The 288,358-nt window shown below is 38.8% G+C and overlaps 3 protein-coding genes across 3 annotated transcripts; 2 read left to right on the top strand and 1 right to left on the bottom strand.

Moving 5' to 3' along the window:
• Window positions 1-115,628: 115,628 nt before the first annotated feature.
• On the top strand, window positions 115,629-260,977 carry GRIN3A (glutamate ionotropic receptor NMDA type subunit 3A). The gene is made up of 9 exons (XM_031450120.2): window positions 115,629-117,059; window positions 165,742-166,346; window positions 181,971-183,018; window positions 215,713-215,858; window positions 220,024-220,139; window positions 228,076-228,227; window positions 250,887-251,051; window positions 252,369-252,445; window positions 256,698-260,977. Exons 1-9 carry the CDS (start codon window positions 116,361-116,363, stop codon window positions 257,035-257,037), a joined length of 3,348 nt encoding a protein of 1,115 aa, XP_031305980.1. The 5' UTR covers window positions 115,629-116,360; the 3' UTR covers window positions 257,038-260,977.
• Window positions 240,492-241,004, top strand: PPP3R2 (protein phosphatase 3 regulatory subunit B, beta). Its single transcript, XM_031449579.2, has one exon. The coding sequence runs from the start codon at window positions 240,492-240,494 to the stop codon at window positions 241,002-241,004; it is 513 nt and encodes a 170-aa protein (XP_031305439.1).
• Window positions 260,978-266,096: 5,119 nt separating the features above from the next.
• RNF20 (ring finger protein 20) lies at window positions 266,097-287,702 on the bottom strand. Its single transcript, XM_010977439.3, has 20 exons — window positions 287,559-287,702; window positions 286,370-286,524; window positions 283,603-283,770; window positions 283,335-283,482; window positions 282,999-283,181; window positions 280,024-280,142; window positions 277,838-277,984; window positions 277,577-277,654; window positions 277,266-277,385; window positions 275,995-276,174; window positions 274,935-275,070; window positions 274,491-274,612; window positions 273,999-274,369; window positions 272,614-272,731; window positions 271,913-272,062; window positions 269,601-269,813; window positions 268,598-268,723; window positions 268,289-268,429; window positions 267,440-267,541; window positions 266,097-267,180 (listed from the first exon to the last, which is right to left on the bottom strand). The coding sequence occupies exons 2-20, from the start codon at window positions 286,496-286,498 to the stop codon at window positions 267,004-267,006; spliced, it is 2,928 nt and encodes a 975-aa protein (XP_010975741.1). The 5' UTR covers window positions 286,499-286,524; window positions 287,559-287,702; the 3' UTR covers window positions 266,097-267,003.
• Window positions 287,703-288,358: the final 656 nt, after the last annotated feature.

Here is a 288,358-nt window from a genome sequence, read left to right as displayed (position 1 = left end):
TTTGTGAAAGTGAAATTAGTTATGCATTCTGCTTTGGCAAATTGTGAATTAGGAAAAGTCTGCAGTGTACATATAGGACCTATCATTCAGCTCTCATCCCATTCCACCCTCCAACAGCAGTCTGTCAAACATCTGAGTTAGGGATTTAAGCTTTTGCTTCGAAATGAAAAACTACTGCTGTCTAACCCAGATAGTGGGTTTGGGGGCCCCGTTCCCACTTTGAGTCAGGGGTGTAGTGTCTGAAAAACAGGCCCTGCAGCTAGGGCTATCCTCTCACAGTGCCACCGGGGTGGCTGGTAAGGTTTCTCCTGTCACAGCTGGTATTATCCTGAGTTACTCAGCCAGAGGAAAATTGCTTCCTAATGGAATCTTAAGCCCTCCATTCAATTTTCCCTTAGGGTCTGAAGAGCGCAATCCCGGGAACTCATGCTAAGCAAGGCCTCTTCAAAAATTATCCCCTGTGCTCATTTGAGAGTCAGAAATTTTCAATTATATAGCCTCCCAGGACACATTTTAGGGAAAAATACAAAACACAATTGTTTTTTGCTCACTTGTTAAACACTAACCATTTTGTTCCTAGCTCCATTACTTTTACTTTACCCCTTTTATGCAAATAAGCAGCTCATTTTCAATCTTCCTTGAAATAGAAATGTATGCTATGTGTATGGGAAATACGTGGTTTTGGAGTTCGCTTTATAAATTATCTATGGGAATAACCTGAATTTTTTCAACACTTTTAAGTTTCAAAAGTGCCCACCCATCCCTTGTATTATTTGATCCTCACAAGCCTGCAAAGTAGACAGGTGTTATAACCCCCAATTTACAGACTAGAATTCAGAGATCACCTAACTTCTTAAAATCGTGTTGCTGAGAACAGAACTGGGACAAGAGCCAGATTTTCTGACTTTAGTCAGATGCTGTTTCTCCTCATCCATGCTGCCTCTTAACTGTCAGCAATAGGCAATCTCAATTTCTTTCTTGACCCCAGGGATATTTGCTTCATTATTATTTTTTCACACAGGGATCCCATGAACACACAGCAGGACTTAGCAACGCCCCATTTCATGTCATTCAATGCTAGCACTGCCTTTATGTATTTCCACAATCTCAAATGAGGACCCTGACTTAATTACCTAATCAGACATGTTATTTTACCAGTGTGACTCCAAGTTGTGCTGGTGAGTCCCGAAACTAGCATATTACTGCAGTTTATTTGGATTTTATTGTATCACCCTTATGCTTTATTTCCATCGCATTTCAAGACAATCTTTAGCATGCGTAGTATCACTTAAGTAAGACATAGCACTGCAAAGTAAGAGTTCTCTAAATATTCCCTGTGCAGCCACAAGAGGCCCCTTCCAAACCAAAAAGCTATGAATCTTCTCTGTCGGTTCAGCTGTAAATTTTGATCTGGAGGCATGTTTAATAGCTTTTCAGTGACTATTGTAAAGGGAGTATTTACTCGAAATGATGTCTGCTTATATTATTTCTTTGCCAAATTGCTCCTAGCAACAAGAAAATCACTTGTACCCCTCCGTCAGTATCCTCCCTGGAAAGGAGACATTTTCTGTTTGTGTGCTGCATGAAGTATTTGATTTTATTTGATGATCTTTAAAGTTCAGCTAGAAGGACAAGGAGTACATCCAATAATTCTCAACCTTTTCACCACTAAGGATACTTTTATTATTATTAACTATTTCATCAGCCAAACTTCACATTTACCAAGAAATTCTTTATTTCCCCATTTTTAGTAACAATAAACATACAAAATAACAGCAAACACAGAGAGAGCTTACTGTGCTGGATACTGTTCTAATGATTAACATAATTAACTTCTTTAGCTTTTCAACATCATCGGAGGTGAGTACTATTATCTTCATTTTATATATAAGGCATAGAGAAGCCAGACAGCTGGCAGCAGTGCTGGCTGAAATTTAGCACAGGCAGCTAAGCTCCAAAGTCAATGTTCTTAACCTCTACATGTGCTGTTTCCCATCTGTAATATACAGCTAGCATAGATCAGTGAAAACATGTGGCTCTTTTGATTTCAGAAAGGTAGAACCAATAAAGACATGGCTTCTTCTGGTGGGCAGACACCTCGGGTAGAAAAACCGTTCTCTTGAGGTCAGCTGACTAAAATCCAAACTCCCACTCCTCCCTTTGTCAGCTTTAGGCCCTTGAGGACATCTTTCAAATTCCCAAATGTCCAAATCTTAGTGTGAAAGTAAGAATATTAAGATTTATCCTCTCTACTTCATTCGTTTAAAAAAAAAATCCCTCAGAGCACAATCTCATATGGGCCAGGCACTGGTGCCAGGTCTGGGCATGCAAAGATGAGTGGAGTGAAATCATCTCCCTGAAAGAATTCAGAATCGAGAGCGGAGGTACAGGAACGTAACACATTTACACACAATGTGACAGGTTTATGCTATAGGAGTTATTGAATTCGAGGGGAGTGCAGAGGAAGAAATGTGTCACACTCCCCAGAGTGAGCAGGAGGTGAAGGCGATGTCAGAAAAACATCATGGAAAAGACCACCCCTGAAATGAGTATTGAAAGACCAGGGATAGTTCACAGGGCACTTAATGATGGGGAAACAGGATATGGGAAGGCGTGAAGATACAAAGACAAAAGATATGCCTGAATGTCAAACATTTCTTTAAAAATGCAGAAGACACTGTTCTTGGGCACTTAACAGAAGGGGAGATTGACTCACATACAGAACTGGAAAGGTAGAGCTTAGGTGACAGGATAAAGCATTTTATAAATTCTAAAGCATGATATAAAGAGACAATAGTATTTAGACAATAGACAATGTCCATGATATAAGGACACCAGTCAGTACCGAGGGCTCACTGTGCTCCTGAATTGCAGAATATCATCAGCACAGCCAGAGCTCTGGACAATCCTGGAATACAGGAGCCACTTAAACGTAACAGAAGCTCTGCAGAGTTATTCCTGAGCACTGCTCCAGAATCATGTGAGACATTAAAACCATGACTTCTTTACCCCATCTCATCCAGAATTTCGAATGATACCTGTACTTCTGGATCAGATGTTTTGCATCAGGAAAAGCCAAACCTGTGTTTCTGACAGAGCCTACAGAAATTCAGGAGGCCTAAAGGATCCTAAATGAACGTTCAGCCATCCCATTTTGCAGACATGAGAGCCCAAGACGGAGAGCCTGGATTATTTAGATAATTGCTTCAATTTTCTATTTCACTTTACTTTTGTAAATGAGGAAGAACATGATGAGCAGAATAATGTAACTCAGGTCACCTGAAAACACATTTATTCTCCCTTCCGTCATTCACTCTCCATTTTATTTCTGGAGAATTTCAGTTAAAAAAAAAATCAGAATGTGCATTGTCTGGGGAAATTATGCTGGCATAATAAATTGATGAAATTTTCAATGGGGCACAGGTGGGAAGAAGACAGCTGTTGCCCGTTTAGGCAAATGTGCATTTTTTTTTGAAAGGAAATTGTGTATAAATTGGCCAAAGTAACAGCTTTCTTGAATAATTGAGATAATTGGCACCATTCTCCTTTTTACTTCTTTCATGTAAGCAAAAGTTTTGTGGTCTTTAAAAATGCTGCTATATTTCTTTTGCCTTCACTTTCTGAGGTGCACATGGAAGATATCCTTAACTGCATCTGTACAAAGCTCACACGGAACATTTCATTTACAAGCAAATTAACAAAATCTTAAGAAAATAATGCAGCCGTGGATTGCTTTGCTACATGTGTAGTCTGTGTTACCTTGTGTCAGATTATCAAAGTGAAAACAGCGTTCATGGAGCAGAGGTTACCCGTAGGGAGCTACATTAGGCTTGGGTGGCCAAAGAGAAGTCCGACATCATTGTACCAACTTTCGATTAAATTGGGGATAAATGTGTAACGAGTTTGCTAAAGCAACTCATACTTCAGCTTGGACGTGGAGAAATACGTCATTATTAAACTAACCTGATGTTTATCTAAAACTCCAAACAGATTAGGGAAACTAATAATAACACTTTTAACCTTATCCAACTTAAACTTTAGCCTGAGTCAATATTACAAATAGTCGCTATTTTCTGAGTAAAATGTGTCTCATTTTCTCAGGTCGTTTCCACTTCCCAGTTTCTCTTCCCAAGATGGTATCAAATATACAGGGGGAAACTGTGAAATGACAAGGCTGCCAAGGGTGGGAGAGGTGGCAAACAAGACCCCTGACCTCACACCTGCCCTGGGATGTGCACCGACTCTCCTATCCTGAGAGTGGCTTGCCTTCTGGCATCTTAAGCTACTAGTAAGTATAACTCGGTATGGATTCTTTCAACTTGGTCAGGCCTGTTATTAATCACAGAAGGATGCAGCCTCACAGCACCTTCAACCACCCAATCAGCCTGCAGTCCGTGCTGGCCTTCCCTCCAGGGTCCCTCCCTTTCTGTGCCACACAAGCTCTGTGACAGGCCCACCACCCCTCAGGTTAACATCAGTACCACACAGGACCCCCAGAGGTCTCCCTCGTTCCCGCCCACAGCCCACCTGCGCACCACCTGACAGCACTGTGCTTTTAGTCCTACATAACTCTCAACCATCTAAATAAAACACTTCCCTGATGCCGAGCCTTCACATGAAAAGAAGACATCAGAATACCCCTGTCTCCCAGCACCTATGTATTAAACATTGTGGAAAGATTCTAAATAGTGGCTAAAGGATTTTCTGTTAAGATCAGATACCACAACAGTAAAACGTTCCAGAAGTCAGACATGTAATCTTCAATCTGCAAGGCGTCCCCTCCTCCCTTCCAAGAGCAAGACTGGCCCACATTCATTTAATTCACTCAAATCATGCGTGACAGGCGCTGGTCTAGGCCTGGCATCTCACAGATGAAGAGCAGCCCGGCCATCGGAGTGTTACCTCTCAAATGGAGAAGACAGAGGAAGAGAGGCAACCACGCACCCAGAAATCTGCTGTGATGGAGGAAGCACATGGTGCTGGGGAGCCCAGGGGAGGACACCTAGCTGGACCGGGAAGGCCAGGGAAAGCTGCCTGGTGAACCCATGCCTGAGCCGAGTCCAGAAAAAGAAATACGCACTGTCTAGGAAGTGACAGCAAGAACATGTCATGAGAGGAAGTCGCACAGCAGAAAGACAGGGAGCTGGAAGAGAGTGGGGCTCATTAGCAGCAGTGCGGAGATGTGTGGTGTGGCTACCCTGCACATATTACACATTCATCTTCCCTTTCCTCTCCTGAGAGACTTTGATTTCCCACAGCTATGAACAAAGGCTTAAATGCAAAGCAGAATGAACAGGGTCATAGGAAATGAAAAACTTGTAGATGGATACCTTAGGAGATGAAAGCAGAAACAGTTTACAATATTCCTTAAAAGAATATGATTTTGCTTCTAAAGATTTCAGGCTGCCTCAGTTTCAAACAGCAGAATAATTGGCTATTGCTGTTGGTTTCTTTTTTTCCCTCTATCTAAAAGAATTTCTTTTAATATTCTCCACCAATTACAGAGCAGTCAGAAGGTAAATCACACAAGAAAATTCCAGAATTCATAAATGTCACAGTAACAAAGCAGTCTACCTAAAGAATGCATTGTTTAAACTAAAGAATAATTGGGAAAAAATAGCACTGAATATTTTTTACTATGGTGGACTCTCTTGTTTTTGTTCCTACCTTCATGTAAATAAGGATTTTTTTTTTAATGTGCACATCCTACATTTATTTAGGCCATGCAGAAGTAAATAATATAAATTACAGAGAATGGTAGTCTCAGGACATCACAAGAAAGATGCTGAGAGAATGACAAAGCAGTAAATGTTGAGTCTATTCCTAAGGCAAAATTCCTAGGAACTTGTGCTAACCGGAATCGTTTTCCTTAGAATGGATGAAACTACTTCAAAGCTTAGAACTAAAAATATTTATGCAGCTCACTAGAACTATCAAGATTATCTATCTATTCACCATAATTGAGAGAAAATATTTAGAAAAAAGGTGAACAAGTTCATCCAAAGAAATGTTAAATACCATTTTAACTACTCAAGGGAATTCCACACCTGCTAGAATGGCATATAAAAAGGTTTAATTTGAAATCTCGGATTTCTCCATGCCTGCTAAAAAAATAAATAAATAAATATTTATTCCCCACAAGAATGTATCAACATTTCTACATTTTAGAGAAAAGAACTCTACCCTTTCCCCTCAGTACAGCAGTCAACCTCTTTCTTCAAACCAGTAGATCTAACAAGTACTACTCATTCTTCTTCTTAAGATGTAATTAGCTGAAGTTTCCCTCCAGGAAGTGCATGAGACATCCCTTCTAACAGAGTAAATTTGGAGTGTAGAGGGGAGAGAGGGCACGGAAAACAAGCTGAATGAATGTTCATGGAGCTAGAGAGTTTCTTACTAAACTAAAGTGATTATTTCAACACTGTCATTCCAGAAGTCCCAGTGTAGAAGACAGTCAGTGATTCCTAAGGATTGCTGGGCTAGAGTCAAGAGATCAGTTTACAAGAGGGACCTTCAAGTGTCCCTCATAAAGCTTTACCCTCAAAATAGAGAGGGTTACAGTGGCACACAGATTGGATCCAGGAGTAACCAGCCAATGATGGAGACTGGATGAGGAGGCGAGAGAAGTCTAAGGGCAGGACAGCGTCTGTACCTGAGATTGTTTTCTGTCCCAGCCTTGGTAGTCCAAAACATGACTTTCAGGGGAAGAACAAACACAGAAGAGCTGGTATCACTATACACTCTAAAACACTGACCATAAGAGTTAAGAGTCTACAGGAGTGTACTACAGACTTCATTTGCTTGGCAGGAAGCTTATAGATGCTTCACTGACATGGAAAGGCTCAGCATGGCATCAGGACCCAACATCCTCACCAGCAGTCACCACTTTGGGAATCTGTAGACAGAAAAGGAGATAAGGATATAGCAGACAACACATAACATGGTTGCATGTTCAGTGACACCACCAGCTCTGCTAAGAACTTAAAGAGGAATTGGAATGGAGCTGAAGTTGCTGCCATTACAGAAAGATGCTGAGAAGTGCCATTTTTATTGTAAGATTAGTACACATTGTTTTACTCCCAGGCAGATGTGGGCTGAGAAATAAGAATCACATGGTGAGTCTCCTTCTGTGGCATTCAGTCATGTCTCAGAGTTGAGAGTTTACTTGCCCTGTGATCCATTCACACTTCATTATCCTTTCACCTTCTTGTGAACTGATTCCCAGAAAACAATAGGAAAAAAATCAGAAGATACAAAAAGCTTTCAATTTCTTCTCCATGAAAAAGACATAAGTTCCAAGTATACTTATCTGACTGGGACATTAGAAATAATAGTACACTCAAGGGTGGTGATTCCTCTCTGAGAAATCTGATGTCTTATAAAATCAAAAGACCCAGGTTCCTCTTTCTGCTGTGTTGGGCTCTGCCCACCGGGAAATTGACTGGGCAGTACTTTACACGGACTATGAAGATGACATGCTCTAGAGAAATAAAGAGGTAGCTCTTGATTCCAAACCTAGACTTACTTTAGCCTTAATGCCAAGAGCTGGACTTCTCCTAGCTGTACTGACTTCAGTTTTCTCACCTCTAGTCCTTCATTTTTTTTTTCTTAAGGATATAACAAAACATTTGAGGTGATATAACAGAATTCAGTGTGTCATTCCTTACTAAGATGTATGGGACATTTCTGCTTTGTAACTGGAGAAACTTGCCCCAGGGAGAAGCACTAAAAGGAGAATGACAAGGGAAGGAGCAAGTCCCCATGTGGCTCCTAGACCTGTGTTTAAGAGCTATTATTAAAGGGATGAAGGACCAAATGTCAGACCTGTTTTCATGAGTCAAGAGGGATGGCTGGAATTTTATTCATCCACTTAAATGAGACTCTTAGAGACAAGAAGAGCTGCTTTGAGGGCACTCATGACAGAGTAGGGCCACAATCAAGGAGCAAATATATCTTCTGCCTTCCTCAACTTGCATGGAACTAAGGACAGGTCTGGTCCCCTGAGGACTGGATATCTTAGGAAAAACTGGAGTGGATGTCCTTAATAAGGACATTGGGGTTCTCAGGGGAGGCAGTTGCTAATATCTTGGGTTCTCTGAGCCAAATAATTTACTGGGTGACAGCTGCAGGGAAGTGGGAGCCAGAGCAGGAAAGAACAGAAGGCATGTTTGCTGGGAGGAGGTGACTGCAGCTGACCCACTGCAGGCACAGCAAAGTTCACCTTCCAAAACTCTAGAAATAACTCCCATCAGAAAAACAAAAAAAACAAAACTGTGAGCAAGAACTTGGATTTGTTCTCTATTCAGCGCCCCCTTTCCGGTCTTTGATGGGTAATCAATAAATATTTACCATGGAATAGATTCAGGATGCTTTTAGGGAGGCTGAGTTTGAACAATTAGTTCACTGAGTATTGACTAGCATCCTTTGATCATTAAAATATTTGTGACATAACTTTGTAGACACAGAGCAGTAGTTTGTATTGGTTTTGTGGATAGATCAATTTGATTTGTGTCACTCTTTGAAAGAGGCTTTTCTCTTTGGAATGGGGATGGAAGAGAGAGAAGGAATTAGGGTGCAGAGTGGTCATGACTTCTGCAGTGGCAAAGCCAGTGAGTCCAGGTAGTGGTTATTCCTTTATGTGGGGAAGGATGTTGCTGTTTTCCTCCAACTCTGTGCAGCCTCATTGATCAGACAGAGAACGGCTGTAGGCAGCCTCAGCGCCATCCAGAATTTAGCTCTCCTTTGTATGATTCTCAAACACCAAGACATGGTGACTGAAGCAATGCCTGAAGTTTCCTTTGAATCAAAAACTTCCTCACATTCGTCTGTACCAAGGTTCTGATAATTCCACATCAGGCAGTCTCTCAGCATAGGTGCATATTTAAAATGCAAATATATTACCTTGGAGGGGTAACATATTAATCCACTACCAGCCATTAATACAACAACACAATTAGTTTATCAGTCAGTCACTGAGTAGCCCTTGCCTCAGGGAATGGTATACAGGGCAGATTTGTTCATTTTTCTTCATCTTATATTATGATTTATTCTATAAACAAAAATTGCAACAGCAATAAAGAAGTCTAAAACAAGGACTAAATTCCCCCTGCGGTCCCACTGCAGTAACATATTAATTGTTTCATCAGGGTTCCCTTTCAGTTCCTATTCAAATTCAGAAGCAGCTTCAACTCAAATGTTTTCCATTTTTTCTGAATGATAATAACTAACATTTATTAAGTGCTTATTGCATGCCAGCTACTGTCCCAAAAACATTTAAACAAATTAAATCGTCATCTTAATAACAGTTTATGAAGTCAGTACTATTTTATCCTCAGTTCACGTGAGGCGCTTGAGGTCCAGAGAAGTTAAGGAACTCGCCAAAATCAGTAATCGATTCAAACCCAAACATTTGGCTCCTACATCCATGCTTTTAATCCCTAAACCAAACATCCCATTTAGCAGGAGGGAAACTGAGGCATCACGAGCTCATTAACTTGTCCACGGTTCCCTACATAATACGTGGCAAAACCAGAGTTTGAGCAAGCTGCCTGGTTGCAAGCCCACCCTGATAACTGCACTGTACAGATGACAGGCGTCATGCCAGTGGACACTCACAGCCTCTGTGTGAGGTTAATGTCACTACGGCCATTTTACAACGTTGAGGTTCAAGATGTCTGATCAGTCTACCCAAGTGCAGATCATAAATGACAAATCCAGATTATAAATTCAGATTTTTCTGAGTCCAAATTCAGTACTCCTTTGTTTATGTTCATTTTTAACTGCTTCTATTGACATTCCAATTTTTCAGTACAGTTTAAACAAAACACATGATCCATGTATTTCCTACTTTATTCACTTCATGTCCTTCAAGACCATTTTCCCTTGTTACTAGGTAGTTTCCATAATTATCACTGTACTGGCAGCCCAATAGGACCCTGCAGTGATAAATCATAGTGCATTTAAACACCCCGTTGAATTTTTTTATTTTGCATTTTTCTGCTATTATAAATAAATAATCTCACAAGAAAGACATCTGTGCAATATCATTTTTCTTTTAAAGTGTTTCTTCAGGAAGAGTTAAGTACAGCTTCTCTCATTTTGTTTGGGTTTCCAACAATGATTCAACCTTATGCAGAAAACTGAGCATCATCTCCTTGCAGACAGCGATAGCAACAGACACCTCCCCAGCAGCCGCAATGTGTGAGCTGCCTGAAATGATTTGAATTTTTCTACTCTGTGGCTGCTTCAAGAGGCATTCAGTAAATCGAGCTCTGCCACCCCCTCGCTGGCAGAGTGTCCATTAGCTGAACACAGCCTTCTGTCTTCCGGAGGCAGCTTTCTCATGGCTGCTGCATGCAAGGACCCAAGCCTGAATCTCGAGAATGGTTGTCAAGGTTGGGCTTTGGATTGATGCCACCTGTCTGGGAGCTGGAGCATACTTTCTGGAATTGCCTAAAACTGAGCACCTGCCCCAACTGTGTCTGCCTGGCTGGGCTAAAGAGCACAGATGCCCAGTAATTAGTTGGGCATCTCAGCATTGTCATTAAGACAAAGTAAATTCTTATAATTCTTGCTCCTCTGTCCTCTATAAACTCCTCAGGAATGGAAACTCTGTCTTGGCTGGCTCTCAGTGTGGGTCCTATACCCAGCTGATGCTAAGATATTAATTGATGTCTTCATATGTTGGGCAGGGGGCGGCATTATGCTTTATTGTTAGCTAAGTCAAACAACCACTTTCCCTAAAATGAAAGATTGATGATTACGGGGAGAGTTTGTGTACTTTGGATGGCATTACAGAAGTAATCTATTTATGCTAATTATCATGTCTCATTCCATAATATTTTCACTGAGTGAAATATTGATTTTTAAAAATGAAAGTCACCTTGAAAAAGTGATGAGTAACATATTCAGCATAGAGTTGATAAAAAAGAATTATTTAAATTAATCTCACTATTTGAGAAAATAAGGTTTATTATAAATTCTTTTCAGGGTTTTATTTTTCTGGAAGCACTCTTAGAAAGAAAATAAGGTCATCATAATGTCTTCTTTCAAAATAAATTATTAAGTTAAAAAAATGGAGATAAAGTATTGATGCCAGGAAACAGGTAAATATTCACCTATCTCAGCCACAGCCAACAGCTTTCCATTACTAACTGCAAAATATGAGCTTTGCTCTTGAGAAAAACTTACGTCTTAGGCCGATTTATGTCATTGCCACTTTGAACATTTTCAGTATTTAATTATGAACTTTAAATTTGTTTATCTTACAATTTCATTCTACGTAGCAGCTGAATATGAATTATAACCAGCTGGGAAGTAAGAAACAGAAATATACTATGGCAACCTCTAAATATAAAAATATTAATACATCAATGTTTATAGTCAATAACAAAAGTGAATTACAAGCCATTAAACATTACTGTTAGATAATTTTCCAAGTTCTATAATTCTCATAACCTATAGAGAAAAATTAATGAGTACTTGTGTTTTGATCTAAATTTCAAATTCTCTTTTATAGAAAATAATAAAGAGTAGAATCAATTTGCAGAAATAATTAAATCATTTCTGAGGCTTGTCTCTAAGATAAAATTTTCAGGAAATTTTCTGCTCTTTACCAGATCTGCAGTAAGCTGGGTTCCCACTGATAAAGTCCACAGAGCATCAGAATAGCTGGTTAATGAAAAAATTCAATGGTTTTCAAACTGTTGAGGAAAAGTGAAGGGTTCTGTGGAGGTACATGACTACCTACTGCAACAGGGGAGGGAAGCCAAGGACTCGGGGATCCCAGCTCTCCCACTGCTTTCCACCAGAATGGCGCCATTTCTGTCTGTTTCATAGACTGATTTTCTATCTAAAAGTCCTTTCTGTGGAAATCACAGGGATTAAGGGGCTCAACTGCTAAAACCATTGACATAGTTTAATGAAGACTTTATACAGTAGGTCTAGTCAGTTATTTTTCTCTTTTTAACTTCTTTTGGCATTCTAGACAAAATTTAATTTTAGTATAGAATTACCTGATGACTTAAACCAACCCACAAAGTGAAAGAGGGGTTAATAGAGACCAAAAGGAATACATTTGGATCTTTACATGATCTAGTATACTGAGGAATAGAGATAAAATTGAAGAGGACTAGCAAAGTAGATCAAGTGGTAGGGAAAGAAAAAAGAATGTAAGAGCTAAAAGTCCAGAGGAAAACAATGTAAGAATATGCTTTCCTTTAAGCTTTGGTTCAGACATTTACAGTGGGAAATGTTATTTTTTCAACATTGATTTTGGCTCATCGCGGCCAAGAGTTTTCATAGATCTTCTTCAATAGGGATTATAAACTGAAAAAAAGAAAAGGCTAAACCCGGAAACAAGACTCAAAGAGCAAAATGTAATAAACTGTGAGGCCTCCCCAGGAACCAAGGTTTTCCTCTGTCTGGTAGGAACTCTGACGTACTCCTTTATCACATTATCCCTTCAACAAATACTTATTAAGGCTTTGCCATGTTCCAAGCTATTCTAGGTCCAGCAAAATATGATGAATGGCTTTACTGTCTTTATTAGAAAGAGGAAATTACATAGTTGGAAACTTTTCAACTCCCATTTCTATCTCATCTTCTGTGTTTCTGTGGTACTTGCTAGTATGTTCAGTAGTATTTATTACATACTTCAAAAAATATAGTTATTTGGCATGTGTTTTTATTCCCTGTACTGCAAACATCTTCAGGTACAACCATGCCCTGTTCCTTGAGTCCTGATATGTTGCCTTATACACAGCAGGTGCTCAACATGTGTCTGGCGAATTAAATTTTTAAAAACCGTAAAGGTAGGTATCATTTAAATTGGAGCAGGCAGAAGGTGAACTTTCATCCTCTTGCTGTTATACCAGGACATGCTTAGAGTTACACAGTGCCTTTCCTCAGAGAGCTATCATGTTTCATTTATTTCTACCAGTGGTCTTGAAGGTGAGTAAAGACAGATATTATTAACTCTAAATATAGAGCAGCCTAGTAGCTGAAATCATGTTAAATATTTATTTTATAGTAGAGAAATTGAGGTCAGGAATGCAACTCTCACACATCATGCTTCAGTATTTTTTAAACAACCTTTCACTATCTAATTATTAGCCAACGCACTTGGCCAGCCTTCTTCATTTTGGTCATTTTGGCTGCTTATATAGGGAGATAAAACTTCACATTACTGCTCACACATCAGACAGTGCTTGTCAAATATCTATTCAATCAGATATACACACTGGTGAAGATCACTAGAGAATTACTTAATGCTCTGTTCAGATATGAGATGCTTATATTGCATACAGATGTTCCAGATGAAAATCAAAACATCACCTAATCATCTGTTTATTAAGTACATACTTTAGAATATTTTAAATATTTACTATGTGCTAGGCACTGGGCAAGACTTGTAGACATAGAAAACAAACTTATGGTTACCAGAGTGGGGAAGAGGGTGGGAAGGGATAAATTAGGAGTTTGAGATCTGTAGATACTAATATATATAAAATAGATAAACAACAAGTTTATACTGTATAGCACAGAGAACTGTATTTATTATCTTGTAGTAAATATATGGTAAAAAAAGCATATGAATTGAATATATGTATGTTCCTATATGACTGAAGCTTTGTGCTGTACAACAGAAATTGACACAACATTGTAAACTGACTATAATTCTATATGTATATAACTTAATGGGGGTTTACAACGTAATGAGATAAAAATAAAAATAATAAATAAGTAAATAAAAATTACTAAATACAAAATGCAACAAAAAAATCTGATGTAGTATTATGATAGAGAGTAAGGTATAGAAGGAACCTATTTAGAAAAAATATTTAATCCTCATATCACCCCTAAGAGGTGATAATTAAACTGAGATGGAAAGAGCCACATGAAATTCTAGAGAAAGAGCATTCCATGAAGAAAGGACAAAATGGACATATATTCTAAAGTGAGTAAAATATTGGGAGGGAAAGTAAAAGACAGTATGATCAGAGCATAGTGAAAGATATGAATTGAGATTCTAGAAATAAGCAGAGGTTATTTCATTTCAGGCCTTTTAGGCCAATATATGAAGTTTGAGTTCAATTCAAAATGCAATGGGAATCCATTGAAATATTTTAAAGCAAACAAGTAGCAAAATCTGTTTTTAAAAGATCATTCTGGATGCTAAAAGGAGAACAGATTGTGAAAAGAAGATCAGTAAAGAGAGAGGGAAACTCAGAAGACTACTGAAGTAGTTTCAAGTACTACTGTATTATGTGGGTTAAATTGGAGTGCTAGTAATGGATGTGGAAAGCGGTGAGATAGGAGGTGTAATTTATGAGTAAAATATGCAGGACTTATTAATAGACTGGAAGTAGAGGGATTGGGAGAAGAATGAAGGCTTTCCCCAAGTTTCTGGAGTAAGCAGCTGAGGAGAAATGCTGTACCATTTACTGACATAAGGAAAACCATGAATGAAAGAGGGACAACAAGACTGATGCTAAATGTGCGATGCCCATCAAACATCCAAACAAAGATGTCAAATGAGCAGTTAGTTATATAAAACTGAACGTCTAGCCAGAATGGCCATCATTCAAAAGTCCACAAATGACAAATGCTGGAGAGACTGTGGAGAAAAGGGAACCCTTCTACACTGCTGGTGGGAATGCAGGGTGGCACAGCCACTGTGGAAAACAGTATGGAGATTCCTCAAAAGACTAGGAATAGACTTACCATATGACCCAGGAATCCCACTCCTAGGCATATATCCAGAAGGAAACCTACTTCAAAATGACACCTGCACCCCAATGTTCATAGCAGCACTATTTACAATAGCCAAGACATGGAAACAGCCTAAATGTCCATCAACAGATGACTGGATAAAGAAGATGCGGTATATTTATACAATGGAATACTATTTAGCCATAAAAACTGACAACATAACGCCATTTGCAGCAACTTGGATGTTCCTGGAGAATGTCATTCTAAGTGAAGTAAGCCAGAAAGAGAAAGAAAAATACCATATGAGATCGCTCATAAGTGGAATCTAAAAAAACAAAACAAAACATAAATACAAAGCAGAAACAGACTCATAGACATAGAATACAAACTTGTGGTTGCCAAGGGGGCGGGGGACAGGAAGGGACAGACTGGGATTTCAAAATGTAGAATAGATAAACAAGATTATACTGGATAGCACAGGGAAATATATACAAGATCTTATGGTAGCTCACAGAGAAAAAAATGTGACGGTGAATATATGTATGTTCATGTATAACTGAAAAATTGTGCTGTACGCTAGAATTTGACACAAGATTGTAAAATGACTATAACTCAATAAAAAAATGTTAAAAAAAAAAAAAAGACTGAACGTCTAAGTTTGGACCCAGAGACATAAATTGTAAATCACCAGCATACAGATGAGATGGTGTTTAAATCTCTGGCAACATGTGAGATGTACTACTAAATAAGCTTTGAGAGAGAACAAAGAGAGGCCTATTAACAAACACTGAAGAACTCAAAACACTTAGACACGAGTTTAGAGGAGAAGAACAAAGGGAGAGGAAGAAAAACCAGGAAAGAGAGATGTCACCAAACAGGAGAGTGTTTCACAGAGACCCTCAATGAAAAATACGCTGAGAGGACAAGCCAAACCAGGACAGAGAGCACATATTAGATTTGGCAACATAAATGTGTCAGAGATCTGCAAGAGTGGTTTTGCGGAAATGCTGGAGGTGGAGGTCTGACTGGAGTGGGGTTGACAAAAGAGGAGCATCTGACAGTGCTTAGAGAACTCTTTGGAGAAGGCTGGCAGTGTAAGGGCCATTCATTCGTTTGCTTCTTTTATTCATGTTCCTCATTCAATTAACTTAACAAAGAATGTCTAATGTTAGCAATGAAATTTTCTGATGATCTCGTCAAGATACTTGAGTTGCAAAATGCACTTGCAAGTAATGGAATGACTTGATCTGATATAAAGAATTACTGACTGTTAGCCAAATAATTGTAAAGAAATGTCTGTCCAAAAAAAAAAAATGATGATTTTGTTTTTAAAATTGTTGATCTTTAGCCATTTTTCTGAAAGTATTTAAAAGACAGGACTGATTGTCTACTGAGACCATTATTAGCATCTTAATAAAACCTTAACATGAGAAGATAAGAGTATATGTACCTCTTTTATCTCAGTAACAAGAAGCATATATATAATTCAGCTAGTAATTGTTTGGGTCACTGAGGCACACAGTAAGTGCTAAGCTTAAATCTTTGTTCTCAAGATACTTAAATTGAGACATGACATAAGCAGTTTTAAATTATAAAGCAAGAGCAGCATGAATGACCGAAGTGATAAGAACTGCGAGAATGTGAAGAAAGATGAAGGCAGATCCCTTATTTTTTAATTAAACTTACATATTAAACAACTAACTTTTATGGCTCTGAGCTTTTATATAAGTGCACGACAAAACTGTAGAATACACATAAAATAGATGCTTCTTTGAGCCAAGGGATATATTGTGAATCTTACAAGAAAGCTCACTTTCGCTTTTCCTGCCTAGCTGTACCTTTCAGACGCTTGTTGATTGAGTATTTTCCAACATTTTCTCTATATCCAAATATAAATTCTGAGGGGGTTATTATCTGTTACCATCTATTACGAGAGGAACAAAACTAAGCCTTACAACTGTTAGTAGTCTTTCAGTTACAAGTGGCAGAAGACATAACACAAAATGGCCAGTGGAAGGGGTAATCCCCCCTGAATCACGTGATAAGAATGAGAGATGGAGCCTCTTCCAAAGATGCTCCTAGAAATGTATTATTATGTAGAAATGTGTATTATGCTGTAAATAAGAGTGGTCCATTGCACCCAAACAGGGTCAAAGCCACATCAAAGACTACACCTTCTTAAAACTTCCGTGGGTTGTAGAGATAAAAACTAGAGAATAAAAACTACCATTTCATCAGAGCAAGCTACCGCTCTAAGATGCCTTATCTAGGTCCATTCCTTTGGGAATGTCAAATTTCTAATTTTCCTTTTTAAAAATTACTTTAGGTATCTTTACAGAAATGAACAGTGATTTTCTACTGTTCTAATTAGCTTTTCATGTCCTCCCCAAGGACTTTTTCTGATTTACAAACTAGCATGATACATGAAAGGTTTACCTACATAGTTTAAAATAATCACTATAAATATGAATTTCTATCAGGAAATTAAAACTATACATACATTGCTCTGACCTATCTTTCTTATATATGCAATGAGTTATCTAATAGTATCTTTCACAGTCTTCCCACTTAAAGGCAGAAATCCTAAATCTATGTTATTTCAGGTAGAATGCAACATATTATATTTTCATCTTTACTAGGAAGGCCTGAATTACCTAATCCAAATAAATGAAAATCTGTCAGACATCTACCATATCGAGTTTATAATATATAAAAGTAAATGCTTATATGTGAGTGTTAGTCAAGAGGGATGGCTGGAATTTTATTCATCCACTTAAATGAGACTCTTAGAGACAAGGAGAGCTGCTTTGAGGGCACTCATGACAGAGCAGGGCCACAATCAAGGAGCAAATATATTTTCTGCCTTCCTTAATTTGCATGGAACTCAGAATAGGTCTGGTCCCCTGAGGACTGGATATCTTAGGAGCAACTGGAGTAGATGTCCTTGGTAAGGATATTGGGGTTCTCAGGGGATGCAACTGGTAACATCTTGGATTCTCTGAGCCAGATAATTTACTGGGTGACAGCTGCAGGGCAGTGGGAGCCAGAGCAGGAGAGGACAGAAGACATGTTTGCTGGGAGGAGGTGACTGCAGCTGACACACTGCAGGCACAGAAAAGTACATGGCTTCGGCAATGGCAGAGTAACAGGTTCCAGACTGAATCTGCCGAATAAAAAACCATATAATGGCACAAAATATATGACATAACTGTTTTGAGGCATTAGAATACCAACAGGTGCATAATTCTGGAGAGAAGGAAAGCACATGGAGTGAATCCCACTTTTGCCCTGGCTTTCTATCAGGGAGCAGTTTCCCATCATGAAGCAGGGAGTTGAGGCCCAAGCAGAAAGCAGTGGTCTTACTGAGATGAAGAGGCAGAGAACGGAGAGCAGGGTGCTGAGGTGGCTAGAATTTGCTGAGCAGGACACCAGGAAGGTGGGAGCTACACAAGGAAATACATATAGGGCAACCCCCTGAGTCATTGGAGGAGGCTGGGCTGCACATGTGTGGGGCAAAATTCTGAAAGGACTAACAGAAAGGAGTGGCTCTGAAGTCAAAAACTGAACTGAGATGCCGATACTGTACAGTGCGGGGACACTTTGGGTTCTGGCCCAGTGCGGAGAGACCTTGCTAAGCAACACTGTCACTCAGCTGAGACTCGAAAGAGCTGCACCTATGAGCCATGCTGTAGGACGAAGGAAAAAATACTCAAGAACAAAAGGATGTGATAACATCAAGCTCCACTCCACACGTGTATTATGCGAAAAGCTTCAACGTGAGTCAGCAGAGTACCCAGCAGGCTGGCAAAGCAGGGAGGCAAGGCTATCTGGGAGGCCTGGAATCAGTAAGTGTCAGAAAAGTCAGGCTTCAGCAACCAGAATGGGTTTTAGGACACGGTTCTAGTCCTGAGAAAAGCCTGGGAGAGCATGGTAGCATTCCAGGACCTGAGGAATATGACATTGTCAAAACACAACCCCAGTCATGAGAGCAGGACCCCAATTAAGGAAACCTGGTCTCATGGAAGGGTCAGACTAACAGCAAGTGGGACACTTTTGGAGGCAGGACTATTTCAATACTTCTTGTCTCCAACCAGATTTAGTTCTAGGAATTAGGGGCAGGACCAACACTGCAGTTGGAAGCTAAGTGGTCCCAACCATGAGGTCCTAAAAAGTAGGGAAAGATGGGGAAATCATACAATTGATGAAGGGGGAAAACTTAGTGACCATAACTCTGGGTTCAAAGGAAAGCAACAGCCATATCTGGACAGAAGAGGCCTAAATGGATGGAGAAGCACAACGTAAGCCCCCGTGGGCAGTGGCTGTGAGATCCTCTGATCAGAGAGAACAGGCTAGAATTGGGAAGACAACTTGTCTCCACTGCAAAATTGCCTTTGGACCAGCCTGAGTTTTCTTCCTGCTGTTTTAAATGCACAGTCTGGTTCCTAATTAGGATCATGTGTCACTCACAGACCAGGATAATAGTGACCATTACACGCTTCTAAAATTACCAACAAGTGTGCATGCAAAAGAAGAGCTGCATTCCCAAGATGACATTGACATTGACACTTGCTCGACTGACATTGTTAATACAGATCAAAGGACTAATTGGCAATCAAAGGGAATACTTTTACCACACAGAGCAGCCTAAAGCCGACTTCGTCTGAATACCTTGGCAGTCCCAGGAAATTAAGCATTCGGAATCTGATCTGAATCTTTTATGCCAGAAACAGCCTTGCCAGTTATAATTGCAAGACTGACTGGATCGAACAAGGAAGGAAAGAGTAAACCAGTCTTGGTAACTGGTAACTTCCAGTGGCAACAGCAGGTTTTTGTGTTTGTTTCTGCAAAACCCATACAGAAACAAAAAGCAGAAATAAGAGACAAAACTATTGTAAAGGAATAGATAATATAAACAATTATAGATAAAATGATTGTGTATGTAAAAACACAAGTAAATGAACTTGCTAAGATAATCACCGAAGTGGTTAGATACCAAAATGCATATGAAAACCAATACCCTTCTAATGTTAATGCTGCTTTTTCTACCAACTTCCCCATTCACTGCCTGATCTAGAGTTTGACACTTAGGTTTTTATTATGACATCTGAATAATTTATATTATTAATTTTCCCTTTAAAATTTGTTTTGGAATTTATATTTGGATTATGTTTATAATCATTATAATTACTCTGTTATTCATTTAACTGATTTTACTGTTTACTGCCGGTATTCTTACATAACTTCACCATTCTCAGTGGTTCTTTATTATGATTCACCTCCTTGTCAGTTAGAGAATATCTCTGAGTAATATCATCTGGATGGAACTTGTGTACTACATCTCACGAGTTGTGCACCAACAGTGTCTTTTTGTTGCCACTGCACAAGAAAGGCAAGATGTCTGCATGTGGGATCTTTAGTCATAATATTGTCATTGTGTCCCTCACTACTTTAAATACTGCTTCAAGCATTGCCATCTAGCAAAGGAGATAGCCTAGATCCATTTAACTTTTTTTCCTACACAAATAGTCTGACTTTTTCCTACCTGGATGTCTGTTAAGATATTTTTTCTTATCTCCTTTGAAATTCGGGTATCTCAGCAGGAAGTGCCTAAATACTGGCTTCATTTCATTAATGCTGCCTGCTTCTCAGTGAGACTCTTTATTTTGCAAACTCAATGCTTTCTTCAGTTTAAGAAAGTTTTCTATAGTCACAACTTTGATTGCTGATTTTTTACCATTCGTTCAGAAATCTCATTCATTTATCTGTTATGTCGGTTTTCCGTAATCTTTCATGTTTCATCTCAGCTGTCATCATCTTCGTATCTTAATCCTCTCACCCTGAATCCCAGAAAAGTTTCTCAAATATGTGTCTCGCATCACTGATTCGCTTTTCTGTGATGTCAGTTTTTATCTTCATTGTATCTAATGCATATTTACTTCTCATATGGCAGTTTTTAGTATCATCCTCATATTTACTTACCTTGTCTGGCTCTGTTTTCATCTCAGTCCTTTGCCTTAATTCCTCTTTGTTCTCTTGTTTCACAGTGCTCATGGTTTGAATTATTGAAATTACAAAACAACAGCTTTTAAAATTTACCTCCATGTACTGCGATGTATTATCGCTATATTAGCACCTACATTTTAAATTTTCTTCTTTTATGCCAAACAATCTGTACATACATCACATGTTAGTATATATTATTTTCCTAGTTACTCATCTTAGAAATCAGACATAATATCTGCCTTTAATTGGAGGGGGCAGGACTTATTCATGATTTCCCTACTATCCAGCTGTATGTTCTTAAAATTGCATCTCAAATATAAATTTACAAACCCTGGTTGATCTGCACGTCTCCCTAGCCGTGTTCTATCACTAATCAATCATGTATCTAGTCTCTCCACGGACTCGAACTTCGTCAGCCAGATGTCTAGATGGACACACGTTCCTGCACAATCAATGGGGGGAAACCCAGAGCTAATAAAGGGCAACATACCCAGGGTCACCCCTTCTCACTAACACCTTCAGGTCACATTTACACTCTTTTTTTGCCCTTAACCGATGTTAAATTATAGGAATTTTAAACCCGCATGAATATTAAAAAAAAAAGAGGCTACTTGGAAAGACTGATATTACTGGTTGTAAATTGGCTCCAGCTGCCTCTGATACGTGGTTGACTAAGATCTTATATTTTTGTGATAGATGCATTCAATGAGGAGAGTGGAAATCATTCTCTTGCTTTTCCTGTCTGGCTTACAGTGTGCCACAGGTTCCTAAGATCCCAAGGTAACTGGAAATTTCTCCAGGGATCTGGCAGAGAGTCAGCCAAATACTCCAATTTTTGCATGCTATTATGAAAGCACATATTTTGTGACTATAATAACATCTAATTGGAATTTGTGGCTGTATTTGCATTTAATAAAAACCTGGAGGCCTCTAAAGATGGGACATACTCAGGATTTCTTCGCTTATATTCTTTCTCCTTTTTGCTCTAGCCTGCACATATTGGAAAGAAAAATTTTATTATTCTGATTGATCAGATTCAAGGAGAATGCTCAGACCACCATTGCTAGTTGCTAGTGGAAGAAGTAACTGTATATTGAAAGATCTCATACACAAGTCAGTCTTTCTTCCACTGCTGGGAAAGTAATTTTCCCTAGTGTATGCCTTCTCTGAAGAGACCCTATCACTTTTTTCTTTCTCCTGTTTTTTTTTCTTTCTTTCTTTCTTTCTTTTTTTTTTTTTTTTACAACTAGCCAGATGGTAGTGGGCTTGGGGAGGAGTATTATCACTGGGAAGCTGAAACGTCCATGCTGCAGCCCAGGTGTTCACATTCATGGATTTGGGACACAACTTCCTTGATGTAAAGTGATAGTTCATTACGTCTTATGTCTTTAGAACTACTGCAGGAAGAGGAGAAGCAATGATTTGAGGCAGGATACAATTGTTCCTTGTTCTCTGGCCTAATTTTATCTAATATACTGTAATTTATTCCAAATTTAATGGAGAGCAAGCAAATAGTCCTCTGTCATTTGCTTAAGCCAGCTTGTATTTGTACTAATTTAACTCAGATTTACAATTTTGGAAAGAAGTATATAATATAAAAGGTGACCAAGAATAACTCACATAAGGAACATATTATGGAAAGCAACAACAAAAAGATACCTGGTATTAATTAGTTTTTCATTGTTCGGCTCTTCAAAGAAAATCATTGTTTCTTGACCAACCAGTACTAAATTCTTCAAATTCCATCTCAAACCTCTGCTAGCATAGTAACAATATTGTCTTAGCTATTCAAACAATATGTTTATATAAATACACTTTTATCTTTCCTCAGATAATAATTTTTAATAAACATGGCCCCTTCCACTCAAAACTACCGATTATATCAATTATACGCAATATATAATTATACCTAACAATGTAATTATAATTTTATATAATGTATACACAAACCACCACTACCAATTATATTAAAAAGTTGTTAACAGAGAAGTGTATACATTGCCCAGATAGAGGTTCGTGTGCCTAATACATACAAACAGTAAGAATTCCTAATCAATTTCAGTTTGCAAACACCAAATTCCTTTGCCCATGCTTCTTGATAAAATACTTTCTGTGTGACTTTCTTAGATACTTAGGGTATAGACAAGGATAAGGCAGAAACAGTCACTAGTACATTGATTTAATTCTTTTTTTTTAATGGGCAGGCAAGACATTGATTTCACTTGTTTGCTTGTTTAAACTTGCAATAATTTAGAACTCTTCCACATACACAGAACCTTAGAAAGGACTGTGAATTTTATCTCAGTTTGATTCCAAATGGATTACCAGTTCTGCAAGCAAGTACTGGAGACACCTTCTTAGTGATACAGAGATTGTGATAGACTTATATCCTGGAGGGCTCAGGCCACACCTAAATTGCTTTAGGGGATCACTATGTCACTTTCCTCCTTCCCTTCCTAGATTTTCCTGACTCCCCAGAGTGACTTCTTAGCACCAGTTGGATTTTTCCAAGGATCCTTCAGTTTCCCACTCACTACGGCTTATCACTTTATTATTATTGTCTTATTATATTTGCCACAGTAGAATTGCCACATATTTTCATTTCATATACTGGGTCTGCATTTACCCAAACAGAGTTTGTGGGTTAGCAAAGTTACCAGAGTTGTCACAATTACACTTCATCACCTTTAAGCCCTTAAGTTGGTTAAAATACTGCATCAGTTACAGGTGCCGAAATGTTCAGTAAGTTTTGTTCCTTTTGACTTTCTGCAGTCATTTACTACAGTGATTTAGGGTGAAGTTAGCCTTGGGTAGGTATTTGTGACAATAAACACTGTCCTCTGGAAGATTTGCTAGTTCCTTACCTGTTTATTCTTGCTCCCACATTGAGTACTGAAATGCAGCCACTCTGTATCAGAACAATTGTTCCCCTAAATGATGAGCAATCTTTTTACCTATGTGAAAATGCCTTGTGGGCAGAGTTTAAGACAGCTACAGTCTTAAAAGATTTCCCAAGCATATTTCCAAGAAACCCAATGATTCTGGCTGTAACATTTGTACTTTTGAACTCTGCAATCATGGCACATTCACAGTAGGTGACATACTGTGAAATCTGTCTTTTCTGGGAAGAGTAGAGCTATAGTAATTCAGGAGTCATGTTGTAATGTTTAACACACACACACACAACTCTGTCTGTTATGACACTTACATTCTATGCTTCAGATTTTCCTCAACTTCTAATGAGGTTACATCCTGATAAATCCATTGTAAGTTGAAAATACTCTAAGTCAAAAATGTATTTAATAACCTAACCTATCAAACATCATAGCTTAGCCTAGCCTATCTTAAATGTGCCCAGAACATTTACATTAACCTACAGTTGGGCAAAATCATCTAACACAAAGCCTATATTATAATAAAGTGTTGAATATCTTGGGTAATTTATTGAATACTGTGCTGAAAGTCAAAATCAGAATGGTTATCTAGGCACAGAATGGTTGTCTACCCTCCTGATTATGTGGCTGACTGGGAGCTGTGGCTCACTCCCCTGCCCAGCATCACAGCAGAGTATCATACCACACATTGCTAGCCAGGAAAAGATCAAAATTCAGAACCAAAGTATGGTCCCTATGGAATGTGTATCACTTTCACACCATCATAAAGTCAAAAAATCGAAAATCAAAACATCCTAAATCAGGGACCATCTACATGAAACCCAGTTACCAGGAACTACCTATATTCCAGCTAAGAGAAAATGAGGAAGTATGTTATTAAAGAGATAAAGGTACAGAGATGTTAGATATATTATTTATAAGTTTCTCACTAGTCAGCTGATGATCCTTGTGACAAGACAGATGTCCTAGAAGACACTCACCAAAAAAGATCTGTGAATGCATGCTGCCTTACACCTACCTCTTTAAGCTGTCTGTCGCCTTCTTGATTCTTCAAAGAGAAAGCAACCAACCCTAAACTTACCAATATGCCTATTTTCACCCAGCACCTGACTTTATCACCTTTTTTTCATGTATCTTGTGATTAAAGGCTTGACCCTACCCCAACCTCAGAATAGCAGTTTCAAGACAGCTCCCAAATCTGTAGGACCATGAAACTGGACCTGGTGAAATCTTTTTAATGAGTGAGGAGAATAATATCCACGTGTCAGCCAGCCAGCAAAGACTCATCTGATCTTTTATCTGACTGTGCTCTGTAGAATGGACCAGACTGACCCATGGACCCAGGCACCACTGGGTATCAGGGCCAGATAAGGGAAGTCAAAGAATCCAACTAACCTGAAATGTTTGCTCTGATAAATCAAATAAACGTTTTCCTGTTTCAATGGCCAACATTGGGTTCTTCATTTTATTTTGGTGAGTAGGGAGAAGAATAGTGTCAAATTACTGCTTTCAACAGCCCTATCTTAGACTGTATATTCACTAGAAAACAAAACATTTAATCTTGTTTCCTCTCCATGTTTTCATATACTATGCCTTATATTATAAAATACCAGCACAACTTATTGAAAGCAGAAAATAAAGATTAACATAAATTCTCTTCTCTTCACAAAGCCTTGAAAGAAGCAGTTTCTTAATGATATATGAGACTTTAATTTTCAGTGATTTAGACTTCAGGCAGTGTTTGATGCTTGTTATAAAAATGAATCTGAAGTTTGAATATTGTTATATAATTTGATGACCTCATCATGACATCTCTCTGAGCTTCAGATTTTCCTTTCTAAAATGAGGAGAGGTAGCTAACTGTCCTTTTGTTTTAATGGAAATGGTTTGTTGACTAGCAGGGAGGAAAGAGAAAGGGAGAAACCAAAAATGATTCAGAGCTTAGATTGTGCATACATGCATGACTTGCAAAATTATTTGACTGAGTTTTTTTTTTATAAAATGGACCATGTGGATGAATTTTCTGTGTTATTTTCAATGGATAAACTCAGTCCAATTACCTGTGACGTTTGTGGAAAAGCCTAATTCTCTGAAAGTGATTAAACAATAAAAACTCAACAGAAGTCTCATAGATCAGGGAAGAAAACAGCTTAAATATGGTTTATCTCTGTTTATCCACAAGATGAAATGCAATTTAACAGTGAATTAGCAAAATCTGGACAGCAGAAGAAGCTATAGGAAATAACTGTTAGATGAAATGAACAGTTAGCTAAAACACAAAATTGGCAAAGTGAAGAATGACTCAGTAGCAATGAAAACTAAGAAATAAATAGCTTCAAGGGATCATGCAAAGGAAGAGACAATAGACTTTTTTGTCTGTTTATTATGGGGGGAGGTACAGAAGAGTGTCAGTAACACAGCCACAACTATAATTCAGGTCTTCATTAATTCATATATGAATTTACATCATATCTTTGACAGGCAGAATAATGGTCCCCGACAAAGAAGTCCACGTCCCAATCTCTGGAACCTGTGAATATGTTTACATGGCAAAAGGGGACGTCACAGATGTGATTAAATTAAGTATTTTGCCATGAGAAGATTATCTCGGATCATGATGCTGGGTCTAATGTAATCACAGGCCGTATAAGAGGGTGATAAAAAGGGTCACAGTCAGATAAAATGTGGTGATGAAAGCAGAAATTAATAGTCAGAAAAAGATTTGAAAATATTATCCTATTAGCTTTGAAGATAGAGGTGGGGTCATGAGCTAAGGACCACAGGTAGCCTCTGGAAGCTGAAAAAGGCAAGGAAACAGATTCTCCCCAGAGCCTCCAGAGAAAGCATAGGCTGACCTACACCTTAATTTCAGCCCCGTGAAACCCATTTCTGACTTTTGACCTCCAGAACTGTAAGATAATAAATTTGTGTTTTAAGCTACTAAGTTTGTGGTAATTCTTTACAGCAGCAATAAGAAACTAATACACCTTGTTTCCCCAATCACTCACTCATTCCTGTTTCCAACTGATTCAATACACAGCAACAAGTTAAGCTATCTAAAAAGTCATTTTTATCATAGCACTCCTCTATTCAAAACCTTCAGTCATCCCTCAATTTTCAATTGAAAAAATTCATTCCTGAGCTAGAAATCATAACACTTCCTCTTTCTATTTATTTATTTTTTTGGAGCATTCTCATTTTTTAAAATTTTTCCTTGAGGTAAGAATGCAACAAATTTTAAGAGTACAATACACTATTGTTGACTATTGTTGACTATATGTACAATACTGTACGTCAGATCTTCAGAGCTTATTTATCCTACTTGACTGAAACTTTATGTTGATTACTAACTCCCCATTTCCCTCTCCCCATAGCCCCTGAGAACCACCATTCCAGCCTTTGAGTTTATAAATGTGACTACTTTAAATACCTAACACAAGTGGAATCATGCAGTATTTGTTTTTCTGTGTCTGGCTATTTCACTTAGACTAATGTCCTAAGGTCCATTCATGATGTCAAATATTGCAGAATTTCCTTCTTTTTAAGGCTGAATAGTATTCCATTGTATATATATACCACACTGTCTGTATCCATTTTTCTATACATATACATTTGTCTTACATCTTAAGTCTTGTGAATAGTACTTCAATAAACATAGGTGTGCTAATATATCTTTGAGACTCTGATTTCAATTCTTTTATATGTATACACAGAAGTAGGATTGCTGGATCATATAATCATTCTATTTTTAACTTTTTGAGGCACCTTCATACCATTCTCTACAGTGGTCACGCCATTTTGCATTCCCACCAACAATGCCCAAGTGTTCCAATTTCTCCACATGCCCACCAACACTTTGTCTTTTGGTTTCTTGATGGCAGTGATCCTGACACATATGAGAAGATATCTTATTGTGGTTCTGTCTTACATTTCCCTGATGATTAGTGATGAGGAACATTTTTTCATGTATCTGTTGCCCATTTGTATGTCTTCTGTGGAAAAATGTCTATTCAAGTTCTTAGACCATTTTTTAATCAGGTTATTAGATCTTCTGTTACTGAGTTATAGGAATTGCTCATATGCTTTGAAGATTAACCTCTAATCAAATATATGGCTTGTAAATATTTTCTCCCAATGTGAGGGTTGCCCTTCCACTCTGTTGTTTCCTTTGCTGTACAGAAGCCTTTTAGTTTGATGTACTCTCACTTTTTAATTTTTGCTTTTGTTGTATGTGCTTTTGATGTCATACCCATGAAATCATTATCAAAACCAATGCCACAAAGCTTTCCCCTTACGTTTTCTTCTAGGAGTGTTACAGTTTCAGGTCTAATGTTTTAGTCCTATATTAATCTAACTTGAGCTGATTTTTCTGTATCATGTTAAAATAAGGGTCTAATTTCATTCTTTTATATGTGGATATCCAGTTTTCCCAACACTATTTTTGTTGAAGAGATTTTTCTTTCCCCATTATGAATTCTTGGCACTCTTGTCAAAAATTAGTTGATCATACACTTGTGAACTTATTTCCAGGCGCTCTATTCAGTTCTATTGATTTTCATGTCTGTCCTTATGCTAGTACCATACTGCTTTGCTTACTGTAGCTTCACAACACATTTTGAAATCAGGAAGTGTGATGCCTCCAGGTTTATTCTTTCTGAGGATTAATTTAGCTATTCATGGTCTTTTGTGGTCCCATATGTCTGCCTATAGCTAACATCATACTCCATGGTGAAAATCTGAAATCTTTCCCTCTAAAATCAAGAATAATGCAAGGATGCTCACTCTGAACACTTCTATTTAATACAGCACTGGAAGGTTTAACCCCAGCAATTAGATCAAAAATTTAAGAAAAAGAAAAGAAAGAAATTAAAAGCATCCATATTGCAAAGAGAGAATTAAAATCATCCCTGTTTACAGATGACATGATCTTATATACAGATATCTGTGAAGACTTGATTTTTTTTTAAAAAGTGAACTAATAAATTAATTCAGTAAGGTTGCAGGATACAAAATCAACACACCAAAATTCATTGTTTCTATACCCTAACAACAAACTATCTGAAAAGGAAATTTGGAAAACAATTCCGTTTACAATAGTGCTAAAAAGAATGAAATACTTCGGAATAAACTTAACTAAGGAGGTGACAGATTTATACACTGAAAACTACAAAACACTGATGAAAAAAATCAGACAAGACACACACAAATGGAAAGACAGTCCATGCTCAGGAATTAGAAAACTTAATGTTGTCAATTTCCAAGCTACCCAAAAACACTTTTTACAGAAATGGAAGTCATATCTGTCAATACTATCACCAACCACCTCCCCAAATTTAGGCATCAGTACTGATTTACACAGATCTTTATTCCAACTAAACTAGGCTTTTGCCAATTCACAACCTTTGATGCCACTTTTCTCTTGAAAGGTAGTTTCTACGACACATCTATGTACAATAAAATTCTCCTGAGAGCTTTTCTAAACTTTATTTAATAAAAAATAGACAGATTAAAGTACATAAAATATTCAACTGTAAGATGTTTACAAAATAAATTGGGAAAATATTTCACAACAGAAGAATATTTTTACTAGGTTAATATCCAATAAAGAGTTAATATAAATTACAAGAAATGCATAGATGACATTAGGTAAATGAATGAAAATGTCAAAAATGCATCTCACATAAAAAATTTCAACTGATTGGAAAATAAATGGATAAAATATTCAATTGAATAAATTCAACTTAAATAATGATATATTCTTTTAACCTATAAATTAGTGAATATTAAAAATTATAATAATAATGCCAAGTATATGGAGAAACATATCCTTAATAGTGGCTTTAAAAAGTTAAAGTCCTAGAAGATGGCATTCAATTTGTAATCTCAACTTTTGATTATTCTATTCCTATAAATTCAGAAAGTTCAAATTGAGTAATTATTTAAATTATGGTACACATATTTTATAGACTCTATATTTCTAAAAGTTTTTAAGAATTTAGGAAAATACAAGTTAGAGAATTATATGTAGAGTTCGGAAAACAACATAGGGCATGAGATGTCTTATCAGTAGTCATCAAAAATGATGAAATTATTTTTCTTTTCACATTTTGGCAATATTTTATTTTGAGCACATATTTATTTTTGCATAAAAATAAACTATTTTTTAAATCGAACACTTCTACCTATCTTTTAAGTCTCAATTTAACTGTGATTTCCCCTATAATTTTTTTTCTTTTATCAGACCAATGTAATATTTTGCTCCTTCACTTCTAAAGCACACACAGCAACTTTCATTAAACTCTGGGCATACTACTTTGTTTGAAGTCATTTATAAGCATAGAAAAGGGGGAGTCATGTATATTTCTTTCTAGGACTTTTAAACACATAGTCCAATGCCAAAGGTATAGTAGGTGATCAATTAGTGTTGTAACATTAGCCTAACTCATTTTAGTATGTTTCTGTGTTCCAAACAAGAGTGGGTATTTCCCCTCATACAATTGGCAGGTATTTTTAAAAACTAAAATTCTTAAAGGAAATATTTTGTTAATTATATTTTGCATTGATGATATACAAGAAAATCTGAATGACAGGGCAGGCATATCCCCATTTAACTCTATTTAAAAGAAAAAACAAATTAGTTTCTGATAAAGCCTGGATACTCAAAACTCTCATTAAGCTTCTTCGTCCCTTAGCTGCTAGAATCATCCAATCCCCAGTGGTTGAGCTTTGCCAGCATTTCTTACTGGGTAAGAAGCACTGTCTGATGTCATACAAAACACCTGTCAGACCCTACCCAGAGTAGGACTTTTCCCTTTCACCAGAGCCACTGAATTAATCAATGTCAAGGTACTGCTACCCGCCTGAGTTCGGAAATCATCCATGGTGGAAACTATCACTGATGTTTACTCCCAAAGATAAAAGTGCCAACCCTAAATTATGTGTGAGTTCACCACCTTTTCAGATATTTTTGGATATTATCCGACCATTGCCACTATGGGCCAGTTATAGAGCTATGTCAATTTCCCTACTCCAGTCCAGCTTCTTTTCCTTTGCCAGAGACCCATGCCACTAAGGTCCCTGCATATGTCATGGTAAGGGCTGTCCCACTGCTGATATGTCCTTTGCAGAGAAAAAAAAATAGCTATGTGTTTTCTCTTTACCTGAATACAGTATCAAGACTATAAATCCTGTAACTATTAGGTTTTTTCTGAAATAAATATTAATATAAAAGAAATTTAGTCAACTATTGAATATTCACTGTACTTGAGCAAACAAGTAAATTACAAAGACTCAAGTCTCCTTGTTTAAACTGATTTCCAGTAAGGAACAGAAGGAAACGCCCAGCTAAGTAAAATCTGCAGCATGTGGTGTAAGGCCTACAATTAAGACTCACAATTATGGACTGCCTTGACATCTGGTAAAATCAGGAACTTGAATGGTCTAACCCCTCTCAACTCTGCTCCCTCAGAGGAGGTCCCCTAACTAAACAACTGTCCTTATCAAAGAGATCAGGCACAGTTCCTGCTCATGCCTAAGCAGCTGGTTTCAGTTGCCTAGCAACCTGCAGAATTATTCACACAAGCCAGTCACATCCTCCCACTGGTACCAGGGAGCACTTCACCCTCTTACTACTACAAAGCCTTTCACTCTGTTCCCAGGTCCAATCCCTGAGTGACCCTGTTCGGTATACAATATCCTCCTCCCCCAGGCCACAAGTAGATATGACTAATAAACTACCATCAAACTCATCTGTCCAGTGCCAAGTGTCATGCATTTGGCCATCCTCATAACCGTAGGATGGGAATTCCTCCCTCACCCACAAGGTGCATAGGAGACAACTAAAACATACCAGGAAAGGGGTTTCTTGAAAATGTGTGGCATGCTCACTTATGTGAATTTGGTTTTATTATTTTTTCCCTTCAGACTAGAGTTCTTGGGAGGATGCCGTTTCTCCCTGTAAAGTCTCCACGACGGGATGTGGCTGAGTGGTGGATCTTCAACAACTATGTACTGAGTGCTACTCTCTTTCTCTCAAGCACACCAAACATACTCAGTAATATTCAAAACTACAGATCTCTGTTTTCTTCCCTTTAAACCACACACAATGAAAATAGTCAGTAACAGAATCATCATTCAAGTCCAGGATTTCTGTGAAGGTAAAGACCAGAGGATACAGATATTTAAGTACACTGATGGAAGAAAGTTGTTCCTGACCAGTGTCTTCAACAGTTCATAAGCCAAAATCAAAATATCTTTAAATGACAGCTTGAATGGACATATTATATTTTCTGTTTCTTTGTGCCCTTGTTCTTTTTCTACCATCCTTAAGGAAACAGAGAAATGAATTAAGGGGTGGTGTGGAAGAATACAACCTGTCTCCGCCATCCAGTCTTTAATTATCATCTTAATTATGGGATGGAAATATAGCATTCCAGCTTGAAGACTAAATTTTCCAGCTTCCCTTGCTCCTGCGTATGACTGTGTAGTTAAGTACTAGACAAAGAGATCCAAAGCAAAATGTTGTATGGGACTTCTAGGAAGTCTTCTAAAAGGAAGGCACCACATCTTTCTTCCCTCCATTTGCCCATCTTCCTGCTGGCTGGAGTAGGGCATGATGACTAGGGCTTGAGCAGCTGCTATTAAACCATGAGCAGAATGCCAAGTCTACCGGAGCATCAAAAGAGAAGAGAAGGAACCAATTCCTAACGACCATCAAGCTACCCTACCAGCCCTGAACTGCTTATCTCCAGACTCTCTTACATAAGAAAGAAAAATAAACATCGGTCTTGTTTAAGCTGCCTGTTACATGCTGCAGAACTTCATCCTAACTGATACAGGTGACACACCTGCAACTGCTTTTTAGTTTATACCAGCATAGCCATGCTGAACACTAAATCAGAAATTTTTTGTATGGGTTATTGAGACCAATTCTACCTAAAAACGTTGTACAGCAGCAGCAGAGGCAGGAAACTGACCCTGTGAGTCTTGCTGGTACAAACCTGGGCAACCCCTAGTGGGCTGCTAAGCCAATGAAGTATCAGCAACAGTGTCAGTTGCTGAAATCACGGGCGTGTTTTGGGCCCACCTGCTATCTTGGAGGAGCCCAACATTCGCAGGGGCAAGGTAGCAGAGCAGATGACAGGAGCCGTAGCACTGTGGCAACATTATCATAACTGATTTTTCTTGTTTTTGGGGGGGGTTAGTTTTTTTTTAACATTTTTTAATTGAGTTATAGTTACTTTACAATGCTGTGTCAAATTCCAGTGTAGAGCACAATTTTTCAGTTACACATGAACATATATATATTCATTGTCACATTTTTTTTTTCACTGTGATATCATAACTGTTTTAAACTCAGGCTCTCCACACATACAGGCAGGGCAGCCAATCACCTCCAAGATGCTAAAAGTACAAGTGCCAGGAATATGCTCCATCCTTTTAGCAAATAAGTCACTGAAATAATGTATGTGCTTCCCAATATCAAATCATGATTCAGACCAGAACAACGTTTAGTCAGTAAACAATAAATGAAGCTATTCATTTCTAAACAAATCAACAACTGATTTGATAATTATTAAACTGCATGAATGACTTACATCATTAAACAAGCAGCTGCATGATTTGATGCACATACATATTTAACTTAGAGAATAAAATGAATTTTAAAAGCATTTTTACCTCATTAATTTGTATTGCCATAGCAGTTGTCACATATTTTGAATATTACCCCTGATTATTCTCAGATAGAAGCAAATCTTACTAAGTTAGAATTTTGTCAGAGGAGCTTCTTTTCTACTTCTCATACTCTGGACATCAAATTCTTGACTGGGATTACCACTCCATACCTACCCAGTGATGATTTACCTATCTATAAAAATAGCTGAGAAATATTTTATTTTAGGACTTCATATTTTTAAAAAGAAGACACTTGCGGGGAAATAATATTAACTAAGAATGATGAAACACATGCAATGCAAAAAGAACTATAAAGATGTCACAATAAATGTAAACTACAAAACATTGTGATCAACATTAACTCATAATCCATTTTTAGCAGGAAACTGGTGAAACCATTACATTACCTAACTGTTGATAAGGAAAATGTGTCACTTATAGTCTGTCTACTGTTTTGATTTCACCATGATTCACCGACCTCCTTTCACATTTCAAACTGTAATAATTAATTTTGGAGGCTGTTCAACTTCTTGTATCAAGAACTTAATAATAATTGCAGAGAATTCTGTCTCCTCTCAATTGCTCTTTTTTCAAACTTAGTTAAATATAGTCTTTGTCAACTGTATCTTTTAAGATTTTTGTTTCTCTCCATTGTGATTTGCATAATTGTTACCCCCAGTTTCTAAGAGCAGTGGTTCTCAAATACTGACCCACTGCATGAGAATCACTAGAGAATTTGTTAAAAATTCAGATTTCCAGACCATACTCTCCTAAAAAGTTCTAGGTAGGGCCTAGGAAAATGTAGTTTAGTAAAATTTACAGACTCAAAATCAAAAGCATGGCCAGATTTGGGAAACTGATTAGAGAAAGGTTGCCCTTGCTGCCTCACAAGGCTGAAGCACGGCTCTGACTTTTTGCCTCTGCTAAGTTCTTTGGGACATTCCTGTGACTACATTGGGTGAGCAATGGGAAAGGGTTCAAACACTCACTCCAAATTTTGATAAATAGATGTATTTTCTTAATTCAAACATAGCATTAACTCACTGTGGAAAAGTTCAGTCCCTAAAAGGCTAAAAATTTTCTTCTGTATTTCTTGCTCAGAACATCATCATACCTCCTGTGGTTGCAATCACTTCAGATTTTACTGTGTATTTCACATTCATTCTCAGGTATCTAACTTGTACAACTCAGTGAGAGAACAATGAAAAACTATTAGGAAAACTGTAGAATAACTAAATTAAAGCATGAAGTATCATGTCCAAGCATTGACGAGGGCAGTGATCATCAGATAGAAGCAGAAGGAGGAGTTTTGAATTCCAAACAGATCTGAGCAGCCAGATATGAATCTGAGGTCAGAAGAGGCAATGGGTCAGGAACCCAACAAGTCCTACAAAGTGGGTCTTAAAACAGAAATCTGAGGTCAGCAGAATGCAGGAAAGGGTTAAGTCCATGGTTTTAGGAAAGGCTGAAGAGATCAGCAAAATCCTGAAGGTCAAGGCAGGTACAGAATCCAATAGCATAGAGAATCTGAAGCAGTGGCATTCATGAGTAGATCAGTAAAGAAGCTCTGTGCCTAAGGCAGTGAGTGATTTTCTCTGCTCCTGTTGTTGCCTACCTCCTGTTGGGTACACGTGGCCCTGAGACCACAGGTATGTAATCACTAACAGAGGATAACTAGAGACCAAAAGGTACAATATGTACCTGACTGAAGTAAGAGCAGAAGTGTGACAATTACTGGTCACTCTTGAACATTAAGAGTGCCCAGCAGGCAATTCATTCATCTGTGTTTATTAATTCCTCCCCTTACTTCACAATATACAAAGGCAAGTTCTGGTCCCTGCCTGCTAAATGTTTACAATATATAAAAGACCTGGGAAAATCTTTCATCTCAAGTCTTTCAAGCGGCTTAATTCATCATTAGCTTTCATAAGGGCCAATTCAGTAGGTCAAACTCTGTTCTGTTGTTGTAGAGATTAAAATAGTCTAACCAGTGAAAGGTTCTTAGCATCCACTTGAATAGAAAGTGGGAGCTGTTAGTGGGAAGCATGGAGTACTCAGCCCTTGCAACAATGCAGGATAAACAACAAAAACTAAACTGTGACCTTGAAAAAGTCATTTAATATTTTTAGGCCTCAGTGTCCTCCATTGTAAAATCAAGAGAATAGCACTGCCCAGAATATTTCATGAGATTGTGATGCGTCAAAATGAATTAACATACAACAAAGCACTTAAGAAGAAAAGCACTAATATTATTAATTATATTCATTATATGTCTTTGGCCAGTATTTTATTTTAATTAAACATATTTACATGAGTATGTAATTGCAAACAGTCATATTTCAGTAACATGGAGAACAAAAATATTCATAAAAATGGACAAAATTACAACAGTTATGTAATTTTTAAAAAGAGTACAATAAGAACCAGGACAGGAGAAAATATAGTCAAAATTTAACACTGTTTCTTATTGTCATATGTATTTTCTTCTTTTTTAATTGCACAAAAACATTAGAAAAAATTTTGTCATGTTAAATTTCATACCAATTGATATTTGCATCTGGCTAGACGGTCAGTTCTGCTTTTCTGCTTTTGATAAGCAAATTCCCAAGGAATACATAGATATGGAAGTAAAACACGACAAAGGACCATATCATTCCTGGCTAGATCTCTATTCCACACTCCACCTGAGGACTCTATTGAACTAGTATGAGCCTTGAGAAGAACCTCTTCTGCCTTATACAATGACTCTGAGAGGCTCAGAACGAAAGGTACGTTAAAAGGCTTTTCTTATTTCTTTTTCGGTGGTCAAACAAATCTCTATGTTCTTACCTTCTTACCTCTCCAATGCAAGTAAAAACCAATAAATAGCACATGAGCAAGTAAAAACCAATAAATAGCACATGAGCAAGTGAAAATAAAAACAGAAGCTAGAGAATTAGTACCAGTGCCTAGAGTATAGAAGGTGTAGTCTACATACTCAGACATAATTACTCCTTTCAGGCAGAAATGTGGCTCACATGAAGGAAAAAGAAAAATTATGCTGAGAAGTGACAGCTGAAAGTGCTCAACCCTTAGCCCTTTCAAAACTCTACTTGCTGAAAATACTGCCCTACAGAGTATCTCAGAATGACAATTACTGGTGATACAGTCAACAAATTTATTCCTGGTTAATAATTATTTGTATTCAATTTCGGTTGAAATGACTGGTGTGATTTGTCTCCTGATTAGACTGACTGATACAGTATAGATGGTATTTAAGCCACGAGGCTAGATGGCATCAGCAGAAGAGTGAACACAGAAAGAGAAGCCAAGAGTTTCAGAGTGAGCTTTGGAACACTCTGACTAATTTAGTGGTTTCAGGAGATAAGAAGAAAATAACAAAAAAAGATAAGAAAAATTAGCAACTAGTGATAAGGAAAATTAGATGATGTGGCATTCTAGAAGACAAGTGAAAACAGCCTTTGAAAGAAGAGAGAATCATCAACGTAGGCAAAGTGGGGATCACCAGTAACCTATCAATGATGGAGAAAAATGCTTGATTAGAACATGTTTAAAAGATGTAGAAATCATGATATTGTCAAATATGGTTGAATTCAGAGGAAATATATAAAATTAGGAAAATAGAGTTTTTAAATGCTTGAGTTATAATGAAGGAGTAACAGTTATAAATATATGCACCAAATAACATCTATACAGCAAAAATTACAGAAGATACAAAGATCAACAGAAATATTTACAATAATGGGGCTCAGCTCATAGAATAGTGGGGTAGCTCAACTAGACAGAATACATTTTTAAAAACTAAGTATCATAAACGAAAAGTGTATGTAATTGATATGTATAAAATTCTATACCTTGACTATAAGTACTGTACTTTAAGTGTTCATGAAATATTCACAAAAACTGATTATATATTCAACCTTTTAGCAAAGTTCAATAAATTCCAAAATTTAGAAAGAGTACAGGCAACATTCTCTGGTCAAACCAAGAACAAAACCAAGAACAAAAATTCCTCTAACTGGCGTGTTACACTAGTGCTTCTCCTCAATATTTCTGATATTTCTGATTTTTACTATCCTAGGACACAATAGGATTGTGTTTCCCTACACCCCTGAATTTAGGCATGGTGTTGTGACATGAATTAGCCAATAAAATGGAACAGAAATACTTAAGGTCCTATCCAATCTCTTTTGCAGCAACTGGCACCATTACAGACGGTTCTGAGTGAGCATTAATGGGGCACTGCCCTTGACTGACTCTAATGTCCACGAAGTTAGTGTTAATCTATTCTGAATTGACTGAACACTTGGATTAAATTAAAAAGTTAAAATTGAAATTACACAATGCACACAATAAAGATAATAAAAACACTGCATATTAAAACCTATGAAAATATATTTTTTAAAAGCTATGCTGTACATATCAAAATGTGCAAGAAGAGGCTTTCTTCTAGAGTATTGCCATTAATGTGACCCAGTCTCAGAACTCAAAGTCCTCTTCCTTCCTTTTCTAAAATTCACATTTCCAGGAATTAAAATCCAGTTGGCCCAGCCTGGGTCAGTTATACAACCAAAAGTGTGGAATTCAACAACACAAACATGGCTTCTTAGGTTTTGAAGCCTTCCACTGAGTTTTGAGGCCACTTCCACAGGGGAAAATTATTATTTAATTACATTTCACCATTTGGCGACTTGCTGCCTACAGTGACTCAGCTGTCTCGATTCTGGACTTGGCAAACAGTGGCACTAAGACATAGTTACTAGATGGAAGATTACTACGTGATGTTCAGTTGTCTCCCATGAGGAAGTACTTGGTATTAGTTATATATGACAGGGCTATCACTTGAATAGGAAAATAAATAACATACATAGAAAAATGTATGTTCTATGCCAGTTCCTGGTAGAACTGTCATGAAATCTAAACTAAGAGTCTATAAATTGATCAAGCTTTATTACAATGCTAACTTCCTGTGCACAGACTATGTGAAGAGAAATTGTGTTTATGGAGATAAGTATAAGAAGTAACCTACACTTCTTTGAATTAATCGGGTAGGTCGTTTTGTCCCAATTTTGCTTTTTGGCATTGTTGTATGTCCTGACCCCTAGGACCACCATAAGTCTGGTGCAGGTTTTCCAAGCTTTCTCTCTTGTCCTCTCCATCCAGACAAAGGATTTTCATCCAACTTGACTCTTGCCTTTGATGGGACAAAAGCGAATTTAATTCAGCAAGGCCCACTCTTCAAGCAGCTTTCAGAAGTAGAATACGTATTCCGTAAGGAGTCGTGGACGTCACTAAACCCTCTTTAGTGGCAAGAGCAGGGAGGAGAAAGAGCATGCAGATGGCTATGCTGGAAGTCTTTTCTCTCTTTTGGACCTATCCAGGGATGGATTTCTGATCAAATGAATGCTACTGGACTCCTTTCAAGGCATTAAATGTCATTAGCTGTTAATCATTATCGCTAAAGGACTCTGCTGAGTGGCTATCAGGGCACCATCTGGACAGCTCACCACATTCACTGAGGAAACCCTGAAATCTCCATCCAAAAATGTGTGTGTCACTTGAAGACATTTACAATACTTGTCAAAAACCTTTGTATCCAGTGGGAAACTTGTTCACAGATGGTTGATATTAAAGACAGAAATGTTCTTTTTGTGGGTCAAAATTCTACTTTATAGTATTTGTACTTCTTTAAAACAATCCAGTGTGAGTGAGGATAAAGAGTTTCTTTAAAAGAGATGTTTTCTTACATCTTTAACAACACTATCTGTATCATCCGTTTGCATTTGGTTTCAAACAACAGAAAATGACACATCATCTGAAGCAAAAAGAAATTTATTGGAAGGATACTGGAAGACTGGAAGAACAAGTATGAAAACTTGACAGGTACCAACTGAGTCCTGGAGGGCTATGCAGAAGGTAATGGGGGAAGGTTACACAATTCTAACAGTCACTGTATTGTGCTATTATTTGCTCAAGATTCAAAGTCCTACAAGATAACACCTGTTGGCCAAACCTATGTATTAGCTGTATTGTCTGATTTTACAGGGATAAAAAGAGAAAGGGGGCATATCTCCTTCAGTTCATACAGTAGGAGACGAGCACTGCCTTAGAGTAAAAGGTCTCCAAATTAATACAAGAGTGCAACTAAGAAGCTTGCCCAGAAGCTGAACATCCCTAAAATGGCAAATATGAACTAAATTATTTTACCACAAATCAAACCCCTCTATGACAGCTAAAAAATAGTGACTTCCAATTATATTTGGAAAATCATTTATGATCAAATTATTAACCAAATATATATCCACATTCTATTAAGACAGTATATATAGGTAAATCTTGGGAATTATAGATGAAGTGGTACATTTGAGATGAATATCATAAAAGAATAAAAACATGCTCTTCTCCAAGATATAATACTGATCTCAGTGGACCATTTTTATGACACATAATGATGTTTTTAAAGTTTCATTAATTTTTTTCATTGATTTATTCCATATGAATCTATTAAGTTATTTATGTGTCATTGTATAAGGTGATGGTGAGTGAACACAAAGTAGTGTTTGGCACAGTCTCTACTTAGTCTAACAGGGAAAATAACATGTCTGCTCAAAATAATTAGAAAACGGGATAATGTAAATTATATACTTTGATAAAAGTCAATTAAAATTCTATATATACTGATGCTTACTTAATATTCAGTTCCCAACAACTCTTCTGGGCCCTGAAAAAATAGTTGATTTGAATTTGATGAGAGAAACGCTGGCCCTTGGAGGCTTAGTAAGACCCAGAAGTTGTGAACAAGTTAAATAATGACTCCCTCAGCAGAATCCAACATGTTTTCCTTCCTTAGCATGCTTACTGATTGATTATCAACTGCACTATGGCAATACTTAAGAATTAAAATTACTGTTGAATGTCAGTGTGGAATAGGTAGGAAGGTTCAGGCTCTGCACCTCTACGGCAAAATCAGAGTAACACTGGGGACTACACTAAATATTCCTGCAAAACAGATGTATCAGTCACATTCATCAGTGATTTTAAGAGAGATTTAATATAAAGAATTAATGCAGAGGAGAAAAGGGGGGAAAAGGCAAAAAGTAAACAGAGAGACATCACAGAAATGGCGACTGCAAGAAGTAGCTACTGCCTAAGGTACTAAGAACGTAGAAGCTTAGAAGAAAGGTCCTGAAGAACTGGATGTACATCTCTAAGAAGGGGCCACTGCCAGCTGGCACTGGTACCTCAGGAGTTCAGAGAGGAACCCCTGCAGAACCAGGACTCAGACTTACGAGAAAGACACTGGCTAGCTAATGTTGGCAATCTGGAACTATTCAGTGATGCTGGTACAGGGAATATGGAAAAGAAAATGGAACCTGGAACCAACTGCCACGTTCAAAATGAAGTACCATTACTAGGATGACTCTGCCAGGAACAGGGGACAAAAAAGAAAAATCAAGCCCCTTTTCCTCCTTTAGCCTTCCAATTTCTCTATAGTTCCTCATTTTTATAGTGCCTAATAAGAGCCAGTGGCCAAAAAGGAACTGTAGTTTACATAGTCTGACCACAGTATTACAAAGCCAAAGCTGGGAGATAAGCACTTCACAACCAATAGGGAAGGCAGTAGGCAGAGAAGGAATATCTCCAGTTAAAGTTACGTGTCAACTCATCTCTTTTTTGTCCCTTTTTTAATATTTTAGTCTCTCTTAAGGTTAAGTTTTCAAGACTTCTGTCTTGAAACGAGGCTGTCCCAAAGATACTGTCACAATTTTCATAATTATACTTTTCAAAAAAAAAAAATCAGACCTCTGATATGAACCAACTGGTCCATCCATTAAAGGATGGCCTCTGAGTTGCCTCTAAATTGCCAACTTGTCCATTCTCTAAGTTGCCTTGTTGATTTAAAAAAAAAAAAAGTGTATAGAAAGTGACTAATTTCTTGCTTATCATCCTAATGTCTGATCCAATTAGAAAAACTGTTTTAGAAATGTAAATTTCCCTTGAGGTCTCAGGAACAAGGCTTTCTTGATCTTGTCTGGAAAGATAGGGAGCCATTCCATTCTGAAAAATGCTTGACCTTCTAGATAAAGAATTGCCACACTGTCTAGGGAATAATGAGTCCCATCTCCAGGCAGCCATGAGCTTTCAGACATATTTATCAACCTTCATTCTTAAAAAAGAAAAAGTTTTTAATCTCTGCATACCGTTCTTTAAGTGATTTTAACCAATACAGACAAACATGAAAGGTAAGTTTTCCAAGACCATCAGAAGGCTGCGCTCCAGCTGAGTAGCAAGCACAGTTTTATCAGTGAAATAATGATGAACGTTTTTTTTTCCATACCTAAGCACAGCGTTGAGTTAAAATCAACACTGCAAGACTCACTTTAAAAACTCTTCTGACAGTTCTACCCTATAGCTTGGCCTTAAGCCTGTCTTGTCTTTATGGGCTATCAGATTTGTTCAGGGATCTCCAACAAGCAGCAGCCCTCAGTACCTGCAGCTTAGTGGCTCACGATGGAGGAAACAGTCTTTCCTGCCTTTGAATCTACTAAAGCAATTTCTCCCCCTCTGGTTTTTTTATAGCTCGTGTCCAGTTGGTCAGTCAAGCATATCTGCAATGAAAGGAAAACTGCTTTGGGGAAGTAACACAGACTCCTTAGAGTGAAACCATCAACATAGGAAAGATCCTATATAGTTTATTCTCTCTCAGTTTTTGGAAAACATCTTTCACACTTCCCCTACAATAATGAGGAATATAAAATCATTGTTCAACTCAATAAATTAACTTTCACTGTGTTAGATACAGTAAACCGAACAGTCTTAAAATTCAAAGATTTCTGACAATCTAGTAGGAATAACACATTTTTTTCATTCAACATTTTAATTTAACCGTGGAGAGATGAGGGTCTATGACTCTCCCACTTAATTCTGTAAGTGCTCTGTGATTGCTTTACTAAACAGAATACCGCAAAAGTGACACTGTACCTGTTTCCTTAGCCCAGACCTTATGAAACTGAAAGATCCACTACCTGTCTCTTGTAACATTCTCTCCTTTTTTCTGAAATATATTTTACATATAACATCATGTAAGTTTAAGGCATATGGGCTGTGTTAATTTGATATATTATATATTGCAGTACGCTTACCACCTTAGCATTAGCTAACACTCTATCACATTATATAATTATCATTTCTTTTTTTGTGGTGAGAACATTTAAGATCTAGTCTGTTAGCAATTTTGAAATGCATAAAACAGTATTGTAGACTATAATCATAATGCTGTGCTCCACAACTTAATCAGCCTCTAGTTTCTATTTTGTACCCTTTAACAGTATCTTCCCAATTACCCTCACAGCCCAGTCCTGGTAGTCAACATTCTACTCTCTATTTCTACAAGTTCAACTTTCTAGATTTCACATATAAATGAGAATATACAGTATTGAAATGCTCACTCTTAAAAACTAGACACCATGCTGTGAGGAAGCTCCAGGCACCCCATGCAGAAGCCCACATAAAGAACTGAGGCCCCAGACTGAAGTCCTGCTAAGTTTCCAAATAATAGTTGGCACCAACCTCCCAGTCATGTGAGTGAGCTATCTTGTTAGTGGATATTCTGGCCCCAGTGGCGCCTAATTCTTGATCCACAAAATCGTGAGCAAAATAAAACTTCTGTTTTGAGAGACTATGTTTCAGGGTAAGTAAAAAGGCAACAGGCACACACTATAAAGGGTTTTGTTGCCTCATATGAGATAACACTCTCAAGACACTTTGAGGTTCTTAGTCCAGCACACTAGTCATCACCTTTACTTTTTGCCCCACCACACACATATTCCCCCAACCCCACCGTATTTTCCCTCTTTCAGAGTAACACATAATCTGAAAGAGGGAAAAATACATTGATACACAAAAGTACATTATAAAATAGAAAATTCTAAGTTCCATGTCTGATGATTTACCCTGGTGTGAGCAGCCATCTCAGGAAGGGGGACTAGTAACCATTGCCTTATATTTCCCTCTCATGTTTCTTCCATGTCTCCCTCGGCCATTGTGCCCTCTTCACTCATTCCGTCCTCATCTCTACATTTTATCTCAACAAATCCAGAATGTAAACTATGGCCTCACAAAGGGAGAACAGAGCAAGAAAAGAAATGCCACGCCACCAAAAATATTCCTTTATCAGCAGCAAAGCACTGTTCTTTTTGTCTGTGTTCACAGCTCCTAGTTCTTTTCCTCAGCTACTGCAGTGAAAAGCACCCAAGTTAAAACTGCAGCCCTCCTGCCACACTCCATGTCCCCCTTCTGATTTGTTCTCCCCCATAGCACTCATTGACAGATACCATCCTACACCTTTACCTGTGTATCTTGCCTATTTTTGACCCCTAATAAAATGTAAGTTCCATGAGAACAGGAATAGTTGTCTGTTTTAGTCACTAATATATCTCTGTCCCCTAGAAGAGAGGCAGCCCTGTGTAAGTTTCCCAATAAATATTTGTTAAATTATTACTGTTAAATGGGCTTGAGTAGGTTACCCTCAGAACATATGACTGCTGATATTGGGAAAATATGCTCCAAAATCCAAGAGCCTATTTTTAAAAATTAGCTTTTATGGAACACTCTACTCAAAAATAGTAGATTTAGTTTCTATTTATGTTTGTAGCATCTAGTTTTTTTAAAAGGTCAGCAGTGTAAAAATATTCCATAAATTAACGTTAAATAATACCAAATGCATAATTTTCTTCTTGGATTTTTCTCACCCCTAACTTTGGTCAAGCCAAACTATTAATAATTTGCTAAGGAGAAAAATCTTGGCTGCTTGCTAATGAAAATTTTCTGTAGTTAAATGATTTAAGTGAACACTATCTGGTGACCTTCTCCACACCTACTGTTTAGAATTCGGTTTTTCTCTACTGTATCCTGTATAAATAATATATACTGTATAAATGAAATAATTATTTATAAGTAATAAGAACTTCTGAGCTATTTGGACAAATAAATAGGTGACCACAATAAATTTACATCAGTTTGAACAACAAAAAATTGACAGAATGACTTGGACACTTGGAAGGATACTAGAAACAACTAAAATCTACATCTCACCACTCTTCTGTGCACTCACCTTCAATAAACCATCTCATCTTAAAAACAAAATCTTAACACATATTTGTATATTACTTCACAGTTTGCAAAACTCACTCACATGCATTGTCTTTTTTAATTTCCACAGTACCAACGAAGTATTTTATCAGTTACTGCCGCATGACAAACCATCACAAAACCTCAATGATATAAAATAGTAATCATTTATCTTTGCTCGTGAGTTGATGGGATTGGCTGCACAGTTCATGTGAGTTCAGTGGGGCTCACTCATGCATCTGCAATCAGTTGCAGATCATCTAAACAACTTGGATTACCTTAGGTTGGTTCTCTCACATGCCTTGGGCCTTAGACAAAGTGAGATGTCTTGAGTCTGCTTTACATGACTCACCTCATAGTTTTGGGCATGTTCTCATGATAAAGACAGAGGAGCAAGAGAAAGAGCAGAAGCACTTCTTTAATTCACAAATTGTATCAATTACTATTCTCCCATTAGCCAAAGCAAGTCACATGATTGACCCTGGTGTTACAATATTAGGGAAAAGATGCTGTTACAAGGATGCCATTAATTATGGCCATTAATGAGATCAACCTACTACAAGTCTCTGCTATTATTTTCATTATTTTACATATGAGGAAATCAAGACTTGAGGGGATAGATAACTTACCCAAGAGGAATCAGCCATTTAGATAAGCCAGAAGCTCAGGACTTTTGACTCCAAATGTGTTCTTCCCTCTAACCACATCTGGTCTATTCATATACACTCATAGAAGCTGAATTTATTGTCTGTGGAAGATAGAACCATTTCAAATTACTATGATACCTTAGGTATTTCAAAAACAAACGTTAGGAGGTCAGATTAACTTACTTACCCTCTTTGTAAACTGGATAAATGCAAATCCCATTAGTTCACACTAATCTCTATTGTTTTTAGTGATCAAATTGTTTTTGAACCTTTGGTTGCACACTGTTTGTCCCTACAACTAAACTGCCACCTCCTTTCCAGACAGAAACTCCATGTTCTACATGTTCTATGTCTTTGTATTTGTCCCGGTTCCTGACACAGTGCTGATATAGATAGTAGGTCTATCATTTGATTCATAAAGCTAGAAGAGCATGGTGTCAGCTTGATAGAGTTCTTCATTGGATAAATTAAAATTAAAAGGAGAAATCAAAACTGATCTGGGACTGAGAAAAGGTAAGAGATGCTTTCCATCTGAGCTTACACAAGAAAAGGAAAAAGGAATACATTTATGTTTTATTTTTTTAATTTTATTTTATTCCAGCTAACATATATGAATATTTTTCCTTTACTTATTTACTATGCCTCAAAGTTGCAAATCAATTGAGGTGAACTGCCAAGAGCTAATTAGTGGGCTAATTCTTTTATTCAGTGTAATAGTCATCACAAATGTTGGGTTCAATGAGATACTCACTTTTCTATTAGAAAAAATCAAATTCAGATTTTCTTTACTGTACTCTAAGAGATAATTGGGTCAATGTCATTCTCTACCTTCTATTGCTTTGAAAAAAAAATTTTTTTTTAAATAAAAGTACCATCAGTTACAATGTGTCAATTTCTGATGTACAGCACAATGCCCCAGTCATACATATATATACATATATTCCTTTCCAGATTCTTTTCCATTAAAGGTTATTGCAAAATATTAAATATAGTTCCCTGTGGCTCTATAGCTTTTTAATTCAGTCACTTTATCAGACCTGGAAAAGGTAACTGTTTAAAGAAACGTGACGTTTTACCAAATATTTTTGCTTATGGTTAAGTCAAGTTGTCCCTTTTCACATGCTGAGTCACCCTGAGGAAATGGAAGAAGGGAACAAGAAGGTAACGTAATAACTTTCTGTGGAAACGCCGAACATGTAATTCTCTATTAGCAGTCTGAGTTTTAGAGGAAAACATCAGATGATGCATGTTGTTTAGTTCCCATTGACAAGACTCTCCATAGAGAAAGAAACTGGAAAGACTCCATAGTGCTTAAATATATGGTCAACAATTTCCACATTTCAGTAATACCTGAAATTCTTTTTTTAATGTTAAGTTTTAGATCTTCAGTTGGGAGCAACTCAAAGCCAAGTCTAAGTATACTGGCACCTCAGAACTCTTGAAGAGAGGAACTTGTCTTCCTAATAAACAAGTTTCTCAAAAAGATCCAGTTCATAGTCAAGGCTAACTACGCCATTAAAGCAACAATTAAGTGGTTATAAATGTGAAAAATGTTTCACATCACCTATAAATAGATCTACACTTTTTGAAACATATTGCAATAATGCCTGGGGATAATGCTATTTCCTTCTGACTTAGAATGACATTGTCTGAATTGTTGCAGATATGAAAACACTGATTGATAGTGACAAGCAAACCAAACTGCTGTACAAAATTTAAGATAAGGGTGGATTCAATGGTAGATAATTTTTCAACAAGAGAACAACGTAGACACTAGAATTTTGAGTTCAGAGTTTTATACTCAATCAATGTCAGTTTCTGAAAATAAAAAAGCATAACCTCTCTGATAGTTAATTTTGTGTGTCCCACTTGATTGGGCTAAAGGATTTCCAGATAGTGATAAGACATTGTTTCTGGGTGTGGTTCATGAGAAGGTTTCTGGAAGAGATTAGCATTTGAATCAGTAGGCTGAGTAAAGTAGATCTGCCCTCACCAGCATGGGCTGGCATCATCCAATCCACTGAGGGCCCAAATAGAACCAAAAAGGTAGAGAAAAGGAGAATCCTCTCTCTTTTCTTGACCTTCGATGTCCATCTTCTCTTGCTCCTGGACATCAGAGCTCCCTTTTCTTGGCCTTTGGACACGAGGATTGAATTATACCACCAGCTTTACTAGTTCTCCAGAGTGCAGATGGCAGATCGTGGGACTTCCTGGCCCTAATAACCATGTGAGTCAATTCCCATAAAAAGTCTTTTTTAAAACATCTGTATGTACCTATCGGTTCTGTTTCTCTGGAGAACCCTGACTAATAAAACCACTGAGAAGAATCTTTTCCTACGTGCAGACTGACAATAAACAACTCCTCTCTCCACCATGAAATGCACCAGCAGGAGTAGCTTCACAGTGGAATAACATGGACAACAGCATAGCACTAAGATGTTTTCCTTCAAGATTCTTCATAAATTGTAATAACAAATATTTGTGTATGTGAAAATTAGGCAAGGCTTAAAGGAAGTAAGATTTTCTGTAAGAATTCTTTTTTTTTTTTTTTAATAGGGTGCTACATCTCTATACGCCACCAAAAGCCTTAGGAAAGTCATGTAAACTCTTTTGTTGTGGTTTTCTCTCCAGCACAGCGGCTGATTAGAGTATATAATCACTAAATCCCTTCTGCCGTGGGGACTCAATGAACTTCCTCGCTATAGATTTTGGGAAACCACACAGTGAACTTTACTATTATCTTGTCTAATTTTCATCATGTTTTAATTTATTCTTTATGCTAATTTTCATAAGTTATCTAATGCCAGGGAATATCACCTCCTATTTGATTCACAATGATGGTGTAGTTTTTAAGTTTCTAGCATTTGTTTTGGTTTTTGTTTTTTTTTTTTAACATTTTTTATTGATTTATAATCATTTTACAATGTTGTGTCAAATTCCAGTGTTCAGCACAATTTTTCAGTTATTCATAGACATATACACACTCATTGTCACATTTTTTTCTCTGTGAGTTATCATAACATTTTGTGTATATTTCCCTGTGCTATACAGTGTAGTCTATTCTACAATTTTGAAATCCCCGTCTATCCCTTCCCACCCTCCACCCTAGCATTCGTTTTAATTCCTTGGAGGAGAGCAATAGAAAAAGGTCATTTTATACTTCAAGTGCTATTTGTGATTTTTTTTAATAAAACCACAATTGTATGAAGACAAATTACCCTTATTAATAATGAAACATTAAAATATTCTCCAAGTGATATTTTATTGCTAAAGATTATATAACAAAAGTAGTACTGTCACTGAATGCTATAGATTAGTACAAGCCTAGTAGGATGAAATTGACAGTCTGACCAAGAGTCAGAAAAATGTTCAATATTTTATTTCAATGTAAGCTGTAGAATTCAAGCAGTTTAGTCCAACAGAAATAAGCAACTTAGGGCTCAAATCTGCATTATGATATCCTATTTTTAAAATGTGTTGAGAAGACAGAAAATGAGATCAAGCAGGAAATTGCAAACTCAGCACTTCAGCTCATGGATCTTAAAAGATGTTTCCCAGAGTTTCAGATCCAGGATCTCAGGTTGTTTTTAACTGTTCTATGCAAAACAAGTCACTTCCACCGAAATCCAGTTCCAGGAATAGGAATTAAAGAAAGGAATAAGAATAAATCAACACATGGAAAAGGATATCTATTACTGTCCAAGTCTGAAAAAATAAGATATCAATTTATTAGCCATAAAATCAGTCTGATTACACTGAAAAATAATGGCTTCTATCCTTAGATTTTTGTTGATGATGATGATGATAATGATGATGTTAACGGGAGAGTTTACTAAAAAAATTCTTCTACTTGGTGTCAGGAAAGCAGGGTACTGTTAATAGTCTAATGCTCAGGAATAAGATATCAGGTGCTCACCTAGTCCACCAGATACCATCTGTGGATAAAGGAATATGCCTAGAGGAACTTTTTATGAATTCAGAAAGGTGTCTCTTCTTCACATGTTACTATTTTATTTTCTGTGTTTTTCTGATGATCAGCAAGCAGCTAAGGTATTAAAATCAGCTATTTCTAGTTGCAATCTTCATGTATGACAGGATAATAAGTTGAGTGGAGAGGACTACTGGGAAGGCTAGGGATACACTTTCAGTTCATAGCCAAGTCCTGGAGAAGCAGATACATGCAAAATGGATGACAGGCCGAGTATAAAGAAGAAAAGGAGATATGGGTTCAAATCTGAAAAGTAGGAGGATTTAGCTGGAGAAAAGTTGGGGCAAGAGGATATGTGGGGAGTTTGGGAAGGCTAAAAATGGCCCTAGCAGTTTTAGAAATTGATTTGAGTCCAGAAAATCAGTTTGCTGGAAAAGTGAAGTAGCTGTTTTTCTGCCAAGGTTTACGACTCTATTGTTTGCATGTATCTATATCAAAATTTTTCCATCACCAGGTTCCCTTCAGGGACTCCCTCACTGTATCACACGTCTAGTGCACACTGCTGACCGTGAACTCCAGATCTAACCTCACAGTTTCAATCTACAAAGCACGTGGGAGTGAGAATCCTTAGATTAATACAACATAAACTAGATGAGCAACACTAACCTAATCTACATTTAGTATTTAAAAACTACTTCCCTTCCTTTTACTGACAACTAAGAAGAATCTCTTGCTTTAAGGTAAATATCTGAGTGATCAACACTGAGAAAGTTCATATTCTTAAAAACATCCAGTTTCCCTCGATTATATCATTTTCCATATTCTTGTTAAGTGTCATGAATTCTTTAAACAATTGTGTGATTTGTGCCCTGCATAAGTGCACTGGGCCAAGGGAGTGTGAAAACAGAAAAATCTAGCCCTTGAGCTCTTTAAGTCATGCTCCCTGGTGAGGGGCTGCCTCTGCCAGGAAGGAGGGGAACCTTCTTTTAATTCATTTACAGGCATCCTCTAAGCTAACATCAGATCTGCTCCACCCTCCCACAATGATACCCAAGTCTGCATTTTCTTATCTTCTCTCCCTATCCACCTCCAAAATCTTCCTCTTTTCTAAGGCAAACTCTCTTGGCTATCATGTATTTTCTTGACCCCTGCTGACCCATTTCCTCAGGATCTGTCTTTACCCAGAAATTTCTTATTTTGGTGTTGGCCATTAACATGATGTATCTTAAGCCCATTATTTTTGCTTCTGCTTCTGTGCCAATGTGACTTACGAGCCACAGCTCTTGCAGCAGTGGGGCACAGACCTGCCTCTGGTGAAGGGTATCATGTGCAGCAAGCGGAAGATTGCATTCTCAGAACCAGTGCCAGTAACATCAGACAGAGGCACTGCAGTGTCCGCCCTGATAGGCATCTCCAGGAGTTCAGTACTTCCTTCATGGGCATCAATGACGCTTAGAAGTGCAAAGCCCTCCAGAGACTTCAGGAAATAGTTACAAGGAGACTTAAGGTAAGAACGGAAAACTCAAATAGTAAGTACAAGTAAACCAAAAAAATGTAGATATGACCATTTTGGGAATCTAGTTTGACCCCTAGATTGATTTGATGGAGAAAACATAATTAATGCTTTTGTATCAAGTTCATATAAAGCATATAGTGAAACATTTCAAAAGATTTAGTTCAAAACATCTACTTAGGCAACAACTTGTACAATTGTGACCAGTGAATAAAGGAGATTGTACAAGTATACATAGTTCTAGAGTATGGAACATCGAAGTAACATTAGAAATGTTTTAAAAGGATAAAAAATATGATATGGAATATTGAAGGTAGACAGTATAGCCTATAGAAAGCAACTGGCTAAGGGAGAGACAAGGTATAAAATACAGTGAGTGCATATTCAGGGGATGGAGATTTTAAGCCAATACATTCAATAGGTATCTATCTCTGAGGGTAAGACTATCCTTATAGTCTTAATTTAGTCTATCCTTAATTTAGGAGAGGCACTCCCTAAAATTAAAAAAATCTATTTTCATCAAATAAGCCTTCTGATTAAATGCTGTAGCCTTTGTCTACTGCCTACAGGGAATGAATATGGTGATCTGCTAACAAGAGTAATTCAGTCCATGCTACAGTTTTATTTTCTCATTACAAGTGAGTAAATTGATATTCTCGTTTATACTTCTCTCTCTTTTTATTGAAATGAAGCAATTTCTCAGGGTCTAATTATCTCAGAGTTCTGACAAGACCAAATTTCTGGCCTTGCAAAGCTGAAGACTAAATCCTGGAATGTGATAAATCAACCACTGTGTTGTATCCCTAAGTGGCTTTCCTATACTACAGCCAGGATCCCTAGTGTACATAGCAATACTGCAAACCTGGGAAATCAGCACACTTCATTCTCTGAATTTCATTAGTTTGTTTTCTTATTTTTTTCATTTGATATATTTACCACAAGATGTTTACCACATTAGCAATTGGAGACATACGTAATTTACACATAGTGAATAATTTAAGTAAGAGTAATTTATATGCATGCATAGTTTAAGCAAAATTCTAAGTATTTCTAAGGTTGAGGGTGATGTTTAATAGCATATAATAGAAAGGAATATGGAGCCAATACCTTTTGCATCAGATGCAAAACATTTTCCAATAATCAACCTAGAAGTTGTTCTCATTTAATCAAAAGCTAGCGCAGTCTAAGAAGCTCTGTTGCATTATGATAAAAGAAACAGAAACCATTCTAGATCAAAAGTAGCTTCAGCAAGAACTCTTCAAAGTTCTTACCACAGGAAAATTGATCCCTTCAATTTCCAATTAAAAGAGCTAAGGGGTTAAAGAAAGAATTGATGAGGACATCACTTAAAATCTTATAGTTGAGAAATTATAGCTAAAAATTGGGCATTTTCTGCAATTAGTACAATATTAAAGATCTAATATCCCCTCCGCAAAAATGCCTATTGTGATACTGTGATTTTATAGTGAAAAATACATAGTTAGTCTTCCTCCCCTTTTCTGGCAGTGCTTCAAAACCCTTGGAATTTCCTGAATGTTGAGAGCTGTAAAGGTGTCTTTTATTATGCTAATGTAGTAACTTTTGGAAAGCCCCTAAGGATGAGGACTGTTTGCCACAAAAGCGAATCCAGTGATTAGAGGGTTGGACTTTCAGTCCTATCCCTCTGACTGGGGCGGGGGGGGGGGGGGGGGGGGGTTGCTGGAGGTTGGATTAATTGCCAGTAGCCAATGATTCAATCTTGTCTTTGTAACAAAGCCTTCATAAAAACCCAAAAGGACAGGGTGTGGGGAGCTTCTGCATTAAGCACGTGGTGACTTGGAGAGAATGGCATGCTCCAAGAGGGCATAGTACTGCATCCCTTCCTTCATTCTTGTCCCATGTATCTCTTCCACCTGGCTATTCCTGATTTTTTTTTTCTTTTATAATAAACCAATAATTTAGTATGTAGACTATTTCTCTGAATTCCGTGACCCTCCCTAGCAGATTACTCAAATCCAACAAGAGGGTCATGGGAACCTCTGACTTATTGCCAGTCAGACAGAAGTATGGTTAACAATCTGGGCTTGCAACTGGCCATCTGAAGTGGTGGGGATGGGAGCAGTCTTGTGGGACTGAACCCTTAACCCATAGGATCTGATGCTATCTCCCAGAAGATAAATTGTAGGACACCTAGCTCGTGTCAGAAAATTGCTTGTTGGTATAGGGAGGCCCCCAACATATATGTTGGAGTTGTGTCTAGGAACCCCAAAAGACCCGTGCTCAGGTAGATCAGCACATCTTGTGTAGAGGTCCTGAATCAGTGGGTGTGCCGTATGTTGTACGCTTACAATTTCCACATAGACTGTAAGACAAAAATATATTTAATATTCCTTTCTAAGCACAGGGAACTACCTCCTAATCTAAAAAATTCAACTGTAAAAGCTATTAGATAAGTTTGCAGAATCATCTTCAGGTATATGTACACAGCACACTACAAAAGAAGAGAGTAAGAGACTACAAATGCCTTCTGGCTTTGTTTCAGTAAGGAGATTATATAATGTCCTTGTGTTCCCAGGTGTGAAATAAAAATAATCAAACCACACGGTAAAAGATTCCTTCCTATTCTGGCTGTTTAAGATAGACTCTAAGATCCCAAACTGGGAGGTTTTGAGGATTAGTTGAACCTGTTGACCTATAACAAATAGACTGCCAGTTACTGCTCCAGCCAAATGGTTTTATTAGGGATCAGCCAAGAAATGCAATTCAAGGTCTACAACCATAGCAAGACACATGCAAGTCCCCAGCAAAATGGAGTGGAGAACTCTTTTATGGAGGGGGAAAGGAAGTTGGGAAGGGTATAGTAAACAGAGTCCATGGCATTTCATGGGCAGGGTTGTGACTGTCTCTCACTGAGTCCTAGCCTGGCAAGGAGAGGGAGTCTTTCTTCTCTCTGTTGGGCTCTGCTATCATCTAGGATGTGAGAATTCCCTCTTCTGATCTCTGACTATTTAATTAAAGTTTCTGTTTATTAATTTTGACAAACTGTAGTGCCCTCCAAACAACAATGATATATCGGAAAGCCATTACGCAATTATGGCCGTAACATTCTCAATTCATAGTTCTTCACCAAATGTGATTCTATGGTAAAGTTCTCCTGCCTGTAGCAGAATTTTCAGAGTACATTCCAAAATGGAATATTAAACTGTTTTCACTAGCATCTTCACAAATTACTCTTATTATCTCTCATGACTTTATTTTTAAACTCAAAATTTTATCTCAAAGACATGGCTTTTCTTAGTAAATTCCATTTCCTCTTTTTCTACATATATAATTAATATGTTTATAGTATTTTACTAAACTTGGAAAATATAGCAAAATGAAAGTTATTTACAATTTCTCAGTTGACTCCTACAAAGATCAAAAATATTCAAATAACTTCCAGTTTTTTTTATATAAAAAGTAGGTAACCGCTATTTAAAATTGGACATTCTATAAATACTCTTTTTTACATTTTCCACTTAACTATATCTTAAGAATTTAAATATGTTATCAAGAGTTTGGGATTCACAGATACCAACTCCCATATATAAAAATAGATAAACAACAAGGTCCTACTGTATGGCATAGGGAACTATATTTAATATCTTGTAACAACCTATAATGAAAATGTACATATATATATATATACACACACACACATACATACACATACATATAACTGAATTACTATGCTGTATACAAGAAACTAACACAACATTGTAAATCAACTGTACTTCAATAAAAAATATATACATCATCAAATATTACTATTAAATATGATTTTAATCATTGTACAGTACTTCTTTCAAATCTTTTTGGTCAGACAGTTAGTTTGTTTTGAATATTTCAATATTATAAATCACGCTTCAACAAAGATTTCTGTATATAAATCCTTTAGTGGATCTCTTTAGATGTTCTAAGAATATATTCCTAGAGGAGAAATTACCCAGTACAAAAGTGCAAGGATTTTAAAGCTCCTTTAGCATACTGCAAAATTTCTCTCCAGAGTAGTCATAATTGCACCCTAGCCAAAACTGGGTATTATAAATTTTCAAAGAAATAAAATTTGAAAGTTTAAAACTAGTAACATGTTTCTACTTATTTTATTTTGGTATTTCTTGGGGTTGAATATTTTCCTCCATATTTCACGGGCTAGTTTCCTGCATGTGAATTATTTGCTCCTGTTTTTGACCTATTTCTCTTTTAGGGTATTTGTATTTCTTATATTGACTACTAGCACTGTTTTTATATTAAAGATATTAAACTCTTTCATAAAATGTTCAAGATGCTTACATCAGTTGCCATGTGCCCTTTAGTAGGCATGTTTTTTATTGTTCAGATAGTTTCAGTGAAGTCTCATTATTTACTTATATGTCTTTTTCTTTGACTTTATGTGTGGAAAAATACTTTCCCACCCTACGATCAGAAACATGTTCAATATAGTTTCTTCTATTTTTCTATAGTTTCACTTTTTATTTTTTACTGTATTCATAATGAATTTATTCTGGTATGGAATCTGAGAGAAAGAACTAATTTCATCATAAGTCCAAAAAGTTTATCAATTGTTAAAACACTTGTTTAACAATCTCTCTGATTTGAAAAGCTAGTGACTCATCCACTCAACATGATATTGGGTGCCTGTTATATTTCTTTTCCTGTGATATACATGTTTACATATTCTACAGTCTATACCTAGGCATTATTTGGATCCACTGACCTATCTGATTACCCTCAGGCCCTATACTCTTTAAATTATTATTGCTTTCTATGTCATTTAAAGAATTTCTCTGGAATTATTCTTATTATACATAGTCTTTAGCCATCATTTGATTTTAATTCTGGCCCAATGTTTATTGGAGAATCCCTTTTTAAAATTTCTCATGTAGATGGGTTTGGGTTTGTATGGGAGATATATAAACTTTTACTAATTTCAAATTGTAGCACATTTTGGTCAAAGAATATGGCCTTACAGCTCCTGGTTTGGAGAATAATTGATATTTTTTGTGGCCTAATTTATGGAAATTTTTACAGATGTTCTACGGAATTTTAAAAAGAAGATGTATTCTCTGTGGCACACAAAGTGTTATCTAATAAATTACTGTAGAACATTTTTCTTTAATAATTTTCAAATAATTATTTGTTTTGGTTATGCTTCTTTTTTTTCAACAAGTGATTATTGAATTCTGTAAGGCACTGGCTGAAAAGTGACCAAAAAGCTATCTGGATCCTATCTCCAAGTATGAAACTTGGGTATATTGATGTTTATCTGAATAACATACATATTCCATTTTTTGGTTATAATTTTTCTCCTTTGTTTTCTCTCCTTTCCACTCATTGACTCTCATTGTTGTTAACTTTTTCTTCTCATCTGCATTCAGGTAGTTTCTCAGTTTTATTCACCAATTGTTTGTGTGATTTTTTTTCATATTGTTCATGTGGTGTTAGATCCCATATGACTATTTCATATTTCCTCAATCTCTATTTTTCTCTAAACTTGTATTCTATGCATGACTTTGTGCTCTTTTTTCTTGACCATATATTCTTGCATCATATTGGAAATACCAAACTGTATCCTATGGTACAAATTTTCAAAAGTACACCTTTTTTCTGAGTCTTCAGTGTATTGTTCCCTTTCTTCTGATCTGCTTTACTCATTCATAGGTTTATTTTTTTCTCGTCAGTCAGATTCAAGTAAAATTAGTCAAGTTCAATTCTTGTCATTAGAGAAAGTTTGTATTTTGCCTTCAGCTTTGATCACTTTATCACTTATGTGAAAGCTGAGTTCTATTCTCAGAATCTACAGCTGGAAGACAGACCAGCAATTTCTAGCCCAGTTTCCAGTTTCTATAAAATATGTAACTAGTCCACTCTGGTGCACTAAGGTAGAGTCTACTAAACACCCAGAAAACCTATCAATAAAGCAGTAGTGAAATAACTTATGGTATATAAGTATATGCATGGAATATAATGCCACTGTTAATAAGAATTAGGTAGCTCTGTATACATAGACATGGAAGAGTCTCAAAAAATGGTTTTAGGTGAAAAATTACATCCAGAATTATAAGAGTAGTATGTTTCCTCTTACTTTTCTCTAAAAGATAAATTCATATATGTACATATACATGTATGAAACGCATAGACTAAAAGTCTAGAAAGATACATATTTAACTGTGAAGAGTAGTGTGGTATGGGACTGGAATAGAAATAAAGCATGGTTTTCACATTTGACCCAGCATTCTTAAGTCTTGCTTTAACCTTTTACAAAATGAATGCATTCTTGGGTTGCTTATCAAAACACTACATTTTTTAATTAAATTAGAATTAAAATTAGGGGTTATACTGACGTGAATATAAACACTGGCTCAAGTCCTGAAGTTCTGAAAAACCATGCTGATCTTAATGTAAATCAAACAGGAAAATACAATACAGATTATTTCTCTTTTCTTTATTTATTTGGGTTTGGTTTGACATTCATGGAAGGAGCAGTGGATATTCTTAAAAGCTACTGCTACATTACCAAGTCTATTTTGGTTTAACTCCTTTCCCTCACATTATTCCCAATAGTTATGACAGTTGAGCAAAGAAGCAAATTCCACAGGTTTCATGAATAAAAATGTTCCATATCATGAATCTGGAATCTGAAATCAACCTCTCAGAATATATACTAAATGAAGTCTTCTTTACTGTGATAAAGACACATAACATAAAATTTACTGTTTTAACCATTTTTGAGTGTACAGTTCAGTACTGTTAAGTATGTTTACATTGTTGTAAACAGATCTCCAAGATTTTTTTCATCTTGCAAAGCTATACCCACTGAACAACAGCCCTCCTCCTTCCCCTTCTCTTCAGGCCCTGGTAACCACCATCCTACTTTCTGTTCCTATGAATTTGACTGCTTTACGAAACTCATATAGTGAAATTATGCAGTATATGTCTCTTTGTGACTGGATTATTTCTCTTAACATAATGTCCTCAAAGTTCATCTACATTGTTATAATATGTGACATGATTTCCTTCGTTTTCAAGGCTGAATAGCATTCCACTGTACATATAAACCACATTTTGTTTACATCTAATGAGCATTTGAGTCTTTTCCACCTTTGGATATTGTGAATAGAGCTGCCATTAACATGCATGCACAAATAGATCCTCAAGACCCTGCTTTTCATTCTTTTGAATATATACCCAGAAGAAGGATCACTGGGTCATATGGCAATTTCTATTTTTAATTTTGTGAGGAATCTCCACACTGTTTTCCATAGTAGCTGTACCATTTTACACTTCCAGCAACAGTGCACAAGGATTCCAATTTCTCTAGAGTTCCAGCAATATTTGTTATCTTCTGGGTTTTTTTAAAGTAGCCATCCTAATGGATATGAGACGATATCCCATTGTCATTTTGATTTGCATTTAGTGATGATGAACATCCTTTCAGCTGCTTGCAGGCCATTTGTATATCATCTTTGGACAAATGTTTATTCAAGTGCTTCACCCACTTTTTAATCTTTTTTTTTGTGAGTTCAGTTATTTATAAATTTGGTTATTAAGCCCTTATCAGATATATAATTTGGAAATATTTTCTCCCATTTTGTGGGTTGCCTTTTTACTCTACTGATGTTTCCTTTGACACACAAAAGTTTTTAAGCTTGATGTAGCCCCACCTGTCTATTTTCACTTTTGCTGCCAATGGTGACATTTTTAATAGTATACCCAGACGCCTAGTCAACAGCAAACCTAATCATCTTCAAATGACCAAAAGATCTGTTTGTTTGTCTATGAAGTATGTTAGTAGAGATTCAAATGCTAAAGGGTCATTGTGGAGTGTTGTTATCTAAGCACTTCACATGAAGTTTCCAAATTGTCTTCATTCACAACACCTTTTACTGTCTTGTGATAAAATAGCATCCATAAAAGAAATAATTGTTTCAAAAGAAACTGTTCTGTTTATTAAGTAGTTTGGTGCTAACAGACCCTAGAGCAAGTACACTAGCAAGATGGCATCTTATACAATGTAACAATCACAGGAGTGACATCCCATCACCTTTGCCATATTCTCTTAGTTAGAAGCAAGACATCGCTTCCACCCAAACTCAAGGGGCAGGGATTACAAAAGTATATGAACACTGAGAGCTGTGGGTCATGGAGGCCACCTTAAAGTCTATTCACCACAATAGCTAATATTAAAATAAATACATATTTAATTAGTATTAATATTTTCTATTCAGTGATAAAGGCATGGTAAAAAAAACCTTGAAAAACTAATTACTCACATCACGTCTACCATCTTATTGAGCATATTATTATTGCATTTAAATGTCAGTTTTGATGAAAACGTAACAGCCAACTCATAGGCAATTTCAAAAAACTGAAAATGTTTTCAGGAATGATTTTGTTCTACATCCACACTCAGGAGTGAGGAGCATGACTATCTTCATGGAGGCATTATTTTATCTCCACTTTAATGACATGTTATAAGAATATCATGTGTAGGAAGGTGTTAAGCTGTAAATGGACAAATAACATCAAGCAAAGGGAATGAGCAGACTCTACAGCTGGGTAGATTTGTGAAAAAGTATGGTGGTGTGGTTCCTATGAGCTCCCTTATTTATTTATTCAGTAAATATTCATTATTCATTTACTCTGTGCCAAATATTGTGCTAGTTATTAAAGATACAAAGAGAGTAAGTGGTTATTTGGAGATCTGTTTTGTATTAGTCCCTAAATATTTTCCTAGGAACCTACCCCAGTCTCCTGACTTATTTAAGGTCCAGATCTCCTACAAATTACATTTCCTATTTTTATTAATGGCTTGGCAAGATCTTCATTACTCTTTAATCAGCCACATTTATTTTTCTTTCCTTCTCATATTGATGAGCAATGGACTCATTATTGCCTCCATTTTAGAGTCATTAATTTTACACTCTTCATTTCTTGGAATAATAGAATCGAATGACAGAAAGGAATTTCAAATGCCACTTTATGTAAAAATCCATCTGATTCCTGGATCCTTTATACAACGTCTTGGCCAGTAGTATGTCCATTCCACATTAAATACCTTCCATGATGGGCAACTCCCACCCTCTAAAGGCAACTTATTCAGTGTATTTGTCCAGCAAATGCTTATTAAACCACTTGCCACAAGTTGAGTATTTTACTAGATGCTGGGTATACAGTGGGGAGTAAAACACATGTGATCCCTGCCCCTCAGGGGAAGGAAGATAACAAATAAGAGAGAAATAAATGAATGCATAAACGAAAGGTGTTCAAAAGGAAGTAAGAGTGATAAGGATAGCAGAGGACAGTCGGCAATGACAGTTAAATCCAGATCTGAGGGATGACAAAAGTCCAACCATGCCAGTAGTGAAGCTGCAGGAAACTTCTTGGTATCGTGTGGAACTGAAAGGAAGCCAGGGTGGCTCTAGCCTGGCAGACCAGCAAGAGTGGCATGAGTTGAGGCAAGAGAAGAAGACAGTTCTAGTTCTCCCACTCCTTAGTCCCAGTTTTTCTCCCTTTGGGTCGTTCAGAACAGAGGGCCCTGATCTTCCTCTAAGAGGCAGCCTTCCAGCATCTACTTGAAGAATCTCTTGTCCATCTGTGGCTTCCCTTCATAAGGCTAAGCTTCCGCATCCCATCACCCCTCCTTCCTATGACTGACAGGCCACACTTTCACAGCCCAACCCCTCTATCTGTCACATGAGAAACAGCATGGAGGCTGGACTTGGTCTTCAAAAGATGTTCTTGTCGATAAAAACACAGTTCTTGCAAATTACCTCCTAACCAAGGAGCAAATACCTTACTGCCTCCTGCTTCATTCCCTGGTTTTGAGATTCTAGTTTTCTTTTAAATATCCTCTTTAGACCTAGAGATTTCCCAGCTCTCTCCTTGCTAATCCTACCTACCCACTACTAGCTTCTGTAAAGAGCACCACCCTATCCCTGGCATTCAGAACTCTCCCTCCTGATCTTGTGTTGTCTTACGCCCAGTCTCTGCACCATGTCAAGTCACCTCTGGTCTTTCTCCTGCCCTCTTTTGGCCATGATCAACGTCAGCTGATGACAAGCAACTCAACTCCTCTATGCCACACAGTTCCCTAGACATTGAGGGCAGAAAAACTCCACCTTAATGTAAAATACTTGCCCTGAGCGTAGGCACAGACCAGTTCCTCAAACAGAGATACACAACCTACAGGATATATCAGCCCTACTCACATACTCTGTGTGTGTGTGTGTGTGTGTGTGTTTGTGTGTGTGTGTGTGTGTGTGTGTGTAAGGAAATATTTCATTCAATATACTTGTTTCTGGAAATAGATCAGTAGATAGGAAATTTCTTGTCCTTTAAAGAGTATGGCTTAATGGGGGACATAGCTATACAAACTGGCAATAGTGTATTTTGGCCAGTACTATGATCAGGAAGTTATATAATTCCATACAAGCAATTAGAAAGGAGCTCAAAACTATGACTCAAGGAACAAAGAGGCCTTCAGATCTCAAGTTGTGATCTGAAAATAAGAGTGAGGTTGGCACATAAAACTCAATAGGCTCAGCCACTCTGCAAAAAACTGGGTCCCCTACATAGCACTTGCCAACCATCCAGACCTTGGGTCACTTGCTCTGCTTCACAATCTACTCATCTATCAAAAACTAGGATTCTGTTTGCCAAAGATGACCTTTAAGAAACTAGGAACTCCAGCCACATACAGGGTAGAGTCAAGCCTGATTATCTAGCAAATTTACTAACAGCTAAATCCCAGCTATCTTTAGGCAGCAGCCAAGGAAAGCCTTCTACTTTGCTATCATTTACTACTCCATATGGTGTATGTCACTACTCCATAATAATCCATGCTGTTTCTCCTTGACTCACCACCTAGTGCTCCCCTCTGTCCCACTGTGCCCTCTAGAATCCTAAACCGTAAGTTATATATAAAATTCCTCTATATCTAGTCTTTTAACTGTTTCCTTCATCCCTCTCTTGCCTTAAGTTAAATTGGTCTTAGTCATTTTGAGCTGCTATAACAGAATACCATAAAAGGGGTCACTTATAAACAACAGAAACATATTTCTCACAATTCTGGAGGCTGATGTTGGCAGATTCAGTGTCCTGTGAGGACCTGCTTCCTGGCTTATAGACATCCTTCTTCTCACTATGTCTCACATGGCAGAAGAGGTGAGAAAGCGCTCTGGTGTTTCTTTTATGAGGATGCTAATCCCACTCGTAAGGGTTTCACCCTCATGACCTAATCACCTCCCAATACCATCACATTGGGAATTAGGTTTCAACATATGAATTTGGGGGAAAACAAACATTCAGTCTATAGAACACCTCTCAAAATCTTGCTTTTTCTACAAACTTCTCAAAGGAAGGTTTCTCATCCTCTCACACCCCAAACTCTTTGTTCTTATCACTATGAGGCATGAGCCATCTAGTCATCCAGTCACAGGCTTCCCACCTAGTCACCATCAGTCACCATATCTACTTCCACCTGGTCATTCTCCTCCTTCATTAAAGACCTTGGCAATAACAATCTTTCTCTCCACCCTGCTCTTGTCCTTGGGAATTTCAAGATCCATTTAGATGATGGAAGCTATAATGGGTCCATTGGTTATAAACATGATTTTATTCCTACTCTCTTTCAACTCCATCTCAGTATCACTTACAGTATCCTATTCTCTGTATATCCTTGTAACAGTAAATCACAGTTCTGGTTCTCTTTTCACTCCACACCCTCTCCCTGATAAATCTTATCTACACCTACAGCTTCAAGTAATATCCATATGCTATTAAATACCAAATCTTTACCTCCATCTGAATAGCTCTGAGCTCCAGAGACACATACTTAACTATGTAATAAGCAGATGATACTTTTGATGGCCCAGTAGATAACTAAACTCAGTTAATTCATATATGAATTCATCAACTTTTACCCAAAAGAGCTACTTGTCCTGAGAATGACACCTAAATACTCAAGCCAGAAATATGGGCTTCATCTTTTGCTCCCTCTCCCGTTCCTCTGCTCACCCACCCCAAGGCCATCTCTGTACTTTTTCCTCTTCCACTGCCATTTTTCTAATTCAAGTCACTATTATCCCTCATGTAGCTTATCCTGCATCTCATCCTGCCACCCCATCAATTCACTTTTTACACTGCATCTATAGTAATCTTTCAAATATGCAAATCTGATTCACCATTCCTCTGATTTAAAAAAACGAAACAAAACACTTAAATAGAACCTTCTGCCTTCAGGATGAAGTTCAAACTCCTCAATGCAGAATAACATTGTCTTCTGATCTGGCTCCTTATTAACTTTCTAGGCTCATCTTTCATTTATTTCACCCATAGTTTCATTTTTCTCACCATGCTGAACCACTTGGTTGGCATACCTCAAGATGAGATAACATTAACAAGTTTCTTGGAACAATTATAATTCTACTTGCATCTAAGACTAGAAGACGTCCTTATTAAGTGTTTGAGGATGGAGGACACAGGTTTCCAATGAAAAGCATGTCAATGAACCCCAGGTTTGTGAATAAAGATAGCCAGTTATGCAGAGATTTGATTTCTACAGAGACTTCTGGTAAGTCCTGAAGAGGCCATTAGAGAGACTGAGAAAAAAAACACACCATTAACAAGAAAATTTTAGCTCAACCAGGCTTCTTAAATTATGACATTGCTTACACATGATTGGCCCAGAATTTAGGCTGCAGTGAACCATCTCTAATAGCTCAATTCCAAGGATAATAGAGCCAAGCAACTCCTTGAAGATCCTCTGTGTCCTCTCATTTTTAAATCCTCAGATAATCAATGCTTAACTATATGCTGAAGATCTCTCCCAGGGGTTGTGCCCACGTAACCTAAATTCTCCAGGACAGAAATGATGTCAAACATTCTCTGTAAAGCATGGAAATGTTCTCTAAATAAATTACAATTTTTATTAAAATAGTCATGGAAAAGATCAAGTAAGTGAGCACTGCAATAAAATTATATGCATTAGAAGACTCAGAACAGAAAAGAGTTGAGAAATCAGAGGCTAAGGAAGTACGGTGATACACTATGAACACAATGCATACTAACCCATGTCACACATGTCTACGTATGTAATGTTAAATATGTATAAAAGTAATCAGATAACAATAAATCACAAAATGACAGCATTCTGCAGAGAAGCCACTTTCCCCTGATTGGCACAATCTGAGTATCAGAATTGAAACACAGAGTGAGAGGGCTTGCCTTATTTGTTTTGCGGTTTTTTTTCCCCCAATAATTCTTGGAACTTCCTGAAGAAATCAGTTGAGAAAACTGAAAAACCTGGGTGAAATTTGTGAAATGACAGTAATATACATTTCATAACAGAGTTAAGTATAGTAATTTATAACCACTTTGACCACCGTAAGATGTTTTAATAGACTCTAATAGCCTCATTTATGCACTCATTTAGCAAATACTGAACACCTCCAATGTGTCAGGTGCTGTTCTAGGTACCTGGGATATAACCCAACTATTAAAACCAACAGAGGTCCCTGCCTTCAAAAAGGTTATATTCTAGTGGTGGAGACACAATGCCAAGAAACATGTAAAGCAGTAAATCACACAGTATCTTAACAGATGATACATTCTAGGGAAAAAGTTGTAGGACAAAGGGTCTGGGGGTGCCAGTGAAGGGAGGCAGGTAGAAGTCATAATATTAATAAGATGATCAGGGTAGCCTTCATTTGGAAGACATTTGAGCAACCACTTGAAAAGGATGAATGAATTAATAAAACAGACAGCTGAAGGAAACATGTTTCCAAGCAGAGGGGACAGCATGACTGAAAGCCCTAGGATGGAGGACTTTACACAGTTGTGATTTCACATACATATTCTGATTATTTTATTAATCTGCCTCTTTCCTTAGACTGCAATCTCCAAAAAGGGAAGAACCATATCTGCTTTGTTCTATTGTCTCCAGCATCTAGTCCAGGCGCTGGCACTGAGTAGGTGCTCAGAAAATACTTGGTGAATAATTAAATAAATGAAGGGGATTAACTTGTACATTTCACCTAATGAACCACAAAAGCGCTTCATCTGGTTTGGCCAAAACAGCATTTTCTATTCTGCCTACACTGGATTTTGGCCCTTCATTCGCTTTTAGCTGATTCTGATCTTTGTGTCCTACCCCATTACTGACTCATCCTAGTCTGTAATGGGATGATTGTTTCCTTGCACCAGATACCTTTTACTAATGGCAGAAAATCTTCAGCCTCATTCTGTGTCTGATAACTTTAAGTATAAGAGTTCTTATAAACTTACCAGTACCATCTAATAAATGTCTGCGACCAATTACTTTTTCCAAAGGCATTATTTCTGCTTTCTCTTGTATGACTGAATAGGTTCTTTTCCTGTTTTCTTATTCTCTGGCTAGCTGCCTGTGTTCTACAGAATCAGTATTCTGCTCTGCAGTGTGATGAACAAGGGTTATCCCACTTCTTTTTGGCAGGAAGAGGATCTTCAAGTTTAGCTTTGAGCTCATGATTGGTAACACATTGAGAAGAAATAAGGTCACCGCTAATCTTCTTGTGTAACTCTCTGTTAAACATTTTCTTTGCATAAATTAGCTCAGGAATTTTGCCATTTAGCTATTTGGGGCCCTATGCCATAGAAGATATAAAGACACATTATGCTGATTAAAGCCCATAAATTCCATAGCACATATGAAAACCTGAGCAGCTGTGGTTGAAAGAAAAACAAAATTAGTCTCATAATTCAGATTTTTATGAAGCATGTTTGAAAATCTTTTAGTATTTACTTTATTCAAATAAATACAAAGAAAATCAAAACACAAAGGAAGAGTCCATCAACAGACAAATGAATAAAGAAATTGTGAGAGAGATTGTATACATATGTATGTGTGTGTGTGTGTGTGTGTATACATATACATATATATACACCATGGAAAATTATTTGCCCTTAAAAAAGGAGTTTCAGCCATTTGCAGAATGCATGAACCTAGAGGACACTGTGCTAAGTGAAATAAGCCAGACACAGAAAGAAAAAAATTGAATCATCTCACTTATATGAGAAATACAAAAAAGTCAAATACATGAAGCAGAGTAGAAAGATGCTCACCAGTGGCACAAAGGTGGGAGAAATAGGGAATGTTGGTCAAAGGGTACAAGTTACAGTCATGTAGGGTAAGTATGATCTAATGTAATCTAGAGATCTAATTTACAGAATGATGACTATAGTTAATAACATTATACTGACCACTAGACATTGGCTAAGAGAGTAGGTTTCAGGGTCTCTCATCACCAAAAAAAATACTCTGTAAAAATAAGATATGTTAATTAGCTTGACTATAGTATTCCTTTAACTGTGTGTGTATATAAAATCACCATGTGTACACCTTAAGTATTTTTATTAGTTATTAATAAAACAAATACATAAGAAATCTTTCAATACAATGTCAAAAGGAATAATTTTCCTTAATAATGTAACCATTTATTCATAACAAATTTATGAATGTTCTAAGATTAAATAATATAATACATGCAAGATGTGTCTGTTCATAATAAATGTGTAATGGATGTAAGATATTTTTATCACAATGAGTTCACTTTTATGCTTCACTCACCCATGGGCTATGCAAAGACTCATACATAAGCCTCATAAAAGAATAATACGATCTCACTTAACAAATTTAATCTAAGGTATACCAATTAGCCCTCAAATGTGCAACAAACAGAGATTTTAGTGAAGGTGCCTATATATCATTTCAAAGAGGATTTTGGTCAAATAGAGTCTGTATCAGAGGAGGGGATAATTCTATATTGCAACATTTACATTTAGCAGTTTAACATACTGATTCCAGAGGCAGCCTCCTTGAGTCTGAATCTCATTTCTGCTGCTTATTAGTCATATGTCCATGAGCAAGTTATCTAATCTTTCTGAGCCTTGGATTATTTCATATCAAAAATGAGGCTAAAAATACTACCTATCTGTGATGGTTAATTTCATCTGTCAACTTAACTAGGCTATGGTACCCAGTTGTGTGGTCAAACACCAGTCTAGGTATTGCTGTGAGGCACTTTTCTAGATGTAATTAACATTCAAACTTTGTATAAAGCAGATGACCCTTTATAATAGGGGTGAATTTCATCCATTCAGTTGAAAGCCTTAAGAGAAAAGACATATCCCCCAAGAAAGAAGGAATTCTGCCTTCAGATTGCCTTCAGATTTAAGACTACACCAATTCCTTCCTGGGTCTCTAGCCTGCCAACCTGTTCTGTACATTGTGGAATTGCCAATCCCCAATTCCTCAAAATCTCCCTCTCTCTCTCCCCCTCCCTCTCCCTCTCTCGTCAAACCTAGTACATTATCCTCATAGGATCATTGTAAAACTCTTTACTCTGAAATCTACTTTGACTGACATTATTATAGCCATTAATATAGCCAGCTTTCTTGTGATTACTATTATCAGGTTTCTTGTTTTCCACCCTTTTACTTTTAATCCATTTCTGTCTTAGTATTTAAAGTACACTTTATATAAGTAACATATAGTTGGATCTTGCCTTTTTATCGTCTAAGGTTTCTGCTCTCTACTGGGGTGTTTAAAATATCCCTTTATTTAGCTCTACATTTATGTATGGTATAATTTTCTTTCTACCATATCCTTGTAGTACAACAGGCTTTTTTTCATCATCTTTACTCTTGAAAGATATTTGCAATGGGCATAGAATTCTAGGTTGGCAGGATTTTTTCTTCCATCATACTGAAAATGTTACTCCACTATCTTCTCACTTGCATTGCTTGCAATGAGAAATCTACTGTAATCCTTATCTGTGTTCTTCCATGTGTAATGTATTTTGTTGCCTGGCAGCCTTTAAAATTTTTTTTCATTTTCTTCACATTGAGCTTCTTGCATTTTTGGGTTTACACAATCGGAAATTTTTCATTATTTTTCTGTCCCTCCCCTTTCAGGAACTCCAACACACTTAAAGTAGTCACATAGCTCACTAATGCACTCTTAAATCATTATTATTACTATGACCACTACTACTATTATTATTATTACTATTCCTTTTTCCCCTCTGTTTCATTTTGGACATTTTCTACTTCCGTGTTTTGAAATTCACTACTCGTTTCATCTGCAATGTCCAGTCTGTCATTAATTCCACCCAGTGTACTTTTCATCTCAGACATCTCACCTATAGAAGTTCACTGAATTGGATATGTAAAAATACCTTTCACGACTCTACTTAACATGTTTAATTTTTCCTCTAGCTTTTTGAACATATAAAAATGCAGTTATAATAACCGTTTTAATGTCAATATCTGCCAATTCTAACTTCTGGATCAGCTCTTGGTCAATTATTAAGATAGTGATTTTTCTCCTTATTAGGGATTATACTTTCCTGCTATATGCCTCACAGTTTTTTTATTAGATGCCAGACTTTATTAATTTTATCTTGTCTGGTGTTATATTTTTATCAATAAATGTCAAAATATTCCTTACTTTGTTCCAGAATGTACTTGGAAACTGAGATTATTTTGGGCCATTTGTCAGGCAGAACCACAGCAGCACTGAGTCTAGGGTTAGTGATTTCTCACTACTTTCTGAGTGCTGCTTCCAATGCCTCATGAATTATGAGGTCTGGCTAGTGGAAACAGGTACTACTGCTGGCCCTGTATGAGTGCCAGCTAACATTCCCTCTATTCTTTCAGGTTGTTCTTTCCCCCATACCTCAGCAGTTTCTCCATATGCATGTGCTAATCAGTATTCTGGTGAATACTGAATGGGGAAGCTCTGCACATCTGCAGAGTTCTCTGTACATCTCCCTCCTCTCTGATACTCTGCCCTGTGAACTCTAGTTACCTTGATCTCACCAGACTCTCACCTTTGCCTTTTCACCTTGGGAAGTCTCCTGGGGTGGACCTGGACTTCCCCATCCCTGTACCATGGCATGGAGATGCTGTCAAGTCAGTAAGCTGGGGAAATTGTAGGGCTCACCTCAATTGTTTCCCATCTGTAAAAGATCTCTCTCTTCCTCATGTACAATATGTTATGTCTGGGTTTATTTAGTTATTTCAGGCAGAAGGATAAATCTCACCTTTGCTAGTCCATCTTGGCCAGAAGAAGAAGTCTAAGGTGAAAAATCTAATAAGATAATGAAAAAAACGTGCTTGGAACGAATCCAGTTAATGTTAGCTATTATACTACCAACATCAGAGTTTTAAGCTACTTAGATTATACTTTTAGGCAAACTTCCTCATTGTATGGACTAAGTTTTCATAAATATGAGGAAAGTGTGGAGCAATGAAAATATTAATAGCAATAATAATTAAGTACTAAGTGCCTTAAATTAATTGTCCACTTAATTTCAGTTCAACACTATAAAGTAAGGTAATATTATCTGTATTTTATAGTTGAAGAATCTGAGGTTCAGAGAGGTTAAATAAACTGTTCAAGGTTAAGCAGCTACCAAGCGGTAAATAGAGAACAGAGCCAAGGTGTGTCTAACCCCAAAGCCCAATCTCTTAACCTTCATACATCACTGCCAAATCACTGCTAAGCAACTGTGAAAACATTCCTGCTTCATAGACTTCAAAAACCTTGGAAAAGAATTGAATAAAACCCTCTTAGTGTTATCATGGGTTTTTCCAACTATTAATTTCAGAGAATCATTTCCCTGTGGAATTCCCTATAAGTGTAGGTTTCAGTGTGACATTCTTCAGCTTGAAGTCCTGACACATGGAGCGAATAACAAATTTAATGGTGATGTTTACTCTACTCAGGGCAAAGCAGATTTTCTGATGAGACTGTTAACATATCAATGGGTAACATGAGTTCCAGCTTCAGTAGTGCAAAACATAAAGGTAATAAGGATGATTTAATGAAGCTGTCAGTTAACTACAACAAAACAAGATTAGGACTAAGGGGCAAGGGCCATGTGTGCAGTTACTGTGCCTAACAACTCATTAGATGTTTCTATAGTTCATATGGTAGTTATTGTAAAATATGCCACTATTTCCATATAGATGTACCATACAAAAAATTAAACTTAATTAATTCCATAAATTTATCTAAAGTTCAGACAGATTTTGTCACATGCAAATGTAAGATTTCTAAAGCCCATGCTCAACCCTGAAATAATATCAATATCATACTCATTATTTACTAGTGAAGAAAATTTTAAAGAAAAAAAAAGTCACCAGAATTCTACTGTCCTTTTGACTTAAAAAAAAAACTAATCCATATTTGTGAATTAAAAACTTGAGCAATAAAGAAAGGTTAAAAAATTTTAAGCATTCCTTCTCTGTTCCTCTCATCCAAAAACCTCTATCTAGCCCTTCAGTTCTCTGCAAAGGTAATTGCAATTATTTTTTTGTGTGTTCATTTTCTTAAAACAATACATATATGTATAAATTTCCTTCTTAAAATCTATTAAAATTACGTTTGTTATCTAAGACATTTTTGAAGAGATTATATCATCACATACATTCTAATTTCTCGCACTAATTTAATCTATTTGATTATTTCCATGGATTTTTTATTTGGGTTATTTCTAAAATGTGCAGGCAAAATGTAACAGCTCTGGAAATCAAATACAAATATCTGAGTTTACACTGAAATTTAAACTGCTGGTAAAAGTGAGAAAATTGAGGAAGCACATGGTTCAGGGGTAATCACTACGGTTGGACCTGGAGAAGAAATGAATTGTCCAGATCACTGAAAAAAGGCACTGTACCATCTTATCAGTTTTCTTGATTATAGTTGATAAAACAATAAAGAAATAGTCTGTTAAAACCTGACATCTTTTAGCTTTTTTTCTTTTTAGTTGAAGTATAGTCAATTTATAATGTTGTGTTAGTTTCTGGTTTACAGCATAGTGATTCCATTTTATTTATATTTATATATATATTTATACATATATACACACATATACATATATTCCTTTTATATTATTTTTCATTATAGGATATTACAAGATATTGACTATGTCCCCTATACACAATGGGACTTTGTTGTTTATCTTTTCATTCTTTTCATCAGTTTGCTTCTCTGTGGTTTCTGGCAAAAGGTTTCATCTGCGATTTACTTGGGGATTTTTGTGAGACTCTTTAACTGTCTTGCCCTTTGTTTTGTGAATCCTATTAACGAATTACAATCATAATGAGGTATGATTCTCTATTTAGGAAGAACCGCTCTCTCGTTAAATAAACAACATCTTGACTTATTCTCAAGACTTCGATTAATTCAATCACTGATCTGAAACTTATGCTATCTTTTGCAAAAATTAAGAGAAAGTGGGACTTTGACTGGGCATTGATCTTATTCTTAATTGCCATAGCTTCATACCTATTCTCTCCTTTGAGAACCAACAAGAGATTCTGTGGAGAGGAAGAAAAGATGGGGGAAAATTGAAGTGTTCTTTCTATCCTTCTTAAGACTAAAATTACAAGAATGTGGATCTAGAGGATTTCTGCTGAATAATCAAAAAATAAATCAACAAAGAAGCTAAGGAAAACTCAGCCCTGGTAATATTTGAAACAGGTAACTGATTAAAGGATGTGATTTTGAAATGTCTTTAATTCCCATACTTATTTCCACTTTTCTCTGTATGGTATCCTATAGTGATCATAGTAGAATATTCAAATAAAAAGTATCCATGTGCCTGTTTAAAGGAGACTTAAGGATATGGCCCAATAGGTAAATAGTTTTCTATCTCAGTTTTCTCATCCAGGTGGTTGCCTGAGTTCAAAGTCTGACTCTGTGACTCAGCACTTGTCTTTGGACAAGTTATTTAATTTCTCTAACTTTTGGACTCCTCAAGTGTAAAATAAAGTAATAATGTTCAACTCACACAACTGTTGTGAGGATTAAAGGAGAAAAATGCACCTAGACTAGCCAGTGCTTGCTAAAAAGGAAAAAGAAAGAGAGGAATCTAGTGTTCACTGTATGTCAACTATGGCCAGAGATTATTCATCATGCATATCTTATATGCACAATTTCTAATTATCACACACAATAGCCATGATGTTTTCATCTCAAATATTAGGAAACAGAAGCTCAAAATGGATAACTGACTCAAGAACAAATATCTAGCAACTGATGTAATTAGAATTCAAATCCAGGACTTCCTAACTTAAAAGGTTTTCTTCCCGTTATACAGTGTCTCCCAAGCAGGGCACATGGGAGTGCAGATATCTCTTCAAGATCCTGATTTCATTTCCTTCACATATATGCCCAGAAGGGTGGGACTGCTGGATTGTATGGTAGTTCTAGTTTTAAGTTTTTGAGGAAAGTCCATGCTGCTTTCCATAGCAGCTGTACTAATTTTCAGTGTAACTAAATTTACTAAGATGTTTCATGTAAGGTATTTTCTCCTCCTTAAAGGAACTGGAATGTATCTCAGAACACCTATCTGATGGTTCGTGTATTTGGTCTTGCTCAATGGTTCTCAACTGAGACCAGTTTTGCCCCCCAGGGGAATTTGGCAGTGCCTAGAAAATTTTTTAGTTGCCTCAACTTAGTGGGGAAGAGAGTGCTACTGGCATCTAGTGGAGAGGACATCTATGATGCACAGCACAGCCCCACAACAAAGAATTACCTAACTCAAAATGTCTTTAGTGCTGAGGTTGATAAACTCTTGTCCACGTCAGCAGTTCTCAATCCTGGCTGCACATGAGAATATCCTAGGGAGCTTTTAAAACTGTCAGTGCTGCTTGGGTCTCCCCACCACCCAGAAATTCAGACATAAGTGGCCTGAAGTAGACCCTGGCTTATAGATATGCCAGTTCCACAGGTGATTCCAGTGTGCTGCTTAACCAGAATAAGGAACCACTGGTCTAGATGAAGCCAACTACTTTAAATAAAGAAATGGAAGAGATAATTATAATGAGAGGAAATCCTCACTGGGATTTTGCCAGGATTCCTGCCCTCTCTCTACCCTCTCTAGCTGTGCCAGGAGAGTCCTAACTTTTACCAGAGATCTCATTAGAATTCAGTTTTTGTTATGGCATTTTTAAAAACAGTATGTTTACTAATAGGAATAAATCTCATTTAAATTAGCCAGACTCAAAAAAACAAAAGCAGAAAACTGGATCTTGGCCCCACATAAAATATTCACTATTAACAGCACCACATATATGGCTTTTACCTGCAGTCCTTTCTGTGAACAGCCAGATGGTTATCTTTTTCTTTTGGGGGGGGGTAGGGGGGTAATAATTTACTTATTTAATTGAGGTATTAGGGATGGAACCCAGGACCTTGCACATGCTAAGCACATGCTCTACCACTGGGCTATACCCTGCTCCCCTCTTTTTCTTTATTACTGAAATGCTATTATTTACCTTTTTTAACTTGGATCTGCAATGTTGTTATCCTTCCTGCAAAATGATCCTGTCCTTGACTCCTTCCTGGGCTCTCTTTGGCCCACTGCTTAATTATCTCCAACTTATTCCAGAAATGAACCTCTTCCAGCTAAATTTTCTCATGTGATCCTAAGTGTGGAAGAATGTGGGGTCCCCATTAAACATCCATGGTTCAAAATCCCTCCTGGGTCTCTTCTCTACACTAGAAGTAGCTTATTAAATTACTACTGTTATTGTTTAATGGAAAGCCAAAATGTATGGGGAAAAAGGAGGTTATTTAACTTCTCTAAGTTTCACCACACTGATTGACTTAGAAATCTCACTAGGCTGAGTGAAAGATTTAAAAATATACCATGGAATATGATTTCAGGCACATTTGTAACAGGGCTGATGATTGTGAATGTTTTACAATAAATGTACAGATCATTCCCTCCTCCAGATAACAGCTTTACCATCAGCTGCTGGAAGTCCAATTTCTGCCAAAGGAACAAGGTTATTTTAAGTTATTTGACAAAATGTTTCTAACTCTCAGAAGTAAAGGAAGCTGCTTTAATGTGTATCAGCTGTAGACTTTATTTCCTCCTCATGTAGCATGCTTCTTCAGAGTAAATGGAAAACTCCTACACTATATGGAACTTGGCCATTTTCTTGTTTTTAAAAATGGCAAGTGTAAATGAGAGAAGCAACATAGTTAGAAATTTCAGAGCTCTGTTGGTTGCCAAATGGCAAAGGTAATCTCAGTAACATATATCAAGGAGAGTAGAGCATTATAGGCAATGTGATTCATATCATGAAAATATTGATCATCAGTGCCAAACTGTCAAAGAGAATCTGAAGAGGGTTTGAACAAGAAATAACTTGGAGTAAATAAACACCTACATTCATGAATTGCCAAGGAACTATCCCTTTCTTAGCAATTTTATCTCTCAACTCCCTGTATTGGATAAACATGAAAAGTGCTGCTTTACAGCAGAGGTCTATAAAATTTTTCTGTAAAAGGCCAAAAAGTAAATATTCTAGGCTTTCAGGGCCATATTATACCTGTCATAACTCAACTCTAACAGTATAGTGTTAAAGAAGCTATAGGTAACACAGAAGCAAATAGGTTTAAATAGACTCCAGTAAAACTTTACTTATGGACACTGAAATTTGAATTTCATGTGACTTTCACATGTCACAAAACACTGTTCTTCCTTGTCTTTCACCCTTGTAAAATGTTAAAAACATTCTTAGCTCCCAGGCCATACAAAAAGAGGCAGTGGACTTGATGTGGCCATGGAGAACCCTGCCTGACAGCAGCAGTATTTCTTTTCTATTATTGAATTTGAGGGATTTGGGTTAAAAATTAATTATCAGAAAGGATTTATGGGACTTCCATTTCTGTCACTAGGGTAGACTAGAGATGCTGAAAACATTCAGACACTAACATGTGAAAATGCTTGCTAAAATTTGAAAGAGGGTTGAGGGGGGTGGAAATGTTTTAAACAACTGAATAAGCCTATAAGAAAGTAAGGAATCTGGCGAAGTTAGGGACAATGTGAACACATGAAGGAAAAGCAAGCATCAAAGTCACTAGAATAACCAGGAGAAAAATACAAACCCCGTCTAGAACTTTAAAATACATGAGAAGCTGGGCATTGCACTTCTCTAAAACAAAAATTTTAAGAAATTGAAATTTAAAACTCAGTGAAGAATTAAGCAGCAGATTAGAAAACAGGCAAAGAGAGAATTAGTGAACGGTAAGGCAGATTTTAAGAACTTGCCTAGAATGTTGTATATAGAGAAAAAGAAAAAAGTATTAAAGTGACTAAGTGACATGGAGAACAAAGGGAGACATTCTAATAATAATCCAGACTAAGTTCTAGGCTGTCTGAATAATGGATATTATCCATATTTTCTATGGATCAAGAGATAATAGATTTTTTTCTAGAATTACTGAAAGATATCATCCATAAATCCAATATAAGCACAATAAATCTGAAGATAATTTTTTAATCCACAAATAGACACAAAATATAACTCCTCAAAAAGAGAAACTATAAACCAACTAGAAAGGAAAGATAAATGGGATCGAGTGTCCAAATGGAGAGGTTGGCCCTAGATTAGGGGGTTCAGAAAATTCAGTTTTAGTACCAGAGGAGAAAGTCAAGTGTATGAGTATAAATGTTGGTGGGTGTGTAGATGTGGTAGAGGGAGCTTGAAGAAGTTCTAATCTGCGAATTAGTTCCCTATGAAATAGAAAGGAAGGTAATCAACTGAGAGTAAGGTGCAAGTTGGTGGGGAAATTGGGGGGTATGAGAAAGTATGGAATAATTAGAAGAATAAATGAAATACGAACAGACAGAAAGGTTGCTAGAAACATTACTCTTCTTGAGGTTTTGTGGTCATGAAATTTAAGTGAGACAACTCAGCTTCAGAAGTACAGGAAGGTAGTAGGCAGAGAAGGCTGGGTTTTAGAAAAGTGGAAAAAAGAGGAATTGAGATAAAAATAAAGAAGAAAAGGTTGTATTGAACGGGCAGTTATAATGATTCAGCTAGGTAAAGGGAAAAGTGAGAACACGAAGTAGATGGGAAACAAGTTTGAGATTTGCAAATGTTAGCCACTACTTATAAAAATGGATTTAAAAAACCAAATTTCTTCTGTATAGCACAGGGAACTATATTCAATATCTTGTAATAACCGTTAATGAAAAAGAATATGGAAATGAATATATGTATGTATATACATGACTGGGACAGTGTGCTGTACACCAGAAATTGACACATTGTAACTGACTTCAATAAACAAGCAAATAAAATACTTCACTAAACAAACAAACAAACAAAAAACCACAGTAGAAAATAAATTTTAAAACCCCACAGAGCCACATGAATGGAGTCAGAATAGTGGAGTAAATAGCCTGGGAAGATAGAAGGTGGTGGTCAGAAAGCAGCCTGCTCAAAACAGTTTATGGAGGCCGTGTAGTGACTAGTAACAACAAAGACCTTCGAGGAGAGGACTGTGGAAGTGACGAGCCAGAGAACAAGCTCACTGAAGGGAGGAAATTCAAGGAACGGAGCAGCCAAGACTGTTGGAAGGATTTTCTTGGATATTGAAATCAGTAAGAATTCAGATGGGAATTGTTTCCAATAGTGAGAGTGAACCAAGAATTAAAATTTTCTAAAAATGAAGGGTAATAACCCTAGAGGATGTTAGAGAACCACAGCATAAAGCAGGTGGGCATGAGACAGGTGACAATAGTTTCAAGGTGATGTTTAGTGAGGAAGAATGGAGAATGGTCTGGATGCATCAGTGCAGGGTATCCTGTGCTTTGTAAGGTGTTTAGGAGCATTCTTGTCCCCTGTCACCTAGTTGAAAGTAGCACCCCCTGGACCAGCTGTGACAATTAAAAATGTCTTCAGAGATCACCAAATTTCCCCTGAGAATAACTGCTCCAACTGTTAACCATTGCTCTAAGGCAAAATTTCAGACCAAGTGCTCCATTCCATTCAATTCCTCTTCTCCCGTTTTCTCATGGCTTTCCTATCTGGCATTCTCTCACCACTCCACTACTCCCCACCACTCCACTAAATGTGCTTTTATTAAGGTCGCTAACGACCTCTCCATTGCTAAATTCAATGTTGTGTGTTTGGTGTCCCTTACATTCCTCCCAACACTTTACAGAGGTGATAATTCCCTCCTCCTTGAAATGCTTTCTTCATGTGGATAACAGGACACTCCACTCTCCTGATTTTCATATTCCCTTACCAACTGTTCCTTCTTGTATTCTTTCTGATCTCTGATCTTGTTGAAGTAGCCTATGATTCAGCCTTTGGGCCTCTTCTCTTTTCTATCCTCACTTTTTTAGATGAGCCTATCCAATCTCATAAATTTAAATACCATTTATGTATTGATGACTCAGTTTTATGTCTTTTTTCAAGTCTTCTTTGCTGTACTGAGACTTATATAATCAGTTACCTAATTGACATATTCACTTCCATATCTATTTAGCATCTGAAGGTATATCAAAAATGAATCATTCAATATTTCCCCTAACCTTGTCCCGCACCATAGCCTTTTTCTCATCTCTGCTCAATCCCAACTCCTTCCTTCCTATGGCTGAAGTAAAAAATCTTGAGAAATCTTTACTCCTCTCTTTTTCTTCCATGCCATTTCCAATCCATCAGAATATCCTGTTGGCTCTACTTTCAAAACATCCATAATATAACCATTTCCATTCCTTTAGTCTCACTCTAATCCAAAAATATGATCTTCTGGCATCTGAATTATTTTAGTTTTAATAAGAGGCAATAGCTTCCCAGCTAGCCTCCCCTTTTCCCACCTTGCCCTCTACAGTCTTTTAAATGCAGCAGCTAGAGTAATCCTTTTAAAACAGATTGTGTCTCTTTGTAGTTCAAAACCTTCATAAACTTCCCATCTCCCTCAGAGTAAAGACTCAATACATTACTATAGCCTACAGAGAACTAAATGATTCTGGCCCTCGTTATATCTTCTACTGGGTTATACAGTATTCCCCCCAAAACTCATGTCCACCTAGAACCTCAAAATCTGACCTTAGTTGGAAATTTGGAGTATTTGCAGATGTAATTAGTTAAGATGAGGTCATACTGGATCAGGGTGGGCCCTAATCAATGACTGGTATCTTTATAAGAAGAGAAAAAGAAGAAAAAACAGAGACACAGACACTCAAGGGGGTGGCAGGGGATGGACTGGAGGGTGACTGCCATGGAGACAGAGACTGGAGCCATGCACCTCCAGACTAAGGAAAGCCAAGAACTGCCGGCAATCACCAGAAGCCAGGAGAGGGCCATGGAACAGACTATCCCTCAGAACCCCTAGAAGGAATCAACCTGCCAATGCCTATATTTCAGACTTCTAGCCTCCAGAACTATGAGAGGGTAAATTTATGTCAACTTAAGCCATCCTTAAAATGACTTTGTGGTGGGGAGTAGCCAAGATGGTGGAGTAGGAACACTTTGAGATCACTTCTTCCCATGGGCACACCAGAACTACGACTATCTACAGAGAAACTAATGATGAGAAAAACCAGAAGACTAGCAGAAAAGATCTTCTACAAACAAAGATATAAAGAAGGAACCACAAAGAGCTGGGTAGGAGTGGGGAAGCGGTATAGTCAAGACCCAAACCCTGAGTGGGTGATCCACAAACAGGAGAATAATCACAATTGCTAGATCCTCTCCCTAAGGAGCGTGCGATCCAAGCCCCGTATTGGGCTCCCCAACTAGGTGTCCTGCACCAGGAAGAAGAGTCCCCAAAGTGTTTGGCTTTGAAGGCCAGCATGGCTTAGTTTTGGGAGACCCAGAGGGCTGTGGGAAATAGAGACGCCACTCTTCAATAATACACACAATGTCTTACACACTCTGTGACCCAGGGCAGAAGCAGTAATGTGAAAGGAGCCTAGGTCAAACCTATCTGCTGATCTTAGAGAGACTCCAGAGAGGCAGGAGGCATCTGGGGCTGACCCTGGGGATACAGACACTAGCAACAGCCATTTGGGGGAACTCCTTCTATGACATGGACACTGGTGCTGGCAAGCACCATTTGGGAATCCTCCCTCTAGCTTATTAGCACGGGAACCCAGTCCCACCCACCAGCCTATCAGTACCAGTACACCTCAAGCTAAGCATACAGTCAAGCAGAGACATAGCCCCACCTACCAGCAGGTCTACCACCTAAGAACCCCAGACCCCACAGCCACCCCAGGACCCAGCCTTGCCCACAAGTGTCCAGGACTCAGCCTTGCAATCAGTGTGATGGCACTAACACAGAGACATCTAGGGCCCTTGGGACTCCACCCGTCTGTCCCAGCCCCAGCCACCAGCGGGTCTATACCAGCTTTAAGGCACCAAAATTCAGAGAACTATATCAATCAAACATGCTTGCTGAACCCAATGCAACAAATTAAAAAAATTAATTATAAAAATATGGCTATGTAATCTTACAGAAATTTAAAAGCATTCCTTTAAGTGACTCAAAGGTCAAAGAAGAAATCATAATGGAAATCCGAAAATATTTGTAAATGAACAATAATGAAAATATGACATATTTCATACAGCTTATTGAATGCAACTAAGTACTCCATAGAAATATGAAGCCTTAATTGCTTTCATTAGAAAAAAATTTCAAAATTAGTGATCTAAGCAGGACAGTAACACATTAGAAAAAGATCATCAGAATAAAACCAAAGTAAGCAGAGAGAAAAAAATGAAGGTCAGGACAAAAAATAAAGAAATGATAACCAAACATGGAATAAAAAGATCAACAGAGCAAAATGTTGGTTTCCTGAAAATATAAATAAAAGAGAGAAGCAAGATTCATGAAGACAAAACGAGAGCATGTAGGCGAAAACACAGTGAAAATTCTACTAATGAAAAGGGAAACGAACCACAGATGGAGCAGAGAACAAACAGATACTATGAACAACTGTCTTTAAAACATAGATGAAATGAACAAATTCCCCAAAAATATAAGCTACCAAGACTGATTTCAGAAGAAATAGAACATCCCAATAGATCTACATCTGTTAAAGAAATTGAACCAGCTTAAATCTTACTATCAAGAAAACATTAAGTTCAGATAGAAATTCAAGAAATTCAAACATTCAAAGACAAGTATCCAATCTTGCACAAATTCATCCAGAAAATAGAAAGAAAGAGGAATTCCCCAACTTACTTATGAGGATATTATAACCTAACAAAGACAGAATTGGAAGATTAAATAACAATCAATTTCATGCATGAACATAGACAGAAAATAATCATTTTAAACTTTAGTAAACCAAATCCAATCATACTTTAAAAGGATTAAATCATGACCAAATTGGTTTATCATATTCAGGACTGCAAGTTAGTTTTAAATTAGAAATCAAAAAATGTACCGTGCCATGAATAGATTAAAGCAGAAAAATCATATGATAACCTTCAATTGACGAGAAAATCATTTTTGACAAAATTTATTATTCTTTCATGATATTAAAAAACACAGAAGACAAGCTAAAATAATATTCCTTAACCTGGTCAAGACTAGTTACCAAAAACCTATCATAAACATCAAACATAACGGTGTAATGTTGAAAGCATTCCCTATACTGTAAAATCAAGAACAATATTTACTGTCACTAATTCTATGCAGCACTGTATTAGAAATTCTGCAATGCAGGGCTTAAGGAGAAATAAATGAAAGTTATAAGGATAAGAAATGAATAAAACAAATTCGTAATATTTGGAAATTCTATAATTGGCTCTGTAGAAAACCTAAAAAGAATCTACAGACAGATTTTAAGAAATTCTAAAAGATTTTCACAATGTTGCTGAATTAAAATCAACACACAAAAATCAGTTGCATTTCTGGACATCAGTAACAGTTTGAAAATGTAGCTTTAAAAATATAACCATTTATCACAGCAACAAAAATATAAGATACCTAGGAATAAATCTAACAGAAGATGTGCAGGACCTTTATAGACAGAACTACAAAACTTTACTAAAAGCTATTAAATACAACACAAATAAATAGAGTGATAAACCATGTTCTTGGTAGAAAGATTCAAAATCATAAAGATGTCGATTCTCTCAACTTGATCTATAGATTCAATGCAATTCCAATCATAATCCAAATGGATTTTTTATTTCCTCATGGAATTTGGCAAGCTGACTCTAAAATTCATGTGAAAGAGCAAAGACCCAAAATTACATAAAATTCCTATAGAAGAAAACAAGGTTGGAGGATTTGCTATACTGACTACCAATACTTTATTTTAAAGCTATGGATATAAAGTCAGTTTCATGCTCCATCAGGGCTAGTGAAATAGACCAATGGAATATGGAGCCCCAAAACAGACCCACATGTGTATAGAAACTGATTTATCACAAAGATAGTATCATAGAGCAGTAGGAAAGGATAAACTACTTAATAAATGGTGCTAGGACAATTGCTTATCCATGTGGAAAAAATAAAAATAGATATCCACCACATCCCGTATTTAAAAATCAATTCCTAGATAATTAAAAATAAAGGTGAAAAACAAACTAATAAATATTTAGGAACAATATAGGAGAAAATCTTCATGAAGGTATAATAGGAAAATATTTCACAAAAGACTCAAAAAGCACAGAAAACCATTAAGAACATGTATTTATGTACGTGGTGGGATGGTTACACACACACACACACACACACACACACACACACAAGTATCAAAGGATTAGTAAGTATAGATTTTAATAATCTCCAAATCATTATTGAAAAAGCTAACTAAATTGGCCAAAAAAAGGTGGGGAAAGACTTGAAAAGCATTTCATAGAAAAGAAAACACAAATACTCATAATCATAAGAAAAGATGCTCTTCTTCATTTGTAATAATAAAATACAAATTAAAATCAAACTCTAAGCTTCATATTTTATATGGTTACACACCTCTGATATGTGTAACCAAATTCACAAAAAATTTATTTAAAAAAAATCACTCTGGTAGCAAGATAAAGAACTGATAGAAAAAAGGTGGAATCAGTAGATTCAGAATATTACTACCATAAGCAAGAAACAAAGAATGACTAAACCCTTAAGGCAATACGAATAAGAGAAAAAGGAGAGGGTATTCTAATGAGTGATATTAAGGAAAGCCTTATCTATCTTATCCACCAATTATCCTTAGTACCTAGAGCAGTATCTGGCATACAGTAGACAGCTAGTGAATATTTGCTAAATTAGTAAATAAATTTAATGACGGATAAAATATGAGAAATGAAATAACCAAAGTAATCTATAATGGTTGGCAAGCTATTTTTCATTTTGGCATTTTTATAGGTATAAAATTATACCTCCAAACATTTTTAATTTTTATACCTGGATAAGTAAAGAGGTCGAACCCTCTTCCATATGTTTCATCACCAATGAGGTAGAAATCTTCCATATGCTTGGTTATAGCTGTATCTCTTTTTTAATTATAACTTTTGCCAATTTATTTATTGAATTTTCATGTTTTGTAGAATAATGTAGATAGGAATTCTTATCTCTTACATTTTTAAATGTAAATTTTCTAGATATTTCTAAATTTGTTGATTTCCATTTTTGCTTTGGTTATATTTATTTTAATTTTACAAATATTTTAAATATTTATTTAATTGAATCAGATTTTTTTCATGTAGTATGTAGAAAAGTACCAACTTTCCAAAATTTAATAATTCTACTCAACTCTAATCAAAACTGGATGTACATGTCTCAACTATTGTAAATATTGCTGCTATGAATATTGGGGCGCATGTATCTTTTTGAATTAGAGTTCCCTCTGGATATATGCCCAGGAGTGGGATTGCTGGATCAAACAGTAAGTCTATTTTTAGTGTTTTGAGGAATCTCCATACTGCTTTCCATAATGGCTGCACCAAACTACATTCCCATGAATTTATCCCTCCCCCCACTTTCTTTGCGTAACTGTATGTTTTCTATGTCTGTGAGTCTGTTCTTTAAAAAATGACACAAATTAACTTATTTACAATACATTTCTATTCTTGAATTTAATTGTAGCTTTCCAGTCAATTCTTTATTCTCTGTTCTCTCTCCTTTGCTGACTCCTCCTCCGTTCCACACTAAAACTGCTGTTCCCTGCAGCTCTCTCCTCAGCTCCCCTTGCTCTTCCTGCACGTTCTCATCCATTCCCATGGCTTGTACTCATACATTGATGACACCTCTCTCACAGTCTCCAGCCCAAATTTTCTCTGAGCTACAGATCCACAGATCAAATGACCAACCAGGCATTTATTCAAGATGTCTTAGAGGGATCTCAGGATAATATGTTCAAGCAAAAAACCATTTTTCTTCCCTTTTCCCTCAAACATAGCTCTTCTCTTGTATTCCTTGTCTGTGGGAGGAAGCACCTTTGCCTCAGTTACTTAAGATCGAGTGATTGAAAACCTGGGAGTACACGCTTCCTTCTGCTTAATTACAAACATCTGAGCAATCGCTATGTTCTCTCTATTGTCTCTAAAATTGCCTTTCAAACAAGAAAAACAACAGCCAGGAATTAAGATTAAAAGTGCATGAATTCAGATCCCCAAGAAACAGGCATCAAGACAGGATCAGCAAGAATCTGTTGGGAAAACACATGTGAGGAGAAGGTGGATGGAAGCCAGGAGAGACTGGGGGAGGAATCTGCCTGAGATGCAGGTCTAAGCTTTGTGAAGGAGGGAGGAAAGAAGAAAGGTTGAGTAGGAAATACTTAGACTACAGAGCAGTTCTAAAAAAGTTTTGAAAAGCTGACAGGGAGTCCTCAATGTAAAGAGGAAAAGGACCTGCCTTAGTATAGCCACCATGCTCAGTCACCAGCCAGCAGCAGCCCAGGGAAATGTAGCTTCAGTGGGAATGCAGTGATAGATTTCAGAGCAGAGCAGTTGGGGCTGTTATGCTCCCTGCAGTCCAAATATCTGGAAGGCACATTTTCATAAACGGTTCAGAGAGTATGAGTAATTTGCCAAGATTTCACAGAAGAAAAAATAGGAAGCCATATTCAAACCCATGCAGTGTGACTTCACACTCAGGCAACCGATCACCATTCAATGCCTCCTCCCTGTACCACCATTACTTTGAAGGGCATTGCAACATATGTCTACCTCATCTCCTTACTTCCAGCCTTCTTCATAAATCCATCCTTCCACAAAAGCCAAATAATATTTTAAATAGGACTTCTGAATGCTACTCTCCCTCTCAAAATTATTCAATGCCTTTTACACTCTTCCAGAATAAAGTTTAAAGTCCCTAATACAGCATACAGCCTTAATAACCTGGTGTCTATCTCTCAAGCTTTATTTCCTGACACTCTCACTATTTCTCAGTTTTACAAAAATACTCATTCTTTTATTCTTCATTCATCCATTCAATAAGCATTTGTGGAGCACCTACCATGCGTGACAATTCTGTCTCAACAAGAAATTTACTGAAGCTAGATGATGATGTCCCTAGTCTCCTGGTGCTTATGTTCTCTTTAGTGAGACAATAAGTAGCAAAATTAGTAAATTGGGAGATGGGTAAATACTATGAATAAAATAAATCAGGAAAATGTTATAGGAATTACTAGACTGGGAAGGTAGTCAGGAAAGACATGAATAATAAGCAGCCAACTTTTGAAAATCTGGAGGGAGAACTTTATAGCAGAGGAAACAAGGGTAAAGACTGAGCAGAAAGGAAGCTGATAGGTTCAAGAAACAGAAAGAAGGCCAAGTGTGTCTGAAGAGTCATGGGTTGGGGGAGAACGGACCAGGAGAAATAAGAGGTATGGCATTGTGAAGCCAAAAAAGGATACCAGGCAGGGGAGTGATGTAACCAGATTTTTATGTTTTAAAAAGAACACTTTGGCTGCTGGATAAAAAGTGAATTACAGGGAACAAAGATAGAAGCAGAATTTATAGGTACCTGAGCACACCATGCTGGACTACATCTCTCTATTTTACACCTTCAGCAAACTTTTGCCCATCCTTTAGATCTCAGCCGAAATAGCAGCTCTGTGAAGGCTTCTCTCATTCACCCAGGAAGATCTGAGAATTCCTTCCTCCAGCATCCCACTGCATCAGAGGTAATCAGAGCAAATTGTCAGAGCCTGCAATCCTTTGGAAGTAGCAGAGAACAGTGTACATTTCTGGTGTCTGTGTTGTTTTTCTTTACACACTAGAGAAAATGCTGGTACTGTCATTCTGCCTTAATTTTACTCCGGCTCCTCAAGTTGAAGCTGGATGAAGGAATTGGTTATACTTTTAAAGAGGACATAAGACATTTCTACATAAAGCCAGCATGCTAGAGCAAACTTATCCTAACACTCAGCACAAACAAGTCAAAAGGAGAGCTTGAAACTATCAAGTGCTAAAAGAAATGGCTGTGTAATAATATTTTTATATTTGTTCTTGTCTGTTGCTTTTAATGCTGACCTCAGCATTATGTAGCAGACACTACCCTAAACAGTTAAGATTTCTTATTAGACCTTCTCAATGGTCCTGAGAGGGATGTCTCCCCACTCTTGTCATCACCAAGTGGATTTCTTTCAAATACATTAGAATCTTGCATATTTATAGTTTGTGCTTCCCACCATTCAAATTCAGTCTCAGCCAGAAGTGAAGAATGTATTTGATGGTTTCCTATAGTGGAAACATATTTTTTTCTCTGCCTTTCCTAACAAGTTTTTTATTTCTCTCTTCTGTGCTCAGAAAACTCCCTTGTGGATTTTTTCATTCCCTGGTCATTGTCAAACTCTAATCCTTCTTACAGGCATCAATATCTTGATGCCAAATCCACAGTTGAAAAGTAATTTCCTCCTGAAGCTTCCCGATGGGAATCACAGTGGACTTACAGGAACCCACATTAGGAAGTATTATGGAAGCCCACAAGGCATTACACTCTTTCCTCCAAGCCTTCAGAATGTCTGAAAACAAAACATTCCTGTTGAGTGCCTTAGTGTCCTTCTGCCATCCAGTTTCTGCAGAGTTAAAGGGATCCTCCAGCCCTCTCCCTTAAAAGCCAAGTGAAAAGATGCACTGAAACACCAACCAGCTAATTTAGAAATGCATGACCCTGGAAACTCAGGTTCCTTGATTAATATGATGCTTCCTCTTTACCTCCTTCCTAATGAGTGGGCCATCCATACCCTCCTTGTCCAATCACTGAGACTTTGAGTTGCCATAAATGAGAAAGCCTTTGCATGAATGTACTTTCCTATACGGGAAAAGCAGTACAGACTCACTAGGGTGTTGAGGGCCAGCTGTCAAATCAGAAATGAAAGGACTGATTTTTAGGAGTTCGCAGAGCAGATGAGGAAAACACTTCTGAAGTGCTGTCAAGGTGCGGCTGTCCTTGAAGAATGGCTTCCTGACAGCTGCTGGTGCCTTCCTCCCTGCCAATGTTTAATTTCTCTTGGAGAGGCAGGGCTTTAATTAGGTTCCTAGGGCAGCCAGCTCTGTATCTTTGACCTTATCAAGGATGCAGGATTTCAAAGCCCAGGCTTAGATAGGTCTCCCTTGATTACTGATCAAAAGTCTCCCCAGGAACACTCCTGGACTCAGACTTCAGTTCCTCAGACACCAAAGCTGTCTTTTCGTCTTGCCCCAGCATCCCTGTCATTGCCAGGTTCTTGAGGGGAGATGGAGCATTCAAGGGGCAGAAATTAGATGTAATTCACGTAAGAATCTTTTCATGTCTGAAACGACTTGCACACATCACTGAAAAGGCCTTCTGTTATTGGAAGAGGTTTTCATCTGGTATATTGACTTGATTTTAAAATGTCTAACATTCTGAGTCACAAAATTCCTGTAACTGAATACTAGGGCTTACTTTCAACCTGGTTGAGAGTGAGTAATTCCTCTAAAAAGACAGATGTTGAATTTTAATAATAGAATTTTTTCAGCATGTAAAATTAAGTGTAGAGCATCTGCTTTTACAACGCCAACATCTGTTTCTTTGACATCCCTGCCTTCCCTTCTGCTAGGTCCAACTGTGAATTTGCTTTAGAATCTAATATGAAAAGCAGATAAAATTGTTTTTGACATGCTAAATTCTATAGGGCCAGTATAAACTAGGATATTAGGATTAAACTCTCATTCTCAAAGAAGCAAAATATTGTGATACCCAGATTTCCAATTGAAATTTTAAAATGCAGAATTTTTCAAGGAAAGGGTGACATCACTGATAAATGACATTGTGTGTTCTGTGATTTCCTTTTGGAAAGCTTTTTGAAACATCATTTAAAAGATAACTATTTAAGACTGTCATTAATAGGACCACTCAATATATGTCAGTCACATAACACCAAGAAAAGAAATTTCCTTGATTAGATGCTTTAAAAAAAGGCATTTAGAGACTAAAATCACTAAAAATGCAATTCAGTTTTGTAGTAAGAAGAAAATTATCATTAGGTAACCATAATGATCTTGTGTGGAAGGAAAGCAAATACTTGGTTCAATAATGGACTGCCCAACTCCCTACCCCTAGATTGCTTTAATTCCCATGTATTTACTTATTCATTTAACAGATGTTATTAAAGCCTAATTCTGGGCCAGGTGTTAGGAATATAGAAGCTACTAAGGCAAACATAGGCCCTGCCCTTCTGAAGTACAGGTCAGTAGGAGGAACACACACTTAACATATAAACCTGCAAGTAAATGTATAATTATAAATTTTGTTAAGGGTCCTGAGGAAAAACTACAAACTGTCCTGAGATAAGTAGAGGGATAGCGTAGAATTATTTTAGAACATTTATGATTGTTAGTCAAGGAAGGCATTCAGAGGAAGGGACATTTAACTTAAAACCTGAAGAATGAGTAGACATTACTCATGAGGAAAAAGTAAGGTCTTCAGGGGAAAAAATTAGAACAACATATAATAAACTGGAAAAGGCCAATGTGACTAGAAAATTAAATGAGTCAGGGCAGAGAAGGCTGAGATGAGACTGGAGAGCTACAACTGGACCCACGTAGACCCTAGCAACTATCTCAGTCTTGCCCTCAGGTTAGAAGTCATCATTGTTCTCGGCTGAGAACACGGAGGCCTCAGAGCAGAGGTTCACTGTCTGGTGGTATGACTTTTCTGCTATATTCACTCTGCTCTCGTGCCCGTGCTCACATTTCCAACCTTATATCCCAGGCTGGATAACGAGTCACTGCCATTTTACTCCTTGCCGGAGTCCCATACTGGACTCCCATCGAGGTACCCAGTTCTGCTGGGCCTGGGGTCAGCCTAGAACTAGCAATACCTCTGAGCTGATTATCGTACTGTGGCACCATGGTAAAACACTATTTTCCTATGCTCTAGGGTTACAAAAACAGCAGTTCATTCAAGTTCTTGCATGGTACAGGAGTGACATATGAATACCTGAACATCTAGGCCTCAGAAACAGCAGAAACTGGAAGCATTTTGAGTCCACTGCAGCTCTAGAGATTTCATGTCGATTATCTCAAATGCTTATCCATTTACCTGACTCAGCTACTCTCTCCTTACCTGTGTCTTGCAGCTTCTCGAAAAGTTTTGCCACCTGTCTTGTGTCTATCACCTTCTGTCTATTATCCTGTGTCTGTTACTTCTAGTCCCTGATAACTTTGGCTCCACATTACTCTGCCCATTTTCTTTCAGTAGTCTCCAGAGCTAGAATCTGATAGGCTCAATTTGTGTTTTGGTATCAGACCAGCTTATAGACCAACTGACCTTGGATCAGTGTCATCTTTTAATTCCATCAGCTATGTTCCAAGGATATAGAGCCTGATATCAAAAAACATTGCTTTCCTTCCTGATTTCAAACTATACTACAAAGCTATAGTAACTAAAACTGTATGGTACTGGCATAAAAATACAGTAGTCTCCCCTCATCCATGAGGCATACATTCAAAGCCACCCCCCCACCACTGGCTGCCTGAAACCACAGGTAGTACCAAACCCTATATATACTATGTTTTTTCCTAAACATACATACTTATTATCATAAGATACCAAGATGGCTACTAAGTGACTAACAGACAGGATACACTGGGCAAAGGAATAATTCATGTCAGGTGGGATAGAATGGGATAGCACAAGATTTATTCATGCTACTCAGAATGACATGCAATTTAAAATTTATGAATTGTTTGTTTCTGGAATTTCCCATTTAATATTTCTGACTACAGCCGACTGCAGGAAACTAAAACCACAGAAAACAAAACCACGGATAAGAGGAGTGCCTTACAAAGACCGATACAAAAGAATCAAGACTCCAGAAATAAGCCATCCCACGTGCAGTCACATGTTTTAATATGTGACAAGGGAGCCAAGAATACTCAGTGGGAAAAGGATAGTCTCTTTAATAGTGTTGGGAAAACTGGACAATCATATATAGAAGAATGAAATTGGCCCCTGTCTTACACCACACACATAAATTAATTTGAAATGGATTAAAGGCTTAAGAATAAGACCTAACCATAAAACTCCTATAAGAAAACACAGGGAAAAGCTCCTTGACATTGGTCTTGGCAAAAGTTCTCTGGATATGACACCAAAAGCACAAGCAACAAGAAGAAAAATTAGTAAGTGGGACTACATCAAACTAAAAGCTCTGCACAGCAAAAGAAACCATCAACAAAATTAAAAGGCAATCTACAGAATGAGAGAAAATATTTGCAAATCATATATCTGATAAGGGGTTACTATCCAAAATATATAAGGAACTCATAAAATTCAGTAGTAAAAAAACAACCCAATTAAAAAATGGGCAGAGGAATTGAAGAAATGCAAATTTCCAACAGGTATGTGAAAGAAAATGCTCAACATCACTAGTCATCAGGGAAGTGCAAATCAAAACCACAATGAGATATCAGCTCATACCTATTAGAATGACTATCATCAACAAGATAAAAAATAATAAGTGTCAGTGAGGATGTAGAGAAAAGGAAACTCTTGTGCACTGTTGGTGGGAATGTATATTGATACAGTCACTATGGAAAATAATATGGAGGTCCCTCAAAAACTTAAAAATAGAACTACATATGATTCAGCCATCCCACTCTGGGTGTTTATCTAAAGGAAATTAAATCACTATCTCAAAAAAAATCCACACTCCCATGTTCATTGCAGCATTACTTAAAATAGCCAAGATATGGAAACACCTAAGCATCCGTCAATGGGTGAATGGATTAAAAAAAACACAGTACATACAATGGAATATTATTCAGCCATGAGAAAGGACATTTGCAACAATATAGATAGGCCTTGAGGGCATTATTCTAAGTGAAATAAATCAGATAGAGAAAGACAAATACTGTATGATATCACTCATATATGAAATCTAAATAAGTCAAACTCACAAAAAGATACAGCAGAATGGTGGTTTCCACAGGCTGAAGGGTGGGAGAAATGAGGAGGCATTGGTCAAAGGGGTACAAACTTCTGGATACAAGATGAATAAGTCCAAGGGATCTGATGTATGGCATGGTGATTATAGTTAATGATACTATATTATATATTTGAAAGTTGCTAAGGGAGTAATTTTAAATGTTCTCAACACAAAAATGAAATAGTAATTAAGTAAGGTGATGGAAGTGTTAACTAACCATACTACAGTAATCGTTTCACAGTATTAAAGTGCATCAAATCAATGTATTTTATTTCTTAAACATGCACAATGTTATATGTCAATTATGTCTAATAAAGCTGAATAAATAAATATTTTTTTAAATGTGACTGCCAAGAGGTTGTCTATTAAGCATAGATTATACCCATAGCATGGTTGCTTAGAAAGCACAGTGTTAATTAAAACCCTTATAACCTCAATTTCCTCATTTGCAAAATGAGGGCAATGACACCTTTACTGCCTTCAAAATGATACTGTGATTATAATTAATAAGTGAGACTACAAACTAAAGCTCTGCAAAGCAAAAGAAACAATAAAATGAAAAGACAAACCTACAGAATGGGAGAAAATTTTTTTCTTGGGTTGTGAAATCACCTAAAAAAGTTAAAAGTCTTATATTGTTGTTCAGGTATTATTATACCTAAAATATTATTATTGTTATTATAAAATTAAAGATGTAACAACTGAATTCCACCATATTGCTATACTAAAGGAGAATACTACTTGTCATTTTCAATCTCTACTTTCAATATTATCTCAACCTCTTTTTCCTGTATCATTTATTATAATATCTGTGTGTATCTCTACCTCCTCCACTAGACCATTAACTCAGAAAATATTTTTTAGCCAGGTACTGTGCTAGGAATTTGATGTGCAACACTAGACAACATGGAATGGTCTCTAAATTCAAGCGGCTTACTGTTTAACCAGAATGACAGGCAACTAAAAAGCCATACTTATAAATAGTGATAAACATACAATAGCTTTGTACGTCCTCCTGAGTATACAGCACCTAGATAAGTATTTATGGAAGGCAATGACCATGTGTCTTTAAGTTCTGGGACTCAATTCCACTTTGGGAGTGGGGGTTCCTCACACCAAAAAGCAATTCTCTCTCGGATACCAACTGGGTGTCCAACAACTCAATTCTGACACTATCTACTGAGAGATAGCAACAGATTCCACAGGTTAAAGGTTCAGTTCCACAAGACTACCCCTGAACCCCAACACTGACTTCAGAGGCAAGTTACAAGCCGAGGTTATCAACTGTGCTTCTGACTGACAAGCTATAGATTAGAGGATCCCACGACCCCCTCCTTGGAGTTTCAAACATCAGCTGCAAGTCCAGATTGTTGCCTGTACTTCTGAATAAGTGGCTATAAATTAGAGGTTCCCATGATCCCTTCCTTCCATGGGTTTGATAACTTTGTTAGAGTGACTCACAAAACTCAGAGAAAAACTTTACTTATTAGATCACTGGTGTATTATAAAAGGATATAACTCAGGCACAGCCATATGGAAGAGAAGGATAGGAGAAGGTATGGGGAAAGGGCATCACTCTCCCCTGGATCTCCATATGCCCACCAACCTGAAAGCTCTCTGAACCCAGTCCTTTTGAGTTTTGGTAGAGGCTTCGTTACATAGATTGATTGATTAAATCACTGGCCATTGGCAATTGATTCAACCTCCAGTCCCTCTCCCCTCCCTGGAGATCAGGGGTGTGGGATGGAAAGTTTTAACTCTCCAATCACACAGCTGTTTCTCCTGGCAACCAGCCCCCATCTTTAGGTAGGTTCCAAAAGTTGCCTCTTAACATAACAAAAGGTACCTTTTTGCTCTTACCACTTAGGAAATTCCAAGGGTTTTAGGAGCTCTGTCCCAGAAAAGGGGACAAAGACTATATATATATTTCTTATGTAAATCACAATGTGTAATTGTTATTACCTTGCCTCCCGGTAGATAACCTAAATGCCTGTCACCTACCAGAAGCTGAGTACACATTTAATAAGTCCTATCAGACCCAGGAAATGGATATAGTCCAGTCTGGAACTGAGAGGAAGAATTCTCAGGAAGAAAGCCTTTGCTAACTTAGAGAGACCACTCCCAAAGAGTCACTTGCTGAAACATACATATGTATTCTATAAATGGAAGTAACAGGTATACAGTAAGCACTCAATAAATGTTAGCTGCTGTTATTATTATGATTACTACTATTATTACTACCAGTGTCTCTGGACTGCAAATATTCCATTACAGTGAAAAACATTAGAGGCTTTACACATTCTACCAAGAAGGCTGCCCATAAATCATGTAAAAGAGCAAATTATTTGACTCGCATTACAATTGAATCAAGGCTAAAACGAGGTGTCTCCTAGTATGGGCTACAAAATCATTTTTATTTCTCTGACTGTCTTTGAAAATGATCCTGTAAATGTATGATAGAAACAATAAGGACAAAGAGGGAATGATCAAAGGAGTTGTATTTTGTGAGAACAATGCATGTTCATTGCGCTTAAATCTCTAGGAATGTGATACACTGCATAACTGTTGTTTCACTCTCATTGAATTCCATTAAGTCTGGAAGATTGTTGGTTGGCTATGCTGAGTGCTTCTTTTCATTGTCCTTAGAGCACAAGTAATAAGTTGATTCTCAAACTGCAGATGCTTTCTTTTTAATCAAGCTTCTGCCAGAGTGGAGCTTAAGTTCAAGAGTTGTTATTACTTTAAAAATCTGTTTTAACAACAAAAATAAGGATGGTTTCTAAGCACTCTATTGCCTCCAGATCATGTTAATGTGTGCACCCAGAGACTTGGATGTTGGGCCAAATCTTATAAATCTAAATGGGGGAAAAAAAACCCCACAGAGTTAAATGACTGTAAATGGAAAAACAAGTATTGTGAGTGCCCTGTTTTTAAACACTTTTGGTTATTTTAAAGATCACAGACAAATAATGTGAAGACATTTTCTACATATTTGTTCTCAAATTACTGGCTTTGAAAAATACAAAGAATATCTTTATTGGATATCCACATATGCTGATTTAAAAACATTTTTTTTACAAGAATAAGATCTTTACTAGTTAGGAGGATACAATATGAATAATGCTTGCCTCTACTGAATTTGTTTGCGAGCTTTTGGAGTAATAGCTAAGTCAGTTAAATGATTAGCCTAGGGTCCACCACCCAAATTAAAGATAGATTATCTACTGCATTGCTTTTCCCAAATATTCAAAATATACTACACTGTATTTCATGACTTCATATGATGTCTGACTAACACCCAGAATTCAAAAATTCTAAATCCTGAGATTGCAAGGTTCTTGTGGTATTGTCTAGGGTTTCTATTTTATCTGCTTCCTGAATCATCTCCATGGCAAGCCCGAGAAGCAGTCGTCCTACTTCTGTCTGAACACCCTCAATGGCAAGGAAAAAACTACTGCCAAAGATAACTGAAAACCTCTCCTGAACTAAACCTAGAACCTCAAAATATACCTCTGGGAAAATAATCTCTAAATAGGACCAAGAGATTCCAACTAGATTCTCCTTAAATTCCACCTTTCTCTCTTGAATTTCATCCTTGGACCCCTGCAGCCACCATTACACCAGCCTTTGGAGGGTGTACCATTATCCCATTAAGACTCTGGCTCAGGAATAGATAATAACTCTTCTCTTCTATTTCTTTCTAACAGTTAAGTCTGACAGATTTCAAAATACTCCTGAGTGTAATGAGAAAAGTGTAGAGTCTATGAAGGCTGCAGCTTGGCTCCCGTTACAGCCAGCACTCTTCCTGCTCCTTTCACACCACAGACAACATGATGTTGGGGTCACCTTGTCCTTCTGCTCCCATAATACTAGATCCCCAGGAGCACTGGGCAGGTAGCTTCCAGTGTCTACAGAACTGAAGAACAGGATTGTGGGAGTGAGATGCCTTTAGCACAACCACCCTGCTGTCACCAAAGCCAAACACTGTCCATCATACTGAGAAAAGGCGAGGTGGTGGGGAAGGAGAGCACACAGTGGAGAACTTAATGGAGCAGCAATGAAAGATTGTAGGCAATGTCAGTAAGTAGTGCATCATGACCACACCAGATCAGAGAAACATGTGGGTCATTTACAGAATTAGGTCAGTTTAGCAACTTTATCCCATATTCCTGTTTTTAATTACCATACATGTGTCTTGTGTTTCCCTCATCCAGTCTCTGGCATCATTCTCACTGTATTCATAGTTTCTTCCCAGGAAACTTCTGGCCTGAGACTGAGAAGCACAACTCACAGTATCCCTACGTTGCCCTTGGACAGGGCACCCAAGTACAATAGCTGCTTCTTACATACAGACCTCCCAGGTCTCTCAGTCACAAGCAGCTGAAGCCCCTCACAACAGCTTTTAGAAGTCCTGCCCAGCCCTTTTTAGGATCTGGGTTTGACCTGAGGCCAGAAGTGCAAAATCACAGGTAATCAGAGAGACTACCAATGAGCTCGTTAGAAGAAGTATTGAGAGCCATCAAAGACATCACTGAAACATCTGAAACCCAAGGCTTAAGCCTACTTGGCATCTTGGTGAGCTACCCACGTAAAGGGAAAAAAGCAGACTCAACATTTAGAGGGCCAACCTAGGCTGCAATATTGGGTGACTGAATAATAAAGCTAAGAACAATGGGGCTTGGAGGCTGGGAAATTCTAATGAATTGTGCTAAATGATTGTCGCTTTCCCTGTCATTTAAGTCCACTTTGCCTTGGAGGTGATGTACAAACTCTAGGAAACTTTTGATGTTAATCTGCCTTGATCACTGAGTAGCCTCTTCTGAGTAGATAGAAAATGATCAAAGAATAGCCCTCTTCTGCAGTCCTCTCCAAAATAAGCAAATAAACAGGGAGGAGGAGCATGGAAGACACAAGCTCTTTGTAAAAAGACACACTGTACTTGGCTTATATGCATATGGCATACATGATCATATAGAGATTTGTAATAGAGTCTTTCATTTTTAGGTTAACTAGTGACTTTGTTTTTCTAAAAGTTGCTTTTCTGCATAATAATATATTGGAGCTTTTCAAATGTCAGCACATACATATTTACCTGCTTTTTTGGAACTGCTGCATACATGGTATTCTATTAGTGCAGGTACCACAAGTTATTTAACTAATTATCAATTTATGCATTTTGCTTTTACTAATAATGTTGTGGTATACAACCTTATACTTACTACACACTCAGATGTCCACATCTGAATAGTTCTCTGAGATAGACACCTAGAAGTAGAATTATTATCTTGAAGACTACACATACTTGTCTTTATGAGATTCTGCCAAATTGCCATCCAAAAAAGGCTATACCAATGTACACAACCAGCAGCAGAGCCTGAATGGGACTTCCCACAACTCTCTAATTATTGTGAGTAACATTTTGCCAATGTGTTAGGTGAAAATATTTTACTGTATTTATTAATGTTTTCCTAATTATTAGTAAGGTTGAGAATCTTTTTATATGTTTATGGAACATTTGCATTTCTTCTTCTGAGTCATGTTACTTTTTACTATGTATCCTCTATTACGATTGCTTTTCGCCTGATAATATAATTCAAAGAGCTGGGCTTTGAGGGGAAGGATGGTACTTCAATGGGGAAATAAGAAACAACTATAGAAAAATGCTTCTTACATTGTTACTGAATATTGTAACCCAGAACCATTTGGAGATAAAGAGAGTCAATATTGTCAGCAATTGAGTTGTACGTTATTGAAACCTTGCCAGGATGTTCCCTGAGTTTAAATCTAGTTGTAGGATTAATTTTGCATATCAGGTCTGTGCTGATACAATTATATCAGAAGCATAAAATGTGACAGCATCTTACCCATGTTTTGTTCTGAAGGGTAGGGCAACGTGTGGCAGCAAGGATGAGGGGAAGGGGAGTGTGAGGAGGGAGAGCTAACAGGATATAGAGAAGGCCCTGAACTTGGAGTCAAAAGATCCATGATTGAGACAAGTGTCACCACTTAACAGCTAGACAAATCACTGACCTTCCTTTCTTGTATTTGTAAAATAAATAACTGGCAAATGTATATGAAATTTTCCCATAATTATAGCTAACACCTTTGAGTGCATACTATGTGCCAGGAACTCAGCTAAGTGCCTCATATGGATCATTTCATTTAATTCTCACAACAACCCTGTGAGTTAGGAATTATCGGTTGCATCATTTTACAGATGAACAGCTTAGAGAAGTCAAATAACTCACCCAAAGTTACAAAGCTTGCAAGAATAGTAAGTGGGGTTTCAAGCTCAGCACTAACTCCAAAATTAAACTTAATCACTGTTTTATACACTACTTTCTTCCATGTTTTATGGGCTCCTAATACACGTATCAGCACAAAATAACTTTTAGCTGTTGTGCCAACTCTGATTCTCTAGAGTTCTACATTTCACAAGTATTTTTTTAATAGGCCACTTATTGCTCAATTAAACTCTGTGCTAAGGGTTTTTACACAGATTTTCATTTAATCCTTTTAACAACCGTAGGCTATAGGATTATCCCCATTTTACAGAGGAGTAAGATGAAGCATGAGAATTTAACTGAATTCCCCAGTATCACAGGTGTTATGTGGGAACTATGATTTGTACCCAAGTTTACCTGGCTCCAGGATCTATTTACTTAAGGATAAAACCATATGGAGTCACATCCTATTCAGGGGTTAAGTTCTAAAGTCTGTATATAAGGCAAAAACTGCATATAATCAAAACCACCACTAAAAACTCCTATAATCACAGATCAACTACCATACATGGGCATATTTTATACTACACTGGAGACCAATAAGTTCAACACCAGAAATTTTTCCTGCAGGATTGGAACAGATTGCTGTTTCTTCAATTCAGCACAGATGAAATAGTTTATGTTTAGAGGCCATGTTTTTGAAAAGTAAGTGTCTTTAACATAAGAATCATGCCCAGCTCGATGAAGTGTTCGTATTATAGAAAATAAATGGAAACTGAAGCCAACTGTCTGAGTAGCAAAGTAATGTTTCCCATTTCATGCTCCCTCCAGGGCATACAGCCATTGAATGAAATGGCTCACCTGTACTACTAAAATTCCACTTTTTTATTTTCCTTTTGAGCACATGTAATGTGCTTCTACTACATGCTGTGAGGTCACATCAAGGGTAGGGGGGAAAGCGTGATCATTAATGATTCAGGTAGGTTATGAGTATGAGAGTGGCAGTTTTTGCCATACCTATACTAAGTCCTTAAGTATTAAGTAAATCTGAAGCTCACTCTTCCTCTCATATCCACATAACTTATACTTCTCTTGTACAATAAAATTCAGTACACTATTTTTATTTGATCATAAGTCCTCAGGAGGAGGAACAATGACAGTCCTGCTAACCACTTTATCCTAGAGTCCAGCAGAACAGCTAGAACATAATAGCCCAACTCAAAAAATTTTTGTTGAATAATGAATGAATAAACAAATATATGATCATTTTCTCTTTAAAGTTAGAATCTTGCTGCAGTATTAGAAGAACACTATTATTTTATGGAGTTAACCTTCATGCAGTTTGACCCTCTTATACATATGACATGGAAAACATAAACTATTAGATTTCCTGGACCTCTACCTATCAAATACGCTTAGCAGTTTATTACAGAAAATGTTCAATAAAGGTAATAGAATGGATTCAGTAGTCAAATTTCCTGAGTTCATGTGCTTTGGCATTTACCTAACCTCTCTAAGCCTCGGTTTTCTCATCTGTAAAATGGGAAAACCATAATTATAACTAAGGTTTCTTAAGTACAAAATATATGATGGTGCTGTTCTAAATGCTTTATACAATTAACCTCATTTAATATTTCAAGGTGCTCTGGGAGATAGCATCTGTAAGTTTAAGGGTCTTGCTCTGTGTTACACAGCTAAGAAGCAGAAAGCCAAGCTGGCGTCTTACCCAAACACTTCGACGCCAAAGCTTGTGTTTGTAACCAGTGCTCTATATAGCCTCACAGCGTGGTCATGCTTCAAATGACCGGCTTCACAATGCATTAGGCACCAGTGCCCAAAGCATAAAGAGGCCTCAATAAATGTTGGCTCTGATCATTAATAGTAACATTAATAATACAATCTTTCCATGCTCTGCATTCAGCAGGGCCTGGGAAACAGAGAATGCTGTGATCGGGCCACTCTAACCGCCCTTCAGAACAAAGACACCTTATTAGCCCAGCTACCAAGAGTATTGCTAGCTGACAACTCATAACCAAGACACCCTTTGAGAAATGCCAATAAAGGGAGCAACTCACCCAAGATTCACACCCTCTAGAGGCAGCCCTCTTCCAATGCCTGGTTGAGAAGGGAAGGTTGGAAGAGAGCAAAGGCTGTCTCCATGCCTCAATTTAGGACAGCTCCAAGAGGCCAGCCCCATGGCTCCCTCTGGGTCTACTGAGGACTCTGTCGCAATTACATCACCTTCTCTCTCTATCCAACCTCTCACCCCGCACAGGTGCTGTTCCCAAGCACATTCTCCAGTAAACTGGCTACATTAAGCCCTTTGTGTCTGAGTCTGTTTCTGGAGAACCTGGCCTAAGACCTTAAGAGAAGACTCTGCAAAGCCTCACAGCTACCTGAAGTCACAGGCTATGCAAGTGCTTGGTTTCTCACAGAGAACTGTGTCCCAGAGTTCTTACAGACCATGAAGAGTGGGTCTCTCCCATGATGGGCCCACTCTTGTGTCTGGCATCACCTTCCCTTGACTGTTACATTCCTACCGAAACACTTTTCTTGAAACGTACTCTTCTCTACCCTTCTGTTTCTATACTGAATCGGTCATAAAATTTTTCATTGAAAAGTCAATGACAAAAATATATAAAGTCACTTTAAAGTATGAGGTCAGTTCATCTACTATAATGGAGATAAATAAAAACACAAAAACATGCAAAATTAGAGTTTCCAAGGACACCTGAAATTGTATCCAATTTAAAATGTTCTTACATTTGTTTCTTAATTTTGATGCCTAAATTTGAGTGTTGTTCTCAACATAACCTTGATTTGACTTGTGCACAAATATTAGCTCTCATGTTCACAACTTAAAAACTCAAGTTATTAACAGAAAGTTGGTAATAATCTTACAACTTCCCTAAATTTTACTGTAAAAACCAAATCTCCATCTCAGATTACTCCTTGATGGAACCCAAGTGAGGCTGCAATTTTATATTCTCTGGGTTGCCTGAGCTGAGCTTCTCTATGCAAATAAGTGTGTATAGGTGACTGGAATTAATCATGAAAAAAAAAAAAAAGGAAAAAGAAATGTTCATGATTCTTCAATGCCTGAGTATACAAACATCATGATCCACTCTTAAATCTAGCAGAAGAATTTTGTGGGCCACTTGTCATACTCTGGCAAGTGATATTGTCTCACATGACAGTTGATCAAATCTGATTGGAATATTAATATTTGAGTGAACTTGTATTGACATTATTTTGAAAATAAAAAGCCTTTGTGTTTTTATCTATATTCAAACACTTCCACATATGACAATAAAGAATTTTACACTAATTGGCCAACTGAACATGTGATGTACTGAAGTGATACCAACAAAGCACAAACATCAGAGAAAGAAAAGAGCAAACACAAGCTGTCATCCCAAGACTGCAATCCTCGGAGGAAATACAGCATTTGTCCATGAAGAAATGCCCATGGTCTTCCATTTGGAAAACCCTCAGCCTATTTTTGGTATAGCATACATTTAAATTGGGGGGCACAAGCAACATTTTGCAAAGGGTTTTCTATGACCTGAATGTGTCCCCAACCCCCAATTCCTGTGTTGAAACCCTAAGCCCCAAAGATGATTGTATCAGTAGGAGGGGTCTCTGGGAAGTGAACCCCTCATAAATGGGATTAGTGCTCTTGTAAAAAAGACCCCACAGAGCCCCCTAGCTCCTTCTGCTGTGTGAGGACACAAGAAGTCTGCAATCCAGAAGACCATGCTGGCACCTGAAACTGGACTTCCAGTCTAGAACTATGAAAAATAAATTTCTGTCTTTTACAAGCTACCCCGTCTGTGGTATTATGTTATAGCAGCCACAGCAAAGAGGAGGTTCCCACATCTGAAGATGTCTTCTCTAAGCAGGCACAGAAGCTCTCCCCTGCAGAAGGAGTACTTCTAAGTCTGCCCAAAATAAACAAGTGAAGCTTTTCTCCTTTTTGTTATCAGGGAAAAGGAATGTCACAACTGTTTACATATGACAAGTTTTCTTAGAACAACACCTCTGAGAGGCTCCCTGAATGATGAAGATGGGACGATTCTAAGGGCAGGATTCTACCACAGCAACTAACGGGAGCGTCTTCTCTCAACTCAGTCCAGCAACCCCAGCTGTGATGACTGCCCATTCCTACACAGAATCAACCATAACTAGCAGTTTTATTTTCACTGGCAGCTACTTTTATGATTCAGATGTCCCCAGTTCCTCAGTTAGATTTTCCACAGCTGCTAAATAATCTTTCCATATTGTCTGCAACTTGACAGGGTTGTAGGTTACTAACTAAAAACAATAATGCGCTTTCTTTGTTCTTTACAGCTAAGGGTATACACGTCCCTATATTTGGGATTAACTATTTACCAAGTCTCTAAGTTTTTTCAACTTACTACATTTTGAGCTCAGACCCAAATTTAAATAATAATGAAATAAATTGTTTCCTCTTTTTTTCAGAGCTTAGAAAAGTTTACAAAGGCACAAATTAGGTGCTATTTTTATACAGAAGATAACTCTTACCTACCCATTTAGATGAACGTAAATAATTCAGAAACAAGTGGTTTGAATGTATAAATTACGAGAAAAATTAAAGAGATCAAAATATTTTCACTTTTAGTTAAAATTGATATGCTGTGATGTACACTTATCATTATTGAACATTTGTACCTTAACTTAAATAGTATATTTTCAAATGCTTATTTATTACAAGATTTTAAAATGGAAGAATTGTACACTGAGCTTTACAAATCTTCAGAAAATAATGTCAACGAGAACGCGGAAGTTAAGAGACTGAAGGTGTAACTAGGTAACCTCAGAAGCCCTTTCAGTTCTAAGAATCCTAGAAGTTCTTTATTTGCTTTATTTGTTTTCAGGTCATTTCCCCTGTTAAGTTTAATAAATTTAGGTAAATGCATAACGTGTTACTTTTAAATGCATATGTGTCATTTGCACACTTCTCTCAATTCAAACAAAATACACAAAACTTGGTGTAACTGATTGATTGCATGATTGAATATTGATCTATTATTTTCCAGAAAGGATCTGAGACAACAGATTAAAAAAAAAAGTGAAAAAATAAAATGTAATAGTGGAATATATATGGGGCAAATTACAAAATCAAGAATTTAGTATAAAAAAAGGCCAAAAAAGTCAATATACTTGCTTTATCTAAATTTCTAAGGTGGTACTACTGAGCTTCCTGCTAAAGAGGTAATTAGATCACATCATATTTCTCACTTCTAGAAAAGAGGGAGTATCACAGTTCTTAAAGGGAAACTAAGCTGTTGCTATAAATTATTTCTAAAAGAATTGCTCACAAAGAATTTTATATAAGCACAACTAAGTCAAGTAGTAGAGAAAATCTTCAGCCTTATTTCTAGCAAATGCTTTAGTAAATCTTGTCATGGCAATTAAAATAAAAGACAAGTGCATAATATTGAATAAAATTTACTACGTGCAATTCTTCAAAGGAAAAAACTAATGCAATCCAAATGTACAGGTTTGTGGTGATTCAATCTAATTGAAAGGGAGAATAAACTGACCTGCTGTCTACTGCACTCTACTGAATGCAGAGATGCTCTCAAAGCCTAAGTAATACAGGTTGCCAAATACTAAAGCCTTATACTTTTCAAAGTTGTTTTGATTGGAGTTTTTATGGTATATGGAGTTTGTTTTCAATCAGTAATAACAATAGTTAATACTGAGTGCATGTTATGTGCCAATGTGACAAGTTAGAAGTTCAGAAAGGTTTCTCCATTCAGAATCTGAGCCTTATTTCAGACTTAGATGCTAGGTCCTCTTATTGGTATTTGACCCATTCTTTCCCCTTTACATGCCACTTTGATTAACTTTCTCTTTATAAATTTTCCAAAAACACAAGCAACGCTCCCTATCGCTTATCGCCATAACACAGAGAAACATATTAGGATATTTCAGTCTAAGATTAGGTCCCAGCTGTGGCTTAGTCTATTTGGCCACAGTCATAAGCCCAAATGCATCAAAAAAGGGATGACAAGGACTGGCATTTTGGAGAGACCACTGCCATCTGTAGGCCCTGATCCCAGTAGCTTCCAACAGGTGCTCCTCCTCTGTCTTGTTTGTGGATGAGGATTTTTGCTTTGCTGTTGTTCTATTATTTTGCTTTGTTTTTCAAAAGTGTTTATGAATCATTTTCATATTTTGGCAGACCAGGGGTTGAGGGTGAGAAGGAAGGCCAGACCCCCTGCCATCTATTCATTCATCAGTCTATGTATATGATAAGTCTATTTTTCTGGCTGCTAGGAGGCAAGTAAAATATGTTGAATTCAGCTAGTACCTAGAGTCTGCTGGAAGTAGGAAAGTCTGAATGTGCCACTAGTTAATGCACATCTCTTTGGTACCATAAGCAAGTGTGGAGAGGTACAAAAGAATTAAGTGCGTATATATCATCCCAAGAAGAGTAGATCCCATTATCTTTTCATACACACAATCAGGCTGTTTCCCTAGGTTCAAAGGTTTACTTATTAAAACAAAGACATGACAGAAAAGCATTACAGCATATTCAAGACAGTCAATGCCAAGGATGTGGAGTGTGTCTATGTATGCATGTGTTTGTGTGTGTGATAAAAAAATTACCAGCAACAAAAAACTATTTCCTTGGTCAGTCCTTTTATAAGATAATCTTGAAAATACCAATTCATCTGGCCAGAAGGACTTTAGAAAATATTAAGTACTGCATGAAGGCAAAAGACTGCACAAGAAAGAATAACATGACGCCTCAAGCTCATTTCAAAGGTGTACCACTTGACTCGGGTTTCTATAGATCACAGAAGTCTTTGCTCATGATGGAAGCTTTTGATGTCCATTTTTTCAGGGCCTTGTCTTCCTTCTAAAAATCCATTATATAAAGCAGCATCGTGTAGAAATCTACATTTTTCCAGACATTAAGATGTTCTAGAATGAAAACTGGCACCTGCATTTGAAAAAGCACAGTGTTCCTAACTTTTTTAATTTCACGATTAGAATGGAAACTAAGAGAACCGTGATGATTCAGAGTGACAAGGATGCTCTAAAAGAAAAGAAAGCAACAGCTATATAAATGTGGCCATTGAAGCTATGTTACCTTAAAATAACATCAAATTCCAGAGTGAACAGATATTAATCTATTCAGTTTATTTCAACTTCTATTTTAACTTGAAGTACATGTTTACTGTAGGCCTTCAAAACTTTCCATACTACTAGCTAGACTCTATGCCAAGCACCTTCTCATTTAATTATCACAACAGCCCTATAAATGTTTTCCCCATTTTATAAATGCAGAAACTGAGGCTTAGAATTGTCACATAGCTGGTAAGCCAGGAGGCAACAAGTCTGATCTGGAAGCCACTAAATTGGCAAGTCGGTAGATGCTTCACAATTGCAAGACAGAGGATGCAGTGAGGGTAAAGAGGTTTTGAATCCAGAAAAGAATTTGAAGCTAGAACATCTATGTTTAAATTGTACCATCTTGGGCAAACACATTTAATTACTTAAGTTTCAATGTCCTCTTCTGTAAAACGGAAACCATGAAAAAGTAGTATCTTAAAGGTTTTGTATGAATCAAATGAAATAATGTATGTGAATGCATTTTATAAATAGTATGAGATTGTATGGATTTTATTATTATCATTAATTTTTGGAGGTTTGTTCTCTATCTTCTGATTATCTCTTCAAATCTGCTATGATCTAGGAATCAGGCTGGTTAGAATGCTCTAAGTAACAGCTGGAAGAGTTTTTCTATAAAAAAAAATGAGTGAACTTCAGAGCACCAGCACTTCAAATTTTTTTTGGCTCCTTCAATATGTTTTTACTTATTTTCTGGTTCCTACATATATGTCAAATATGAGAAGTAACTGGGTAATCACTTGCTAGATTAGTTATAACATTAATTTGCATATTATTTTTCACTTTAAAATGTGTAAATCAGGTACTCCTAATTTAAAAGAAATAACCATTATTTTATATTAATATTTCTAATATTCTCTAACTTCTATCAATAAGTAAATGAAGATTTTATATACAGACTTGTAAGCAAAGTATATGTAATCCATACACAATTTTTTTTTTCTGGTTTAGGTGATTTACTAAAAGCTAAAATTTTCATGTTCATCATTTTTACCGGCTGAATGAAATAACACAGAATTTATACACCATAAACAATCATTCCTCTATTGTTAAATATTTATTTTGCTTTCCAGGTTTCTACAATGTTTCAGTTGTACTGCAAAATATCTATTTACACATTTCAGTGTTCCTTCCTTCCTTTCTTATTTTTCTTGTTTCTTGGTACTCATTTCAATGAAACAGATCATTTTATCAAAAATGTGTGCAGCCCTTCATATATGTTGATAGCTTGATTTTATAATCAGCTATCACTGATTTCTTAGGCACTCCTATTTCTTCAAAGCCATCAACAATGTAGCCTTAAGTATTTTGATTTATATATTTTAATTTTCCTATGTAATTATATACTTAACTCTTTATTCCAACTGAATTATATTCAGTAAAAGGTGAGTTTTCTCAGTATTGATATGCAAGCTTCCAAGAAGCAGTCATTTAATAATAGTGTTCCCACTGTTTTTATGCCTAGGGACAAGAATTACATTTTGAAATAGCACCTGATATATTTTTCCTTCTTGATAATTAATTTGTTTGTAATTTTGCATCCACCTCATCATTAAACTCAGACACAGAAAACAGGTTTACTGTATAATTTAGGGGAGAACAGAGAAGATAGAGTCATACTTTGGCTTTTCAGCTCCTGAGTAGATTTTTGCAAACTTGTAACAGAGATAACCATTCTTGAAGCCTACCTTTTCAAGAGCCAGGCTTGAGAGAGAAAATTTTTCCTTTTGTTTTGGAATTCTAAAAACTTGAAATATCTAGAGACTAACGCATAGGTCATACATTTTATCCAGATGGACTGAAAAAGTGTACATGATGATGTAAGAGTTAGTTAAGGAAATTAAAATGTTACCAGCTGATGGGAAAAGGAGAAGTAAAGGGGATTTGACCACGACTTTTCTGCAGTGAGTCCCTGCAGGTGCCCAGCTCTCCACCTAATCCTGGGGTTTGTGATGAACAGATCCCAAGGTGGTCCCCATAATCCCCAGCTCCTTGTGTCCACACCCTCAGGAATACCTTCCTTTGAGTAAAGGCAGGATCTGTGTCTTGTTTCTAACCAGCAGAATATGGCAAGTTAACAGGATGTCACTCCCATGATCAGGTTATGTTTTATGTAAAGGTAATGGCATGTCACTCCCTTGATTATGTTCACATAAGACTCTCTCTTAGCAGAGTCTCTCCTTGAAGGCTTGACGAAATAAGCTTCCATGTTGGAGAAACCCACATGGCAAGGAACTACAGGTGGCTTCTAGGAATTACTGGTGGTCCTAGGATCTGAGGGCAGCCAACAGCTGATAGTCAAATGCCAGGACTCTCAGTCTTACAATGCCTAGGAAGTGAATTCTGCCAACAACATGAATGAGCTTAAAAGTAGAGTCTTCTCCAGGTGATCTTTCAGAAGAGAACACGGCCTGGCCAACACCTTGCTTGCAGATTGGTGAGACCCTGAGAAGACCCATCTAAACTAGCCCTGGACGCCTGACCCACAGAAACTGTGAGATAACACGTGTTAATTTAAGCAGCTAAATTTGTAGTGATTTATTATTACCACCAATGAAAAAATGAAAAATCAATATAGGATTGAAATCCTCAAGGGGGAAAAAGATGGATTATATGAACCCCAAAAAGGCTAAGAGGGTCCCACAGTAGAAGGAACTATTCTCTGGCAACTTGGAGCATAATTCATGAGGTTGGAAGTCTTACAGAGACGCCCTTAAGCATTTGAACAGTAGCTGAGGAGAGTTCCTAGGAAGAGGCCTGAGGGTAGCCTCCTCATATTCCACACTCCCCAGTGTTGTATGGACAAGTGTCAGAAAATTCTCACAGCTGCCTAAGAGAGGTGCAGAATGGCTGAAAACGTCAATAGCTCAAAGAATCCTGGAACTAGAACAAGGAGGACACAGATGGCATGTCTCGTGAGGCTTCAACAGAAGATGCAGCTCACATCAGGAGATGCCAGTGGAAGCCAGAACAGAGAGAGAAGTGCCCACAAAGCTAACTTCCCCTCACCTGACACCAGGACAATTCATAAGTCACCCCAGGAAAGGGAAGAAGGGGCAATGCAAGAGAAAGAACCTTAAGGGACTGTGTTAAATCCAAACAGACTGAATTTCCTTAAATTGGCCTATTTTATTTTTCACCATCAATAGACATGGATATATGAAAGCTAAATTAAATTTTAATTATAGAAAAGTATAGTGACATTTTTACAAACTAAAATGCCACTGATTTGGAGACCACAAAATTTAGAAACCTCTATGTTTACTATGACAAATAAAATATATATATTTCTGTGTATATACATATATTATACATATATTAATAGTACACTTGGGCTTTATTTTATCCTACTAGACTTGCTTTCAGATTTCTGGCATATATTATATTTTCTGTTGTCTAACATTCTTTCGTTGATTACTCTATGTTTGACATCCTTACAAAGAACCCAATTGCAATTCAGGAAGTATCTTCCATTTCAAGCTTTATCTCTCATATCTTTTTAATGCTTTGTTGAAATGACAGAATTCTCCAACACTAGTGAGATCTCAAAGCAGGAACCTTTTCACCTGTGTCTGCATTCTACACCAAACATCTATCATGTCCTTAACACAGAGACAATTTCATTTCCACAAGTGATGTGTCAACAGTTACTAAATTATGAGTGTTCCCAGCCTTTATCCTAACTCTGGCCACTTAAGAAGATTTCGGCTTGAAGTCCCTAGTCTCCTGACAGCTGTATTGGGTTCAGTTTCCTCAGGGTTTGTTGTGCAGAAACAGAAAAAAAACTAGAAGCAGAGAAAGACTAGGAGACAACAGGCTATGGCTGAGAAAATCTTCAAACAGGGGAAGGTTTGAAGGGACAATTATTAGGGACAATTTAGGGTGAAAGAAATGTGGAAGCAGTTGCAATGAATAAAGGAAATGAATGGGAAAGACAAAATTAAAAAAAAAATTACGACAGTGTATGTATCTCTCCTGCTATTTGAAAAGTGTAAATAAAGCATTTGTTATTTTAATATTATTTTGTGACTGGATGTGTGCATTTTAACCTTGATACCACTTATTCTAGGCACTTTATGAATTTATTTAATTGTTTTTCATAAGTACATGCTGAGTATGTTCCATTTCATGACGGTTCAATATCTTCACTGTTGGGTTATGCCAAGAGTGAAAATTCACTGTGTGAGGTTGTAGTAGTAAATGTGACAGCATGGACTGAATGGGGCTATCCCCAGGATAGACTATGAAGATGTTTGAGGGTTTTTTATTAACCCATCAATCTCTGTTTTATCTTTGGAATGTTTCTCTTATAAAGGGAACAAGATGCATCTAACTAATTTTTTCCCACAGATTGACACATGTGTATCAATCATTTTGCTGCATAACAGATAGCAAAAAAATCTCAGCAGTGTAAATAAAACATGACATTTATTTTTCTACTCACCAGACTGTTGCTCACTGGGATTCTGCTTATCCCGGCTGCATTTAGTTGGACTTGGTTCTAAGCTGCAGTTGGGGCCAGGTCTGTTTTACATACTTCTCATAGTCTGTGGACCAGCAGCTACCCAAAGAATGTTCTTCTCTGGGTGAAAAGCAGGAGCTCAAGAAAACAAGTCCAACTATGCAAGCACATCTGAAGCCTTTATTTCCATAATGTCCACTAAAATCCCATTGGTCAAAGCAATGAGCTAGCCAAGCCCCAAGTCAAGGACTCGGGATATATATTCCACCTAGCATGGGGTCATATTACTACTAGAGGGGAATGGAGAATTGAGACTGATAATTCAGCTCGTACCTACTGCTAAATTATATATTTATTATATTTTACATTATATCATGTATGATTACATTACTAAAGCCTTTCCTAATATATTCATAGGATTCAATGTAATTTCATTATCATTATATTTTCTGATCTTGTGAAAAATAGAGTCAAAGACTGCATTGGCTAGTTTCATTTCTTTAAACCATAGCCCCTGACTATGCAGACAAGTAAGACTTGCTAGCATTACAGAATCAGAATGAAATAATATATGGGCAACCTACAGACACTGCAGTCACTTGAAAATTGTGGATGTAAAAGCAAAAAAGCTATCGACAGTCTCCCCTACTCGTCCCATACACATCAGATACCTGCACCACTGACTGTGGATGCTGCCAGGCCACCCACTTTTTGAGTGAAGATGATGTATCCTGGCACTGGAGAAGATGCCAGTAAAAAAAAATCTGTAATAGCAAATTTAAACCCCATGATGGAGAGGCTGATAAACCAGGAAAATCACAGCTTGATTTAGAAAGCAGCAGGGAGCTAGTAGGAGACTTAAAGAGGAAGATTGAATAGCTGGTGCAATAGCAAAGGAAGATTGCTCTTGCTGAAGACCATTTTCGAAACTCCATAGAAACATGACTGTGCCGCCAACCAGATGCAGGACTTCAGGAAGAAGCCATACTAAGGCTGGAGGAAATTGCAAATCTCCCAGTTAAAAAATATGAATGAGGATTAAGGGAAATATGGCCATTAGAAACAAATGGGCTGTGCGTGTTTTCATTACCAGAAAAGCTCAGCTCTCACCTTATTGGAATCAAATATTAGAACCAAACAGGGGTCCCTCTGTCTGGGAGAAGATCAGAGGATAAAGACCAGCCTACACTGCACCAGTTCCCCAATCTGTGGTCACAGTAGTTAAGCGTTGCCTCCCGTTCTTATAGCTATAAAGGAAATGGGATTTTAATTCTGCAATGGAACCTTGGGCTACTCATTTATGGACTCTCTGCTACAAGCATCTGCTGTTTATAATCAATTTAAAACTATATATATTAATGTCTACCCTCTTCTTTAGAGAGAATTTTTTTTTAATTCTGGAAAAATGTATTAAGCTCTTCAAAAAGAGAGGTACCATTCCATTCCACAACACAGTAGTTTTCATCTTCATCCTGCCTCATCTTCATCAGTCTTATTATACCAGCATTTTTAATGGATGAAATGTCTTCCCATTGGGCTCCTGGGAGACTTCCATGGGATCATAATCTGTGCTGCTATTGTCTCAGTCTTTCTCAGTCTGCTCTCCATGGTGTACACTGCAGTGATAGTACTGTTGCAGGAGGGGAGAAATTGATTTTTTTTTAACCCAGTGGAAAAGAACCCCAAAAGAAAAAGAGACAGCATTTTGTGAGGGGATTTCAAATTCAGGAAGAAGTCATTCCCCGTTCAGTAACAATTTCTAGATGACTAGTCCTCACTTCAAAGAGAGGTTCAATTCCCAAAAGGTTCTCCTTCAGCATAGTCATGAGACTTTTTTTCTACCTGCATCAAGTGTAGCACTTGGAAATGGCATGGAGGATAACTGTTTAGCCAGAACTCACACATTACAATATGAGGTATATTCAAACTCATTTTTGAGTGAGCTAGCTTATACCACACAAATGCTTTAGTCTTTTGATCAAGATAAAAGTCTTGTATGTAAAGAAAAAGCTATGTTCTCCTTAGAGAGAAAAAAGGTTCCCCTTGAATTAAACTTTTCCCAACAAGAACATTTCAGAAGCACCATCCCAAATCACCTACATTTTCATATACTGAGATATTTCTTGATATCCTGAGTGCGGTTGCCGAACAGAGATCCTAAGGAGGATAATGAATTATAATATTTCCAATGACATTTAAAACTGCAGCCAAGGTAGGAGTCATTTCACAACTGAAATAGACAAGAGATATCTTCTGGATATTTTGTGTCCCAATAAGAGAACAGAAAATTATAATGATCCATGCCTATTTATGTGTGGTATTAAACAGTAAGAAAACCATTTCCTAAGATCTCCTTAAATATTAAAACTTCTAGTGTTTTCCTGTATATACTCTTAGAAGTGGTAAGTAGTCAAATAACTCTGTGATTATGTTCGTCCCTGTACATTAGTTAGATAATGGTTCAAGAGTCAGCTGGGATGGGAATGGGTGAGAGGGTATATAGCTCAGTGGTAGAGCGCATGCTTAGCATGCACAAGGTCCTAGGTTCGATCCCTACTCAATATCTCCATTCAAAAATAAATAAATATTTTTTAAAACCCAATAGAAAAAAACACTCTATTAAAAAAAAAATAAAAAAAGAGTCAGCCAGGTCTGATCTTTATGCTTCCATTCACACTGGGAGTAGAAATGAAAAGAGGATGGACTCTGGAGTCAGAGGACCAAACCTGGGTTTGCTTCCCAAACCTTAGCAAATGACTCCACCTCACCAAGCATCAGTTTCATAATCTATAAAATAAGGATAACACAGTGTATTCATAAAAATTAGAAGATCATGTATACAAAGTGCCTGGCATGTAAAAGTGACTCAAGATAATAAGCTCTAGAGTAATGAAGATTTAATCACTCTTGTACATGTTCTGAAAACCTCCCTTAAAGTCTCTTTCTAAAGAAACAAAAACTGTTGTCTCACATAAAATGCTTTTACAGATGTAAGGCATGCAATCTATGAGGGCAAATAGCCTTTAGAAAATTCCCAAATTTTTTTGGCTACAGATATAAAATTCATGCTACAAATTGGGCAAGAAAATGTCCTTTAAAAATGCCGCAGCCTGTGACGGGCCAAGTTTTATTCTATAACTCATTTGTATAAATACTAAACTGGAATGATTAGAATAAAAAGAAAGAAAGAGAGATTGAGAGAGATTGCCATACTGGTCTCTCCAAGTCCTATTTGATTTCCCTGTAGTGTGTGGTTTAAGACAGGAACTGGGAAATCCAAACACTCAGCTAATAATCCTGGTGGATGCTGAAAAGGCCACGCACTTGTCACAACTGATAACTTACTCCCCTGACAACAACTAGACTGAGGACACCACAGTGTAGTTTCTCATAGCTGAAAAACAAACAGTTATTGGCAGTTCCTACTTTATAGATCAGTAATAGCTGGTTTCCTGGGTGTAGGTGATCATGTGGTACAAAAAAAAGATCATGTGGTAAATTTCCAGCATAAAGGCAAAGCTTAAGCACTATTTGAAATAGACAAGATGGACTAACTTTTTGCTTCCTGTTCATCACCCCATTTTCTTAGTTTCTAAAATTCCTTTTCTCTTGTTACCAGTCCCTCAGTTTGCCCAAAACTCCTTTAGTGAGATTGCACTGGTTTTTTTCTATATCCCCAAACTCCCTTAAAAACAAAATGTATTCTTTCTCCCCCAAAAATTCCCAAAAGGGTATTTGTTTTACAGTAATCTGGGTAAAATAATTTGTACTAATGTGTGATGGATAGTCCCATAATCATAAGAGTTATTTGCAATTTTAAAAGAAGATGACTATTGCCAAAATTAATGCCTAAGTAGTAGAATGTAGGAGAATGTTACAAGGTAACTAGATACAAGCTTTTTTTAAATTAGGGGACCAAGGAAAGAATAATTAGGCTTTAGATAGAAGAGCCCTCAGGGTCTGCTCCTGTACACTGACTTGATCTTTTCTAGGTCTTCTAAATTCATTCTCTCCTCAAATTCTGCTACTATAGCTTCTCTACCAACTCCACATACTTTTTGGTTTGTTTGTTTTTACCCAGAAATCTTTCTGTAACAATGGGGTCTCTGGCAAGAGAGAAAAGAAATTAATGTGGGCAAGGGCACAACTGGGCTTGTCGGTATTACTGGTTAGAAAAGAGCACATTTTTTATTGATTTTAAAAACCTACACTGTGACTATTGCATAAAATGCTGACCTAGAGATAGAAACATGCCATTTAATATTGTTGCCATCTACAAAAACAAAGCTAGATATGAGCAAAATTTGAAATATGGCAGGGTATATGCAAAAAAAAAAAAAAGAGATGGTTTTCCAAACCTTTATAAAAATATGGCTGAATTGACAGCCCTACAAGAAGCCTCCTCATTCCATGGAAAGGGTTCACAAGAGTCCACACGCTGCCACGCAAAAGACAACAGCCAAGAGCCATCACACAACCCCAGTACAAAGAAAGCTTGAGCTCCAGGAGGTTAAATGTCACACTCATAGAAATGGTGCTGAGAATAGCATCCAAGTTCGTGACTCACACAGCATCTTTCATTGCAGCCTTTCCTGGGCTACATCCTGAATATCTCAACTTTCAGTCTACCTGTTCCTGGTACCAGAAAGCACAGATGTGCACAAAAGCACACTTTAAATTGTGAGTATTTGCATTTGTTTTTGTTTATTTGACTCTCCAATATAGGTTCTTAGATTAGGAGTTCTCATTTCAAATCTGGTCATAAGAAGAGCTTCATTTTCGCTGGATGAGCCAGTTTTTAAACTTGGCTGATTCTTACTACCAACAATGCTGCTAGGATGAACTTAAAATTTCAAATCCACACTGCCACTCACTATGTGATGATTTTCTGCAAGTAACTCAACTTTCCTAAGGTACAATTTTCTATTCTGTAGAATGGGTGTAACAACACTTAATACAATAAAGTTGTTTTATGACTTGACAGCAATGCTATCTCTCATGGATTATTGCAACAGCCTCATACCTGGTCTCCTGACTTCCACTCTTGCCCACCTTTCCTCTAATTATCAACAGAGCAGTTAGAGTAGCCCTGGTAAAACATTAGGTCTGTAAGACATTCTTCTGCTTAACTCCCTCTCCCAATGCCTTCTCATTCCTCTGGAAGTAGAAGTCAAGGTTATTCATTGGCTTATATCATCTGCCACCTCCTCATTGTCTCTCTGACCCCACCAGCCATCACTCTTGCACTAGATCATGTTGCTCCAGAAACTCTGGACCCTTCACTGCTCTTCAAACACACTGGTAACACTCCCACCTCAGGGCGTTCGCACTTGCTGTTTCCTCTGCTTGGAAATTCTTGCTTTAGGTATCCATCTGAATCATTCCCTCACCTCCCTTTGGTCTTTATTCACAAGTTATCTTCTCAGAGGGTTTTACCCTGGCTCCCCTGTCTAAAATTACTACCCATTCTCCTCCATAATATGTCCTCTATGCTACTTTATGTTTCTCCTTAGCATTAACTAACACACCCTGCATTTACTTATTTGTATGTCTTATTGTCTGTCTCTCCCACTTGAATATAAACTCAGTATTAGCGTTTTGTCCACTCATTAATTATATGACTGTGAGGGAAAAAAAATCCTCTACTTCTCTGAACCAGAGTTTATTAATCTATCCCCAGGAAGACCTACCTGCCTGCATGTAGTAGGAGTTTAGTAAGTGGTGGATGAACTGATGACTTAATCTAAAAAACACTTTCAAAATTATAACCACTGAAGCATGAAAAAGAAGGGGGGAAAATGGAAGATGTGGGGAAAGGAGAGAAAAGAATCATGTCAGAGATGCTCAGATGACAGTAAGGTAGAAAAAGAGAACCAAGTAGCAGAAAACGTAAAGAAAGTCGGTGTTCGCCAGATTTAGCTATCATTTTATCACCAGCGAGTCCTCAGAATTATGGACTCACCTCTCTTCCACGTACAACTAGCTCAGCCATTCCCTCATGCAGTCATGGACTCGTGAGGCACCTGAAGAGCACACAGCTGTGAGCAGCAAAGCCTATTAACAACTCCCGGGAAATAAACACAGAACCCCCATAATACTATAACGTCTAACCTTTTATCCTTTGTGCTTCGTCCAGTTTCACTTGCTCATAGGCTGCCCCATGCAGAGGACTTAGCACCTGGCACGTCGGACTGGAGTTCTGGTGCAAAACGGCAGTGCCCAGCGCCACAGGTCGGCCACCTGCAGAAAGCCCTGCACAGGGCGCCTCCGTTCAAGATGGCGGCGGCGGGCCGCGTGCGCACAGGCGCTGCCCCGCCCCCTCCCCCCACCAGCAGCGGAGGTGCACCTGACCAAGGCACAAGAACTGCAACCTCTCTCCGCTGGAGAGACCGTGCACAGCTGCCCCCGCCCACCGCCTGTGGGTAAGATGTCTACTCTAGAACTCGAGCTCCCACCTCTCCATTCTTTGATCAAAGAATAAAACTTTCTTTTGCTTCTAAACTGAACTTAGTCTGCCCTATTGGCTCCAAGGACACCAGAAAGTAGGACCCTTGTTGGAGCCTGACTGGAAAGGGTAACACAGCAAGGCTAGGATTCCATTAATACTTAGATTAGATCCAATTGTTCTTCATCACTGACTATTTTCTTGGGAACCTGGTTTGACATGTATGTAATGCCGAAATGCTAAGATAATCACTCTATAGTATGGTCATAACCTAGAATGTTTTTCTCCTTAATACACACATACTCATGTACAAACACACGTCCTTAGCAAATTCCCTGTCTTCCTGCAATGCAAGGACCACAAAATTCTGTATTTTTCTTATTCAGACCCCAGTCAGCGGACTCATCAGAAGCGAGAGGAAAGTTCCAACATCCATGCGTGGGAGCCTCTCTCTAGGGCCTCAGAAAGATTCCTTCCCTTCTGGTTGAGACGCTACTAGGATTTCCACTTTTCTTTCATGGGAGTCTTTTCTCTGGCACCCCAGGGCAGCAAGAGCTATTTTGAATGGCAGGTAATGTTAGCGCAGAGATGACTTTCAAGATCTGTGCTGAGGAAAACAGCATTCACTTTGCAAGCTTCTTGGGAATTTTATTTATTTAGAGCCTCTTCATGCCAAGGATTTAAAGCAAGATGGAAACTTCAGCCCATGAATCAAAACACCTCTCCAGAGCTAAAAACTAACTGTATTTGCATAACAATTGAACAGATCCAAACAGCAGAGCAAGGTCAGGTAAAATAAATTGCCAAGGTCATGGTTCTCTGGAAGTGCTATTGAAATTCAGAACCCCTGATCCCGGTACTTGTTCTGCCCCTAGGATATCCCTCTACTCTCCTTCCAGAAGATACTGTGGCATAAAATAAAATAAACCTATTATATGTATGTGTGGAAACCACACGCCTACCCTTAACCCCCTCCTTCCTTCTAACTCGAGATGGTTCAGATCATGGAGGGAAAAAATCAAATCATAACCCACTGTATTACTACACAAATGAAAGAACTTACTAGAAACTGTAATCTGGAGGACTCTGGAGGACTCTCGGTCTAAACTGGAAACTGCTGTTGACAGTGCTTGAAAGTATACTTTCAAAGTATTCTGTATAGCTTTAATTTCTTGATTAAATAATTGCTTCGAATTCACTGTTTTAATTCTGAGAAACCCAAAACAGGGATCCTTAAAATACAACAAAGGCCCACGTGCCAGAGAGCAGGAGGCTGAGATTAAATGTGTAAATGATTCTTGCTCTAATATCTTCAGCTAGAAAAACCTTTAAAAGAAGACATTGAAGGGAGGCTCCTTACAGTCAACAGCCTCTTTGGACCTATCCCAGTGAGCCACTGGATGTCAGATTCCTCAGGCGAAACTCCCGAATTCAGAATTCTCCGCGGCTCACAAAGAATTTCGCAAACTGCGACTCCCAGCCTCTGAGGCACGAGGACTTGCCAGGGGCGCGGAAAGCGGCGCCCGGGAATCTCACCATCAGTGGGCGTTTAGCGCAGCCAAGCGACAGGCTGGCGCCAGGGCTCAGCAACAGGGAGGCGCCGGCTGAGGCGGGGAGAACTTTGCGCTCCGAGCAGAACCACCCTTTGCTGGCCAGTCGCGTCGCTCCTCTGAGGAAACCAGCGGCGGAGGCGACTGGGCGGAAAGAGGACGAAAGAAAGGAAGAGGACGAAAGAAAGGAAGAGGGGAAGTAGTGAGGGAAGAAGAAAAATGAAGCCAGCGCTGGGGGAGCCCGCCAGAGGGTGGCCGACGGTGAAGCAAGGAGAATTTGGCTGCTTTTCCACACCCCGGGCGTGAACGCCTTCTCCTGCCTGACCCCAAGGAAATAAGTGGGTCTCGCCTGGGCAGAAACAGAAGAGACAAGAACCCAAGTGAGCGCCTTGCCTCCTCGGTCACCGTTGTTCCCTAGGAATCCTAGCTGCTCCTCAGCCCAGCCTCCCCGCGGGGCCAGACGCAGTGCCCGAGCCGCCCTGCGGATGGAGCGGGCAGGGAACAGGCGCCCAAGCCGCGGGTGACCGGCGTCGCCCGCCCCGCTCCGCGCAGGGACCGGGTGGGCTGAGAATGCGAGGCAGAGGGACGTGGGGGAGGGATCCAAGACTGCCGAGGGCGCACTAGGCTCCAACTTGAATGGCCCAGAGTCGGCTCCAGCTCCTGGGACCGCTTCGCCGCGCGGAGTGAGCTGCGCGCGGGACTTGGGGGCGGAGACCTTAGGCGGCCGCTGAAGGGGAGCGAACCCGGCGCAGGAGGGGGCGCGCTTTCTCCCTGCGGGTCTCAGTAATGAGGAGACTGAGTTTGTGGTGGCTGCTGAGCAGGGTCTGTCTGCTGCTGCCGCCGCCCTGCGCACTGGTGCTGGCCGGGGTGCCCGGCTCCTCCTCGCACCCGCAGCCCTGTCAGATCCTCAAGCGCATCGGGCACGCGGTGAGGGTAGGCGCGGTGCACTTGCAGCCCTGGACCACTGGCCCCCGCGCGGCTAGCCGCACTCCGGATGGCAGCCCGACAGGCGCTCAGCGAGATGAACCCGAGCCAGGGACTTGGCGGCCCCCAGAGCCCTCGCCGGGCGCACGCTGGTTGGGGAGCGCCCTGCATGGCCGGCGGCCCCCGGGCGCCCGGAATCCCGGGGAGGGCGCTAGGGCCGAGACCCTTTGGCCTAGGGACGCCCTCCTCTTCGCCGTGGACAACCTGAACCGCGTGGAAGGGCTGCTGCCCTACAACCTGTCTTTGGAAGTAGTGATGGCCATCGAGGCGGGCCTGGGCGATCTGCCGCTCTTGCCCTTCTCCTCCCCTAGCTCGCCGTGGAGCAGTGACCCTTTCTCCTTTCTGCAGAGCGTGTGCCACACCGTGGTGGTGCAAGGGGTATCGGCGCTGCTCGCCTTCCCTCAGAGCCTGGGCGAGATGATGGAGCTCGACTTGGTCAGCTATGTCCTGCACATTCCAGTTATCAGCATCGTGCGCCACGAGTTTCCGCGGGAGAGTCAGGTGAGAGGCGTCTGGCGCGTGGAGTGGAGACGGGCGCCTCTGGGGGCCAGGATGGTAGCGGGGGGAGAGGAAGAGAACGGGTGAAAACCTGAGGGACGTGGGGCTTTACAACTTTGATACTGTTTAAGGATCGGATCCTGTCCGTAGGTGATAGGTAGAAGAATCTCAGCGGAAGTAAAATAAACATTTTAAAGCGCGAACGGAATAAAATGAGAGATAGTGGTAACGGAAGGAAGGAAGTGGGGGAGAGTAAGAGAAAAAATCTTCACATTTTGACCTGCTGGGAGAAATCTAGCGGACGCCCGACTGAAGTAGTTTGAAGTGCAGGGGCGTATAGCGCGAACGAGGTTCTGACTAGCGCGGGGGTGGGGATAGAAGATCCCAGACTGCTAGTCTCTCACTCCCTGGAGGAACTCTGAGAGCGCGTGTCAGAAAGAGCACCCGCCCTCTCTGACTTCTTTAGAAGGTGTCTCTGAGATTTAGGCGATGGTGTAAAGAAAACACCTGCCTCTGAATTCCTTTGAATAAACAGGAAACCTGCAGTTAGTTCAGAAGCAATAGGTAGGGTGGTTAATTAGTCTAGAGTATTGGAATGCATTATAAATATTATCTGGTATCGTAAAAATGGATAGGAGGACTTATTTGAGATTGTTTCTTTGTGCCTAGCTTCTTTCTGTGTGATGTGGGTTCAGAGACTGGCTATATTGAGTTGTGTTCAGCCCATTTCTGCACCAATTATTTAGGAATAAAGAAAGAAGACCCTAATGAGTTAGTTTCCTAAAGGTTAAAAATATATATAGTTTCAAAAAAAGGAGCTATATGTGAACTTAACTGCTGACAATAATGATGAGAAATATTTAAGGAAAGGGCGGGGTCCTTTTAGCCACAGGAGTTTGCTGCATTTTTGTGCATTACTCTCATCAAAATATGAAATTTCATTAAACCTTACCCAAAGTATTTGTGAAACAAATAGGTAATTGGTAGGTATTGGTCCTATTTTAAAGATTGAGAAATTAAGGAAAGTTCTAGGGGTTGATCAACATTGGTCGGTGTGCTAGTAAAAGAGTCCAGCCAGACACTGGAGAATTTCTAACTCTGTATCATTTTCACTCATTCTATCCTTTTAGATGGAAACATTTCTAATTTCTCTTCCACTTTTGATATATATGCAGAGATAAAAATTAAACAAGAGAAAATGCATGTGAAAAGTTTGATCAAATCTAGGCATAAAATGTGAAGAGAGTATTAAAGATTTCTTTTTCTAGAAAAATGAATTTTACATTTTTCATCTTAGGAAGGATGTGCTCGGGCTGCTTTCAACAGTTGCCTAGAAGATTCTTATTTAATGCTGAACTGTAGAGATTTGATCTGCAGAGTGCAGGCTAATTAACTTTTATCTAAAATATTTCCATCACCTGAATCTGAATGACTGTAGGTAGCAGATGGGAAGGCATGGAAAACACAGGTGCACAATGCTGCCAATGGCCAGAGTGTTATAAACCTAAAATTGCATCCATAGGGTGCATCATTATTAATATATATGCAGAATCAGATCTAACAAAATGCAAGAGTCAGCATCACTTTCTTCTCATCACTGCTTCTTTATTACCTAACACTTCATATATGCCAATAGTGTTCACAGTGTCCACACGCCTTTCCAATTTGTAGATTGTTTGGCAAAAGTCTTAAGTATCAAGAATTTCCCCCAAATAGGTGTTCCTTAGTTAGAAATGAAATTGTTCCATGATAGATTTATGTGGTATACAGCACATTACAACCAGGGGACCAAAGAAACCATGAAGTAGCTTCTAGAATCAGTAGACTTCAGAGCTTTAGGACCACTGGGGCAAAAAGTCCTCCAGGGACAACCCTTGCAAGCTGACAATAAAATAAGTACTCTGTCAAACACATTTACTTTTATATTTCAAGTCAGAAATGTATGGGTTTTTTTTTTTTAATTTTTGAGGGTGGAGGTAATTAGGTTTATTTATTTATTTTTAATGGTGGTGCTGGGGATTGAACCCAGAATGTGGCAGGCTAGGCGTGCACTCTACCACTGAACTATACCCTTCCCCCTTCAGAAATGTATTTTTAATCACTGTTGTCATTGTTACTTCCATGACACACATTGGGAAAGGGAGAGATTATTATATTAACTCAGATCTGAGATACATCTTCTTTTATTTATCTTTGTATTTTAAATTCAAACATATCTAACCTGTCTTCTTTTTAGTATATCATTTAAATGTCATTCTGTAATGTTCTTTATTAACAGTGTCCAGCTCAATGACAAGTCCCTGTAATTTTAGATAGAGGTGACCATAATCTGCTTTCAGCAAAAATAACTAATCTTCCCCCGGCTTCTCCTGAAAAGTGGACCTTTCTCTAATACAATGATGTGATTTTTTTGAAAACTTTGTAAATAAAAAAAGAGTGACAAACTCAATTTACACCTTAACTAAAATTGACATGATTTAACCACTGTCTTCATTGAAGTCTACTGCCCAGTGATCTAATTTGTTAATTTTTGCCAGTGCCTGAATAAAGGATTGTAGAAGACAGTGGACTTGTCCACACAACCAAGTACAATAAAATCACGTCTTTTATTCAGACAAATCAAAATTGCTTTTAGAGCAGTAGCAGCAACAGTTTGTTTCTTTCCCACTTTCTTTTGGGCTACTGACTTCTTTCATATGAAACATCTAATTAATAAATAATGGTTTTGATAGCATCTTGCCACAACTCCTGGATGGAAAGAGGTATCATTGAAATGGTCAAGCCCCTAATAAAAGCATAGTAGTTTTATTTCAATATACTATTTATTTGAAACATAAACACATACATAGGTTCATCAGCTTGGAAGGAACTATCTTCTTTCAAGCAGGAAATTCATTAAAAGTAAGATAGTTAGCTACCCACTTTTGGAAACCATATGTGTATTATCACTACATAACAAAAGATTAATACATCAGAATAATACAATAGGGTAGGGTCAAAACATACTTCCATCCAAAAAATTCTGACTTTATCACGCCCAAACCTCCACTTGAGGCCAACTCACTTCACTAAAATGATCACGTCATAGTTCTGTGCCCACAATCTTCAAATAATGATGCTGAACCTGATCCAGTAACATTTACATTCAAGTTACATTAAATTCCTACAATTCTTTCTTTCTCTTCTCTCCTCATACTACTTTTTCTTCTAGGGCTTTTGTATAGTTTCTCTAAAGTTAGCGCCTCAAAGTTTACCTGCTGAAGTAGTGACAAATACACATTTCTTTCTAAGCTGTGTATCTCATGGTAATGCATATTGTTTCCACTAGGCAGAGTTAATGGAGTAATATAATTGGCTTAGATTAAAACCCAGGCAATTAAAAAGCGACTGCACTACTATTTTCATCTCTTGTTGAATGTACCATCCACAACTTGCCTGTCTCGTGAGCCATATATGCTAACTGAATAATGCATGTTTATCCCCATGGAAATGTAAGTGTTTTAGATGGTTCATTTTTATAATACAGGACTAAATACTAGATTCTGTTTATTAGAATTTGGCTAGAACGGTGCCTCTTTGGTATGGTCCAGGGGACAAAACAATGATATCACATCATAACTAAGGTGCCTCATGAGGGGACAAGTAAAGGACTTGGATTTTTTTAAAAACATCTGCTCTCAACTGTGTTGGTTTTCCTTGACTTGCTCCATGCAAGGCACTGCTCTCTCTCTGGGGGAAATGTATTCTTCCGCAATTCATGATGAATGGCTGATAGTAGCACCTAATTGTTGCTGCCTTGAAGATAAATGATTTCAAATTAAATGTCAAGTGATGCAAAACTTTCCTTAGCAGTGATTTTTCACAGGTTCCTCTTGAAGAAAAGAGACCTGAGATTAATTTGGAAGTTTTTATTTTTAATCTGGGAAGGTTTTTTTATACTTATTTTTTCTAGATAAATAAAGCAGAAGAGATTAGCAGACACCATTCATTGGGCAATTAATCTCTCTCACCCCCTTTTCTTTGTGCCTGCCATAGGACAGTCATAGAGAACCCTGGGTCTTGATCTTCTTGGATCTTACATCTTGGAGTTAACTTATGATTGACTCAACTGAAGACCAAATCAGTGTCTAATTCTTTAATGTTTTATCTTCTGGTGTTGCAGAAAGCACCTTGGATTTTGTGCCATTCGATTTTATTTCCTGAATACCTCTAGTCAAACTCCAATCACGTTGGTTAAAAAAGCACAATATAATGGAAGGTGTATTTAAATAGTACTCAAAAGTCTCGGTCTACCTCTGCCTCTTACTGGCCATAGAATCTTAGGGAAGTGCCTCTGTCTCTGAGCACCTGTTGCTTGTTAGTCCAAAGAAGGTTTACCAATCTGACAGAGTTGTGTTGTGAATCAAATAAGGAAGTGAAGTACTTTGGAAAAATTTATGGTATTAGCCAAGTAATTAGTAGAGATGTGTTGGTTTTGATCTAAGAATCATCCAAGCCCTAATTCACCACTAATTCTCCATTAGTGGTTACTAATCAAATAGGATTCACAGTGTAACATGTCTTCGTCTTCCACCTTACTCTACCCACGCCCTCATTTTCTTTCTCTTAAAAGGAAAAAAAAAACAACAAAACAAAACAAAAAATGGGAGTAATGTTAGCCTCCTCTCCCAGCCCCCGCCTAAAAAAAGAACTATGTTCCTAAGTAGGTTGCACCCTTGCCTAGGGCTAGAAGATATGTCATAGGTATTGTTTCTATACCAATGGCAAATTTTTACCAATGCATATCATCAGTGCAGTTTCTAGAGTGTTAAGTATTGCCATAGAAGCTTTGATAAGAGGGTTTTTCAGAAAGGTTGGTTTCTCACGTTGATCCTAAGTTTCTCCGAAAGGCAAACTTACAGTAGATCACTCATGAGACCACAGCCATACAGTGTAACCTCTGTACCCCAACGCCACCTACCATACCACTAAGGACACTTTCTCATGAAGAAAGCAGTGTGTTGGTTCATACTGGCATGAGCTCCTTATCTTCTTGGACAGATAACAGTTTGTGAAGCAGCTACTTTTGAGGATCATTGCCCTAGGCAACTATGTGGGGCTCTCATAGCAAGGTCCTGTACACTTTAGTTGCACCACTGAATGTAGAGATGAGACCCTCATTGTCTTTTCTCCTGCCTGCTCTAGCTGCTCCCACTCACATACACAGAGGAGTAGGGAAATAGTACAGCACCAGAAATGGGATGCAGAAGCTATAAAACGAGGCGAGAAGGAAGAAAGCAGATCTCAGCATCTGCCACATTGCTTTCTGAGTGAATGCACGAGTAACAAACTAATGGAAATCTTTAAGACACTCATTTCTTTCTCAGATCTTACCTGTATGCAATGGTGGGAGAAAGAGCAAAGGGGGAAAGTTAAGGAAGAAGCAAGCCAGCTGTCTGCCCCCAGCTTCCTCTAACCTAACACCTCAGAAAGATTTTCATATCTCCTGAATGTGTAAGATTCAGACACTTGCAGGAGAGACTGTTTGATCTCCTGCATTGAGGGAGCAGGTTGATCATACTGACCTGGGCTGGTATTGCGTCAGCTGGAGTAAACCCTGACACCAAAAATGAGTATCTGGTGGGCCAGGGATGGTCTGCTTTGGAGATGAGCCTTCAAGGGCTCAAGGGGTAAAGAATTAAGCAGAATGACTTCTCTTTTAGTGAGGCTGAATTATGCCTCATTGTTATTCATTTGAGATACAGATTCAAGAAAAACTCAGTCATGTGTATTTTTGCAGAATTTATGCTTTTCAAGTGCTCTTCACAAATACGCTCATAGCATCCTTCTAACAGTCCTGTGAAGTAAATAAAAATATATAGACAACAGACAAAGTACTAAAAGAGCTATGCATTGTAGGAAGTAAGAAATCACCAAGAGGAAAAAAAACTAATAACTCCTTCTGAATTTAGTGTATTTGTCAGCCTGCAATCCAAGAACAGACTTGATCCATCACTGCTTTTGAATTATTGCAAAAAAAAGATAAAGGAGAGAGCGATCTGCCTCCGGGTTAGGTGGGTAAAAGCATATTTCACACTAAATATTCAATAATGGAAACTGAGTTAAATGATCATAATATATCTTCACGAGGGAATAATAGTACCCACTCAAAATGAAAATATTCTTGTTGACACAGAGAGATAAGAAAATGGATGAAATGTATGTAAAGTGTGGCCATCTGTAAAACATGAAGTCTAGAGATTTATTTATAAAAATGTTAAATGTGATTGCGACCGAGTGATGAAATCCACATTTTCCCCTATCCGTGCTTCTATTTTTCTAAAAATAAGTAGTATTATCTACACAATTAAAAATAACAAGAGTTAAAAAAGACAAGTTACCCTCACATTTCCTCAACAATGCTCTCAATACTTCAATATGAAAATACAGATTTCAGGAACAAATTAATTGTAGGGTATGTTTAGATTTATCCTTTCCCATTTATACGTTCCATTTTATCCTCACAGTTACTCTGTGAAGTGAGCAGGACAACTAGTATTACCTTTATTTTGCAAATGAGACAGTAACATATAGATGGAAGAAATACAAGGTAGGAGTGAAGAGAATAGGTTTTTGAGAAGCACAGACCTATGTTTGAATCTTAGTTATACAACTTTCTGGACAGCTTACCTTGAGAAACATGCCTGATGTCTCCCTGCCTCAATTTGTGATCCACAAAATACAACCGTCTCATAAAGTTACAGTGAGAATGATATAATGTATGCAAAGCTCCAAGCACAGCCCTAGAGTACTACATATTCTTATTATAATAGTCATTCTTTTAGCATATAGTGTTGACATACCTTAATAAAAAACTAAAATAATATTCTAGCTTGCTCTCCAGAGTACGTCTATATGTGTTTTCAATATGCACATGATATTCGGAGTTAAGAGGTCTGGTTCCAGTGGACCAACCCTAAGAAGAAAAAAAAAAAAAGAAAAGAAATGTGCTGTTTTGAAACCCCACTAAGGTGTACACACCTCTGCTGGATGTACCTTCAGGTTAGGTGTATGTAAATTTGTTCAGTAATGAAGTGAACTTTGAGGTCCAGTTTCAACAGGTTGCTTTTCTGTATGGGTTCTGAATGACTGGATCTTTGGAGCAGTTATTTCAGAGGTAAAAAAAACAGTGTTCTGTTTCTATTTGTCACTATTAGTGAGGAATTCACAGTTTTTGCCTTATCGGCTACTCTAATTTCTCATAGGAGTCTCCCAGGCATTAAACTTCAGGAACAATAGAACCATGACCCAGTTGATGGTTTAGGCTTCTTGGGGGAGAAGGGGAGAAAAGGGCTGTAAGAAAGGGCAGTCTAAATTGACATGATTGAAGTGTCGAAAGTTGCCCTTTTTTTATGTAGGCTTTATCCAGACTAATGGAACTGACTTGTGGCATTTATTAGCTCAAAATTTAGGTACAAGAGCACTATTATATACTTAGGATTATATAAAAAAAGGATACTCATGAGGCAAACTCTGTATTTGATTAAATTGATGCATACGACTTTCAGGGACTTTGAAAATGTGTACCACTTTTCTGATTATAAAAGTAATGCACATGCACCACTACTCCATGGGTGTCCTCAGACAACCTTGAGTAATGTTTTGATGTATTTTATTGTCTCGAGGATAATGGTTTGGTTTAAAATTTTTAGAAATGCTTGGGTACAAGTAAAGAAAGCCTTCTTTGTCATTCCAACTGGACGTTGGCTTCAAAGAACAGAAGAAAGGAATTCATCTTTTTTTTTTTATTTTCTGAAAACTCAGACTTGATGTGGCTGTTGAAGCTTGAACATTCTGAGTTGATGGTATTTCTGTATTAAAAGGTGGTATTTTCCTTTGTATCTGCAGTCTAGCTTTGTATTTTCATCACTCTGCAAGTGCTAAGTCTGTATGGTCCCAGACAATGGCTCCGTCTGGATCTTTCAGTAGAATTCTTAAGAATGACTCAGACATGGGTTGTCACTTCTCTCTTCTCAGTCAGGGATGGTCATTAGCTGAACTTTCAGTACCATGCACTTTGATGGCTGCATACCTGCATACGATCTATTGGTGTTCTTTGTATTGAAAGCCTCATCTAGACAACCAAACAAAAATTGGGTTAATGCTCTCCGGTTTAAAAATAGAACATTTTTGTTTCCATAAATGAAGTTAGATGCTCAATATGTCTTTATCTAATAGAATTACACAGTCTGGCTCATTCCAAACCTGAGGTAAACAGGGACTCCATTAAACAAAGGATTTGCTTTTATATTTTGTGAATTTAACAGGTTCAGATAGAGGGCTGTTACTGTTTTGATGCTATACAAGGAGTTAATTTGAGTCACATCACACAGCGTGTTATTCGCATAAGGCAATGCTTCAGTGTAGTACCTGAAAATGAATGCTAAACCCAAGCCTGAATTAATCCAATGCGCCTTCACCTGGTTGCAGGCACAGAGCGCCATCTAGTGGTAGCTAAAGCATAGCTATAGTTAAAGCATCCCAAGATTCCAACCTCTCAGGGCAGGAAAAGGAGCTTTTAGTCCATTTCCTGGTCTTTTGACCACGGGAGAGCTAGGTTAATCCATTTAAGAAAAAATTTTCTGCCTTCAAAGAAGATACAATAATTTCTACTATTCTGCCACTGTAATTGCAGTTCTAAACCTTAAAGTAAGGTATCTCAAAGTGCATATCTCGAGGGGTTGGGAGGAAAATGTGAATGACTAACTTTAGAGATGTAGGATGGTTAATTACTTTAGTAGCTGCATTTACTATCGCTTTGGTTTATGATGCAGTTTGAAAAGATGTAGCCATTTTATTGTGTTAAGCATATCATTTATTCCTTTATTTCTGATTATAAAAAATTATGTTCTTTGTGGATAATTCTGAAAGTTAATAAAATGCCAAAGAATAAAATAAAAATCACCTGTAAACCCACAACCCAGAGATCTAGACATTAGTGTGTGTTATAAAATTGGGATCATGGTATTTTATGACATTGTTTAACATATTTTAAGTACCTTCCCATACCACTAACATTTTTTTCCATTGTTTTTAATGACTAGATAGTTTGCCTTTGAATGGATTGTTTCATGGTCTGTTTAACCAACCCCTGTTGTTACCAGGTTTTTCCCGTGAAAAGATAAATAACACCGCTACCGATGGGACTTTACCTGACTCACCCTCCGTAACATTCTTGTGCTGTGGGACACTCTCTGAGTACTGGGACACCATCATGGTTTTCTTTTTTCTTTTTGGCCCTTTCATTGTCTTCTACTGATTATGTTTCTTGTATTTGTAGTAATAACCATAGTGCTGTGCTGATACCTACTAGCCCTATATGAACACTTAAGTTTAAATTAATTAAAATTAAAATATAAAGTTTGAAAGTCAGTTTCTCAGACACTCTAATCCTATTTCAAATACTCAGTGGCCACATGTGGGTAGTGGCTCCTGTATTTAACAGCACAGATGTACACCATTTTCCATCTTCTCACAAGTTCTGTTGTCAGTTCTATTGCTGTCTAAGGGCTTGCAGTTGTAAGGAACAAAAAATTCACTCCATGGAGCTCAAAGACAAGGCTTTTGTGCTGAAAAACTATGGAAAGTGACAAGGAGTGGAACTGCTTGAGGTGCAGCTGGGCAGCCCGACTGGGAAGTGTTTGGGCAGCTCCTCTTCTTCCCTTCCTCTTGGGTCTCATTGCACATCTGCTCCATCCTCCGCTCTGGATGGTAGCTTCTTCCTCCGCCCTGCCACAACTTCTGCATGAATGTGGTTCTGATTTACGACAGGACTTAGCCTGAACTCTGCATGACTTTATAACTCAAATCAAATCTTCTGACTGTTCCTTCAGTCTTGTGGCCCATATTCTGCAGACATCTGATTGGCTTAACTGACATAGATTGGTTTCCCCTCCATCCCAAGTTGTCTGTTCTCCCTTATTCCAAACAGCAATGGCCAGATTCTCAAGTTAAGTGCTCAAAATAAACCTTAGTACAGCAGGAAATAAAAGAACAAAGCCCCTGCTCTCAAAGAACTTAACATTCTCATGGGAGAGGCAGACAATAAGACATGTGAGCAAATATATAATGTGGTATTATTAAGTAAAGGTTTTTAAGTGCAAGGGAGAAAAATAAATCAGGGTAAAGGGTTAGAAATGACTATGGTTAGTCAGTAAGGCCCGTCTGAGGAGGTGACATTTGAGCAGAGACTGAGGTAAGGAGTAAGCCTTGCACATGTCTGAGGGGAAACCATTAGAAGCAAAGAAAACAAAGGTGCAAAGGCCGTCAGGTAGGAATGAGTAAAGCAATAAATATTTGTTGAATAAATGGATTATCCTTACTACTGTCCATAGCACTATTTACTAATAAGTTCACACAGTTTCAAAGAAGGAAATGTAAATAGTGAGGCAATAACCAGATCTAGTACATTCCTACATACGGGCATTTCCCAAGGTTTAGACTCCTGAATCTGTCTCTTTGCATGTGGCAACACCAGGAATTTCTAACTGGAATCTCCAATTGTATTCTCTCATTCTCATCTTAAACTCAAAATATTTAGAGACATCCTAAGGTGGTGTCTCCTCCCACCTATAACAAGATTTCTCATAACGTCTTTGACTTCTCCATTGTCTTCATCAAGTTCTGTTGCCTCCCTCAGTGTGCTTTGCATATCCTTATCCTTTCTTCTTATTTTCACAAGACAGTAACTCCTCCCACCAATATTCTTGAATAGCCCTGAAGATCTCTAGTTACTTTCCTCCATTCTGCACACTGCTGCTAGACAAATCTTCTTAAAGCAAAGCAGCTTTCATTCATTTATTCATTCTTTCATTCATTCAACAAACACTTATAGAGTATAATACACTGAGTCCAATGCCACCCCACTGCTCAAAAGACACTTTACTATAGCAATATTATCACTTTTTCCACTCTCCAGCGCTCCTGAGGGGTGAAACCCACACCTTAACAATTACTACATGAATAATTCACAAAATTGGAGCAGGGTCCACCACCCTTAAAAGAGACTATATCAGATTCTGTAGGTTTTTTGAGTATAGTTCAAAAAAGCATTCCATCCCCTCCTCAAGATTCTGACATTCCTCCCCTAAAGCCAGAGAAACACTATCACCAGTCTTACTGAGCCTGCTCCTCAAGGCCTTCCACCAAGACGTGCAGATAATTCCTTCCAATTCGTAACATTATGTCGAGATACAGGTGCCCAGGAAGCAGAAGATCTCTAGGAATTGAAGTGTGTGTTTAATTTTTTTTAAATCAATAAATGTAAATTATTATATTAAAAGGCATTTCTCTATTATATACCTATATAGAAAGACAGTTATATACCAAGTTGTCGTAATTTGCAGATGAATTAATCTCCAATTCAGAATTGATTTTTCCATTGAAACAATGTTATCTGTGGCTGTTAAGATCTCGGGTCAGGCCACAAAAGCCTGTTTGATTCATAATTCAACAGAAGTCTGATCTTCATAGTTCTGTAGTCACTAAATATTATCTGTAACAGGCTTTTTGTTTGAGGTCAAGGGGATATGGAGATGTGGAGAAAGGAGGAAAACCAGAAGACCTGTCTGCACGTTATAGCTCCAGAATCACCTGTATGGCCTAGGAGACCTCTCTGAGCCTCAATGTCTCCCATTATAAATCATCAATAGTCACTCCTTAAACAGGTATTTATTGAGTGCCCAGCATGCTATTTTAAAGGACCGAAAGGGGTTTCAGTGAGTTAATGTACCTAAAAACACTGTGCACATTCAAATTTTAAAAACAGATGAGAAGTATTTCTATTAGAACATCTTTTTCTTCGGGAAAACACTCCTAGTTCTAGTTTGAGAAAGCCAGGACATGTCCTCCTGGGCGCTCATTTAGACGTAGAAACAGCCCACCCAGGTTCTAGCACCCTGCATCGAATCCAGAGTATGGGTTCTGTAACTCCAGTAGCTGGAGAGGGAGGAAGACAGAGCAGGGTTTCCCACTTCCCACACAGGGACTGAGCAAGACAGCCCCCGCAGTCAGCTGTCTTAGACCCGAGGGGGACGGAGGGAGCTTGAGGAGCTGACAGGTTAGGAGACCACAGCCAGGACACAGATTAGAATGAGAAAACACTCTTGAGATCAAGTATTAAAGCTCAGATTGCCTGCTTATATTCACAGAAGCTAGAGCTAACTATTCACATTAGTTAAGAGTTTTGAGATTGCATGAGTTTCTAAATAATACTCCATCCTAGGTTGGAATACTGGAAAAGAATTACATCTCATTCTGACCTTCATTCCAAGTCTGCCTTTAACACTTGCGGGGCAGCAGCCACTAAAAGATCTTTGTATCTTCATCAAGAGTTAGCCGCAGCCCAGGCCAGGATCCCTTTCGCATGAAACAACCCTAGGAGAGATCCGGAATAAAGCAACAGGCTTATTGTTGGCCATACCTCTGCCAGCGCACTTCATCGACCTCCTCATTAACTACCACTGCCTCCATCCTTGGCCCCTTCTTTATATTCTCCAAGCTGCTGTCAGAAGAGATGTTGTTCACCAGCCTGCTTAAACCCTTCCCCTACTTCCTAAAACAACAGCATTGTTTCCCAAACTTTAGGCATTCATGTACTGCCCTCTTAATTTTTGCTGTATCTCTGCATCACCTATTGCTGTTAATTTTTAAAATTAACTTACTGTTTGACTTAAATTTATTTTTAAAATGTTTTCATTGTTAATGTTGATGAAAAACCTATACCCCCTGCCATAAATAGAAGTTAACAGTGAAAATAAGTACACAATGAAATCAAAACAATTCTAGCCAAGGAGAATTGCCTGAGACTTTTTTTAAAAGAGAAAATTTCCAGGTGTTAGAGAAGTGTTAAAGACATACTAACACCAAACTGAGGCTTTCTCCTTGAGTTAACAGAGGATTAAATGTTTAATTGAAAAGAGATTAACTTTCTCACCATGCAATTCAGAGTTTTTTAATGTCAAACCCATGAGCAACCTAAAATCCTCTCAGGAGCCACCTACACTCTGCCAAGCTCTAACCTATAGGATGAATTCTAAGCAGCTTTCCTGTAGCGTTAAAGACCTTTCATCATCTGAGCCTGGCTTAACTCTCTCATTTCTTCTAGATACTAACCCTCACCCCTTCCACTCTGCTTAGCAATACCTACATGCACAATGCAGTTTCAAACCTTGGCACATGCTGTTCTCACTGCATGGAATGCCCTTCCCCCTTATGTCTGCCTGAAACTCCTACTCAGCCTTCAAAACTTTGCTCAAATATCACCTGCACGCAGTCCGCTGCCCACCCTCTCCTCACCGTGGTTAATCACTTTCACTTCTGTGTGACATTTCTACATTGAACATTCTTTTCTAGATCTGTTGCACAACCATATAATTATTTGTTGACATATGGGTCTTTCTCCTCCACTAAATTGAACCCTAAGTTCCTGGCAAAGTGGGTGGCTCATAATAGGTGCTCGATAACTATTGATCAAACTGAATTAATGGTCCATTTCCATCCTTTCCAGTGTAACAGAACTAAGTAACACCTGGGGAAACCCACCATCTGTCAAGGTAGGGTGATATAAACCAAAGAAAGTACCCTGCTTCATGAGAAAGAGTTCTCGTTCTCTGGATAGAGCTCACGACCACCTAGGATTTACTCTGTTCTATAGAGCAAACTGGAGGAGTAAGACCTTGAGGAAATTGATTTTGTAAGAAATGGAAGTGTTTTCTGCTACCCTGTTGAACTTTTCGTATGTCCTTCATTGTCCCCAAATCAGTTTTCAATTTCCTAGAGACCACAAGTGACAGAAAAATGGTTTTTGAGTCACTGCTTTCCCAAATGCTCACCCCATCCCCCAGCCAATGTCTCTATATTGTATAGCTGAAGATTTTTGACATGTAAAATTAGAGAAAGTCAGAGTTGATGAAAAGTAGTTACTGGAGATAATCATTAGTGAAAAAGAGAAAAATCCTGTAGTTATATTTTATCCTGTCATCTCCTGTCAAACAAAATATCAGAGAATCAGACAAGAGTTCAGATTAGATTAGCTAATCTGCTAATCAGCTAAGATTAGCCAGTTCTATTCCTAGCTCCCCACTGTACTCACTGCTTTTCTGTCATTAAATGTAATGCCTTAGGATTTCGGCCTCTGGACCAGTGACCATCTGTTTGTTAGCAACACCCAGATAACTTCAAAGTATAGATTCTCAAACTTTTCAAATAAGAACCCCTGGGGTTGGAGCAAAGAAATCTGTTTAAAAAACAACTTTGGTGATTGTGTCCATAGGTGATTCTGAGTATCATATTTTGGGAACCACATTATCCTAAGAGTTTCTCCTAGTGTGATTTTCAAACTGATTGGGTACCACCTGAAACAAAGATCACAGTAGGTATAATTTTTTGGAAGTGTAGATTCTTGAACTCACTGAATTCCACTAAATTATATACTATGGCCTGATACCTACTTTTTTTTTTTCTTTTTTTGAAAAAACTCCCGGGTGATTTCTATATATGCACAGTAAGAGTCTGAGAATCAACGACCTAGGGCAGAGGTCTGCAACCCAGATGCCGTGTAGGAGCCAAGAAGGTAATGGAAATGTGAAAAACAGTTCCAAATAACACAGTAGGGAGTAGTAAAAATTGTAGGTAACTGAAGAGTGCTAACCTTTCTGAAGGAGGCAGCCAGGCACCACACACCTCCAACCAGCTGTTACTCATGGGGATGTTGCCAAATATTCTGAATTTTCAAAAGAAGCCAAACTGTGGGGTTATTTTTAGACATAAAATTGTCCTTAAATGTTGACAAGTAACTCATTTTTTTTTAGCTTTACTGAGGTGTAATTGAAAAATAAAATCATAAGACATTTAAAGCATGGAAAGTGATAATTTGACATACGTACACATCAAGTGGATTAAGAAACCCGTGCTTTAAAATATAATCTGCAGGCCTGCCAGAGTTTGAGGGTTCTGCCTTCTGGGCTAGGAAATGTCAATGCATTGGTTGTAAGCAAGTATTATCCAGAAATGCCTCACTGACTGGCTAAGTAATGGGGGGTGACATAGGCCTGTAACCACAACAAGTACAGCTTTAAGGTACAGTTAGGAAAAACGAGAAAAAGTATCTATATTGTAAAGGAAAGGTTGCCACCTGCATTTGAAAGCAGGAGAACAGGAAGCGGGAAAAAAGGTACTAAAAGATAATTAATGGAATCCATTCCAGGTATACCCATAAGTGAATCATAGAAATCTTACTCATACATAGAGATAATGAGATGATAACTACTCACAGTGTTGGAAATACTGATTAAGTAGGATAATTTACAGTAGGTACTCAGTTTTTTTTAAAACATCCTAGTTCTGTTATTTTTCTTTTCCATAAGCCTCTGTTTGCTTTTATTACAATTCAACAGGCACTAAAGAAAAGTAAGCTTATGGCAAAAATCTGACAAACTCCCTTGATTTTGTGGGTCTTTTTTAAAGGAAACTGATAACTTTGCTGATGAGACAATTAACAAGACAGCAATAACAAAGTGATTCAAGTCCCTTATAAGAAATGTTATTTCAAAATACAGAAATGTACCTGCATCTCATCACAGATGTTCTTTCCTCTGCTGTGGGTTCAGTGATTATAAATCCCGTGCAAAGGAAGTTGCTAAGCAAATGGTCTGGAGAGTTCTTGTGGATAATTAAAAGCTGACAGAGCTCTGGGCCAGAGTGGCCTAAAAGGCTGCTTTTACTTAATTTTATTATATGTACATATTTGCTGATATTTATTTGAGTATTTATATCAATACATATATATTTACATAATATATATTATAGTACATAACATACATATGCATATTACATAAGCACTTATATATACATACATATACATTTACTTATATACTTATTTATGTATACATATTTATTTACTTTATTATACTACATTATTCATTGGCTTTTTAAAAAATAATCATTTTTATATGAAAAACAATGCAATGGTAATATATATACAATTTAAAAGACTAATAATTTCACATTTATACATTCCCTTTCAATGTCTGTCCTCTTGTATACATGTTTTTATCTCTCTACAGTTAGTATTCTCTGTTTTACTTGCCATTATAGTCCAAGGGCCTGTTATAATGCTTTGTACATAGTAGTCACTCAAATATTTGGTTAAGGTATGAACGAATACACTTCTAAAATTATAAATGTACAATCAATTTTGTATTCTGCTTTGCTCACTTCCATCATGTCATGATTCTTTTATGTTACCAGACTTCAGACAAATCAGATTTCTCTCTTTTGTTTACCTTTTCCTAATTATAAAACCAGAAAAATATGAAAGCTTAGGGAAAAAAGCTTCTTACTCTCACTATTGAGAAATAATCACTCTTAACTTGCTGAGCTATTCCTTCTAGTATATGTTATATAAAACTTTTCCTTTAAACAGGGAGAATTTCTTTTCAGATTATTTCATTTGATATGATATTGTTCGTGTTTTCCAAGCCATGGGAAACCCATTGTCACCACTGTTTTATTAACTGCATATTATCTCAAGCTTTTGGATATGCCTAGGATGTTGACATTTAAGTTTTTTTATAGTTTTTGTCAAAAAATTGACAGTTATGTTGGAATATAATGTTCCACAGTAAAGATTTTTGTTCATAGACTCTGTCCACTTTGTGGATTATTCCCTTAGCATAGATTCTTGGAAATGGAAAATAAGCACTAGTTAATTGGAGTATTTCCAGGAATCTTTTTCAAATGGGGTATATGAATGGCATATTTTCTACACCCTTGTATATCCCAGTATGTCGTTGTTATTTTTCTTACAAATAAAAGACAACCGACAAGGCAAAAAATTCTTTCCCAAGCAAATTCAGTTATGTATCACTTTATTGTCTTTGAGCATTTAACGTGGTATTAAATGCAGAGAAATCCATGGTATTTACTGTATCCCTTTGCAGGTTACTTTTTTCCCTTTTCTTTCTTCCTGAATGCTTGACAGTTTTATTAAAACATTTTGCCAGATATATCTAATTATAGTTGATTGTGTGAAGAATGAAGTGGGTCCATTGCACTGAGTTTTTTAGAAAACGGAAAATTTTCTTCAGATATGTCTTTGATTAGTCTTCCTGATCCTGTGCTTATGGTTTCTTTGTTAGGCACACCATAATTCTTAAGTTTATCCTCCGTAGTTAGGTGACCACATAGTTTATATTCAAACCAAGATAATTTTGAAAGTGAAAAAGAGAGGAGTGGTTAATAATTACATACGACAAAGGCATAAAACAGAAACTGTATGAGTACCAACTGAGATGCACGATCACCTTCACCATCCTTTTTCATTATTTACAGATCTTGATCTTTGTTCTCTGTATCTTGAAAGACTTTCTAAATTTTGTCTTCCTTATCAGTAATTCAGTGCTTTGCAAGAGCTAGCATGCCTTTTATGCTTCCAAAGCACATTTGAAATCTGTTATTGGATTTTTAATCTCCCTGTTACTTTCCATTTAACACTGTTCTTTTTCATTCCATCCTATTATTGTTCATCTCTATTGTTCATTTCTCCTCTTGTGAATTACTCAGGTTTCATAAAAGTCATGTTATCCTGTTTATTGTTTAAATGTCAGGGTTTTGTGGGTTCTTTTTTTCTTTTTTCTAATTTTCCTTTGCCTTCTAAAATAAATCATTTTCAAAATATGTCTTCCATTTACCTGTTCTACAGCATTTTTATAGGGCCCATATTGTTTTGGTTTTTTATTGGGTAGGAGGAAGAGTTCTTATTCTGGAACAAGAAAAAAGTCTATACCTTCGCTCTAATGACAGGTAGGCTGCTTAGGTTACTAATTGCCTTCCTTTGACTTCATGTATGTTCCAGCTGAATCCCCTCCTAATAAAGAAAGACGACATTTCTGTGCCCATTGCCTAGACCAGTCTCAAGCATGTGATGTGACTCTAAACTAAGCTGGAATCTGCTTCTCCCCTGCTGAGTTGCTTTCTGATGATACGAACCAGTGGCTCTTAATCAGTTCGTCAACCTAGGCAGCCTTTCAAAATACACATCTAGTCTCCATTCTAGACCTCTTAGCTCAAAATCTCGGGAGACGTAGGCTAGTGTATGTAAAAAATTTCCAAGGTATTTCTGATGTGCCCTCTTGGTTGAGAATCATTGATCTGAACCAATGAAGCACATGAAAAGCAAAACCAAAAAACTACCACAGCAGTTGGTTTTGCATGTCTGCTGGAGTAATTTCTGATCCTACTGCCTTCTATGGTGCTTTTCTTTTGGGAATTAAACCTCTCCCATACACACTCCTGTTGGACATGCAGTTTCTCTTCTATCTAGATTTAAGAATAAAAATACTAGAGGAGGGAAGTGATTAAATGTCACTGTGACTACCTCAAAAAGCAGAACCCAGAACCTCAACTCTTCTAATTGAGCTAAGTGATAGAAGGAAAGAGATGATCATCATTATAGGAGGCAAAAGCCAGAGGACCCAGATTATTTGAGTTTTAATTAACTAGCTAAAGGCAACCAGGTAAGTCAACCTCTCTATGCCTTAGTTTCCTCATTTATAAACTAGAAATAATAGGATGTCTCTTTGAGCTTTAGAAAAATTAAGTGAAATAATTTACTAAAAAGTAAGAAATGCTAGATATATATTAAAAATTTGAGAAATATTGGCTATGATTATTTTCAGATACAATATCAGTTTCATATTTTTCTTCTTCTGGTTCCACTAGCTTGCAGTTTGGGCAGCATCTTTCCATTCTAGCAATAAGTTGATTGTTAGGAGAAGATTTTAGAGTTGTAAGCTTTCATATTTTTATGTCTTGTTTGATATTTTACCGAGAAGTTGAGGAATATTGCATCAGATCAGTTCCTGAATTTTATTGGAATTTTATGGATAAGTTCTAGAATGGTGATTCATCATTGTAGTTTTGGTTTGAACAAGCAGTCAGTCATTTCATTTCTGTCCATGCCTTCATGCCATTTCCTCCTGGCTGCCTTGTCTACCTCATAATTTCCACCTAGTTCTGTGCCTTTGGAGCAGTAACCTTGTTTGAAACATGTCAATAGTGGATAAGCTGGTGAAATTCAGGAAGGAAGTGGTTCTGTGTGGTTCAAAAGGCCCCTCTTTCAAAACCAGGATCTTTCTAAGCTGTCCAAATGATTAAATAAACTGTCAGATATTGAGTGTGTCACTGAGGGCTACTGAGGAAATAGAAACCATACCACTTATTTGAAGAGAGGAAATTAACTAGTTTCATAGTTGTCAGTCTGTTAACTGGAAAGATAATAAGAGAACTCTATGGTGTGAGGATAGCAAATCCTGAAAGCAGTTACTATCCCTGGAGCTGAGGAAACAACAGGAGGAGGCTGGAAATATTAACACTTAGATGCTTAGAGGAAGAGCCCTGTGAAGCTGAAACTCGGACATCTTAGAGAAAGGGGTGCTGTTCAGCTGGGACGGTGTCTCAGCTCTAAGGAGGGTCCACCCGGGCTCAGATCCAGACCTCTAACTGGCTGGTCGGCATTGGTATCTCTGAGTGTGCAGGATTAAGTGGTTCTATAAGTGTTGGAAAATCTGCACTGGCTTTAGCTGCTGCCCTGGGAAGGAACTGTTGAAAAGAATGAAGAAGCACCTCTGAAGCAATGCTTAATGGAACCGTGAGCAGACAGAAAACCCACAGGAAGAATCAATGCCCTTCTCTTCCTCCAGCTCTGCAGTCTCTCTCGAGTGGCCTCTGTTGACAGATCCTTTCAGGACCCCCCTGGCAAAGCAGAAGTGTGATTTGTATCTCACTAGATCCAGCATCCCAAAGCAGAGAAGAGAGGGGTGGATTTGGAGCTGAGAGACAATAGCCATGTCTGACACTGAGTCACTCAAAGTTTAAAAGAAATAATAGTATTGATTGCTAGCATTCAGTGCACCGTTGCTACGTGCCAGGCATCATGCATTCTCATATTTAATTCTCACCAAGTCTTCTCACATAGCTACTAGTTTTCCTCCTTACATTATTGGTGAAGAGATTAGGGATTACTTACTTAAGGTCACTTACCTAAGGACTTTACTTGCTTACGGTCACTCAACTAGTAAGAGACACAGCCAGAAATCATGCTCATTCTTTGCAGCTCCACAGCCTCTACACAGCTCTGCCTAGGCCTCTAACAGATGCCCTTGATGCTCTGGTTTCTTCTGACTCTGAGATGCGTTTGTGAGTAATTAATGTCTCTACGCTTGACACTGTTTGATTATGTTTTATACTCAAGAAAATTACCATTTCACAACATTTAGCCTAGTATGTTAGGCATATGTGCCTAACTGCTGAGAGCTGTGGAGGCTGGGCATTTTTCCAGTTCATCTGAACTAAACACATAGTTGTATCAGACAATATGAAATTTAGAAAAAAAAATGTGTTAATGTGAATTACTTTCTTTGGCCATCTACTTTGTCTTTAGGATTGCCTGGAACAAAGCCTGCTTGCCAGTTGACTTTATGCACGTAATGTCACTGTAATTGTTTGGCAAAATTCCTCCCTCAGGTACCTCATCATTAGAGCTTCTCCATTAGGAAAGCAACTTGATTAAACTGATTATACAATTTTCCCATAAATAGAAATCTCTGAGTTACGATATGGATCTATGGACCAGAGTAGAAATTGGGAAGTATCAGTCTACTGCAGATCGCTAGACTATTAGAAATCTCTTTTGATGTAATAAATTATTGCTATTAAGAGTAGACTTGGGACATCAGTCATCTGCCAAGACTTAACATATCCACTGATATCTGCAAATGATTGCTAATATTTGCACATATTTTGGCATTTTCCTTGCAAGAATAAATGAATTTTTGTCTTAATTTGTATTTATGCTTGATGTTCAACAAAACAGTTGGACTTCTGTGACACAGAGAATTTGGTTTAATACAAAATCGCTATTATCTGTCATTTGAGATTTTTTTTTAATCATTGAGACTTAGATCCTTAATCATCGTAACTCCCTAGTTTCCAATCGCCCACCCCTACTCTGCCCAGACTCTCAATTATCACTTACCTATAAATACTTCTCCAGTTTTTCAAAACTGGACTGATACTGCCAGTACTTCAAATTGAATCTCTTTATAGTTCCTTCTTCCATCCTTCCAAATTACTGAGATTCACTCAGGAGTTCTCTAAAATTAAAGATTTCCATTGAAAACAACTTAGAAGAAAATAGGAAATAAAAAGACAGACTGTATATAGAAAAAGTTTATTTGGCATATCCAAACAACACTTTTTGGGGGCTCCTTTCAGTTTATTGCATAAAGGAGTTATACACTAGTCCAAGTTAAAAGCAGACCCCACCAAAGATACTTTTTGAAAGGCCCTTTACACTCCCATATTGATAGATTATAAAAATACCATTCCTATATTCTCCAACAGACTTCTTCAAAAGAAAGTATAAGTACAGTGTGAAGTTATGGTAGAGTGTTTCAATCCCTCTAGGTCTTGGGGACAGGGCATGAGCCTTTTTTTTTTTGTATCTGTATAATAAAAACAGTCACTCTCATTTGATGGGATTTTTACAATTTACAAGATAATCATAACACCCTACAACTCTAGGAGGATGCCATTCATCTGTCAAATTACAAATGAAGTTACAAAGAAATTGAGCCTCAAGTGGACTGTTTTACCAAGCAAGTATTAAAATGAATTTTTCTGATTTTAAGTTCAGTCCTCTGTTTTTTAAATCACTACAGATTCTGAGATTCTCCTTCTGAGAGCTTAGATTGTGAATGTATGAGCTGCTCTGGCACCAACTTCAGAATTCAGAGGTCTTGACTCCTTTTCTAAGACTTTAATCATGAACTTCTGCTGCCTCAAAAAAACAGAGATATGCTACCAAAGATCCCATAAGCAGAAAGTTGTACTCTGTTTTAATAAATGGTATGTCCTTTAAAGCTGCCTATGGATTACCCCTTTGGTATCTTAAAATGTTATTTATTATCATCTGAAAATGCTGACATGGACAAATAAGGACTCTTGTTTCTTTCTGGAAAAGATTGAGAACAATCTTTTTTGAATTTTTGAGAACTACTTGACCTTGAATACATATTAATATATTTACCATTAAATTTCCTTACTTATGGCCAACCTCTGGAAATCTTAAGCAACCCATCTACCTAGGAAAAATCAGTTTTAAAAGAGAAAAATAATTTAAAGGATTGGAATACAGGTTATGGCAGGGAAAATATGAATGTGCTATTAAAGCAGTGAGTCCATTGCCAAGGGTCATTGGAGCATTTTGAAATTGCATATGTGTTATGATCATTTCAAATCCTTTTCAGAGCTTTTTGAAAACATTTATAACAGTTAAAAATTTAATCCTGAGCTTTCTACTATTATATGGGATTCATAAAATATGTCCTATGACACATTCATGTATTGGGGAATTTACTGTGAAATTTAATGTGAGAGTCTGCAGAGTTACTTTGAGGACTTCTAATAAACATTTGGGAGACATTAGTATAGACCTTATAATTTTGGAGCTAGATGCTCACTCATGTGGTATAAAAATGTCAGGCTAGCCATAGAAATGCATAAGACAAATCATTATCCCATTATTTCTGAAGATTTATGCCTTGAACAGATGATAAATTAAGTTCTGGATTTCTAAACCAAAATGACTCATTCGTTATTAATTATAATTATATAAATAGAACTCTGTCATGGTAGGTACCATATAGATAATTCCCAGGCCACGTTAATATCTATGACCTTGAGCTCACTGGGGTCTAAGCCACAGCACCCCACCTCTCCTTCCAGACAGAGCATTCTACTCCCACTTTAGCTTAGCAACGCTATCACGTAGTCCCCTAGTGCCATAGCAGCAAAATATGCTTTAATTGGCTCTATAAAGCCATCACAAAAACCATGTTATCTTGTTTGAAAAGATATTTAAAAGGCATACGATGCTGGTTTCCCAACCACTAGACAACCCACTGCCCATAATAAATAATGTTAAATCCCTGAAAATCATAAAATCCTGTTAGCTATTCATGTCCTCAAATGGGATTGCATTAGTCATTTAGTGATCTTTCAACTACTCTTAGCACTCAATCACGGACAGGGCCTCAGGAACCTTTAGAATGAAAAATATTTCACTCTCATCAGCTCACTCATTTTGGGCTCTTCATCCAAATGGTAGGATTGTTCTCATTCTCCATCTAAATCTGCTATACATTCAGTACCTCTAAGCACTGCCCTCACTCCATCCTTTTGCAATGAGGGACTCCATCTTTTCCTCACTTAATAATCAGCAAGATGCAATTGGTTAACATTAAGGGGAAAGCCTTTAAAAAGAACTATCAAAAGCATAGTGAGCAACTTCTAACTTTGTTCTCCTTTTCACACTCCTCTTGGGCAGGAACATTAAGTGTAAAAAAGAGTAGAACATTACCCTAGCATTCCAAGAAGGGAGACAGAATTCACTATCTACAAATCTCAAATTCTTAGGATGAGTTGTCTGCTACAATTAAGAATGAAAACAATTGCCTTGATATTATCTGATAACTGTAAGCATATTATGCAGTGTTAGAAATGTCTGTTATACGGGGAGCAACTGTAAAAAGCTAAACCAAAACAAAAACAGTATTTACTTAAACTAGAGAGATAAGTATATTAATAATTTGTTTACTCTTAAAGTAATATGACTGCCATCTATATCCATTTCTTATTTCTGAGAAGCTGCCCATCTGGGATATTTTAAAAGACATATGAAGAAGTCATCACCAGGGCAACCAAAAGGGAGTCCCTTCTTTACTGTGTCAAAGATATTCAGGATCAGACAATAAACTAACCGTAAAGAAGAGAAGTCAAAGGGGTGCATGTAGGAGTTGGGTTTGAATTTCATCATTTAACCTTAATAGACATAAACAATTATTGATGATAATAAATTAAGCAAGACAGTGTGTCCCCAGTGGAGTTCATTAATGATTACCATGGACAGAGAAGTAAAGAGATTTCTGCTGATGTAGCTACAACCCTGGGGCAACATATGGACTATTGTGCATAATGCTGCACTCCATAAGACATAATATACTGCTGGGAAATTTTGCACTGCATTTTTAACATACTATTTCCACAGTTGACATTTCAACATCATGATTGTTTACTTTCCTGGGAGATACTGGCATCTTCTGCAAATTTCAGTGGCTGTTGAATAATTGCTGTTGGGATGTTTCTTGCTTCTCATTTGCTGATTTAGTCTCACCACCTCATTGCAAGTCTGTGATTTCTTCTCTGATATCTGTAAGTTTCATCTGCAAGTAAAAAAGAGAGAAAAAAAAAAGATCAATCCTCTTGGATTTGAGAGACTATAAAACTTGGTCATTTGGCAACACGTTCATTCTCACTCTTTCACTTGGTCTCCCTTGTGTGCAGTGTGCTACATTTTTAGGTATATGCTGGGGTGAAGAAATCTGTGTCCAAGGAACAAACTGAAGCATCCTGGCTTATGTGGGAATTAAATGAGCTGTTGCTTAAAAGGTACCTATGATGACCTCCTCTGGCAGCACATTCTAGTGCTCTGTCACGTGGACACTGACGAGTGTTTTCCTAATGACCTGCATTAAAAGGAGAGGCATAGTTTCCCTGAAATGATTTACTATACAATGTGTCATAAATTAAATGCAATAGTGTCTATCCTTCCAGCGCTTTAATTGCATAATCTGATTATGATGCTTTTAAATAATTCCTCTCCAAATTATGGCTTTATCTACAAGTGGCCAGAATGGGTCACAAAAGAATCGGAGTTAACATTGTTCACTTGTTAGGGTTATTATTGAAAGTGTCACATCCATCCTGAGACAGACCATGGCCACCCAGGGAGTTTTTAATGTGCATCTGACCCATATTCATTTGTTCTGACTTTGCTCTATGTTAAGCAACAGCAGAATTGATTACATTGCAGGAAGTGGAAAGGTCAGAGAATTAATTAACTACCAAATTGTCATTGAGGAGCTTCTGTATTCCTTTGAAAAGAAGGTTCTTGTAGTACTAGGTAGGGCAGAATAGGGCTGGAGGGAATGAAATATAAATTAATTAAATCCTTCCCATTTCTTCCCTAAAAAGATCTTCCCTGATTCCCCAGCCTAGGTCACTCTGGAATGCAATCTCCTTATAGTCTTCACCTCAGGTTCATAGAATTTATCCTTATAATTATGAATTTATTTGGAATAAGTCTTGCCTTTCATTTTTTTCCAACAAATCTCACCAGGCAGGAAAACATAGTGATTAAGAAGTATGGCTTCTAGAGACTGATTCTAAATCCCATCTTGGTTTCTTACCAATTGAGTGACCTTAGCTTCTTCCTCTGTAAAATGGGCACGTTAGTTCCTACATCATAGAATTGTAAGGATTAAATGAGTTCATAGTTGTATGACACTTGGAAAACTGCCTGGCACACATTAAACATTCATCCAGTAAGTGTTACCTACTATTGTTTTTTATTTTGTTAATGTATTATTTTACTAATATCTGCCTCCCCCTCAAGATTCTAAGCTCCATAAGGGCAGAGGACATGTCTGTTTTGTTTATTTTGATCACATTCCCAATATATGTTACAATGCCTGGCATAAAATAGAAATTCAACCAATATTTTCTGAATAAAAATATATTACCTAGAAACATGAGTTACTCTGAAAACGAATACATCTTTAAACACCAAGGAATTAAATTGAGCCTCTTGCTAACATTACATTAAGATATTGAATGGATTTGCCCTAGTCTATCAAGAAATGCTATATGGGGATATTTTAGGAAACATGATTTGACCCATAGATAACCAGTTTTCCAGTACAAAGCTGTGCCATAATGAGATTTTTAAACAATAGCTAAAATGTCTCATCTTTTTAAGACAACAGCCAAAACAGCAAGCTGTTTGAATAGGATGATAATGGTTTCTAATGCTCAGTAAATAGTCACTTGCTGTTATTATGCTCCTTTTAAATCAAGACCTTTGCCTTGTGTTTAAACAAGAGAGAAAGCTAGAGATTGGGCCGGCCACAAAGGAGGCAAAGGTTCAGATAAAGAAATTTGGACACCAAGATAGAGATCAAGAGCCAGGGATAAAGGCAGACAGAGGTAGAGGCAAAGAGCACCAGACAGGTGTGGATGGAGACAGGCAGCAAAGAAGACAGATTTCTACAGAACAGCCACCACAGAATAAGTCCATGGGGATAATTCTGGGATATGTCTTATCAGTCAAAGAGCTTTTGCAGGTTGGAGTAGAAAGGTCCATTTTAATATGTGATAGAGAAGCATCTGGAGTCAGTCGATAAGGCAGTCAACAAACACCGCTCAACATTATTCTGGATGCTGAGGAGATAGTCTCAAGGATCTGGGCCCTCTCGAAACTTTCATTTTAGTGAGAAAATACCTAACAAGCTTATCAACAAATAAGATAATTTGTTATTGACCAGTGCTCTAAAGAAGATAAAATCATGTTCTATGAAGAAAATAGTGGATTTGACGGTGGATGGTGCAGTGGGGAAGCTGCTAACGTTAGATAAAAAGCCCAGAAATTGGAGCTGAGGCCTGAACATTGAGAAAGAATCAGCCATGTTGGGGAAGGGTGTTCCCACTTTGCATAAAAAAGAAGGAACACCAAATACAAGGTTTGAGCATGATGGCTCTGAGACCACACAGGTGGAGTGGGTGAGCTTAGAAGAGTAAGTGGAGCCAGATATTTAGGGCTCTGGGTAAAGGGCTTACATTTGCTTTAGTTGTGGTGGGTGTTTTAAGCAAAGGAGTGGTATGAATTTAGATTTTTTTTAAAGATCACTTCACCTGCTGTGTATAGAGCTGATTGCTGGACCAGCAGTGGTAGAGGCAAGGAGACTGAGTGAGGAGGCTGTCACGTTCGTCCAAATGACAAATGGAGGTGCGTGCCCTAGAAGCAGTGAGATGATGAAAGCAACTGAATTCGGGATATATTTTGGAGTGAATGAGACTTACTGATGGATTAACAAATGATGTGAAGATCTCTTAATTTTTGGCTTGAGCAGTTGGTATGGATGATGGTGCAATCCTGGTGAATTGGGGAGGGCTTCAAGGGAAGTGGATTTGGCAAGGTTAGGGGTGGAGTAGGGGGTAAGAGGAAAGAACACAGTAAATCTCTTTGGACTTGTTAAGTTTCAGATTCCTGACAGGAATCGGAAAGGAGAAATCCAAATGCAGTCAGATGTACAAGTTCCAGGCTAAAGAATAAAGCGTATAAGTGGTACTTAAATTTAGTAGTCTGGAGCATAGATAAGAAAACAAGAGGCAGGGTCAGAGCCTTGCCATCCAGTGTAGAAAAATGATAGACTGAAAAGAATCAACAGATGAGGTAAAAAGAAAACAAGGCCCAGGAGACTGAGAAGCCTAGAGAATGGCGTGTTTCAAGAGGGAGTGAACAGCTGTGTTGAATGGTGTTTAGAGGTGAGTAACGTGGAGAGCAAAAATCAACCCTTGGCTTCGGCAGTATTTGGTCGTTGTCTGTGTCCATATAAGTTGTTATGGTGAATTGAAAAGCCTGATTGGATGAGAAAAATGGAAAATAAGGAAGCGGAAATTTTAAGCATTGATACATCTTCAGACTTGTGCTGCAGAGAAGGAGTCGTAGCTGGAATGACAGCTGGAGGAGAAACAGGGATGGTACTGAGGATGTTTGTAAGCTTATGGGAGATCCCAGGGGAGACAGAGAAATTGCTGAAGCCAATTCCAGAACAAGGTCATTAGGGAGGTGAGAGAGAGGAAAGAAAAAACTCCCCATCATTTCTTTACCTGATAGTTGCCAGACACTTCGGGAACTAATCCTGGGCCCACCTTCCTTCAACTCATAGCAATCTGCACTTTATTTCCTTGTGGAAGAGGAAGCATCTTCACTATTCCTCCATATACACTATGTGGCAAAGGAGAGGGGAAAGCTCATACTGTAGTTTAGTTGTCCATAAGCCCCCCTCCCCATCCTCCATGCCATGTACAGCTTGTCTCTGAATTCAAGTAAACAGAAGCATAATTACTGTCTCTTATGCAAAATGCTAAGTTACTTTCTGCTATGCATAGTAATAATAGGTGTGTTATTTTAAGCTTTAAAATCCTGATAAGACTTCTGTCATCTTCCTTTGCCCTCTTCTTTCCCTTGATAGAGTCTTCTTTATTTACTTTGTTAGAATCCCATTCTAGGTTGGTCACTGAGATTCCAGAGTCATTTCTCCAGTTCTGTCATGGTACCTCACGGTAGATAACAGATAAGTAACTGAAAGGTTGCCTCAATACTGATACTTTTCTATATTGAATCACATTTTCAATGCATCAGTGTTGTGCATTTAAACAAATTCAATTATGAATAATTTATAAAGCACAATAAATACTTCCCCACAACCATCTTCAGTGTAAAGAAAATGACTGACACACATGGAATCTGCACATATCATGACTCACTTGTATTTCTAAACAGCGCCTGGGGTGCATATGCACTTGAGCAATTCTGTCAGTCCGATCGGCATTCAGGTGCCACTTTTCTGATTGACATCAGAGAAGATTTGTGTCATCTGGAATGATAAGATTTTATGGGAAAGCAGATAATAGTCATTCTTGACTCTGGAGAGACACTGTATTAGTCAAATAGGAAGGAAAATGACTCATAAAAAATAGACACACATCTCAGCTAAAGGTCAGACTTCTCTGTCTTAATCTAAACTACACATAACCATTCAACCAACAACTCTTCTCTGTCTCTTATTTCCTGGATGCCACTACTCAGGATTTCACTAAAAACATCTCTAGCCCTCAAATAGTCCAGGGAAGGAGGGAGATGAGTAAACTAATGACTATGCCATGTAATAAAAGTGGCAGGTGTACAGAGGATGGTGGAGCTCCAGGTAAAAGAGAGGCAAGAATAAACAGGACAAGATGACACAACTGTTGGGCTTCAGAGGAGACAAGGTTGAGGGCTATAAAACAAAGATGTAGCAGTCGGCTCTGATGGATCTTGCATAATCTGAAAAGGAAGGCAGGAGACAGGATATCAGGAGTCTCCAGGATCATCTGGAACACAGGCAGAAGGGAGAGAGAAAATCATCAACATTGCAATTTTAGCACTTCTGTGAATTTAGCACTTGGAGATGCTGGACTAGGTTATAAAGGCCGGGTTATCAATTCTCTTTTATTCTGGAAATAATAAAGACCTCTCAAGGTCCTTGCTCTCTTTGTGGATCTATGCTCCCTGGAATGACTTAGACAACATAATGATGGTCTTTGGTGGTTCTTCTCACTTTAAAGCTTAAAAGCCTTTGGTGTGATCTTCAAGAGTTTAAAAGAACATAATGCCAATAGAGGCTAAATAATGCTAACAGAATGAATGTAAGTGAATAAAAAGTAATTTAAGAAAGAGATCATTCCAGGGCTCACATAGTAAGTTGGATGGAAACCCAGAAAATTCACTTTATTTGATTTGATTCTTTTTAGCACTAGATATGTTAGTAATTAATGTTTTTGTTTCAAGACATGATGTGATTGTATAGGTCTGTCAACAGTGGAGAAGAAAAATGAGTGAATTCATAAGTAAGTGCACTCTTTATGCTTCTCTTATAAAGGGCAGTTATTTGTGGCTTAAGGACTAGGGAGAGATAGGAGAGTGTGCAAGTTTGGGTTGAACCTGAATCCTTCCTTTAAAATTCAGGAAATAAAATTACACAAGTAGATATTCATAAATATTGAATTTTAGTCATATTCACAAAAGACTGTAATGAAGACAGACCATCTCAATTAAATAAATTATTAACTTTCCAAATAGAAAGAGGAAGACTTTTAACTCACCCTCACCCCTTAATTCCATAAACTGTATAGGAGTTCGGGTTAAGTGAGCTTTAAGGTCCATTACAAGCCAATGATAAAATCATGAGTGAACTAATTGATTTTTGGTGGGTCATTTAGACTTAATATCTCTGCCTTATCTGATTATTGCTGGGCTTGAATGGGTGTGGGCAATGATGTGACAAGTGAGTTCACGACAGGGCCAGATGCAATCCAAACCTTAAATTTGAAAATTAACTAACTAGGTCATTTTTCATTTCATAATCAGCGGCAATGCTCACGTAGACCATCCTGAATAAACATAAGCTTGTTCATTCAGGACTCATCATTCTGGACCTGAGGTCACCAGAGCTGCTTAAAGAACCTTTAAGAGTTTGATCACTAATTTGTGAGAAAGTACTGCCTCTGTGACCAGAAACTTTGAGAACTAAATTTAGTATTTCCAGTGCCTTTTTATTTTGAAGCAGAATTTGAAAGGTACAAGAATTAATCATGCTAATGTGTGCCTATTAATGCATGTGAAATAAAATGTATTGCAGCAAAGCTTAATCATAATTAGTAGATCACAAGTTTTGAAATAAGGTGCTAAAATGGAAATTTACTGAGATACTGTTCAATGGCATGCGAATACTGTCTCTTGTGTTAAACTGGTCAATGTCAGACAGCAAGCAATGATGTGAATCAATATAATTTTTAACAATGTCCAAGAGAAATAAGAAACCATTATGCAATTAAATTGATTTTATAAATGTTATGATATTATGAAATTAATCTGGAATTCTTAACCAGTATATACAAAAGCCATGTTACATCCCAATTTGTTGAACAATGATTTAAATATACAAAACATGCACTTGTATCCATTTAAAAAATGGCTTATGGACTTGAGAAAAAAATTTTTTTATCAACTGTGGTGTCAGTTCTAGAGGATATTTTAAAATAGAAATAATCAGCATTTAGCTGAGTTTTCATTCTTAGTGTAATAAAGCAAATTAGCATGTGGCATAAGCCATCTCTTAATAATAGTTTCAAGCTGCATTGACATAAAATAATCAAATTTCCGTAGAAAATTTAAATTACATGCTAGACAGTTTAATTATCTGGTGCACATTTCAATAGTTCCCATTATAAGAAAATATGCTACAGTTTGTCACTGAGAGAGAGTGTCTCTAACAATAGTTTGAATACTTCAACTAATTTTAATTATCTTGTAAATCATCTGCCTGCTATTATATATAAATGTGGAGGTTATTCAAATATTATCTTAATTTGACCAAAACCTGAGTTTTGTAATAGGAACTAAAATCAGTCTTAAACCAACATCTTTATTTCAAAAGCCCTTGAAATGTAACGAACCATCTTCTCTTCTGTAATATGAAGATGAAGTTGGCATAGAATTTGGAAATTGCATCTAACTTGGATATTCTACTCCAGAAATGCCTCCTTTACCCCTGTTCGGCTTATTGATCCTACCAACCCCCTACCATCCAGGAAACAGATATGCAAATGCAGTATGTCTCCTATTTTTATAGTGCTTTTTACTTCACTAATCACTTTCACATGCATATCATCATGCGGTCTCCACCGTGTCCTGAGGTTGTTGGTTTATTTTTAATTATTCTTTCTTCACAGTTGAGGGAATGGAAGTCAAGTTCCCCCAGAACAGTCCTGGTCTCAAATTCAGTCCACAGCCTGCTCAGTACTGCTAAAGCAGGTCCATTTTCCTTATAAGATGCTCTGGATGTATTTTACTCTTATTTCAGACCAAATTGTGACCTGAGAGTTATACTCTTGTTTTAGCTCAGAGTATATTAAAAGAGGCTGCAAGGAGTCAGTGAAGGTAGGCACATTGATAAAACAAAAAGGGACAGTAGGTAACCTGGCATGTGGCAGGAAAGAGAGAAAACACACTTTCTAGAGGGGCTCGAGAGCTCCAGCACTGCCATACATTCGGCCCTTCTTGCTTCAGTCAGCCTGGAATCCAGCTGGCTCCGTGGCCCCTGAGCACATCAGGGTCCTGTAGTCAGGCAGGGCGACCGAGGCTGACATGACAGTGCTCGGAGTCACGAGAGAAGGATCAGTTATGCCAGCCCAAGGAAGGGGGCTAATTTTGCTAACACCAGTGGTAATAATAATAAAGCTAATATTCACCAAATGCTTAGTACATGTCAGGCGTGTGATAACAGCCCCCCTAATTGTCAGATTCTTCCTTCTTCTAGCCTCCTCCTCCCTTCCCTTCTATCCATGACTTCCACTTGTAGACTTCGTCTTGCCCCAGTGTCTGAAGCTTGTGTAAAATGTGGGAGAATAGGGTGTGAACATATTTGTCTCAGAATCTAAAACTGAAAAGCCAAATCACCATTCCTTTCAGGCTGGCTCAAACTTTGGGCCTCATTTCTTGTCACTGGTCTGCTGCATTATGTCTCAGTTATTCCTCAGTTTGTGTCTTGGTGCTGAAGATAGTCATCTCTAGACTTTTAAGTCCATAAAAGAAAAGACAACGTTGGCCTTATTACACTACTGTAGTCTCAAACAGATACTCAGTTGTTTGTTTGTTTGTTTGTTTGTTTTTAACATTTTTTATTGATTTATAATCATTTTACAATGTTGTGTCAAATTCCAGTGTTCTGCACAATTTTTCAGTCATTCATGGACATATACACACTCATTGTCACATTTTTTTCTCTGTGAGTTATCGTAACATTTTGTGTATATTTCCCTGTGCTATACAGTGTAATCTTGTTTATCTATTCTACAATTTTGAAATCCCAGTCTATCCCTTCCCACCCTCCACCCCCCTGGTAACCACAAGTCTGTATTCTCTGTCTGTGAGTCTATTTCTGTCCTGTATTTATGCTTTGTTTTTGTTTGTTTTTTTTGTTTTTGTTTTTTAGATTCCACATATGAGCGATCTCATATGGTATTTTTCTTTCTCTTTCTGGCTTACTTCACTTAGACTGACATTCTCCAGGAGCATCCATGTTGCTGCAAATGGCATTATGTTGTCGGTTTTTATGGCTGAGTAGTATTCCATTGTATAAATATACCACCTCTTCTTTATCCAGTCACCTGTTGACGGACATTTAGGCTGTTTCCATGTTTTGGCTATTATAAATAGTGCTGCTATGAACATTGGGGTGCAGGTGTCTTCCTGAAGTAGATTTCCTTCCGGATACAAGCCCAGGAGTGGGATTCCTGGGTCATATGGTAAGTCTATTCCTAGTCTTTTGAGGAATCTCCACACTGTTTTCCATAGTGGCTGCACCAAACTGCATTCCCACCAGCAGTGTAGGAGGGTTCCCCTTTCTCCACAGCCTCTCCAGCACTTGTCATTTGTGGATTTTTGAATGACGGCCATTCTGACTGGTGTGAGGTGATACCTCATTGTAGTTTTGATTTGCATTTCTCTGATAATTAGTGATATTGAGCATTTTTTCATGTGCTTTTTGATCATTTGTATGTCTTCCTTGGAGAATTGCTTGTTTAGGTCTTCTGCCCATTTTTGGATTGGGTTGTTTATTTTTTTCTTATTGAGTCATATGAGCTGCTTATATATTCTGGAGATCAAGCCTTTGTCGGTTTCACTTGCAAAAATTTTCTCCCATTCCGTAGGTTTTCTTCTTGTTTTATTTCTGGTTTCCTTTGCTGTGCAGAAGCTTGTAAGTTTCATTAGGTCCCATTTGTTTATTCTTGCTTTTATTTCTTCTAGGAGAAAATTTTTGAAATGTATGTCAGATAATGTTTTGCCTATGTTTTCCTCTAGGAGGTTTATTGTATCTTGTCTTATGTTTAAGTCTTTAATCCATTTTGAGTTGATTTTTGTATATGGTGTAAGGGAGTGTTCTAGCTTCATTGTTTTACATGCTGCTGTCCAGTTTTCCCAACACCATTTGCTGAAGAGACTGTCTTTATTCCAATGTATATTCTTGCCTCCTTTGTCGAAGATGAGTTGACCAGAAGTTTGTGGGTTCATTTCTGGGCTCTCTATTCTGTTCCATTGGTCTATATGTCTGTTTTGGTACCAATACCATGCTGTCTTGATGACTATAGCTCTATAGTATTGTCTGAAGTCTGGGAGAGTTATTCCTCCAGCCTCTTTCTTTCTCTTCAGTAATGCTTTGGCAATTCTAGGTCTTTGATGGTTCCATATGAATTTTATTATTTTTTCTAGTTCTGTGAAATATGTCCTGGGTAATTGGATAGGGATTGCATTAAATCTGTAGATTGCCTTGGGCAGTGTGACCATTTTAACAATATTGATTCTTCCAATCCAAGAGCATGGAATATCTTTCCATTTTTTAAAGTCTTCTTTAATTTCCTTCATCAATGGTTTATAGTTTTCTGTGTATAATTCTTTCACCTCCTTGGTTAGATTTATTCCCAGATATTTTATTACTTTGGGTGCTATTTTAAAGGGGATTGTTTCTTTACTTTCTTCTTCTGTTGATTTATCATTAGTGTAAAGAAATGCAACTGATTTTTGAACGTTAATTTTGTAACCTGCTACCTTGCTGAATTCTTCAATCAGCTCTAGTAGCTTTTGTGTGGACCTTTTAGGGTTTTCTATATATAGTAACATGTCATCAGCATATAATGACACTTTTACCTCTTCTTTTCCAATTTGGATCCCTTTTATTTCTTTCTTTTGCCTGACTGCTGTGGCTAGGACTTCCAGGACTGTGTTGAATAGGAGTGGTGATAGTGGGGCATCCTTGTCTTGTCCCAGATTTTAGTGGGAAGCTTTTGAGTTTTTCACCGTTGAGTACCATGCTGGCTGTAGGTTTGTCATATATAGCTTTTATTATGTTGAGATATGTTCCCTCTATACCCACTTTGGTGAGAGTTTTTATCATAAATGGGTGTTGAATTTTATCAAATGCTTTTTCTGCATCAATTGAGATGATCATGTGGTTTTTGTCCTTTCTCTTGTTGATGTCATGTATTACGCTGATTGATTTGCGTATGTTGAACCAGCCTTGTGTCCCTGGGATGAACCCCACTTGGTCATGATGTATAATCTTTTTTATGTGTTGTTGGATTCTATTTGCTAAAATTTTGGTGAGGATTTTGGCGTCTATGTTCATCAGTGATATTGGCCTATAATTCTCTTTTTTTGTAGTGTCTTTGCCTGGTTTTGGTATCAGGGTGATGGTGGCTTCATAGAATGAATTTGGGAGTATTCCCTCCTTTTCAATCGTCTGGAAGAGTTTGAGAAGGACTGGTATGAGTTCTTCTTTGTATGTTTGGTAGAATTCCTTGGTGAAGCCGTCCGGTCCTGGACTTTTATTTGTAGGGAGGTTTTTAATTGCTATTTCTATTTCCTTTCTAGTGATCGGATTGTTCAAGTGTTCAGATTCTTCTTGATTCAGTTTTGGTGGACAGTATGTTTCCAGAAACTTGTCCGTCTCCTCTAGGTTATCCAGTTTGGTTCCATATAGTTTTTCATAATATTCTCATATGATATTCTGTATTTCTATTTTGTTTGTTGTAATTTCTCCATTTTCCTTTCTTATTTTGCTAATTTGTGCTCTCTCTTTTTTCTTCTTTGTGAGTTTGGCCAGAGGTTTGTCGATTTTATTTACTTTTTCAAAAAACCAGCTTTTGGTTTGGTTGATTTTTTCTATGGTCTTGTTAATCACTATTGTATTTAATTCCCCTCTGATCTTTATTATTTCCTTCCTTTTGCTGCTTTTTGGGGCTTTTTGTTCTTCTTTTTCTAATTCATTCAGGTGGTGGGTTAAATTGTTTATTTGAGATTGTTCTTCTTTTTTGAGGAAGGCCTGTATCGCTATAAACTTCCCTCTTAGCACTGCCTTTGCTGTGTCCCATAGGTTTTGAGTGGTTGTGCTTTCATTATCATTTGTCTCAAGGTATTTTTTAATTTCAGCTTTGATTTCCTCATCGACCCATTGTTTTTTCAATAACATATTGTTTAATCTCCATGCTTTCCTTTTTTTCTCCTTTGTTTCTCTGTTGTTGATTTCCAGTTTCATGGCATTGTGGTCAGTAAAGATGCTTGAGATAATTTCTATCTTCTTAAAATTGTTGAGGTTTCTTTTGTGCCCAAGTACATGATCGATCCTGGAAAATGTTCCATGTGCACTTGAATAGAAAGTATATCCTATTTTTTGGGGGTGTAATGCTCTGAAAATATCCACCAAATCTAGTTTTTCTATTGTAGTATTTAATTTCTCTGTTGCCTTGTTTATTTTCTGTCTGGAAGATCTGTCTAGTGATGTTAATGCAGTGTTAAAATCTCCAACTATGATTGTATTCCCATCAATATCCCCCTTTATCTCTGTTAGTAATTCTTGTATGTACTTAGGTGGCTCCTATATTGGGTGCATATATATTAACGAGTGTAATATCCTCATCTTGTATCACTCTTTTAATCATTATAAAATGTCCTTCTTTGTCTTTCTTTATGGCCTTTGTTTTAAAGTCTATTTTGTCTGAAATCAGTACTGCAACACCTGCTTTTTTGGCTTTTCCATTTGCATGGAATATCCTTTTCCATCCTTTCACTCTCAATCTATATGTGTCCTTCTCCATAAAGTGGGTCTCTTGTATGCAGCATATTGAAGGTTCTTGCTTTATTATCCAGTCTGCCACTCTATGTCTTTTGACTGGAGCATTTAGTCCATTAAGATTTACAGTAATTAATGATAGATGTGTGTTTATTGCCATTTTGAACTTATCTTTGCAGTTGAATTGGTATATTCTCTTTGTTCCTTTCTTCTTCCTTTTGTGGTTTGGTAATTTTCCTTTGTATTATCTTGGATTTTATTTAATTTTTGTGACTCCCTTGTAAATTTTTGGCTTGTGGTTGCCCTTTTTTGTAAATCTATTAACCCATTACTATAACTGTTTTTATTAAACTGATAGTAACATGATCTCAAACCCATCCTACTGTTAAAAAAAATTTTAAAAAATAAAGAAAAAAATATTCTATATTTCCCTGCCTCCCTCTTCCACTCTTAGTGATTTGTATGTCTTCTTTTATAATTTTCGTGTTTACTTGATTTGTAATTCATGAGTTATCACCTTTCTAGTTGTGAGTTTCTCATTTCTGTAGCGTCCTGCTGCTTTTCTATTTAGAATAGCCCTTTCAATATTTCTTTTAGCATGGGTTTAGTGTTGCTAAACTCCTGCAGCTTTTTCTTGTCTGTGAAACTCTTTATTTCTCCTTCTATCCTAAAGGATAGCCTTGCTGAATAAAGTATCCTAGGCTGCATCTTTTTTCATTCACGGCTTTGAATATATCTTGCCACTCCCTTCTGGCCTGTAGTGTTTGTGTAGAGAAATCAGCTGAGAGCCTTATGGGGGTTCCCTTGTAACTTACTCTTTGCTTTTCTCTTGCTGCCTTTAGAATCATTTCTTTATCCTTGACTCTGGCCATCTTGATTATGATATGTCTTGGTGTGGGTCTATTTGGGTTCTTCCTGTTTGGGACCCTCTGAGCTTCCTGTACTTGGATATCTGATTCCTTCTTTAAGTTTGGGAAGTTTTCAGTCATGATTTCTTCAAAAACCTTTTCAATCCCCTTTGATCTTTCTTCCCCTTCTGGGACCCCTATTATGCGAAGATTGGGACGCTTTATATTATCCCATAGGTCCCTTATACTATTTTCATTATTTTTTATTTGTTTATCTTGTAATTCTTCTGAATGGGTGCTTTCTGTTGCCCTGTCTTCTAGATCACTAATTCGTTCCTCTGCATTATCTAGTGGGCTTTGCACAGCTATTAGATCATTCCTCATCTGTGTCAATGAGTTTACCCATTCTACTTGGCTCTTCTTTACAGCTTCAATTTCATTTTTGACATATTTTATATCTCTAAACACTATCTCTTTTAATTCCTTCAGCAATTTGATCACTCCTTTTTTGAAATCTTGATCTAGTAGGCTATCGATGTCTATTTCATTGATCTTTCTTTCAGGGGATTTCTCTTGTTCTTTTAATTGCGGAAGGTTTCTCTGCTTCTTCATCTTGCTCATACCTCTCTGGCACTGTGGTTTATGGAGTATCAGTTGTCTATTTTTGGTCCTCAAGGATTTTATCTATCTAATGCCTATTTAGGAATAGAACTTAGGAAAAAAAGAAAAAAAATAAGAGAGAGAGAGAAAGAATTTTAAAAGAAGGGAGAAAGTGGGTTTGAAAACAGTGTATAATGAATAATAGAAGAGTGAGTTGAAGCAGAGTATTAATCGGGTTGAGACGTCCTTTCAAAACCTTTACAAAAAAGGGGGGGGGGAGATGAATAGATGTATTTGAAACCTGTGTCTAATCAATAACAGGACATCAAAACCCAAGAGAAATAGAAATGAATTAAGAAGTAAAAATTAAGAGAGTAATAGAAAATAGAACAGGTAAAAACAGATTAAAAAAAAAAAGAGGTGGGGGTTTGTCGGTGTTCTCCTGGAGTCTGTGTGCTTTTAATGTGAAGTCTTTCTGTCTTCGTCCTGTTTTGGAAGCTCAGCTTGCTGTTTTCAGAGGCCCTCCGTTGGCGCCCTCCTCTGTGCTGCTCCCAGCACCTGTCGGCAAGCAGATCGTGCCTCCTCCTAACACTGGGTGAGGTGCAGCGCTCCTCTGCTGTGGGCGGGCGGGTCACTGCCCCTCCGGATGCCGCAGTCAGATGTTGCAGACTGGCCGGGTAGGAGGGCGGGTCGTGCCACCTCCCAGCGCCTCGGTCAGGGGCTGTGTTCCTGCCCGAAAGGCGGGGGTCCGCTCTCGCTCTACCTGCGCTGCTGGTAGCTGCGCTGTTCTGTGCGGCTGCGCGCTCCGCCCTGGTCGGCGCTCCGCAGGTGGGCTCGGGGAAGACCGAAGGACAGCCTTGTCCCTGCTCCGAGCCAGAACCCAGCTCCTTGTTTGTCTTGAGGAGCAAGTTCTCTGAGGGACCAGGATGGAAGGATCCTATCTGCCCCAGGCTGCAGGCCAGTCTCAGTCTGGCCTTTGAGGCTGCTAAGCCCTTCGGCGCGGATGCAGGTTTCACCCCCGCCCCCGCCTGGGTGCTAAGCGCCGGAGGATATGGCGGCTGTGCCTGAGCCCCGCCTCTCTTCCCCCGAAAAGTTTCCGCGGGTTTTCAGAGATGAGGGTATGCACCCTTCCCCCGAGAGCACCTCAACCTTGCCGTTTAATGGAGGGCCCAGGTTGTTCTGCCCTGTGCACCCATAGCCAGGGCGCGCAGCCCCTTACGTTCCCCCGGGGCTGCCTCCGTGCAGCCGCCCCCGTCCTCCGCCTGGCTTGTGCAGCCTGGCCCTGCCCGCCGCTGCCGGCCCGCGTCTCAGGCTGGGTGTCGGGGGACGCTCTGTGCCCGTTTAACTTAGTTCTGTCAGTCAAGGGCTGCTCTGTACAGATCCGAGCCTCGGAGGCTCCCCCTCCGTCCCGCTGGCCTCTCAGTTGGAGAGGGGAGACCCAGCAAGCGAGCGCCAGTCCTCCTTTGCCGCTCCCTCCCCGCGGGACCCGTCCCGCGCTGCTTTGCCTTTTGTTCTTTCTTTTTTCCTTTTCTCCTACCAGATTTTTGGTGTCTTTATCTTTTGAAGAGGGCGATGTTCTGTCGGAGTTCCGCAGGTGCTCTGGTTGGCTGAGTGGGTCCGTAGATGTGGGTCTTGGTGTATCTGTGGGAGAGGGTGAGCCACGAGCGTCCCTCTACTCCTCCATCTTCTCCGTTCTCCTCTCAGTTTGTTAAATAAACTGAATGCACCACCAGTCTAGCCCTTATAAGTCAGTTCTCTTGGTATAATGTACCTAATCTCATCAGCATCATCACTATTATTACAAGCCACCTCTTAGTATTTTCTGTGAGCTGATGCTTTGTGTACATTATGTTATCCAATCCTCACAAACCTTTCAAGGTAGCTGGTATCATTTTCTTTGCACAGAAAGGTGAAATGAAGCTCCATGAGGCTAACCGATTTTCACGAAATCTATGACACACAACTGGTAAACGGCAGGGCCACAATTCAAACAAAGATCTGAGTTGCTCCAAACAGAGCTAGTGTTCTCTCCTCTAGACTCACCTGGGAGTTGCAGTGTCCTTCTGAACCCCAGACCAAGGTTTTAGATCTTGTTGCTGCTATTCATCTTCCCTGGTGTTAAATGCCCACATTTCCAATGACTGCCTGTCCCAGGTTCCCCTTTTCCTGCACTGGGACGCTTTGCCTGAGCTGACTACTCTCTTGAGCACCAAATGACTACATATCTTCTGTAGCCACATCCTTTTAACACATCGTTTCAAATCCTCCCTCCCCCAAGTACACCGGTGGCAGTTTTAAGCCCTAGGAATTGCACCTGTGCAGGGTATACCTTGCATGAGTGGTCTGGGAGAACAGAGCTCAGAGAGTGAGTGGCAGTTCAAGGTTTTCAAGATTACCAAGGGTCAGGTAAGAGAAGCAAATATAGCCATCTACAACAAAAGGCAGAAGTGGGTGGAATATAGATGAAAGAGTTGAGTAGTAATAATTAGATGGAACTAAAATGGGGAAAAAAATGCATGATCAAAAGCCCAGTGCAGGAAGCTTGAGTGATTGCCACAAGCTGACCTGCTGTGCCCCTGACTTCCCTTTCTGGAAACTGGCTTGAGATGAAGAAGGATTGAATTCGTTCAAAGAGTATCTACTGTATGTGTATGCCTGCTCTTTCCTCTGCTTGAAGACAAGCATCTCTGTATCCACAGCCTGACATATAATAGGCTTTCAACACATGTTTTGTTGGATGAATAAATCAGCCAGTTGTTTTTGAAGACAGTATTAGGTGTGACAACACTTCCTCCTAAGACTGGGCCAGTCTACCAGTGTCTGCTGTTGTCCGGGAGGGGAGACCAGCTTTCCCCCTACTGTTGCAGTGAAATTGGCGATACTATGCCAGCTGCATCATGCATTTATAATCCTGCCTCCTGAAGCATTCATTGTATTTTACTACTCTCTTATGTGTTGTTTTATAAATCACTCAAAATCCTGAGGGATATATCCTAAGATGTTTGTTGACACTCCCATACGTTAACGGTTGAGCACCACTGTAGAATATAGCTTCATCCATGAAATTCAGTAGAACCTAAAATGAAAACTTCAAGTAAAACTTTTTCCAAACATTCTTGTTTATCAAATGTAAAACTAATATCACCAATTATACCACCAGCTTTCTTTGTTAAATTGTTGTTAGAGAAAAAACACAAGTCTTATCATTTCATGAGAGTTGCTTCAGATGGGAGGATGAGTGAAGAAAATGGGTGGGAAGTTCCATCCAACCCGGGCAGCAGGCTAGGCCCCCTCACTGGCTCCTGTGTGCCAGCCGCACAGGGCGTGTCATTCTAACCCGTGCCCTCACACATCCTAAAAGTGACTTGATTTCACGGGCCTTTCGGGCTACTTGCAAATAATGGGAACTATAAGTATTCAATCTACAACTAAGGCTCTGCTGCACATTTTGTTCTTATCAAGTGGGAGGCGCAATACAGAGTACTGGCCAAAAGCACAGGCTTTCAAGTTTTACAAACTTCGATTTTGGATCCAGGCTCTGTTTCTTAGTAGCTGTGCCACATTGGGAAAATTACTCACTCTTTCTGCACCTCAATTTTGTCATCTGTTAAAGGAGGCTAATCACTTTAATCATCTCAGGAGGCCATCGTGAGGATAAAATAAGACAATACGAAAAGCACTCAGGGCGTTGCTAGGTATGAGCTTTTCATTTGTATTATTATTATTAGATCACAATTTCTGGGCAAGGACTATGCCTTATGTTTGCCTGAATCACTAATGCAACTGTAACAACAGTTAATTTATTTAAAAGCCTGCGCTTCTAAAGGAATAAGCTTCAATTTTCAGAAAGAAGAATACTTATATATAACGTAGGTCAAATGAGGTGTGAAGTAATGAGAAATGGCAAACCTCCTGCAGCCTCTTTGGCCGAGGATGAGCGACAGCAGTGTCGGAAGCAGTTCTGAGGTTCTGAGCCCTTTGAACACCTTTAGCAATCAGCAGACTTGGGAAAGGGAGGGAGTGTCATCTCTGTGAAAAGCGGTGGAAGTATTATGCTCACTTGCACTTTCTGAGCTGTGGCCGAGAAGGCAAAACTAAATGGGTTTGCTTGCCCAGGAAAGAACTGAGAGAATTTCATCTTTACTCCACGCTTAAAGTAAACCCAGTTTCACTACCTCTTTTCTTCTGTCAGGGAATATCTCAAAGTGTCTGGCAAGCTCTTTACTGCAGCCAATCCTGTTTTTGAAACTTTTACTGATCTTGAGAACAGCTGAATCTGTGCTCTTGGGAAGAATGAAGACTGATAGGGGATCTCTAGCAGTTGGCACCAAAAATTCCTTAACTTGTGAAGTGACACTGGAACCACTTACCAAAGAGAGAAGTTTGGAGGGTTGGAGGGGGCGCGGGGCAGGGTGCTCTGCTGTGAATATGATGTCTTCCAAATAAATGGCCTCTCCCATCCTGAGATAGAGTTGCTGTTTTCCTGCTGAAGAGTTGGTGTAATTGGTATTTGTAAAAGATATCTATTTAGTGCAGGGACCATTGTGTGAAAATAGAAAAGAGAAAGAAAAAAGAGCAATAAGAAAGAAAAAAGTTGCATTGCAGTCACTTGACCAAGCATGTCCAACCCAGTGACTTAACTCGAAGAAAATTACAATCATCACTCACTGGGCCTTCACCCTGTGGCAGTCACTTTCCATGCATTATCACATTCTCACATTTACTTCTCAGAATGAGTCTGTACAGTAAGAGGTAGTAGTAGCCTCATTTTAGAGATGAGAAATGTATGACTCAGAGACACCAAGTAACTTGTAGAAGGCCACATGGCTCATAAATGATGGAGCCAGAAGGATAAGGTTGCCAGGACTACTAGGCCCTAACCATGATACTTATTGCCCCAGAAAAGGAGAGAAAGGCTCAGCTGACTAAAGACAGCAAGGACAGTTTAGGATTTAAGCAAGAACAGTACAGACACTGCAAAAGAGAGTGAGGAATCAAACATAGAAGCAGGTGGTGGCTCCAGCCATTTATCTGGGACAAGTTCAAGAAGAATGGATAGTCAGAATGAGACCACATTCTTGGTTAAATGTTTGTTCTTTCAAATCATTTTATATGTTTACCTATATGCAGAAATTAACCATTTTATATACATCCCTTTTTTTTAATAAAGTCCCAATTAGAGAGTGCTTGTACAATGCAAATACTTGCATTCACCTTGCTACTGATCATAATTATTACACTTTCCTGCTACACTCTTTCCCCTTTCCTAGTCTTGCCACACTCTTAGTTTCATTTACAGTAATTTCCATAACTTATAGTTACGTTAAGTGTTTGTCTACTTACCTGTGTATTGTCTATATCTCACCCATTAGGTGAGCAAAAGGAAACTTCTTGCAGAGAGCATGACTCACAGTGGGAGCTTACAACTATTTTTCTTGGTCGAATGAATGCTCAGTCAAGATTCTATTTCCTGATTGATTAGTAAATGTTGTTTATGTTTTGTAAACAGTAACTATTCATCAGATTTGTTGAAAATAATCTTGTTTCTTGTGTTTCTTTTTTTGCTTGTTTATGATAGATGTTTAATGCTAGAAATAAGTATACTATAATATTTGGTTTACCGTATTTCTCTTTATCATTGTGACATATTTACTGAGACATATTCACCTGTTTGGTCTATCTTTTAATGATTTGGCATTTTTTTTTAACTTTTAAATGTTTTAGAATTTATTTTTAATATATGCTGGAATTAGGAAGTAAATGATACTATTTTCCCAAATAACCTGTTTTCTCAGTTCCTAATTTTATCTATGTTTCTTCCATATTCTTTTATAATTTTAAATTTATAGTATATTAAATCAATGTACTTAATATACATTAACATCTGTTCTAGTTATTTACCTGTTAATCCTTTTGTTAGTACTTACCTGTTTTAACTATTATTGTTATATAGAAGTTGCATTCTCTGATGTGTTCTAATATCTCTTACAGCAAGACTCCTCTATCATTTTTCTGTTTCCAGATTTTCTTGCCATTCTTGCCTGGTTTTTGTTTTTGTGGAATTTTAATATTTTACTAGTTATAAATCCACTGTGACCCATAGCAGATGAAGCAACCTTCCCTTACACCACTGGGTAAATCTCTGACACTTTTGTAGTTTTCTGACATTGACAACCACATCCTCATCTTGGCAAGTACTATCTCCCTCTAGCTCTGCACTTGACTTGTTGAGACTTCATTCCATGAGTGCATTTCAGCATGGCCATTTCCCACCCACACTACTTGCCCTGTACTTTTAGGAATTTCAGCTTCTAGAATAATTTTGGAGCAGGTTATGATGGAAATAAAAGCCTAAAAATCAATGGACTAGGGTGGCATGTCATCTTGGGTAGAAATAAAGATTCAATTCAAAGTACTGGAAAATTGCATTTGAAAATTCCTTAAATTAGCCAGGATACAGAAATGACCTCAGTGTCTAACAATAGATGAATGGGTAAAGAAGATGTGATATATATGTATACATTTATGTAATGAAGCATTACTCAGCCATAAAAAAGAATGAAATCTTGCCATTTGTGACAACATGATGTGATATAGATAGCATTATGCTAAGTGAAATAAGTCAGACAGAAATATCATATGATTTCACTAATATGTGGAATCTAAATAACAAAATGAACAAACAAAACAAAGCAGAAACAGACTTACAGACACAGAGAACAAACTAGTGGTTGCCAGATGTAAGGGGGGTAGAAGTCAAACAAAATAGATGAAAGAGATTAAGAAGTGCAAACTACCAGTTATAAAATAAATAAGTCAAATAATAATAATAAAATAAATAAGTTATGAGGAAGTAGTATACAGCATAAGGAATATAATGGTCAATAATACTGTGATAGCTTTGAATGGTGACAGATGGTTACCAGACTTATCATGGTGATTATTTCGTAATGTATTTGTGTCAAATCTCTATGTTGTAACCTGAAATTAACATAATGTACGTCAACTATACTTCAATTTTCAAAATTACCTGTGTAGTTTGGCATGTACAATTTTGTGTATACAACTATGGGCAATAATGTATTTATTACAGTACATAAAAATACATACATAATAAAGTGTACACTCACTTAGAAGAATTAGAATTATCAGTACTATTAACTTCATATTTTCTCTCCCCCTACCTCCTACTACTGAGCCTGTTTATTTTTATTTAAATACATTGAATGTACTTATGAGGCAGTTTCACTCTATCTGCATGGTTGAGAGAGGGAGGCTTCCTGTTTCTTGGGTTGTTATGTTACTGGATCTTTGATTTAGGAGAGAAACAGTGTGGAAATTATTTTTTAAAAAATATGTATATATATGCCTTCTTTCAGGCTGGGGGTTGCTCTTTTGCAAACAGCAGACTATATGTATGACACAGATTTGGGGAGGTCTTGTTTAGTTTTTGTTCCAGTTTTTGATTTTACTTTTAGGCTTGAATTTTATTGTTATAAGTTTTCATATCCCTGTGTGTGTGTGTGCCTCTTCCTTTATGGAGAGAAATTAGGAGATGCTGCAGCTGAGGCTGCTAGATAAATACAGTATCACTAGATGTTACTGAACAATTATTAATAAATAATTAGTTAAAGGTTTCTTAAGTCTGTGATAGGATTAATTTCAACATCTGGAATTTCTTAGTACAATTGTTTGTAGGGATGAGTGTGATTATATGGATTAATCATTATCCATGGGGACGGGGGTCTTCATTTTACTCCTATGTCACTCTCTCACACCAAGTGTATTTGTTTCTCTGGTGCTAAATGCTCAGTATGATTAGCTAATTTTACTTCCCTGATTAGCATGAGGAGAACATTTTCATCCCTGCCTCCATTAGAGCCTGCTCTTCATATACTGATTCAATGAATCTCTCTGTAGGAAATGTATGAATGAGCCTTTGTTCCAACTGGGGGCAAAATATTGGGTCTTGAAGCTCTGCCGGAAATGGTCTTCTCAATCTTGGCGGTGACAAGACTGTGATCATAGCCCAGGACTTGAGGTGAACACAAGGAAATTCCAGTTGATAAATGCTGTCTTATGTTAAGAACTGTGCTAGAAGAGATGGTTGAGATACGGTCCTTATCCTAAAGAAGCTTCCAGTCTAGCGTGGAAGAGAAACACCTAACCAAACAGCTACATTATGGTGTGAAGAGTGCTGTAATAGAGGGATGAACAAAATGACACATATGAGATGATTAATTTTGCTTGAGCAACCATTAAAGGAGCAATCAAACAAAAACCCAAACCAAAAAAAAAAAAAAAAAGTTCCCCACTATAGAAAATCAACAGGGTAAAATATTGTGAGGAAAAAAAGATCAGCAGCAGAAACAGTAGTAAATGGAACATAAACTAGTTTCTGGAAATCTGCACAGAAGAGCTGAGTTTTGAACGATGAGTATGAATACAGGCAAATACATCCCCAAGTGGAGAAATCAGCATATCAAATGTATGTAGGTGTGAAAATGCTCACTCTGATACAAGAGAAATAAACTGTCCACTATGTGCATGTTTAGAGTATTGGAGGTAAAGTTAAAGACTCAGGATGGCCTCTGAAGCCATACTATTGATTTTGAGATTTGTTCTATGGGTGATTCAGTTATGGTGCAGAAGAATGATATGGTCATATTTACGTTTTAGAAAGAAAACTGGCAACAAAACAGGGAGCTGAGGCCAAGAGAACAGTCGGGAATAATTTGTTCCTGCCAGCTAAATGTAAAGCTGGCTTTCCATTGCTCTTTGCCTCTGGAAGGGGGTTAAAGCAGAGGAGGAAATACAAAGGAAGAAGGGAAGGAAGAGGAGGGCAGAAAGCACTCTCTGGAGCAACTTACATTCGTCAGTAGTAGAAGGGAGGAAGTGAAGTGTCCATTCCTCTTACCTTGTATGGCATCTGAAGCATGGACACAGGAACTACCTACTGGACACTGTCTCCTGGTTTGACACCTTTTCTCCCTTTGTCTCTCATAGCTGATCTTTTCACTAAATTTTAGTTAAAAATATAACATTTTTTTAAAAATAAAAGCTTTTCTCATCACCCTTCCTATCATTACCAACGCTGGCTTCCAGTCTCAACCCTTAGCCTTAGCACCCAGTCAACATCCTGAAGGACTTATTTCCCCTCTCCCTGTGGAATGCTGCCCATAGATGGTCCTCCAGAAGTTCTGCTTTCCTCCTTTTCAGCCCTGTACAAAAGCTTCTTTTGGAATGATACAAGTCCAATTCTTAGAGCAAATTTTAAAGCTCCCTCCCTCCTACCACCATGACTGCTCTTATTTACTGCCTTTGGATATAGTTTTTCTCCCTTAAATCTTTTTGATCCTCACTCCTTATTCTACACACATCAGAATCCTTTTAACCCTTCAAAGAATTCAAAGTTTAGCTCAAACCCTATTTCTTCTTACACACATTAGGGAAGGCCACACCTTTCCTTTTGTACAAAGGCTTGAATCTTTACTGAGAAAGTCCACCTTGTTTCTTTACTTATGTTATTGACCTGAAGGTTTGGCAAGTTCTCAAAAATAATCCAAAAGTCTGATAGCTCCCAAATGGGAATACATTTAGTTCACTATGGCCCCATCTATTGTGCACCGGCATGTGTCAGGCATTGTGCTACCATTCTCAGGCTGTCAGTTAAAGGATAAGTATGTCAAATGTTTGCTCTCGAGAAAAACAATTAGCAAATGTATTCATTAGAGGACTATTTCTACTTCACCTCTACGATCTGTGACTTTTCAAATAAGATACTCTTCCTTCATTGAGTTGGTGAGTTCTATAAGTAGATGAAATTGTGATGGAAGTTATGTAAATAGGTTTAAACAGCACACGTTTCACATTTCACAGCAAGAATCCGACCTCAGGAGATATAGAAATGCAATCAAACCTTCAATATTAGACTATATCTTTAACTTTGATGTATATATTATTGATTATTCCATCTGTCTTAGTGTATTTAGGCTGCTGTAACCCAGACTGGGTAGCTTGTAAATAACACAATTTCATTTCTCACAATACTGGAGGTTGGAAGTTTAAGATCAGGATGCCAGCATGGTTGGCGTCCTCTTCCAGGTTGCAGACTGCCAGCTTCTCACCATGTCCTTGCATGGTGGGACGGGCAAGGGAGCTCTCTTAAGTCTCTTGGGCATTAATTTCATTCATGAGGGTTCTGCCCTTATGACCTAATTACTTCCCAAAGGCCCCACCCCTCATCCCATCACACTGGGATTAGGATTTCAACACATGAATTTTAGGAAAATATGAACATTCAGACCATACCACCACATATTAGAAGTGCCTACCCAGGGGCTAGAAATTAGGGAAACTGTGATGCATCCTTTTTCCACACCATCCTTCTACACGTACCTGTACTGTTTTAAGATTTTTCTGCTATTACCTATAAAGGAAAGTGAAAGTAATTTCTTTCAGTTATTTCACCTGAGAGGGAAATTTAACAAATCAGTTAAAAACAGGGATAGTTAGAAATGGGATGCCTAAGGGGGACTGTCTGTAAGGAAGTCGACAAGCCTGATAAAAATTTAAGACTAAATGTATGATTATGTCACCCCCGACATTTACACCAAGAACCATCTGCCCTCTGATACTTTGAGCAAAAATTATAAGGAAATCAGTTGTAAGGAGTCAATTCCATTAGACAGGAAACTTTGCTTTCCAAATTACGGGAACTTTGTCCCAGAGGCATTTGAATATCACAGGGAAAAGCAAAGGATTAAGCTTCATAAGAAAGCAAATAGTACCCGATGTTATGATCTTTGGCCAATACTTTCTAATTCTTGTTTTTCATATCTTTAAATACAGAATCCCCTTCACCTCCAACTGAGTTTAGAAAATTCATTAAGTCCTGATGCTGATGTCACTGTCTCAATCCTGACCATGAACAACTGGTACAATTTTAGCGTATTGCTGTGCCAGGAAGACTGGAACATCACTGACTTCCTCCTCCTTACCCAGAATAATTCCAGGTTCCACCTGGGCTCTATCATCAACATCACCGCCAGCCTCTCCTCCACTGAGGACCTCTTGAGCTTCCTGCAGGTCCAACTTGAGAGCATTAAGGACAGTACGCCCACAATGGTGATGTTCGGCTGCGACATGGGAAGTATCCGGCAGATTTTTGAAATTACCACCCAGTTTGGGGCAATGTCCCCTGAGCTCCATTGGGTGCTGGGGGATTCCCAGAACGTCGAGGAACTGAGGACAGAAGGTCTGCCCTTAGGTCTCATTGCTCATGGAAAAACAACACAGTCTATCTTTGAGTACTACGTACAAGATGCCATGGAACTGGTTGCAAGAGCTGTAGCCACAGCCACCATGATCCAGCCAGAACTTGCTCTCATTCCCAGCACGATGAACTGCATGGATGTGGAAACTGCAAATCTCACTTCAGGACAATATTTATCAAGGTAGGATGCGAGGCTTGAGTTACATCCCCATTCATAGGACTCTGACAGGAAGTAAAATTTCCTTATGTATCTATTTCCCTTTTGCAGAAATCTTGACTCTGAGTAGCTTTAAACTCTAATAATATTTCTGAAAGGTGTTCTGGTTACAAAAGGCTAGGATTTCATGATCTGTCATGTGGAATTTGGTCTATAGACTTGTAAGCACATGGTAAGGAGAAAACATTTGGTCCTGCTTTTAAACCCTGGCTTAGTCCTACACTAGCTGTATGTTCTCAGCAAAGTACTTAAAAATTCTGAGCCTTAGTTTTCTAATTACTAAACTAGGGGGATATTGAATAGCTTGACATATTATAATAAAGAAACCATAGAATTATACATGAGAAGTACCTAACACTGTGCTCAGCTCATAGTAGATGCACAGCAGATGTTTCTACCCTGCCCACTCTTTCCCACATCAACAGAATAGGACAAATCTCTGCACGTGTACAGAGGAAAAAATTAGTCAAGCAGGAGACACTTTTCTCTCCTCCGAGGCCATGATGCTTAACGCGGTGTGGAGTAGTGGGTAAAGACTTAGACCCTTGAGCCAGACTCTCTGAGCTTGGATTTTTGCTCTGCAACCTACTATTGGCATGACTTGGTCAAGTGATTTAACTTCTCTGAGCCTCGGTTTCCTATGTCCTATGCCCATTTACATAAAAAGTAGATCCTACTATCCATGGAGGAGTTGTGATAGACAGATGGTAGAGATGGATAGATAGATAGATAGATAGATAGATAGATAGATAGATAGATAGATAGATAGATAGAAAGAACAAACTAAGAGTTCCACAAGAGTAATATATATATATATATATATATATATATTTTAGGTACTATATATATATTTTAATTAGCTACTTTTCTTTTCCAGTTCCTCAATCTAGTTCAGAAGCTAGAATGAAAAACCTGTTTAAGTAAAGTTATAATCCATCCTATAGACATAGTTTTCATGATCCCCAGAAAAAGGAGAATGTCCTTAAGGGATATTTTTACAAGAGTCCTAAATTTTTTTCTGAAAAGGATCACCTGTGGTCAGAGAGAAATATTGCTGTTTCAGAGGCAAAGGCTTAGCCATAGCCTGGCCCCATTTTCAGGTAGTTGCCTTGGAACAGGGGTATCTGTGTTGAGGAACACAGGAAGGTCTCATGATGTCTTGCCTTTAAAAAGACACAAACATTTGAGAAAAAGCAGAAGGTCCCAAGCATTTTACATCCATAATTTCACATATATGGATTGAGCACCTACTGTGGGTGAGGCAACATGCTAAATGCCATATATATGGCAGAGTTTAAGCATAGCCTACACACTTCCTAAAGAATGTTCTTACTAAAATAAAATAATTCAAAGTTCATTTACTAGGAATCTATTAATGATAAAATAAGATGTTCTATCATCATCTGAACTTACCGTTTTTCCCATATTGTTTTTGAATTTTCTCATCTGTGCATGTTTTATTTTATAGCTACTATCCAGATTTAATCTACTATTTTTGAACTAGCACATAATTAAGGCTCAAGATTTTATCTGGGGTAAGAAACATTCTCCTTCATAACAAAAATCGAAGCAAAGTCTTTAGTTACAATTCCAAATAGTGATTATTTTGGAGGGACAATCTTAAACAGCAGACAGGAAGAACCACTTGTGAAACTATATTAAATTATTTGTCTTTCTGTCCCATATAAAATGGAGAACCCAAGAAAATTAATTCTGCTTGGATCCTAAAAATGTTTAGAAACTGCAAGGAGAAATATTTGTTGACTCTTGGGTTGTTTATACTTTAGGGATTTATTTTATCAAGATAAAACTAATCTCTCTGCCTCCTCAAAACTGAAATCATATTACAGTTTTGTGCCTCCTTCTATAGAGATCCCATGGCACTTTGTACATGAAATTATATGGTGGTACCTAGTCCATTCCATCATCTTTATTTATCTATGTATCTGACTTCCAAACTAAAATATAAATTCTATTAAGTGGAAACACTATTATTCAGCCTAATTTAATGCCAAGCACATAGCAGCTACTGAATAGACATTTATTGAAATTAACACAGAAAGAAGAAAAAAATTTTATATTATATTTACTTCCTATACCATTTGTTGCTGTAGAATAATAATGGATGGTTGATAAATAAATTTTTTTCTAAATTAGAAACAGTGGGTTTTTAAACTTACCTGGATACCGTCTGGTTTCCTTCTTTTCCTTTTTTTTTTTTTTTTTTCATAGAATATTAGGTTAGTGGACAACCTCTGCCCTTGTGGTTATTTCCACATGTTTATTCCACAAACTCTGAAAGCTGTAAAGGAAGAGTGTGAGGGTTGGATCCTGGCAGCAATTCACAGTGACAATATTTTTATCCCCTTGGATGTGTTTGAGAATGAACTCAAAGAGCTTCAGGAAATATGCCTAGGACTTCTTAAACTCCCCGAGGAAGACAGTCAAAGAGAAAGTTTCAAAGTATTCAGGAAAGGGTCAAGGGAAGTGGGCAAAACCCTGGAAAGAGTCTTTATAATGAATAACTGAAAAGCTGCCTTAAGCTATAAAACATCTGTGGATTTTTCATCATCCTGATTTATTTTGTTGAATATAGTCTTTTAGAAAGTTCGTGATTCTCAGTCCATAAGTCACATCTGCATACAGTAATTTTCTTAATTGTTCCCAAATTTGGTGAGGCTGACCCTACTTCCTCACTGCATAATGCAAGTCGTGAGGATAATGAGCCATGAATAGCAAGTGTCTGAGTTGTGCAAGCTTTCATTTCTCACAGTCATTTTCGGTTTAGGCTGACAGAGTTGTTAACATTTTAAAATGTTAATGAAATCCCCCCAAACATGGCTTTTTCAACATAGGCCTTTAGATTAGAAAGATCATCTCTCATGGCAGACTACGTAGACATAATTACAGGTAAAAAGGATTTTATTCTTCCTGGGTCCCCACATGCCAGAGCAAACATCCATCATAACTACATGTAGACAAAACCACTTGGGGGCCAAGTGCATACAGTGATCTTTAACAGTTTATTTGCAAGTTGTTTTATTAAATGTTAATGACTTGAAGCCATGATATCTATTATTTAACAATAACTTCACAAATACACATGCAAGGGTGTTTTGTGTGCAGTCGGTGACTATTTGTTGAACTTGGGGTGAGGTAGACAAAATGAAGTTGTATCCTGTCCTTTTGGAGCTGACAGCCTAGAGCATGAGGTTGAAAAGTGAGTCAATGGTTATAAAACAAAGGGATATGTAGCTCTTAAAAGTAAAAATAAGCTCAGATACACAGAGGAGGAAATAACTAACTCTTCTCGGAGAGCTGATGATGAGGCAGAAACACTAGAATTGAGTCTTGATAAATGATTAGGAGTTTTCCGGTTTGAAGGAAATCCACAGGCACAGAAAATGGCATATGCAAATTCATCAAGATCCAAAAGAGTAATTTAGTACAGTTGGCACATACATTGCCCATGAAGAGGTTCTGCCGTGATTCTGGAAAAGTTGTTCGTCTGAGAGCATGCCACACAGGGGTTTTATGCCAAGCTTAGAAGTTTGCATTTTATATGCATACTGGATGTCACTTGAATAGTGGAACATTAGCCGTGACATATTTATAAAATCATAATCCTTAACAAATTAACCAAATAAAATAATACAGCATAAAATCCTTGCAAGTAATTTTTTAAACCATTAAGATATAAAAATTGTTTTTATTTCTCAAAATTGGTTTTAGCCTTGCCCACATTTATTCCCTTATCTCATCCTAAACACCAGACTCTGGTGAAAATTAATAGAAGTTTGAGGACTTGCCTCCTGTTCCTAGGATTAGGATTTGCCCATGCTTATCTGAAGGCCCTGGGTGCTAACGAATCTATTGTTCCTGGAGAAAGAGCTCCCTGAGTTATTCATAGTCTGGTCAAAGTCAGTTATCCTTTCTTTCAGAATTCCAAGAGCCTAGACATTGATAGGCATCTTGTTCCACTTGACCTAAGACATCCCTGACCCTTTGGCTAATTAATCATGGTCCTGATAGTTATTCTAGCTTCTTGGCAGGCTATGGAATATTGCCTTTCTTATTTGAATAGCTTTCTACAGCTCAGTTCTATATCACATAGGCAGTGTTTAATTCATTTACTCGTCCACAAAAATATGTTGAAGCTTATTAATATTAAGCTCAGCCTTTAGCTTATGCTGGAGACACAAAGAATAGAAAACAGGGGCCCTGCTCCCAGGAAACTTACAACCCCCTTCTTTTGTTCTTTCACCAAGAAATAGCTTCTCTAATTATCCGTATTTTTTATCCATTTTCTTTGACCTAGCTTTTGGTTACCATTCATCACTGGAACAACACCCATTCTACTCGTGATTATCCTCTGGCATTGTTAGGCCCCCTCCTCAGTTGTCCTTAAAGAATGGTCCGTTGTGCTAGAGATTCTTTCCCTCCAGGCTATGTTCATCTTCATGCTTACATGGTCGAGCAATACCCAGATTCACTGGCTTTTCATTAACAGTAAATGTTGCTTTATTTATTGATTTTGCACATATTATTCAGAACCTATTATGTGCCAGGTATTATGAGGCACTAGGAAGCTTCAGAAAAAAAAAAAGACCAAAACAAATACCCATTCAAAAGTCTCAAGGGGTAAACTGATGATGGTCCCCATTTCATTCCTGGATACTAAAAGAGTTCCAGAAGAACTTGAGGTGGCATGATAGAATTCTAATTTGGGGCATTCCCATTCACCTTTACAATAATTTATGGGCATTGTGACCCTGGCAAAGTTATTTAATCTCTGGAAACTTTAATTTCCTTAATTATACCTTGAAAAGTTAAGTGATATGCCTTAGGTCATTCAGTTAGTACTTTATAGAAGAAGATTTAAGCCATCTAAATCCAAGTTCCAGGTCCTTTCAGAATTAATATAAACTTTCCCTAATTGGTATCCCATTACTTTGTGATTCATGGTCTTTCAGCCAAAAGCTATATAAATCAGGAGGCATGATTACCCATGTACAAGTGTTCTTGTCCTAAAGACCTCTACCAAGCCAAACTAGTTAGCCTATATGTTTTAATATGTACTCAAAAGAAGTGCACCGAACATGTAAGCCAAGGGTTGGATGATGTGAACACTGGCTCCTTGGATCCCCAAGGAAAACTCACCGCTATAGGGTGACCTAATGTGTTCAGCTGTTTACTCCCACAGTCACTTTCTCTGAAAGGATACCAAGGAGTCAGTACTTGTAGAAAACATATGCCTTGGTGTCATGAATCTTAGGGACTAACACTTCAGGTCTGGGTTTCCAGATGTTTCCCTGTCACTGGACTAATTTAGCTAAATACTTTGAATTTGCCCTGGCCTCTATGTCACTTAAGTCATGCTGAATCTAAAATTTTCTCTAAGTCATGAGGGCCTCAAATAAGGAATACTGAAAAATGTGTATTCCCTCCAGACCCTATTTTGATGAATGCAGCTTAAACTTGCCTAATCTAGCTTCCAGCAGGTTTTAAACTGTGGAATTTCCCAAAATTAGGAGTGCTTCCAAGTTTTAATTCCTGAGAGGAAATTGTGATTGTAATCTTTGTTGACTTTTTTACTTTATATTCATCTACTATAAAAAATTTGGAAATATGTACAAAAAAAAAAACAAAGGTTGCAGGCTGTACTCTGAATTCCAGATCTATCTCAAGGCCATTTTAAGCTTCAGTCCCTACAAGCCTTCAGATGGATTCTTGACTGCTAAATACTACGTAATATCCCATTGCCAGGGCTGTGCTAAGGGAAGGGATATCAGCACCTGGACTAGGGTTGGAGCCAGATCTGGAGAGCTAGAATGAATTAAGGGTGGGGTATTACATGAAGCAACAAGGAGCAGTCCAGGAGATGGGCCCAGGCCATAATTGTAGAGAAGAGTCAAAGTTCATGCCAAAAAACGAAGGGAAAGGAAATCAACCTAAGAGTATGGAACAGATCTGACTACCATGTGGGAGAAAAACATGCAAAGAAAAAAAAAAAGCCAGCTTGCGAGTTGTGCCACAGGAAAGCAGGAAGAAATGAGCACTACATTCACGTGTCTGATTCCTTGATGTAGTGACCCCATCACACACAGCAAGGGTAACATAGCCCAAAATGTATATTAAAATAGGACTCAGTCACATAAATTAGTATTTTTCTCCTCTTGGGGAAAAAGTCAAGAAGGACAGTTTCAGTTTTAAGTAACTAAATTTTGCAGATATTAGCAAAACAGACCTTCATGGTTTAGATGATGTATATATGTACATTTAGTATGTTATTAAATTGCTGTTGTCCATTAGCAGATAGAAATCTATTTTAAAAGATGAGCTCTGTAAGTTGTTTTAAAAGAAGATGTAATCAATGATGACAATGTGTGGGGCCCTCTGTTATAAAGATTGAAATTTAGCAATTTCCAATTCCTATTAAATTCGTTATCATCAGAGAGTTTCCCAAGGAACTAATTTCTATTTTTGATACTATTCATTATTCAAGAGAAAATGTATTGGAATTTTAATGCTTCAAATAATCTATAAATTGCAAATACACTGACTTCCTGGCTGATTGAGCCCCATTCTTCTGGCAAAGTAATGCGGTGGTCTTGAAGAGACACACGTCTGATTTGAGAAGGCATGTGTTTAACTGCATTCACCCCACAAACGACACTGAGCAGTTTCTCTGGCTTGGTACCACGTTGTGCCTAAGATCCAAAGATGACTCAGTGCAGTAGGTACTTAGATGAACATTGAAGTCTCTTTCAGCTGGACAGCCTGCCGTGTTATGAAGCAGAGCAGCGGGAAAAGGGAGGATATGTTCATTCCTAACAGCGTCTCTATGGAAGAGACTGCTCGAAATATGGAGAATGCCAAAAGCCGTGCCCTTGAGGATCTTACTGGAGCTGGAGCTGATTAACTCCATCTTGATCTAAAAAGTCAGTTAATCAGCTGCCAAATACTTATACATTGGGTTACTAAGGAGGATTCAAGAAGATAGCTAAGGAGCCATTTTACAGGTAGCTTAAGAAATTATCTACATCTACAGTTAATGTTTAATTTGAAGAGTCTCCCATGTATTGAGAACCAAATCAAAGCAATGTCGTCTGACAGAATTGGACCAAGCGTAAGCCCTGTGGCTAAGATGGCAAATTCACGTTACTATAAAAGGGAGGCAGAGGTAGACACCACCAGGTCTGCTTCAGCGAAAGAGGCTACAAAGTAAGTGAAAGCTGAACTTCTAATAACTGGCCATACAAAGAGACAAGATTAACCAACAGGCCAGAAACTGTGAGGATACTGGAGGGTGGGGAAATAAATCTCAAGAAAGAGATGCAGAATGAGAGTAATTTAGAGAATAAGGAAGATTAAAGTCTTGAAGAATTAAGGAGAACCACATACATGGATTAAAATACAAACATAGAATATATAAATAGCTAATAATTTAAATAACTGGAGGTCTGTGGAGGTTGTGAAAAATCAGAATTGGGTGTAAGTTTGGGTGTAAGTTTTCTAAAAGACATAAGCCTATCCAAAGAGAGAATAGTTTGAGGGCTCTTCAGTGATAAAGAGCAGAAAAAAAGCTATATAGGTAAATGTGAGGGTGTCACAAATACAAAAGTATAGAATTTAGGAGGATATTTTGATTGGAAGATTCATCACATGATTGTAAATATGAATCAAGTAAAGAAAAGGTGGGATATCTGAACATTAGTGTATCTCTTCCCAACTCACCTCCTCTCCTCCCAGGAAAAGAAGAAGGGGAAACTTTAGGAATATTCCTTTGTTTCATACGAAAAGGGCTTTATTTAGTTTTCCTGCTATGGTCAGTAGATCTACAGCTAACTTAAAAATGATCAAGAAATATAAATATTTAGATGCAGAACATAGGAGCAAGTAAACTTGACAAGAAATAGATGGTGCTAGTGGGAGGGGAGTTAGAATGTCACTAGCAATAACATAGACAAAGAGTTCTAGTCAGACAAAGGCAAAATACCAAAATTAAGTTCTTACAGGCTAAAGAATTTTATAGGGCTTTATGGAGGATAAACAAATCTCTTATTCCTCAGGGGGAAAATATTAAACATGATGAGATGATCATGGGAAAAGAAATTCAGCTCATTTTTCAAAATATAAGAGAACGAGGGTACAGAGATTTTAATGATACAAAGAAAGTTCCCAAAGGGAAAAATAAATTTGAAGGCTTTACAGAGCAAAACAGATATTCCCAGATACAGATATGATTAATGGAAGGCAACTATAATAGGAGAAAAAAGCAAAAATAAGAGGGCAATTTTAAAAGAAATAAAAAACAAATGAGAGAGGTAGACATACAAAGAGACAAGCTGATATGTGAAAAAAAGATCAAAGTAGAAGTAAATGTAAGACTTATCAACAAGAAGAAAGAAAACATGTGAAGGTGATGTGCTGCATTTAAACAACACCATGTAGACTCATACATCTCCAAAATGCAGACTGGAAACAATGAGATTATGATAGAACTAGTTCAAAACAAGAAAAGATACAAATTTGTAATAAGTATAAAAACATAATATTAATAAAACTTTATATGCTGAATAAGAAGAAAAACTGGGGGGCAGCAGGTCTTAAAATCTTTAAGACAATGGCAACATTATTTGTAGTGGGAGATTTTTATTTAACTTTAGTAAATTTTAGAGCAAGTTTTTAAGAAGTAAAAATACTACATGAATATGTAGTTAATCTGATAAATTAAGATAAACACTGCCGTTAACATTCTATTATTAAAGAATATAGGAACACCGATATTTCCTCGTTAAAACAGACTGGAAGAGATAGACATAGGACGAGAGCTAGAAAGAAGAAATTAACAAAACAAAAAACTCCAACTGAGGAGAAGTCCTAAAATTAGTACAAATGATGTTATATGCAGTTGTATGGTGACAAATTCCTAGAAAAATATCATTTGCCAAAATGGACCCAGAGAAATGGAAAGCTTAATAGAAGAGATTGAAAAAGTGATTGAGAAATTACATTTTTTAGAAAGTGCCAGGCCCAGATAGTTTTACAATTGACTCTCGAAAACACAAGTGGGAAAACAAAACGCTAAACATTTTAGTTGGAATTGATCTAATGCATTTCTTATGAAAGTTCTTTGCTTTCTGTACTTTTAAGAGTATCTTCAGTCCCATTTTGAAAGCAATACAATAAAACTTCTCTCAAATGAATTATAAGGGGAGAGTACACAGAGATCTATAATTTACTTTTTAAATGCCCTAAATGAGTTAAAGCGGTGAGGCCTCCACAAGCTGTCTTGTGCACATCCACTCCCCTACTTGTAGGCCTCTGAGCCCTGTATTCTGTGTACCTTCTCTCATGTGCTTCCTCCTCCCTTGTCTTAGCAAAGAACATCACTCGCTTTACACCTTAGAAAGGCATTGTCCCAGCAGTTCTCTCTTCTTTCCTACATCAGCAATTTTTTTAATGTTTACTGGATCATTCCCATCAGCATAAAAGCCTGCCACTTACATATATTTAATTAGTTTTCCCTCTCTACCACCATTCCATTTTTCTCCTTCTCTTTACGGCATAACCTTCCAAAGGGTTATCTCCAGTTTCTCTCTAACCATTTTTCCTTGAAGCATTAGGCTTCCACATTTCACTGAAATTATTCAATGAAGTCACCAGCACCCTATGTGTTTCGAAAACCAGTGGTCAATTCTCAGTCCTCATTGCATCTGATCTGTTGGAAGTGTTTGACACAGTTTATCACTGTTCCCTCCTTGAAACATCATTTTTACTTCACTTTTAGAACACAACACAGCCTGCTTTTCCCCTAGGTCTCTGGTTAATTCTCAGTTTCCTTTGCTAGTTCTTCCTTACCTGTACCACCTCCAGATGTTGAAGTCCCTGGACTTACTCTTTGGACTTCTTCTCGTCTACAGTTACTCACTCATTGATTTCATTTAATCTCCTTAAATAACATATATAGAGTTATGGCTCCCAAATCTTATCTCCAGTCCAGACTTCCTTCCTGAACTGCAGATGGTCTCCAACTACCTACTTGACAAATATATGTGCATGTTTGTAAATTATCTCAAACTTAACATTAGCAAAATTGAAGTCCTGGTAGTTCTCATCCACCTCACGACCTGATTGTTCTACAGCTTTCTTTATCTTCATTAATGACAATGCCATCCTTCCAACTGCTTAGGACGAAAACTTTGGTATCATCCTTACCTCCTTTTCCTAGCAACCATATCTGAGCCATCAGCTGATCTTCTTGGTTTCCACTTCAAAATGTGTCAAGATCTAACTAATTCCTCCCACCTCCACTGCTGCCACCTCAATCTAAATCATCAGCAGCTTTTGTCTGGGTGTTTGAAAACAGCCTCCTAACTGGTCTTTCTGCTTCTGCTCTTGTCTGTCTTTAGTGCCTTCTGAATACAGCAGAGTCATGAGCCTGTAAAATGTAGCTCACATCATATCACTCCTGTGCTCAAAACCTACCAGTGGCTTTACATCTCACATAGAGAAGAAACAAAGTCCTTACAATGACCTGCAAAATTCTATTTTCCCCAACCCCCACTCCTGGTAAGCTTTCTCTGATCTCATCTTCAACTCTCCTGCCCCTCACTCCCTTAGCTTTTCCTCAAACATACCAGACACAGTGCCGCTCAGGGACGTTGGACTCCATGCTCCTTGCTCTTTACCCAGAGATCCTCCTGGTTAGTTCCTCCCCTTTCTTCAGTCCTTTACTCAGATATTACCTTCTCAGAGAGGACTCTCCTGCCCTCTCTCATCTATAGTTCCACCCTACCATCACCAGCCCTGACACATCGTATCTCCCTACTCCACTTTATTTTTCCTCCTTTGCATTTAGCACTAACAGTCCATATGATAAATATTCCCTATTTATCGTAGTTATTCTGTCTCCTTCAATAGAATAGAAGCCACATAAGACTTTTTTCTCTTTTGTTCATCCCCCAGAACCTAGAACTGTGCCTCACAAACATGAGTATTGTTGAATGAATAAATGATTGACTGGATGATGTGTTGTTTTGTTAACATCTTTGTCCATTTGTTTTCATGAGTAAGAAAATCTTTTAATTAGTATGTCAAGTTTCGTATGCAAAATATGGCTGGTCAGACACATTGTCATTGACACTTAAGTACATTAAGCACTGATCTTGCTTATACTTGTGAACTGTCTCAAAACATTTTTTATGTAATTTGAAAAGTGCAGATTTTATCTCAGCTCCTATACAAATCAACACATATTCTTAATTAGTGACATAGTTGGGAGCTTTTACTAAAGTAATCAATTACCTCTATGCAGATTAACTAATGAGCTTCATTCTTTCAAGCAGAGTGGTATCTTGGGAGGTTTACTGATAAAAAAAAAAAAATGTATATCTGATCTGCTTTGTTAAACACTCACTACTCACAAGTGCTAAACCACATTCTCACTCTTAGAGAGAGTTCCATACCCTTATCATACCATGACAAAGTTACTCTAATAGTCTTTCAAGTGGTCTCCTGGTTACCATCCTTTCTTCCTATTGCACACATTTTCCCTCTTTCCAGGTCAGTATTACCAATGCAGACTTCTGGTTGTATCGTTACTCTGTTCTGAAATCTTCATGGCTCCCCTTTTCCTATTAAATAAAATCTAGTCTCATAAAATGGACATGCAAAGCCTCTATACTCCAGTTGCAACCTGCATATTTTTCTACTCCACTCTCCAATCAGATTGTTATACTAACCACCCCCTGTTAAATTTTCTACCTTCTTACCTTTCCTCATACTATTCTTGAACTGAAAGATTCATTGAGAATTCATAGCTAGGCTGGATCAGTATATGATCAGCAAGGAATGATCAGCATTATTGGTCCCCGTGAGCCAGGCTCTAAATTACTATTAAAAGAATATAAGATTACTTTTCTCTTTTTTTATATCCACGATGCTCGCTGGGCTTGCACTTAGCTGGTATTCCCAGCTAATTAAATACTCCAGGTCTTACTTACATGACCTTCCATCAAGCTGAGTTTTACACATTCTTAGTATAATTTGTGAATTAAATGCAACTGTGTGAATTCGGCCATCTTAAAATCACTTTTCTTTCTGAAACTGTGTATCTTTTGACTACACCATCTTCTGCACTTCTGTTATGACCTTATCCCTTGCCACCTTAAGCCCCTTGTGAAACAAGCAAAAGAGAAAGGAAGAAAGGAAGCAAAAGGAAGGAAGGAACATTACTCCCCACATCTGAAACTGTGCTCAGCTCTCTTCTCCTTCCAGACTCTATAGCTAGCAGGAAAACAAGATCTTTCTAAAATCCAATCTGATGACGTATCCCCTCCACAGAAAAATTCTCTCGATGGCTCTACTACCTGCATTATGGCCTTGGTCTTTTGTCATTCATTTCCCACCCTCATCCCTAGCCTTCTTTCTCACTGATCATCATCATGCAGCTTGCTCTCTCTGTCGCTGGCTTGTGCACACACATCTCCCTGGGTTGACAGCATCAGTCCAGCTTGTCTTCCTGGTTAACTATAATTCCTTCTTCAAGACTCAGCTGTGGCACATCCTCCTCTAAGAAGCCTTCCTTGTCACCCCTAGGGTGGAGTGTGCAGGTGCCCTTGCTTTCTGTTCCAGTGACACTCAGGTTTACCTCCATCACGATGCTCATTACACTGGTTTAGAATTGCTTGTTCACATTTCTTCCTCCCCATCACTAGACTTTGAGCTCCTTGAGAACAATGAGTGTGTTCTTCATCTCTGTAGCTCTAGTCCTAAGAACAGGGCCTGGTATTTGTATCAGTTTATCTTGCCAGTAGAATTATTCCTGGAGAGAGGGTAATAGTTCAGTGGTAGAGTACATGCTTAGCTACTCAGCGTGCATGAGGTCCTGGGTTCAATCCCCAGTACCTCTATTAAAAAAAAAAAAAAAAAGAGGAAATATAAGAAAAAATAATAATCTTTTAAAAAAAGGAAAAATATTATTTCTGCTTTTTCTTCTTCTTGTTCACCCAAGAAGAGTCCAGGGCAAGATAAAAAGGAACATGGTACAAATCAATTTAAGCAAAAGCAAGATTTCAACCTTTTCATCTTTTAACTAATATTGAGTATTTAAACTTTGCTACACATTGTCATTCTTTTACAAAGAGTACATAGTGAGGGTAATAATAACTAAAGCTATCGATGAGATTATTTTAATTTACTCTTTCTATAAAATGGAAAATAAACAGAAATGACCTCTCATAAATGCAGATTCACTGAGATCTAATTTCTTGGTACCAAACACAGAGTGAAACAAACACTGGATTTTCTGGTCTGGGGAAATGCAAGACGTTTAGATCCTGGTTGATTTGTCTTTCTACGGCAGATGAATGCCCCAAAGATAATGGAGCGTTGTCCTTCAGTTATGGTCATGTTGAATGTTATTTAACCTTGATAGTGAAGAATAGTTTTTACTGAAATGAGGGAGTTATATAATCTCTGAAAGATTCCTGAAGACCTCTTTTTTGAGATGATTTAAGTATATATTCACTCAGTGATAGTCCTTCAAGGGTCCATCCAAAGAATATTTGGTGCTATAATCATTAAGCACCAAATATCCTTAAAATAATGAAGAGCTTCTCTTTCTACAACTTTACTTTCCTAATCACCAAATTGACCAAATGAAATTAACCTGTTTACTACTAACCGTTTTATTCCCTAAGCTATGTCAGCATATCCGTGTGTGTTTCTTAACAAATCTAAAAGTACATTGCTCATCAGAAACACAATCATAGTCACCCTTCTTTTATAGTATCTATGTAATTATCAATTGATTAATCTGTATATTTTAATGATGTGGCTCCCTACTTCTCTGAAGAAGCAGAAAACTGTTTTAAAGACTAAGATAACTGAGACTTCATTACTTGTTGCAAAATAGAATTCATTTTAAGTGGTGAGTCCCACTGGGGAGTGCTAACATGAATAATTACCATTATATGCAATCTACCAAAATGAGCAGTTTCATTGCATTTAGTGATAGTAGCATCTTCAAATGTGATTTACATTTCTATCTCTAATGAAAATTAGTACATTCTTCACACTTTCTGATTTTTCTATGTTCCTTCTGTGGCAGCATAACTTCTTACTACGTGTATTTGCATTTGTAAATTACAGAATAATTTTTGTGGCAAGCAGTGGATGAATGTGTTTTGCTAAGAACCTAGACATGTCATCCAATTCCTCAAAAAAATATTCTGTTACATCCCCATTTTGCCTTGATATCTTTTAATTTGAAATATATCTTGAGTTTATCTCTAGGAGTTTATCATAATGTAGTACTTTGCGTCTCCAACTAGAAAAATTCTGTTAAAGGAGTAGAGAAAGGGACCTGGGGACAGCCTTGATTGAAAAACTTCGAATGATGTTAAGTAATAGTTACCATATCTGGAGCATTTGTTCTGTGACAAAAAGTGTGGTATACACTTCACATGCCTTGTTCCTAACCCATGTAGTGGAAGTAATTAAAAAATAAAAATGTAATTCTTTCCCCCATTTTGCTGATGACAAAACTGAAGCTTAGAGTTCAATAAATTGGTGTCCCAGGGCAATGCTAGAAGGTGGCTGGATCAGTATTCAAACACAGGTGTGTCTGATGTCAAAATGTGGGCTTTTATTCTGACTTAAGGCCATAATTAAGAGTACAGAGGGGCCACAAGCTTGTATGTTATCTCTTATTGTCTTATCTTCCCAGATTTAAGAAAGACAGAGTCTGACCAAGCCTTTTCCTGCTCTGCCCTTATCAGAAAGTATACTGACAGAGCCCTTGTTCACAGGGTTAGACATCAGTATATCATTCTGTTGGTAATTTTCCTTTCTTTGACTTCTGGCAGAAGCTCTTTTTAGAGCCAGTGCCAATTGTTTTTCTCTAATGACTTAGAGGGAGTTTAGCCTGAGGCTATCCTGGGAACTGTAAGTCTATTTATCATCTTTTTCTGTGTTCTGTGGATGGTATCCAACATGCAACTTTGACTGGCCTCATGGGGACAGATATGTTGATTATTTCCACTCTAAAAAGAGAAACACTCATAACAAAATTTGGCTGTTTTCTGGAATTATGAATGCAATTTTTAAGCAAATATAAAAGCATATGCATATTTATTAAAACTCATTCCTTGCACTAAAAATAGTATCTTTATTGAGCTTATTTATTTGCAATCGAATGTAGTGAGCAGTAGAAGTGAGACATGTTAAAAGATGCTGAGAACTTCCATATTTAGGAAAGTTGTAAGAATATATAATTAACCGTATACAACAGAAAACAATTAACACATCCCTTAAGTAGAAATAAAGAGATTTGGAGTAAGACCAAGAATTAAGCACCTAGCCCAGGTGTTAGAACCTGAGGGTGAGATCTCATTTGCTCAATGAAATAGGACTCTTCTCCTAGAAAGAGCCCAGCTTGTTAATTCCCAAAGTAATTATAGGCAATGCCTTTTTAAAAAGAGAGTTTCTTTTTATTAAGACAGAGAAGCAAAGATGAGCACTGCTTTCTGTCTTGGGCCTCTCCTCTCTTCCTTACTTTTTGCCTTTGCTCCTCTTTGCCAGGTTTCTAGCCAACACCACTTTCAGAGGCCTCAGTGGTTCCATCAAAGTAAAGGGTTCCACTATCATCAGCTCAGAAAACAACTTTTTCATCTGGAATCTGCAACATGACCCCATGGGAAAGCCAATGTGGACACGCTTGGGCAGCTGGCAGGGGGGGAAGATTGTCATGGACTATGGAATATGGCCAGAGCAGGCCCAGAGGCACAAAACCCACTTCCAACACCCAAGTAAGCTACACTTGCGAGTGGTCACCCTGATCGAACATCCATTTGTCTTCACGCGGAAGGTAGATGATGAAGGCTTGTGCCCTGCTGGCCAACTCTGTCTAAACCCCATGACTAATGATTCTTCCATATTGGACAGCCTTTTTAGCAGCCTCCATAGCAGTAATGATACAGTGCCCATCAAATTCAAGAAGTGCTGCTATGGCTATTGCATTGATCTGCTGGAAAAGCTAGCAGAAGACATGAACTTTGACTTTGATCTCTATATTGTTGGCGATGGCAAATATGGAGCCTGGAAAAATGGGCACTGGACTGGGCTGGTGGGTGATCTCTTGAGTGGGTCAGCCCACATGGCAGTCACTTCCTTCAGCATCAATACTGCACGAAGCCAGGTGATAGATTTCACCAGTCCTTTCTTCTCCACCAGCTTGGGCATCTTAGTGAGGACCCGAGACACAGCAGCTCCCATTGGAGCCTTCATGTGGCCACTCCACTGGACAATGTGGCTGGGGATTTTTGTGGCTCTGCACATCACTGCCATCTTCCTCACTCTGTATGAATGGAAGAGCCCCTTTGGTATGACTCCCAAGGGGCGGAATAGAAGTAAAGTTTTCTCCTTCTCTTCAGCCTTGAATGTCTGTTATGCCCTCTTGTTTGGTAGAACAGCAGCCATCAAACCCCCAAAATGCTGGACTGGAAGGTTTCTAATGAACCTTTGGGCCATTTTCTGTATGTTTTGCCTTTCTACCTACACAGCGAACTTGGCTGCTGTCATGGTAGGTGAGAAGATCTATGAAGAGCTTTCTGGAATACATGACCCTAAGGTAATACTTCTTTTTACTCTAGCTTTCCCTGTTGTAACTCCATATATTGTGTCTTACACTGTCGTATGTCTATGTTCTTTCATCTAACACAAGAATATTCTCTGAATCATCCATAGAGACTGGTCTAAAAGTCTGTTGCCTCATTGAACTAAATATTCCATAGTTTTATTAAACAAAACAAAAATAGTGAGCGGTTTTAGGGGGTGTTTGTCCTAAAGAAAGTCTTTCTGGTAGAAACATCTATTAGCTTAGTTTTTCCTTGTGTTAGTTGACAGTCTGGCAGAATGATTATCAGGAAACAGTCTTACAAAGCATTTTCACCAAAAGTAAATTTTGAAAACTAATTAATTACTTCTCTTGGGAATTAATGCAAATAAATAGTAAGGTTCATAGTTTAAATAGTAAAGAATCTTTTTTCACCGTTAAAAAAATAATAAAATGGAAATAACTAACATTTTATAATAAGCATCCAAATTCAGATGCTAGAAACTCAATGGATGTAGACAGGAGTACTGAACTAACTGAGGTGGCAGGATTAGCTAGGAACAGAGTGTTCTTATAGAGTAAGGAAAGATGGCCACCTTGGAATTGGAGGAGGGTGCCAACAGTCACATTACAATGTCCAAGAACATTCAAGAAAATTGTATCTATTCTAGGCTGCATTTGATATTCTAAACATCTGACTTTAAGGGTAGAAGGGAGGAGGCAGGTAGAGTTCAGGTAAGCAGTTAAAGCAGTGGTGATACTTGAGTAAGGATAGCCATGTCTATGTTCTTTCTGGATTGAAACAAGACCTCTCCCAGTGACTAGGAGTATAGAGGACTTGGTTCAACCTGGTGGGAGTAGAGAGCAGAGGGTTGTCAAGGATTAAGGCAACTAGAATAGGGCTCAAGGAAGTACTGCAATCTCAGTGGGAAGCAGAATGCAGATCTAGAGCAGAATTATATTCCAGTGCATTGGACCCATCTAGGAGAAACTGGAGAAAGCTGCAATTCAGTGGGCATAACCAGGATACACTATGTTTAAGGCAGTTTGAGCTAGGCTGAGAATTTCAGACATAAAACACTCATCATGCCTTTTCAAATACCTCTTTTCACACCAAATCTCAACATATTGAAACGTTGACTACACATTTCTATCAAACATTTAAAATTAATTGCCAAGAGCATCAAGAAATAAGACATTTACTACTGTCTTTGTTAAATGATGGAGTGGCCCAGGCGGCTGATGGCAGCTTTAGAGAATTCTCATAAATGGTTTGGATTAGGATATATGGTCTGTTCTGTAAACAAATGAACATGAGAAATTTGACCCATATACTGGAAATTTCCTAATAAGAGACATGAACCTCATAAAAATACTCAACAAACAATGGCTCACTGACTAGGCAATGAATTGCATTGCTTCTTAATGCACACTTGGGACTTCAGGTTATGAGCTGGAATTTAGTGAACACAAATAAACTCTGCAGTATAAATACATGTGTCACCCTAAAGAGAGATTTTGGTGATGCTTCAGCATTCACACTCTGCACTAGAATTGGCATCCTCGGTTTATTCTTTGCCCCAGTAGGCCTATAGATCTCCCAAAGGTTCACCATCTTAATAGAGGCTTATGCCAACGTTTTGCAAGAATCTTGCCAATGCGATGCTTATATTACAAACTCAATGTGGAAACTGTTCAATGCAATCGAGTATAAGAAACAGTCTAATATATGCCTGTTGTGAAGATGCCAGACCGTTACTGAATATAAAAAAGTAAACACAACACTGACTAGAGTTTCATTAATCAGAACTAAGGATTGCCAGAATTAAGTCATGGATGTTACACATGAGAAACCTGAAGCAATGATTATTTTAGGGGATTAAAAAGAAAAGCAGAAAGAAAAACCATAGAGAGCAATAAAACAATTTTTAAGCAAAAAGAAACAATCGTTCAATCCCCAACTCCACCGGAATAAAAAGGTGAAGTTTTTATCAATCTAACCCAGCGCACAAGACAAAGTGAGAAGAACTGGACCATGTCAACTTTGTGTTACATCCGGTAAGGTCTTAATGAAGTGGGATAAGCCCAAATCTAAAACATTTTCCACTTTACATAATAAATGAATTTCCACTACGATTCCTCAAAAGGTATATATCTTTCTTAATATTGTTTCTACATTATAAGTCTCTCATTTGTGGGGTATTTTTCATATAAAGACACCCAGATTATTTGACTAAGCAATATCTGACATCTGGACTTTTGGCAAATAGCGTTGGTGACAGAATTGTTCAGTTTTCATCCAGATGTATGGTATTACGCAGATGACATTTGGTCTTCACCTTCGCATAGAGAAGTATGATCAAAACAATTTCCACACCCTTTCAGTCACTCAGCATTCACTCTGAAGTATATTACAGTCACTCACATGAGCTCTTTTCTCTCCTATCAATGCTCAATCCTTTGCATGACTGTATCCCTTTTTTACACTAAGTTATGTGGAGAAATTGGGACGGCAATAAGTCAAGTTGGGGAGAAAAGATTAAAAACACAAGGGGAAGCAACTTAGAAAGTTATAAGCATGCCAAAGTTTAGAAATAAAATAAGACGAAGTTCAAGGAAAAAGCAATCACCTTCAAGGGAAAGCTTAATTAATAAGATAAAATGTGTGCTTATTCTTGAAAAAGACTTCCAGTTTGGACATGTGCATCAAGGGAGGAAGAGTGGACATTCCAAGCAAAGGAACAGAATGAGCTACTTGGAGGTGGAAAGTATAAGATACAGTCAGGGTATCTAGAACTGTTCACATTAGCTTTAGCTTTCTGCATGAAAAGTCTGAAAATTAAGTTCTGTTGAGATATCAGAGGGTCTTTGACATCAGGCTAAGAGAAATTAACATTTGACAGTAGAGATCCATGGACATTTCTGAGCAATGGAAGAGTACAGAGGAGCAGAATCCATTTAGGAGGGTTGCTTAGGCAGCAGCGTGTAAACATGCCTAGAAGAGAAAGACAATGGGCAGAGCTGACGTTATAGCTGTCGTCACTGACAGAAGAAAGGATGCAAGAAATATTGTGGCAATTAATTGGGTGTGAGAGGCAACAGTCACACCTTCAGAGTTGCAGGCCTGAGTGTCTGAGATGATGATGATACCATTTAAGGAGGCAGAAAAGGCAGTTTATAAGCTAGAAAATGTGGTAATTAGTTCAATTTCATACCTCACATTTTAAAATCTGTGTCGGACATCCAGGTGAAATCCAGCAGGCATTTGGAAAAACGGAGCCAAAGCTCAGGAGTGAGGTTGAAGCGGGTGGGAATCCTGGGCAGAGTGGTGATGCTGTGTATTAAAGCCCTGGGGGAGTATGAGGTCCCCAAAGGAGAAGGTGACAGGGAGGAAAATGGCTGTTTGACGAGAAGCAACAGGCATAAAGAAGTCCCAAGGTGTTGGAGTATGAAATTGGTGGAGACATGAGGTGGATGGTAAAGAGAGAAAGGTGCCTTGTAGCAAAGTCATGCAGACCCTTGACTGCCTCTCTGTAGGTTGAATTTTAACTTTATGAGATGAGGATTAATATTATCCTACCTGCCAAATCTAGCTTCTTACACGGTTATCAGAGAGGATGAAGGCTGAATGGTGTCCAGTCCAAACCATGAGAATTAGTGTGTATGTTTGTGTGTGTGTGTGTGTGTGTGTGTGTGTGTGTGTTTTAACATCTGATGAAACTGGCTTTATGTGGTTTGCTTCTTTCCTACTATTTTTCATGATTCCATTTTTATAGCATTTTATTTCTGATGAGTAAAAAGGTACCATTTACATAGAAGTCACAGATCTCTTTGGTTTTCTTGGGATATTTGTTTTTCTGCTGTATGGTGAAAGTCTCCTAAAGCTGAAGGAGAGGTGATTTATATAGACTGTTAATCACTCTGAAGATTCTTCTGCCCCTGACTCACGGTCTGTCTCATTTCTTTTCACATCTTTTCATCCCCCTCATCTACTGGATATCAGGACCGATCCCAGTGTACCATGCCGCCATTTTCATCCCGTTTTCCCTACTCACAGCTCCGTTAATTCACCTCAGGCAAATTTCCCTGTGCCTGCACATTAATGCTCTGGAGCACCTGCCTCCTTCCCTTCTCTAGATAATCTCTCTGTGTCTCCCTGTTATAATTGTTTGCCTGAAAACTCTGAGAATGACAACTCCCAGGCTTTCCTAGGAGCATTTTATTGAGAAATGTGCTCCTAGGAATTGATGTCATCTGCTCTTAGATGATCTAGGCAACCCCAGTCTCAAAAACAGACTCCTGGGAGTTCCGTCTGCTCTTTCCTTACAACTACTTTTCTGTTACATAAAACATTTTAAATTATAATAATAGTGTTTTCTTATTTTTTGTGTAAATAGTTTTTACTTCTGTTCCCAAATTTTGGCTATGTTTTTGGTTTTGCTTTTTTTGTTTCTTGGTTGTTTTTTTTTCTGTAATATTGGTCTTGGGGTCTAAACAACGCTTATAAAATATCCCTGTGGGAAATGTGTTTGGATGAAAACCTATTGACAAAAAAGTAAGATTTGCAATCTGTTTTTATCCAGTCCAATCCATCAGTAAATTGAGTCCTGGCTGCATAAGCATCTGTAACCATGATATCAGATAACGTACAATGGCTGTAATAGTTCCATTTTTCTTCTTGATCTTAATTGTTTAGCATGCTGGCTATACATTTAACACAATTAATAAAACTGCTAAGTGTGAACATTTTATCACCATTTCAGAGTTGAGATTCACTGGCTTTAACCAACTGCTTTGAATCAGAAATAAAATTAAATGTAAAAGGCTGTGCAGGACAGACCAATTTATAAGTCACTACATGTTACAGCAGCCAAGGGAGGTTGGAATTTTTTTTTCTGACGGGGGTCAGAGGGAAGAAATAATCTTGTTGTAAGCTGCTCCTACAGATAACCCCAAGGGAGAGGGACTGTCCTGCTGTGCAAATGAAATTCAAGAGGATGGTTCTGTCCTCACTTGACTAAACTATTTTTTGCCAGAATAATTTATTTTACACTAAAAGTAATACATGTAGCTTCTCACAGTCTCCCACCGACTCTTCTGGAAAGCAAGCTCCATGCTTCAAAGCGGGTGGGCTCTTGAAGCATGAGACCATGAAAGCAAGAATTTATGAGGACTATATTTAATAGCACTTATATGGGTAATTTTCCAATATAAAACTAGCACAATTCATTATAGGCAATGCAGAAAATACAGTAATGTAGAAAGATGGAAGCCAGCGCCCACTGCCTCATCATCCAAAGCCATCTCCTCCTAGCCTTTTGGAATGATTGACAGGTGGGTAAAAACTGCAGTATTATTTTTATCCAGCGAGGTTTTCATCTGGGTCTATGGTCTAAGGAGTAGACCTGGGCATTCTAGCCATTAACATCCAGTATGCAGAGGTATACTGAGGATGAGAAAATTGCTTCATAAATCATAAAGTGCACTGAAAAATAAAGCCCTGCCTCCCCTGCTGGAGTTGAATTATCCCAGTTGAAAGGATACATGAGCTTTCAAAATGAGCTATTTGCTGATTTTAATGTACTTTCTAGTTCTTCTTTTCCAGCCTCTCATATAAAATGCCCTCTTTGGCCCTGTTTTTTTCTATTTTATATATATATATATATGTATGTATACATCAGCTCCTTAGAGGGAATATGAGACTGGTGTCACTTTTCCTACAGGCAAATGATGGTGCTGCTTTAGAAAAACAGTCAGTCCTGGTGAACATTCAAGTAAATATTAAAAATTAAATAGCCCTGTTGTGAAGGCAAGAGCAAACTTTAACCAGAAATATTAAAGCGAAGGACACTCACATAGCCCTAGTAGGAAATGATAAGCATTTCCCAAAATAATGAAAAACCACCTTCATTGATCTTCATATAGCAGCATGTGGCTGCCCAATAAAACATACGAATTCATATAATAAAAGCTGGCCTTGAAGAAGGGAGAGATGCCCGAACTCCAAGGCAAACAAGATGCTGAAAATGGAGCTTAAGGTGAGAGGAAAAAAAAATCTGAACTACACCAAGCCATTCATTTGTTCTTCCTTTAATTCATCCGGTAACAGCAACTTTTGTTCCAGGCCCCATGCTAGGAGGCTGGGAATTTAGTTGTCAGCAAAACAAACACTGTCCTTGCAACATAGAGTTTAGTGAGGCAGAAAGACATTAATAGGGGAATGCATAAATCAGGTAATATCTTAAACAGTAGTTAGTTGCTGTGAAGGAAAAAAACAGAATCTGAGAGCCTCACAGGAGACCTGATCTGAATGGAGAATCGAAGCCCCACCACCACCACCATAAGTAAAGAAAACCTGGCTGAGCGAAGAGGAGTTGGGTGTGGTGTTAGCATCTCAAGGGGACATAGCAGCATGTGCAGAAGCCCCCAGACTACAGGGAGAAGGGTGCAACATGACCCTCCATCACAAGCTACAAAATTGGAAAGCCAGGAAAAAGGGGCCAAGAATAGGACAAGTAATAAAGTAGAGGGGTTTTACTACCATTCTAGAGAGAAAATTTCTCAAAAGAAGAAAAATACAAGAAATGCTAGTTTGACAAGAATGGCACCTACCACCAGCTCCACGTACTTCCGGATAGAAAACGTAAATAGGAAAAACATCCCAGTCACTCTGGCAACAGAAATTTATGGTAGATCAGAGAAGTGTCCTTTCTAAGAATTGCATTAAAAGAAGACAATTTCTAGTGTACAGAACGTAAAAGATGGTTTAGATTTTTAAAATGTGCTGATTGTTGCACATATCTGGTGAATATACTAAAAATTATTCAATCATACACTTTAAGTGGGTGAATTGTATGGCATGTGAATTATATCTTAATAAAGCTGTTTTAATAAATTATAAACAAGCAAACAAAGAAACTGCCATATTACCAAATTGGAAGCCTAGGTATTTAAAAGATGTCAAATTTTCCCTTGGTTAGTTTATATGTGTAAAAGAATTCCAATAAAAATCCCAAAGGACTTTTTTGTTGGTTTGATTGTTACTGAATCTTCTAAGAAAAATGTTATATATATATATAAAAGAAGATTCAAGGGATTTATTGCTCTAAATATTGAAATAGTTAATATTAGTAATAATAACAGAAAAAAACTAATACTCATTGACCACTCCCATATGCCAGGCGCTGTTGTAAATTTCATTAATATAGTTCCTCCTCCCAGTAAATAGTCATGGAACTTAAAATAATCCAAGTAAAGCAATTTGCATAGCATCTGACAGCTAGGCGGCACAAAATAATAAAATAAATAGTTTAAAAGTCTGGTCAGAATTTAATACCAATATTAATTATATTTATCTTGAACAATTAGTTCTCTGTCTCTATCCCCCTCTGTATCTCTGTTTTTCATTGTTAATGAAGACTGAGTAAACAGCAAGATTCTCTTTTTGAGCTAACTTCTAGAGAGCTTGGAAGCAAAATTCTTGCACACTAATAGCAGATTTATTGCCATTGTGGTATGCATTTTAAACATCACTCCTGGCTTCATATTATTTGTTCTTCTACTTCACCGTATTTTGTTTTAGTTTATATCTTATATTTTATGTGACCTTTAAGCTGCCTTAAATTTTTTCAGGAAGAGAGCAAAGTATACATTAAGTAATGTTAAAATCAAGTAGTAAATAAAGAATATTAACAATTCAAAAAAGAAATAAAATTAACCAATAATTTTAAAAAATGTTAACTTCTCGTTATAATCAAAGAAATGCTAATTGAGACAGTAATGAGATAATATTTTTACCTATCAAAATAGGAATCTTTTATTGATAGCTCTCAATCTTGGTGGAAGCACATTTAGACTAGCACTAGAATACACTGCTGTTGGGAGGGTAAGTTATTATAATATGTTCATAAATCAATTTGGCCATTTATATCAAGAGCCTTAAAAGGGTTCATGCCCTTTCACCTTTGACTTCCACTTCTAGGAATCTGTCCAAAGGAAATAACTTAATATATGGACAACAATTTATTGCAAAGATTCACTGCAGTCTTACTCAAAATAGCAAAAACTTGAAAACCATATAAATGTCCAATAGCACTATTAATACATTACAGTGTTCCTATGTGCTATAAAAATGCAGCCAGTAGAGATAAAGTGTCAAAAAATCAAAATAAAATGTTGAGTGAAAAGTTGGAGTACAAAACCATATACTGTATTTCCAGTTCTGTAGTATGCATATGTACAGGCTATACACAGAAGTGACTAGAAGGAAAGACAACACAGTCTTAACAGCACTGGTATCTGAGCAGTGTAAACACAGAAAATACTTATTATTTCCACTTCATATTTTCTACAATGTTCCTATATTACTTATGTTATGAGAAAGTACATCATAAGCCAAGTAAGGATGAAAATAAATCAGACATGAGACAATAGTCACAACAGCAATATTTGCTCCTCATGCCCTCCTGCTGTCTGCAGCCTTTCAAGTCCAGGTAGAGTGAGTTCCTCAATGAGTAGCCTTTCCATTGTAAAATCTTTACATCTTAAAGACGCTGTGCTTTCCACAGAAGCTTCTGGGGGCGTATTTTCATACCCATCCAGTTTATTCCCTTCACAGGACTTAACACAATCTGAAATTGTCATGCTGTCTATTTGTTGAGTTGTTAATTGTTCCATTGTGTCTTGCTCATCACTGGATCTTCACAGTGTTGGGTGAGCAGTAAACATTTTATAAATGTTATTTAATTAATAAATGAATGAAAATGGCAGCATCATTGGAATAGGGAATAGCATTCTACAGGGTTTACTTTGAAATCAGCACTTTTGATATGACCATTCAAAACCATTCTCAGACTAGACGCTATGGAACAAATAAAAGGAAAGCCCCAGTAAGGCACAACATACAGTGACACAAAGGGCGAAGTCCTGGTGTTAGACTGATCTAAGTTTGATATATGTTTGTGAAGTTTGGCAGGTTAATTACCATGGCCTCTGTGTCCTCCTTTAAGAGGATTACAGGAGACAATGGATGTGAGCTATCTAGCTGAAGTTCTGATTTCATCCACAACTAAATTATAAACTCCTTGAGAGTGGAGACCAGCTCTATCTTATGCACTTGTATGCCTAGAGCCTAAGCATATGGCAACCATTCATTCAGATAAGCGTTGGGTAAATAATGGACTTGGCCATGAGTCCAAGCAGAGGTGACCAGCATGTGTCCAGTAGGAAAGAGACAGAGGGAAGGAGCACTTCTAACTTGCAACTGGAAGGTGTACCCAAGTGAATTTTAAATTATATCCAAGAGTGACCTGGAGTGTTTGAACCATGAAATGGATATAAGCGGATCATCAAAGCAAAGAAAACCTAAGACCATGATGCCCATAGTGGATCCAAGGGTCAGAGATGTAGGATCCTTGAATGGGAACATGAGACAGATAATGCTGCCACAGCCTAGGTAGTTCAGGATTGCTGGCAGCAGATTGTGGAGTTAGGTCAGAAACATTTAGTGGTCGAGTAGGGATGAGACACACAGTACATGACACTTAGTAGGAGTTTTTAAAAATGGGTATTTCCCTTCTCTTCCTGAATATTCTTCAATTCAAGGAACTTTAAGAAAACCATCAATTTCTTGCTAATTCAGGTTGATAAATGGAAAACTGAACAAATGAGCATGCGATCTATTTATTTCCTCACCTACTTCCAAAATAATTTTGAAATGGCATCTTTATAGAATTTTTTAAATAACTGCAGCTTTATTACTTTCAAATAGATACAATAATTCATACTAACTGCAGCAAAATGCTTTCAATTAGACATCCTGCTGAGTTTCCTTTAATGAATGTCTAAGATCACTTCCTTCATTTGAATATAAACAGAAAATGAGCCAAGTTTTTGCAAACTCTTCCCTTAAATTAGGGGGAAATTGGTCTATAACTTTGTTTACATTATTAACCTGCTTAGCAAGCACTGTCTTAATACATAGATAACTTTCTATATTGTTGAATATGTCATAGAATATCTATAAATATTCACTTATGTAATTATAAAAAAATTATCTATATACATGTCTATGGACTGTATGTTTACACGCATACATTTATATTATTTTCAAATTTAACACAAGTTACAAAGTTAACATACACATTTGTAATTAGGGAGCACCATTACTCCAGGTCCCTCTTGGACATTAGGTGGAAATCACCTGGCTACACCCTCCAACTGCAGGTAGGAGGTGCTCGCACCCTCTGTCTCTATCCTACTGGACTCATCTTGGCCACAAGTCTCTGATTGGTCTCACAATCATTCAAACCATTCGAAACCATGCCATACTCAACTGTTGAGAATGAGTGGAAGGAGAGCCCTGGTAGGGGGCAAGGTACAGTGATACAAAAGACAAAGTCCTGATGTTGGATAAATAGAAGTTTGTTGCTAAGTCTGATGGTCTTCCCTGTGAAGAATCTCATTTTCATACTCAATAGATATCTATGTGTGTCTGAAGATGTTGCCAGCAACCCCCAAAAGAGACCCCTTTTATGTCTAAAATACATATTTTAGTTCCATTAACAGTGCAGATTAAGGTGAGTGTTGGATTTTTATGATTCAGTCTCAGCTTGACATTTTGGTTCTTAATCAGATCAGAAGCTTGTGTAATTTAACCACAGGAGTATCCAGTGGTAAGTCAGGAAGCTTAACTGTGTGTTCACTTCCATTGAGAACTCAGCCTGGGATTTAGCCAGTTAGGGCTCAGTTTTCCCAAATGAAATTGCATACAAGCCTGCTTCAGACAATTCAAATGCACTATATATATATATATATATATATATATATATATATACACACACACACACACATATTATATATATAATTATATATACATAGATGGTATTATTCATAGCTTAAGTTTAGAAAGATGTTTAGTCAGAATCCATTAATATTTTTCAAACTTGGAAGTGCACTTACCATAGCATTTTATCAGGAAGCTGCTGCCTAAAAAATGCCAAATGACAGTAAAATTTTAACAGTGCCAACCAAAACAGAACCCATCAATGTTTGTTTAAGTTCTGTTTGAACTGGGGTTTTTTTCTCATGCATGATCTGAAGGCATAGAATTAATGGAAGTGAATCCTATTGCAAATGAGAATGTTAAGTGAAGATAGGTATATAAATATGTGCATCTCCTGTGGTTTACATGTTTGAAATGATGATCAGTCAGTGTCATAAGGGTCATACATGAAATACTTAGCTCTGTAATCTATAGATATAATTGCAGGAATAGGAACTGAAAAAATCATCAATGAATAGTATAATTATAAAATTTATTGGACACCCGATATGCTCCAGGGTCTTTGCTAATTGCTTTACATAGACTTTTCTCATTTAAACTTTAGTGCATCCATACAGATGAGGAAACAGCATTAAAAGAAACTAGGTAGCTTATCTAAGGCCATATAGCTAATAAATGGTAGAGGCAGGATTCATATCCAACAATATCTGACTGCGAATTATTTCTAATCAGTGTTTCATTTATCCATGCAGTAAGAATGTCCTCCCCAACCTGATTTATTCCAACCAGCACTTTCCCCACCCCTGGACATAGTCTGGGAAAGCTGCTCACATCAAAGATGATTCAAGGGCAGAGACAGCTGCTAAAGCTGTGATATTTGGATCTGTACACACACAACATATGATTCAGTGTGCAATGATGAAGTGAGAGAAACACAGATCCTGGAAGAACTAAGTCTCGCCGGGACCCTCACCATCAGCAGCATTGCTGCCCTACCCAGGGAAGTGATGTAGCAAGACTGTGCCCTCCTGGGTACTTCGTAAACTACAAAGAAGGAGCGATTTGTCTGCAGAGTGTGTTCCATCCACCACCGCCATGTCATACCATCCCAGTCTCAGATGCTGCCCTGCTCCCCTGCCACCACTCCCTGTGGAATGGCTGCTTAACTTCTCCTCTTAGCCTGTGGTGGGAAAGTTCCAAATGAAGCTGTAGTATCTGAGTCTGAACTCTGGTGCTAAATAATCTTCCTCTATTAAATCCCTCAATTGGGTACCCGACTCTACCTTCAGCACCACTCAGCTCACATAGATTTTGCTCAAAGAGGTCAGAGACTAAATCAGTTTCTGCTCATCGAGCTATTTTTATACTATTGAAAGACTAGAAATAATTCCTAGTCATGAAGACGAGATTGGTTAAAGTAGAGTACATTCCTTCATTGGTACACAATATTGCTTTTAAGAAAAAATAATAAACTAGATATATATTGTAAAGTAAAAAAAAATAGTAGATTATACAAAATATGTATATAGAATAGTAAATACATTCTACTAACATTTTTAGTTTTACTGAATTGGCACTCATGTGAAAGTGTTGCTCACTCCTGGAAATAATAATATCAGAGGCATCTCAAATCTTTCTTCCTGCTGCTGGTCCTGAAATTCTCCCATCAGTCATTTCTTTGTATTAAGAACATCTCCTCCAGAAGACTCCTACGTACACTGTGTATACTTCAAGATAAGACCAATGTTCCCTGAAGGGGGGGAGACTTCTCTTGGTTTCTTATATAGGTTAATTTAGACTAGATAATTCTGCTTACATAGAGCTGAGAAAATACGTACCACTGCACAGTTTGATGAATGTTAGGGAGAAGACACCAACCATCAGATGTGTGAAACAGACTAAAGGAGAAGACAGACAGCATAGCGTCCTGCCAAGACTCAGTTTCCTCTCTCTCTACTTCTCACAGCTGAGGCCTCTTCTCCCTCATGCTCGGGCACAGCCCTCTTTCTTATCTTTCTCCCAACCAGGCTCAGAAACTAATCCCACTGTCATTCAGGGAGAACTTATTAGCGCTTCTCCTCAGAAGTGTGGTCCAAGGACCAACAGTTTTGGCATCTTCAGGAGCTTATGAGAAATGCAGAATCTCAGCATACCTACTAAATCAAAATCTGCATTTTTAACAAGATCCTTAGTTGTTCCATTTGTACAGTAAAATTTGAGAACGATTTATTGTTGTATCTACATGAGATAATAGATGTTCACTGAAATTATTTTGGTTATCATTTCATGATATATGTAAGTCAAACCATTATGCTGTACACCTAAAACTTAGAAAGTGCTGAATGTCAATTATATCTCAGTAAAACTGGGAGGGGAAAAAATTGGATAGATGATAGATAGATAGATAGGTAGATAGATAGATAATTTTTTAAAGAGATTGAAGAAGCATCTCTGTAGGTCAGTTCCCAGATGAGCAGGCTCAGGTCACTTTGCTGCTGGCCCTTTACCCTTGAATCAGTGGCCTGTTCCAGGAATAAAGTCTACCTCCACCTTTTGAGTGGTGTCATGCCCTATTAATAAATTTAAGTTTCCAGTGACTTTGATATTATGGTCCTGCTTAGCTCTGGTCCTCTCCCAACATCAGGGCGATGCTTTGACTCAGAGCCCAAGCCTGCTAACTACAATTTTAGCCCAGCTGGTAGACATCTTGGATAATGGACCCCTACAGTTTTGTTCTTCATGGTCCACTCAGAATTTCTCCCTACCCCACTGTCAAACTGACCCATGCTGCTTCTGCGCCTTCCAGCCCAACCCACAGCACATCAGTCCGTCTTCTAAAGGGTTTCAGAAAAGAAACCCACTGGTCCTCTCATTGCCAAGAGTTCCTCCTTGTTTTATTTTGTGAGCCTTTTTACTCTTATTCTGTCCTCTGGATAGATAGGAACCAGCTTATCATCTTCTTCTTTGAACCATCATTAACCCATTTCTCACCCTGCTCTTCACATCTCGTAAGTCACCTGGCAAATCATTGTTTCCAGCTCATCTGGAAGAATGAGAGGTGATACCCCTGTACTCACATAATGCTACCACTGGCATCGGCTTGCCCTTGGGTTCTTATCTTCACTTGAGTGCTGAAAGAAGAGAAAGTATCATATATTGGAAATTTAAGCTTTTATCCTGATCCAGTGATTTTCTTTTCATTTTTACATGCTTCTAGAAAATGACTGTTTTGCTTCACTACCATGACAAATAATAATGGCACAAATGATTTGTAAAGCTCTCTGTTGCTTCGCAAATGCTTTCACTCCAGCACCTCAGCTTCTCTCCTCTGTCTTTGTGAGGCAGAAGAGACACCTAACAGGAGAGAAGACTGAAGCTCAGAGGAGTTAAGTGATTTTGCCAAAGTTCAAACTGCTACTTGAACCCAAGTTTCCTCATTTCAGATCCATCACAATTTTCAGTACGATGTGTGGCCCCATATTAAACTATGTTCAAAAACTTTTTAAGCATACAAGGGTAGAAATGCTCGCAGTTCCCAAAGCCTTGCTCAGCATTTCAAGAATATAATTTGAAAAAAATAATTATCAGAACAAATAAGAAATTCATAATAATGTTCGTTTAATTACTGCTCAATGTACATATCGTACTTGTGAATTACCTTAGGTTTTTGGATGGATTAAGCTTTCAGGGAGCTGAATATTTTGCAGGTCAAATATAAAAATCAAGCAGCCAATATACTAAGAGCCAAACTGAAGTCCAAGAATGCAGAATATATTTTGCTTTGTGTCATGTACCAAATGACTAATAGGCAGCAAGGGCTTTCAGGGTTATAATTTTAGCCCAAGGTTCTGGTAACTACATGAAATCCTTGAGTGGTTTATGATATCATAAGATGAAATTATAGCTCCCCATGGGCAAAAGTTGTTGAAATGCTTTCAGCCATTGAGTACCGTAACTAGCCTGTTCTCTATAGCAATTATAGGAAAAACTATATTAAATGCCTAGTCATATTGACTAATGATTTCAAATGTAGAAATTATTTTTTTAAATGAGAATGGCAGGTGGGCGATTCATTCATCATCCATTCCATACATATAAATAAGTCATCCTATGTCTGCCACTAAGAGAAGACTGGGGCTACAACTACAGACAAGTCAGATCCCAAAGTTTCCCTTGGAGAACTTTCATTCTAGCCAGGGAATCAGACAAATGACCATAATTACGAGATAAGTGTTACGGTGATGATCAGAGTGCTGTGCCAGTGTATTAACAGGAAACTCACCAGTTTGGGGAGTTGTGAGGGACACAATCAGAGAAGGCCTCCTTGAGGAAGTAAACATAGAGCTGAATGAACTCTGAATGCTGAATCAGAATTATGAAGGATCGGAGGAGAGGAAAGCTCATTCCTAAGCAGATAATGAGAATGAGGGAAAAAAGAGACTTTGAAAGGAGCATACAGAGCTCTAATCTCCCTCAAAATGATGAGAATAGCTGTGTGGATATGCTACCAGGAAAAGTGGGAAAGAATCAGAAAATAATATAGCCTAGACATTAACAAGAAATATGCATATACATATTACATATATCATATATGTGTATACATATCTTGTATATATGTATATTTCATATGTATATGATACATATTAAAATATACACTTATGACATGTGCATATATGTCATAATATGTTGTGCGTATTATATGTATATATAATGAGAAACAGTGTATATATAGTACGGTCTGTAATACATGTATATTATATATGTGTGTATGTGTGTATAGATGTATATATGTGCATGTGTGTGTGTACCAGAGCAGAATTTGCAATGAGAAAACACTAAGCCATTTTGTATAAAATGCCTCATCTCCAGTCACAAAAGAATAAGATTTAAAGACTACGAGGTAATATTCAACGAGTAACTAATTAGGACGATAAGCTCATAAAGTATTGTATTGAATAGAATAATAGGTACAAGATTCTAGAAGAGGCCAAGAGGTTATTCAGTGTGAAACATTTACCTAATAAAGAGGTCATTCATTTGGGAGAAGAACGTAAAGATCGCCACGAAGTGGAAAAGCCTGGAAAGTGTTCTGACCGCGTAAGTCATTTCTCAGCAGTATTTCAGTATCACTTCAAGCAGTTAATTGTATTATTTTCAGTGATAATATAATTTTCATTTGTATCAACTTTCAGTGTAATACAATTTTCATTTGTATTCATATGTGTATTTCCAATATACATATTTTCTCAGCTTAGTGATGAGGTACAGACAGTAGACTTTTAATGTAGGTTAAATATAAATAAATTATCTAAAGTCATACACATTAAACAAAAAATGGACACAGAAAGATTATATTTCTGAATATCAAACTGTATCAAAAATAAGTGGAAGGGAAAAACAAATTAGAGAGACAAACCAGTTGAGCAAAACACTTACATATGTGCCAAAATTCTAAATAGAGATCATCAGATATGGGAAGAATTGGTTTTGGTTTTATGATTATTAGTAATTCTGCTCCCCGAAAGTTGGCTTCACTTTTTCACAAGTCTCAAGAATGTGTCATTTACAAGAGACACACTTAAAACAGACCTAAGCTAAAGAATTAGATAATTATTATAGTTTAATAAGTATATAAATTATTTTTAAATGTCTTTTCTCACTTTAGAGTTCATCATAAATTCGAAAGTAATAAAAGTAACCAAAATTTTTATTTCCACTCTGAAAAGCTGTGTGCTAACCAAGCATTGCAATCTAAGTCTAAAAATAATGAAATATTTTAACCACTTTTGCATTAAATGCTGTAATATAGTTATATAAAGAATCTAGCTTTGGGGAATTATAATTCTTTTACAGTCTTGCTCACATGTCATTCTTGAGACAAGTGGCATGTGATGACTGAAGTTTCAATAGCCATTCATACTTGGAATCTTTTATGCATTAATACTTGGAGAAAAAAATGAACAGCATTTTCCAAATACAATAACTCAAAAAATAAATGGAGACATTTGTGCAAATGTTTCATTTTTGAAAATCACCTTGGGCTGAGTCAAACCATGGAAATTTTTAGCTCAAAGAAAAATTCTACCTCCCCTCCATCCCCCCTAAAAAAATCATAAAGATGTGAAAACAGGATTATAATGGAAGCTGTCTTGCAACATTAACTGCAATGCTCATTCCCCTAAAAGCCATAATTCATGGCTGTTCTACAGCTTTTTCTTTCAGCAATTATGCATATTAGAGGAAAGTTTGAATACATAAAAACTAAATGCTGATAGAAAACCAAGCCTCATAAAAGACAAGTTTACTCGGCCAGTTTGCTTTGAAAGGAAATAGGAAAGCCAACTAGTCCCAGGTGTTCCTGGTCCAAGGAGGTCAGGAAAAGCATGTAAAACCACACACACGCACACAAAAAAAAAAACAAACCACAGACAGCCACAGGGCATGGCATAAGGCATACTGCCTGGGATCCCTAATCAACCCATTAGCAGTCAGTTCCATCTCTAAGGGGCAGTGTCTTTGGTGGAAAGAGAATGTTGGGAACTGCTGTCTCTCTGGGGAATTCAACGAAAATTTGCTTTTCTAAATAGAAAAACTGCTACATAGAACCCCTCAAACCCACTCTTTCATCTTCTCTTCTCCCTCTCTTATTCTGAGGTTCATGAGAACGGCCCTCATGTCATTTCGATCACCTTTGTATTTCCAGAACCCAGTACAGAGCCTGGTACTTGATAAGCATTTGCTGGGCAAAAACAATGAAAGCTCTCTAAACCTTGCTTCGAGTCAGAAAACTTGTGTTTGAATCTTGCCTCTGCCACACAACTGGACATTGTGATCCTGAGCAAGTTAGTTAAACTACAAGCCTCAGATTCCTCACCTAAGAAGTAGACATGAAAATAATACCTACTCATAGCACTGTCTTCATGCAATTATGAAATAATGTATATAAAATCTCTGAGCACAATGGTCAGCCAGTATCAGTGCTCTGTAATTTTCCAGAGTTGTATATGACCATAATCCCAGACGACCAGATGAATGAAGAAGGACAGATTATATCTAATATAAGGGCTGAGGATCCCCTCTAGTTAGTTTTCTTACTTCTAACAGCAAGACTGACTGCATCTTTGACTTCTCTGGGAAGAATTACAGTCAACATTCATGGCACTGAGGAGTTATGCTTTGACATAGATCTTCAAAATAAAGCCTATGACCACTCCTAAATGGAAAATCTCAGAAGAAGCCCAGAAGTATTACCAAGGAATATGAAATTTATTTAAAGAATTTATAGGCTTATAATAACCCTCCAAGCAAATAGCATAAATTTCAAAATCTGAAGGGAAGACGCCACACACACACACACACAATGAATTTAATAAATCAGCCAGCAAGCTGTTCTCTGTGCTTAGAGTCTGTGTAAGATATAAAGAACAATACACCCAATTTTTGTTCTCAGAAGATGTATAACCAAGTTAAGATTAAACCCTGCAGCAAAACTAGGAAAGGAAGCGTGTTCACCATTAAGTGCCCAGTGAGGTTTTCAGTGTCCCTGACTGCCTCACCTGACTTTCTATCTCATTGTACCATTTTTTTCTTCCTTTCTTTAATGTATCACTGTGTAATTATCTGGTTTACTTTTTGTTGATCATTTTTCTCCATTGGAGTGGGAACCTTTCCTGGTACACAGTATATATGATATATATGTGCTAACTTAATGCATTAATGAATTCGTTGTTCTTGAGGCTTCACCTGACCTAGGAATACTAATTTAGATGGCAGGCAAAACCAAATCAAAAATATGCTTGAAATCATTCAGCAAGAAATTGTTTTTTTCTTTTTTCATGTTCTTCTTTCTATCAATTAACATTATTCCAAAAATATTAATGAGGCACTATGATGATTTTTAAAAGAATTCAAAGAAAATTATATTCCCTTCAGAAGTACATTCAAATAAACAACTAATTGCACTATAATGTGATTAATGAAATAATAAAAATATGTAAAAGGGAGAAGTGGCGCCCACAGGGATAGTTAACTCTTTCTTGGGAAGATTAGAGAAGGCATCCAAAGGGAGACGGTACCTAATCTGTATTTTAAAGAAAGAATAGGAGGAATGGAAATGCAAATTCCAGGCAAAGGTAATAAATAGCATGTGCAAATGCAAAAAGGCAACATTGGGCCAGATGACATGAGCACTAGGCGTGGAGACAGAGACTTAGTTAAATTTCTGGATCTTCATTTGTAGTTGTTACTACTGTATCTGTTACTTGTTACTACAATAATGCTGCATAACAAGCAACCGCAAAACATCAGTGGCATACGACAAAAAAAAAACGTTTATATAGCTCCTAAGTTTGCCAGGTTCAGCTGATCTAGTATGGACTCACTTACGAATTTGGGGGACAGCTGGCTGTTGGCTGATTTGGGGTGCTTTAATGTTTGCTGAGGTGACCTCCACATGTCTCATCCTCCATCAGGCTAATCTAGGCATGTCTTTCTCACGATGGTAGCAGAGGGCTGTAGCACCAGGAGAAAGGTATGAGCACTTTCCCAAGACTCTTGTTACATCGTACCTGCTGACATTCCAGTGACCAAAATAAGTCACCTGCCCAGAATCAGAGTCAAAGAGGGAGGGCACTCATACTGACATGGCAAAGGATGATAATCAAAGAGGGGAGAAGAGTTGGAGCCATTAATACAACCACTAGACGGTACCCAGTTAATCTCTCTAGAGTTTGGTTTCCTATTCTGTAAAGGAAGAACACAACAATCCCTTCCTCCTGACACCCAGGGTTGTTGGGAGGAGATGTATGCAAGGTGTTTTTGAAGGTCTTTAGCTGAAAATAAATAGACAAATACATAGAAAAGTTACTATGGAAAGCTAAGAGATTGCTGTCACTCTGTGCCCTGCATACCAGCTAGCCCCACATTTAAGCTTAAACTCCTATCTCATGTTCGTTAAGCAAAGCAGTAGTCTCAAACAAGGCTAGAACGTTTTCCAGGCTGTAATCAAAGAATAACATCAGAATACCAAATTCAGCCCCTTGGACAGTGAGGTAAACTCAGGAATACTCATGATGACCACTACAGTACCCCTTCTGGAGGAGGCAGTAGAATCAGGAAGGAAGAAAAGATACCATAACGTTTTATGCCATTAAACTTCTATTTGCATTTTACAGTGAGAAGAGATTCATGTGTTATTTGTGGCATTAAGTAAATGAATATTTTTGAAAATTTTTCATAAAAGGAAACTAGTTTTTCCATTTCAGCAGCTTAATCATTGACCCAGATATTCAGAGTTGTTTCTGTTCGCTTTTCATCCTTCAATTTCTACACAGTCACACTTTATTTTTATTTGTATGACTCATGTAATCTCAAAAGTTCAAGAAACTAGGTTCTTATCCCAGCTTCGCCATAAGCAAATCTTTGAGCTTGGGCTAGTCATTTAACCCTGATCAACTCTAGTTTCTTTATCTGCGTATTAACGATTATGAATTAAATAGTTCTAAGATCACCTTAAGAATAACATTCTATAATTCTATTTGCAAATGAGCCCATTTATCTGAAGTTTATCTGTCAGAACATGAACCAAAAAAAGAGGAAGAGTTAATTCAGTTTAATAAGTGAACAAATTTTTAAATCAATATTTTTAGTTAAAAATATTTTATTATTTTTAATGTATACCAATGTAACAGATGATCTTAAAACAATCAAATAGCTTCCACTTACAACTACGTTTCCGAACTGAAGAGATATATGTAACTTGTCTTTTTAAGCGCAGTGTAGATTAATTAACATCATGAACTTTTAGATTGTGAGTCAACTTTTGTTTTTTCTTTTTCTTTTTTTTTAACTTTTTTTTTGTTGAGTTATAGTCATTTTACAATATTGTGTCAAATTCCAATGTAGAGCACAATGTTTCAATTTTACATGAACATACATATATTCATTGTCACATTTTTTTTCCGCTGTGAGCTACCATAAGATCTTGTATATATTTCCCTGTGCTACACAGTATAATCTTGTTTATCTGTTCTACATTTTGAAATCCCAATATATCCCTTCCCACCCCCCGCCCCCTAACTTTTGTTTTTTCTTTACACTCTGGGCATATTCATTCATCAAACACTTAGGCAGCATTTACTGCTACTATCTAGTCACTAGAGAAGGTTCCTGGATTGGCTTTTCCAGGTTGCACCAAGCCAGCTTCTGCGTATGAATTATAAATTCCTCACTTCATGCTCCTACTCTTTCTGAGAATTACTCAGGGCAGTGGAAGCAGAGCTTACATTCAGGTCAAGTTCTGGTGGCAGCACACACAAGTTCAGTCTCTTAAATGTGTGTATGACACAGTTCCACTTAGCTGTCTAATCTTGATCAGATTGCCTGATTTTGCTGATCCTTATTTTTCTCAACTGCAGGCTTTATGAATCATTGCATGTTTTTTTTTACTGCTGCATGAAAATTCTCAAATTTGCAAAAGAAGGAGAAAGAAAATGCCTCTTTAACTCAGCTGACTGCTATCCTCTGATGCTTGGCTCACAAAGCAAAAATGCTACTTTAGTTGTGCTGCTCTTGTGATTCATTTAATAGGAACAAATGTGCTGAACAGAAAGGAAAGATAAGCAAACATGAGCTTAGCCATAAACTGGGAGATGGTCTCAAATGGAAAAGCTGGCAGCAATGCTGCAGGCGGGCTGCCCTGAAGGAAGGGAACCGGGGAGGCATCTTCTCCTGAGTGCATTTATTCAGAATAGATACTTGAATCTTTGAGGGCCCCTCCATCATACTGGCTCGCTCACTGATTCCCTGAGCACTCTAGAGCAAAGACAGATTGACTATTCAGCCATGGCAAATAAAATTATTAGATACAGCCCCAGTCACCACCAAGGGCTAGCCTAAGAGAAAATTAAGGCAAGAGGAAAGGATTTTTCTTCTTACTGTTATTCAGTAGTTTGTCTTTCTGTTTGTTTGATGTTTTGCTTTAGCAGCTCCCTAAGAGGCTGCTTTCCTGGGGTCCATGCTGTGGGATTACTGACCTTTGGGCTAAACCTTCAACTGTACTTTTATATCCAACCCATTCTAAACGAAGGCCAAATTGGACATGCTGTAATATTTAATTCTTCTGTTATATAATTAAATAAAAACTGGCTTTAAAACAAGTTCTTATGCCATGAGGATCTGGGTAGAGTTGTGCCAAAAAGCTTACATCACTAGACTGCAGGTAAATTTATAGCTGTTTTCATTCACTTGCATTTAATTAGCCCAGAATTGCTGAGTCTAGGTTCAGCAAGGACCTTACTGCCTGCTCAGTCTTCAGGGTACAGGACTGCTGGTGATGGGCAATGACTCAGTTGAGAAGCCTGAGCTCCACAGTCCACAGTTCATTTTTCACCCTAAAGTTTGGCTGGATAGCAAGTCAATTATATAAACAAAAAGGCAGGGTTATACTGATGCCATGAGCTTAAAGAAATCCTTTCCCTGAGGTGTCAGTTCTGGCTTCAGCTGACCTGGTTCAAACCTCAGTTCTGCCACTGGCAGTGGAATCATATCATTAGAGGGATTATGGTTCTAAAGTAATTGCATTGTGATCATAATTACTTTTGAAAATCCCATTAAGACAATATCTTACCTGTAGTTGGGTTCTAGAATCAATTGATAAGTCAGTCTAACAACCACAGGGGTTGAAGGGTCTGGGGAAAGTCGTATTATGTCTCTAAGCTTCATTTTCCCCAGCCATGAACTAGAGCTGTCAATAGGAATATAGGGAGGCCAGAATGAGATGATGAGTGTGGAGGGCCATGCATGTAATCAACACAGTAGATAGCTACTAGTATTAAGAGGTTCTTAGGGACTTGTTTCGCTCCTACAATTGGCTGTTGGGCTGCATACACAATGGTTGAGCTCTTTCAGTTTGCCATTTTGCATATAAGGGAACTGAATTCACAGCAATTAAGGGAATAGCTGGTAAAGCCAAACACTTTTGTACTATGTATTATGGTAGTCAAGAGTATAAACAAAAGAGCCACACGGGTTACCCAGCTCTGTCATTTACTGGCTCCATAAGCTTAGACAAATTAGTTTGCTCAGTGCCTCAGGATGCTCCTCTACAAAATGGACATAATGGTAGAATCAACCTCATAGGATTGTTTTAAGAATTTTAAAAGTTAGTATGTCCTAAGCATTTAAACAAGGCCTGGCACATGGGGAGCTACATCGTCATTATTGTCACTACCAACATTGTGATTGTAATTATTCCATGCTTCTCTCTGTGTTTGGCAACACCAGTGGTGTTGAGAGAAATAGACTTAGCTCCACAAGATCACACAGCATAAAATGGGATCTGAAGGGGATTTTGTACAATTGGAATAGTCTCAGTGAACTGAAAAGAATAGGCTGCTCCAGATAGAGTAATGCATTGAGACCAGGGTCAGAGAAGAAGCAAAACAAAATGATTTGAATGAAAGAAACAGTCAACAAAGGCATAGATAGACCATTTGTAGCAGAATAGCTTTAACTCCTCTGTAGAAATCCTATAGAGTCTAGCCTTTAGACGCTATAAAGGCCATGATAATGGCCCCTACCCTTCTGTGACTATCCATTAGACAAAGAGATACCAAGGACTTCCAGAGTCCTTCTAGTTAATCAGTACCGCAGTGCCATTGCATGGATGTTGCTGAGCAAACTTGATTCAGGAAATTATTTTTTTGGAGAAGGACGTAAAGACTGAAAACTTACGGTTTCATAAATAGAATATGGGGAAGTGTTGTTGAACATAGCATACTATAAAGGACAAGTATTTTTATCAGCCATACTCATTTGGAGAGGGCATTATACATTCAACAGGATTATATTTGGGCCTGAGTTAGGGTTTTTCAAGCTCACTTCTGCATTATCTGTGTGACCTAGAATGAGTCCCTTCTTTACCTTTTTCATCACGAGCCTCACTCAGTCTCCTTCCTTATTGTATAGATGGGAGAATAGTACAGCGGAATGTTTACATACAGAGAATCTGCCGTCCAACTGAGTTCAGAACCTTCCTATACACTTATTGGCTGAGCGATCTTGGGCCAGTTATTCAAATTCAAACCTTATTTCCTGTGTGAAAGTTGGACATGATAATAAATACCTCATAGGATTGCTATGAGGCTTAAAAGTATATAATCCATGTTAAGGTTTTAGCACAGTCTTGACACATTGGGCATTCTTAATAAGTGCAAGCTACCTGTATTATTATCTATAAAAATAACTGAATGGACAAAATGATCTCTAGCATCTCCTCCAGCAACTCACCTTTCCTACAGCCTGGACTCCTTATTTTTATAGCCTCTCCAACTTTAACATCTCTTTTTAAGTTCAGTCCCTAGCCCCCACCTGTAACCCAGGTACAGTGGAAAGAAGCATTTAAGATGGCCAGTGTAGCAGCAAGATGTGTGTGAGGATGTGGTGATGCTGGCAGAGAGGAAGGAGCAGGGAGGGCTCAGTTCTCCCGCTACCACTCCCAAGACTGCTAGGTATGGAGCACAGGTATTTGACCTCCAGGGAATTCAGTATGAATGTGCTTGTTTTAGGGAGCTTGGCCAATCCTTCTGGCTTGTTTTTAACCTTTTATGAATAGAACAGAGAAACCATCAGACTGCTTGTGCCTCATGAATGGAATAATATGCGTGAATGAATTTTGTAAACAGCACAGTTCAAATGTTGCTGGGTTTGATGCTGTTGCTATAACTGTGATAAACACCTTGTTTAAAAACCCTGAGGGAATGGGCTCTTTGTCTTCTTTCTTTAAGCTGGCACTAGTTGTTTGAATTAAATTGACCATAAGGGTTGAAGAATGCCTGTTTAATCTATAGCTTGAGGAAGAAGAATCTTTCCTGAAGGTGGTATAAACTAGAGATTAATAGTGCAAGTTCTCAGGTTTCTGGATCCAGTTCCTTGATCTGCCACTTTCTGGTTGTGTGGCCTTGGGCAAGTTGCTTAACCAATTCAGGATTCAGCCCCTCCCGCCCCACCCATCTTGGAAATGGAGATAATGAATATATGTACCAGAAAAAGATGCTATGAGGATTAAATGAAGTGATGAATTTAAGATATTGGCACAGTGTCTGGATTAAAGGAGACATCCAATAAGGATTAGCTATTACTGTTATTAAAATGATGGAAGAAATAATATAGAAATAATGATTAACTCCAGCTTTGATGAGAGGGCAGATACACAAAATCTGCAACAAAAGGTTGAGGAATGGAGGAGGGTGGCAAAGAAGAGGATGAAACTGTCGACTGAAATAAAACCACACAACGTGAGAGTTGTGAGTTAAGTTTTATTTGGGGCAAAATGAGGACTGTAGCCCAGGAGACAGCATCTGAGAGCGCTGAGGAACTGCTCTGAAGATGCAGGGGGAAACTCGGTATTATACATGATTGCAGTGAAGGGGGGTGCGTGCAGTCTGCACACATTTAGGCAGAGGCTTGCTGCTAGTCATGAGGAGCAGATGTCACTGTTAATGATTTTAGTGCTTTTCTAGATATGAGGAGACACAGGGAATTTGGGCTCATAAAATCCTCCCCTCCTAACTATCTGAAGGCCTGTTCTGCCAGTTTTTCCCAGAGCACAGAGTGCCTCTGTCCTGATCTCCATCCTGAGCTCCTTGCAGGGAGTGTTGGAGATCAGTGACTACAGTGGCTCGTGATTTAATCCAAGCAGAGGCAGATGGCAAGTGCCAACGTGATTCAGTCCTCGTAGAGGCAGATGGCCAGTGCCAATTTTTGGTTGACAACATGAAGAAATAACCCAGCTAGAGTGAGTAGGTGTGTCACTGGCCAGTTCTCATAACTTTAGGCCTGTGGAGGCTGCTCCAATAGCACCTTCCCCTGGGAGTTAAAATTAAATGTAGAATTAGTGCAACATCATAAAACTGCTTCAATTTTGAAATGTTGTGACCAGAGCTTTCCTATTACTGGTCCTAGAAAGAAATGAAGGGCTGTGGTCCAGACCTCCTGTTGGGAGGTTGATACTCCAGAAGCTAGAAATGAGATGTGCCACCAGGTTAAAGCCTAAATTGGGGCAGTGCCAGGAAGCCTGCTGAGATTTATCAAATCTACCTCTGTTTATTCACCTCCAGAGTTGGCATCTCTTAATTGACCATTAGAATTTTAGAATAGAGAGGAAAATTTAAAGTGTTGGAGTCAAAAGACTTGTTAGATCAATTATTGTCTAACAATAATTGATAACAGGGGCCAGCAAGCATTTTCTGTTTAAGCCAAATAGTAAATATTTCAGGCTTTGCGAATCCATATAGTCTCTTTCACACCTGTGCAACTCCACCATTGTAGTACAAAAGCAACCATAGATGTATAAATGCTTGGGCATGGCTGTGTTCCAATGACACTTGATTCACAAAAACAGGTGGCAGGCTGGCTTCAGCCCATGAGGCATACTTTGCTAACCCCTCGTCTATACAAGGGATTTGATGCAATGACAGGTTGTCAGACAGACCTGGGCTGCAGCTTATATAAATCAAACATGATGTCAAAGAATGTTGCTGACTAGAGAGATTAGCTGACCTAACATAGAGGGCCTCAGACTGAAAATAAAGAGAGGCAGTAAAAATTGTGAATCACTGTATTGTACACCTATAACGTATATATTATACATCAACTATACTTCAATGAAAAAATAAAATTTAAATTTTAAAAATGGAGAGCCTAGCTTATGTAGAAGAAAATGGGAATAACAAGGAAAAAATACTGTGATAAAAAATTTACTCAGTAATTTACATTAAATAAACATTGGGTAAGTCTCAGGAACATTATTTCCAGCCTCATTTTTTCTATTTTCTAATGTTCACAGAGTGAGTGGTAACTCAGTGAACATGTATCCCTGTTTGCTGGGGACAGTCTTAGTGTCCGTTGTCTCTCTAACAATCAGTAGTGTCCCCTTTTAAAGACATGTCCTAGTTTACAATATAAATTATATGGCCACATCTATAATAACCAAAATGATTTTGAAATTGTAGCACAGACAGGTACGTATTATTTAAAGTCATCCCCCAAAATTGGATGATAATACAAGTCTATAAAGACAGAATGTAGTGCCAGATAAGAGTAAGGGCTTCAAGTCTGACAGAGTCAGATTCAAATTTTAATTTATCTATTTCTGCTTAGACAGTGTGCTCCCTGAATCTCAATTCTTCATATGTAATACTAAAAAAAATAAAAGTAGCAATCTCATTAGACTTAAGTGTGTTAGCATATAGTAAATATTTGAAAATATTATGTTATTTCATCATCATCATCATCATTATTACTATCATCGTTTTTATTGCATATTCAAATAGATAGATTGGTTGTGTGGGACACAAAGTCTTCCTTCCTATATCAGAAAATATACTTCAAGAGGCGTGATTTCCTTGTCACTGGAGATATTCAAGCAGAGACTTAACAGGCACTTAATAGTAATGCTATAAATAAAGTCTTGCTACTTGAAGTCTGGTCCGTGAACCAAGGTATCAACTGGGAGCTTGTTAGAAATGCAGACTCTCAAGCTCCAACCTAGATCTAATGAATCAGAGTCCACATTTTGAAGAAACTCCAGGTAGCATATTTAGCTTTGCTATAAAGGATTCAGGCATCACTGGACAACTTGAGTAGATGACTTTCAAAGCCCCTCTGAACTATGAGACCACCCTATATTATAGAGTCCATAGGTTTAAGTGAATAAAATATTGAGATATGGTCCCAATACATAGTATACCCTGTTCCATTGGTCAAGTTAAGAATGGCCCTTTCCACTCAGCTCCAAAGGACATCATACCAGGTCTAGTGATTACCTTTCATTCATATTTAAGTAACAATCTCAGATAAATATAAATGTAGATCTCAAATAAAAATATTCAACATTGAAATTGTTTTTGAATCTAAATCATCCCATCTACCATGGACACAGCAGCTTGATTATTTCTTGAGTTCGCTCCCGTTTTGTTTTGAGCCACTTCTCTGCTTTCCGCGAAGTGTCTATCTGATTATTCTCTACGCAGGTGCTCTGGGCAGAGTTCAGTATTCCATTAATACTGAACAATTCACATACAAATCGGTAGTTTAACCTTACATATTTCCCCAAGGCCTGAAGAGGCTGGCACAAATATAAACAGAATTGGAAGAGGCGGTGAAATATTTAGCTGAAACTTGAAAGAAATATTTCTCTCTGGGACTTCCTGGTGATGCTTGTAATGCAGCTCAACTGCTTCAGCTCCTTGTATACGTTTATCCCCCCTCCTGGGTGCAGGCTTTCTGACGTCCTTGGCTGTTTGAATTACACACCACATGAACACACAGGACGGACTATGCTAGTCCATCGGGTTGCGTCAATAGTTTCTTAGATCCCTTTTCTGATTCTATTATTCCGTGATTACTGAGTAGCCAGTTCTTTTTTTTTTTTTATTTAGAATCTCACACACAGAAATAAAAAAGAATATATTGTTTTGAAAGAATTAAGATAAGAATTAAAGAAAAATTTAATACTTAAAGGGAAAGAGAGGCAACATGAAGTGTGACAGAAGTATCAAATGTGTAGGTGTGTCTAACCTAAGAATTTTGTATTAATAAAGATTATTTATTACACTCATACTTATCAAGCATCTACTGGGTACCAAGCACTGGGTTTGCTGCATCATGATGAGGATAGTGATGATGATGTTAGTAATAGCAGCTAACAGTTGTTGAGAACACAAGACTACACGAGTGAGGCAGGCATGGGCCCTACCCTCGTGGAAACTTACAAGCTAGCAGGAAAAGTGGACATTGAACAAATAATCCCAAGTGTTTCTAATACTATGTGAAATTGCAGGGTACAATGGGAGGGTGTTAGAAGTGGTCTAATCTAGGGGTCTCTGGAAGAACTGAGAGAACTGGCTAAGCTGGCCCAGGGTGAGAGTGAGGAGACGAGGCTGGAGAGAAGCGGGCAGGACCAAGATATGCTGAGGCCATGTGAGGAGTTACAACTTCGTCCCAAGGGCAGGGGGTAACCACTGACAGGTGGCATGACACGTGTGGGCTCTAGGAAGATGACCCTGACTGGACTGGAGGGGAAGAGAGGGAATGTGCAGAGGGCAGAAACAAGAGTGGCTGGGACTGGAGAAGTGACAGTGTTTGTAGTACATCTCCATGTTAGAGTGGGGTCCCTGTCAGGCTAACAAAATGCTTTCTCCCCTGGGATCTGGTTATTTATGTTAATAAAGGAACTTTCCATTCTCAAAACCTCAAAACTGCTCCCTTCACAGGCATGAGAGCCATACTAGAGAGATGTGGGAGGCCAGGAGCAAAAGGCAGCAGAAAAGTGTGGAAAGGAGGACACACAAAGGGCTGGTCCTCCACTGGAATTCCAAGCCTGGATCTGCTGGCTGGTCCACAGCTCCTTCCAGTGTCTTAGGAAGAAGTGCTGTAGTGATGCACTCAGCAAATCGAAGAGGCCCAGAGTTTGTCTGGAAATAGTTCATGGGCCATAAAATTATTGCCACAGCCTCGTGTGAGAAAATGGGCTTCTGAGAGGGATTCTTTTCATAAGACAAAAATATTTTAATGACCAACCTAAGATTCCTTTACCTTAAAAGAGGGGTTCATTTCAGAAGCTTGAGTTTTAAGCTATATTGTTAACCCCTTTTTTGTGCTACATGGGATGACAAAGCTCTCATCTCCCTCTGGGTTCAGAGAATCTTCAGTTATTCATCAAGCATATTATTGAGCAACTACATGATGAAAGGCACTGGAATACAACAGTTAATTAAGTGTTTTACATAGAGCTTCCAGTCCAGTGAAGAAGCTGAAAGTCTAGACATTAAGCTATTACATAATTAAATTTTAAAAGTGCAACTGTGATTAAGTTCTACAAAAGAAAGGAATGTGTATTCTGAGGGCTGAGGAAAGGAGGATCCGGCATAGACAGCAAGTTAGGTAAGTGATGGCTGAACTGAGAGTAGAAGGATGAAGAGAAGTTAAAATTAATTAAAGTTAATAGATTTGACACACATGTATAGAGCATCTACCAGGTGCCAAGTGTCATAACTGTGGTACACAAGTGAATGAAACATGGTAGGGAAAAGAACATGGCCTGAATCTTGCTAATGGCTAACTGAGAATTCTATTGTTACTTTACCTGAAACTCAGCATCTCAACCTGTAAAAGAAGAAAATAATATCTGCCTTGCCAGATTATTGTGAGAATTCAAAATGTGCAAAGCCCTTATTCACTTCCTGGCACATAACTAGCAGGTTTTGCTTTTGTAATGACCAGATCCAGAGTCAGTATGACAGAGTCAGTATGACAGAGTCAGTATGACATAGTGTTCACGGTATTGAAAACTCACTCTTTTCTGTCACACTTCCTGGGTTGAAATCCTAGGTCCACTGTTTACTAGCTCTGTAACATTGGGCAAATGACAAACTTCCTAATCTTTAGTTTCTTCATCTATAAAAAGAAGATAATAGAAATACCTTGTAAGTTTCTTGGGAGGTTCAAAGGAGATATGTATCGAAAGTGTGAAAGATGGTTGAAAAAGTACCTAGCCTACCTATTTTGTATGTATAAGGCACTCTATCAGCACAGATAAATAAGCAGTAAATTTTTTTTTGGTGTTTTTTTTTTTAATAGGAGGGTGAAGCTAGATAAGACCAAAGACTTCATATAGAAAGTCTTCAGCTAGGTCTTAAAAAATGGATAGGTTTGGAAAGACAGAATGCTGATAAATTTGCCTAGCTCACGCAAGGGAGTCTCAGTCTTAAGGAGAATATTTTAAAAGACTAGTGCATTCATTCTAATAAGTATCTTCTCTCCATTTGCTGCCATGAGCTGGAAGGCAAGGTGATGTGGTCGATAATAGCATGGTCTTTAAAATCAGACTTGTTCTAATCCAGTCCCTGCTGTGTGATCTTATGCCAGTTACTACATTTCTCAGAGCTCCAGTTGACTAATCTTTAGAAAGGAAGTAATAATAGTGACCTCTTCATGAAGCTGTTATGAGGATTAAACAAGACAATGCAGGTAAAGGCCTAAACATCGTGTTTGGCACGTAATACTCAATAAATGTTGGCTATTGTTACTACTGATGCCTCATTAAGGTTATGCTGGTGTGAAACATTAGAATTTGTTCAGTGTATGGAACAATTATATTAGACACAAAGGTATGCCATATCACCTACTCAGCAGTGGAGTACCAAAGAAATGTCCCAGACCAGGTGCTGAGTCCCTGTGTGGCAGATTGCAGGTATTTACCTTTGTGGCCCCAGTAACGCTGAAAGTTGTACAATAGGTCCCCAATAAATATTGAATAAATTGAGTGATTTATTTCTCTGATTGTGAACTAAAGTTTTTCTTTACTTACAAACATGAGGCATGTTTCTGTAGACAATCTATAAATAAATAAATAAATACACCCATAGTTCACCACCAGTAGGACTATCATTGTTAATATCTTGATATATTTTCTTCCAAGGTGTGTGTGCATGTTTATATATATGATAAATGTAGGGGAATCATAGAATATAAAATAACTATATACATATTTAATTTTGATCATACCATACAAAAGCTTTTTCTCCATTTGTTATACTAGCATTTGTTTTACTAAATATGCTTTGCAAACATTTATACATTAGATAAAATTCTATAAGGATGTGCCATATAATTTATTTAACTATTGCCATGTTGTTACAACTTTAGTGTGTGTCAAAACTAATTAATCTTCAAATATAAGTTATTGGTTACCATATTCGGTGAGTTCTTAACCTTTGGGGGTTGTGAACAACTTGAAAACCTAATTATTAAAAAATGAAAGTCAGCACTGTCTCCCTTATAGAAGAAAATTACAAACTTGCATTTATATAAAAGGTCACCTAGAAAAGTTCAGGAGCTTATAAACTTCATGAAGCCCACCCATGGATTCCTGTCTCCAGGGCTTCAGGTTAGAGCCAATGATATCAAATATGTTAACATGAAGCAGAACAAAAAAATGGGAAATTTTACAGTTGTGGAGAAGTATAATCCCTAAGATAATGCTGACTACAGGGCATTCAACTACCTTCACAATTCAGACCAACCCCAGTTCATTTTGATATTTGAAATAAGTCAGATTCTATATTAACACTTCTGTACAAGTTCCCTGAATATCACTGTTTCATGTGCTGCATCTTTATTATCCTTAGTGACAGAAAGCCTCTGCAGGACTCCCAGGGCACTGCCTCTCCCCGCCGTGAGGTGTTGCATCCCGGTGGACGATGACATTACACGGTCTACTTCTGCTACCCTTCTCTGTTGCTCCTAATTATCTTACATATCATTCCATTTGAGCAAATATACAGCATGACTCAGCACTGGATAATAGAGTTATTTAAAAGAAAGAGATCATTTCATAACTACACCAAAAATAAACTCAACAAACTTAAAATATACTACAGCATAAAGATCAATAAGCATAAAAGAGATATGTTCACTATTTTGGGTCACGTATATTTTAATCTCAGGATGCAGGATTTTAATTTGGCCTTTGCATAGTTCTAACCAAGGAGGGACACAAATCTTTAATTTATTATCTTACCTTTATGATTTGTCTGATACGCAATTTATAATAACAAAACCAATTCTACATGCCATTTTATAGTTCTAAAGAATTCTGACAGCTTCTCAGTATAAAGAAGAAAGTTTTTTTTGTATTTTCTGTTTGTTTCTGTCTGTTTGCTTCTGAAGCTAGAACAATTACTTATGTGAAAGCTGATATGAAAAAGCATATACCTATGTCGACACATAGTAATTTGTGTTTATAGCTGTGTATGTTTGAAAACTCCCAAATCATTATTAGATTCCAAAGAACGATGGAACAAGAAAATTTTGAAACCAATTCTAAGAATAATTTATATTAAAGACATTTCTTTTTCTGCTCTTAGCTACATCATCCCTCCCAAGGCTTCCGCTTTGGAACTGTCCGGGAAAGCAGTGCTGAAGATTATGTGAGGCAAAGCTTCCCAGAGATGCATGAGTATATGAGAAGGTACAATGTACCAGCCACCCTGGATGGAGTGGAATATCTGAAGTGAGTGTTAACCTCCTGGGTCCATAAAGTTCTCACTGGGAGAGAATTCTCAGCTACTGATGTAGTGTTAGTTGTTTTTCTTTAAAATGATAGCTAAATATATCCATTATGTGTTCAGTAATACCTCACACTGTGTGAGATCCAGGAGGCAGTATGGAATGAGTGTGCGTTTAATTATGTGACCTAGATTACTAGTTACCTACACAGTCCCAAGTTGGCAGTAGCTTTGATCAAAGTGCCAGTGGGGTCATTAGTGTAGCAGATGGTGGGGGAAGTAAATGTTGGCTTGAAATCACTTGGGAAAACAATGCTGCTGAAATGATCAAACACTCAGGGAATGTGGCCAGAGGATAAAGTGTCCCAAAGCAACCCTTTCCTTCACAGTGAGTCTCTAACCCCATGGACTGTCTCCTCTTGCCACAAGGAAATGGAATTTATCTTAGAGATATCCTGTAGAAAAGAAATAAGATAAAAGACAATGATTCCCATGCCAGCATCCTTCTCATCAGAATTTATGAGAAGCAATCAAGAGCAATCACACTGCCATGGCAGATTAGCAGAGCCTGTGATTCAGTGAAGCTGAATGCAAAGGAGGGTGGTGCTCTTACAGATCTGCCCAATCTAGTCTGCCTGGGATAAGGGGATGCATGGCTCCTGATAAGCACCACAGCATGCAGGGAGCAGTCCTCTCCTTCCTCCCTGATGGTCTCAGGACAATGACATACATTCAAACTCCAATCCCTAGAATTGTGCAGCACTGGAAACTGGTATCTTCAACCACAATAACCTCGCCAATGGACAGCAGAACTGGCACCTCAAAATTTTTTTCTTATCATTTTTTATTTTATTTTTAAAAATCTTTTCTTTGGTTGGGGGGGGGGGGTGGTAAACTAGGTTTATTTATTTATTTATTTTAATGTAGGTACTGGAGATTGAGCCCAGGACCTCATGCATGCTAAGCATGTGCTCTACCACTGAGCTATATACCCTTCTCTCCCCTCAAATTTTTTTTAAGAAAGAAGAGAAAAAAATAATTTTTGGAACATAAAGCCTCTGTATTTCTCAAGAGCTCTAGTAATCAGCTCCTAAAACAATTTTATGGACTTAGCTAGAGAGGAAGCCATGTGCTCTTAGATCTGCAAAGTTATATATGGTATTGAAGCAGTATGAAATGGCACTTTTAATTTTGCAAGGACATTGAAACATTAGAGTCCCTCTCTCACACAGAGTTTGGTGCTCCTTTGCCTCCCAGCTCCTGTTCTGTATTCTCTCCTTTTGGCAGATTCATGGCTGAGAGAAAGAATAAGATGTCAGTGAGATAGCGATGGCTCTCCACTAAATAGTAATGGCTGGCAAACTGGGCCCTTCTGGCTGTGTGAAAGGGTGAGACAAGCCACTGCTGCAGTCCCCAGTTTCACTCCACTCAGGGTATTTATTTGTTTATTCTGGAGGCTTCACCAAGAAGACCCCAGTGCTCAGAGTTGGCCGCACTCTAGCCTGGAGAGAAGTTATCGTTAGGAAAGCAGGCACAGATGAAGATACTGAGTCTGAAAAGAAGCAAATTATCTAGGGAAATACAGCTAGCAAGTGGCAGAGTCAAGACTAGGACCAGGTCTCTAGAATCCAGCCACTGCTGCAGGCTAGTCTAAAAACTGTAACAGGAAAGTAGGTCCTTGATGTTCAAAGAACAGTCCATGTTCTTCCAGCAGCATCCGTGTTCCAGGCAGCACCCATCCCAGAATCCGCATTTTAACAAGCTCACCGGGTGACTCACTGATTGAGGTGAAATTGGAATATAGAGCTTTCACTAGTGCCCCCTCCTGTCTGTATCTGGGCGTCTTTCTCCACTTTTGGCCCAGGCACGGCCTATACTCTTAGCCACCACTCCAAACAGCCAAAGTCCTCAAGTTACCTCCTGCCATCCTAGAGCTTTGACCTGCAGGGCACAGCCCTGGAGTCACCTGTAAAGACAGGTTTCTGTGTTAAACCTGTTCCTGCCCTCTCCCATCAAAACTCCCCTGGGCTGAGTCCTGCTCACTTAGGGCCCTGATTCCTAAGGTGACCGTATTCTAATAATGAATCCCTATTAAAATATTAATTTCTTTTAGTATGTTTACATATGACTGGTGGTGTATATGTTATTAAATGAATGCTCAAAAAGACAGCATGATTTTATCATGGGAGAAACAATTGGAAGCCTTGCCAACTATGAGGATAATTAAGCTAGTCTTGAAGCTCCTTATACCTGCATCACACCTGGCCACTTCCTCACCAGTGACTCAGGGCCCCAAGGGAGTCTGTGAGCTAATCACTTCTTGCCTTTCTATGCAATAGAGACCTGTCGTAGCTAACTTCACTTGCAATTCAAAATCATGAGTAGTCACTTAAGGATACCACTGAGGTGGACCTAAGGAATTACTAGTTAGAAAAACTGAACCCCAGTGTTCTATTGTTCTTGCTACCACAAATATTTGCAGAGTACTGGTAAATGATAACTTGATATTTAGTTTCCAAGGTACATTTTGCTACTGTGAGAGTAAAACTTTGGAGAAACGTCTTGCAGCTTGACGGTTATTTTATTGCCAGGATTCTGTTAAGGTTCCTTATCCTCAGCTTCTAGGAGAAAAATTCACATCCCCAGCCCTTTGTGAAGCTTCTCACAGCCTTGGAACTGGGAGATGTTTTTCATTTTGGTAGAAGTTAAACATAGGCCTCATTGTAACTTAAATCCTATACCCCTGGAAAAGGGGATGCTTTTGAATTGGCCTTTTCACTTCCTGGAAGAGTAGAAAGAGGAAGCAATAGTCAGTGGGACCAAGAAGGGAATTTGACCTACTTAATATGTGTCCATGTGTGGCTCCAACAAAGCCATCAAAGAGTTACTTCCTGCCCAGTGATGAATCTTAGAGGTGTCTAGGGGTTTCCTTCTCTTTTAGACTTTTGATGGGCCCTAGCCATGCTCTTCTCTGAGTTTAGAAGCTACTCCTCTGTATTGAATTCCAACAGCCTCATTTTTGGCTCTAAGAGAGGAATGAGTGAAGCCAGATGAAATAAAGAGGAGTTGTTCCCTTTGCCCAGTTGTTTGGTCAGCCCTGAGGGTCAGAAAGCCTTTATTAAATGGATTGTATGTCCTATACCTTTCCAAAAAGAACTTGAGGTGGTTAAAAGCAGGAGTCATTGTATACGCCTTAAACAGTCCCTTTGAAACTCCTCCTTCCTTCCTCCCTTTCTAAGTGGGAGCTCAGCCAATGCTGACAGCCTTCCTCTGGACCATCTCTGTGCCTATATTCAAAAAATGGGGAGAACACATAAAGGAGGCACAAGGCGTCTGTTAGCATCTTGAGCCCATCCCTCGGTTGACTCACTGATCCAGTCCAGAAACACCTGCTTTAAATGATTATTGCCTGATGGGAGTGAAACATGGATCTCTGGAGATATATTAAAAAATCAGATCAACAAATGTCTATTATATATGCTTCCCCTTCCATTTATTGAACACCAGACTATGGACTTTGAAGAGATCTTAACTCCCTTTTCCCCAGAAGAGCTAGATCTCCTATTTGCATTTCCTTAATATGTACTCCTCAAGATGAAATAATGCTTGATCTCGGAAGACTATGATAGTGATGGTGACAGAAAGAAATCAGAATGTTCAAACACTGATTAATGAGGCACCCCGACCCTGGCTCTGACACTTAAGTGGCTCTGTAACATGGATCAAGTTACTTTGAGTCTCAATTTCTTCTTCTGTTAAAATGGGATAATAACACCCACCTGACAGTCATTATGTGGGGTAAAATGTACGGAGAACAGTAAATACAATGCCTACACAAAGAAGTCGTTTAGTTAATGTGAGAGAAATGAACCTTCTCTATTCACCTTCCCATTCAATTCACAGTCACTCTGGCTTTGTTGTTGGATTTAGAAGTAGTGAAAGAAACTGGCAGATGAACCCACAGGCAAGATGTCACGTTCTCTTATAAGAGTGTCTGTTTCTTCTGGTCTGTTCTCTGCAGGTCAGTGAGATGTCAGCAGCTACCCAGCCGATGCTGCCCTTACTCTCCAGGTTTCTGCTCCCTAAACAAAAGCTAGCTGTCAACCTTAGTGTTTCGAGTCTATTAATAGATCATTTTTTTCACTTTTCTTCTCTTGGTCTTAAATATAGGAATGATCCAGTGAAACTAGATGCCTTTATCATGGACAAAGCCCTCCTGGATTATGAAGTGTCAGTAGATGCTGACTGCAAACTTCTCACCGTGGGGAAGCCATTTGCCATAGAAGGTATTAATCAGTCATTCTTGATTCACTTTCTCTTGAGATGTGCTGAGTGTACCAACTTAGCAAGTCAGAAATGCCAGCGTCAGAGGCAAAGAGTTATTTTTCTTCCCTTGTTTTTGTTTTCAACTCACAAGCACTTAGCTATTCAGTTGCTCAAGTTAAGTATTTAATGTTCACCTACTCCACATATTTTTATCCAATTGTTAGAAAAACAACAACCAAAAACATCATCGTCATTACCCAAATGATGTTGCTTTAGGTATCTGGGAGTGGTGACACAGTGTAATAAGTGGGGAGTCTGGTTTTAATTTGATCTGTATTTTCTAATGGCAAAATCCTGTTAATGAAGCTGATGCTAAAGCTAGAATGTGTTTGACAGCTGGAATTGATTTAGTCCAATCTACTTGTTTTTATCCACAAGAAAACACACAGACATTATATCACTTTCTCATAATCACACAATTAAATGATAATACTGGAATTAGAATCCAAATTTCATGTTCCTTAAATAAATGTTTTTCCATTAGTTGGAAAATAAGTGGGGGAAAAAAATCAACTTCTGTAGTTTAGTAACCTCTAAGAGTCCTAAGCAAAGCCTTGTTTGGGACCTCAGGTTTCCGTCTCTCCCCACTGGCAGTAAATTTTTGCTTCCAACTTGTTCAACCAATCAATCAAACTTCAGGACCAAAGAAAGATTGCTTTGTCAGTAGCTCCTTTCATTCTGGACAACAGTTGATATATGGAGCTGATAGTTGGAACCAGCAAATTTCACATCTCCCAATTCCCAGCTTCCCTCCTCTGACAATACATGCTGCTTCTCAAGACAGCCATGCTCACTTGTCAGAAAACACTTTGACTTGAAACAATCCCGTGACGGAGCCCAAGTCCTATTTCCAGAAAACTGTACTTTCCTGTATGTTAACTAGTATATAAAGACTATTCTTGTTTCAATTTTCCAACCACAGTTGGTCTCTGTCTCCCTGAGCACATCAGCAAATTTTTTACTTCAGTCTTCATTTTTGTGATGATTGAGAACGTAGCCACTGATGCTGTTTCTCTGAGCCTTCTCCTAAGAGAAATCAATCTCCGGTCCAAGCAAAGTGACCTCCACCTGAACCAGGAATAGAACTCAGGAAGAGAGATTTAGTGGTAGTGATCTTCTATTAAGACTACAGTCTGATGTAGAAAACAAACTTATGGTTACCAGAGAGGGGAAGGGGGTGGGAAGGGATAAATTTGGGAGTTCGAGATTTGCAGATACTAACTACTATATATAAAATAGATAAGCAACAAGTTTATACTGTACAGCACAGGGAACTATATTCAATATCTTGTAGTAACCTATAATGAAAAAGAATATGAAAACAAATATATATATGTACATGTATGACTGAACTATTATGTTGTACACCAGAAATTGACACATTGTAAACTTACTACACTTCAATTATACATATATATGAATAAAAGACTGCAGTCTGAGACTCCAAGGCAGAAAAAGAAAAGCAAAGAAAAAGAAAAACTAGAAAAACAAAGAGCATTCATTATATAACCTCATTTTAATGTAACCATGGAAAAATTCTCATTTTTGGTGGCATCTGGGGATATGGAAGGGGTGTTACTTTTTTTTTTCTGTCCTAGATTCACTGGGTAATTGAGGTGCCTTTTGCCATTAGCAGCTGTTAACAATAAATCATTTGTAGTGGGCAAAAGAATGAGGGACTCTATTTTCCACCTCTGTCTTCAGGAGGCAAACCCTAGCTTGTCAAAAACCAGTGGTGAAATGGCTTGTTTGCCTCTGCTAGACCCCAGTGCCAGATGCCACACAATTAACTCCCCACTGGTTTCCTGTTTACATTTCCATCTGTGCTCCTGAGACTTAGTGTCTTGCAGTCCCTAACATCTCCAGACACCACATTGTTTTCAAAGGGCATAAATACAAAATGGCGCATGGAAGCGCTCTCACTGCAAGAGAGCCGAAAGACTACAGAGTTGAACAGAGAGAACATTCTCATCGTTGTTGGCCTATTCTAAAGAAAAAAAAAATTTGCTGGTTTATTCTGGGTGAGGTGCAAATCAGAAAATTTAATTTAATACTGCCTCCATGAACAAGTTTGCAACCTAAAAACAGAACTTGGTAAAACACAAAAGGAGAATACTTATAAGTTACAAACATGATAGAGATACTAGTAAAAATTTTGACTGCTACTTAAAAATAAAAATTAACCTCATAGATTTTTAGGGAATATTTCTCTCTTTATGAAATTTTAAAAAATATTATATGCTTTCCTTTAACAACATTTAGATTTTTGAACTTACAAAAGTGTGGACTTTATTATTAATGAATTAGACTGTAAGCATAAAAATATCATAAAAGTGATTTATGAACAATTTTTACTCATTTAGCTTACAGGAACATTTCATGTCTATCTGTATCCTTTGACAGGGTTTAGTACAATGCAAGGCATATAACAGTGATGTAATAAATGATGTATTGCCTATTATATAACTCATTTGAAACAAGTACCTAATTCACTTACTAAAATTCACTCACTAGTGTAGATAATCAAAAAGCACCCTTAAAGCCTGCATGCACTTTCTTAAGTGCTTAAATGACTTTGGAAACTTAGGAGGGAAACCTAAATCCATTGATTCCTTCGTGCTGAATGTACATTCAGTCTATATAGTATTGACATTACACCAACTCAGTGTGACTACTGAACATCCCTCCGAAGTGCACCATTCTGCGTTTCTTTACGGCTTAAACGGTAAAGGGGAGGCAAATGAGACTGTAATCCACACTGAATTTGAAGCCTTTTCATGAGTCCTCAGTGCAGTAAACCAAAACTATTATGAATTCAAGAGAATGTGGAAAGTCTTGGTCATAATAAATACTATATTACCAGGGACACAAAGACATATTGTATGCTCTGGTGAAAAAGAAAATGTTGAGATAAATGATTATATATCCCAAATGTATGCACTGGAGTTAGCAGACAGTAAAGGTTAAATGAGAAGAAAGAGTAATGAAACTGCACAGTCATGATTTGTGACCTTTTTGAGTTTGTTCTTTAACTTGCTTTCCACTTATTATTTAATACAGTGATTGGAGCACTAACTCTGGAATCTGAGTGCTTGGGTTAGAATAGAGTTGCTGTTACTAACTGTGCTACACTGGGCAAGTCACTACCTTTAGGTTCCTCATCTGCATAATGGGTTTATGAGTAGTACATCTATGACAGAGTTGTGAAGATGAAGTAAAGTAATACATGTAAAGCATATGCAAGCACACAGTAAGTGCCCAATAAATTATTATTATTCAGTATATTGAATTAATAGATTAAGACCAATTCACCAAAAAATTATTCCAGGGTGGATAGCCTTCATATATCTCAGCACACACTTCTCTCTCCACTTTGATATGCTGGGGGTAAGGGAAACCCATTTTTAAAGTCATTTTTATGGTTGGGACTATTCCAGTATGTTCTCAACCATTGCCCCAGAGTAACTAAATTTGGTATTCCAAGGGCAGATCACAAGACTGAATTACTCTTTCTTCCCGAAGGCTTTTTAACCCAATCTAAGATCTTATTTTCAAGATATCTGTTTTTCAACCACATTTCAGGATGCTTCTTGTAGTCTATGAATTTCTAACTATACATTTGCTAGCCAAAATATATTTCCACCACTCCTAGCTGAGTAAAGCTGATTTATCCACAGGGAAAAGATCAGGATTCTATTCTGAAAATTGTTCTCTTGGGCTATTAAGCTGTATCCAATTTCCAGGGTGCCTGAAGCCTTCATCTTTAGGGTTGAAGGATTTCATTTTGCTTCATCCATCAGCCACAAAATAGTCAACCTCATCTTTACTGCAAAGCCACACTTCTAATGATAATGAAAGCAACTTGGGCTGCTAAGTTGAATCAGCCATTTAAAAGTAAGAATTCTTTGACCAATGAACACAGTCAAATTTGAAAAGCAACTGATAAAGAGGACAGAAATGAAACCTTCAAGTTTTACTATTTTGTATTTCTGAGTAAAAATGATTGTATGTCTTTTAACAAATACCTCTTCTAATTACCACATAACTTTTTTGTTCTATTTCTCCCCTTGTTCCATATGCATAGTTTGTTTTAATTAGCTAATAATTATTAATTCCAATAGTTATTAAAATATCAATATTTAATATCTGTATTAAAACAGAAAATCTAAAAGGATGGTAATCAATTTTTAGTGGTCAATTACAAATTAACCTTGACATGATGGAGTGGAGTGATTTAATATTTATTATTTCCTATGCAGTGATTTTTGATAAATGACTCTGCAACTTCAGCATAGCTTTTTCCCTTAGGGAATTTTAATACTTTTGTGATAGTGCCAAAATTCTATTTTTAGAATATGTAAATTTATCATAAGTATTAATTTCAGATTTTTAAACCTTTTTGTGTATTTTTGTCTCATCTATGCAAAATAACCACTATCAAGAATCAAAGATTCCTTCCTCATCCTCACACCTGGTACCAGTCTCTCTCTCCTCTGAACTCCACAGTTTTATTCACCCTCCTCTTTGCATCCTAGTCGTTGTATCTTACGTTCATTGAGTTTATGACTCACCTATCTTTTTTTCTCAGGTGAAGTTCTATAACATCCTACTATGCTGTGTAGTTACTTATGTCTGCCTCACCTCCCCGTGCCACCATGAGCTTTGTATAGATAGACTCAGTGTCTAATTTAACTTCGTAACCTCCTCAACACTTGGCGGAGTGTCTGGGACAGAACAGCATTCACATATTTTTGGAGTGCAATGAATGCTTAGCAAATGAGAAACAAAAACAGTTCTGCCATGATTATGCTAACCATGGCTGGAATTAATGGCTTTAAGAGAATTTTTAAGAGAAACAATATAGTCAGGGAGGGTCTTTGCTAGTTAATTTCCTCCTCTATGTATAATCATATAACCAGTTGGAGCTGTGCTTAACACTATATTTACATAACTTATTAACATGTTTATAAACAAAGTCTGCATATGATGTGTCTGCTGAAAACAAACCACCAGTTTAGGCGATTGTGGTTTTTTACTGCATCACCTGGTTTGGGGAGATTGCATCAATATGACTGTAGTGACAGGGCCTGTTTGAAGGGGAGGAATCGGTCAAGTATTCCTTTGCCTTGGTCACATGCTTTAATGGATGAAGTGGAAAGAACATGGGTTTTAGACTCAACCAGACCTAATTTCAGTTGCTAGCTTTGCCAACTATGAGCTGTGTGACCTTGGGCCATTTACTTATTCAATCCTTAAGTCTCTAAAAACACATATTCTGCACGGGTTCTTATAGGGGTTAGATACATGTGGAATGGTATCTGGCACACAGTAGGGCTCAGTATGTTGTAGTTCTCATTACTAGAACCCCAGAGAGATTTAACTGAACGGTATACCACAATCCAGTACACAATCTTAGACTAGTGCGTGATCTACAAAATGGGGTAAGGTAATAAACATAAAAAGTTCACTATAAGCAGTACTCTGTGTCTAGTAAGCCCTCCATAAGCGTTAGAAATTGAAATTGTTGAAGAATTATTGCCTGGAGGGGAGAAAAGGAATAATATTCAGCAAACCAGCCTAATTATTCTGACCATCAACCACATACCCACCAGATAGTTCCACATCCTCCTGCTGCGTTTGTATATGTCCCAGTTCTCCTCCCTCAAGTGCTTATCTCAATTGTAATGAAATAATTGTTACGTGGTGCATTGTTTAACATCCATCTCCCTAAGAGCATCTGTACTCCAGGACAGCAGGGACCGAATTTCCCTTGCTCACCACTAAATCCCAGCCACTTAACACAGTGCCTGTTGACTCAGTAGATGTTTGTTGAGTGAATGACTGAGTGAATGAACAAATGTGTGAGTTAGTTGGTCAGTGGCTGTTATTATGCACATGACTAGTATTGTGCCTGACATGTAAATAGCTACTGAATGGATGTCTGTGCAACTGAATTGTCAATGGCATTCATAATATTAAAAGTTTCTAAAGAAAACCAGTTGCTTTCTTATACTTACCCATTATCTTTTTAAAGTGTTGTTTAATGGTAACATCAGCAGAACAGGCTGCCCCGTGTAAAGTCTTTTATTGTCAGTCTTTCCTTTCAAACCAGAACTACTAGGCACAAAACAGGCACTCAAAATAGCTCTTTGAATGGAAAATTCTAGTCACGCTCTTGACATTGTCATCATTTCCTTGACTCACCATTGTTAAGGAACAAACAAAATTATCAGGGGAAAAAAATAACACACAGCTCTTTAAAATGCAAAATTTTTTTGGTATTATTTATTTCCTCTCTATTAGTTATCTTAAGCCTCATTTTTTATAAAAAGGATTTGCATATCTTTAATTAAAACAAAAACAACAACTAGTATCTTTGGATATAAATTGTGAGATGGAATCATTATACCAACTATTTGTTTCCATGAAATATCTTTGGATTTTTGACAGCCTTTTAGTCTTTATATGTGAAAAAAGGAACTAGCTATGTTTTCAGTTTCTCTTCCTCAGTCACCTTGAGGGTAGGGGCAGTACATCCTTTTTTGACTATGCTATCCAATAGCTAAAGACAAATGTGACTAGTTAATTAGTTCTTTCACATGGTTCATCAAAGAAATCAGCAGTGAATTAACAGTTTGGAAGGCAAGTAAAGCCCCACACCAAGTGAGGATACAGAGTCCAAGCCAATTAATCAGACTGATAACAAAGTACATCTTCTTCTTCCTCCTCCTTCATCCTTTCCCCTGCCTCGCATACCTTGAATAAGCATTGTCCTAGATATTTGGTTTATCATGTCCTTGATTTTTTTCTCACATACTTTTAGCACATACATAGGAATTCCTAAAATTATACTGTTTTGTTTTTGAATGTTTTTACATTCACACAGTGGATTCACACTGTAATCTTCTGGGACTGATCTCTTTTCACTCAGTATTACTAAGCGTCATCCATGTCACTGCGTGCAGTTCTACTTCATACATTTCACACTGTGTAAAATCCCAATTGTGTAAATACCTCGCAACTTATTTACCCATTCTCTTGTCAAAGAACATTTGAGTTGTTTCCAATTTTTGCTGTTAAGAACAATGCCTCGAAGAACATTCTTGTACAAATCTCCTGGTGTGGTTGTGGAGGAGTTCTTTAGGAATGTACTTAGAATTGCTCGTCTTTGAGCATATAAAGCTTCAACTATACAAAGTAATAAACTGTTTTCCAGAATGGGTACATCAATTTGCTTCCCCACAAGCAGTGTATAAGTGATCGTATTGATCTATATTTGCTCCAACACTTGGTATTATCACACTTTTTTTTTTGACAAGTTTTGTTGATGTTTTAGTTCTCATGCAATATTGTACATTCACATGGTCTCATTCTGTTATTAAAAAATAAATTCTTCAATTTAAAAAAAGTATACTTCAATCTAAAAGATAATAAAACAGAAAATAAATAAATAAAAGTACAAGAAGGTCATGCATGGCTGATAACAAGAGTATGTCATAAACCAGGGATTATAATTAATCTAATTTTGTGTACTTAGGATCCAGAGGAGGGGTTCTGGGAGAGGTGGATAGGGAATCCTAGCCCTGGTAAAGACCTCAAAGATGGCTTCTGAGAAGTATCTTGAAGGGAAGGGCAGAAGGCCTTGGGATACAGTGTGCCCCTAGTACACCATACACAGCTCATTCCTCTCCTTTCCAGACCCATCTCTTTTACTCAGTGAGACAGCGAATCCAAAGTCATCATACCTTGGACATTTCTGAGTCCTCTGAAGGAAAGCTGATGAAAGCTCACCATGCCCTTGTTACCAGGTCTGACGGCAACATCGCACAAGCGTGGTGGCAACATCTCAGAAAACTGTCAGGTGAAAAACTCATCTAAGATTTTATTTTCTTCTAGGATATGGCATTGGTCTCCCTCCCAGCTCTCCCCTGACCTCCAATATATCCGAGCTGATCAGTCAATACAAGTCACATGGGTTTATGGACGTGCTGCATGACAAGTGGTACAAGGTGGTTCCCTGCGGGAAGAGAAGTTTCGCTGTCACTGAGGTAAGAAAACACTGCTGTGATGTCGATGCTTTGTATAGCTTTACCTTGAAGAACATGGCGAAATGCTATCCTATGTCTTGTGGTCAGTAATCCAGGTGTTTACATCTCCTGGGACTCACCATGATGTTTGGATTACTCCTACCTTCACTTGAAGCATACCTGTTCTATAGGAATCTCCAGTAAGACGAATCTGTCTTAGATTTAACTGTGATGCTGTTTTTGATGAGTAAATGTCTGAATTTCTGCTCTTTCCCTATATACTATACCCACAAGTGCAGAAGAAATGTTGTTCTGAACTACAACAGCAGTCTCTGAGATTGACGTTAACAGTGTTTGGTTTAAATAATTGCTGGTCATGATGTGGGCTGCAGGATATCCTGAAGATCTAATCAAAACCAACTTCCCAGAGGTCCAGGGATGAGTCCTTTGTGGGTTTAGAGAAATAGATATTACCTTATAACTGGTAATTCTTAGATTACAAATCCTAGATTTTTCACAATGAAAGCAACCCTTCTTTTACAGTTGGGAAACTAATATCCAGAGATCCTAAGTGATTTGCCCAAGGCACACAGATAGTCAGAACCTCCATCTTTCTACTGCAGTTCTCTGCCTTTGTGATGTAATTAGAAAGAAACCTGCAAAGTGAGCCAGAAAATTAGATGATTAAGACAGGAGACTAAAAGGTGTAACAAGAACCACAGGCTCCAGTATTTAAAAGAGAAGCCAAATAAAGCAGTACAAGGTCGGCCTGACATTTAAAAAAAAAAATCTAAACCCAGCAATATTGGCTTCAAATAGCCTCTATTTGCCAACAACTTTCAAGTTTGTATTATTTCACCACAGACTTGTCTTCTGAGCTCCAGAACCATACATCTACCTTTCTATGTGACATCTCCACTTGAATATCTTACAGGCATCTCACATTTGCCTTGTCAAAACTGAACCCTTGATCTTCTCTCCTAAGTCTGCATTTCCTCCTGTGCTTCACATCTTGGGTCATGGCACCTCTGTCCATCAAGTTACTCATCCCAGAAACTGGCAGGGATCCTCACTGCCTCCCACATCTCACCTTCTGCATCCATCAGCAAGCCAGATCTTTTCCTTCTGTAAAACATGTCTCAAATATGCCCACTTATTGTCATCTCCACTGTTACCGCTCTAGTCTAAGCCATCATCCCTCACCTTGGACCACTGCAGAAGTCCCCTAACTGGTCTCTCTGTTTTCATGCCTGCCTTTCTCCAATTTGTTTTCCACATGGCAGATCACTATCCTACGTTAGAAGCCTGCGATGGCTTCCCGTGTTAATTAGGGCACAATCTGAAATGCTGAACGTGGCCTACAGTGCCCTGTGGAACTTGACCTTGCCTGTTTCTTCATCTTCATCTCATGTCACTTTCGTCCTGGCTCCTTACACCCCCACGACAATGGGCATTTCCGATGGAGATACACCAGTGGCTCTCCTGCCTTGAGCACATGCTATTGCATTCCCCTTCCCAGATCCTCCTTCCCCTGACGTTTACCCAGTTAATGCCTTCTCATTAGAAACTCCCAGCTGAAATCTCCCATCTTCAGAACCTTTCCCTAGTCCCTGATGCAATCTGAATCATATCTTCCTTTATAATCTCATCTTATATCTCATTGAGAAGATGGTCACTGAGCCAAGATTTAAAGAAAGCAGAGAGGAAAATGAGGAATTAGGGAGGTAGCATGCTGTTTCTTACCATGTGACAAAAACTGTATTATGGACATTAACTCATTAGTTCTCACTACAACCCTGTAAGGCAAGCATTTTTATCTTTATTTGAAGATATTTCCATGGCTTTTCCTAAAAAAAAATAAATAAAATTGGGCTTACGCTAGTGAGCTGAATTAGTTCAGCCAAGAAAATAAACCACCCAATTGCTTAAATTGTGCAAAGCAATAATTGTTTGGCATTTCCTACCATTCGTTGTGACCATAGTTAACTCAAGCCAAAATCTCCAAGTGATTCAAAGTTGACAGACATTACACAAGACGAAATCAGCCTCCCACTCATGTCACCAAAGCCAGCAATACGGAACGATTTGCACCTCCCACATCACAAGCACACCTGTAGGCTGTGCCATTTCAGAAGACCATCAAACCAAGACATCAGCTGGAGGGACCGTCTGGCTCCCAAGGGCAAGTGTGAGGGTGCAGGGCTCTTCAGACTCAACTAACTCCACCTAGGTACGCAGAGGGGAACATACCTTTGGAGACTAACAACCACTAACAAAAATAAATTTATTCCAGTGTGAAATATCTAACACACAGCACGATAAATGTGAAGCCGTACATTTTGGCACTTGCATCCTGGCTCGACTAATTGACAACTGAATGACTTAACTGCTCTTAAGTCTGAGTTTCTTCATCCATGAATGGATATGATAAAAACTCCCTTATCATTTTGTTCTGAAAATAAGAGATTATTTATGGAAAGACCTAGCCAAAAAAAAAAAAAAACTGGCACAGTAAATAGTAAATAATACTATTATAGTATATAGCGTTAATACTTCCTCTCCCTGTGTTGGAGACAGTTCTTGTTTGAACCCCACAGCCCATGTGATAGAAAACGTGTTACTTGGCCATTCTGAGCCTCAGTGCCTGCAAATTGGGCATGATAACATCTACTCTGTAGGACTGTGATGAAGATGAAGTCAGGTATGGTAACCAAATTTGATAACCACAAGGTCACTTACATTCTTAAAGATGTTGAGGTTTCAACATAACTGTTCCAGGGCTGTATGGATTTATCAGGAATTTCAAACAAAACCAAATTAAGTGTGGGTAAAAAAGAACAGATTTTGAAAAACAAACAGATACTCAGCAAAAGCCATAAACTGCTCAGATGATGCATGCAAAATACTCCACATTTTTTTTTCAAGCGTGCTTTTTAATGGGCCATATTTAGAGGAGAGGCATTTGGGAAATTCTGCATGTAGTGAGCTGGAAGCAGTTGGATAAGAGGGTGATATCAAGATCACATTATGATTGTTAAAACAATCCCGGACGCACTTTCTAGGTCGGCTGGATTTGGAAGCATGAGAGAGGTGGGAATAAAAATGGAAGAGAGGTGTACCCTTAATCGGAACTTCAGAGACAAAAATGTAGGAAGATTTGATAGCATTTGTATGTGTAGAGATAAGAGGCCACCCCCGGCCTTGGGGGATGTTGTGAACACATGTGGAGCTGTTGTTTCTCAGGGATGGTGGTCTGCACCACAGCGTAGTCTGGTCTGTGCGATAACAAACTGCTTTACAGTGATGCTCACCTGTGTGCATTTAGACAGTGGTGCACATCCTTGTGCGCTGACTAGCACTTTTGTCTTGAACAACCTAAGACAGAATTGCAGGACGTCACCCTCACAGAACCCAAAGGTACGATGTAATTAAATGAAATTAGTCCTAAATGAAACTTGGCTGAGCTTGGTCTCCTCCGTGAAGTCCCTCCACCTGCCCGACTTCCCTTCGCTCGATCCCTGAGTCTCCAATAATGCTTTTTGGTGGCGGTGGTGGTGGTTTTTGTTTGTTTGTTTAAGCTTTCTCCCAGGAAAGGTCAGAAGAAGGAAGCATGCTTGTCAGTGCTTTGCTTGCCATCCCTTTTGCCTCAAATGTCATACATTTGACATTTGTACGGCTGGGCTGTTAGTGTAGAGAAACTGGGACTGGATTTGAAATCAGACAAGCAGTATTTGAAGCCTGTCTCTCCCATCCACTTGCCTTGGGAAAACCACTAACCCGCCTCAGTCTCGGCTTCTTCATCTGTTCAGTGGCTTCTTGTGAGGAGTTAATAAAATGGCAGTTTAATGAACATATTCCTCCTCCTTCATTCCCTGCCCTGGGGGTGGGGCGGGTGTGGGTGCCGAGCACAGTACAGAAGAAACAGGTATGCTCTGGAGGCTGCCTCTCCCGACAGGTGCTCTTGAGGAAGCCCATTTCCAGGTACAGTCCTAGTCTATGTATGCTGCCACAAAGTAATTAAACACCCTTTCACTCCAAGAAAAAGACTCATTTGGCTAATGAATGATATGCAGGCACCTGGTAACATGACATGAAAGATGCTTTTTTCTACCCATTTCTCATAGTTGGACATTAATATTTAGTCCTCTGTGAGAACACTGATCTATTCACCTCCCATCTCTTGGCAAGCCCAGAGCTGTCTGGCTGCAGCCCCTCTGGAGGATAAACTCATTTTTTTTTTCAGTTCTAGGGCTTTATCTGCTCCCCAGAGTCACCTAGGAAATTTCAGGTCCAATTCTGCAGACCAGACTGCTGCAGCTTTCAGAGAGGAATTTTACGTCGACCTCAGGTGCTTCTTCACCATCCTCCTAGCACAACTGTGCCTCTGCCCACAGTAGACTCATTGTTGGTACATTCCGTGGGGAAAACCTATGGCAAGCTTTAAATTTCCTTCAGTTTCCTTTGACTCAGCAAGAAACTGTAATTTTTTTTTCAATCACTTACTAGTTCCAGGACAACAGTTTTGTGAAATCTGTTATTTGCAAGCCAGGAAGAGGAAGGCAGCAGATCACAGCTTAGCAAACTCCCCCAATTCTTCAAGGAATTATTAAGATATATGATGGTACCTCTTTTTGAAAGTCTCCTTTAAATAATGGGTTGAATAGTGCACGTGTTAGCCAACTGGGAATAGTAAAGAAGGAAGAGGAAGCAGTTTGGGCTGGGAATGGATAGCACACTCAAACAGTCTGGGGAGAAACTATTTGCAGGGGTATGGATTAAGGAAACCAACAGAAACAGTGCAGTCTCCCGGGTCAGGTAAGGTGAGGGAGCAATTACCACCCCTTAGCTCAAAGGAAAAAAGGATAGATCCACCCCTAGAACCCAAGGAGGCACAGGAAACAGCACTCTAACAAGACCCGTAGCCTTTGGTTGTGACCTGGCTAAGAGAAACCCAGGAGTAAATACCTGACCTTAGTCTCCTGCCGCCCTCCCATCTTCAGCCACTGCCTTAGGTCAAGGAAGCCTGTCAGTGTGGTCCATAGGGGACCTCCCCAGGGCACAAAGTGGGATGGGGAGAGGTGGAGAGTGGACCTGGAAGGTCAAAGGAATGTCCAGCACAGCCCCTCATGGAAGGTGAATGTGGGGATAGGGCCAGCCAAGGAAGAGTGCCTGCAGCCTGACCATCTAGAATGTGCAGTGTCTGCACCTGCAGGCAGAGGTCCATCCTGCAGGGAGATCATGCCCTACACTGATCAGGAAGGAGAGAGGACAACCAAGTCACTGGAATGACCTTGGTCTCGAGAGTCAGACCACCCTTGTTCTACCATTACTGTAAGGAGACAGCTTTATGTCCTTAGGAAAATTACTGAATCTTTCTGAGCCTCAGCTGAATCCATTTCTTGCAAGGTTTTCTGCCTCTGAACCCATGGGTCTCCTTGCGTTGTTACTGAGGGCTTAGGGAAACAAATATGCACTAAGCAAGAGGTCTAACATTGCAGTGAAGAGAGTGCTATCTCAGGAATCCAGAGACCTCACTTACATGGGGTAGGGAAAAGGAGAAGTAAATTTGGGAACAGTGTAAAAATAAACCATTATGCTTTTCCGTGTTTTTTAATTATTAAGGAAAGTACACATTAGGAAATTGCCCCATTTCATCCATCCATGACCTCACCTTCAACTTGACCCTCACCCTGCCCCTGAATTTACTCAGTCCTTAACCTCACCCCATTACTAACCCCAACGTGACTTTTAATTCACTCTTGATCTTATCCATCCTTGGCATCCCCATTCCTGAACATCATCCAATAAGGGATGGGGCCACAGGGCAGGGATGGAGTGAAGATGTTTGTGAAGCTCACTATTAGGTAAATTTTTTAAGCTGAAGTTTAAATGGTTTGTCTTTAGCACTGTAGAGGTGCAAATGTAAAAATAACCACGGTGTCAAAATATGCACTTGTAAAAGGCACGAACCCGAGGTACTTAACCTCTCTAAGTTTCCTCCTCTGCACAATGGAGAGGACGATATTTGACAATTGGGCTTGGTGTAAGGAACAGAGAGAATGTGCATTAGTGTCTGATGTGTGGTCGGTGCTGAGAGGATGGTCGTTATCATATTCGTCCTGACTCTGCCATGAACCGAGTGACCTTCAGCAAATCACTAAGTTCTGATAAACCTGTTTCCTGCCCTTCAGACTGAACTGTGCAGCATGCCTGGCTTAGAGAATGCTGTGGTTCTCAAGCAGGTGCATTTAGAGGGATCCTGATCTAACTATCTTAAGACCTGGACCCTGGGACACAGAGGAGACTGGTGAACTGACTGACCTCCAGTGTGGGCTCTCCATCCCTGACCACTGCCCCTGACCACTGAAACGTACATCTAGTGTGAAACTTACCGATATTTGTTCACTGAGAAGATGGAGCTTTCTCATGGCAGATCCATCCTTCCCCCTGTTAATTTTTTGTGGGGAGGAAGAATGAGGTAGTTAACCATACACTGAAAGCCAAATAGATCACACAAGCCACGTCAAGAAGCCTGTCAGTTTTCTCTGTTTATCTTTAAAGACCCAAATGGAATGGTATGTGGGTGGGGGACGGGTGGGTTTTAATGCAGTCTTTTCTGCTTTTGACAACTAGGTCACCTCTCAACAGCCTCCTGCCCCTCTCATCCCTGTTCCTTCCTTTTTCAATTTAAAATGTCCCCGTCTGCTATTCAACCTGATGAAAGTTATGGGGAGGCAAGGAGAGTTAATGACTGTAGATTGCTTTAAATTGAAAACCTGTGTTAAGTCAGGAACCACCTTGACAGTTGAGTGCTTCCCTTGGAATAGCCTAGGTAATTAAGTTTAATATTTAAGCCACGCATAAGGTCAGGTGGAACCTATCCAGGTAGAGCTTTCTGGAAACCTGAAGAAACACAAAGCTGTACGTGTGTCCTTTTATGATGTGGAGTGGAACTGTGCATGAGGAAAGGGAGGCCAGGCTCAGAAAGGCATCACCTTCTTCTACTCCACTACCAGAATAGATTCATCCATCCATCCATCCATCCATCCATTCATTCATTTATCCGTCAGCAAAATATATTGAGCCCCTGTGTGCCAGCCCCACACCAAGTACAACCGATGCAGAGATGAATACAGAGCTCACAGGCAGCTCATCGTGGACCCCTAGACCACGCCTCACAGGGACAGCAGCAGGAGAAGATGCAAGGTGGAATGGTGACACGGGCAAGCCCATGGTTCACTCATGGAAGAACAGAGGGAATCAGAGAAGGGTTTCTGGAGGAGGGAACCCCCTGTGGAGGGAAGAGCCCTCTGGTCACAGCATGAGCAAGATACTGAGGCATGAAATTATAAGCAATGCAGTTTGGCCCCACCCTCCAGAGACACCACACCCAACCATGCTGGACCGACAGGACTCCATGTACTTTTAGGGGTGCCCTCCTCAGGGATTATAGAATTAGAGGTGGCCACCCTCCCTGGCCCACTTGTTATGCAGCCACAGCCCAGACCTGGGAGTAAATTATAGGCTTTTGTTCCTGTGTTCTGCCTTGTAGCCCCCTGTTACCTCTGTGAAGGTGACCACATCCTTTCTAGTCTCTGTGTGGAAGGCAGTCTGGAAAAACAGAATTTCAGCTCTGGAAGTGGACATAACCAGGGTTTGGCTCCCAGTTCCATCGCTGCGTCTATGCCAGCCGTGAAACTTCTAAAACTTCACATCCTCACCCCCAAACTGGGGGTAATAAGAGTGTGCTTGTAAGCAGTAAAATATATTCATTGAGATAGTTTATGGAGAACACCTGGCTTAACAAATGTTCCTTCCCCCTTCCCAGAGTATAGAGCTATGCACACAGAAGAAAAAATATTTGGTAAATAATAAACACATGCAAGAAGTTACAGAAATTACTCCTGGACCCATCTCCAAAAGAAGCAGAAGCATCTTATTATTCCAACATAAACGTCCTTTTATTTATTACTTACATGTTATAGAATGGAAGGCTTTCTTGGGAACAACTTGAAAAATACATGATTCTGGAATTTTCTATCTTTCAATGTGCTGGATTAATCAGCTTTTACAGTATCATGTTATTCCTTTTTTCCAACTCAGCTCCTAGGTTTGAGTGGGAAAATATGGAAGTGGCTTATAGAAACCATTAGCCTGCACTTAAAGAAACAGTAACTATTTTCTTTAAATATGGTCAATGATATTTCAAAGTCAGGGTGCTGGGTGGACAGGTTAGAGACCTGCAGTTCTCTAATCTTGTTTTCTCCTTACCCCGTATCAGTCACAAAACTAGGGCTGCTTCTCTGTTGCTCTTTGGTTACTATAAATGACAGAACTTTAAATTCTGATAGTGAAAATTAATTCCAGCAATTGCCCCCCTTCACCCTTGCTAATGACCAAATAAACAGATCTCCTGGAATAAGGGGCTCCTCTTTTATATACGGGAGATGCTTGGGCATTAGTTATACCCCGGACCATGTACTGTTAATAGTCCTTGTTTTTCCCCTGGTGGAATTCAGTGAACTCATGAATATTTATGAACATTATTTGCTGTGCAACTAAAAGGTGTAAACAGTGCTCAAAATGATTAAGACTATTGTAAGAGACAGTCTTCCTCCCACTTTTTCAGATTTCCATACCCTTAAATCTGTGGGGAAATCACATGAAACGGGACTCCTTCCTAATTGTTCCCAGTGCTAAGTAGTACCTCCAGGCTCTGAAGATTCTGGCTTGGAAAAAGACAAAGCGTGGAAACGTATAAACATTGCCATCTAGTGGCTAAGATGTGCAGTGTCACAAAATACCAGAAAGCCATCTTTTTAATTTCTCACAGATGGTGTTAACCAAGTCTAACAATGTGAGCAATGGCCCAGACATTTCCTCTGAAGACAGTTGTTCCCATGAGTCTATAGGATTTGGTGCGGCACATGATAAGAAGCCAGCATCGTCGGGGGCGGGGATGGGGGAGCCCTGGAGCCCTGGCAGGGTGCCCATCTCATCACGCAGTAGGGATGATTTCCTACAACATCCAAGCCAGGGCTGGTCAGCCAGGAAAGCTAGTGCTGGAGTCTCATCTTTGCCTCCTCCCTCTATCCTTCTGTCCAAGGAGACTTCAGGCCTAAACAGGTTGAAGTCCTAAGGAACTGATCCCCCTGGTACCTTAGAATAGGGCCTGGTGTGGAATTAGGGTCATTTCAGATGGGATTAGTTAAGCTGAGATGCAGTCATGCTGTCATAGAGGGGGTCCAACATGACTGGTGTCACTATACGAAGACAACTAGCACGCAAAGACAGAGACACAGGGAAACACCACGTGACCACGAAGGTAGAGGGTGGATTTATGCAACGGCAGGCCAAGGAACATAGAAGGTTGCCGGCAAATGAGCAGAAGCTAGGAATAAGCAAGGAAGGATTCCTCTGCAGGTTTCAGAGGGAACATGGCCCTACCGACATCCTGATTTCAAATTTCTAGACTCCAAAACTGGGAGATGATAAATTTCTGTTTAAACACCACCCTGTTTGTGGTACTTTGTTATGGCAGCTCAGCAAACCAAAACACCTCATCTTTAATGTCTAGGGACTCTCCGCCTAGCTCAGACTCTTATATTCCAGACAAACATGCGTAGTCATCATTCTTTGCTAGCTGCTACCAACTGCCAGCCTCTTCCCCTGCTCAGTTCATGTTTCACAATGCCAGGTTGATCTTTTTAGGTCATTCTGATTAGGTCACTCTTCTGGGCTTTCTCTAGAAACCAAATGTCTTAACCAAACGTTCAGAATTCTCCTTGGTCTGGTTTTCTTCAGCTCACCTTCGGATACTTTTACTCCTGTACCTCAGCCGCATTAAACCAGCTGCTGGTATCTCCGCCCACTCCCTTTCCCACGTCTATGATTATAGTACTGGTCCTGCTCATCTTCATCAGGATAGGACACTACTTCTTGGAGGAGGGCGGGTAGTCCTCCTTCATGTGTTCCCAGCAAGAATTCTAGGAAGTTCTCAGCAATTTCTCAGTTCTCCGAATTCTTACAGCTCTTTGTCCTTCCTTCCCTGATGACATCTTTCATTTTCCATCTTATGCTAAAATTAATCACAACTCTCTAATGCCTCAGTTCACTCAGCAGTCGGTAAGCTCTCTGAGTAGGGACTATCTCTGGATGCCCTCAATGCTTCCTATGTCAAAACAGAGTTGGATAAATGATGCCCTCTACAGGAATGATTGATACACGTTGCCCTTTCTTCAGTGTCTAAGGCATGGAGAGACCAGCTCTTCACTTCAATTAATACCACGCTCTCCCTTGACCTCCCTGTTTTGTCCACACTGACCCTTAAGTTTGTCCCACTTGATATGTTCCTTCTGCCCCAGTCCCTCTGCACATGGACTTCTTTCTTCTTGGACCACTCATCCCTGCCCAAAACATCCAGTAGCTTCTCCTTGAAATTTCTTTCAGCTCAATCATCACTTCCTCAAGAGAGGTTTTGTTCATCTTTCTGACTAGATCAGATTCCTGTTGTGTTACTTCTGATCCATAACACTCAACACAGGTTCACCTGCACGTTTGGGGGCATGTTAGTTTAGTGAATGTGCATCTTCCCTGCAAATGGCAAAGTCCATGAGGACAGAGACAGCCTTAGGTCACTATTGTATGCTTCTCATACTGTAGATGCTCAGTAAATATTTGTGCAGAAAACAAATGAATAGTTGAGTATATCTGAATGTCTATATATGCAAACAGTCTATTAGAATTTTCTAGGCAAGCCTCCATTAGGCAATAATAATAACATCTACCATATCTGGACCTATGTCCTAGGCACTGAGTCTAATACTTTATGCATTCTATCTCATTTAATCCTAAAAATGATGCTGTAAGTTAGCAGTCATATCCTTGTTTTACAGATAAGCAGATGATGACTCAGATAAGTAACTCTGTCCAAGATTTCACAGTCGTTAAACAGAAACATTATGACTGAAAACGGTATAATCCAAAGCTCATATTAAACGCCATCCCAGAACTACAAAAGAAAATCAAGCATATTACTCTTGATCCTTTTGAATATACATGATAAAGAGACAGAGCAAATAGTGCTACATCCTAAAAGCCAGACCGCTTACTAAACTAGATTTCTCAACGGACTGTCTTTGTTTGTTTTGCCTTGTTTTGTTTTGTTTTTGTTCTTTTTTTATTGAAGTATAGTCAGCTTACAATGTTGCGTCAATTTCTGGTATACAGCATAACGTTTCAGTCATACGTATGAACACATACGTTCATTTTCATATTCCTTTTCATTATAGGCTACTACAAGATACTGAGCATAGTTCCCTGTGTTATACAGTAGGACCTCGTTGTTTATCTGTTTTATATATAATAGTATCTACAAATCTCAGTCTCCCAATTTATCCTTTCCCACCCCTTTCCCCCCTGGTGACAATAAGTTTGTTTTCTATGTTTGTGAATCTGTTTATATTTTGTAAATAAGTTCATTTGTCTTTTTTTTCGATTCCACATATGACTGAAATCATATGATATTTTTCTTTCTTTCTGGCTTACTTCACTTAGAATGACAATCTCCAGGTCCATCCATATTGCTGCAAATGGCATTATTTTATTCTTTTTTATGGCTGAGTAGTACTCATTGTGTGTGTGTGTGTGTGTGTGTGTGTGTGTGTGTGTGTATCACGGCTTCTTTATCCAGTCATCTGCAAGGGACTGTGTCTTGTTCACCACAGAAAATCCCATTACCTGGCACAAGGCCTGCAAATGAGCATCAAGAGTCCTTGAGTGCAGTTCATGCAGTGATTCCGCGTATCTTAAGCACAGACTCCTGTCAGACACTGTGCTGGGGATACTGTGGTGAGGAATGCAGTTGCGGCCCCGCCCCCTTGGAGTTTCCTTTCCAACACAAAAAGGAAAAGCGAGGATGTGAGAAGATAAAATAATAGTAAGAGAGATAAGGGTTAAAGTGCTGAGAGAAGGAAGAAAGGGGGTATCCCCTTGCTTAGCCTCTTTACAGCACCTCCCCAGCTCCCCTCTCTCCTCCCTGTCTTCCGGTCTCCCCCCCCCACCTTAGCTCCCCTCTCCCGCCCCTCCTCTCGCATCTCTCCACTCGTCCCCCGACTGCCCCGCCTGGCTCCCAGAGCCGCCTATTTTCTCGACAGGTCGTGGGGGTCCCGCGAGCCCTCCCCACCCGGCCCCCGACCCCTCCAGGCAGCGCAACGGTCCCTTTTCCAGCCCCGCGCGCGCCCACCGTCCCTGCTCCTTCCTCCTACCCTGTGAGCTGGCTCCGCAATGGGAAATGAGACCAGTTACCCGGTGGAGATGTGCTCCCACTTTGACCAAGATGAAATTAAACAGCTGAGCAAGCGGTTTAAGAAGCTGGACTTGGACAAATCGGGCACCCTGAGCGTGGAGGAGTTCATGTCCCTGCCCGAGCTGCAGGAGAACCCGTTGGTGCAGCGAGTGATCGACATCTTCGACACTGACGGCAACGGAGAGGTGGACTTCAGGGAGTTCATCCTGGGGACCTCCCAGTTCAGTGTCAGGGGAGAAGAGGAGCAGAAGCTGAGGTTTGCTTTCAACATCTACGACATGGACAAAGACGGCTACATTTCCAACGGGGAGCTCTTCCAGGTGCTGAAGATGATGGTGGGGGACAACCTGGAAGACTGGCAGTTGCAGCAGCTCGTGGACAAAACCATCATCGCGGTGGACAAGGACGGCGACGGCAAAATATCCTTCCAGGAATTCAGTGCTGTGGTCGGAGGCCTGGAAGTCCACAAGAAGTTGGCGGCAATTTTTTGAGCTTTCCTAAGAGCTCCACCCAACAACTTTTTCTTTCTTCTCTGTCTCTTCAAAGATCAGCTCAAGAGGCCCAGCAGCTGTCTCTCTGACCTGCTGGGAAGTATTTCTCCTTGTGAAGCAACATTTTCTAACACCAACCTCGACTACGGCAGTTATTAATTCTTCCGCTGTCAGTGATTCAGGGTAATGGTATCACCCTGAGTCCTGACTAGGGGAGAACATGAAGGGAGTGTGGGGGAAAGAAACGGAAATGAATTTTATGAACATCTTTGTCTTTGTTTTGATTCAGAGACTAAACTATAAAGAGTTAAGAACTTTTAAAGTTCAAAAATAAGAAAATGTACATCTTTTCCTTTACTTCTCATATCTTTATATATGGAAAAAAATTGCACGATTCAAATCAGGTGTTAGGTGAACTGTTTCCATTTACTTGTGGTGTTCAGGTGTCTTTTGACAGGTTGTTAACTGCTAATTGTAGCAACAGGGATGACTATATTTCTCTTGGCTGAGCATCTTTTAATCACCTCTCTCTAGGCAACAAACACCCATCTTTCCTTTTCTAAAGCCAAAGCCCAATCCCCCTGGTGCATCCAGAAATCTCTGAGCATGTCTTGGGGGTTAGGAATCCTGTCAGGCTCCTCCTGTTTCATTGCTCCAGCTCCTGAACAGAAGATGTTCAGGACAGAAACTCAGGGCTCTTGTAAGAAATACAAAGCCGGGACTAAATGCCCAACCTAACTCTCGGTCTCCGTGGAGGTGCATTTTCAGAATTGGCTGCCCACTCCAGTATTAAATTTCGTTAAGGGGGCTTCCACTCAAACAGGGCAGAGAACTTCCAGGAAAGTTCTCTCACCTCCAATACTCAGCCCCACTCCAGTTGGACAGAATGGGACAGATTCAGAATCATCTTTCCAATAGGCAGAGGCGGTGAAGATTCTAGCTGCAGTGGAGTCTCCCCTGGATGCTGAAGTGCTGTTGCTCCTGGTACTCAAGAGGTGCAGAGATGGACAGGCACCTCTCTGCAGCAAAGGTGGATGCTGTCTTCACTGGCAAAGCTTAGTTCTGAAAGTCAGACCTGGACCTGGCAGGGCAGCTGAGAGCTTTCTCATCCTGGGAAGCCTTTTCCCTAATGTAACAGTCATCCCAGAGTCCCTCACACCCTAAAAAAAACCTGCAGCCAAGCTGTATGCTGGAGCCTGTTCACACTGGGCGAGAGCCAAAGCATGCACATCCCTCCCCAGCTCCACATACAGCGACGTCATGTCGATAGCTTGAAATCAGCAGTGGTGGGAGTAGTGCATCATGGAAAAGAGCAAAAACAGAGTTGTTTTGGTTTTGTTTGTTTTGGAGAGCCAGTGTACCAGTAATTACACTGATGCCTGCACCCTAGATGTTACCAGTTCTTTGAGGTCCCACTTACTACTGTCAGTTCCCAGAGAACAGGCTTTCCTCAGCGGAGCTGGGACAGGACTGGTCCCAACGTCTGCCACTTCCCACCAGGCCTGTTTCTCACAGTGGATCAGTCCCAGTAGAAGGTGCTTAAGGCTTTCAGAATACCAGGACAAGACGTGCCCTCCCTACATGTACTTAGCCAAAGGACAAAACCCAGGTGATTTTTCTCAGGACAAGTAAGATTCGTTTCAAGATTTATTATCCTTATATTTTGAAGAGGCTGGTAGCTAATCTTGCCTCTACCCCCTCAAAAAAAAAGTAGGACAAGTAAATTCACAAATTTAATTACAGTCAGAGCACCCATCTACCACGGCACTCTGCCATACTTTTTATTTGATAAATTACTTATGAACCACAAAGAATAGGTAGCCCTGCCCCTTTATTTCCTGTGGAGTCCTAAAAAAAAATGGATTAATGTAAATGCTCCCAACCCTGTAGCAATAAGAGTTATACCCCATTTGAGGGTAGCAGTTCAGAGATTCAGATACACCTGGATTTGGATTCAGTTACAGCTGGGTTTTTATCACAGTCTGTGATATTATCTGTGTGAGCATGAGCAAGTTACTTAACCTCTCTGTGTCATTTCTCCTTATTAAAATGAGGGTCCATCCTGCAGTTATCTTGAGGATTCAAAAAGATAAAACGTGTAAGTTCTAGAGCAAACATGTTCACTCTACTAAGGTCCTTCCCTTCCCCTCTTCCTTCTGTTTCATTAGGTGAATATATAAGGGAGACAGGAGGCCTGTTGGTTCCTTTTGAACCCTTACTTAGTTCTTAGCCACATCTGCTCTCAAGTTAACAGACTGCTTGTGTGATCCTAATTCAGAACAGAAGCAAGGTCAAGGTCCTCCGCATCCTCTCATTGGCAGAGGGAACAACGGACTTCTCAACTGGAGAAAATTTAAAAGACTCTTGCTCTAGCCCAAGCTGTTGACTTTGTGGAGGAAACCTTGCATGAGAAAAGGGAGCATATGTAATGCCAGCCAAGAGGGCTTCGCAAAGAGACATTGTTTATATACTCTGCAATGTGTGCATTAAAATAAGGAAATCTTAAAATTATGACAGAGGGTTTGAAACATGTTGGACTGCATATTCAAATTTAACAGGAATAGGAAAAATACTTCAGCTTCTGGAACGGCTGGAATCTACAAGCTAATTGCTTGACTAGTCTACCTAACATAGCTACCCAAGGCTTTGTGGCCGTGACCTTGAACTATGAGCCTGTTTTTAGCTTCAGCAACCAGAAAGATCTGACTGTATGGATATTTGGGAAGAAAGATCACATTCACTTCCAAGTTAGAATGCTTTGCTTTTTTCTCTTTTTGGTTGCCAGTTGCCAACAGGTCTAGTTCTGTATAGCTCCTGGGGGTGATAGTAGCAGTTAAGGCTTATTGAACAGCTATTCCAGGTCCTGTTACATTTGCTATATCATTTAATCATCATAACCACACTGTGAGGTGGGTGCCATCACCTCAGTTTCACAGATGAATGCTGTAGAGAGATCTAGAATCTTCTCCAAGGTATCCCAGCTGGTAAGTGGCAAAGCAGGGACTTGACCAGGCTTTCTGACCCCAAATACTGAGCTTTTTCCATCTCACTGCATTGCTTTCTATTTTTATGGTTCTTATATTTAATTGCCTCAGTTTTTTTTTCTGATAATATTATTAATGTAATCAAACCAAGCCTCAATTTTTACAAAAGAGGTGAATTGCTTGTCAAGGAGCAGGCAGCTCCTACCTCTTGGGTTCTATGTATTGCAAAAAGTAAACCAAACATTAGGCCAGGCAGTCTTAGATCATCTTTCACTTTCATCTCATCTTGAAAAATAAGTGACAGTATTTAGATTAAACTGACAACAGCAACCAATATGCTTTGAGGCTATAGACATCAATAACAATATGTTGTTATGAATCCTGTATTAATAGATTGTGTCTGCTCTCTGCCATATGTTGCACGCCCCAAAGCACTAGACACTGTTTTGGGGTGTTTTTTTTTAAAAACCATAGGAAAAAATATGGCCTTAGCTCAGTTGGTTCATTCTCTAATTCTATCATGCTTTAGAGGAATTCTCAAGGAAAAACCTTCAGGAATTTTTTTTTTATTACAAATTCCATTCTTCACATGCTATTGAGTCTCTCTGTTAGGATTTAAAGTGGGTCTTTAGTCTGTCTACTGTGCTTTATCTGTTTTGCCTGCCTTAAAAAGGGAGAGGCTTGGATGGTTTTTAAGACAAAGTGGCAGCATGATGAAGGAATCCATTCACCAGAATGAATGAGAACTGGACCTCTCTCCTTTCGCACTGGCTGCCGTGGCTGTCCCAGTGCCTGGTGACTGTGTGAACAGCAGCAAACCATGTGTCAGCTCTAAAGCATTATTAGCTGATTCGTAGTGAAAAACCATAACACTGGAGGGACACTAGCAGCAATAAAAGCTGTGTGGATAAAGGAGAGCTGAGAGTCTGAGAGCTCTTAGGCTAACTCTGACCCACAAATAAATTGTTGTTAGTTTTACATGATGTTTGTTCTCACAACGTTTTGTGTATGTGTATGCGTCTGTAGGTTGTCAATTTAAAAAATAGTAAGATCTTAAGTAAAGATCAAACTGGGCATAAAGGAAGGCTGGCCACCCCGGGATGGGAGTGGCCTTTTATTGGCTAAGGTACCTCTGCAGCATGGGGCTGAAATTAAAAGTCTCAATAAAGAGAAAGTGGTATGTTCCAGTCTTTGGTAAAAAAGCTCAAGGTGAACAGAAGTGTTCATTATTTTTCAAAAATAAAGCGACTGGTCATAAAACATCCCAACAACTGTTATTTTCTAACTGAAACAATAGAAGAGTGTCCAATAATCAAAACAAATAGCACCATATAGAATTTCAAGCATCTGTATAATAAAATCTAACAAAACAGAGCTAACAGGAAAGCTTAAAAGTGGAGAAAACATGTGGTAGGAAAGGGGTTAGTAGCTCTTTTTAGTAAAAATCCTCACCTTTTCTGAAATGCATAAGTGGGCAAAGGATATAAATATATAATTCATACATGGGGAGATAGGGAAAACATATAAAAAGTAGTCCACCACACTAATTAATAAATAAAAGTTGGAATACCTAACACAGGAAAAAATGATTAGTTGTAAAACACGCGTGGCGAGGCTATGAAGGTCCTGTGCATTGGGGCATTTTTGCAAATCACTGGCAATGATTTTCACACCCTTGAGGACCATTTCACACATCACAAGAAACAGTTGTATCATCTGACCTGGTAAGCCCAACCATGGCAATATATCTAAAAGAAAGAATCAAAAGTTGTTTTTTAAATGCTATACGCAAAAGATTTTTTATCGCAGCAGTATTTGTTATATATATAATTAAACAACGTTAAAGAAAATTAAACACTTGACAGTTTCAGAGTAGTCAAGTCAATCACAGTAAAATAATAGTTGATAATATAAAGCCATTAAAAGTAATAAAATGACTATGTAAACCCATAAATTTTTAGAATACAGTAAGTTTTTTTTTTAAAACGTAATCGTTATATTAACATATAACAGAATTTATAACTCTGGAAAATAATATATGTATATGGTCATAGTTCAGAAGAGAAAATGAAGAATTGAAAGTAATTGTTTATATAGTTAAAGGATAATATAGTAATTGTTTATATAGCAAAAAGTAAAATAATCACCTCAAATTTCATTTTTAGAAATATTTTTCTGATTGTTTTATTAATAAATTAAGACTCTTCATAAAACTGCACAGAGGAGCTAATGTTGCACTTTAAGCACCAGGTCCATGGCTAAAAGATGGGTGCCCAAACCTGGAGGGGCGGGTGTCTGGGAGCACAAGGAGCAGAAAGAGGGCATCTCAGCAGCCTGGGCAGCCGCCGTGTTGAGAGGCCAGTAAGCAGATTGCAGGTTAGAGCAGACAGATGTGCCACAGCCCCCAGATGGGGAAAGCTGGATGGAACATCCTGCGGACCCAGATTTCGCTGGCCATCTAGATTATTTTCTTATCCAATTGTGTGAGCACTGATAACTTCGCTCATGCGGTGTCTCCCTGGATTTTGCAAATCATCTCCTCTTTTGTTTCTTTTGTTTAATGTGATCGTTCAGTCTGTTTTCAATGATGAGAAAGTTCTAGATTCTCTGAGTGAACATCTTCTTTCTCCCTTTTCATGATTGTTGTTATCATTTTTTTAGAAATCCCAAATGATCACACTGCGCAGTCTTACTTACCCCACTGTCTCCAGCCAGGCAAACCCTCTCCCCTGGAAGTGGTCCTTGGGACATCGAGAGCCTCATGCAGGTGCAGGTCGCCATCTTCTATCCACCTGCCTGAACAGCGAAGAAAATACATCAAAGAGAATGAAATAATCAGTGGTGTCAAAGCTGATACATGAATAAGTTGAAAATTGACCATTGGATTTGGTGATGTGGAGGCACTGTTGGCTTTGACAAGATCCTAAGCCAGGGATTAAAAGCCTGATTGGAATGGGTCCAAAAGAGGAATTGAAACTGATGAGTACAGACCCTTTAGGGGGCCAGAGAAATTGGGTAGTTGCTGTGTCATAGATGTGGACTCGGGGCTAGGGAGGCTTAGATCATAGGATTTAACCCGTAACATCTAAGGCAAATAATGACTGAAATATTTTAACTGCATTTCTCACTGGAAGTTTCAGAACCTAGTCAGTTATCCAACCAGCTGTCAGATGTTTGAAGGGTTCACATGAGAGCAAGATACAAAGGAGGGTTTAAGCAGCAACAGAATTGGTGGTCTTGGCCTCTACACGTCACTGGAAGCCCTGACGATCTAGACAGAGGCCACTCAAAACTTTTGATAGTACAGTCATCTCCTTTTACTTGAATCTAGTCTGTTCCTAGAAATGTGTTGGCTAGTAAGTTTCCAGATAGTATGAGTCCTTTCCATTATCTTATACGAGAAAAACAATAAAGCACTCCTACCTCATCCAGAAACCTCAGCCAGTTTCCCTAAATAGCACTAAAACACTTTCAGACACTTATTAGTGTCTAATGTCTAATATACAATGCATGGATTGTAATGTATGACATTCCACCAATGATTTCTGCATAATATGAAGCATTTAAAACACCAGTTCTTTAATGCTTCATGAGTGGGTGTTCGTGTGTGCATAATGCAAAGTACGCTTTCCCTCCAGAGTGCAGTGAATGTATATTAATGTAAATAAGCAATAAAATAAAATGTTAAAGAAATACAAGTATAAATAACATTTAGCAAAATAAGCAAGCAAGGTGATTTTTTGAATGGTTGCTTATTGATTGAAGAGTTAACTGAGATGGGGTGGGCTAGAGTGAGCCTGTGAAGGACTAAGTGAAGCCGCAGATACCTGAGATTCGCCTGGAGCTAAATCCTGGGACAGTCTTCTCTCCTTGGCTCTAGGGATCCCAGAAGTGTGTGGCTGTGAACTGTCAAACAAAGCTGCACATGAAGCAGTGGGATGAAGGAAATCAAAAACTTACGTTCGTTTGCATGTCTTTGCTTTCATTTCTATAGCTTTTGACAACCTGAGACTGGGCTGTGACTGCATTTCTGAATGCGATGTTTCTACCCATGTCACTTGCAGCTGCAATCATTATATCGTCTGCATCATTTAAATTTATTCCAAGGATTTGACACTGAATATTCATTGCTTCTCCTCCTCCTCTTCCTCTGACCAATGATAAATGTCAAGTTGAGCAAGTTTCACTTTATCAAACAGAAAGTTTTGGCTGGGTAATGTGGGGCAGATGCTCATATCTAATGCGTCGCACATTTAAGCAGCGTTGTCCTGGGGGAAGGACAGCTGAACTACAACCACAGCGGTACCTCTTATCAGTCAGTCTCAGACACAGCGTAAACATTTCATGGGTGCCCACAGGCAGATTATAATGGATTTTCAATTCAGATGGTGAATTTTGAATAAAAATGTTTGCAAATTGTTACAGGGAGTAGACAGAGTTCAGATGGAAGGGATACCTCTGAATGGTGTTCACTTGAAGGCAGTGCGGGCTTTGGCATCAGACACTCCTGGATCCACAGCCTGGCTTCCCCATTTATTAGCTTGTATGATCTTGGGTAGTTAATCTCTAGGAGCCTCAGTTTTCTCAAATGTGAAATGGGGATACTAACACTTAACGCATAGTACTATTGTAAGATCATAATACACATGTATGATATCTGGCACACAGATGCCCAATTTTTAAAAAAGGCAACTAATTTTATTAGTCTCATAGTACGTGGCTGTAAACAACAGAAGTTTAAAGAAAGAAATGTATAAAATAAACTGAATACAGCCTGTTTGTTATTGGGCTAATAAAAGGAAAATAAGATTAAATATCGTTAAGCACAAGAGAGGGACACCATGCTTTTAAAGGCAACGTGATTCACTGTAAGTTACACTTTTCTTCATCTTGGCACCACCAGTCTGTTTAGTGTTTTTCTGAGAGTTTGATGGTGTTAAAGTCCAGAAGGAACCCCCCCAGTTTGTTCTTCATCCACAGCAGTAGTAACTCATTGAATCCTTCTGAGATAGCCATATCCTGTACACGTTACAACAGGGCCAGGTCAAGGGCTATTTTCAGACACATCTGTATATACTTTCCGGAGATCAGGGTTATACAGTTGGTCACCACTTGTACAGAGATGTCCCAGAGAAAGCCCCAGTACCTGAGTAGCCCTCAGGGCCTGATACACCAGCATTCCTTGTCCCTAAGGCTGGCTCCCCCTTCATTCTCAGGTGCTGTGCTAGTGTTCCTGCCTGTGTCCCGTTCTCTGAGACCTGGTGCTTGCTCTGTGCTCCTGCTCACCTCCAGTCTTTCCTTCTCCTGGGATCCTAGCACCCATCTTTGTTCCAGAGCCACTGCCTGAAGTAATGTCAAGGAGGAAAAGAGATTCCATGGCCCAGAGCCTGAAATCTCCAAGCTCTGCCTCTGAACTGTGGCCCTCAACTTGACTTCCTGCCATACAGAGGTCTAGCCGCGCCTGAGCCATCCTGACTGGCTGCTTCTCCAAGCCTGGGAGCAGAGGCGGGGAGAATGAGAGAAGGGAAAACGCCTTCAAGAGGGTGAGAGATCACTCAGGTCGGTCGGCTGAGATGAGCTAGGAGTGCAGGCTCTGGAGCCAGGCTGCCTGGGTGTGAGCCCCAGCTCTGACCTTTACTAGTATGTGACCTGGGACAAGTCACTTAGCTCCTTTGTTGCTAAGTTTTCTCACCTATAAAATGGAGACAGTAACAGTACCTCCCTCATGGGTCATTAGGAAGTAAGCAAGTCTACACTGATAAAGCCCTCAGAACTGTGCCTTCCACATATTAAGTGCCGAATAATTATCAATGATCATAGTAATAACCAGAAGCCTCCAACAAAGGGATGGCACCCTGGCTCCTTAGCATTGGCTTGTGGGATCTTGACTATCATGGGGCATAAAAGTTTGCTTCCTCTCTAGACTTGAACTGACTGAAGGCAGGGACATAACCCTCCCTTCTCCACCCAGTGGTACTTGGAAGAGTGCCTGGCACATAGCGGCCCTCAAGGTATCCAGTGTCTTTCTTCCTGCAGGGTTGACTGGCCAGCAGGGTCCATGACTGAATGATACCTAGTAGGTAGAGAACTCATGTAAATCACTTAGCAAAGTGCCTGCTGAGTGTGTTGAAGTTGCTATAAGGTTGCAGTCGTTGCTGTGGCTGCCGTTTCGTTGTAGAGCAGAAAGAGCCCAGGATTTGTGCTAAATAAACACTGACTTATAGACCAGCTTTGTCGCTTAAAAGTGCAGGGACTTCAGCTTCCTCAACTGTAAGTTGCAATTATAATACCCACCTCAGTGCAAAAAAAGTAAACAATCAGTAAGCTGGCCCCTTCTCTTTCTCCTCCATGGCTGCCTAGTTTTGTGACCTGGCTCAATTTCTTTCATTCCTCTGGTCACAGTTTCCTCATCTGAAAAATAAAGACGTTGAACTAGATGACTTAAATGTCAAAACTGTTAAACTCATCATCTTTTCCCCTTAAACCTACTCCTTCTCTGTCCCTGGGAGAGGTTCTTTCCTTGATAACTATTCAGTGTTTTAATACATTGAATTGTTTCAGATCTCAGTCTCTCTCTATCTCTATCTCCATCTCTCAGTGTCTCTCTTGAGACCGTAGGGTGGTCTAGACTCAGGGCTTCTGCATGACTCCAGGGACCATCATACAGTTGGTCTGGGTGTGGGTAGCACCCCAGGAATTGGGCCTTGCAGCCGCCCTTGGTCCTGGCTGGATTCCTTTCACAGTGTAGGATAGTAAAGTCTGCAGAGCATGCAACGGGGACCGTCTCCAGTTTACCTTGGGTTCAGCAAAAAAGAATCTGTATCCAGGAGTGAACAAGCGTGGAGCCAGGTGGAGCATCACATTCATGGCCTATCCTTTCCTCTCCTGTTTTGCACAGACTTTGCAAATGGGCATCAAACACTTCTCTGGACTCTTTGTGCTGCTGTGCATCGGATTTGGTCTGTCCATCTTGACCACCATCGGTGAGCACATAGTGTACAGGCTGCTGCTCCCACGCATCAAGAACAAATCTAGGCTGCAATACTGGCTCCACACCAGCCAGGTGAGTGTCGCACGCATCTGGCTTCAGTATTCTTAAATGTCAGAATTCCCAGTTAAGGGAGAATCCAGAACCTCAGGTCAGACTGACAGATGACAAGCTAGCAAGAAAACCAGGGTGGTGGAGACTCTATCAATGCACAAGGTGGAGTTCCCTCTATCCCATTAATTCTCTTGCCCCTTAAATTAAGCAGCCCTGCAGTGCCCCTTCCTTTCACATAACCCTCCACCGTTACTCACAATGGAAGCAGTAGCACTGCTGTTAACCTGGCTTCGCTTAGTGACAATCTGAAGAGGTGGTGTGAAAGATTTGTTTCCTATAGATTCTTTTCTTGCCAAAATTGAAACCCATTAAGTGAGTTTGAAGTCCCCGTTTCCCTTTAGACAAACCCACCAGCCCCAGTCCTCTCTGCATTTTCAACAACCCAGACCTTTGAAGTTCACTGGTGCTAAGGCCACACTCACAGGACTGAAGTTCCTTCGTGTAATTCAGACACCTACGCACTCACTTCCTGGGAGAACTGAAACCGTCGGGCAGTCCTCCATTCAGGGTCATTCATTTGCACATCTTGCTCTGAAGGCAGCTGGCATGGAGAGCTCAAATATACTCAGAAGGCTTCTCACTGATGAAGGGGCCCTAGTGAAGGCAGCAGTGCCACCTGAGCACGGTGAGGGGCGGGGCCGGAGAGCCGTCCTGAGCTCTGGTGATGGGCTCCCTCCCGCTTCGCAGGGCACCACGACTGCCTGCCAGTTCTGCCGCCTTTGCCCCATTCATCTGTTATGCTGACTCTGCTTTGTTAACACAATACTTTTTTTTTCTAGACTGGTCACTATCATTGGTTCAGTTACATTTGAACCCTGTTCTTCTTACTTTCATCCTCAAATGTGTTTGGTCTCCGGAGAACTCTGCAGACAACTGATCCTCTCTGTTGTATGTTAGCATGAGTTGTTTCTTTCTCAGGATGCCTTTCCTTTGTTGTGGCTGCTAAGAAGTCAGACTTAAGTTTTGTACAAAGCCCTTTGCCACACATTAGTTTCTATGTGATAACTCTTCTTTTTCACATACCTTTTTACAACTCAGAGCACTTCTATGCTTCCTATCAAATTACTTTTTTTTTCTTCAGGTAGAATAATTACTTATAATTAGAATTCTTGTTCTCTAGAGATTTGGGACTGAACATTGATCTATTTTCTGGTATCCCTGGAAATTTGTTTAAAGAAGCTGAGGTTTGTAACGACAGGATTAAATTTCAGGGTGTACGTTGTCCCCTGGTTGTGTGTTTCTGATGATCTCTACATGTGAATCTGTTCTTTCCACCAGAGGTTACATAGAGCCCTAAACACATCATTTGCAGAGGAAAAGCAGCAGCGTTTCAAGACTAAACATGTGGAAAAGAGGTAAGAAGAGACCGGTGCGAGGTGTCAATCGTATCTGTTAAGAGTTTAGAGATGTAACTGAGACTTCATGCTCAAGAGAAAAAATTATGTGTAATTAAAATCAAATCAGGACCAAATTGTTCATAAACACAGTTAGTAAAAATATGTGGTTTCCAATAGAGAGAAATAAAACAGACAAAATAAGAAACACATTTGTACACAGATGTGCACTGAAATGCAGAAGAGGCGATACCGGTTGTGGGTAAAGTGCAGGTGTGGTCTCCAGGGTCCAGCACCTGGATCCAAGCCCTGCCTCCGACACTTACAGCATGTGTGGTCTTGGGCAAGTTATTTACTCAACCCCCCTGTGCCCCAATTTCCTCATCTGTGAAAATGAGATAAATAGAGGACCTGCTTTCTAGAGATGCTGTCAGGATTAAATGAGATAATACATCGACAGCCCCCCAAAACAAAGCTATTTTAGTTATTATTGTGTACAAAATACACAGAAGCCTTAATTCATAAGTACCTCAGGCAATTAATTGCACGCGATATTGCCCTTTTGGCTTGCTTCCACTCCCCACTCCTTTCCAGCACTCCTAGGAATATGCCACAGGCGTGTTCTGCTTAAGCCATTTCCTGCCACTGTGACCACAAACTCCCCAGAAAAGAGCGTCTCATTAATGGGAAGTAACAAGCATTAAATGCATAGATGACATTTAAAAACTGAAACTTTGCACCTTCCCCACGTCCAGCCTGTGGAAGACTGTTGCCTCATTCATGATGGCCAAAGATGTCAGGAGCATTGAGGCCTGTTCCTGGCTGGCCTCGGTGGCATGCTGCCTGAGGCGGCCTCCTGGTTCTCTCATATGTCCAGAGGCCTCGTTTTACCATTACCTCCAAGCAACTAACTCTGTCATCTGTGGCGGAGCCTCAGCTCAGAGCTCGGCTTTCTGGGTAATTTTGAAATCTGACCCTCACACTTCTCATTCACCATAGAGGAAAAGGGAAAGGGGGTGGAAAACAGGATTCTTTTTCCTTGTTTGTACCTCCTCAGGGGTCTGCTGCAGTCCCCTTCTCTGCAGTTTGCATTGAGCTTTTCAGAATCGTTTCCATTACCTCTGAAGGCCACTCTTTCCAGTCAGCAGCGAGCACACCCGCCTCTCCGCCTCTCAGGCTGTGGGGTTCCTGTGTCACTGCAGCCCTGCCAGCACAAGCTGCAGACTAGTCAGGTCGCAGCTGTTCTCTGTTGTGTTACGTGTATTTTTTCTGTAATAATTTTTAACATACATTTTTAACTAGAGAGGAACACAGAAGACATCGCAGCCAAGACACCATCTCATGATAACAAAACATTCGTTTTCCAGCCATAATCGAAACAGGAAGCCGAGCAATCCCATGTCTGACTGTGATGTGACTCCCATTCACAGCTCTCACCTAAATTCACAACCAAAACTGTCTTCCCCTCAACTTCTCCACTTCTCTTGGCAGATTCCCTTCTGGAGCCCTGTATTTTGAAAAGGAGCTAAGGCAACATGCTCTCCTGCCTTATTGGGCTCATATTTCCCAGGCCACCTCCCTGCAACCCAAAACCCACCTGTAACCCTTCAAATGCCATGAGTGTTGGAGATCCCACAGCTGCACATCTTTCTGAGGGGTCTAGTGGAGGACTGAACCTCAATGTCACATAATTGCTCTCTGGGAGCTTTTTAGTGTTAAATACAGTTCATTCATTGGCCTCCTTACCATCTAAGGCTGAGGAAAGCTTGGTACAAAACACAACGGAAACACTGTAGAGGCCAACAACACAAGATGTGTATCTCTTCCAATAGACACCATATCTGACCTTGGGCATCTGTCCTCTTGCATGAGTAGGTGGCTCAGAGCCGTGTGCCAATTATCAGAGGACTTGTGATGCTAGCACCCAGAGTGTATCGTGGAATTCAGCTTTTGCTTATTCTTCTTATTATATTCCCAGATGTAGGTACAAAGCTCTAGAGAAAACCAGATTGGCTATTTCTGCCTACCTGATTTCTGTGGTTGCTTGGACATTCCAGGAAAATGTGTTAATGTCTGCCTTCCAGGTTTTCTCCACTGTGAATTATTCCATGATCTTAGAGTTAGGTCTGTTGGCTTGAAAACTCTCCCTCTTTATTGGAAGAGTATCTGTGTGAATGTGTCTGCTATGACTTGACATCTCTCCTGTGTGCTCCATATTTAGTGAATGAATAAAACAACAGATAAATGAATTACTAACATATGGGTTTGAGGAAAGGCCTGGAGGAATTTTATCTATGATGTGAAAGTAGATGTTGCCCTTTTTTTATTTAAAACAGAGGGGAAAAGTGGATGTGGCAAAAGACTATATATTGTTCTTGGTTTATTCAACATGTGATTTCATGTAAACTTTGGTCTGTCCTTCACTCCACTGGGTTTCCAATACACTCCCCTTTTCTCTTTACTCTCACCCCAAGATACACAAAAACTGTAAATCATATAACACACACCACAAACAAGAATGTTTTGAAATTACTCAAACTCAGTAAGAAAAGATTTGAAGGAAAAATTAAAGGGAGTTGTGAGGCTAGAAGGAAACTGTAATGGCACCTCTAAGCCAGCATAAAGCCAGTGGAGCTGGGCTCATTAAACAACAGTGAGTTGCTTATGAATCTGTGGGTCAGCTGTGCAGTCTACTGATCTGGGCCAAACTTGGCTGATGGTGGCCACATTTGGTTATATATCTGCAGCCAGCTTGTGGGGAAGGGGAGGGCAGCTGAGGGCTGGCTGGTCTAGGATGACCTCAGCTGGTCAACTGGGAAGACTGAGGACTCTCTCCAATGGTCGATTAGCACCCAGCAGACCAGTCCAGACTGGATCACACTGCAGCAACATGGTTCTGAGACAGGCAGTGGAAATGTGCGAGGCTCAGGACCACCGGCCACTTCTGCCACTCTCTCTTGGCCAGATGAAGTCATGAGACCGGACCAAATTCAAGAGGAAGGGAAAGAAGACGTCCCCCCCCCCTTGATAAGGATGGGCTGCGAAGTCACAGTTCAGAGAGGCATGGATGAAAGGACGAACAAAGATTATGACCCCATTTGCAATCTACCACAGGGCACGATGAAACAGAATCACCCCATCAAGTCCTTGTATTTGTGTTCTTATCCATGTGACTGAATCAACACTTTCTCTCCCTTTTCCCCTCCCTCTGTGGGTCCTCCCCTTCTCCTCCTGTCAAGTGAGAGTCCAGAAATAAAGTCTTGATTCAGTTACATGGTGGGGAACAAAGACACAAGGACTATATTCAGTGTTTGTTTTGTTTTGCCCTGTGGTAGATGGCAGAAGTGGTCGTAATCCTTCTCTTCCTCCTTCTTCTTCAACGAGGCCGGAAGAAATCAACAGCTATGCTGCTTGGGGCTCTAACCTGCTCTTGTAGCAAGTTACTCTTCTCATTGCATCTGACTGTCAACGTGTATTTCAGAAACCAGCACCCCTCCTCCTGGGCCTGGCCAGCAGCAGCTCTTTTGGTCCACAGCCATCACTATGATGGCGTTAGGTGATTCAACGTGAGCTGAAAAAAAGATTTCGAATCTATTTCTATTTGACCCATTATTCAGTGAGAACTTGAGGCTTTTTTATTGATGTGGTTTGTTTTGTTTGTTTTTAAGCTTCAGACCTCAGCTGTCATTCTCAACCCACAGTCAACCTTATAAAGGGAAACTTTTTGCTGAATCCTACAGCTTGCATGCTTTTATCCTCCTCAGACTCAGCTAGTAAACGTCAGGGTGGTCCTGTGGGACTAAGGATGAGTCAGGTCAGAATATCAGCAGGCACGTGCTTAGCGTCCAACAGATGAAGAAACAGAATCTCACTTCTACCAAAGCACCATCTTTATAGTCATAGACTGTTTCAAGGCAGCATGGCTCTCTGAGGCTCTCTGTGCCTCACTGGCAAGAATATAGAAAAGCATCTAAGGTTCTTCATGAAAGAATGTGCCACAGCCTGAACCATCAGCCCTCCAGGTGATACACCCATTCCAGTTTCAGGGCAGCATGAGACTTGATGAGACCTTGAACTTCAGTTGAAAAGAATTGCATTGGCTCCTTCTGTCCCCCTGACACCAGCAGGCAGTCTGTCCACGGCTCTGTGACTCCATCTCTATCTGTGTACTCAGCTCCATATTAGTCACACAGGAAGTGGCTAACAGATGGGGAATGGCACTTTGAGAGCTGCAGAGTAGAAGTTCAATCTAAAGTGTCTCTTGGTTTCCTAGGTCCAACATGGGACCCCGTCAGCTCTCAGTGTGGAACACTTCCAATCTGAGTCATGACAACCGACGGAAATACATCTTCAGTGATGATGGAAGACAAAACCAGCTGGGCCTCCGGACACACCAGGACATCCCTCTCCCGCCCAGGAGAAGAGAGCTCCCTGCCTCACTGACCACCAACGGAAGAGCGGACTCCCTAAGTGGGGCTCGGAACTCAGTGATGCAGGAGCTCTCAGAGCTGGAGAAGCAGATTCAGGTGATCCGGCAGGAGCTGCAGCTGGCCGTGAGCAGGAAAACGGAGCTGGAAGAGTATCAAAGGACAAATCGGACTTGTGAGCCCTAGCTGGCCATGCTGCTCCCCGTTCTCAGTTCCTGGCCTTCCTCTGCGCCCTTGAGACACTTTGTATGCTCTTTTGTAACTACTAACCAAGGTGTGCGCAAGCTGAGGTCAAGGTCCTCTTAGAAGTCAAGCCTAAAAAGCAGTGGCTGGTCTTCTTCTCAAGCTTAGTCCTCGGTCTCCAGAGTAGGAGTCTTTTTCGGAGCAGGAGTCTTAGTCAGGAGCAAACGCCGTGTGAGGGATCTGTGAAGAACCAGACAACCCAGCTCCCGTTAACCATTTCACCAGGTGCCACACTAATAGTTCTGGTTTTTAGCCCTTTCGCTGCTCTGTCAGCAGCAGGAGATAAAATTGTTACTCATCCCTGTGTCTTACTGGGTTGTTGGTTTTAATCTCGGGATAGAGCAGGATTATCCAGGGTTGTGGCTTTTGCCACAACTCCCCAGTCCAGATTTGTCCTTACATTCTGAATGGGGAGCCACGGAAGAGCTAGAGAAACTTAGGACAGGGAGGAGGGTACTTAAAAAAATTAACTGAATTCATTTGTATCACAGCGGGCCAAGGACTGATTGAGTCAGGCAAGAGCCACGGTTTTAAAAGGGTCCTGGATCTTCAGCACCATCCTGACTAACATTTAGTAGCAACATGTTTACTGTGCAAGGAGACAGGGATGTGGTGGGCAGGAAGAGGACGGGCAGAGAGGCATTAAAAACGTGTACCAAAAGCTCTGGGCCAGAAAAGCGATTTGGCTAAGGAAAGGATTGGATAATCCTAATCTAACTAAGCATCTCCGCTATAGTGTGTGCCTTTTACAAAGGAAAGAGAAAGAAAAGCCAAGCAAGGATGTGGCCTTAGGATGGAACTGGAATATCCCTGCTTATTGCCTGTGCAGCAGGACATGTGAGCTGGCACTGTGGGTTAAGGGAAAATGTTCTGCAAACGATATAGTAGGCTGTTTTCAGATCAGCAGTCACCTATGTCTTAGCTGCAGGGTTTCCAGAAGTGAACCTCAAGCCTGTGGACATTACAAGCTTCAACATTCAGGAACGTGCCCTGTGCTCTTCATATCTATATGGGTAACTGCCAAGTCAGTCTCCCCAGCCTCACCTCCATCTGTGAGAAGCTGTGAATAGGCTTTGGTCCCTCTGATTGGCCCCATCTAATGCTCCCAAGAGACTGATATGAATAACCTGTTTCCCCTCTGTGTAAGCATCCCTTTGCCAGTGTGCAAGGCTTGGGCATGCAGAAAAAGAAGGGAGTATGGGAACGACAGAACTTCAGTTCCCAGTGTTAGTGTAGACAGACATTGTCTAGGAACTCATTACAACACTGACTGCCAGGGCTCTTCCCCAGAGGATGGGGCAGGGGTTGGGGGGAAGTTGGGAATTTGGATGTGGGTTTGGAAACCTCCTGTTACCAACACCCGCAGGTGACTGACATGTGGTCCAAAAATGACCCTTCAAGGAACACTGTTTTAGAAGTTTGGCTGTCCCAGGCCTGGGGAGAAGTGAGAAGATCCTTCTTGAGAGTTTCTCAAACTTCAGCACACACCTGATTCACCATCCATGCAGCCACTCCCACCCCAGGGCACCATTTAAGACTAGACTTCCTTGTTTAGCAGTTCCTTGCTTTATCTTCTCAGTATCACCTTTGCTCCTCCCCAGTCAACTGAAGGCCTGCAGTGAGTTCTCAGCGCTGTACCAAGCACTGTGCTCTGTAACAGCTGCAGATCATTGGGAAGCCGCCTCAACCACAAAATTTCTTCCCCTACTTTTGGATGCAATCCCTGCATTTCCACCAAGAGCTGCCAGTCCCCCAGGGAAAGATAACACTTTAAGCTGCAATTTGATAACACTTTAGCAATTAGTTAATTGTCTGAGAAAACCTCGGGGGGTGGATGTCTGTGCAGAAATACTGATGAGGGAGGTGGGAGGGTTCTAAAGTTAGACTCCATCAACCTCACAGATGAACAGTTCAACAATGAGAGAACAGTGAGCCATGGAAACAGAAAGGACAACTCTGCTTTGAAATGCCCATCCTCCCATGTTCTCACCCCAGACCCAGAAGCAGGTTTGCAACGGCCTTTAGAAGATTATGCCTGTTAGCCATCCCCACCTGTCTGCAACAGCTAAGGATGCTCTAGAGAATCTGCCGTCACGGTCTGTACCCCTAACTCCTGCACAGCCCGGAAGGCTGACATCCAGGTGTACCTCAGATCATGTCACAGCCATGCTCCTACCGTTGTACGTGGACATTTTTATAACTCAGCTTATATTCTGACTGTACTTGAGAAGCTGGCTATTTAAAGGAACCCAGAGGTGAATTCTTTTGTAAAGAATCCTTTTGTAATGCAATTAATTATCCCTTACTGTATCTGTTTTGTAAGTTTGAATTTTTGTATATCGGGTTTACCTTAAGCTTCCCTACTGAGGCATTCTGTGCAGTGGTGATAACATGCCAGACCACGCTGCCTATCCACAAAGCAGGTGACCAGTGCATGGCTCCTCAAGTATCTTCCAAGGAACTATTTGGCCAAAATTGCGGCCAGGATGTGGCAACAAGCAGCAGGGCTGAAAGCAGGCTTATTGCCGTCAGCATTGCTTGAAATGCCTCCATGTTCTGGATGAAGGAAAAACAAAGTGTAACTGCTTGTGGTGAAATGAAGCAGTCTTCATGTTAAGTAGCAATGGTTATTTTTATCAGTAGTAACTGAACAGTGTTTTGCAATTTGTGAAACTGTGTGTTGTGTTTTGTACAAAGATTTCATGACATGGTGGGTCCTCTGAAAACCCTCCTTCCTGTTCTGCCCCACCTCTGTTCTCTCAACTCCCTTCAGGCTCAAAAACACACAGATGAAAAGTCTTTAGGTGAAGAGTAGTTTTCTGGTTAAGAAGATGAGGGGTTCTACCTTGCCTCCTCTTGTGGGCTCCTATTTTATGAGATCCGGAAAGCCTCCATTTGTTCTAAGCTCTGATGCTGGGAAACCTGGAACATGACAAGCTGGCTGTGCCACACCCCACAGCCATGCTTTCCAAGGGGGAATTCCTGGCACAGGAAGCACACAGTGAAGTAACTGGGTGAATTAGAACAGACAGGGCTGCTTGGTTCATGGAAACAGTAACATCAAGGGCCTCGGGGAGTCGATGCCCAAGGTAGAAGAGCAGGGGAGCCCCTCCAACAATTAAAGACAAGGCGGAACAATGACTGGGACAGCCAAGTGAGGCGGCCACAGGGACCCAGGGGTTGAGGTCTTGACTGTGCCTGGAGGTGACTCTCCGTCATGCGTGGATCCTGCTGTTGCACAAAACTTATACGGGAGCTGCTGCTTCTGTGCCAACCGGGGAGGGGTGAGAGGAGCAGCTGCCGAGCAGGCAGAGCTCTGTGATCTAGGCGAGCCTTCTTGGTGCTGGTGCTGGTGCTGGTGCTAGGTCCGGGTCCGTGGAGCTTGGGGCTAGCGGGCACTTCCTTGGTGTGGATAAAGACTGAAGGGGAAGAAACGACTCCAGAGCCTCTCTTTATCCCAACTCGTGCTTTTGATAGGCAAACCAGAAAAGCCACACAGTCCTCACAAGAAATTTCTTTCTAGACATTGAAACCACTTCACTCTGCAATGTATCATTACCCTTTCTTCACCCACCCATGACCATGTAATCTAGGATACCCTCATTCTTGAAGTTTAGTTCCTAATTGTTTTCTGAAAATAACGTACCTATAAGTATTTTCTTAAGGTTTGTAAAGAGTGTTTGCATTGTGTCTTCATTTCAATGTGTTTGCGATCGCTCCACTCCAGGAAGAACTGAAATGCTGTCTTGTGAGCATGAAGTGAACAGGCTGTTTTGCTCCAGCCACTTTTCTTGTACAACCATGTGGATGGACTAGATGTCCTCAGGTCTTTTCCATCTTCAGTTTCTATGACTGTGGAATAAATGTTCAGATAGAAACTTCACTTCCAGACGTACTGCTGGCATTGTCTTTGGGAATTCAAATGTTGATGTGGTACCAGCCCCTTCCTAACAGGAGACCCGCTGATGCTATGATTTACGCTTAATTTTTTGGTACAGTCCAAAGTGGTACAAAATATGCTGAGAAACTCAGAGCCCTGGCATCATGAAGTTGAAATGAAATAGCTTTGTCTGTGAGAGGCATTCTAGAAAAAGCCACAATATTAAGAGGTTTCTGAAAAGCTCTGCCCTGGCCACCCTCATTTAGCAATTCAACAAACATTTGCTAAACAACTTGTATTTGTACCAAGGGCTGGAGATACACTTGTGAATAAGATGGATACAATCTCTAACCTCAGGGACCCTCTCATGATTTGTCCTTTTCACACCCTGTAAACCGATAATACCGTAATAGCTGACATTTATTGAACCCCTATTTTATAAATAATGATCTCATTTAATCTTCATTAAAACCCCATGAAATAGGTAGTCTAGACCTCATCTAGAGTAGATAAACTAGTCCTCTAGTTTATACTTGGAAAGACTGAGGGTCGGGGTCTGTGTGAGTTGCTCACAGTCACACAGCTAATAAGAATAGTAGCAGAGATTCACATGCAGGCACACAATTCCAGAACCACCACCTCTATTGTCAAGATACTGATTACTGCCTTACAACTCCCTCTCCTTCCTCCAACACCCCTCTAGTCCAACTGCCATGTTGCCTACGGCCTGTGCTCAGCCTGGCCCCCCGCTCCACAGAAAGTTGATGTGGTGACTGCCCCAGCCTTGGTCCACTGAACTCAACAGTGTAGCCCTCAAGTCTCACAGAAAGAGTGTTTCAGGCATCTCTTTTTGTTCTGTAGCCCAACCAAGAACTGGTACAAACACAGCTGCAAATCACTCAGCAGTCCCGCAGTCTCAGGCAGTTTGCACTTAGCTGCTGGCAAACTTGCCGTCATGAAGCTGCTAGCTGAGTGTGTTCTTCACGTGACAGTCTTTTGGCATATACCCAAATCAAACCTTATAAAAATATAAACCTACTGTAACCTAGTTCAAAGGCCGACTTATCCAAGTTGTTTTGCATCATTCAGTAATTCATTTTTTGGATGTTTATTGTGCCCTGGGCATTGGGCTGGCTGACGAAGACAGAAAGATACAAAGCAGATTCTGATCTCACAGAGCTCAGTCTAGTGGGGAGACAAACTGGCAAAACAATGTGACATGTACTCTGATAAAGAAAAGCACATCAGTGCTGTAGGAATAAAGAAGACACTGTGTGTGTGTGTGTGTGTGTGTGTGCAGTGGAGAAACTGAGTGGAGGGTAATAGGCATCCCACATAAAAGAAACAGCACGTGCAAAGTTCCAGAGTTGGGAGACTATGGCAATCAAGGAACTTAGGAACATCAAATAGTTCAACATGACAGAAACATAAAGCACAAGGTGGGTAGCAAGCGACGTAAGGACCAGAAAGAGAAAAGCAGAGGCAAGATCACTGTGCTAAATTGGATTTGTATCCCAAAGACCATAGGAACCATTAAAGGGTTTTAAGCTGAAAAGGGAGATGTGAAAAGACCACACTCCTCACCACTAGGCTGTTATTTACATGCAATTTGTTTGTAGGCAGTGAGCAAATGAAGTTAACTGTTTGACTTCCTGGAATGACTTGGCCATAACGTCATTTAACCAGGACACATGGACTTATAGACAGACAGACAGACAGACAGACATAAACACACATGACCTAGATTCCAAAGAGAATGTCAGTCTTGTTTTTCCTAGAAATAGAAAGAAAATGTAGGAGAAGAAAGAAAAATTGACTTCTCAACTTCTTTATTTGCAAATAATAAAAGTTGCTATTTTGAGCATTTACTTAGATGCCAGGCACTGTGCTGAATGTTTTGTATATATTGATTCACTTCATCCTCAATACAATCCTATAATGTAGTTATTATCTTACAGACAAAGAAACTGAAACAGAGAGAGCTGAAGTAACTTGCTACGTGGCAGGGCCACACTCATCCAAGTCTGACTACATAAGAAGTATGTTTAGCACGGTGAGTGCATGGACTCACAGGAAGCACTCCACAAATGCATAAACAGGTTGGGTGAGCAAGGGGAAATCTAAAATCCTTTTGGTTCAATTCTGCTCTAGAACAAAGTGCTGTGGGAACTCTCAATGAACAGGGGAATAAACCACAGTCCTAATCTAGGGCTTGGCAAAGGGATCCTAGTCAAATTAGAACTATCAAGGATACGTCTTCAGGAAGACTTCAAAAAGACACAAAGTGTTTTCATTTATTATCTCCTTGATGACAAGCACTCTATCATCCAGGTTTCCACTTAGGGTGAAAGAAAGAACAGTGGAGTCTGATTCTCACATTTTGATTCTGCTACTACACTGAGTGACTCTGGGGCCTTTCCTCATTTCTAAGATAAGGACATGGTTTGAGGTCCCTTTTCAGCTTCATATCCTAGCTCTCAATTCATTCCACTCTGTAGATTTCAGTAACCTGAAATCCTCAGAGCATATCATTATTTTAATGTGAATACACTATGGTTCCAATTTTATCTATAATTTCCCTCAGGAAAAAAAGGCTAAATCTACAGTAAGAGAAGCCCAAGCTATCATGGGTTGCCTTGAATAGAGGTATTAGTTTCAGAATTCATTATAATTCCTTTTGCTATCACCACAAAAGAAACTTACGTGCATACATTTTAGGATAATCTAAATTTGAAGAGTTATTTCAACATATGAGGAAAGGTTGTTCCCATTCAGAGTGTTAAAAAAAAGGAATGTTTGAATTCACACACTGATCCAATAAAATAGACTTCCGTAGGTGTGTCAGCAGAAGTACGCAGCTGAATTAATTAACTTAATCATGGAAACCTTTACTGAATACTGTGTGCCAGGCCGTCTGCTGGATACTAGGGATTCGACTGTTAAAACACTGTCCTTTCCATGTCCCAGTTTTAGTCATTGCAAAGTGTGCCCTAAGTAGGACCTTAATATCTAGTGTTGGAAGGAGACCAAACTTGGGCAGAAATCCCCAGAAGGTATATCTCAGTGTATCTTTGTGGTGGGATAATTGCAGATCTAAGAAAATTGTAAGTTATTTCAGTGCCAGGGGTTTCTATTGTGTAAACCCAATCCAACATATACACAACCCACCAATTTTCTACTTACTCTCTGTGCAGCTGTCTTATGTCAGTCAGGTAGGCTCTGTGATTAGAACTAGTCAAAACTCTCCAGACCCCCTGGTACTTGGGTTTCTCAGTCAACTGACAGACCTCAAGAAAAACATTAAGGACCAAAATTTAAAGACATTTCACACCACAAATGACTATAGAAACAGATGAGAGCAGCATATGGCTCCCTTCTGAGCATCACCACCTGACTAGGTCTAAAAGAAAGTGGGTGATCACTCACTTGTTGTTCAGAATCTTCCCACGAATCCCCAATCACACTGACCACTCAAGTGGCAGGCCCATAATACTATGGGCACATAGCCCCTACCCTTGAAGAACAAGGATGCCTGTGATCTGGACAGAGAATAAGAAAAAGCCAAGGAATTGCAGTGGAAATTCATGCAAAGAATGCAATTGCTAGCAGAAACAGCTGAACACCTTTGACAGTGATCCTTGTAGGTAAGAAGGTAAGAGCCAAGCCATGCAGTTAAGACATATGCCTTCGAGCACCTCAACCCTGCTTTTGTTCCAAATTGCCAAGACAATTTCCAAGGTAACAACTAAAGGAAAAAGAATAAGAGACCAAGATGCTACAAGACCTGAAATGTTTAAAAACAGAGAGAGACCTTAGTACTCCCACAATTATCTTTAAAATTGGCATTCATAGGCATTACTTTAGAAAAATTCTCTTTTAAAAATTTTCTTATGGATCTAGAGCAGTGATTCTCAACTTTCTGGGGACTTGTTAAGTTTCAAAATTCCTTGAAGAAACTTTGATCCTTTAGGGACCCTTTAATGTTCTGGAAAAAAGCTATGAATGACGTATACACAAAATAAACAAAATTGGGTATACAATTTGCGGGTATCCTTGAAGCCCATTCATTGACCTCTTCTGTAATGAGAAACTGGAATGCCCCCAAATCACCACTGGTTTTGGTCCTTATCTGAAAAGGACTTTAAGAGCGCCTCCTGTGTTGCCTGGATCTCAAGCTGGTTCGCACTGGGGGCTCCCTTCTCTTTCCAGCTAGAGGAACTTCCCCTAAATCCAGCTTCCCATGGGAATAGTTAGTGGTTTTTTCTACAACATACCATAGGCTCCATGGTCCCCTGATGCTGGGAGGCTGGCTTTCCTAGCCAAGCGTCATAAACAGTTAATATCCAAACCTAAACCACCGGCTGCCCAAGTAGTCTGTTTGCCCTCCAACCAACAAACTTATGCTCACACTTACCCTTTAAGAAGAGAACAGCAAAAGGAAAGCGTCCTATCAGTGTGTGCAAATGCACTGTGTGTCCAGGAGCAGGCCAGACCCCCTCATGGCTCGGTGTGTGTGTGTTGGGTAGGGGGTGCAGGGATCGAGGGACTCATGACCTCTTTGATGACAATGTGAGATTCCCCAGTTAGACTCACTTCTTAGCCCGTTATCACATGACTGTGGAATTCACGGCAAGTCCTGCTGATTACAGGCGGTAACCACGAAAGGACACGGAATTTGCTCTTATCCCCATCTTCTAGGACAGGCAGTGATCAAGAAGGGATCCATTTCATATAACTCCTCACCAGAGATATAGAAGACCTCCGGTTTGCTGGTTACTATGCAACTTAAATTCAAGAACTCTCAAACTAAAGTGCCAGGTGGCCTGACACTCCCTGGAAAACAAATCACAATCTGTTACCCCCAGAGCAAACTATGAAAGAGAACTAAACAGTCAAAAAACCATCATCTTTTAGGCATAATGTCTCCCCAGAACAGACTCCGTAAAACAACTGGGAGAAAAGTGCGTCAATTAATCAGAGAAATAAATACTTTAAACACAACTAGCCTCTTAATCTAAGTAGATTATTTCTGTACGAGAGAATTCAATTCTAAAACAGCAGGTATAAAAACAAGTAATAATGACAAATAGAAAATTTCCAAAGAAAAACATGAACACAAAAGCCAAATGAATCCTGCTTTAATTGAAGCTTGTGGCGTAGAAAGCCCTACAGAAACATTACAGAGAATCCTCTGGAAAACAGGATTCACAACAACCCCTGTGGAGAGGTGGATGAGATTAATTCATAGCTCACCAAGGCCTCCCTCTATCGAGTTCCCCAAGTACCCAGAAGATCTCTTCCCCATCTCAGTCCTGTGCCCCATCCTCTTCAATCTTGATTTCATTATAAGATAAAATGGGCTATAGTATTCGAAATTATTCTGGCCTCAAGAAATTGAAAGACATCAATGGCAGAACATTCAAAACTTAAATAACTTTTAACAAGAAAGCCAGCTGACCTTAACAAGTTACTCTGCTAGTGAGTAGGAAATGGACTGAATCATCCTGGACATAAATTTCATTAAGGCTTCAAACCATCCAGAAAAAAATAGCACAATGATACCATTTTATAATCCAAGTTTACAAAAAGTTTACCACCCCAGTCAGGTACTGTTTGTGCCCGTAGGTAGCTTATTTCTAAAAGATCACCACCCCTGGCAAAGAGCCAAGCGTCTCTACTCTTCTTTGTTCCGTGTCAAAAATACCAGTCTGACTTCTTCAGGAAGAATGGACAGTCCAAGATTATATGGTGAGCCTGAAGATGCTAAAAAGTCTAGAAGCAGGAAATGAACAAAGCTGGCAGGGAAGACAAATAAAAAACTGTTTCTAATTCATTCTAAAACCCAAGACTTGCACTGCCAGTCCTTCCCCTGAAGTCATCTAGGTATTAGAGAACTTGGATATAAAGTCTGTGAAGGAAAGGGAGTTGACAAACTGCCCTGTAGGTGACAGTCAAGGAGAGAAGAGGTAGAGGTTTGGTGGTTAATGACTAAGTGCCTGTCTAGCCAGCCCCTCTTCTCCTGGCTTGGATCAACCGATATAGATGCGATGGAAATCATTGGCACCAAAAGCAGCGTTACACTTGGGACATTTGCGCTGGCGAGTGTCATAGCGGGTCTTCACACACTCAAAGCAGAAAACATGAAAACACTTGGTAAGTACAGCGTCCTTTTTACGCATGTTGCAACACGGACAGGTGAGGCGTGCCTAGAACAAAAAGAAATCAGAGTCAGCACAACCATAAAGGTTTAGACCCAAATGGCTCCTGTATATAAGCAAACAACAAGAAAACCCTCTAAGCACTAAAACAATAGCACCATTTCCCCCCGTATCCTCCCCAAATAAACCATTCTCCGGTTACCTTCATGTAAAGAAGTTCAGTGTTTATTCTCCTAATCTGTTAGCAGGTCACTTTAGGCTTAAACAAAAAAACACACACACAGATCAGAGAGGGAACTTTTCTAACCTTGTAATCCTTAATCTCCTCCATCAGAATCTCATCACATTTGGGTACATTGTCTGGTTTCTTTGTGGTCTCCAGCTTCCTTCGAAGTCTAGAGATGTCCTCCTGTGGTGGGAGAGCATACGCATTAGGCACTCTCCCCTAGACCTGGCATTTTTGAGAAAAATTCATTGCTCCAACCCCAACTTTCAGTTGTAGAAAAAAGCAACTTTCTGTCCTTTCCTGTCCAATTATCTTTTAGGAATGCAGAGAATTGCAAATAGCAGGTATTGGTTTCAGAATGAGCAACCACAATCATATCACCAAACCTGAGCTGCATCTAACTATCGTCAATTCAGTTCAGTAAAAGTATAGTCTAAGAGTCTAGAGGAATTGACTTAAAAAAAAAAAAAGAAAAAAGATGAAAACTTGATAGGCCACTTTATTTTAAAGTAATTAGTTTTAAGCTAAAGACAGATTGGATTAAAATTTACAGAATTATAGATAAGGATAGGAAGGTATTGAAAGAAACAGTTGGCATGCAAAAAGCAGAAAAATTTTTAAATTTTTAAAAAAGCAGAAAAATTATAGAACTTTCAAATCCTCTAGTGTTTTTATGCTGCTACTTCTTTACAAATTTACTAATTCGTTCATTTATTAAGTATTTACTTTGTGCCCATTAGGTGCTAGGCACCATGACAGGCTTTAGGGACACGGCAGTGAAGAAAACAGATTCCATCTCTTCATTCAAGGAATTTACGGTTGAGTAGGAAATGACATAGGACAGACCAATGACTCTTATAGCACAGGTCACGTCAGAGCTCAGAAGCACCTGAAGGGCAAAAAATGTAAAGAAAAAACAATTGATCATACCTGGGCTCGTTTGAAATTGAACATGTCTTTTTCTTTGGTGACACTGTTCTCCACGATCTCATCCTGAAAATCATGTAGCTTCTTCTGAGCCAACTCCAACTGTGCTTTGAGGTCATCTGCAAGCTGGGCTGCCTCCATTGCCTGTAAGGGATTTACGAATAACACTATCTCATCACCACTTATTTCCAGTGAGGCAAAACACTAACCCAAATCCAAGCATAAAGTGAACCCATAACTTCATCAGTGTTTTATGTACCTGTTTGTCTGAAGACTAACCGTCACCACAGACTACAGGGTAATCAATCATACCTTGCGTTTATTCATCTCTAAGGCTTGAGTCCTAAGACCCAGCTCCTTCTCCCCTGTGCCAATGTTGCTTTGTAACAGATGCTCCTTCTCTTCCAGTTTCCTCACTACTTGTAACTGGGCATCAACCTTTCAAAAAGAAAATCACATTTTAATACAAACAGGAAGGAAGAAAACAAAACAAAATTGACTAGGCTCTGTCAATCCACAGGCGCATAAAAGAAAATATGTTAGAAATCTCAGACTATTACTGATTTTACTCAAGAACCCTTCAAAATCCATGCAAGACGACCAGAATTAAAAGCTTCACTTTTAAAATGAAAAATATTGCTGATGATTTAAATAAGATTCTGGGGTACCACTGAAAAGATTCTTCTCCAAACTGCCAGAAATGGAGGAAATTATATTTATGGATATTTATCTTCTCCAGCCATACAAATCCCTGAACCATAGCAATTCATACCAGAACATGTAAATTATAGCTCAAACAAGTGGGCCTCTTTCAGAATGGCCAGTGTTTCTAAAGTAGCCTTTTTCTTGTAATTCATGTACAAAGTAGAATCAAACAATATTAAAGGCTAATAAGTCACGTCGCACACTCACAAACTCCCATACCAACATCCAGAGGTACTCAGGTAACCATTTTTCTCATAAAGCCTTCCAGAAACTTTTTTAAGATACACAGCACATGCACACAAAGACATACATACACATTTTTAACACAAACGGGATAAACAGAACATATCCTTTAACGAATATTTTAGAAATTTTCCACATTAGCAGATCCATATTTGTTTAAACAGCTGCACTGTACTCCTTTGTAGGGATGTATAATTTATTTACCTGTACCCTCATCATGTACATTTAGTTTTCAAGGTTTTTCCCTATTACCAAAAAAAAAAACCAAAAAAAAAAAGCCACAATAATCATTCTTTTACTTGTATCTTCAAATAAAAAGCAACCTACATCAACAGAATTTTGGAAAGCTTTTACTCATTGTAGTTACCTGAGTCTTCAGAGTCAAAACCTGGTCTGCCAGCTCCTCCTTCTCTTCTTTCAGCAACTTATGGATCTGATTGGACTTGATACGTTCTGACATGAGCTTGAAATTTGCATCATCCTTCTCCCGCAACTGCTGCATCAAACGGATATTTTGCTCTTGCATGTCCTCAAAGGCCTGACCTGTGACGTCCATCTCAGAGAGGAGAGCTTCTTCCTCCTAAAATAAGAAAGAGGAACCTCCTTTTTAATAGAATCTTCAAACTCCAAAGAAATGAGCACAGGAAGATTAAACCCTCTCACTGTTTATAAGAAATAAATTAACCTAGTGACAGAGATTCAGTCTTCAGGAGCTTAGTTATAGCTCGAGGTTAGCCCTAGGAATACAGGAGAAGCTTTATTTAATCTGAAGCCACTGGCACTGACTGTTGGTCTGAGGCTCATTAGCTGATCTGCACTTGAAGTCAGCTAAGGCAGACAAAAACTTAACATACCAGAATCTAGCAACCTGATCAAGTAGGAGTTGGTTAAGAGAATTTTTGTCATAAAACCTCACATTTTTTCATACTTTTGCACAATTACAATACTCAATTTAATCTACAGACTTTCCAACAGTACAGCAAATATCTAGTTTCATAACAATTTGATAACTGAGAAACAGTATCTAAAAATAGTTTTAATTTACGATTGTCTTATAAGTTAGACTTGAGCATCTTTTCACATGTTTAAGATCCATTTGTATTTTCTGTGAACTATTCCTATCTTTTGTCTGTTCTTCTATTAGGCTGTTGAGTTTCCTTCCCTATCATTTTTTGGGAGTTTTTTTTTTTTTTAAAGAAAGATAAGCTCTTTTGTGGTAAGAGTTGGAAATACTTTTTTCCTGTTTGTCATTTATCTTTTGCTTTGCTGCCATGTAGAAGTTTTGTGATTTTTTTCAGAAGTTAAAATTGTGAACCATTTCTTTCATGTTTTTCAGGCTTTTATTAACAGTAAGAAAGTTCTTCTCCACTCCAAATTTATAAAAGAACTTACCTGTTTCTTCTGGCTCTTTTATGGACTCATTCCTTTAACCTTCTATGTTCCAGTTGGAAACTGTTCAAGTATATATCCAACTTTTTTCCAATATTATTTTGTTTATTTTTGCCCCACCACATTTAGTACTTTTTCTTTTACCCACTGATTTAAAACTGTATCTTTAGTACATTTTAAATACCCGTATGTACTCTGGTCTACTTTTAGACTTTCCATTCAGTCCTGTTAGTCCCAAGCCATTTTACCTACTGAAACCTTACGTTTCAACATCTGATAGAGACAGGAACTACCATCCCTCAACTGCTCTTCTTTTTCAATTTTCCTGGCCATTTTTTGTTTACTTTTCCATAATGTACTTCAAAATCAGTTTGTCTGGTACCAAACAAAAATAAACCAAATAAACAAAAAAAAATTAATATTTTTAGTAGGATCACATTAAATTTACACATGAACTTAGGGAGAATTAACATTTTTAAGATAAGTGAGTGGTCCTACATAAGAACACAGCGTGTCTTTCCACTTGTACTAGAGCCGAGAGTAGTACATTTTCCTGGTAATTATTAAAGAGAAAGAGAGGAGTGAGTGCAAGAGAGAGAAGTAGCAAAGATTTAAGAAAAGCTAAAACCCCACTTTTTATGAACGGAATGTATATAATTCTAATAAAGGTCCTCTTTTCAAGGTATTTAATGATCAAGTCACCATTAAAATTACTTCATTTCTTTGTCATTTTGCTATTTCTTAGAAACAGGGAAGGTGTTCCTCACAATGAACATATATGTTCAACCATTTTTGGTATCTTTACTATAGAATGTTAATAAAAATCACTAGGACTTAAAAATTAAAAAAACTGCATCTTTATTAAGAGAAGAGAGAAAGTCTCTATAGTTCTATTAATTTGTAGCTATTTAAGGGACACATTTTTCTTAATTTCATATACTTGTAATCATAAAGTACATAAAATTTGATATCTTTTTCTAAAATTACATATTCATTACATCCCCTGATTCCAGATTAGCAGAGAAAGGATAGATACTGCCATAAACAATGTCTGAACAACTGGCTGTCCATTTGAAAATAAAAGTAAATTTCCATCCTCACAAATACACAAAACAAAGTAACTAAAGGATGAAAGATTTCAATGTAAAAACAAACAAACATAAAGGAGAAAAAAATATTAACAACAGGAAAAAAGACTGGAATAATCAGGCAAATTTCACTGTCAATAACGTACTTGTCAAGTTACTTTTGCTTGAAAAGCTCATCAAATGAAGAAGAAAGTATGCCCACCTGCTTGGCCATGGCCAGCTTCTTCTGCAAGTATTCTATCTGCTCCTCTACTGCCCGGATCTTCCTCAAGGCATCCTCATCAGCCATTTTCTTGTTCTCTTTTTTCTCTTTATCCTCTAGATCCTTGAGTCTTTGCCTTAAATCTTCCAACTATTGGAAGAAAGGAATCACACAAAAACAAAAAGCTATAATACAATTTTAAAATTCAATTAATACTGTGCACAGATGGAGAGCCCATAACAAAAGAATCTTTACAGAATTATGAAAGGAGATAAATGATGCACTTGTCCAGCACAGCATACCCCTGCTTTAACATCACTCCACTCCAGCATTACAGCATGAGCAGCATTTTGGAGGAGTGCACCTGTACCTTTTTTAGAACAGTAGTTCTCACTCTTTTTTCCTAGGCCCCCAAATTTCAAAAGAATAAGACATTGTTCCCAAAAGTAATCCAAAAAAGAAAACCAGTATAACAGTGATTTATGTGGGGAATGGAGAAACAAAAAGTTTGAAAAGGCTACTCCTTTTCCCAGTAATTCTGATGTATCTTACCACCAAGTGGAGAAATCTCTATTACAGATGGTCTTTGAAAGGGAAGAAAATGTTGCTGAGTTTCAAACACTATCTTCAAAGATAAACTACAGCCTTAAGAAGTGTGAATACAAATCCCACAAATGAAGATTTTGACCAGACTGGATTACCTCTGCCTTGGACTTCTTCTCAGCGGCCATGAGCTGAACTTTGTCTCTCTGCTCCTTTGGGGCAGAGCGATACATGTCTAGCAGTAGTTTCATCTCCTTCTGGCTCTCCTGCGCCTTCCTATGATGAGGATGGTAAGAGGGAATGGTGTAATGAGAAAACAAAGGGCGTCAGCACAAGGGAATTCTGAATTGAGCAAAATATTTTACAAGAGTTCTATTTTACACTTTGTATCACACATCTAAAAGACAAAACTTTTGCACAGACTGTCAAGAGACCTGGATATATTCAGAAAGTATAGAAAAGTTGTATAAAGGAGTCACTTCTCCCTTTAGACCAAGTTCTCCAACATAAAGTTATAAAGAAACACTTCTGGCACTTCTTAAATAGGCAAAGTTCTGGGGCTCCACTCTTAGAAACTGAGATTAAGTACATCTGGGATGGGGTCCAGGAATGTGTTTTAAACAAGTCACCCAGATGATTCTGATACCACACTTGAAAAAAAAAAACTTGCCTTAAAGAGATCAAGAGGCACACAGGGAAAAAGGGAGGAAATTCGAAGTTTAACAGACTGCTAATCCTAGATTTGACAGCTGAGTGGTTAACCATCAGCTAAAGACTAAAATTTTATCTCTTACTAAATTTTCTAACTTTTCTTAACTATACTTTTATATGCCAAAGAAGTTTAAACATTTTGAATACAGTGGTCCCTCAAACCCAAACATGAATAAAGGCTCAACCATGACCAATGGGGAGAAAGAAGTAACAGGTTCCACCAGAGAAGTTACTGGTTATGCAGGAGGAGAAGGGGTGATGTGTAAGGTTACAACAGTGTTTCATTGACTTAAAGGTCTGTCTTATTGTCTCAATGCCTGTAGCAGTAAACCTTCTAGGAATCTCTTAAAATGATCCTATATATACACAAACCACTTAACTGTCAAACAGATGATCAATATTGTTCAAGTTAGAGTGATACACACTCCATCTACTATAATTTTTTTACCCTACCCGACCCCTACCTACTATAATTTAAAATACAATTTATGTCAACAATCTACCCAAACCTAATAAACAGCCGTAGGTAATTTCCAGTAATTCTCATGAGTGTTACTTCAATCATCACACCCCTTAATTCGAAAATGTGAAGGATAAGGCTACGAGCACAGGGTTTACTGAGACCTGACCACTGAGCCAGACTATATGACAGCCATGCACGCCACTGGGCTGTACACCTGATCAAGAACTGAGACAACATTAACTGTACCTTCAGTTACACTCAAAATATTACAATTATCAAATAAGACAAGCCATTATTCAAACATTTCATGCACGATGCCCTAACCTTAGCTTTTGAGTCAGAAACAGTGGCTGTAAACACTGCTCTTACTTGAGTTCAATCTTCAGTTGTTTGATAACTTCTGCTTCCTTTTTCCTTCCATCATCATGTTTCCCTTTCTCTTTATCCTTAGCAGAATCTCTCTCTTTTTCTGACTCTTTTAGTTTCTGCTTCTCTCGTTCTCTCTCCTTTTCCTTCTCCCGCTCTCTTTCTCGCTCCCTCTCTTTTTCCCTCCTTTCTCGTTCTCGCTCTTCCTCATCCCGTTTGGACTTCATTTCGTTGACTTCCTCCTGAGATGCCTTCAAAGGGGTGGGCTGGGCGGGTAAGTCCTCGGGGTCCTGTTTTAGCTCTGCAGGCTCGTCCTTCGGGTCCTCAGTACTGGACTGAGACTGCAGGAGGGCACTGCCACTGCGCAGGCGTGTCTGGGAGGACAGACAAAGGAAAGACACACACACATCTATGGAGACCACACTGCTGTTCTCACCCCAAAACAGTTTTGCAAATGTAACAGCACATAACACTTATTCTGCTCCTTCTGGTTACCTTGTTCAGGTCAGACTGGGCTTCTCTCAGTTTCCGCTTATACCTGAGGACCTCCCCTTTGAGCTGGTGATTGTGATTCTGGAGGCTACTGATGAGGTGGCGCATCTCCCGATTTATGGGGCCTTAAATACAGCAACAGTGTTAGGAAGAACTGTGACAGAGGCAAAGGCACAGAGGGGAAAGTGCAGAACAGAGCAGGGACCTCTGAGAATAGGGAGAATCACCAAAGGAAGAGTCCTTCTCAGAAGTGGAAAACAAAACTGGCCAATCTGAGTTAAAAAACAAACACCCAGGCTGTGAACCAAAGTGAACGGCAGGATTTGATGTAGGGTCTTGAGGACTTCTGAGCCCAGTTAGTACTAACAAATCCTGGTGACCATGTCGTGTCTTTCAAGGAAGGCGTGTGCAGCCGACAGCTGCAGGGTAGAGCCAGAGCAACTGTACCTGCTTGTTCATTGGCAGCCAGGGTCTGCTCAAATTCTATCCTCAGCATTTCATACTCCTTGCGGACCTGGGCCAGCGTATCTTCTAGCTGGATCACTTCAGTCCGCAGCTTCTTATGGAGGCTAACCTCATCTCGCTACACACAGAAAAAGAAAACAATCAAAAATTCTTATCAAAATGTGGAAATATCATCATATTCTATTATTATGTTTTGTAGATTTGATCTATAAGGATCTAAGAAGAAAAACAGAAAATACCAAGAAAAGAGGGATTACTCTGAAAAGTTCTAATTCAGTCAATACTTAGTGAGCACCATATAGCTACAAAACACTGATCTGGGAAATGGCAGGATACTGAAGAAATAAAGGAAATGGTCCCTAATTCTGAGAAAGTTATAATTTAGTTGGAGAACTAAATAATAAAACAGCATATAAAAATATGTAAAGTTAGATATATTAAATTAAATTCATTTGACAAATATATAGTAAAGGACCAACTACTATAAACATAACCTTCAGGGCTAAGTAAAATACAACAGTCAACACATGAATGAAAGTTTCTGCCTTACAAAAATTACTTACATATGCCAGCATACGCCATAACGGCTGGTAAGGAGTGAAGCAGCTTCTATACACTATCTCCCCCATACACGTAAGGCTCCGGCCGTACTCAAGTGTTATTATATCTGCTGTTCTCACTGCTGGAATACCCTTCTCCTACTTTTATCTACCAGTAAACCTGTATTTATCCTTAAGATTCATAATTTACTTTGGCAAGAGGAGTAAGGACAGTCCCACAGCCAAACCAGATGCTCTCTCCTTTATTACTGCATCCTGTGCACACGCCTCTATTGTACCACACTACATTCTAAGGGATACCAATCTCCCCACTAGCCTGTAAGATCCTGGACGGCAGGATGCCCACTATCTAGCAGAGTAAAGACTTACGGCTACTCTATAAAATGTTTGCTGAATGAATAAAAGATTGAGCATAAGAGAGTAAAATTATAAAATTTACAAGGGAGAAAGCTTATGCACAGAAGGCAAAGCTAGGCTGTCACCTCAATGAGCTCAACTTGGCGCTGGTGGGTCCCTCTGGTGCCATGAAGCAGGGTCCGAGCCTCATCCAAGTGTGCTTTCAACTGGAGGCTCTCGTTGTACAAGACAGAGAACTGTGACTGCATGCAGCGGTATTCCGGGGTCTCCTTGACCACTTCCTCCACAGCACTCCGCAACTCCACCTGAGGAGAGCCCAAAGAAAAGTCAGAAGTAGAATCTAGGATGCCAGCCATAAATAAAATCTTAAACTCCCTGATGTCCTGGGCAACTGAGACAAGATTTATGAAGTGTATATCTGCCTATTATTCTAGTTACATTAAATCTATCCCAAATTAAATTAGACCCTCCAAGAAATGGTACCTGGTAGCTGTATTCTTCTACCCAAGAATTGCTTTAATTGATACGTGTTTTATATCATGTGTCAACCTAGATCCTAGGACACTAGAAGAGCCCTATGAAATTTGTCAGGATGTTATTTTAAGGACATAGTTGAGGACCCCAAGTCACCAACTTGTTCTCTTTATTAACAGTCACAGAGAAAAATATTTTTGATATTGTATCAAAAATACTTATGCTTTTCCTAAGCAACTGTTTACTTTAATTGCCCAAACACTTGAACTGATTCAACTCAGGTTGTTTTGGTTTTGGTTTTTTACCTCCTTTCAGTTCAAACATCTTTATTCATATATTTACCTAGAAGCAAATCAAATTATAAAAGACTGGTGGCTGTGGTTCAAAGAGGGGTGGAAAGACTTTCAGACTCCATTTTCTTCCCCTCAAGAATCAAGGAGAGAAAATTCTAACGCGCAGGTATGAAAACCAACAGGATCACTGATCATGTTTCTTTCCCTGTTTTGGCAGCTAGAAACTGCAGAGCCAAATTCGGTGGCCCACATCTGGCAATTACTGACACTGGAGTGGCCTGTCTACTCCTGCAGACCTACTGTATGCACAGGCTTTTTGCTTGTATCTTGTACACAAGCCCCATTTTAAAAATCCATTTTGAATCCTTGCCCTAGTTTACCCTACTCCTCATTTTTCTCAATAATTCCTAAGTTAGAGCACTTTGATTCCATCAACGTATCTTTGTAGGTTGTTTTAATCCTTCTCAGAACAAGGCGTGGTACAAATATTAAATAAATATATAAGTAAATAGATATATCAACAAAACTTACTTTTTCTTTTCCCTCATAAATTATAATAGTTCACAATATGTATGTAAATTGATCAGCAAAAAGTTTCATTTACTGCCCCTCAGGGCCGGGTCTCCTACCTTCAACTTTTCATTTTGTGTAGTGACCTCCTCAAAGTCTTGCCGAAGTTTCTCCAGCTCACAGTGCCGGTTCTGAGCCAACTCTTTGTTCTCCTCAAGCTCTGCATTCATTTCTTCAAACTAGAGAAAAGGAGAAATAGCAAAATAAGGATAAAGAATTTTCAAATCATTCCCATTCCTAAGCTTCCATTTTTACTGATCCACTCTTCCAGCAAAACCCCACGCTGCAACCGGCGAACACAATCCCAAGTCCACAGCACAACACCTGACACCAGGTCAAAAAGGCGTCCCTGCGAGGTCGCCGACTCTACCTTCCGGGCGTTGATGGTGATTGTGCCGCCATAGAGACTGCTCCCCGCGCCATATACTTTGTAACCTTTTGAATTCACCTATGGAGAAAATGGAGAAGACAAAGATTCTTCAGTGAGAGGTCCTAAAATTTTAGTCTGATAATCAAAGTACTTTTAAAGGAGTCTGTTTTGTCCCCAGGTACTGCTGCCCAAGTCCACCTTTTCTGAGTAGACTCTTTAAAATGATTCTAGTCTCCAAACTATGAATAAAACAGCACTTGCCCGTTCCAGGACTTCTGCTAAGTGTCGGTTGAGCCGCTGTTCCCTCTTTCGGATTTTGTCGATATCCCACTGCAGGTCATCAATCATGGACTCCAGGACAGACACCCGTGACTCAGCTGTCTCCACTTTACTCTGCAACTTGGAGAACTACGTCCCAACGACAGGTGTTCAGAAAAATATAGCAAAAAAAAAAAAAAAAAAAAAGCAAGTTAGAAAAGGAAGGACTTACATGCCAAATCCCAAAAAATTAACCCTTGCTTATGTATCATTATGGAAAATATTTAAGTAAAAGTTACTTTACCCTCTTCCCAACACAAGAGTATAAAACTGAAATCACAGATTCTTTTAATAGCTGTGGATCAATCATAATCATGAAAACTGTAGAAGTCTGTAAGAACTCTCACAAGGAAAAGACTACTTAAGATTCAATAATTTTTCTACCTCTCAGAAACACCATTTCCCTAGATATAGACCACAAACCCATCAGAAAATATTTTTTAAGAGACAAAAGATAACATCCTTGATTTTACCATACAAATATTTTAGAGGATAAAAATTCAAATATGTATTTGGAAAAGACAGCTAACTTTACCCACAACTTTCCTTTCCCGCATTCTCACAAATGATAATCCAAAGAGTACGAAAAGAAAACTTCATCCTCTTTTTCAAGCTGAGTCCAGGGCAAACTAGAATTGGACGTTATAAAGATATAAAAACCTAGGCTGCACAGATAATGCCATTTAATACTTTGATTACAAAACTGTTCCATGTTCACATTAATCTATATATACCCTTTGTGTTGGTTGTAAAATGTAGCCCCAAAATTCCCTTGACAGTCCTCCCAAAAGAGGTGGGGTCACTGTCCCCTCCTCTTGAATCTGGGTCAACTGTAGTGATCCAGTGGAAATCAGGCTACATAACTTCAAGGCTATGTCTGAAAGGCCATGCAGGTTCTGCCTGGTGTTCTTGAAACACTCATTCTCTGGAAGAAGTCAGCTGCCATGTAAGAAGTCCAACTACCCTGAAACTGCCACATTGGAGAGGTGACTGCAGGCATCCCAGTGGATAAAAGGTAAGCTCCCAGCTGACAGGTAGCGTCCACAGCCAGCCATGAGAGCCAACTTAGACATCAGCCCAGCTGAGCTAAGCAGTGCGTCTCTCCAGCTTAGTAAAGCTAAGATTTGGGAAAGGGCTGGTGGAGGAAGACCTTTTCATCTTGGTAGCACCCAGTTTATGCCTTAAATATGACAGAAAGTTATACTTTTTTACTACACTCCAATTTATTTATATGCACTGCTATACCCTAACCCCTTTGAAGGTTCAAGAGAATCTGTATGAATTAATAAACTTCACAGAAGATTTCCATGCAACCAGCCCAGCAGGCACCTCAGCACTAGAGTGTAGGAAACAGTGCATAAAGAAGAAGGTGGGCATCCAAATCACTCTCTGGCTGTGTGCCCTCAGACCCATCACCAGTTTCTTTGATTCTGTTTCCTTAGATGGGAGTGATTTGACCATGAGAGATAATATTCATAAAGTGCTTAAGTGCTAGGCACTAAGTAAATGGTAACTATTAACTTACTAAGAAGCGTTAAGAGTTGAGTAGCCAAACTAAGGTAGGTCAAATTTTAGTACAATCTTATAAAGCTTATCATCACTTCATCTCAGTCATTTAATATATAAGTAAACAAACACACACCCAAATCTTGACATGGTGTGGTCATGCCACTATTTGTGTCCAAGTCTGGACTGGAAACCCACATGCCTCAAGTTTGTAAGTCATCATAAATGAATTAGTTCCTAGTGCTCCATTCCCAGATAAACTTCTGCCAACCCATTCCTCTGTAACACTGTGCACTGTCTTTTATATCTGGAGTAGTTTAATATTTGGGGATTGGGTGTGTTGTTTTGCAAAACTCCATGACAGTATTAATTCCCAAAGACTAAGATCCTAAGATGTCTATTTAAACAGAGGCAAGTCAAAGGGAAATATTCAGTTACTTCCCTTCCTTTAACCTTTCCTCGGACTTTGATTTCTCAGAGCTGGTTTTTTTAACTTGCCCTGCATGCTCTTTAATATGAAAATAGACTTTCTAGAGGAAGACGACCTTTGAAGCACTCAGTATTCTGAGTCATGTCTGCCACAGACCACTGGAAACCTCCATCTCTCCTTTCTGGTCAAGTACCTCCTGAGACATGGTGCGATGCTTCTCCTGAAGGAGGTCTGTCAGTTCCTGTAGCCTCATGTTCTCTTGTGCGAGGAAGGAATTCAGCTCCTGCACGGCTTCCTCCACTGTCAGGTTATCTGAGGAGAAGAACTGTACTTTAGTTTAGCATCTATAGTATCAAATTTTATAACTGTGACTCCTACCAAAGTGTTAACATGCTATTTCACTTTAATTACCTGAAAACTTCAAGAAGTCGGATGGTTTTTATTATTTTCACATGACAGATTAAGTACCAGACTTACTTAGAGAACTTAGTCCTTAGGGGACTTGTCTAAGGAAATGAGCCAACCTTGTACTTCTGCAGAGGTAGGCACAGAGGCAAGGTCACCTAACTCTCCTCCCTTTCTATAAAGTCAAAACGCCTTGAGAAAAGAAATAGGGAAGTTCTATAGTTTTATTCAGATAAGATACAATCACCAAAAAAACTGCATTTTAGAATTGTAGATAACACAGAGGTATCTTCAAATCAGGGTCAGATTCAATAGCAATTAAACCCTATTTTCTAAGGCTATCACAAATTCCTATTACTAAAGCATCTCTGTGTTGGGGGAGAGGGCAGAAAGCAACAACTTCCTTGCTCAAACAAGCACCTATAAAACCATGAAGAATAAAGATAAGAACGTAGAATTACTTATATTCTGGAATACTACCCAAGAGGCACTCTTAAGGCTCAAAAACCAAAACGTACACAACTATATACAAAGAAGGCAGTCAACCTATAGAACTTACCATACTAAATTCATACGTTTAAAATTAGAGTCACAAATACTATAGCCGAAATCCAAATGTTAATAAATGAAACCAGATACTCTCAGTACATATACTGCTGTTTAGAGACAGTTATCAGGAAGTAAAATTAGCATCACTCTGAGAAACATTATACAGGTTGTTCATATGGTGGTTTTCGATCAAGGCTGCCCATCAGAATCACTTGCGGAAACTTTAAAATTAGATACTTGCCTAGGATCCATCCTATACCTACTAAATAAGAATATCCATGGGCAGGGCCAAAAAAGAGTATGCTCCGAAAACTCTCAAAGTGATTCTGATTTATAACCCCAGTTAAGAATTAGAGGCTGAATTTTAGTCCTTTTAATAGCCCAAGATATTGAGAACAAGGCCTAGAATAAGAGTAAGGATTCAGTAAATATTTAGTGAATTAATAAGCAAGCTAATGAATGCAATTTTTTTGAATCAAGGACCAAATAAACATGAGGAAAGAAATGAACCACCAAAAGTTATAGCTGATGTTACAATTCATACTTTATACATCCTTATCTCTTAGAAAGTTCAGCTTATCGATGGCAATTGCCTTCTACATTATAAATAATAACTTACCAAAAATAAATAAGTAAACAGTAACTTACCAGTTTGTAACTTGTAATTAATGTGTTTTTTTATTTTTTAACTTAAACCCTATCTTAAAATGTATGCCATCAAAAAGAATAATTTTAAAGTACTGTTTAATACACTACTCATTTGTTTCTTTTTAAATACAGCAATTCTTTTACTTGATATTCATTTATAAAATCAAGTTTAACAATGATATAGCCTCTGCATAGGGTTTATTATCTGCGTATAGTATGCATATGGTATATTCATGTAGCCTATTACTAGTGTTTAATAATACCTTCTAACTATTCAAGTAGAGCCAAGGGAGAAAGAAATAAAACACAGCTCAGTTTATGTTAGGTGACAGGGGAGATTTATAGCCATTCATTCACCAATATGCAAGCACCCACTAGATACCCCAAGCAGTATCGGACACTGGAGAAACAAAGAAGAGTGGGTCAAGGCACTGTACCAAGAGACAGAGTTTAGCTGAGAACACACCAGTAGATGTAATATATGAACACAAAAGTTTGAGAGGACACAAAAATATCGTTCACAATGGCTGTCTTTGGATAGTGAGATGGGAAGACTTTTCGTAGTCTACTTTATGTGATTTCTGCTTTGTATATCTTAAAGCAAGTATTTGTTATCCAAATAATAAAATACAGAAATACACAAACACATTAATGAGATCTTTGCCCACAAAATTTTCACAAGTGCTTAACATGCCTCTTCTTTTAATTCTGTTGATAATTTAGCTCAAGTATCTTCAAAAACACAATTATAGAGTAAGAAAATCCTTCTTTGCCCAACCAATGGTTCAACCTCCATTATATTCAACATAGTTCTTTTAGAAATGAAAAGTTAAACATCTTAGTGACAATCAGAGAACTTAAGATATTGTAACTAGACCATGATTATTATTTAAAACATGAAATCAGGGCATTTAAGAAGATGCAACCTAGCTACACAAATACTTTACAAATGTAAGTTTCTGCATTAATACTGCACAATAACATAATTATTTCAAATAGATACTTTTCCATCCATATAATTTTTTGTTTTATCTCTTTAAACACAGATCTAACAATTCTAAAACCTGAGCCAACTCTTTTCAAAAATATTAGACAACAGAAAAACAAAAAACAAGAACGTATTAAAACTGACTCTCTGCAGTCAAAATTCAATATTTAATAAACAAAGAAAAAATTTTAAATATATAATTACAAAATTTAAAACATTTATTATCACTAATAAACCAATGGCCAATACTACACAAATATCCAGACATAGAGCTAATTCTTAATTAATTCTGCCACTTACACAAGTGTCAAAATTATTTTTTAAAAAGTGTCAAAGTTATAGAGCATCAGAATGGGTCTGCTAAAATCTTTTCTCAGCTTCTTATAGGACTGTCACATGGCTCAGAATGTGAAGCAAGCACTCGTAAAATATTAACATGCTATCGTAATGACATTACTGGTAATGTTGGAGATTAGGATTCCAAGAAATTTAATAAAAATTAATGTGTAAGGTTGCAAACTACAAACTAGCACACAAAGGTGAGTTCTTACTCCTTCCCCCTCTCCCAGGCTCCTCACCTCCACTGTTTAGCTTCCGTGATAAGAGCTCTACTTTTTCTTGCAGTTTATCATAGACGGTCACAATCTGGGACACAGCTCGGCGGGAGGACTCCACACGCTCCTGCAGCTGAGATTCCATCTCTTCACTGGAACTGCTGGCCAAAGTAGCAAGGAAAGAGAAAGCTGGCTCTTGCCCTTCCCCTGAGGACACAGGGGGAAAAAAGAAGCCCCTAAAATTATAAAACTGGAAATATCAAAATCCATTTTCTTCCCTCAAATGGAGAGCCTCAAAGCAAAAACTTTACTTCAAAAACCCAGAAAGCACGCAGCAGTAGATCCGCCACACTCACTCACCTCTCTCTCGGTCATCCTTCCGCTCCTGATTGCTGTCGGAGTCTGGTTCCGGCTCAGGCACAACAAGGGCTTTTCTTTCTGTGAGTAGGTCTCCCAAACCCTGCTCCAGATCGTAACGTTTAAGGATGATACGGATGTTTTCATCAAACTGGAGGAAGGGAGGTACAGTTATTAAAGTACAAAAGGACACAACTTTGGCAATAAAGAGAGTGCTAAGGAGAACTAAAATGCTTGGATAAAAACCTGAGTAAATAAACAAGCTGGCTACCTGACTCCAGTACCGGTTAACGATCAATAGTGAGGCATCATCGGTGGCCTGTCTTCGTTCCAGTTTCTCAATGTGCTCACGGAGTTCATCTTCGATGGCCTGCCGTTGATCGAGCATTTCTGCCAGTTTGCGATTTTTAGTTTGCAGTGTTCGAATGTCTAACTCCTCCTGCCCCAGGAAACCAATCTTATTAATCTCCATAAAGAAATTAGACGTATCAGCTGTTAAACTCAACAAGGGCTAATATGTGTATTAGTTATTTCCTATGAATACAGCTATTTATTTTTAAAAATCTTACAACAAATAACTGGGTAAGAAGAGCAGAAGAGATAAATAAAGGAAAGGATCTCTGATGATGGGAGAACAGAATGACACACACAAATATACTAGAACCCTGACCTCACCCAGCTCACTGTTCTAGTCACGTGCACCTCCACAAAATACAGAAAATACAGGCTCCACCATTCAGCCAGATCACCCCCTACCCCAATCAACAGTCATCTATCTCCTAAGCACTGACCTTCATTCATTCAAATCTTTGGCAACCCAGTCCTTCTGTATCCCAGTCCCTGTCAATACCCCTGGTGACTTCAATATACAGGGGGACATGTACACACGTGGACAAACCATCTGGTCCTCTAGCATCTACACTATCAGCATCTTGAATTCCTTAACTCCAATGATTATCTCCTTCACTGAGCTCCAGCCAGACATTTCAAAAGCCACATCTTAGACTTCTGTCATCATCTAGAATGTGTTGGTTAGTCTTGTCTCATCTCCTGATGTGAAATGTTGTGGTGCTCAGTGCCTTGTTCTCAGACTTCTTTATCTATGCTCATTCCTTAGGGGGAGCCTCTAGTCTCATGGATTTAAATACTGTCCACAAAATAATCGTACCTAAATGCACAGCTTTAGCCCAGACCTCTCCCCAGACTGAGATCACTGCATCCAACTATCTATTCACTCACAGGTCTAATAAATATCTCTAACTTATACATCCAATATCAAACTCATGATTCATCCTCTACATCTCCCAAAAATCTGCTCCTCTCATACTCCTCCCTAGCTCAATTAGTGAAAACTCCATACTTCCAAAATCCCAGAGTCATCTTGCCTCCTTTCTCTCATATACTTCATCCATTCCATGAGCAAATCTTGTCAACGCTGCCTCCACAGTGGACCAAGCCACCATGATCTCTCATCAAGATTACTTCAAGTCTCACGTGGCAGACACTTTTTGAGCCCCATGCCATGTCCTGTCAGTCTTCTGGACTTCAGCACAGCCTTGGTGGACAGCTCCTTTCACATCACCAGTGTTCTCACTTCAAGCACACACTGCAGTCTCTTAAAAGTTTTTTGTTTCACAACCTCAGCTGGTTCACTACACCAACCTCAAAGTGCACAGGAGGAGTTACCGCCTTCAAATGCAACCTTCAATCAACTGTGGCAGGACTCAGTGGATACCCAGCTCCACCACCGAGGGAGGGAGAATGAGAGGGCACAGAGGGAGAAGGAAGGAGGAAACAACTCTGCTAACTGAACTCTTGCTTATAACCCTTGCTCCCCTACAGTCTACACTCCAAACCTACATCAGAGAGTGTTACTCCCCTGCCTAAAAACTTTCAATGGCTCCTCACAGCCTTCTGGATAAAGTCCAAACTGGGATGTGCGTTCTGTGCTTCCCTTAGAGCATGTGGTTATCCCTAAGAAGAGCACATTCCCCACTCTACTATGACAGTCTGTTCCCTTGTCAGTGCCACCCTACAAACTGGAGTCCAGGGGCTGTTCTTAGTGTAAAGCATAGTGTCTGGCAAATAACGAATTCTCAACAAATATTTGTATTTACTGAATGAAGAAATGTCCATGGGATGCATGGTGTGAGGCAATGCCAAGACAAAATCACCTCCTGGCGATAGAAGGCTGCTGAATCCCAGACAACTTCAGAAATGACACTTCATCAACAATTTACCCTGAATGTTCCTATTATTGTCTCTGATTCTCAGCCTCAATTTTAAAAAGTAGATGTAGTTTTGTAAGCTATAAAAATGTAAAGCATATTTACACCATCTCCCCATGACTGAGTTCCAAATTATAGCCTCCAGATCTAGATACAGATTCCTGACCTACTATGGTGACCCTCTGATGTCTAGTGGACATCTAACATTACTATAATCCTTTGGCATAAAACCGTTGAATAAAATTGTCAACTCCACAAGAGCAAGGACAATATCTATTTCATTCACCATTATATTAACAATATCTACCCCAACAAAAATTTTTAATAGCTCACATATATTGAGTACTTACCATATTAAAGGTAACGTTTTAACCCTTAACAGGAGCTCTTTCATTTCATCCTCTTAACAACCCAATGAGGTAAGTACTACAATTACATTTTACAGTCAAGGAAACAAGAGGCATCATCTCTCTCAATGATTTTGCTACACTGCCTCTTGGTACCTGGTACCTGGCACCTGGCATGAAAAATCAATGTATAGCTTTCTACTGCTAAGTACCTATAATCAATACTGTATCAGGCACCAGACTCTTCAAAGAATATAAATATACCTTTAAAAATAAAGATCAAATGTCAATATATTTCTTCTTCAGGGCTAAGCATCACATCATTTCACCTACTTGTTGCTGTTTTACTTGCCTCTTCTTTTCAGATCAATTCCCCTCACTCTAGAAGGCTTCCACAAATTATTACTTTCAGGTTGCAACTGACAGAAGAAAAGCAGGCTCCAACAGCATTATTTCCACATACCGTTGAAGAGACACCCCCAAGCTTAATTGTTTCCACTGTGGTCCCTGAATCTTCAACAGCTGCTTTCTTCTCCGGAGGCACAGACGTGCCAGGCTCTCCAGCTGCTCTTTTATTTCCAATTCCTGACATCTTGGCACAAAATGATAGCTGTTTTCCTGGAAAGAAAAAAAAGACAGAAACTTAGGTAAGATATGCAAGGAGAGCAACAATAAAGAGAGTCCATCTATAATGTAAAAACAAGCAATTTTTCCAGCCAATCCTTTAACCTTGCTCCATTAATTCCATACTCAGCAACACGATCCTCAAGTTCCTCTTGGAAACAGAAAAGTAAATTGTGGAGTACAAGTCATGGCTGAATTTGCAGAACTACAAATTTCTAAATAGGTCGCTGCTAAGAAATAAGACAATGGGCAAAGGGTGAAGAAACCAAGAAAAATTCCAGGAATCCCATTTCATGAAATGCCAAAATCTGAAAAGTACAGTTTGATTAGAACACAAGTCAATTCTATAGTAAGGGGAGAATCAAAAGAGCTGAAAGAGACCTGGGAGACATCTACTTAATTATAAATACTGGACGTCATTCATCATCTCTGATCCTCAATTTCCTAAATGAGAAATGACAACAGTATATGCTTCCTATGCTCCTTATAAGGAATGAGTAAGTATGGAAAGAACTTTGCACAATGCCTGACATGAAGTATGCACTCAGAAATGCTAGCTCTCCTTTTTATATCTGCAGTTTCTTCCCTATTTTCAAACGCTCTCCCCGTGATTTTGTGCAACCCTAAGGAAGCTAGAGCTGGGTGTGAATCCCAGTTCTACCTCTCAGAAAGCGTGCTGCCTTTAAAGAGTGAGTTCTCCATAAGCACAATGGAAGCGAACAAATATTTTGTCTGCCCTACCTGCCTCCCAAGGAGGCGGAATGGCTGCTAAAACACTTCGCTACTTTAGGAAGCAGCCCTACCATCACCGAGACTACACACTACTCTATTTACCGACAGCAACCTGAGTGGGACCTCGCCTGGGGAGAAGAGCAGGACAAGGGCCTCAATCCGACTCGAGAGGGGCCTAGGACCCCAGCCTCTGGTGAGGCCAATTGCAGGCCTGGGAGAGGGAGGCCCCGGTGCGGGAGAGGGTGGGGACTCCCGATGGCCGCACAGTCCCTTCCCTCTGTTGGCCGAGATCTCACCTGAGTTCTAACTTGCGCCGGCCGGGAGCCGAACTCCCAGCAGTTATTCACCAAGGTCCGCGCAGCCCTGCCACCTTTCACCCCTGACCTGCAAGCGAAAACCCAGAAAACCCAGAGAAGCTTCCGGGAGGCGGAGCCACGGAGAGGAAGAAGGGAAAGAAAAAAGGAAGTCGCTTCAACCTGGCCCAGCCAACCACAAGACCGCCGGGCGGAAGTGACGGGCCGCGAGAGAGCCGCGCTCCCGGAAGTAAGCGCCGTCTCTCTAGCAACGCGTGGAGGGCGGAGCGGCGGCTAAGACCTCCTGGCGCGCGCAGCCTTGCTGACGCCGGAGGGAGCACCCCTGTTTTGTTTTGTTTTGTTTTGTTTTGTTTTGTTTTGTTTTGTTTTGTTTTGTTTTGTTTTGTTTTGTTTTTGCTTATTGGCCTTTGCTACTGCAACCTGGTTTTTCTACTGAGATAATGCGGCTGTTTATTTAAAGTGCCTGTTGTTCTGTTGCCTATTATTTATTCAATTGGTTCTACCGAGACTCGTTCTGACAGGATTGGCTGATGGTCCTGTCAGTCTCCAGGCAGGAAATAATGAGTTTCAGACACCTCTGGAAAATATTACTCTGAGCCCCTTCGTGCTGAAATGAAGAGTTCTGGAGAAAATCGGAGTTTCGGTAGGTTTCGGAGCTTGTAGGCTTTTCTCACGGAGAAATGTGTAACAGGGCTGTCTACACATTAGAATCACTTGGGGAGTTTTGATCCCTCTAGGGTAGGACCTGGGCATCACACTTACATTTCCCAAGCCGCCCCCAC

Source organism: Camelus dromedarius, chromosome 10, assembly GCF_036321535.1.
Source record: "Camelus dromedarius isolate mCamDro1 chromosome 10, mCamDro1.pat, whole genome shotgun sequence".
NCBI classification, from domain to species: Eukaryota; Metazoa; Chordata; class Mammalia; order Artiodactyla; family Camelidae; genus Camelus; species Camelus dromedarius.
Note: the sequence above shows the minus strand (reverse complement) of the source record. Positions and strands in the feature narration are given on the sequence as shown.

What these genes read in the sequence shown, in the direction of transcription:
- GRIN3A (XM_031450120.2), top strand. Translation starts at nt 116,361, where the DNA reads ATGAGGAGACTGAGTTTGTGGTGGCTGCTGAGCAGGGTCTGTCTGCTG. An exon ending in AGTTTCCGCGGGAGAGTCAG is followed by an intron (nt 117,060 to 165,741) that starts GTGAGAGGCGTC and finishes CTTTAAATACAG; the next exon opens with AATCCCCTTCACCTCCAACT. An exon ending in CTGGAATACATGACCCTAAG is followed by an intron (nt 183,019 to 215,712) that starts GTAATACTTCTT and finishes TTCTGCTCTTAG; the next exon opens with CTACATCATCCCTCCCAAGG.
- PPP3R2 (XM_031449579.2), top strand. Translation starts at nt 240,492, where the DNA reads ATGGGAAATGAGACCAGTTACCCGGTGGAGATGTGCTCCCACTTTGAC.
- RNF20 (XM_010977439.3), bottom strand. Translation starts at nt 286,498, where the DNA reads ATGTCAGGAATTGGAAATAAAAGAGCAGCTGGAGAGCCTGGCACGTCT. An exon ending in TTGGGGGTGTCTCTTCAACG is followed by an intron (nt 283,771 to 286,369) that starts GTATGTGGAAAT and finishes TTCCTGGGGCAG; the next exon opens with GAGGAGTTAGACATTCGAAC. An exon ending in ACGGAAGCTAAACAGTGGAG is followed by an intron (nt 280,143 to 282,998) that starts GTGAGGAGCCTG and finishes TCTTCTCCTCAG; the next exon opens with ATAACCTGACAGTGGAGGAA.